General features: G+C 46.7%; 1 pseudogene; it reads right to left on the bottom strand.

Moving 5' to 3' along the window:
- Window positions 1-93,835: 93,835 nt before the first annotated feature.
- LOC138288662 (5S ribosomal RNA) lies at window positions 93,836-93,953 on the bottom strand (annotated as a pseudogene).
- Between the last annotated feature and the right edge of the window lie 194,405 nt (window positions 93,954-288,358).

Here is a 288,358-nt window from a genome sequence, read left to right as displayed (position 1 = left end):
CCACCTCAAAAGTACAAAAAGTTGGGGAGTGCCCAGTGGGAGAGGAAAAAAATCTTCCACCAAAGCCGCTCCCAGGGATACAGTTAGGCGTGTGGAGCCAGCTGCGCCACCATCCAAGGTGGGGAAGGGGCACAGTAAAACAGGCAAGTCTGGGAAAACCTGCACGGCGGACAAGACCCCAACAAGCACCGCTGCCAAGGACACCGCCGCCACCAGCACCGCTGCCAAGGACACCGCCGCCACAAGCACCGCTGCCAAGGACACCGCCACCACCAGCACCGCTGAACAGGACACCGCCGCCACCAGCACTGCTGAACAGGACACCTCCGCAACAAGCACGGCAGGCCAGTGAGCGCCAAAGATTCCGAGGCTGAGGCCGCCACGAGCAGGATGAAGCACTCTGGGCACCAAGCCCCCTCCAGAACCAGTGGAGAGATACATCCACTACCTCTGCCGTTGGCAGGATGAAGCACTCTGGGCACCAAGCCCCCTCCAGAGCCAGTGGAAACTGTTATCTACTTGAGAGACTGTGGCTTTGTACTCCCCAGGATACAGCAGTGGGCAACCCACCCACTAGAGAGACTTGAGAGACTGTGGCTTTGCACTCCCCAGGATAAAGCAGTGGGCAAACCACCGACTGTAGAGACTTGAGAGACTGTGGCTTTGCACTCCCCAGGATGCAGCAGTGGGGAACCCACCCGCTGGAGAGACTTGAGAGACTGTGGCTTTGCACTCCCCAGGATACATCAATGGGCATGGAGCCCCCTCGTGGATCTGGCGTCGTGCACTCATCCGGATGAGGTGCCACCCCTTCCCTTCCCCCTGAGGTGCCTGTTTTATTTCTATCTGATGCCCCAGCAGTGTTCTCCCCGTCTTGTTCGGGTATTGAGTGTGGGCCTCGCCCATGCATTTTGGGCCCAATGGTCCACGGACTATGATGGTGGAATACCTTGGACTTGTATTCTTGGTGTATATATTTGTTTAGAGTGTGAATATCTTTATATATGTATATATTTTTGATTTATGTATTTGAATATATTTCAATCGTTCAACTCATTTCCTTTTGTCCTTGCTTTCTTCCAGGGGGGTTGGGGTTGTTAATGTAATGTATCATCATGTACTTGTGAGTGTGTTGTAGTGGGTGAGGGTGGGAGTGTTGCGTGTTGTGTGTGTGTGTCACTCTTTTTTCCCTCCCCCCTCCCCTGTGTCATAGGTGCAGTACTCACTGTGGTCTTAGCCGCCATCTTTGTTGTTCCTGGTAGAGGAGCAGGAAGATAAAGGCTGGTAGAATCTGGAGCTCGGGTTCCATGGCGTCCTTATTCCTCGTGGGGTGTGCAGAGGTGAGAGTTTTCCCTTCAAAGTCCTGTTTCCACTGTGTTTTTGTTCGCACTGCATCCACCCCGGAAAAGGTGGCGGATTGGTGCCTTGTAATAATGTGGGCGGTACATTGCCTTCCGCCTGTTTGTTGGCGGTTACCGCCGTGGTGTTTGTTTCTACCGTCTTGGCGGTCGGAGTGTTAAAGTGGCTGTCTATGTTTGGAGGTTTCCGCTGCGGTCGTGATTCAATTTTTTTGACCGCTGGCCTGTTGGCGGTTTTACCGCCGCATTAACACCGACCGCCAGGGTTGTAATGACCACCAGAGTCTCTTTCATCATGAAGGGGTTCAAAAAGGTTGATTCAATTTGGAGCCATAATGGAAGAAAAGGGATGACAAGATTCAGAAAGCCAAAGAGAAGCTTGACGTAAACCAAAAGCAGTATGATATTTAGCATAATTTGGAAAATACCCACCATCAGTTCTCGGTTTTTGTGACAAGCAAGAGATATTGTTACTTTTTTATTTTTCCATAAGAATTTAGACAATACAGAGATTTTTTGTTTTAAAATAATATTTGGAATAGATACCGGTAACATAGAAATAGTATATAGTAATAAGGGTGAGGTCATCATTTTTATTGAATTCAAGTGACCCCACCGAGATAAATATAAGGGGTTCAAAGAGGAAAGTAATTGATCAACTTTATGACAAAGCTCTTTAAAGTTAATATCAATTGTGTCTTCAATGGAAGAAGTAAACCAAATTCCTAAATATTTGATCTTAGATGACGGGGCCTATTGAAAACCAGAATCAGCAAAAGAATGTTTGAAGGTAAACTTACTTAGTGGAAAGGCTTCAGTTTTTTCTGCATTAATTTTATAGCCAGAGATCTGAGAAAAGAGATCTATTTAATTTAATAAGGCGGGGAGAGATGCATCAGGGGAAGAAACCAAAAAAATAATATCACCTGCATATGCAGCTAGTTTTAACTGTTTTTCTCCATTACCAGAAATATCTGAATTTAGACGAATACTTGTGAAGAAAGGTTCAAAAGCCAAAATAAATAATAGGAGTGAAAGAGGACAACCCTGATAAAACACCACGTTTAAGAGAGAAAGAGGAAGAAACTGTACCATTGATCAGAAATGAAGCTGATGGGGAATTATATAATAAAGTTATAAGAGAAATACTTTTACGACCAAAACCGTGCCAGGATAACATTTTAATCATGAAACCCCAATTATTTCTAAGAAATGCTTTTTCAGCATCAATAGTTATGGCAGCTAGTGATGTCTGAAGAAAAGGGGCCTTACTGAGAACATTGAGGAATAATTGGGTATTATCAGATGCTAACTTCCACTTTATAAAACCTGATTGTTCTTTACCAACAAGTCATAGAAGGAAAGTTCTTATTCTTAATGCTAATAACTTTACTAACATTTTATAATCAACAATAATCAAGGAAGTAGGTCAGTAGTTCTTACATAGTGTAGAATCTTTTTCATCTTTAGGTACTAGACATATTGTAGCTTCCTGAAAAGTACCTGAAGTATTCCCAGATGTGATAAAGTGATTATATAAAGAGAACAAATGAGGAATAAGGATATGTGAATAATGTAAATAAAATTCTACAGTGAAACCATCAAGGCCAGGTGTTTACCTTTTTTTTAAATCTATTTAAGATTTGTAAAATTTCAGAATCAGAAATATTTGTTTCTCAGAAGGCAAAATCTAGATCAGAAGAATTAGCAGCAGAAGGTTGCAATAAGTATTCATCAATCTGGGTATGATGTAACTGTACTGCTGGGGTATATAGGGGGTGATTCTAACCCTGGCGGTCGGTGTTAAAGCGGCGGCCAACCCGCCAACAGGCTGGCGGTAAAAAATATGGAATTCTGACCCTGGCGGGAACCGCCAACACAGACAGCCACTTTAACACTCCGCCCGCCACGGCGGTACAAACAAACAGCGCGGCGGTCACCGCCAACAGCCAGGCGGCAGACAATGTACCGCCCACACTATCGCAACTCACCAATCCGCCACCATTTCCGGGGCGGGAGCACCGCCGATAAAAACACGGCGGAAGCAGACTACGAACGGGAAAACGCTCACCACTACGCACTCCAGGAGGAAGGAGGACAGCATGGAACCCGAATTAAACATCCTACCTGCTCTCGTCTACCTTCTCATCTACCACGAGTACGAAGTCCGGCGCAGACGACAACGGTGAGTACTGCACCTACGACACACGGGAGGGGGGAGGACGAAAGGTTACGGGCACACACATATGCAACCCCCCCCCCCCAACTATGTACACACCAATGCAGAGCAACAAGTCACAGTGACACCACCCAAACACCCCAGAAAAATGCTAGGACATAATCAAATTTGGAATAAATATTTATGTACCAAAAAGCTCCTGAAAAATATCGTACAACCATGAAAGATATTCACAAGAAAACAAATGACATACACATCAGTGTATAACTGAAGTAACAAGTCCTGCACATCCTACAAATTCATCATGTCCGTGGGCCAAAGTTTTGAGAAACAAGGGCAAAGCCCACACAGGAGACCTGAGTCCTTTGGAGAGAACACTGCAGGGGCATCAGATGTAAAAACTACAGGCACCTCAGGGGGAAGGGAAGGGGGGGGCACCACAGCCACATGAGTCCACGACGCCAGATCCACGATGAGCCACCATGCCCACTGTACCATCCTGGGGAGTGCAAAGCCACAGTCTCTCAATGTCTCTACAGTGGGTGGGCTGCCCACTGGACCATCCTGGGGAGTGCAAAGCCACAGTCTCTCAATGTCTCTACAGTGGGTGGGCTGCCCACTGGACCATCCTGGGGAGTGCAAAGCCACAGTCCATCAGGTGGATGACAGTCTCCACTGGTCAAGGAGGAGGCATGGTGGGCACAGTGAACCATAAACAGTGATTGAGACGGCGGTGCTTGAGAGGAAGGGCCCAGCGGAGCGGTGCTTGAGAGGAAGGGCCCAGCGGAGCGGTGCTTGAGAGGAAGGGCCCAGCTGAGCGGTGCTTGAGACAGCGGTGCCCAGCGGAGCGGTGCTTGAGAAGAAGGGCCCAGCGGAGCGGTGCTTGAGATGAAGGGCCCAGCGGAGCGGTGCTTGAGTTAAAGGGCCCAGCGGAGCGGTGCTTGAGACGGCGGTGCCCAGCGGAGCGGTGCTTGAGATGAAGGGGCCAGCGGAGCGGTGCTTGAGAAGAAGGGCCCTGTTCAGCGGTGCTCTTCTTCACGGCGGGCCCTGTTCAGCGGTGCTCTTCTTCACGGCGGGCCCTGTTCAGCGGTGCTCTTCTCCACGGCGGGCCCTGTTCAGCGGTGCTCTTCTTCACAGCGGGCCCTGTTCAGCGGTGCTCTTCTTCACCGCGGGCCCTGTTCAGCGGTGCTCTTCTCCACGGCGGGCCCTGTTCAGGGGTGCTCTTCTTCACCGCGGGCCCTGTTCAGCGGTGCTCTTCTTCACGGCGGGCCCTGTTCAGCAGTGCTCTTCTTCACCGCGGGCCCTGTTCAGCGGTGCTCTTCTCCACGGCGGGCCCTGTTCAGCGGTGCTCTTCTCCACGGCGGGCCCTGTTCAGCGGTGCTCTTCTTCACCGCGGGCCCTGTTCAGCGGTGCTCTTCTCCACGGCGGGCCCTGTTCAGCGGTGCTCTTCTTCACCGCGGGCCCTGTTCAGCGGTGCTCTTCTCCACGGCGGGCCCTGTTCAGCGGTGCTCTTCTTCACCGCGGGCCCTGTTCAGCGGTGCTCTTCTCCACGGCGGGCCCTGTTCAGCGGTGCTCTTCTTCACCGCGGGCCCTGTTCAGCGGTGCTCTTCTCCACGGCGGGCCCTGTTCAGCGGTGCTCTTCTCCACGGCGGGCCCTGTTCAGCGGTGCTCATCCAGCAGGTCAAGGGAGCCAGACCTGGCCTGGACTCCCTGCTCAGTCGCCCTCGGACCGTGACGTTTCTGGACCCTTCGGGGACGGACTCCTGGCCTCCTTAGTGTCCTCCTTCCCAGCTGGGATGTGGCATGTGGGGTCCACCTTCTCCGCGCTCCTGCTGCCCTTCCGCTCCTTTGATGGGGCTCTCGGGCCCTTGCCTCCCCTAGATGGTGTGGGTGGTGAAGTGGCCGCACATTGCTCCTTGGGGGCAGCCCTGTCGGTCCTCGCACGGTGGCCCTTGTTTTTGCGGGTCCTCTTGCCGGGGGGGGGGGGCTGGACGTGTCCTTGCTGCTGATCGATGTGTCACTGCTGGCAAAGGGTGGGCTCCAGAACCCATGCACAACAGTGACACCCGAAGCTGGGCTGGTGGTGGCTGCGGTGCTCTTGGGACTCTTTGAAGATGGATGGGGGAGCTCATCGGGGGGAAAGAGGTCAAGGTTAGCCATGAAAAGTTTTTTAGGGCCAAGGTAAAGGGTAGGAGAAGTGGAGATGGAAGTGGAGGTAGAGGAGGTGGTTGTAGGAGAGTCAGGTGTGCTGTCATTGGGTGAAGGTGCTGGTGCTGTAGGCTGTCGTGAGGTGGATGGCTGTTGGGTGGGTGGCTGCCTGCGTTTGTGTGTCTTGGAAGAGGGGGTGACAGACACAGTGGGAGAGGACACAGGGGACGTGTAAATGGCAGTGGGGGTGGTGACTGCACGAGTGTGGACTGTACTGGAGGGTGAGGTGGTGATGGAAGCACTGGCTGATGTTGGGGTGCATGCAGGTGTGAGTGTAGACGTCACAGGGAGGGAGGAGGGAGAAGAGGAGGAGGGGGACACAGGGGTGGCAGTGGCTCTTGGCATGTCTGCATCTGGGTGTTGCTTGGGTGAGTGTTTGTGGGATCTGTGGTGCTTGTGTTTGGATGAGCTGCTCTTGGGTGTTGAGGTGTGTGCAGGCTGGTCTGATGGTGTGGATGGGATAGGCTGAGGAACAGGAGACAGAGAAAGGCTGGAGGCAGTAAGAAGAGGGAGGCTGGAAACAGGGACAATGGCTGCCGTCAGTGCTGAGGCCAGAGCAGTGAACGCTCGTTGATGGGCAGCCTGACCCGAATGAATGCCCTCCAGGTACGCATTGCTCTGTTGCACCTCCCTTTGCACACCCTGGATGGCATTCAAAAGGGTCGTCTGCCCAACAATGAGCGTCCTTACCAGGTCAATGAGCTCCGCACTGAGGGCAGCAGGGGCAACAGGGGCAGGGGCTGAGGTGCCTGGGGCGAAGGAGACACGCGCCTTCCTTGGCGAATGGGCACGGAGCGAAGACTGAGGGGCTGCTGGGAGGGCGGGGCTGGTGCGCTGGGTGGCGGCTGTACCTGTAGAGGCGGGGGGCACGGATGTTGCCGCCACCCCTAGGGAGCTCCCATCCGAGGACGTGTCGCTTTCGCTGCTCTCACCAGCGGTCCCCGTCGTGGTGCTCCCCTCGCCCTCCGGATCACTGGTGCCCTCGGTGTCTGTTCCTGGGCCCACCGGGGCCTTGTGTCCTGCAGCTCCCTCGTGCTCCGATGCCAAATCTCCTCCGCCTGATGATGCTAATGCACACATGCACAAGAAGATGAAGAGAAAGGGTGGGGGGAGAAAAAAGAAGACCAGGTTGAGTGCATGCAATGTCAACACCGTTGGCGGAGAGGACAGACACAGGTGCCTAATGCACTAAGCCGCGCATTCGGGGTACACTACTCAGTACTACTGACTAAGACAACAGGCCAAGAGACGTCAAACGCGCACATGGGAGATGCTGGACCTTCAATGGCTGTACTTGTCACCCTACCGAGGTGGGGGCCGGGGGCACAGGGCCATGCCTAAGGGAGAGGACTACACTACAGAAAGCGCCCTGGCCTAATGTCACCCACAGCCCTCCTCCCCCACCCATACGCCTCCACTGCGCAGAAAGATAGGAGAATGTGCTGATACTCACCCCCTTGTGTCTGCTGTGATGTCTTAAAGCGCCCATCCAATTCAGGGTAGGCCACCGCCAGGATCCGGGACATCAGGGGGGTCATGGTGCGACTGGCACCCCTCCTAGGTTGGGAGGCCATCCCCAGCAGTGTTTCTGCGGTCTTCCTTGTTCCGCGGCGGATGTCCTCCCACCTCTTGCGGCAGTGGGTGCCCCGTCTGTTGTGGACCCCCAAGTTCCGGACTTCCTTGGCGATGGCACGCCAAATCTCGATCTTCTGATGGGCGCTGACCTATTTGACATGTACAGGGTGGAAAGGAGGAAATCATCAATAACCTGCATGTTAGATGTAATTGGCCCCCCCCACCAACTTTGCCATATGGCACATGCTCTCATCTGTCGGGCGTTGCACTCCTCATTCGCCCCCCACCCCACCAACTTACATCCACCCCAATCCACACAGGCATAGCCCATTCCATGTGCACCCGGTGTACTCACTTGTTGGTCTGGAGGACCGTAGAGTAGCGCATACTGGGGGAGGACCCCATCCACGAGCTTCTCCAACTCTTCAGACGTGAAGGCAGGGGCCCTTTCCCCAGTCGCAGCAGCCATTGTATCTTCCAGACCGAGGTCACAGCAGCACTTGCAGTATAGGTCCTCTCCTGTGGATGATCAGGTCTCGAGTGATTAAGCAGATAGAAAATGGCGGTCACGCCCGCGGCCGTGCGTACCGCGGCGGTGCGTACCGTGACCGCCGGCGCACTTCGTCATTGGCTCCTGAAACCCATAGGCTTCAATGTTAACCAATGCGGCTTTGCGCCGCGGTCTTCGACCGCCTACCGCCACGGTGTGCCCCGCCAGCGCATTGACCTCACATCCCATTGTCCCACTTCACAGGTCAGGCAGCCGCCATTTCAAGGGCCTACATGGCTTAATTTTGACTGCGACACACAGGCCTAGGCCTTGCATTGCCACACATACACGCCTTTCAACCCATTGCCATTCTTTAACTGTGCAAGCTGTCTGTACGTACCTGTGGTTTGGCTGACTCTGTGCTCCATGTTGTCCTTCCTAGGCACCGTCCGCTGGGACTTGCGATGAGAAGGAGGAATCCTCGCGTGTACCGACCGCTGGTGGACCTGTCGACAATGGAAGAACGCCATATAATACTTCGATACAGACTTGACCGTGCCACTATCCATGAACTGTGTGCCCAGCTGGAGCCAGACCTGATGTCCCCCATCCGCCAACCCACAGGGATTCCCCCTCTGGTGCAGGTTTTGTCAGTCCTCCATTTTTTGGCAAGTGGGTCATTCCAGACCACAGTGGCCATGTCATCTGGAATGTCTCAGCCTATGTTTTCTTAGATTTTGAGCAGAGTGTTGTCTGCCCTGATGAAACTCATGCGGAGCTACATCATTTTCCCAGAGGAGGGTGACTTGCCTACAGTGAAGGGTGATTTCTATGCCCTTGGACATATCCCCAACATCATTGGTGCCATTGATAGGACCCATGTGGCTTTGGTACCCCCAAAAGACGATGAGCAGGTGTACCGAAACAGAAAAAGTTATCATTCGATGAATGTCCAGGTGGTCTGTTTGGCTGACCAGTACATCTCCCATGTAAATGGCAAGTTCACAGGGTCAGTGCATGACGCTTATGTGATGCGAAATAGCAGCATCCCCTATGTGATGGAGCAGCTACAGAGACAACGTGTGTGGCTAATAGGTGACTCTGGTTACCCCAACCTGCCGTGGCTACTGACCCCAGTGAGGAATCCCCGGACAAGGGCAGAGGAACGCTACAATGAGGCCCATGGGCGTACTAGGAGGGTGATTGAGCGAACCTTTGGCCTCCTGAAGGCCAGGTTTAGGTGCCTGCATATGACCGGTGGATCCCTAATGTACTCACCAAAGAAGGTGTGCCATATCATCGTGGCGTGCTGTATGCTTCACAACCTGGCTTTGCGATGCCAGGTGCCTTTCCTGCAGGAGGATGGTCCAGATGGTGGTGTTGTAGAAGCCGTGGAGCCTGTGGAGAGTGAAGAGGAGGAAGACTCAGAGGACGACACAGACAATAGGGACAGAGTGATACAACAGTATTTCCAGTAACACCCAGGTAAGAATCACCCACGCCATTTCACAATTGCTTATAGCCTCCTGCATCTGTACTTTCTGTAGTTCCCACAAGATCTTTTTGGGTAATTTTTGTTTTTCCCTTCCCTTCTCAGTGCTGTATGACTCAGTGCCTGACTTCTGCTTGGTTTGCCCATGAACTACAGCGTATTGACATTGGTATGTTGTCATCACTAATTGACAGAACAGATATTGAACAGTAATATGTAATACATTTGCTAATAATACAGCATGACTCCAAACTGATTTGTGTGCAATATGTGATTTATTTACAGTGCTAGATATTGGTACATGTGATTATAAGGGTGATGGGTGGGGGTGGAGTAATGTCCATGGCAGAGTCCAGTTCTCAGTCTCACAGGTGCATTGTCCTTTTGCCTGTGGAAGGATGGAGCAGAGGCAGTTCATGGTTGGACAGGGTGGCAATGTGGGACAGTGGGAAGAGTTCAGGGGGTATGTCCTGCTGGCGGGGGTCTTGACATCCTACTCTGTCTTTTTTTTTGGATCTCAGGCTCCTCTTACGGGGTGGTTGTTCTTCAGCAGGAGGTGGGGTTCTGGTGGCCTGTCGTGGTGTTGGGGCCTCCTGTCCACTAGCGCCGGCGGAGGTGGTAGGCTGTTCCTGGTCCAGGCTAGTGACAGGGGCCCTGTGTGGTGCCACATGGTCCCGCAACGCGTCTTCTATCCTGTTGAGGGCCAGGACGATGGTCCCCATTGCGGTCCCGATGATTCTCAGCTCCTCCCTGAACCCCATGTTGCGTTCCTCCTGCTGTGCCTGGATCTCCGTGAACCTGGCCAGTACTGTCGCCATCGTCTCTTGGGAGTGGTGGTAGGCCCCCATGATGGTGGTGAGGGCCTCTTGGAGAGTGGGTTCCCTGGGCCTCTCCTCCCCCCCCTGTCGCACAGCAGCCCTCTGAGCTGCCCGGTTTCCCCCGGCCTCTGTCTCCTGGACGGTGTGCCCGCTCCCACTGCCCCCAGGTCCCTGTTGTTGTTGGGGTGTTGGGTTAGCCTGGGTGCCCTGTAGTGGCAGACACACCGCTGATTGACGTGTCCTAGAGACAGAGGCATGGGCCCGCTGGGTGGGAGCTGTGCTGGTGTTGGCAGAGGGGGTCGGGTCTGGTGCGGCTGTGGCTGCCTGAGGGGAACCGACTGCCCAGAGGTCCCCGATGGTCCGGGCTGGTCATCAGGTTCAGTGTCGACAGAGCTGCTGTCCTCACCGTGGGCCTGTTGCGGGGGTGGGATGGACATTTCTGGACCCTCCTGGCTGGTGTGTTGGCGTTCGGGTCCTGCATGGGGTAAGAGAGTTTGGTTATTGTTTCTGTGTGTGCAATGGCGTGCGTGTTATGGGTGCCCTCGTCCCCCAGTGCAGGCATTCCCTTGAGGGAGGTGTTGTGAGGGTAGTTAGTGGGGGGGGTGGGTAAGTGCAGTGGTCATGCTTGGGTGATGGGTGTCCATGGATTGTGTTGGCATGCAGGAGTTGGTGTTGGGATGGGTGGGTTGTGCTGGTGAGACATTGTCAGGGAGGATGTGTGCTGGGGGGTTGGGGGTGAGGGTGGGGGTGTGGGTTGGCATGCTGGTGGGGTGGGGGGGATATAGTAGTTGAGATTGGACTTACCAGAGTCCATTCCTCCGGCTACTCCTGCGAGGCCCTGAGGATGCAGGATGTTGAAGACCTCTTGCTCCCATGATGTTAATTCGGGAGGGGTGATTGGGGGTCCGCAGCCAGTCTTCTGGACCGCGATGTTGTGCCTGGAGACCATCGATCGGACCTTCCCCCGTAGGTCGTTCCATCGTTTGCGGATGTCCTCCCTATTCCTGGGATGCTGTCCCACCGCGTTGACCCTGTCCACGATCCGCTGCCATAGCTCCGCCTTCCTAGCTATACTGGTGTGCTGCACCTGTGAGCCGAAGAGCTGGGGTTCCACTCTTAGGATTTCCTCCACCATGACCCGGAGTTCTTGGTCCGAAAAGCGTGGGTGCCTTTGGGGTGCCATGGGGTGGTGTGGGTGAGGTGTGGGGTGGTGTATGTGATGATGAGTATGTTGGTGTGTGGTGCTTTGTGCTACTATGTGGTGTGTGTGATGGTGTAGTGTGCCTCAGTGTGTATTGCTATGGAGTGTCTGCTGTGTCTCTCTCTCCTTCTCTCAGTAATTGTAGTCGTAGGGGTTTGTGGGTGATGTGGGGGTGTGTTTTATAGTTGATTGATTGTGTGGGAGTGGGTTGTGGATGTGTATCAGGTGTGTGTATTTGTAATTGTCCAATGTGCCTGTGTTTTGGTGCTGTGTGTGTATTTTGACCGCGGCGGTGTGTACCGCCAATGGAATACCGCGTTGGAAAGCCCGCCGCGTTGATTCGTGGGTCGAAATGGCATGGGCGTATTTCTGTTGGCGTGACGGTGGAGGTTTGGTCATCTCCAGTTTATCGCTGCCCGCTGATGTGGCGGACTGCAGTGGAGGTCGGATTTTTGGAGGTTTGGCCGTTGTGGGTCAGAATGACCGTGGCGGCTTTCCGCGGCCGCGGCGGTGTTATGGCGGTCTTCTGACCGGCGGTAAGCGCCTTTTACCGCCGAGGTCAGAATGACCCCCATAATGTCTTAAAAAAGTTAACAAATTCTGTCAAAATATAGTCATGTCTCTTCAATGTAGTACCATCTGACTTAGTTATCAAGTCAATTTGAAATCGTTGTTTTCTAACTATAAGATAGTTAGCCAATAATTTGCCAACCTTATTCCTACCTCCATAATATTGAGCACTGCTTTTTAAAGAAATGGAAGAAGCTTCTTCAGTAGAAAGAGTATTGAATTGTAATTTAGCTTTAAGCAAAATATTTAAATAGGTATGTGAGTTTGATGTGAAATTGACTGCTCACAAACTATAGGAGAAGCAGTTTAAATGTTACTCAACAGAAATATTTCCTTTTCAGAAAATGTATTTCTGTCAGTAAGACATATGAGCACACAAGGAGGCACTATCACCAACAAAGCAGTTTTCACCAATAAATAGTCTTCCAAAAAGAAAAATAAGCCTCTACGCAAATATCTAAAGGATTTCTGAATAAACAATATCCTTTAGGCAGAAGCATATTAAAAACTTCTCATATACATCAAAATACCAGGAAGTCATTGAAGAAAGTAACTCTAGTAGTTTGCAAACGTGTCTTTATATAATGCAGACCTTTTGAAGGGATCTCCCAGGATAAGAGCAGGCATCTCTGAAGCTTCAAAATGGCAGCCGCACTGTGTAAAACACCCACAGCAGTCGAGCAGGCAAGAATAGCATAAAAAAGAAGGCCGCTCCCCCTCTCCCACGTCACAAAAGAATGTCCTGTTGAAAAAGAAATGATGGAGGTAAAATTCACCTCATTTCATATTTTTTTTGCGATGAGGCACTTAAAATCATCCGTATAGCGGCGGGAGCATGTGCACCAGGCGGCCATCTTGTGCGGCATCAAAGCCACGCCCCTATTGAACCTAATATCTTAACTACAACAAAATGCATTCAAACAAACAAACAAGTAATACCCAGTAATAAAAGGAGAGATGGTGCCATAATGCTACTAATATGATGATAACAATGGATTTGTGAATTTCAAAATTGGGTTTATATGTTTTACAAAGGTGGAAAACATATTATCAACAGCTACCTTAAGAGTAAAAACTAGGTTTATGTTTAGTGAGCTATTCATAAGTCTAACTTACTAATTTCCACTTCACCAGGGACTCCTGTCACGTCTTCGGATGTAGGATCTGCCATATCTTCTCCTCCCAGGGAAATAGTTAATGAGGGGCTGGGAGTACCACCACCAGTCCTCTGTGCTTCCAGGTGATGCTTGGAGGCCAGAAATGCACTCTCCCCTGCAGGTCATTCCATCCCTTCCTAATTTCCTCCTCCGTGTGAAGGTTGTTGGCTACAGAGTTCACACTGTCAACTATTCTGTGCCACATTTGCCTTTTCTGAGATATGGTGGTATTTCGTACTTGTGCTCCAAACAATTGATTTAATCCACCATGACTTACAATTCTACCTCTGTAAAATGGAGATTTTTCCTCTCTGCCAATATGAGTAACTAAAATTGAATATAATGCAGGACCCACAAGTTAAGAAAAAAAAGATAATCAACTGAATTAACAGAGGGAGAAAAAAGGAAATAACTACTTCTTTGTGGCAAATTCAGCAGCAATATTGTGTTGTGCAGTGGAATGGCTAAGGATCATGGTTTGAAATGGAGTGTGTTAGAAATAGGGTCTATGGTTGGCAGTCTGGTTATCCCCTGTCCAAGCAAGGACCCTCACTCTAGTCAGGGTAAGTCACACACAATCCAAATTTTCCTGTGCCCACCCTCTGGTAGTTTGGCACTGAGCAGTTAGGCTTAACTTAGAAGGCAATGTGTAAAGTATCTGTGCAATAGATCATGCAATAACACAGTAGAACAGCACACAAATGCACCACACAGTGTTTAGAAAAAATATATAATATTTATCTGAAAAGATGCAGGTCAAAACGATTAAGAAGCAATAAGTATATGTTGAAATATCACTGTAAAAATGATATAAAGTGTCTTTAGTCTCTTAAAGGGACCGCAGAGGACCGCAGAGGAGGAGATGTGTGGAAAATGGGGAGGTGTGCATCAATTTTTCTAGTGCACACAGACAATGGGTCATTGAGTTTTCACGCAGGGCAGGCTTTGTGTCAATTTCGGCACATAGACTGGGATCCTCTTTGGGTTGCGGGGTTTTCAGACACCCCGGGGACAATGCATTTAATTCCAGCGCCTGTGTTGATCCGGTGGGTGCTGCGTCGATTCCTCTCAGGAAGTCGGGCTGCGTCGTTCTGGCTCGGCTTTGCATCAATCCAGTGGGCCATGTGTCAAATTTCCGATCGCTACACTGGCACAGCATCGATCTTCTCCATGCGAAGTCACGCTGCATTGTTCAGGTTCAGCGTGCAGTGATTTTCTCACTGCGATGCAGGCTGTGTGTCGTTTCTTGCAGGCTGTGCGTCGATTTTCGTGCACAGGGAGTTCTCTTGCAGGAATGAAGACTTTTTGATCCTGAGACTTCAGGGAACAGGAAGCAAGCTCTATCTAAGCCCTTGATGAGCACTTCTCAGCACAGCTAGAGAGCAGCAAAGCAGCAGGACAACAGCAAGGCAGCAGTCCTTCTCAGAAAAGCAGTCAGGTGAGCCCTTTGGGAAGCCAGGTAGTTCTTTTTGGCAGGTTGCTAGTTTTGATTCAGGTTCTCTTCTCCAGGAAGTGTCTGAGTTGGTAGGAGCAGAGGCACTGTTTAAATACCCAAATGTGCCTTTGAAGAAGGGGAGACTTCATAGAGTGGCTTAGAAGTACACCAGGCCCCCTTTCAGTTCCATACTGTCGGCCAGGGTCCCAGTAGGGGGTGTGGCAGTCCTTTGTGTGATGACAGGCTACTGTCCTTTGACATGTAAGTGTCAGCCCCCCCACCCTCCCAGCCCAGGAAGACCTATTAAATATGAAGATATATGCAAGTGTGACTGAGAATCCTGTGTTTGGGGTTTGTCTGAGTGAATGCACAAGGGAGCTGTCAATTAAACCTAGCCAGACGTGGATTGTAAGGCACAGAAGGATTAAGTGCAGAGAAATGCTCACTTTCTAAAAGTGGCATTTCTAAAATAGTAATATTAAATCCAACTTCACCAGTCAGCAGGATTTTGTATTACCATTCTGGCCATACTAGATATGGCGTTGTTACTCATTGCAGATCAGAAGCTACCACTCAAACAGTATATCAGGGAAAGCCTAATGTTAGTCTATGAAAGGAGCAGGCCTCACTGCAGAGCAAAACGAATTTCGGAGTTTTACACTACCAGGACATGTAAAGTACACAGGTACATGTCCTGCCTTTTGTCTACACAGCACCCTGCCCTATGGGTAACCTATGACCTACCTTAGGGGTGACTTATATGTAGAAAAAGGGGAGAGTTAGGCTTGGCAAGTACTTTTAAATGCTAAGTTGATTTGGCAGTGAAACTGCATACAGACGTTGCAATGGCAGGCCTAAGACATGGCTAAGGGGCTACATATGTGGATGGCACTATCAGTACTGGACACCCACCAGTAGAAATGAATCTACAGGCCCTGGGCACATATGGTGCACTTTACTAGGGACTTATAAGTAAATTAAATAAGCCAAATGGGTATGATCCAATGTCACCATGTTTTAAGGGAGAGAACATATGCATTTTAGCACTGGTTAGCATTGGTAAAGTGTACAGCGTCTTAAAACCAGCAAAAACAGTGTCCAAAAAGTGGTGGGAGGCAGGCATAAAGTTAGGGGTGATCACCGTAAGGCTGTCAGGTCTAACAGAGTGTGTTTTATATTGTGGAACGTAGATGTAATCAATTAGCCAAAAGTCATCAATTCTGTGCTGCTAACATCCATCCAATAGCCACAGACATTCTACAGTGTTGAGCAGGTCCCATGACTGACTCCCGCCATCAGGAATCTGCCACTAGAACAATGAAGGCACAACAATGAAATCTAAATCTGCTAGGCACAATCCCACTATCCTGACGGCGATAGAGTAATGTTAGCCAGCATTAGAGTCCGCTGCATCAACAGTGGTAAACTACTCACGTGACAGACTACACTCTTTTGACACGGATGGAGGTTCAGCTCCCATACATCTAAATATGGCAGTAACAGATTACTTTAAACCGCCGCCAAGGAGGGATGGCCGAACTCCCATCAAGGTCTAAATCAGGTCCTCTGTCTGAACATCCTTTGGCTCACAAACAATGTTGGTGTTTTTGCCACAGGAACTGCTACTGTGAAGCAGCACATTAACACCCCTGTAAATAAATGTACTACCTTGAAGCTGTGCATTGTATGTCTGTTGCTAGACAGTGGTGGAAATGCAGACACAGAAAATAATTTCCTATCATCTCCTGGAAATTCGGCTACAGTCCCCATATCTTTCTGTTGGACCACCCCAGTCATGGCATAAGGTTGCAAATCTCTTTGAACTATTGAACATCATGGTATGACAATAAGCATTAGTACCTTCAGTGCCACACAGTGAAATAGGCCAATCAATCACAAAATTGAAGAACTTCATAAAATGAGGGATGACCGAACTCCCATCAAGGTCTAAATCAGGTCCTCTGTCTGGACATCCTTTGGCTCACAAACAATGTTGGTGTTTTTACCACAGGAACTGCTACTGTGAAGCAGCACATTAACACCCCTGTAAATAAATGTACTACCTTGAAGCTGTGCGTTGCATGTCTGTTGCTAGACAGTGGTGGAAGTGCAGACACAGAAAATCATTTCCTATCATCTCTTGGAAATTGGGCTACAGTCCCTATATCTTTCTGTTGGACCACCCCAGCCCTGGCATAAGGTTGCAAATCTCGTTGAACTATTGAACATCATGGTATGACAATAAGCATTAGTACCTTCAGTGCCACACAGTGAAATAGGCCAATCAATCACAAAATTGAAGAACTTTATAAAATGAGTCCTGTGATGCAGATGAGCGACTAACACATGCTCACACATTCACAGGAATGGTGCTCACTTATCATGACAATGTCATTCTGCGCATTTGTCAGCCGAAATGCTTCAACTGAAGATATCTCTGTTAGTACTTTCATAACGCATGCGCTGACACTAAGCATATTCATGGCCAGACTTCTTCTGTATACCATCATATCTATGCCCCTCAAGGATTTAGAAGTTCAGTGCTACGTCTTGAATGTCATTAAGCAGAAACTGCAACTACTAAATATTTGGGGGCCTGTGTCAAATGACATATTGTTTAGTAAGATACACTGGGATACGTAGAGATTATTTGGGGGCCTGTGTCAAATGACATATTGTTTAGTAAGATACACTGGGATACGTGGAGACATTGGGCCTGATTACAACTTTGGAGTTATATCCTAAGGAACTCGTAAGACGGTGGGCAGGATATCCGTCACATTTGGGACGGATTAACACCATCCTCCAAAGTTGTAATCAGGCCCATTGTGTCCCTTTGGCCCTTTGAGCCCACACATGACATCAATTGTACTATATCCATACATAACAAAATAGAGGAGCCAGATCACATTCCTAGAATGAAGCTACACAGCCCTCAGCTAAGAGGAAATACCAGACAATTCTAACTTAGCAAGTGCCATACTTAGCAAGTTCTCAATGGCAAGGATGATTGATATTTCTAGTCAGGTGTGGGTTGCTTTCATGGATACAAACCGGCAAACCACAATGACTTACTAGTACAATGCTGCAAAGGTGAGTGTGTAAGTGACAGGCACTAGTTGGTGTCCCAACACAGCCATGAATGTGTAACATGTGGTGACAGATCCATCTCTCAAGTACATGTATCTTAACTTACATACACTGCTATCTACGTTGGGCTGTGCATCCAGTCACACAAAGAGGGCCACTTACAGTGCCCAAAGAATGTTGACAAATCCATAAGTGACTCCATTGAAACATTGATTGACACTTAGGCCCATAGGCATCTCACTAAATTATACATATCTACAAACATTGCTGACAATTCCAACATCATGTATTCAAACCAACATTAGCAATCATGAGAACTCTTACACAATAAATTTATGTGTGCGAAAGTAGAAAACATTTTAACATACAAAATAGTTAACTCTACACTAACACTATCTAACCTAAGCTTAAACTCACCTAACCTACCTATCCTACACTAACTTTTCTTAATACTACCTTAACCTATTTAAAATTAGCCTAATCTATGCTACACATGTACCACAACAGACATGATAAACATCCATCGCCACCCCCTTGCTAGACATTTCTCAACCCAAAACAAAAGACAAATGCATCCCAAACATGCAGTACCTAAACATATACATTTAAAGAAATATATATATTGTTTCATTAGACACACACTATACATGGAGCCCCCAACCACTAAAATCATTACCCATCCATATACACGCCCAAACATTACTCATTATAAAAATACTACACTAACCTACACTATCCTAACCTAAACCAATGCTAAAACCCATTCTAATCTATGCTAAATACGATTACACTATAAAAACAACTGTAAAACCACAGGGGAAAGGGAAAAACGCCAAAGGGAAATTCATATTAGAGCACTGATCCTGTCCTTTGTCTGCTACAAGGTCTGCATCATGGCCCACAGACTAGAAAGTTCCTCCTCAATGGCAGCCATTCTCTGTTTAAGTTCTCGGAGGTCCTTTAGGGCATGCAGAAACAGTGGGCAGGGCATGTAGTGATTGTTCTGTCTGTGCAGACGTCCTTGAATGGCCACTAGGGATCCACTCTGGTGCTTTTCCTTCCTCATATAGTGATCCAATCCTCTTGTAGGCCTTTGCCACTTGTCTGAGGTGGCGGTAGCTCTCTAGCCTGATGATATTTGCTTTTTCTTCATCTGTTGTCATGTTGTCTGGTGGAGATGAAGGAAATATATATTGACAAAAGCTGAACTTGTGTGTGATGTCAGCAATAAGAGGCTCACATTTTCTAAACATCACGTGTGGCATGACCAACCGAAGCCACATTTTGGGAAAGAGAAATGAACAATATTCCTCCTTAATTATACTTTTCCTAATGTAACAAGACAAACATACTCAAGTGCTGACAGTGTAGGTATATGAAATACAGTGCCCTAATAAATAAACCTATAACCATATCAATCCAGAGACTGAGTTGGAAGTACAATGTGGTGTCTACATGGAACTGATCACTTGGTCCACACAGTGACTCACTGATGTTGGTTATGCAGCATGCAACAGGGTATATTTTGTGCACAATAACCTATGTGAAATGAGTTATGTCAAGTAAGTACAGGTAGTGTGCCTCAGCATTTGGTAAATCATATGATAAATACACAAGGCCACATACTTGCTTCATTGACTGACTCTGTGCCAGATAGTTAACACATAAATGGAGGCTGGGTAGCTAACTCCCATAAAACCGATTTGTTGGCCACTTATCCAATATTGACTCAGGGGATTAATAGGAATCCTAACACATAGCTCATGTAATTCAGGGCCATATGTGCGAACACTTTTTCCCATAGACACAGAATGGGTAAAAACCTTTGCTACATCTGGCCCCCAGTTTCTGCAATACCATGGGGATGTTTACATATCCTAATGTCAGTGCACACATGTCAGGAAGGCTGCTTTCCTTGATGCACATTAACAAAAAGCATATCCATGTAATGAGTGTGTGCATGCATGCTGCAGATCTCATTTTTACAAGTACTTTGTGCTTTATCTTGCAGGCAATCTACCACTATGAGTAAAGGGTGACTTGTTTGGTGCTCGCCATTAGCAGTATCACCACCAGTAGGTGAGCAATGTAATGGGGTCTATTCTGTTGAAATAGTGCAGACCTGCGTGTGGTCCCTTCCACATTACATCTCAATTTTAAAAATCACTGCAATGGTATGTTTATTTCTTCAGAATAGAACACTAGGTATATGAGGCCATGAGTTAGTAATTTAACTGCATTTCCATGTGTAGACTGGTTACATGTGACACGTGTACCCATATCTCTTCTGTCTGCACTGAGGTAAGGTTCCTCACATTTTGGTAGGACCTGCCAGGCCCTATGTCCATACCTTGCCATGTGGACAGATACGCTAGCAATGTGCATCAGACAGACAGTCCGAAGATGAACCGTTCAACCCCATGATCAAATAGAGTTTGACTTCTACTACATCTTTACACCCCAATGGCATCTTGGTAAATGTTTCTCTGTCATCACATCTCACATGTTAATGATATGGAGTACTCTCAAGGATGATCTGGTACCCCTGTGGCTAGCTTACAGTTGTCATACCTCAGGATAATTGTGGCCTAGGTGGAGAAATGAAGTAAATGATTCCTACTGACAATGTACATACACCCTCACAGCAACACACGTTGATATGCCATCTTACCACTGTGATTACAATAATCAATGATAATGATTAACTTTGCCCCTCAAAACTACATGTGCCGCATCTATCATAGGGAGGAATGTTGTTGTGTACTCCAAGCCTGCTCACATGGTCGTACAGTTTATCTGATTGTTAAGTTTGGTAAAGTACATAGCTACTGTTACATGTATGGATCACAAAATATTTTAGTATTTTATACAGCATGAATGTCTACTCATGTCTATAGTCTTTTACACAGTATTCATTTTGGTAGCAAGTATAAACATAGTGTCTATATGATGCTAAACAATAATAGAAGAAGTACTATTTTGGAAAAGATGTTCACTGTTTATAGTATTCCATGGCACAATAATGTTGACAATGATTATTGCTGTCTGGGATATATGTTACACCGCACCCCCACCGGTATCATGCTCATCTATGGACATAGGCAAGCATACAGTGTCCAGATAATCTCAGTCTAGCCACTTAGCATATTTTCAAACAGTATTTGTTTGCATTTATTCCATGGTATGGGTGTTAGACAATTAAACTTCTGAACATCTGTAGATATTGGGGCTGGTGATGGTACATGTGCCATAATCCTCCAAATCAAAGCTGGCCAAACATTACCACAGCAGTTAATGAGCCATCATTTAAGCGGGCCTGAATACATTTGTCACGGTTTTCAATGGTCTTACCGTCGCAACTGAGAGGCGTAGGTGAACGGCCCTTGTTCCAGCGTGTTCTGCTCTGGCCGAGGTAGGGGCGACCCCTTCCGGTAGCCACGGTGCTGTTTGGTATGAGCGAACCACTACAGTCCGTGCCCTCCAGAAGGAGTCCCAGAGGAAAAACCCCAGTAGGGTAAAAAACCTCCACAGGAACTCCCTGAAACGAAAGGAGAACACCAGGGCGTTAGGAACGAAGATCAGGAAGGCTGGAAAACAGGACAGGTCAGGAATACACAAGATTCGCAGAAGGAAATCAATCAGAGCATGACTACCACCAAGGAGTGTTGCAACGCAATGGACAAGCAGTTGGAATCCCCTTATATACCCCTGGACAGGAAATAGGAAGCAGGAAGTAGAACACCACCATCTTGGATTGGGGAAAAGAAAACAATAGTGAATTAGGTATGTGCGTTAAACAATGCATGCTGGGCAGAGAGGAAGCAGTCAGCATGCTGGGAAGAGAAAAAGGCAAGTATAAAGGATCCCAAGTGCAAGCGTTCGGTTTGTTTCTAGGAACATCGGTAAGTGGTGGGCAGTTAATGGACATGCAAGAAAACTAAATGTTAAGCGCATAATGCGCTGTATGGGGCCATGCCTGAAACCCCCTTGGGGTCTCAGGCTCTGCCACGTCTGCCTTTATGGCAGTACGTGAAATAAGGGAAGCGGCGAGTGCCGCGACCCCTAGACCGGCTCCTTGGAGCCTCCATGGCTCTCGCTCGAGCCGCGGCAACCCCGCGACCTGAGCGTCGGCCGCGGCGCTTACCGCGATCCTAGTGCCGGCCACGGCGCTCTCCGCGACCCGGGCGCCGGCCGCGGCAGAATTAATGTGCCGCGCCGCGGCAACCTGAGCCCGCGGCCGCGGCATAACAGTATGCCCCCCCCCGAGGCCCCGGGTTTGTGAGGGAAGAGCCGAAAAAAGCGGCGGATAAAAAGAGGAGCATGGACCGAAGAGGCATCCTCCCAGGAACACTCACTCAAAGGGTATCCCTTCCAATGAATAAGGTATTGGAGGTGCCCATGGAAAATCCGAGAGTCACAGACCTCCTGAACTTCGTACTCAGGCACATTGTCTTGTCAACCAACAGAGGAGGGGGACAGGGCAACTGCCTATGAAAAAGATCAGGACGGTATGGTTTAAGTTGCGAGACATGGAATACCGGGTGGATCTTCCATGTCCGAGGTAGGCGAAGACGCACAGACACTGGGTTGATTTTCTTGAGAATTAAAAAGGGACCATAAAAGCGGGGTTTAAATTTGTTTTGGGTGAGTCGGAGAGGTAGGAATCTAGAGGAGAGCCAGACTTTATCATGGACCTGATATGGAGGAGCCGCACAGCGTCTCCTATCTGCTATTTTCTTCATGCGGGACTTGGTGGATACAAGGTTGGAATGAATAATTCGTTGTATACCCCGTAGCTGTCGAACGTAGGAGGAGATGGCAGGAAGATTGGAGTTATCTCTCAGGGGAGTTGGGAAAGCCCTGGGATGGAAACCGTAGGATCCATAGAAAGGAGAGACCTTAGAGGCACTGTGTAGGGAATTGTTATATGAGAATTCAGCAAGCGGTAAGTAGGGAGCCAAATTACTTTGTGTAGCATTACAGAAGCTACGTAAGTACTGTTCGAGACCCTGATTGAGTCGTTCAGTTTGTCCATTGGTTTGAGGGTGGAACCCGGATGATAAGGCCACCTTGTTTCCCAAGGTCTTACAGAATTGATTCCAGAATCGGGAGATATATTGAGGACCCCTGTCCGATATGATGACTTGGGGTAACCCATGTAGCCTGAAGATTTCTTGAGTAAAGATCTGACTTAACTCCTTTGCCGTTGGTAACTTTCTTAAGGCCGTGAAGTAGGCCATCTTGGTGAAGGAGTCCACAGTTACCATTATGACGTGGTTTCCCATTGAGGAAGGTAATGCGCACATAAAATCGGTGGATATGGTATGCCATGGGCCTGGGGGAACAGGTAATGGGCGAAGTAACCCCACAGGTCTGGTTCGGGGTGTCTTGGCTTGAGCACATGTAGGACAGGATAACACATATGCCTCAGTGTCAGCCTTGAGAGTTGGCCACCAGAAAGAGCGAAGCAAAAGATCTTGAGTAGCTTTCATTCCTCGATGACCTGCGATGGGGGAATCATGGCACATGCGTAAAGCTTCGATTTGCACTGCTTTAGTGGGTAAAAACAGGGCCTTATCATGATAATAATAGTCATGATCTGTGTGCAGCTGCGGGCGTAACTTTTTTAGTTCTGTTTCGTGTAGACGGGCATATTCGGATTTGACTTGATCTAAAAAAGTCTGTGCTACCCCTATAATTTTATTGTTGTCAAATAAGTTTTGAACAGCGGAATCACCGCACCCAGGATAACGTCGGGACAGGGCATCCGCCAAGATGTTCTGAGAACCAGGGATGTAGGTGATATAGAAGTCATATTGGCTGAAGAAGAAGGCCCATCGAGCCTGCCGGCTATTTTGGCACTGAAAGTTTCTTAAGCACTGTAGGTTTCTGTGATCGGTCCGGGCTTCAAAGGGTTCCTTTGATCCCATCAAAAAGTGTCTCCATTCGGTGCACGCGACTTTTAAGGCGAGTAATTCGCATTCTAGCACGGAATAGTTTCGCTCAGAATCAGATAGAATGTGTGATAGATAAAATACAGGGTGTTCTAGGTCATCATCGTCTTGTTTTTGTAACAAGGCAGCCCCAATGGCTCTTTCTGAGGCGTCTGTGACAACAATGAATTGTTTGCTGGTGTCTGGGTGTCGAAGAATAGGGGCTTGAATAAAGGCTTTCTTTAAATCCTGAAAGGCTGACTCTGCGCCTGGTGCCCAACAAAAACCTTTCTTTAGATGTTCCTTTTTGAGGGTTTGAGTAATGAAGCTGGTTCTCTGGGCAAAGTCTGCTATGAACTGTCGGTAGAAGTTGGCTAGTCCCAGAAAACATTGGGGGTCATTACGACCCTGGCGGAACAAGTCCGCCAGGGCCGTGGGACGCGGTGGCACCGCCGACAGGCCGGCGGTGCCCCGCGGGGCATTCTGACCGCGGCGGCTCAGCCGCGGTCAGAGAAGGGAAACCGGCGGTCTCCCGCCGGTTTCCCGCTGCCCCAAAGGAATCCTCCAAGCCGGCGCAGCATGCTGCGCCGGCATGGGGATTCCGACTCCCCCTCCCGCCATCCAGTTCCTGGCGGTTCTCTCGCCGGGAACCGGATGGCGGGAGGGGGAGTCGCGGGGCCCCTGGGGGCCCCTGACGTGCCCATGCCTATGGCATGGGCACGGCAGGGGCCCCCGTAAGAGGGCCCCTAAAAGTATTTCAGTGTCTGCAAAGCAGACACTGAAATACGCGACGGGTGCAACTGCACCCGTCGCACCTTCCCACTCCGCCGGCTCTATTACGAGCCGGCGTCATCGTGGGAAGGGAGTTTTCCCCTGGGCTGGCGGGCGGTCTTGTGAAGACCGCCCGCCAGCCCAGGGGAAAACTCGGAATACCCTCCGCGGTCTTACGACCGCGGAGCGGTATTTCGGAGGGGGGAAGCCTGGCGGGCGGCCTCCGCCGCCCGCCAGGCTCGGAATGAGGGCCATTGAGTCTCCTTGATGGAAGAAGGAGATGGCCAATTCAATATAGCCTGTACTTTGTCTGAGTCCATGGCAACTCCGGTTTGGTTTATACAGTATCCCAAGTATTTTACTTCTGTCGGATCAAACTCGCATTTTTCAGGCTTGCAGAATAAATGATGTTGTCGGAGTCTCTCTAAGACTTGGTGAACGTGCTTGGAATGTTCCTCTGGATGAACCGAATAGATTAGGATATCGTCAAGATACACCACCACTGTCTGTTGCAAAAGATCAGAGAAGATAGAGTCCATGAATCTTTGAAAGATGGACGGGGCATTAGTGAGTCCGAATGGCATTACTCTATATTCGTAGTGACCAAAAGGTGTTCTAAAGGCGGTCTTCCACTCATCACCTTCTCTTATTCTTAGTAGATGATAGGCTCCTCGGAGATCCAGCTTGGTGAATCTTTTGGCTCCTTTGACTGCTTCTAAGATGTCCTTTATGAGGGGTAACGGATACCGGTCTTTAATAGTGATCCTGTTTAACCCTCTGAAATCGATACAGGGACGCAAATCTTTGGTTTTCTTTGGTACAAAGAAAAGAGGAGCCCCGGCGGGTGAAGAGGAGGGAGTAATCAACCCACTTTGTAGGTTCTCATCTAGGTACTCCTTCAAAATTTGTTTCTCTGGTTCTGTGAGAGAGTACATCCGCCCAAAAGGAACCACTGTGTCTGGTTCTAAAGGGATGGCACAGTCGTATTCTCTGTGGGGTGGCAGTTCAGGCTTTTCTGGCTTCTGGAATACATCGACATAGTCCTGGTAATGTCTGGGAACTCCCTGTAGGACATTAATGGATCCTCCCACCTGAGAAGGTGCTGTTGAGAGGCTTTTTGGGGACCAATAATCCCCGGCGGGATAGCAGTGGTGTTGACAAAAATGGGAGGACAACGAAATGGTTTTTGTTTCCCAGTTGATGTAAGGATTGTGCTGTGTAAGCCATGGAATTCCCAGGATCATGACGTGGTGTGGTGATGAAATTAAGTCAAATGAAAGAATTTCCTGGTGTTTTCCAAACTGTAAACAGAAGGTAGGGGTGGTATATTGTACAGGTCCAGAGGCCAAGAGCGACCCATCAACGGTATGTACCTGTTCTGGTACTTCCTTGGGTATTTGTGTTATCTGTTGTTCTTTGGCCCAGGTTTCATCTAAATAGAGGCCACTAGCTCCGCAGTCTAATAAGGCCAAAGTTCTTTCTTCCCGACCATCAGTTAAATGGAGGGTAACTGGTAAGAGAAAAAGGGCAGTTCCTTCCTCCCTGGAAGAGCAAATAGAAGGTATATCACGATATCCCGTCCTCACACTTCTTACTGAGGACGGGAGTTGGCGTTTCCCAAGGGCTTGGTTGGACGAATGGGGCAAGCGCGAATTAGGTGACCAGCTGCACCACAATATAGACAAAGCCCCTTCCTTCGTCTATGTTCCCTTTCACTGGCGGATAAAGGTCCTCGAGCCGTGTCAATCTGCATGGGCTCTTCCTCGGTATTCCCTTTGGGTTCAGGACGGATTTCCTCGGTACGATGGGCGAAGGAGCGAGATGGTACTGAGTGAGATGGCAAACGACTCTTCTTTTTCTCCATTCTTCGTTCATTCAACCGATATTCTATCGTTAGTGCCTGGTCCATCAATCCTTTGAGGTTTTCTATTCTAGCAGAGTGCACTAATTCATCTTTAATGTCCTCTCTGAGACCTCTACGGAAGAGTGTCACCAAGGTACGTTCCACCCAGGTTGTTTCTGCTGCTAATTGTCTGAAACGGGTGATGTATTGTAATACATCTTGACTCCCTTGTTGGATTTCGCAAAGAGCCTCTTCTGCTGACGCGTCGAGTCCAGGGCGTTCAAACATCTGTTTAAAAGTAGTGATAAAGGTGGAATAATTAGATAGACAGGGATCGTTTCTGGTTACTAGAGGTGTGGCCCAAGCCAAGGCTGGCCCTGATAAGGCACTAATCAAATACCCCACCTTGGTCTTCTCTTATACGAATTGCGAGGGACGAAAGGCAAAGTACACCGTCAAGGCATCCAGGAATTCTTTTAATTTGGTAGGATCTCTGGAAAAACGAGGTGTAGTGGCGGCTACTGCGGGGACATCGGTGGTCCTGGAGGCAAAGGCTTGTCGATAAACAGTATTCTCAGTACGTAACTGCTGGAGTTCTTGAGCCTGTTGTTGTATCGTCGCCAGCAGGTCCTGGTTAGTAGGTTCCGTGTTTGCCACTGGGTTATCCATAGTACCGGACTGCAACTGGAATTTTGGGCGTTGCAATCTGTCACGGTTTTCAATGGTCTTACCGTCGCAGCTGAGAGGCGTAGGGGAACGGCCCTTGTTCCGGTGGGTTCTGCTCTGGCCGAGGTAGGGGCGACCCCTTCCGGTAGCCACGGTGCTGTTTGGTATGAGCGAACCACTACAGTCCGTGCCCTCCAGAAGGAGTCCCAGAGGAAAAACCCCAGTAGGGTAAAAAACCTCCACAGGAACTCCCTGAAACGAAAGGAGAACACCAGGGCGTTAGGACCGAAGATCAGGAAGGCTGGAAAACAGGACAGGTCAGGAATACACAAGATTCGCAGAAGGAAATCAATCAGAGTGTGACTACCACCAAGGAGTGTTGCAACGCAATGGACAAGCAGTTGGAATCCCCTTATATACCCCTGGACAGGAAATAGGAAACAGGAAGTAGAACACCACCATCTTGGATTGGGGAAAAGAAAACAATAGTGAATTAGGTATGTGCGTTAAACAATGCATGCTGGGCAGAGAGGAAGCAGTCAGCATGCTGGGAAGAGAAAAAGGCAAGTATAAAGGATCCCAAGTGCAAGGGTTCGGTTTGTTTCTAGGAACATCGGTAAGTGGTGGGCAGTTAATGGACATGCAAGAAAACTAAATGTTAAGTGCATAATGCACTGTATGCGGCCATGCCTGAAACCCCCTCGGGGTCTCAGGCTCTGCCGCGTCTGCCTTTATGGCAGTACGTGAAATAAGGGAAGCGGCGAGTGCCGCGACCCCTAGACCCGCTCCTTGGAGCCTCCATGGGTCTTGCTCGAGCCACCGCAACGCCCGCGACCTGAGTGCCGGCCGCGGCGCTCTCCGCGACCCGGGCGCCGGCCGCGGCAGAATTAACGTGCCGCACCACGGCAACCTGAGCCCGCGGCCGCGGCGAGCGCCGCGGCGAGTGCCGCGGCATAACAACATTGCCACTACATGCACATTGACATCCATCCTTATCCATTGCACATGTTACTGTGTGCTACTTAATTGGTGAATGAACATGTACTGTCAATTGTTTACAAGTGAATGATGCTACCCTATACACTTAACAATGTTACACATATCATAAATCAAAAACAATCCTTACAGAGCTAAAAACACATATTAATGCCACTTACTAGTAGCATTATGATCCCTGAAGGACTTGACCTCGGACCAGATGTATGGTGCAGGACCACCTACAAGAAAAATACATAGTACATTGCTGTGTGAATATTGAACATCCACACTGTGTACATATAAAGGATAGTACAATGACATCACAAATATCTGCACATTGGAAATGTAGCATGTGGAAAAGTTGTATGGATTAATAATGGACAGATGTATGCCATATGGAAGTTTGTAAGGACAATATCAGACTAATAATGTCTCTGGTGCACAGAGTGCAAAGTAGGCTCAAAACATCCTTGCAACATGATGCAAGGGTGCATGCCTTTGATGTCTATATCAGCATCCAAGTTTGGAAGGCCACACTATGGAAGTTCTTAAATTGGCAGAGGCATGCCCAAATCTATATGTGTGCTAAACAATGAAAACATATCAGACGGTCAACTTGACTGGTGATTTTTAATTACTTTGCTCCTTACATGTCACATGTGCCGGGTATTTCAATGTGAAACATTCCTGCGCCGCACAGGCTTGTATGTGAATTGAGGCCATGTATATAAATACATGCATGTGAAGTTATTTGTTGTGAACCAAAAACCATGTCCAGCCAGTGACATGACAAAATGAGAGGTGCCCCCTGCAACGTACCTGGTGGGTGGACCCCATGATCTGGACCCAGTCATGAGCTCTCAGGCCAGAGGACCACATTCCCTGCACAGTGCCAGAGGGGGGCCCTGGGACATCTGGCCCTCCACCTCAATGAATCTGCAGGCCCCTTAGTTAGGTCACTGTGAGCAGGCCCCTGGTGAATGGTATTAATATTTGACCAATGTAGCCTGTATCATGGCATACTATCACTCAAAATATCAGCCCCTTTCTGTTGAGAAATAGATTACATATTTTTCAATACTCACACAACTACAAGCGGATGGTAAATATGTACTTACCAACAGGGTCACCAACATCCATGCCGAAGTGATTGAGTAGATTGGCTTTGTGGTTCACCACATCAGCCCATTGGTGTTTTAGCTGGTGTACAGTGTAGTCTACACCAAAGACCCTGCACATATGCCATACACTTTCTCCCACTGTCCCTTGTGCTCCTTGGTGGGGTAGTCTTGGCTGACTCTACCTACTGTAGCTATCATGTTAGGAGTATAATGTGCCAGCAGCCAAATCAGGCCCCTGAACTCTCCCTCCCACACGTTTTTAGCTCTCTGCATCCCTAACGTGGTCCTACCTGCACTGTATTCCTTTAAACCTATGTAAACTAAAACTTAACGTATCCCTACCCCTAAAACTACAAACCCCCTAAAAAGACTAAAAAGACTAACACCCAACAATACAGTGACAATAATAAAACAATTAAAAAATACAACACACAATTAACACAAATGGCACACGACAGGGACACCACAGACACCAACTAGACCATAATACTACAAATTCACAAACTACAAAACACCTCCCACATCCAGCACAGACACAGCACTGTAAGTGAAAGTAACTTCACACTTCCTGGTTTGCAGCCTGCCAGAGCCATTTCATAATTTCCTGGATGTATCTCGCTCATTTTCGACAAATGTTTCATTTTTTATGACACATCTGTGGAGAAACAGACAATGCGTGATTAACGTGAAATGCGTGCCAATTCCCAATGAATTGTTTTTGACACATTGGCATTGATGTGTGGCTTCTGTCCGATGCTCTGGGTGCAATGCATTGTGGAAATGGGCAATACATGGGTTCTGACCCACACAACTGGCTTATTTATGTGATACAGTGTAGTGAATTGTGTAATGCTTGTAAACACACCATGGGCTCACTTTCCTTGCTCCTCTTGTTTTCCCCAACAGGCTTGAAGACTTGGGATGTATTGCATGTCACTGGTATTAGGATCCGGGGGCCTCCAGACGGCCCCCACTCCCCCCACCAGGAATGCACGAGACAACAAGCTTTATTCGTTGGAAGAAGTATCTTTTATTTTTTTTAAAAGACATCATATGAAATAACTCGTAACTTCAACAAGCCAAAGATAAAATAGCAAGTATAGCAAGGTTAGTCAATAAAGAAAACATTTTTATTTACATGTTAGTGAGAAATTACTTGTGACCATAACCAATCTGACAGGATCCCTTCCTGTCCTGAACCACCATTTGGACCACACAGGTGACCCGTGTCTCACCTGTATCCGTAGGAGGGACGGTTACCCTGACTACCCGGTGCCTTGTCCTCCAGTTTAGGGTTCCGCCCCCCCCCCTCAAAACACCAATCAGCCCTGGGGTGTAATGGGGGGAGCCAAGAGCTGGAGCCCCATGTTCTCCCCCAGCGATCTGAGTTCTCTTACCCCCTGATCTGGTGTGTACATCCGCTGGTTGGCTCAGGACTTCAGGATCCTATCCCAGATGTCCTCCTGGGGGCCCCACCTTGGGGACCCCCTCCTATTGTTTCTAGTCACATTTTTATCTCAATTTCCCAACTTCCTTCCAAACTACTAACATAAAGGAGAGGGTGGGTGGGACAAACGCGGGCCGCACGCCAGGCACCGCCGCCGCGCACAGGTAAAGAAGGGGTTTCCCTTCTTGGGGGGGCCTTTAAATAGCCCCCCACCAGTGCGCGGCGGCCGGAACCGGCGGGCGGCCAACGTCGACCCCACGACATGCCCCCTGTGGCACGACTTCCGCCCCAACGCCTCGCGAGGCGTCAGGGCGGAAATCCGGCCGACTCCCGCACCCCCGGCAGAGAGGAAAAGGGGGGTGGAGTGCCCCAGGGCCTCGGAGGCCCCGTCCCCTAACGGGCCGTGTCCCCCCACTGCAGAGCGGGCGCTTTACCCTAGGATCCGGAGGCCTCCAGACGGCCCACACTCCCCCCACCAGGAATGCACAAGACGACAAGCTTTATTTGTTGGAAGAAGTATCTTTTATTTTTTTTAAAAGACATTATATGAAATAACTCATAACTTCAACAAGCCAAACATAAAATAGCAAGTATAGCAAGGTTAGTCAATAAAGAAAACATTTTTATTTACATGTTACTGAGAAATTACTTGTGACCATAACCAATCTGACAGGATCCCTTCCTGTCCTGAACCACCATTTGGACCACACAGGTGACCCGTGTCTCACATGTATCCGTAGGAGGGACGGTTACCCTGACTACCCGGTGCCTTGTCCTCCAGTTTAGGGTTCCGCCCCCCCTCCAAACACCAATCAGCCCTGGGGTGTAATGGGGGGAGCCAAGAGCTGGAGCCCCATGTTCTCCCCCAGCGATCTGAGGTCTCTTACCCCCTGAACTGGTGTGTACATCCGCTGGTTGGCTCAGAACTTCAGGATCCTATCCCAGATGTCCTCCTGGGGGCCCCACCTTGGGGACCCCCTCCTATTGTTTCTAGTCACATTTTTATCTCAATTTCTGCCACAAGGGCGACCAGGGCCCCAAAGGTCCTTCGCCCTCCCCACCCAAAAAAAAGCTGCGGGCAAAACCCCACATGTCACGGATAAATTGATCGGTTCCCTCGTCAGACAAATGCACCTGGTCGTTGTGAAACATGTGCACGCCTTTCAGCAGTTTGTGGGGGATATTCCATAGGTGCCCAGGGCCTGGGCACAGTTTTGCCATCTCAGCATTCAGCCGGCGAACTGACACCTTGATGGTTCGAGATCTTATCCCTGTCCCCCACTTACGACGTGGAACCATGTGTGACCAGGCGAATGCTGCCCCCGGGAATTGCTTTGCCACTTTTGTGATTTCAAGGAATACCGTCTCCCTAAGGGTCTTCCGGCCCAAGCGCACTAAATCATTGCCCCCCAAGTGAATGATGATTAGGTCCGGAGACTGCAGTCCCCCTCGACTACTCGCCAATTTGACCAAATGTTGCAGCTGGGTGATGTCTCCTCCGCCAACGACGCAGCAACGAAAAGCCACGTTGTGCAAGTCTGCCGGTTTCGACCCATGGCGCTGTTGCAACCGGTATGCCGCCCGACGGACAAATGAATGCCCCAATACCCAGACTACTCGCTGAGGCATCTGACTGAAAGAAAAGAAACATGCGCGTGAGACATCACCACTGAGCAACCCAGTCCCTGTTACACCAACTCTGGCCTGATGTAACGTTTGTAACATTCCGAAGACCAACGACCTATATTTTTTACAGCGGACGCTGGAAGGCCTGCTGCCGCCGCTACCGTGGCTGCGCCAATTCTAAAGGAATGGGATGAGTATCCTTGCTGATCCACTCCGATTGATTTTAGGGACCATTTAAAGACTTCCGCGAATAAGTAGCGCGACAGGCAGTCTCCGCAGGGGTGAATAAAGAAGGCCGTCGACTCAGCCATAGGGCGCACTGCCATATAATTGTTGGTGATTAACACAGGACATAAGGGGGAACCAAGCGCCTCACCGAGTGTGATGCGTGTTCCCTTCTTCAGCTGTTCGGTCTTTGATTTACGCAATATAATGTATAGAGCCCCATTGCCAACCGTTACGTCTTTCTGCTGTAGGCCCCCCAAGTGGTCACCCTTGGAAGAGCCTACTAACTCGCTGATGTGGAACGCCCCATAAAAGGCCAAAGTGAAGGCTGCGGCGAAAAGCGCTGCCTCGGCGGGTGAAGAGCAGATGGTGTGGAGCATCCCTAAAATACTTCTAGCAAAAGAGGGGTGACGGGACGTCTGGCATCAGAGCAACCCGGGGATCCCTTGGCCCAACCCCGTAAAGCCTGTCTTACGATGAAAGTAATCAGAGGCCTCTCCAAATTGACTACCTTCGCGAAGAAACGTATCGCTGCCAAGTGGGCCTTCGCGCATGACACAGGTCGACCTAGGCTACGCAGATGTTGAAGGAACGCCCCCATTGCTGGTTCAGAAAATGTGTCCTCAATATGCCGGGCATGCAAGAACCGTCTGTAAAGTAAAAACTGTTCTCGTAAGCTGTTTTTGAGCGTGGGGCCAAGGATGATGCTACTAAGTCTGAGAGGGAGGGGCACCAATCTTCCACAGAGATTCTGGGAACTCCGTCATCGTCTCCTTCGCCTGGGGGTGATACCGCAAAAAATCCTGCATTAATGAACGAGACAATGCGTCAGCTGCGTTGTTATGCACTCCAGGTACGTGCTTTGCCTTGAATGTGATGTTGTGCTGAAGACAAGCCAGAATCAGGTGTTTCAACAGGCGCAAGACCAAGGGGCAGGAAGCCCCTTGGCGGTTGATAACTTCTACCACCGCCATGTTATCTGACCAGAAAATTACCACCCCGTTCCTGAACTCCTTTGCCCAGATGTTCACAGCGACCACAATCGGGAATAATTCTAAGAATGCTATATTCTTGGTCCAGCCCCACCTTACCCAATCTCTAGGCCAGTCCGCCCTACACCATAAAGGGCCCAAAATAGCGCCAAAGCCTATGCTACCCGCGGAGTCAGTGAAAAAGCCCAGAGTAGGGCTGGATATTGCTTTGTGCGGCCAAATGACCGACCCATTGAATGTCCTGAGGAACAGATCCCACAACCTCAGATCATCCTTAACCTCTCTAGACAGCCGAGTGTGGTGGTGTTTTTCTTTCAGCCCTGCCATTGACCTAGAAAAGGGGCGACCCATGGGGATGATTCTTAATGCAAAGTTCAGCTGACCCACCAGTACCTGAAGCTGGTGCAGGGTCACCTTTTCTTGAGACAACATAGCCTTAATGGACTCCTTGAAAGCCAACAGTTTATCTAAAGGCAAGCGGCACTCCCCGGCCATGGAGACGATTTCAATCCCCAGGAAAGTGATGCAAGTAGAAGGGCCAACAGTTTTTTAGGGGGCCAACGGAACCCCAAATTCTTTGAACAATGGGATTAAAGCTTGAAGGGCCCACCTACATCTATCAGAACTAGGGGTCCCAGAATCAGGAAGTCGTCTAGGTAATGAATGACCCCCCGGTGTCCTGTACGTTGTGAGAATACCCACTGAAGAAAGGAGCTGAATTGCTCGAAATAACTGCAAGATATGCTGCAACCCATGGGCATGCATTGATCGAAGTAGTACTCCCCCCTGAATTGAAAACCCAGCAGGTGGTAGTCATCGGGGTGCACGGGGAGCAGACGGAAGGCCGACTCAATGTCGGTCTTTGCTAACATAGACCCCCGACCCAGTGCTCTAACTTTCTCTACAGCATTATCCACTGATGCGTAACAAACTGAACATAGCTGCAGATCGATGGCATCGTTAACTGATGACCCCCTTGGGGCTGAAAGATTGTGGATCAATCTGAACTGACCTGCTTCCTTCTTAGGAACCACCCCCAACGGGGAACAAACAAAACCAGCTAGTGGGGGATACCTAAAAGGACCGGCAAGCCTGCCCAGGGACCTCTCTTTCTCTATTTTCTTAGCAACTACTGAAGTATTCTGTAAGGCAGATATCAGGTTCTTACAGTGGTTTACCGGTGAAACATTAGGGGCAGGAATCCTGAAGCCAAATGAAAAACCGTTAAGAAGTACCGAAGCCGCGTCCAAAGAAGGGTAAGCCTGTAACCAAGGACGCACTGCTTCTACCCTGACCGGGGAGGGGAGAGGAGAATCAATTTGATGGTTTACTGGGTTCCCGACCCTGCTCTTTAGATTTCTTAATACACTTGGATTCAGGATGGGAAGGGTGTCCACAAAAGGGACAGTTATGCTTGAATTTTCATGTTCCAGCGGGACACGAACAAGTCCTTCTGTTAAATGCCCAGCAAGATCCTTTCTTCTCACCGGACAACTGGGGCCGAAAGGGCTGCCTCCCTGGGACCTTGTTGTTAACACATTCGAGCCACACATTCACTTCTGTCTGATCCCACCCGATGGAAGGATCCTCTATTTCGCCCAACGAAAATCCCTATCATACTCCAACCAAGCGGACCCCCGTAGGTGTGTTGAGCTTTCAATATCTTATTGGCATAATAAATCAAAGAGGTGCCCAACTCTGGTTTTTTCTCCATCAGGATTGACATAAAAACATTAAAAACAAATAGCCAATTTGTGATGTTTTCTTCAATTTTTGGCTTTCTTTCACTATAGGAAGATGATTTATGTTCCTTCTCCCTCACTTCAATCTCCCTTCTTTTTGCCCTTATTAATGAGAAAATGTCCACGAAGTCTCCCTTCCAAATTTTTTCCCTCCTTTCTGTGCTAACGTTTGCCGCCAGCTTACCTGGTCTGGATAATAACAAATCTGTCGTCCCTTCCTTGGCAGGGATATCCGTACTCAGGAGCTTGCTTGGGTTGGACTGGACGTCCTGAATCGGTGGGGGAGATGGGAGACAAATGCTCGGTGCCGGGGCGACACACGGGCTATTGTTCGAGGACTGCAGCGGGTTTGAGGAGCGCGCTGCCACTAGGGAATCCACCTGACGCTTTAAATCAGCTACTGTGTTTTTCCACGACCCGTCCGCCCCCCCATGGTGTAGTGGGTGGTGGGGCGGTGGTGGCCGGGGCGTTAATACCTGTCAAAAGCTTAGACACTTCCATTAACGCCAGCCTAGATGGCTCTTGATCTTGCGCCTAGGAATCGACCGAGCCCACAGGCGGCGAAACCGATGGCGTGGGAACAGTTACCCCTTGGTGCGGTGTGGGTGATGGCCCGGGCTGAACTGTAGGTGCTAAGGCCGCCAAGGAATTGCGAATATCCGCCAGGACCCCTTCTATACCAACGCCTGAGGGAGTCGTGGGGCCCGAGTTAGAAACCTGTGGCGTGGGGGGTGGCACAGTGAACGGGGGCTGTCCTGGGAGGCTAGCTGCTGCCGGGGGTGACAGGACGATGGTGGCCGGGGCTGCTGCGGGGGGCGTTAGTACTATAGTGGCCGGTACCTGCGCTTTTCCATTCCTTCTGCGCTTAACTGGGGGGAAAGCCGCACTGGGGGCCACATGGGTCCGCTTCGGACGGGAACCCCTACCCTTGCCCCCTGACAACACGGGACCCCCGCCGCCCTCACCAGTGTCCTCGCTCCCCAATTTTTCCAAGTCTAACCTTAGTAGCTGGGATAATTCTGGGTCACGCCCATTCACATTCTGCGTGCTAGCCCTCTTCGGTGGCATCCTGTACTACCCTGAGGGAAACTGCTAGAGGTATGCAAACGCTAGTATAATCCCTGCCTCCCTTTTTTTTATTTTTTTATTTATTTTATTTTCCTGCAAAGAATGTAAAACACAACAACATCAAATGGAAGGACTTGATAATCTACCAAAACAAATGTGCCACCAACACGAAATTAGACTTTTTTTTTTTTTTTAATTTACCACAACCCTGAGCAAGGCCAAGGACAACCCAGCACTTAAAATTTTAACAGATCCTTTCTTGCAAAGACCGCCGCGGGTCACCAATGCTTTTATATTTTATTTATTTCACACCGCGTGTCAACAAACTGCGTGCGCTTTTTAAAATCTGGACAAAACCCCACCGCACCGCGCATCGTCCAACTGCATGTGCTTTTTTTTTTTTTTATTCTGCACCCTGTAACGCGGTGCAATTGGCAAAATCCTTACTTTGCTGCACGGAGTCCCGTTTTGCGAGAATCGCGTCCTCGGAACCCCCAAAACAAGGCAACACAAACGCTTACCAGCAGCCGCGCCACTACTTTTCTGTAGATTGCCTAGAAATGCGCATATTCACGACAGGTGCGCAGTGCCCAAGCACCCCCACCCACGTAGTCAGAATATAACTTTTAAAGACACTTCGCCATCTGCCTAAGCTTCCGCCCGCACCGGCCGCTTGTCGCTGTTCCGAAATGGCTAACCCGAGTGTGAGTTCGTTATCACCTCCCCTCCCCCCGCCTCCGCCGCCCGAACAAACTCACCACCGCTATGCCGATGGAAATCCCGGCGGGAACAGGAACCGTCTCACCACCTCTGCTGAGCAGGTCACAACGAGGGCAGTCCAGGCGCAAAGGAAATCCAGGCGGGAAGCCGGGGAACAGGAACGTCGAGAAGCCGGGGAACAGGAACGCGGGCCGCACGCCAGGCACCGCCGCCGCGCACAGGTAAAGAAGGGGTTTCCCTTCTTGGGGGGCCTTTAAATAGCCCCCCACCAGTGCGCGGCGGCTGGAACCGGCGGGTGGCCAACGTCGGCCCCACGACATGCCCCCTGTGGCACGACTTCCGCCCCAACGCCTCGGGAGGCGTCAGGGCGGAAATCCGGCCGACTCCCGCACCCCCGGCAGAGGGGAAAAGGGGGGTGGAGTGCCCCAGGGCCTTGGAGGCCCCGTCCCCTAATGGGCCGCGCCCCCCCCACTGCGGAGCGGGCGCTTTACCCAAGTGTGCCTATGTGTGAGTCATTGCGTTAATCGTGCTGACATTATGAATGACAATATATTAATGAGTAATACACATACATATTGTAATGTGTAGAGACATTACATAACTTTTGTTGGTCTTATGGTTTGTAGTAGGCTTAGGTGAATATAAGGAGCTGAGTAGTAGGCTTCTATTTGTTCATATATATTGTAGAGCTATGCTAATGAAATTCACCATTCTATTCATGAATATGTACAAAGTCTAAAGTAATACCATCTGCGTGTATTCCTGCCATGGGATGTGTTACTGATGTAAAACACACTAAGGAAGGAACAGACACTGGCTGCTGCAGCCAGACTACAGTGTATGTGGCATCCAGCTCATCCATTAACTGGTTAGAGTTGATAAGCATGGTGTAAGGCCAATATGACATCTGTGACGGTCGAGCAGACATCATTTAGCAGACTAAAATATCCAATGACCATCAGGGAATGTTGTGGTACATACACATCTGCTGTCTGGACTTTGTGTCTAGAACAAGCACAACACTTGTGTGAAAAAGTGTTAGCTAAATCTGTATGCCGCTAGTTTGATCATCACAAGTCCAGCTTGAGTAGGCCGGACATGCATGATTAATCCCAAGTGCCATTATGTATCGCAGTCACAGCATCACATTGTTCTACACCAGAGAGGGGTTCTTTGTGCTTTGCAAGTGGCTAGTCATCCACACAAGATGGTCATAGGTGTATTTACTGACAGATGACACCGCACAAACCTTCAAAAGCACCAATGAGTACTACCGTGACAGGAGTGACATTGCATTTAGTTAGACCTTGACAGCTCATCTTTACTTTGATCATCTTAGTGTCCTATGTACGGCAGCACACATAGATGGAGCACTAGGACTCACAGCATTTTTGGGTTTAAATTAAGATGAACCATCACAGTCACATCCATTCCTGCATGTAACAGTTGCATCCTTGCCTCATGGGGCAAGTGTGCCTGCATTGGGCCTAGGTGGCCAATGCAGCACTGACACAGGTCAAGAGTCAACACTTTTAGGTATTCCGTTAGATACCATTCTTATCCTGCTTTGTGCTTGCAAACATTGATGTAGCATGGGGAAACGATCTGTGTAGCACTGTGTGACCATGAACATTATATGCCCCTCTGTTTACACTCATAGGACAACATCTATACTGTGATTGACATATTTAAGCCTGCAACATTCATCATGAAGTGGAGGACACACAGTCATTGCACACTATTTGGAACTATGCTCACTTTGGTCTGTGGTGGAGGATTTATAGCTGAACAGAGTGTATCATCACACACAATCTCTGTAAGTGCAAACTGTGGTTGCAAATTCCTTGCCCAGTCTCAAGTGTGCAGCACATGGTGTTATCAATGCCACATCATAAAACATGATGTAGATCTGGGGTGAGTACATCACCAAGGAATAGACCTTTTGAATAGGTGAGGGAGCCATCATTCACCACTGCAGTGAAACATGGTTAAATAGTCCGTAATACTGTGATGTTCACGTAGCAAGGTGCTGCCATTCCCACATGATGTGTATCTTACTCCTGTCAACGTTAGTAGCACTACATAGATTCTGAGTGCATGGCTTTGTGCATGCCTCCTGGTTCAAGGAGACTGCATTCCCTGAAACAGCCTTTTTTAATGGCACACTCAACTTACATTTCACCTTTGAGTGGATAGTATATTTGTGATCCCCTTAACTATGTAACTGTGTACTTGTACACAAGGTGCACAACTCTTGCCATGCTAATTCACATCTAAATCACTCCATGGGACCATGTGCAATTAGTTGTATGTATGCACATGCATTTTTGACTGACTTTTGATCCAAATAAAAACACAGTTTGCATATTACTTGATCTAATCTCATAGTGCTCTGGCCATTTACACACTGTACAGTCTTCTAATCATGTTGTATTTTTACAGTCCTTTGGTCCTCATTGCATTGCTGAGCAATGCATTGCAAAAGGGTATATTATCAACTGTACCATGATGAGGTATACGTGACATTGTAGACAGTACTGTGATGAGTATTTTGAAATGTTCCTGATCACTCTATGTTCTGCACACTCACAACATATGAGAAGTGACAGATTGTTGGTCAGAAATGTGGCTAGTTGTTCCTCCCTAGGTAGATTGTGTCATTGGCAACATATATAACACTGACACATACATATATCCATGTTCAACCACAGATTTAGTTGGTGACCTGCATGCCATTGGCACCACAGTTTCCTTGTTCACTAACTTTTCCATGTGATTTTGATGCATCAGTTAGGTGCAGGTAAAACATGTCACATCGATTGTAATACTATTTATTGTCAGCATTCAACTATTGATTTTTGCCAGGGAAGTTCTCATGATGCAGTTTGATTTCACACATATGTAGTGAAATGTGGGCCATCTTTATGTGTGACACACTGATGTTGTTATAAGGAAATGTGTACTCTGCATTTAGGCACATGTATGTGTATGACTCTGACTTGTAAGGGATTGTGCACTTCTATGCCTTGCTTTTGGAACCAATGCTGTGGCAAATATATGTGAGATTGGTATCCTGAGTATACTGTAGTGCCTTGCCCAGGTTGAAATGTAATCTAAAGTGGTGACTGATGCTTGACATGTTAGCCAGCATTGTTTTTAACTTAATGAGTTTCACATTGCTGTATTTATGTAACAGGTGAGCCATCACATTAGTTATATCAGTCAATTCTGCTGTTAAGCTATGTTCATGTGTATGTATACTGTCAGTCCTGCTGTGACATATGTGTGTGTTTGTACTGTTGGTGTTACAATGTCATCCAAGATTGACAAAATTGACACTTACACATCTCTGGGGCCTATACTGGCATGGCAGGCCACATAATGCCTTTGAACATACTTCTTCCTGTGTTGGACCTGACACTTTGGGCAACATATATGTTTGCAGCCAAGTGTGACATACTTTTCGACAGTGCTTGTTCTCACAACACTGACCTTGTGGAAATTTGACTGTTAGCAGGTGGTTGAATGCCACTGAGGAAACACTCACCTCAGTTTCTGATCTTGTATAGTCTTTGTACTCGCAATTGCCATGTCTGTGCTGCCACATGATTTCATTGAGGATTCTTTACCCTGTACATTTGATGTGGCTCGATCCATCAACACCGGGTGAAATAACACATTGCTATTCACTAACTTTCTGTTGCTAGTGCTATTGACAAATTAGCAAATGCATGTCAATGTGGCACATCATTGTCTCCATGTTTCATTGAATTATTGCCACTATGTACAGATCACACAATGGCCCAGATTTTGGGGAAAGTAGCACTGTGTGATGCTGTAAATCATCTGTCTGCACTGCATCTCAGAAAATGAACAGTAATGCACAGTATTTAGGCCATACAGCATATCCCTGACCCCACCTCCTACACTAGCATCCCAGGGGGGCATATTTATGAGATGTTTGTGCTCCACTAGAGCAGACCTCTCAAACATATCTATAAGGCCACTCAAAGCCTATTTGCATGGCATTGCATGGCCTCAAAGATATGAAGTAAGACAAAGCAGCTCAGGTAGCTGTGGTGCCTTACTTAGCACCAGGGAGGAATTCCATGGATTTTGCGGTGGATTTTCCCATGCAATACCCATGGATTTTGTTGTTGCTCCAGACTTACTTAATTACATAAACCTGGGGCAGCACCAAAACCTTACGTCTCCCCAGAGCCGAAGAAATGCCAGAAGTATTTTCATTACTCCTTGTTTTTTCCTCTTTCCATGTGTGAATCGTTCTGAAGCCCACATAGAAAGAAGAAAACACCTCCCCGGATTATTTTTGTGCAGGAAGATGCCCCTTCATGCACAAAAATAATTCTGCATGCAACTCAGGCACCCTAGCACCATGGTGCAAGGATGCTTCCATTGGTACTAGGCAGCCAGTTATGTACCAGTGCAGGGGGAAAGGACAGTATTGCACTGTATTTCATAAATGTAGTGCATTCCTGTTCATTCACATTGGTGTAGGGCAGTGCAGCATGAAGACTTGCGGCACAGCCCCACATCAATTCCCCATACAAATGGTCCGATGCTGCCTAGCACAGACACACCACACATGCACCACAGTACTTGGATGCTTGCATTTCTAGAGGATTGTCTTTGCACAGGGGGACACCTTCCTGCGTGTGATGTACCCTCAGAGCCATGATGGACTAAGTATGTTTCTCACTGGGTTCAGAACACATAGGAAGTGAGAGTGACTTGGCAGACTTCAGTTCAGTTTGCTCGTTACACAGAACCTGAGGGGCCCAATCGATTTGTCATATTCCAAAGTTTACGTGGTGTGGGATACATGATATGCCTTATGAACCATTAGAGTTGCATGGAGACACCTGCAAAATGCCCATGGAACCCTTCCTTTGCACACAGTGTTGCATTGCTCTGTACCTTAACACTATTCAAAGGCACAGAAAGTGGCTTTGTGTGTCTTGACATGTGTGACTTGGGAGTTTGCATAATATTATGTATGGTGCGTATGGAAGGCACACCAGTCAGACATATGGCCCTATCTTCATCAACATACACAGAGATGGCTATTATGTCATATATTTGTTACTGTTAGTAGATCTGTAATGTAATTCAGCTTTGCCTACCAACAAGTAGGCCATTCTCATAGTGCCCATTCTGGAACTGGTCAGTTATGATGGAGTGCCTGAAGATGTATGTTTCATGCACACTCCCTGGGTATCTTGGAAACACATTTGTGAAGATCCCTCCATGAGCCACGATGGCCTGCATGTTGATAGAGTGTGTGCTTCTGACTTCTGTATAGATGTGATTTTGCTGCAGGGGGAGCCATTTGCACATGTGTGCTGGCCATAGCCCCCAAGATGTGCAAACCCAGCAATGGCATAGAAGCCTTGCTTGTTGTCCAGCTGTTGTTGTGTCTTGGGGAAAAATAGGTACTGGGGTTTGAGACTGATGATTACATTCAGGACAGAGGGGAGGTTTGCAGAGAAAGATGCCTGGGATATTCCTGCCACTCTGGTTGTCGTGGTCCAGAATGAACCAGATGAGAGCATGAGGAGGACTGCCATCAGCTTGACCTGCGGAGAAATGTTGGTGGGCCTGTCAGATGATGACTGCAACCTTAGCACAATCTGGTTCAGTAGGAATTGGGTGGACTACCTTCTGAGTCTATAATATGTGACAATTTTTGGCTTCTCTCCTGGTGAAGAAATTCAACAGATGAACACTGTCCAGAACATTGAGGTACTATTTGGTGACAAGTTATCCCTGGGAAAGCTTGTTATGAAAGTTGCAGGCACTTGCTTCACACTGCTGTGTGGTTTGAGGAAGCTACTGCCTCTAATTCCCACCCAAGCAAAGTCACTTGAAGTATGGAGTGTGATATGAAATAAATGGGTCAATTGGGATGCCATTCTGCTTGGAGTTCCTGACTATTAGGTGAACCGATTACTTAGAGTCTAGGCAGCAGATGCCAAAATGGCACTGAACATACGTTGGAGACCATATGCTTCTGAAGCCTTGAAGGATTTGCATTGGCTTCCAATTAGGCAGAGGTTCATTTTAAAGCAATGTGTATCATGTTTAAAGCACTCCAGGGCAAGGGTCCGGTACAGCTGTGAGAAAGACTGAGAATTGTTATTTCCGGTAGATCTCCTAGCTTAAATTTTGCACAGCTAACCTCTACAAATAAGTTCCAAAAAGCTTGTTGTAGCTGGACAGGATTTCTCAATCAGAGCAGCTCACATTTGGAATAAATCATCTCTGACCCTCAGATCAGATTTACTACAGTTTAGGAAAGCCTTGAAGAGATGGCTCTTTTACAAAGTTGGTTCTGCTATACTCTGTGTGCATACATGCTGCAGTGCTGGTACCTTTTCTCTCCTAGTGGCAAGATACCAGGGGGCAGGTTTAAGAAAAGTGCCACTTTTCTTGCACCCTTTAGTGCCCCCCTGCTGCCACCATGTGTGCGCCGTATTTAAAATACAGCGCACCATGGTGCAGGGGAGGGGGCAATAGCATCAGAATTTATGACGCTATTGATGTACTGTTCAGGGTTAGAGCCAAAATTTTGGCACTAACCCTCAACAGTACATGGGGCCCATTATAAATAATGGTGTGCCCCCTTTTAATGCCGGCTCTGAGCGGGCATTAAAAAGGGCAAAAATGGCACCATTTTTTCTCCGACCTATTTGGGGAATGCCCCCCTTACATACATTATGCCTGGCACAAGCATAACATGGCACAAGGTATTACAAAGTGGTGCAATGCATGCAGTGAGCCACTTTATAAATCTGGCGTGGCAGCTTTAGTCTCGTTGGCCCACATTTGTATAAAAAAATGACACTAATGTGGCACAAGGAGCCACTAGATCTTCTTAAATCTGGGCCTAGGTTTGGTGATAGTAGCACTGTACATATACCATAAATACATAAATAAATAAATAAAATAAATAACTAATAATAATAACTGCATCCTCCCTGAGTTCAATGAGGGAAATCCTCTGGAGGTAGACAGGCTTCCTTCTACTGCATTGCCTATGTGGTGGTGGTCATGGTATTCTTGCTATTTCCAGCTAAAGTAAGAGCACCTCCATGACATAGCTGAGCTTGCCAAACTGTTTTGTGTGTGTTGTCTTTATGTACCAGAGACATTTTGTCATTTCTTATGCCTGGGTTGCCGATGTGCAGGAGTTTTAATGCATTTCAGTCTCTGCACCCCGCTTGCGGATGATACACCCCTTTTTACAGAAACCCATAAATATGACTGCATTCGTTTTATGTTAGAATTCACGAAGGAACACCTACCTTTCATTTTTTAAGATCTGCATGGTGCAGCCAGTTCTGGCGCAGGTATTTTCTGATGCAGGTATAGAAAAACTGAAGCATTGGCCCAATTGGTTCACCTTGTAAATTTGGCTTATCGACTACACCACCAGTGCATCAAACATATGATGCAATAACAACACAAGCCACTCATCTATGCTCAACGAAGCGCAAGGCACTGAAACAAAGCAAGCCCTGCAGTTTAACAGAGAAAAGGTGGAAGTTTGTCCTTTTAAAATACACTTCCACTCACATGCAGCAACATTCTATAGGGCATATTTATAAGCCCCTAGCGCCACCTTATGCCGCCTTAGCATTATTATTTTTTTACTTTGAGAAGGCTTTTCTCTGGTGCCATATTTACAAAGTGGTGCAATGCTTGCATTGCGCCACTTTGTAAACCTTTGTGCCACATAATGCCTGCCCATGCATAATGTATGCAATGGGAGGCGTTCCCAAGAGGGAGGCCCAAAACATTTGCCGCAGTGAAACTTACTAGATTTCACTACACTATGTTTTCCATCATTTTTAATATATACTCAGAGCAGGCATTAAAATGAGGCACCTATATTAGACAGTGGGCCTCCTTGTGCTTTGCTGCACTAGCATCAAAATTATTGACTCTAGTCCTGCAAAGCGCCATAATAGCATAAAAAATGTTGACGCTATTGTCCTAACGACCACCATGGTGCACCGTATTGTGAATACAGCACAACCATGGTGTTGTGACGTGGGGCCGGCGCAGCACAAGAAAAGTGTAACATCTGGATTGATGTGCCACTTTCTTGTAAATATGTCCCTATATTTAGAGAAACAGCTGATGATATTAATGTCTAGACTTTCAGCAAACATTCTTGATATATTGATCTAGTACTTCAAATGTCCCCAATTCTCCAGAGCCTGGTCATGGTATATCACACCGTAAGCTCAAATGGGACAAATTATTTTGTCTTCTTCCAGTCGGGTCTACAGGTAAAACCTGGTTCAAAATTATCTTTTTTTTCTAGGGAAATATAGCTAACTCTGCTGGATTGTCTCATCCTTTCAGCTGAAAATAAAAGTAGTTCAAAAAGTAGTAACTCGTGTATCAGGCTTGCATCTCTTTTATAATTGTACACTCACCAAGAGACCAACTTCAGTGGTCCTCAGAATTTCATTTACACTCAGCAGGATCAATACTTACCATTTACTAAGAAAAAAAGAGTTCTTCATCTTTTTGTCTTCTTGGTGGAAGTTTCACCCAATCTCTTCTTTATAATCGATGTAACTGGCACTACTTGGCCATATTTTGGAGTTGGTCAAGGATTACTGTAATGTCCACTTACCCATATGTGGTGAAATGATCCAGAATAATTACTAAGAAAAGTTCAGCTGTCTCTACAACTGGCAAGATGTCAACAAGAAGTGATATTAACACAGTTTGCATCACATGTAGAGGCTGAAATCTGGACTGTTGATTACCCAGTAAGTTGTGATGTTCCAAAAGCTGTCGGAGCTGTAGAGCTGTTTTTCTGTGTTCAAGAATCATTGAGAGCTACAGCAAGCCTACAATAGAACCATAGATTTAAAAGTCATCTGGCTTGTTTTCAATAATAAAAGGATTTTTAAACGAGATCGATGAGACTTTGTCAGAGAATGAATAACTAATTCAGTGAATGTTATCACATATTATATGACGTATAACAAATTAAATCCACAAGGTCATATTTCTCAATTTTCCAAAATTGTGACACAGACCCTTGGCAGAGGTTCCCTTCCTGTGCTTTCTGCTTCCACAGCTGAATCTGCTGCTAACAGTTTCTTCTTTATTAAAGAAAAGTGTACCATCCACCACATATCGCCATGTCATATCTTCCTTGGGTTGAAGTGACTGGTTGACTAAGTGAACTCCTTAATTCAAAAGGACCCACTGATGTTGTTGAACACCTTATAGCGACACAAAAGTTAGGATCCCTATTTACGTTAGATGGTCTTTCCCAAGAGTGTCCTTTACATTATTGTCCTTTTGTGTGTTTCAAGCCCTTTCATTAGTGACCTTCTATCTTGATTGACAGTTTGCACAGGAGGTTCTGCGGTCCAGGAGGACTTTCTACCACCATCTTCAATGAAGTGATCATCAGAAGTTAAACATGGAAATGTTTATTTAAAAGGATTGCAATGAAAAAAAAGAATATAGTTTTAACTGAAAAAAATATGAATATGTTTTGAGTCTTTCTTATAACATATTTAAGCCCCTAAAATGCAACCAAAAAAAACGCACATTAGGGGGCTCAGCATCTCAGCTGAAGAGCATAGAGCTCCAGCTCAGAGTGCTTTAAGAAATATGGTCAGTTCCCCTGCAGTCCTGGATTTACTAACTAATTTACTAACTGGATAACTTAAAAACCTTTGCATTGCATTACGGGGTGCTCTATTAAACTTTTATTTTTCCTTTTCTGTTATTCAGTGGGTGTCCTGCTGCCCAACCAAGGCACCCACATCTGTCATTTTTGTTGAGTGCCACAGGCCTCTCTCACCCCCGCAGGTCAGCACTTCCCTTCTGTTCACCATGGACCATGCAAGAGACGGCGACATCATTTTTACATTTTACATTGCTCAAGGCAGCCAAATATATGGCGACAAGGGAGGAAAGGAAAACAGTGTGATATCTTAGTGGATATGGCACTGTTCTGCTTTGTCCCTTGGATGCAACACAGCAATATTTTTACTGTGTTGTGTGGATATTGCACTGGTCTTTTTTCTCCCTTGTATGCAACACAGCAACTGTGGTGTGTTCCATCAAACGTTAGTAAAGCTGTATCTTTATTTGTGGAAGATTGGAGCAGTTTCACTGAATTGAACTCCATCGTCTGAGAAAAATTGTGGGTCACTGCTTGGTATTTGGGTTTCATACCTGTGAAAAGTAGGGTGATGACTTGGCAGAGTAAGCAAGTCAAAGACTTCCTCTGAAAGGTTGAATGATTTCCACAAAGAGGGAGCTATCTTTTAAGAGATCATGTGGGTATGAATCATTATCTCTAGAGCACACCAACATTTGGGAGAAAGAAATATGATGGCACCATAGAGGTGGGTTGTAGTGTAAGCAGGAAGTAGAGTTTATTACATGTATTACACTATTTTCCAGATGCTGCGCATATATAAAATGTGGTCTGCTGTAATCTCTAGTGTGGCCGTTAGTTGGGGATTTAGGGTGCTGTGCTCCCCAGTAACTTGAACAAGTTGAAAGCACAGAGATTTCTGAATGTTTCTGCCAGTGAAGCTAATGCAGGGAATACAGATCGATTCAGCATGGCTGGGACACAGGGAATGGGACTGAGTTTAATAGAAAAAAAACTCTAACTAACCCACAAGAGATGTGGAAGCAAACTGGAGGAGAAACAGACTCAAACTTATACCGAGACCTAAAAACAAAAGGAAACGTACACTCTGCACTATGGAAGAGACACGTTTGCAGAGTACACAAGCAAAGCTTTCATGGGTGCTGCTCAGTCAACCAATACGCACTCTTATCCTTGCCCCCTCATTGTTCTATTACTACTAAAAGAACAGCTCAGAATGCACTCGCCATCTGATACAATGTGCTCACAAGCGCAAGCTGTGCTATGATCTCACCGAAGTTAAATAGAACCTATGACCGGGTTACTGCTGCATGTGCCTGGGACCATATCCTGCTAGAGAGTCATGTAAGGTCAACAAGGGTGCCACCTAAGAAGGACTAGCTTTGCCTCATTCGCAAATCTTGAATTGAGTACAGATGGCTGCTGCATGGAGTGGAAAACGCACACTCAAACAAACGCTTTTATGACCATGAATTCCTTCGTGACGTTAAAACACCGCTTGCCAGTATTTAGGTAAAGGAAATTGTACGTCAGACACTGTGACCCACCTTTCTCTGCATTACCCATGCTGCAGTTAATGTTTGCTGGTTTTAATTTCCTTGGGCGATGGGAAGCTGTGACGAGAGTATGAATAGGCCTGGTGCCTAATACTGAGAGCACCACAAAAGCTGCACCAAGTGCTGTAATTGCTTTAGTTTCAGGGCTTCTGCTCCAATGACTGACCTCCATTAAAGGAAGCCACTGTGATGTATGTCCTCTGCGCCCATTGCTCACAAAGAAGCTGGACCCATCTTGCAATATGAGCACTCTACAACCCCATCCACATTTTCACCCATAAATGCCATGGTTCAGTGTCTGAACTACGTAGGTTATTAAATAACACACTAAGGGCCAGATGCAAAAAGCTCAATTACATTCGCTAATGGGCCGATATGCAAAATTGGGCCATTTGCAAACTTAAAAATACTTTTTCGTATGTACCAAGTCAAAACTGTAATTTTGGTTTTGTTGGCCATTGCAACTTGCAATTTAGAAGGGGCGTGTTCAGCGCTCCTCTTTTAAATTGTGAATCGCACTGGCATGTACAGCTCAAAGTTGGTGGTAAGCCATTTGAAACATGCGTCACCCCTTCCCGTTTGAGAATGATAAAAAATAATATTTTTAAGAGTCCATGGAACACTGCCCACTGTTAAAAAATGAAACAGAAAATGTATCATTTTTTTTTTTTTAAATGGGCTTCTTTAAAAAAAAAAAGACTGCTTTATTTAAAAGCAGTCACAAGCATGGTGGTCTGCTGACTCTGGCAGGCAACTATCCCTGTGATTTATGCGATTCTCAATGGGTCACAAACTGAGACCCACCTCATTCATGTTCATGATGTAGATCTATTTGTGACCCATGGGATCACAGAAAGTGTAAACACACCTTTGTGGAATAAGTTTGCGATTACCAAATACTGAACCGTAAAAATTCACAATTTGATAATCACAAATTAGTGCTTCGTACATCTGGACCTAAATGCTGAATAAATGAACTGTGGGATGTCCCAAAATGTGGATATCACTACAAAATAAGTAATGGGTGTAGATGGATGACCTGAAATCCCTCTCTGATTTTTCTTTCTGTATTTCGTTGTTGAGTTTTTTTTGTTTACCACAAAAGTTCCAATTAGACTATAAAACCATATCCACCCAAGACATAATAAAGTGAGCTAAGGTTTTCCTATTGTAAAATTATCTGACTGGTTATAATGTTATTTGATAGAACATGTACATTTAAGTATCAGCCTTCTAATCAACCTTTGCTTATTTCGTGAAGTACAATGCCAACACTTGAGGCGTAGCACATGAAGCATAACATTTGTTAATCTTCATCTGATCACTGCTTCTGAGATATGGAATATTGGTCCTCGCATTCAGTTTAGTTTCGTTACTGAAAATGAGTGTGTGAGGGCACCAGCATGTCCTTATTAATCCATGTTAGAGCTGCAAAATTAAATATGTCGCAGTCAACTATTTAAACTACTGTATGTAGAGGATATGCAACTCTCTGCTGCTTTGCCACAAAATATATATATTTTCCTTTACTTGAATATTAAAGTTTAATTGTAAAATGTAATACAGACGCACCTAATTTTTGAACAATATAGATGTACGACCCGTAATATTTTAAAAGCTCCTGGATAAAGCATGTCTGTGTTGGCGATGTTCTGCATTGCTCTGTGATGAGTTAGTGAGCCATTCAGGCAGTCAGTGTGCTCAACAGCGCACAGCTTGGGTCTAACCAGGTAGACTGGAGGATCGGGGAGGGCGGAGGATGAATCCAAAAACATTAGAGAGATGAGGCTTAAAGACATCCCTCATAATGTGATTAGAAGGATGAATTCAGTTACAGATCAACACAATTATTCGTAATATGCTTGGTTGAAGAAGTGTATGTACTTGGGATGTAGTGCATTTTATTACGCCATCACAAACGTTAGCGAAAGATAATTTGTCCCTAGCTATGTTTGTGGTTTATTGGTTTCACTCCAAAACAAGAGAAGAGCCCGCTGTGAATTCAAGACCTGATTTTGATCAATATCATGCGTTTTTGATCAGAACAATATAAAATTCATCACGTAACAAAGGCCCCCACTACCCTTGCGGTGCGGGCCGGTCGAGCTTCGGGGTGGGTGGTGGTAGGGAGGGGGAGTTAGGACGGCCTCAGCAGAGTACAGTACAGGGGCGGCATGCACCTGACTGGATCCGGGGAAGAGGGGGCCCCCTCCAGATACTTCGCAGAGAACCACCTCAAGTCTCATTACGCCACTGCTCAAAGCACCTTCCATCTGTCAATGACTTCAACCAGAGCTGCAGGTTTATTACTTTATCGTGCACTTGAACTGTGAGGTATTTTGAGTATAACCAGTGACCAACTATCATAAAATGTTTTCAGCTTGCAAAACGGACGCATTATGGGGGTCATTCTGACCCCGGCCGGCGGCGGAAGCCGCCGGCTTGGCTGGAACCGCCAGAATACCGCTGCGCGGTCAAAAGACCGCAGCGGGTATTCTGGGTTTCCCGCTGGGATGGCGGGCGACCGCCAGAAGCCGCCCGCCAGCCCAGTGGGAAACACCCTTCCATGAGGATGCCGGCTCCGAATGGAGCCGGCGGAGTGGAAGGGGTGCGACGGGTACAGTTGCACCTGTCGCGATTTTCAGTGTCTGCATGGCAGACACTGAAAATCTTGGTGGGGCCCTGTTACGGGGGCCCCTGCAGTGCCCATGCCATTGGCATGGGCACTGCAGGGGCCCCCAGGGGCCCCACGACACCCCATACCGCCATCTTGTGCCTGGCGGCCAAAACCGCCAGGAACAGGATGGCGGTATGCGGGTCAGAATCCCCATGGCGGCGCAGCTAGGATTCCCCAGGGCAGCGGAAAACCGGCGGTACACCGCCTGTTTTCCGTTTCTGACCGCGGCGGTACTGCCGCGGTCAGAATGCCCAAGGGAGCACCGCCAGCCTGTTGGCGGTGCTCCCGCGGTCGTTGGCCCTGGCGGATTTTACCGCCAGGGTCAGAATGACCCCCTATGTGTGTACCCCTAGCTCAAAAATATAACATATTCTTTCCATTGGATGGGCAAACTTTGCAACTAAAGTGTTCTCACCTATGCTGTATTCTCCCTATAGAAGTCCTCCATGTAGTGTTTCACACGATTTTAAGATGTAAAGAAAGAGAAGTGATCAAGTATCACTCAGTTAAAGTGATTTGAACTTGGTTAGTCACTCTTTTGGTGAAACACTATACATTGCACCATTGAACGTTTGTACATAACAACAACCGCGACATCTGGTATTTGCTCTTTTACAAGGGTGTGGCGACAGCCTGTGTGCGCAGCGTTTATGGGCAAGAAGATGGAAACAGTTGCTCTCCCGTCTAATGCTGGCACGTAATGCAGACAGAGATGAAAATGCATTTGGAAAATGTTGGCAGGTTTAATTTCAATGTTTAAATGCTTAGACGTATTCAACTCAACAGAGGCTTGCACACCACCGAATGTCTGCTAAAGTACGTGGAAGAGCTTACACATTCTCAAATAAGAGCCATTTTTTTATCAGCGTTCCACCGGACTGGAAATAGTTGTCACACCTAATAACTTCAGGGTGGTGATTAGTACCTGAAAATTAAATCGAAGCACTTTTTAATATATATAAATATAATAAATGGCAGAATGTGATGTCTTTGTTTTATATGTTTTCCTTTATTATGAAAATAGCCTTTCACAAAAAACTTGTACAATGTATACATATAGACCACACTTTTCATTTGTAATCCATATTTATAATTTGTACCCCAATATTTGACTACTGTAACACAATAAATTGTTATTGTATTTGTTAATGTGAAGTTGTAAATTTCTTAATAAATATAAAAAAGTAAAACTCTCTTCTAATAGGAAAATAACTACTAGTCATTTGTAATAATTTATTGCTAGCTATTGCTGCCTTTGCAAGACTGGTAGACGTTCACTGCTGGTTCATCAGAATGGTCACCTGAGCCCCTGAAATTGTCTTTGATTCACTCGCTCATACCAGAGGGTTTCCACATATAAATAGTCTAATCTGCAAAAAGTAAGTAATATAATCGACGGTAATAAAGTGGAGAAAGAGGCACCTTCCCCCTTCTCGAAAAAAATTCTGGATTTTAGTATAACAAATTGCAGGCGATTAATGTCCGAGAATCAGAGTCACTTCGCAAAAGAAAAATCTGCCTAATTCTTACCTGAGACTCTTTGGATGGATGTAGGTGGGAGGAGGGTTGTTTGACCTGTAATACTCAAATGTCTAGTATCGAATGCCATGAAATGACTCATGCAGCACATGTTAGCTTGCGGATAACAGACAGACCACAGGCTTAATTCTAAAAGATAAATAAATGTTTTCTTACAGGCAATCATAAAGTACTTCAAATTCATCTACGCCCTCCCCCTTTTTAAGCACTGAAGGTAACAACCAAGTCAGTAGCCAGAATCTTTGTTTAAAAATGGATCATTATGAAGTGCCTTAAATGACCATAAGCAAGCACGGGAAATTAGCATGCCTCTCCCTACATTGAAGAATTTGGAGCCACTATAATTTATAACAAGGTGGTCAAAACCACACATTTTCAAGCAGTTTTGAATCGTGTTATATATGACAGCCTTGGGGTGGTCTTACCTCAAACTTTTTGCCTTACTCATCATGTCATTGTTGAATTCATTTTTCTTAACTGTAGGAAGCTGCACACCTAACCACTGCTAACACATGAACAAGTGCTTGTGCTCTCTCCCTAAAACATGGTGATTCTGACTTACACCCAGTTGCCACATTTAATTTAGTTGTAAAACTCTATGGGTGTAATGTATTTAAAAAGTGACACGTACTTTTAAGTTTTACATGCCTGGTAGTGAAAAACAATTTTTTTTTTTACTATTGCAAGGCTAACCTCTCCCATAGGATAACATTGGCCTACATTATTACATTTCATTAGTGATAACTTTCACATGGAAGCAAATAGGAATATCAATTTTGGTATCTAAAGAGTTCTAATTAAAAATCCCCTTTGATGGAAAAGTTGGAATTTAAGTCACAAGTCAGAAAACAGCACTTTTAGAAAGTTGGCATTGTCTTGTCCTAATCATTTGGTGCCTGCAGTCTGTCCAACTGGCACTGGCATGTAGGTACTCCCACTGGTTATTCCCGTTGGAGTGATTGTGACTACAAGGGAAACCCCCCCCCCCCCCGGCATGACCCAGACCAGAGGCTAATCGCCTTTATTCCTAGGACCTACCCAAATAATGAACCAACTGTTCAGGTAGGCCCTCAGACCTCCTCTATTTCACTTAGCGAGCACACCCATTAGCAGCTGTGCTCTGGGGATCCTAGACCCCGATGAATGCCCCTGACCTTCCAGCACATAGAGAGGGCAGAAACATGTTGGTCCTGATAATCTTTTAGACTCTAAGAGACATAGATGGTCATTTCAACCCTGGCGGACGGTGTTAAAGCGGCGGTAAGACTGCCAACAGGCCAGCGGTAAAAAAATTGTAATTACGACCGTGGCGGAAACCGCCAACAAAGACAGCCACTTTAACACTCCGACCGCCACGGCAGTATAGACAAACAGCTTGGCGGTCACCGCCAACAGACAGGCGGAAGACAAAGTATCACCCACAGTATCACAACCTACCAATCCGCCACCTTTTCCGGGGCGGATTCACCGCGGACAAAAACACAGCGGAAACAGGACTTCGAAGGGAAAACGCTCACCTCGACACTCCCCACGAGGAATCAGGATGCCATGCAACCCGAGCTGCACACCCTGCCAGCCCTCATCTTCTTGCTCCTCTACCAGGAGCACGAACGCCAGCGGCGAAGACAACGTTGAGTACTGCACCTATGACACAGGGGAGGGGGGAGGGAAAAAACAGGGACACACACACGCAACACCCCACCCCCACCCCCACCTTCACCCACTACAACACACACACACTAATACATATTTATACATTATAGTTACACCCCCCAGCTCCCCTGGAAGAATGCAAAGACAAAAGGAAATGAGTGTAACCATTGTAATATATTAAAATCAAGTACGCAAATATATATATGTATATGTACACCATAAACAAAATATACACCAAGCCTAGTAGTCGAGGTAGTGCTCCAATGAAGTCCGTGGAACACTGGGCGCACATGGTATAGGCGAGGCCCACACAAGATCCCCGACCATGACGGAGAGAACACTGCAGGGGCATCAGAGAGCAAGAAAACAGGCACCTCAGGGGGAGGGAAAGGGGGGGCACCTCAGACAGTTGAGTGCATGACGCCAAATCCACGAGGGGGCCACATGCCCACTGTTCAATCCTGGGGAGTGCAAAGCCACAGTCTCTCAAGACTATACAGTGGGTGGGATGCCCACTGTTCCATCCTGGGGAGTGCAAAGCCACAGTCTCTCAAGTCTATACAGTGGGTGGGTTGCCCACTGTTCCATCCTGGGGAGTGCAAAGCCACAGTCTCTCAAGTCTATACAGTGGGTGGTTTGCCCACTGTTCAATCCTGGGGAGTGCAAAGCCACAGTCTCTCAAGTCTCTACAGTGGGTGGGTTGCCCACTGTTCCATCCTGGGGAGTGCAAAGCCACAGTCTCCCAAGTGGATGACAGTCTCCACTGGTTCTGGAGGGGGCATGGTGCCTAGAGTGCTTCATCCTGCCAAGGACAGAGGTAGGGGATGACAGTCTCCACTGGTTCTGGAGGGGGCATGGTGCCTAGAGTGCTTCATCCTGCTAAGGACAGAGGTAGTGGATGCCTTTCTCCACTGGTTCTTGAGGGGGCATGGTGCCCAGAGTGCTTCAGCCTGCTAAGGACAGAGGTAGTGGATGTATCTCTCCACTGGTTCTGGAGGAGGCATGGTGCCTAGAGTGCTTCATCCTACTAAGGACAGAGGTAGTGGATTTATCTCTCCACTGGTTCTGGAGGGGGCATGGTGCCTAGAGTGCTTCATCCTGCTAAGGACAGAGGTAGTGGATGCCTTTCTCCACTGGTTCTGGAGGGGGCATGGTGCCCAGAGTGCTTCATCCTGCTAAGGACAGAGGTAGTGGATGTATCTCTCCACTGGTTCTGGAGGGGTGATGGTGCCCAGAGTGCTTCATCCTGCTAAGGACAGAAGTAGTGGATGTATCTCTCCACTGGTTCTGGAGGGGGCATGGTGCCTAGAGTGCTTCATCCTGCTAAGGACAGAGGTAGTGGATGCCTTTCTCCACTGGTTCTGGAGGGGGCATGGTGCTTAGAGTGCTTCATCCTGCTAAGGACAGAGGTACTGGATGTATTTCCCCACTGGTTCTGGAGGGGGCATGTTGCCCAGAGTGGTTCTGGAGGGGGCATGGTGCCTAGAGTGCTTCATCCTGCTAAGGACAGAGGTAGTGGAGGTATCTCTCCACTGGTTCTGGAGGGGGCATGGTGCCTAGAGTGCTTCATCCTGCTAAGGACATAGGTAGTGGATGCCTTTCTCCACTGGTTCTGGAGGGGGCATGGTGCCCAGAGTGCTTCATCCTGCTAAGGACAGAGGTAGTGGACATATCTCTCCACTGGTTCTGGAGGGGGCATGGTGTCCAGAGTGCTTGATCCTGCTAAGGACATAGGTAGTGGATGTATCTCTCCACTGGTTCTGGAGGAGGCATGGTGCCTAGAGTGCTTCATCCTGCTAGGGACAGAGGTAGTGGATGCCTATCTCCACTAGTTCTGGAGGGGGCATGGTGCCCAGAGTGCTTCATCCTGCTAAAGACAGAGGTAGTGGATGTATCTCTCCACTGGGTCTGGAGGGGGCATGGTGCCCAGAGTGCCTCATCCTGCTAAGGACAGAGGTAGTGGATGCCTTTCTCCACTGGTTCTGGAGGGGGCATGATGCCCAGAGTGCTTCATCCTGCTAAGGACAGAGGTAGTGGATGTGTATCTCCACTGGTTCTGGAGGGAGCATGGTGCCTACAGTGCCTCAACCTGCTAAGGACAGAGGTAGTGGATGATAGTTTCCACTGGTCCTGGAGGGGGCATGGTGCCTAGAGTGCTTCATCCTGCTGAGGACAGAGGTAGTGGATGCCTTTCTCCACTGGTTCTGGAGGGGGCATGGTGCCCAGAGTACTTCATCCTGCCAAGGACAGAGGTAGTGGATGCCTTTCTCCACTGGTTCTGGAGGGGGCTTTGTACCCAGAATGCTTCATCCTGCCAAGGACTGAGGTAGTGGATGCCTTTCTCCACTGGTTCTGGAGGGGGCTAAGTGCCCAGAGTGCTTCATCCTGCTAAGGACAGAGGTACTGGATGGCAATATCCACTGGTTCTGGAGGGGGCTCTGTGCCTAGTGTGCTTCATCCTGCTCGTGACGGACTCAGTAGCGTCAGTGCCCTGGCACTCATGGGTCAGTGGTGCTTGTGGTGGCGGTGCCCTGTTCAGCGGTGCTTGTAGCAGCAGTGCCCTGTTCAGCGGTGCTTGAGGCAGCAGGGCCCTGTTCAGCAGTGCTTGAGGCGACGATGCCCTGTTCAGCAGTGTTTGGGGCGGTGGTGCCCTGATCAGAGGTGCTTGAGGCGGCGGTTCCCTGTTCAGCGGTGCTTGTAGCAGCGGTGCCCTGTTCAGCAGTGCTTGAGGCGGCGGGCTCCTTTGCAGTGACTCAGCTGCAGGCAGTCCTCTCTGTCCCAGCGGGGCTTGTGCTGGCGGTCCTCTCTAGCCCAGCGGGGCTTGTGCTGGCGGTCCTCTCTGTCCCAGCGGGGCTTGTGCTGGCGGTGGCCTCCTGGGCAGCAGGGCAGATGCTGGCGGTGGCCTCCTGGGCAGCGGAGATGATGGTGGTTGCCTCCTGGGCAGCGGTGGTGGCCTCCTGGCAGTGGGGATCATGGCGGTCTCCTGCGCCGAGCTGTTCTTCCCAGACTCTCCGGGTTTCTTGTGGCCCTTCCCCACCTTGGAAGGTGTCGCAGCTGACTCCACACTCCCACCGGGACCGCGGTCAGCGGCTTTGGTGACTGGAGTCTTCCCCCTCTCCCGCCGGGCACTGGGCAACTTTTGATGCTTGACAGGTAGGGGACTGTCCGTGCTGTGGCTCTGTGCCTCACTGGCTGTCCTGGTGGCCGGTGCTCTCCAGATTCCGTTGACTACAGGCACCACTGGTCCTGGAGATGTTGTGGCTGAGGTGCTAGGTTGGGACCTGGAGAGTCGGGTCCTAGGAGACGGACGGGGTGGGGGAGGTGTGGGAAAGAGGTCAAGGTTGGACAGGAAAAGTTTTTTGGAGACACTGGGATGGGTACCTGGAAGGGGTTTGGGAGTGGAGGAAGAGGTTGTGGTTGTATGAGGTGTTCGTTTGGTGACTTTGGGTGAAGGTGCATGCGCTGGAGGCTGTTGTGAGGTGGATGGCAGTTGGGTGGGTGTGTGCCTGTGTTTGTGTATCTTGGGAGGTGGCGTCACAGACACACTGGGAGAGGACACAGGGGACGTGTGAATGGTAGTGGGGGTGGTGACTGCAAGTGAGCGGGGTGTGGTGGTGGGTGTGCTGGTGATGGTAGTAGTGGCTGTAGATGTAGTGCATGCAGGTTTGAGTGTAGATGAGACTGGGAGGGAGGAGGGAGATGAGGAGGATGGGGACACAGTGGAGGCAGTGGATGTTGGTGTGTCTGTATATGTGTGATGCTTGCGTGAGTGCCTGTGGGATGTGTGGGGCTTATGTTTTCCTGAGCTTTCCTTGTGTGTTGACGTGTGTGCATGCTGGTCTGAAGGTGTGCTTGGGATCGGCTGGGGTACAGGGGATTGGGTCTGGGTGGAGGAAGTTGGAGGGGGGAAGCTAGAGACAGGGACAGTGGCTGCCATCAGTGCTGAGGCCAGAGTCTGAAAAGCTCGCTGAAGGGCCGCCTGACCAGAATGAATGCCCTCCAGGAATGCATTGGTTTGTTGCAACTGCCTTTCGACACCCTGGATGGCATTCAAAATGGTAGACTGCCCCACAGTGAGGGACCTGAGGAGGTCAATGGCCTCCTCACTGAGGGCAGCAGGGGTGACTGGGACAGGGGCTGAGGTGCCTGGGACGAAGGTAATGCCCACCCTCCTGGGTGAGCGGGCACGGGGCAAAGGCAGAGGGGCTGCTGGGAGGGCGGTGCTGGTAGGGGGGGGTGCTGGCTGTACCTGTAGATGCGGGGGGCACAGATGTTGCCGCCACCACAAGGGAGCTCCCATCAGAGGACGAGTCCGTGTCACTGGTGTCAGCTCCTATCCCTGCCGTGGAGCTCCCCACTCCCTCCGTCCCACTGGTGAATTCCGAGTCCATTGTCTCGCCCTCCAGGGCCATGTGGGATGCAGCTCCCTCTTGCTCCGGTGCCACTGCTCCTCCGCCTGATGATGCTAATCCACACAAGAACAGGGAGACCACAAAAAGGGGGGGGACGTCAGAAGAAAGACATGTTCAGTGCATGCATTACCGCTGCCGTTGGCGGACACGACAGACACAGAAGCCCCCTGCACTACGCCGCGCTCTTGGGCTCCACTGTTCCATCCCCGGGAAATGGCCTACTAGGCTATGGATGACATCTGCACACATGGATGACACAGGGGCATGAATAGCTGTACTTGGCACTCTACAGAGGAGGGGTGGGATGCCACATGGCCTGCCTTACGGAGGGACCTTGCCTCCTAAACTCGCCCTGGCCTAGGGAAACCCACAGCCCACCTCCCCCACCTAGACACCTCCACTGGGCGCAAAATCAGCAGGATGAGAGTGTAGTCACCCCCTTGTGGCTGCTGTGAGGCCCTCAAGCACCCATCCAACTCTGGGTACGCCACCGCCAGGATCCAGAACATCAGGGGGGTCATGGTGTGACGGGCACCCCTCCCACGTTGGGAGGCCATCCCCAGCTGAGCCTACACCGTCTTCTTGCTCCAGCAGCGATTGTCCACCCATCTTTTCCGGCAGTGGGTGCTCCGTCTGTGGTAGACCCCCAGGGTCCAGACGTCCTTGGCGATGGCATGCCAAATATATTTTTTCTGGTGGGCTCCGACCTACATGAATTGTACAGGGGGAAGAGAAACTTATTACCAACTGCACTGTCACAGTCATTGGCCCCCATCCCTACCCTTGCCATGTGGCACATGCACTCACCGTCGTTTCATGCATGCCACAATCTCCCCTCCCCTTCTTACATCCACCCCACTCCACACAGCATGCTCCCAGTGTACTTACCTGTTTGTCTGGAGGACCGTAGAGTAGCGTTTATTGGGGGAGGACCCCATCCACGAGTTTCTCCAACTCCTCCGATGTGAAGGCAGGGGCCCTTTCCCCAGACACTCAAGCCATTGTCTCTTCCAGACCGAGGTCACAGCAGCACTTGCAGTGTAGGTCCTCTCCTGTCGAAGATCAGGTATCGAGTGATTGAACAGATAGAAAATGGCGGTCACGTCCACGACGGTGCGTACCGTCACCGCCGGCGTACATCGTCATTGGCTCCTGGGACCCATAGGGTCTAATGTTAACCAATGCAGCATTGCGGCGCGGTCTTCGACCGCCTACCGCGAAGGTGTACAACGCCATCGCAGTTACCTCACATCCCAATGTCCCACTTTAGAGGTCAGGCAGCCGCCATTTCAGGGGCCCACATGGCTTAATTTTTAACTGCGTCACACATACCTAGGCATAGACCCAACACATATACAGGCCACTTTTCGGATTAGGATTCGTGTTCTGTGTAAGCTGTGGGTACGTACCTCTGAATTGTTTGACTCTGTGCTCGCTGTTGTCCTTCATAGGCACCGTCCTCTGGGACATGTGAGGAGATGGCGGCATCCTCCGGTGTACAGACCGCTGGTGGACCTGTCAACAATGGAGGAAAGACATGTGATCATCACATACAGGCTTTACCGTGCCACAATCCAGGAACTGTGTACCCAGTTGGAGCCAGACCTGATGTCAGCTATCCGCCATCCCACAGGAATCCCCCCTCAAGTGCAGGTGCTGTCAGTGCTCCATTTCGTTGCAAGTGGGTCATTTCAAACAACAGTGGCCATAGCATCAGGGATGTCCCAACCTATGTTTTCCAACGTGTTTTCCAGAGTGTTGTCTGCCCTGCTGAAACACATGCGGAGCTACATCGTTTCAATGAGGCCCATGGGCGAACACGGCGGATAATCGAACGTACCTTTGGCCTCCTGAAGGCCAGGTTCAGGTGCCTTCATATGACAGGTGGATCCCTATTCTACTCACCAAAGAAGGTGTGCCAGATCATCGTGGCCTGCTGTATGCTTCACAACTTAGCTTTGCGACAACAGGTGCCTTTTCTGCAGGAGGATGGTCCAGATGGCGGTGTTGTTGCAGCTGTGGAGCCTGTGGACAGTGAAGACGAGGAAGCAGAAGAAGAGGACATGGACAACAGGGACTCAGTGATCCTGCAATATTTCCAGTGAGACACAGATAAGAATACAAACCTGCCCACTACATGTACTTTAACACTACTACCTCTCTACTGTCTGTCGTTTTCACCCAGTGTATGGTCACTGAGTTGTCACTTTCCCATACGCTTTCACAGATGTGGGTCCCACTGTGTGACATCTGCTTTGATTCCTCATGGACTAGAGTTGTGTGACATAGGTATGTTGAAATTACAATTGAAAGAGCTTTTTGCCACAGTAATTGCTAATACACTATTCCGAAATCACAGACTGACTCCAGATTGTTTTGTGCTTCAAGGGTGTTTATTTAAGTGCAAAATATTGGAGGGGGTTGCAAAATGGTGAGGGGTGATGGTGGAGGAATGTCCATGGCAGAGTCCAGTCTATTAGTCTCACAGGTGCATTGCCCAAATGGGCATAGGAAGTGGAGCTGGGGCAGTTTAAGGATGGACAAGGTGACAAAGTGGGACAGAAGGTGATAAAGTGGGGATTCAGGGTGGTCTCATTTCTTCGCGGGGGTCTTGGCATCATTCTCTGTCTTTGTCCTGGATCTCAGTGACCGTTTATGGGGTGGTTCTCCCTCTGCAGGGGTTGGGGTGATGGTGTGGTGGTCCTGTGGAGGTGCCTCCTGTCCACTAGCGCCAGCGGAGGTGGTGGGCAGTTCATCGTCCATGCTAGTGTCAGGGGCCCCTTGTTGCGCCACAGTGTCCCTCCTGGTGTTGAGTACTTCCTTCAGCACCCCTTCGATGGTGCACAGGGTGGAATCGATGGATCTAAGTTCCTCCCTGAAGCCCGAATACTGTTCCTCCTGCAGGCGCTGGGTCTCCTGAAACTTGGGAGTGGTGGTAGGCTCCCATGATGGAGGAGAGGGCATAGTGGAGAGTGACTTCACTTCGCCTGTCCTCCCCCTGTCGCCCAGCAGCCCTCCCAGTTCCCCTGTGTTACTGGGCCTCCGTCCCCTGGACCGTGTGCCCACCGCCACTGCCCCCAGGTCCCTGTTGTTGTTGGAGTGGTGGGTTAGCCTGGGTTCCCTGTAGTGGTGGACCCACTGCTGATTGACGTGTCCTGGGGACAGAGGTATGGGCCCGCTGGGTGGGTGCTGTGCTGGTGTTTCCACAGGGGGGTAAGCTCTGTAGTGGCCTGTGACTGTGTGATGGGAACGAATGTCCTGAGGTCCCCGATGGGCCGGGATGGTCATCTAGATCCAGTTGGACAGAGCTGCTGTCATCACTGTGGGCCTCTTCTGTTGGTGGTGTAGACATGTGTGGACCCTCCTGTCTGGTGACGTTGGGTAGGGTTCCTGCAGGGGTATAAAAGGTTGTTTATTACATCTGTGTGTGCCATGGTGTGCAATGGGTGGGTGACCGTGTACCCCAGTGCTTGCAATCCTGTGTGGGACCTTGTGTGATGATGGTTTAGGGGGGTGTATGAGTTTGTGCAGTGGGCATGCTTTGGTGATGGGTGTCCATGCTTTGGTGTTGCATGCAGGGCTTGGTGTTGGGATGTGTGGTTTGTGATGTTGGGACATTTGTGAGGAGTTGGAGTGATGGGGGTGAGGGTGAGGGTGGGGGTATGTGATGGCATGCAGGTAGGGTGGGGGATGTAATAGTTAAGATTTGACTTACCGGAGTCCATTCCGCCAACTACTCCTGCAAGGCCCTCAGGATGCAGAATCGCCAGGACCTGCTCCTCCCATGTTGTTAGTTGTGGGGGAGGAGATGGGGGGCCGCTGCCAGTCCGCTGAACCGCTAGGTGGTGTCTTGAGACCACAGAACGCACCTTCCCCAATAGGTCGTTCCACCTCTTCCTGATGTCATCCCGATTTCTTGGGTGCTGTCCCACTGCGCTGACCCTGTCCACTATTCTTCGCCATAGCTCCATCTTCCTTGCAATGGAGGTGTTCTGCACCTGTGATACGAATAGCTGTGGCTCTACCCAGACGATTTCCTCCACCATGACCCTGAGCTCCTCCTCCGAGAACCTGGGGAGTCTTTGCCGTGCCATGGGGTGGGGTGGGTGATGTGGGGGGTGGTGTGTGTGGTGATAAGTGTGCTTATATGTGGTGGGGTGTTGTGTGAGGTACGTGGAAGTTATGTGGGTGATGGTCTGGTGTGCCTGTGGATGCTAGTATTGTTGATGGTGGTGTCTCTCTCTGTGCTTCTTTCTCAATTGTTGTCGTAGGGGTTTGTGGGTGTTGTGGGTGTGTGTTTTATATTGTGTTGGGTGTGTGGGAGTGGTGTGTGTTTGTGTATCAGGTGTGTGTAGTTTGAATTGTCCAATGTAGCTGTGTTTTGTATGTGTGTGTGTATTTTGAGCTCAGCGGTGTGTACCGCCAATGGAATACAGCGGTTGAAAGACCGCCGCGTGGATTCTTGTGTCTTGATAGTGTGGGCGTATTTCTGTTGGTGTGACGGTGGAGGTTTTGTTTTAGCCAGTTTATCACTGACCTTTGGTGTGGCAGACTTATGTGTGTGTCTGAATTTTGGCGGATTCCGTGCTGTGGGTCATAATAGCTGTGGCGGATTACCGCGGCCGCCGCAGTGTGTTGGTGGTCTTCAGCACAGCGGTAAGCGGCTTTTACCACCAATGTTGTAATGAGGGCCATAATACTCTATTGAGTCTCTCCCCCATTTTTTAACCTTACCTGCTTGCACCTCTATAAAATGTAATCAACTGAAATAGGTGACACGTATGGTAATTTTATTCTAACCCTATCTGGATCCCTGATATTTATCCAGTAAGATTTATTTCAGCACTCCCTCTTGTTCCTTTAACAAAGAGGTTGAGTCCGCCCAGTTAGTACAATCTTACCTGGGTGGGGCTAGGTGGTCAAATGATGGTGCATGACACTATTATGTAAGTGAGACCACCTAGTCCGTAAAAGGAACTCCCCCTTGTTTAAAAAAGCCACCCTTATAGAGACACTCAATACACTTTTCCCATAGCACGAACCCACACCTAGCCGGTATCAATAACTGAGGGTACACTGATCCAGTCTCACCCTCAACCTTTACTACCCCACACTTTCAGTGGTTTACAGACGGGAATTTCCAAACACCTCTGGGGGTGGACACCTTAAGAACCTTCTCATTGGCACCAGGTATACATTTTGAAGCCTCAGACCCAACTCTTCAGTACACCTCTGGACCCATGGAAGACTCAGAAAGACTGCTGTGCTACTCTACAAGATGGACTGCTACATTGCTGCCATGCTGTTTGCTGCCTGAGTGAAAGGACTGGACCTGCATCTTTAACCTAGAACCAGAAGAGTGACTCCAAGGCCTAGTTGGCTACATTTGTGATCAGAAACTCAGGGGCAGAAAAGGCTTGACCTACCTTGAACCAAGCAACTGGACTCTCTCTGCTGTGAGTTCCACCCCCCTAAGTAGTGCCATACCAGTCCCGGAAACCTTGGAATTGGGTCTGAAAGTGCCCTGCCAGCCCAGCTGTAGTTCTGAGAGCAGTACTGTTGCACTGCAATGCATCTCTTGGCAGCCAATTCAGGACAGATGCAGCATGATTCATTACCAATACGAACCTCATATTGAAGCCAACAGTCTCCTCGGAACTGCTGCTGTGCGATGCATCCCCTTTATACATCAAGCCCCTCATCAACAGCATCTTCAATGGCAAAGCAGGGCTCTGCATTTCTACAGGGCTCTACATTTTGCTGGTGTGCAACACACATACGATGCAAAAACTTGAATTGCAAGCAACTCCTCAGCAGCATTCTCAATGACAATGCAGGACTGTGCTTTGCTTCCTCGCAGCCCTTCGGAGCTGGTGCTGCAGTACACATCCGAGACATGGGATCTCGCAACGTTCCTCAAACCAGGATTCAACCCCTTGGGTACCTTGGATGAGTTTGTCTCGTCCTCGTCCACAGCGCTCTAGTGCCAAAGATGAGACCAGCTTGTCCTGCACCAGGCCCATGGGGGAGCGCTAGCTCTCCCTCTGTGGGCCTCCCACCCACACCCCGTCCGGGATGGAAGGGGAATTGCTTCCCCTTCCACCCCAACCCTGATACCCATCAGTCATGTCTGATGACATCAGCATGCGATCACTGTCAAGGCATTAGTGGCTGAGTAGTGCTGAGTGGTGTTTAGCAGTCTCTGAAGGTCTATTTCTGTGTGGCTGATCAGTACGAGGTTGTCAGAGTACATGAGGCATGGTAGTTCAAGGTCCCCAATTTTTGGAGGGTGCGAGTTTGTGACGGTGAGTGAGCCTGCTAAGTCTGCTAAATATAGATTGAACAGTGTGGGGCCCAAAACGCAACCCTGTTTTAGACTTTTGCTAGTAGGGATCTGCCTTGAAAGATGAGTGCCTGTGCCCAATTTTATCTGGACCCATGTGTCCGTATGAAGGGTTTATTATCAGGCGTAGGAATGGATGTGAGCGCCCCCAGATTTCAAGCTTCTTCCCCACAGATTCCTGTCCACATGGTCAAATACGGCCTTGAAGTCAACAAAGCATCGATGGAGCTGACATTTCAGGGTTATAGCTTTGTCGGTTAAAAGGGCAATGGCCATGATGTTCGTGATGGTGCCAGTGTGTTTGAAGAATCCTGTTTGAGTCATGGGGATTATTCCCTTTTCAGTAGATCATGCAAGAAGATGATCAAATAACATGGCTGCAAAGTACTTTACGTCATTGTCAATTAAGGCAATCAGATGATAGCTATCGGGGAGCAACCTGTCCCCAGTTTTAAAGATGGGGGAGATTATGGACGCCTTGCAGGACTGCGGAATCGTTCCTGTCAAACCTATTTCCAGGTAGAGAGGTTCGAAAATCTTTTCCCAGAAGGGACTATTGTATTTGAAGACTGCAGGTGGGAGTCCATTCGGTCCCGGGGTGCCTTCTCTCAGGCCCTTGGCTATCTGATTTTTTATAGTAACCAAGTCAGTGAGTAATGTGAGCGGAGTCTTTAATAAGGGCCTGTGTGGAAGAAGTGTTCCTGGTGAGGTCGTGCTTTGTGCGGCCGTGCTAAGTAATGTCGGGCCGTTGAAATGGACTCCAAGATGTTTAGCCCAGACAGCTTCTGGTACATGCAATGTAATGACACCATGATATGGACGTGTGAATTTGCATATTGTACGCCAGAAGCGTGCACTGTTGTTACTCATTGCATCTGAGTGTAGCCTGCCCCACAAGTCTTCACTGCGGCTCCTATTGATTGCCCATTTTAGCTTATTCAGTGACTGTTTGTGGTGCCTTAGGATTGTCAGATGGTCTAGATTGCCCGGGCTGCCATGGAGACACCTTGTACTGGAGTTGATTTTTCTCTTTGCATCTCGCAGTGCTGTCCTGTGGGCTTGTGCCAAGTGAGTTGCAACTGCAGGAGGTAGCAGTCGCCTATTAGTAATTGGTTCCGCAAAAATTCCACTAAGCCTCGTTGTGAGTCGTTCCCATGTCAGCACTTCGCTGACGTTATTTGTTTCTAGTTCAACATGATCAATGTTTGATTGCCCACATTTGACACGTTTGCAGTTTGTGGTGAAAGTGGTAATGTGTGCAATATTCCTTTTCTCCATTGTGGTTATCCCCAGGATGATGGATAATTCCTGTGGGCAGTGGTTGCTCTTGCTCCTGTTGCCTAGATGTTCAGAGACTACTTGTTTGAATAGAGGAAGGGAAATAAACGTGTAGTCAATTGTGGCAGAGGCTGTGGTTGAAAAATATGATGCTGCTGGAGGCGAGTCATTCAGGGCTTTTAGCTGTAACAATTCTAAGCCATTGAGCAAGGTCCTGCTGGTCTTTGTGGGCCAGCAGTATTTATTGGCCCTTGTATGGGAAGGTCCCAAGTGCTTGAAAGGGCAATTATGGTTTCATCTATTGAGGATCCTAATAGATGTAAACTGAAATCACCTGAGAAGATGATGTTGGCCATGTGGCATATGACACCGCTGCTTATATAGTTCTCGAGTAGAGCCACTACGTTATCAGCATCACTGATTTTAAGTTTGGGGTGAAGATAGGTGTTTATGGGAACTATTTCTGCTTTGGGTGCACTCGTCATGGCAGCAACTGACACATTATTGATAGAGGAGCAGGTGGAGTGCAAAAGGGTGACTCTAACCGATAGTGTTAAAGAGACGTAAGTGGCCAGGCCACCTTGCGGGTGTCCATACTTTGCCTTCCTGGTTGCTGGGGTGTTGAAGCACATATAGCCCTGCAAGTGGAGTGGTTCATCCAGCCAAGTTTCCTTCATTAGTACAATGTCAAAAGTGCTGATGCATTGCATGAAGTCGGGGTCCAGAGCTTTAGAAAGGAGGCTGTTTACGTTCTAGGAGCATATGTGGAGAATCTCCTTTGATGATATAGAGCCCAGCTTTTTGTCTGAGGTTTGTCACCCTTGCCTATTGCAGTTTTTGATTGATTTTGAAAACCACGTTAGATCATTATTTTTTGAAAAAAAAATGGCTGAGGTGAAGAGTTTTTGGGGCTGAGAGTCACCTCTAGCAGTAGTGGAGGAACTTGAGGATACAGGAGAGCAGCCTGAGCGCTCCTGAGTATGGAGCGTGTTTCCCTGCGCTGGAGGCCTGATTCAAGGGCAGGATCTAGTGATAGTAAAATATTTGGGTAGCCAACCTCACTGTGCGTGGTAATACTGATACCCCAGTGTTCGAAGGTTGTGCTTTCTCCTAGGATTGTTTGGGAGATTAGGCTTGTCTTCCATGTGACCTTAGTGAATTCAAGAGCAGCCAAGAGCAGTAGTGTTAGTTGATTGGAAAAATTCTACTGCTAGGAGATCAGTTGAATTGAGGCCACTTGTGGAGGGAATATGTGAAAGCAGCCAAAGAAAATTCCCCCTGTTCAAAATATCACCAGATCCCTTAGATATGTAGTGAGGATGAAATATTAATAAGTTGGTGATTGAGGGATCTGTTTGAGTTTTGAGTTTCTGCGGCAGATGCAGATGGTTTCCTTTGGGGGAGTCTCCTCCTCGATTCCAGCAATTGTTTGGCCTGTTGTTTATAGAGTTCCCCACTTGTACGTGATGTGTGGGGCTAGAAGGTGTAATAGTTGCTCCCAGGACCTGTGGAGGAGGGGCCACTAGCTGGACCAGGGAGGGAATGGGGGAAGTTGCTTGTGTAAGTTGTCTGTGACTTCCAGAAGATGAGGCCACTGCGGAATGCTGGGGCAGCTGGGGTTGGAGTTACCCAGTGATGTCCACCCCTTCTGCAGGCCAGCATTCTTGGCAGCATTCTTATGCTCGGTGGACAAATTTAAGGATGGGACTACAGAGATTGTTGTTAGAGCAATTGGCCCGGAAGACATAGCTTCGTTGGAGGCCAAGATCTCAGGTATTGTTAGTTTGGGGCAGCTTCCGGGATCAGTCCATTCCGTGTGATTCGCTTCTTGCAGCCGTTCCTCCGCTGAGTTCATCTCTACTTGGCGTTGAGTTTCACCATGGCATTGCCATCCACAGGACTACCAGTTGAGAATATATCGCTGTAAGATTTGGGTATGGTTACTGTTGTGGTCAGATTTCAAACGTTTGCTATTGCAGGAGTCTCCTGTATGGGGCCGTTTGCCCTGTCATGGTCTTTTGTTCCCAGGCCAATGGTTGTGGTCTCAAGTGGATCCAAGTAAATCTTTCTCAGGACTTGTGTGGGAAAGTCAGATGAAGGATGCAAGTGTAGGTGCTGACTGGAGACTCCCATCTTTAGAGATGCACAGAGGTAGGTTAGCAGCACAGGTAATGTGGCTAGTTTGTCTGTTATTGGCCACATGAGCAGCTCGTGGAAAGGCTCATGGAGTTATCTTGTGAATGCAGAAGAGGGATTTGAGGTCACCTAATTTCTCATCAATGCTTGCTACCAATACTGCCAAGGTGTTGAGCAGAGTAAGCTGTATGTCCATTTTGTCTGATTGATAGTGGAGTGCTTCAACTAAAAGCTGCATGGTGTTAAGCAGGGAGGCCCAGGCGCCATCCACATGTGGATTGAGATAGTTTGTAGCAGGGTCTTGTCCAGTTGTTGATGTGGCGCTTGTGTCTGTGCTTACTCTAGTCATTGCACCGTCACTGGGAGACGGTTGACTAAGAGGTGGAATGGCCACGTTGTTCCTTGCTTCATCATCTGGAGACTGCTGGCTGGGTTCTGAAGTAAGTGAAGTGGCAGAAGGGGAGTCTTGGGAGCATGCAACAAGCATATCTTCCTACTCTTGAGTGTTTAGTTAGGATAGAGTTTCTTCGTCCACCCCTCTGATGAGGGCCTCTGTTTTCATATTTGCTGGAAGAGATGAAGGGGAGGGGGGCTGAGATCCATCATTTGTTGTGCTTCCCTTGCAAGCAGTGTCAAGAGGCATCAAGGTTGTACTAGCTGCAGTAGGCTGAGCAGGGGTTGGGCTTGATGAAGCCCCCGTTGTGACAGAGTTGTTACATGATGGAGAGCTTTCTGCTGTGTTTGTAGGGATCAACAGGATTAATGGTCGTTGTAATCCCTGTGTGTCATTGCTATTGGAGAGGAGGACAGGTCTGCCATTTTTTATAAAGGAGAACCTGGTGCAGATTTTCAGTTGGGAGTTGGTAATGCAGCATTTTTGGGATTGTTCCAGGCTGTTTCTGGGTTCCATACTGTGCCCAGCATAAGGTCTGGAGATGGGTTGCTCTTCTACTCCTTCCTTATCTGGCTCTGACTCAGTCTCAGTGAGGAGTGGAGTGGGGCATTCTGTGCCTCATGTTGGGAATCTGGAGGTTAAGGTCTCCTCTTCCTTTTTACCATTGACGTTTTGTTAGCGGGTGTCTTTCTTGTTTTGCCTGACCACATGGTCTTTCCAGCTCTTCCTTCCCTTTTTTGCCTCCTACGTTTCCCGTGGGTTTCTGCTGATGGGCTGATTGTGGTGGTGATTGTGGTGGTGGAAGTGGAAGTGATAGCATGGAGGAGTTGACGGTCAGCTGTTGAACTGTCACTCGTGAGAACACTGGGCTCTGCTGAGGTAGAGTCAGATGCAAGTTGAAGAATATATGGAGGTACCAATGCTGGTGTCGCTGATGCTGCTGGCTTAGCAAGTGGGGCTCACTGGCTTTCCGCAAGTCACACCCACCCTAGGCGAGCCACTGGGGCATACCATTAGCAGTGGCTAAGTACAGTCACCACACTTGCCTGTTGCCTGAACACTGAAGAATAGGTCTAGTTGGCCCAGGTATTGCCTCCAGGCTAGTTGGTTTGGGTGTGCTTCAGGACTGCGGTGTCTTGCCTCGGGTGAGAGTGTCCAAATGCAGGGGACCAGGTGGCCTGTTTATCCTGTTTAGCTGCAAGAGCCCCTGGGGGGCACAACGGACGAGGGGGCAGTCCAACCGTGACTGACCCCCACTTGCTGCTCTCTCCACTCTGCCTCTCCCCTTTGCCTGATACTGCCTGCTTGTCTGCACCACCAGGTGCCTGACAGGGAGGACTCAGGAGGATCAGGGAGGTCAGGTGCTCAGGATCTGAGGGCTCGGATACCTGGGGTGAGCAGACGGCAAGACGCGAGGCAAGACGCAAGGCAGGGGTTGGTGGTATAGCAAAACAAGTGTTATTGCCCTGAAAGAGCGTAGTCTAAATAATATATATACTAAAATTAAATGCTTATATCAATGTGTGATGATGCTGCATAGAAAATAATAATGATAGCAATTTGCTTAAACGTGCACCTGAATTGTGACCACGGTAAATGGCCACCAATGTATACGTAAACTAATAATGATGAATAAAATGTTCATGTTATGATTAATTAAGTTTATATTAAAAATTATGTTACTGCATTTATATCGAAAATCTTTATAGGCCTTAATTTAGCGTGAGCTGTGGGTTTTAGCTGCCTAGCTCTCATATTAAATGCATTTTTCTGTTTTTCCAGTGTGCTGACTCGCAAAGGGCCATGACCCTGCAAATGTTATTTTTCTTCAACTTGGAAGACGAATGTATCTATGTTAATTCCATTCCCAAGCACATATTCGGTGCCTTGGTTTAAAGTTATGTGCAAATTGAAACAAATGTAGATTAATGTAATGTACAAGGTCACTTAGACCGATGGACAATGGATCTGCTGACCCAAAAGACGTGCCAAAGAGTGAAGTAACACCAGATGTGCCACCTCCGAAGACGTCAATTACGAAGACCAATCAAAGAAATGTGAATAAATGTGGGGTGACAATTGGGATTACAAAATGCTAAATTTGATAGGTTAAAGATAGTGGGGTAGAGTAAATGTTCAATAGAATTTTGGGGGAATGTACTACGAAAAAGGGATAAAAATCCATGTAACAGAGGGGTCTCGAATATTAGGTAGGGAATGCTATTGATTTTATCCAGAAACTCTGTCACTCTGTGTGGTGACTTTGAGACTTATTAAAACCATCCTCACCCATAGACTGCCCATTTACACTTCTCCTCCTTATGAGCGAAGTGCCACCCTATGTCCTTTAGTTGAGTCCTGACTGATTGCGCTTTGACTGATGTCCTGAAGACGAAGACTGATCCTGTGTGCTGACCAAATCTCTGGAGGGTAATTATGACAATGCATTTGTGATTTGTCTGTTTGCTTTTCCTTTCTAGGTACCAACTGCTCATTTTGACAGAGCCCATTGCTAGATGTTTTTCCAAATTGGTGTTCTAAATCTTTTGCATGAAGCCCAACATGCGGATGCTAATCAGTGGTTAAGACAGGGGTTCATCAAATCTGACGCAAATAGATAAACGACTGACATTATGCTATGCTGAACAGACGCGTATTTGACACTTTGCTGTATTCTGATCTATGTTTGCGCCGTGTTATATTCTGATGTTTATATTTCTTGCTTTGTTGAAATCTTACCAAAGTTGCCATATCGTAACTATGCTGTTGCGTTTCTTGGCTTTGAGATTGATGCACCTAATCTTAGATTGTAACTAATAGGGAATAAACTTCATAAAATGTTATTAAAAGTTGTGGTTATTCATGGCTGAAAGGTCATGGTTGCGTCGTCAATTTGATTAATGTCTTTGACCAGAGTGAAATGTATTGTTGTGATAAATATTGATGACGTTATTGATATATTGATTGACATATTGATTAGCTATCTCGCCCTGCGGTGTCTCTCAACTGGGTCAAAAGATTCATTGGCCTAAAACGAGTCCTAATGTGTAATAAATTAACATAAAAGGACGTGTTAACAGTTCTGGTAGCAGAGCGACGGTTTTGGCCCTTTGGGGCCCTAGGACGAAGAATCATTGTTTAAATAGTTTTTCTGTGATAATGCAAATTGGAGGTATGATGGGTTTCTAAATTCACCGTGACTTTCCCGGGATCTTGGAGCCTGCCTAAGTGAGTTGGGGATGTTCTCGGCGTCATAAAGTGTGTGGTATAGGGTTTTTGCGCTTGCTCAGCTTATCCCTTTTGCAGGTGATTGTGAAATATGCGTGTATGTAGGTCAGGCAAATGTTGTCTTAGTAGGAGTGGGCGTACTCCGCAGTATGAGAGTAGGGAAGTCGGCGTACTTCACATGAGTGTGGCGCTTTGTGCTAACAATTATCCACGTGGTTGGTTATTTATGTATGGACCCGTCGTGGTCTAAGACTCCGGAGTATATTGACAAGTGTAGGAGACACTTGGGTTTATATTGTAATCTGTGCGGTTTAGTAGGTCAATCGGGCGTGGTTGACAAGTCAAGTTTGAGTCAAAATGTATGTATGAAACCTTCGATGGAGATTTGGCAAGTTCTAAAGTGCACTAGGATGAACCATTGACAAGTCGAGAGTAGATTTTGCGGGTCGAATTCTGCTTGCGTATGCGGGAGCTGAGAAGGAGAGAGTAGCGGGCAAGGCTTTAAGTGAAAGCTCTGTAAAGTTCTGAAGCGAATGTGTTACCCTTCCTGTAGTAAACCAGCAGATTTGTGTTGTCATTAAGGTGCTCGCAATAATTTTGCATTAGTTTGTGTGAATTCAGTGAGGGGCGGACGAGCCGCAAGACTTTGTCTGCTGCAGTGTGTGAGTGTGACGTCAGTGGTGCTGCACTGAGATAGGTCAGTTGTCAAGAGGGGTCACGCGATGTATTGAATGCCGTCCGTGAGAGGCAATAGGTTGAGAAAGGTGGGTGAAGAGTGTCCTAGGAACTAAGTCACTTTCTGATTAAAATACAAATAAGAGAAAAAACGTAAAATGAATTTTGTCAAAGCATTTAAAAGCGCTCTGAAAGGAGACGCATATATTATGGCAACTGATGGGGAGCCTACACCGCTTGAAGGTACTCCAGCCTACATGGTTATGGAGGAGAAAGGTATTGCGCCTTGTTTATGGATGAAACAGTGGCGCAAATTAACAGAGAAAGAGGGATGTTTAGCATTCCCAGAACATGGGACGTTTAATCCGAAGGTATTAGAGAATTTAAGGTGGATGTTAAGTACACAAAACCCACCTCCGAGACCAGCTGAATACGAAGCTTTAGCGATTTGGGACTTGATGGCTCTTAAACATAGACAAGAAAGGTTTCAGAGAAGACTGAAAAAGGCAGAAAAATCTTATGCAGAGGCTAGGTGGGATAACGAGAACAAAATGTGGAGACGGGGAATTGTCGACTGATTACAATTGTTCCCAGCGATAGCACAGGGAGAAAAGACACAGGAAAAGAAAGCCTCCTGTAAAACAGATAAAGACTCTAATAAATCTAAAGAGAATAAAAGACCTTGGGAAGAAGAAGATGATTCAGACGATGAAGAATTCATGGACCGATTATTGCATGATCGCCCGCCCCCTTATGCGGTGAGCGATAGTGTTCCGAGCACTAGGATGGGTCCTGGGAACCAGACGCAGGAGAAGGGAGTTGCTGATACGGTACAGACTAGCGATACGACTTCGATACAGAATGGTGTCAGTATACCCACTGCACCAGACATGCAGATACAGTTGGAACCTCCACCGCAGATACAGAGAATCTACCCAGACGTTCCAGTACTTGAGACTACTACGAATCTAATAGTGCCGCCAGACCCAATATATACAAAATCAAGGTTAGTGCAGATTGAGTCAACTCCGACATTGCTGTCCCAGCCGCAACCACAATTGATACCAGGGTATAACCCAGTGGCTGATCCTCCATTAGTGCCTGTCCCGGGTACTTTGGAACAGACCTATGGAGTTACTGCTCCACGGAGTTTGGGACCAGGTCAGACACCTGCTGCTATATCATTACCAATTACTGTCGATCCACCAGTGCCACTGTATGCACAAGGCAAATCTGGCGTATGTGATCAGGGAGTAATGACCCAAGATGCGATAAGAGGAGGGTCTATAGGAACTCCCCAGATAATGGCCCCAGGAGAACAAGCAGTTGAAAAGCCGAGGTCCTCAATAGACCTTAGCCCAGTAGAAGCACCCTTGGAAGCAATGAGTCAGGCAGGATTAAGGGTTTTAACTCCACAGACGATGAGTACGAACACCTCACAGTCACCAATGATACATGGAGGGAACATTTCACTGCAGGGTTTTACAGTGCAACAGCTGAACGAATGGCTAGAAAAAACTTATGTCTCACAAAAGACTACAGTGACTGCAGTGGAATCGGAAAAGGCAGGGCAAGATGACTACCTAAATTTTGTAAGACTGGGAGTGGAAGCTGCTGAGTTAGTGGAAGGTACGATGGGGGTAAACAGATTGGAGTCATACACTGAAGCAGAATTAAGATTCCTATGCCCCAAGATTACCAAAGAAGTGGGCAAGGTGCATCAGAGATTAGCAAACCTGGCAGACAAATACAATATTGACATTGAAAACACTAAACATTTGAAAAGAAGCTACAGATTAGACTTTGATTCTAAAGATTTTGAGCACATGAGGTCTGCTGGAATAAAGGCGCATTTAAAAGAATTATTGCAAAGTGCGCAAATTTGGGGTGCATTAGAAAAATGGGAAGGCCGATGGGCAAAGAAAAGAGATAAGGAAAAAGGTGACAGTCCAGGGTCAAGTCAAGCCAAAGCCTCACCCGATACAGAATCAGTAAAAATACTACCCATGAGAGAAACAGCTGGTGGTATTTTAGTTCATGTGCCATGGTCCAGAGGAGACAACCTATCCTTTACTAATGATTATCCCAGATTGAGGGAGAAACCGATCGAGTGGTATCAGCAAACAGATAGGTTTGTGAAGCTTGCGAAATGTCTCTGTGAAGACTTGAATACGCTGTTCGAGATCATTGTTCCGCCTGATTTGTGGCTCGAGTGTAAGAGAGGGGTAGATTGGCCGACGAAGGAACCGGCAAGGGATAAGGTGACAAAATATTATCACAAGGTGATTGAGTTTTTTAAACAAAAGGTGTCGCCGAAGGTGACTGATTGGCAGAAGATTGACCGGATCTCACAAGAGGTTGAGGAATCAATACATGCTTACTATGAGAGGTTGTTAAATGCATTCAAACACTACAGTGGTACTGAGACTATTGAGCCGAAAGACATGAACCATCTAGTGTTCAGATTTGTTGAAGGGTTGAGACCAGAGGTTAGTCAGATGATTAAGAATCAATTGATTTGTTGGCAAGCGAAGCCGATTGATGAGGTATTGCAGTATGCAAAATACTGTAGTGATGAGATTGAGCCGAAGCAGAGAAAGAGATGGTGATGCAGATAAGGGCTGCACAGGCAGGAATACAGGGAAATGGAGTTAAACAGATGATAAAGCAGCAACCGCAAATGAATGGTGTGTTTCAGGCGCAGCCGAGAGGTCGTGGCCGAGGGTTTGTAAATCGTGGTCCAGATTTGAATACTGTTGTGGTTCAAAATGACGTACAAGGGGTGAAAAAGATGTCACCATGTCAGGCGTGCGGGGGTGTGGGCACTGGAAACTGGAGTGCCCGAATGTGGTGAAGGATGGTGTTGTTCAGCAAAGCACTAATGTCGGTACATTGCAAAATGTCAGAGGTCCAAAAATGAGACATCAAAACCCGAATTTTCAAAATAACCTGGTACAGATGCAAGGGGTACAGCACATGCAGCAGATGCAAATGCCGCGTACTCAGCCAGTACAAATGCAACAAGTACAACAGCGGGTTCCCATGGTACCTAGACAGCAAATGCAATTACCAATGGCTCCGATGGGACAGCAACAGGTCATGCTTCCTCAACAGGTCACAGGTCAGGTAATGAGTCAAAATAATACAGTGCAGCAATTCCCATTACGAGGTGAAAATGGCATGAATGGAGAGTGGTCAGATGACAACTCAGATAGCGAAGAGTGCAGGCTTGCAGCATCCCTAGAGGTGGATCAGAGGGGTCCCTATGTGGAAGGAAGGTTATGGGTTACAAGGTCTCTTTTTTAGTCGACACTGGAGCTACACACTCGACAGTCAGGAGTGCAGAGGTTCTGAAATTACCACTTTCGGGGCGTACCATAAGGGTAGTCGGAGTAGCAAGTCAGTACCTGACAAACCCGATTACAGATCCAGTACAGGTTGAGATCGGCAACTTCAAGGGGCTACATAGGTTTGTAGTCTGTGATTCAAGTCTGGTATCCCTACTGGGAAGGGACTTACTGTGCAAGACAAAATGTTTGATTACCTGTTCCAATGATGGAATCGAAGTACAGACAAATAGTGACGATGAAGGAGACGAAGGTCAGTTTTCAGAGGAAGAGACAGGGACGGCAAATGAGGATTATCCTTTAATTACCTTGTTTCCGATGCTTACAATGATTGATCTACCTGTCGAGTTACAAGGAACAGTGACAGAGAGAGTGTGGGATCTGACAGGAAAGGAAGTGGGACTAATAAAAGGCGTGGAACCAGTTAAAGTACAAGTGAAGCCAAATGCAGTGTTTCCCCAGGTGCCACAATATCATATGGCACAAGATGTTCTTATTGAAGTGTCACAAATAATTGCAGATTTTCTGAGACAGGGAGTCCTGAAGGAAGTTTTGAGCAGTCCATGTAATTCTCCAATAATGGGTTTGAAAAATCCCTGTGGGAAAGTCCGAATTGTGCAGGATTTGAGAAAAATAAATGAAATTGTGGTAAAATGTTGCCCCATAGTGCCCAATCTAGCAGTGATCATGTTTCAGGTTCCATGTGATGCTGAGTGGTTCACCGTTATAGACCTGTCACAAGCCTTCTTTTCAATACCTCTTCACGAGGACAGCCAATTTTTGTTCAGTTTCAAATTCCTGGATAAGGTGTACAGTTGGTGCAGAATTCCTCAAGGGTTTTCTGAATCACCATCCATCTTCAATCAGATATTGAAAAAGGATTTGGAATCCTTAGTACTGCCTTTTAACTCAACCCTAGTGCAGTACATCAATGATTTGCTGATTGCATCCAAAACAAGGGATAACTGTAAATATGACACAATTGCCTTACTGAATCATTTGGGAAAAAACTGACATAAAGTGTCACCCAAGAAGCTTCAGTACTGTCAGAAAGAAGTGAAATACTTAGGGCATCTGATTCAGAGAGGGTCCAGGAGAATATCGAAAGAAAGAATAACAGCCATTCTGCAAATGAACCCTCCAACGACAAAAAGGGATGTCAGAATGTTTCTGGGCATGGTGGGTTACTGTCGCCAATGGATACCCAACTTCTCGATCATCTCAAAACCCTTGATAAAACTGACAGGCAAAGAGATCAAGGATGAGCCATATACCATAGCTTTGTCCAAAGAAGAGCTTGAGTCATTTATGGAATTGAGAGAGTGCATGTGCAGGGCACCAGCATTAGGTATGCCTAATTATACGAAGCCTTTTCTAATGTTTTGTCATGAACGTGATGCTTGTTCTTTGTCTGTCTTGACACAGGTCCATGGAGGTGCAAATCGCCCTGTAGCGTATTTTTCAGCTACCTTGGACCCCGTCGCAGCATCCTTACCGGGTTGTTTGCGTGCAGTGCAGCAGTTGGTCAGAGCCTTACGCAGTGTGAAGGCATAGTCATGGGATACCCCTTAACAGTAATGGTTCCGCATTCAGTTGAAATTTTGTTGACTCGAACCAAAACTCAGCACATGTCAAATGCCCGTCTTACTAAATATGAGACAATCATACTGGGGTCACCAAATGTTTCACTGAAACGATGTACTGTATTGAACCCGGCAACATTACTTCCTGCTGAGAATACTGAAATTAACAATGAGGAAGAATTTGAACATGATTGTCTTGAGGTAACGGAATTATGTACCAAACCACAACCAGATATTCAAGACACACAGCTGAAAGAAAATGATTGTATCATTTTTGTCGATGGGTCCTGTTTAAGAGATTCCGTCGGAACACTGAGGGCTGGTTACGCTGTATGTACCATAGCTGGTATCATTGAAGCTTCCTGGCTCGAGAAGGTGTTTTCCGCACAAGTGGCAGAATGAATTGCCCTTACTAAGGCATGCCACGCAGCTGTGAATCTGAGAGTCACTATCTATACTGATAGCAGATATGGATTCGGAATTGTACATGATTTCGGCCAACTGTGGTCGCAGAGAGGATTCGTGACCTCTTTTGGTTCTCCTGTGAAAAATGGTGAACAAATAAAGGATTTGTTACATGCAATTCAGTTACCTCTTGAGATTGCTGTGGTGAAATGCAATGCTCACGTTAAGTCACAAGATTTTGTGTCCATGGGAAACGGCAGGTCAAGTCGCAAGGTTTTGCTCATTGAACTGTATATCGTTCAAGGAACAGTGGGAATTGTTACAGCAAACTGAAAATGACACATGCTTGAACCTTGCATTAAGGGTGGTTGATACCCTAGATGAGTTTAAAACATCACAGGGTCGTGCTAGTAAAGAGGAAAAATGTTCCTGGCAAAGAATGCAATGTGTACAGATGCATGATGATTTGTGGGTCTCAGAAGAGGGGAAATTAGTCTTGCCAAACGGCCTTCTGTCCCAGTTTGGCAGTCTATACCATGGACAGGCTCACCTTGGGAGAGATGCAATGATCAGGTCATTTAAAATCGATTGGTTCAACCCGAAATTCAGACATGCCGCAGAGCTTACTTGTCACAGGTGCATCATCTGTAAACAGATGAATGCTGGAAAAGGGACTGTGGTAACTTTGAGCCACTTTGGGAGATCTGGTGGTCCTTTCAGCAAAATGCAAATGGACTTCGTTGAGGTGCCTGTTTGTGGAGGATTGAAATACGTGTTGGTAATTGTGTGTGTTTTCAGTCACTGGATTGAAGCCTACCCCACACGTAGAAATGACAGTCTCACAGTTGCAAAGCTGCTGCTTAGGGAACTAATACCAAGGTTTGGGTTTCCGGTCTCTATAGAATCAGATAGGGGCAGACACTTTGACAATGAGGTAATTAAACTCCTGTGTGCCACACTACACATTGAACAAAAGCTGCATTGTAGCTACCGCCCTGAAGCATCAGGACTAGTAGAGCAAATGAATGGTACTCTGAAATCAAGAATGGCAAAGATGTGTGCAGCCACAAATATGAAATGGCCAGATGCATTGCCCTTAGTGCTGATGTCGATGAGGAACACCCCTGATAAGGAAACAGGACTGTCCCCCAATGAGATCCTCATGGGCAGAGCTATGAGGTTGCCAGCAGTACCTGCGAATGCTCTAGTGAATATCACAGATGATATGGTGTTGGACTACTGCAAAGGTTTGGCTGATGCGATTCGCTCTTTCTCTCACCAGGTAGAGGCTAACACATTGCCACCAATTGGGGATCCAGGTCACACCCTACAAGCCAGTGACTGGGTGGTTGTCCAGAAGCATGTGAGAAAGTCGTGTTTGGAGCCTCGTTGGAAAGGGCCATATCAAGTAATCTTGACAACAACCACTGCCGTGAAATGTGCATGCGTTCCAAATTGGATACATGCCAGTCACACAAAGAAGGTAACGTGTCCAACTGACGAGGAACTTGGAGTTTCCAGCACAACAGTTCCAGGAAGAGAAATCTCAGGGCCAGAAAACAGCCAAGAAGGAACTGAGACTGCAGGAGAGCCCACTGAGAACACCCTCGTCCCTCAAACAGTGAATGAGTTCGAGAGAGGTGACAGAGTGCCTATCTTAGTAGAGGCGGCAGGAGAACTAAGTCAAGAAGAGGTTCTCCCAGAAGTAGACGGATACGGGTTAGAACTTGAACCCGTTACAGATCAAGAAGAAGAAGAAGGAGAAATAATAGAAACAGATCAGAGTGTGCCAGCATCCCCTGAGGGATCCATCAAGTGAAAACATCATATCACAGGAGGAGGGTGCTGTCCAACGTCCTGAAAAGACATATCGAAAGAAGACGCATAAGGGTGATATCTGGCCAGAGAAACCACTCTTAAGGATAAGAAGCATAACAGATGAAACAATAATAGAGGAAACTGATACATCTCGAGTGGAAGATTTGAGTGAAGGAGAAATGCAAGGTGAACGCAGGTTGAAGAGAAAGAGAGTCGCAAATAGAAGGTATACAGGTCCTGAATGGGCATATACTACAACATCTGAATGGCAACAAGAATTCCTAGCATTCTGTTTTGATCGAGAAGTACCAGGCCAATACTACGGTAACTGAACTAATTCAAAGGAAAGACTTTGTTTAAAATCGAAATTAAAAAACTGAGGAAAGAGACTTATAAATTACCGGATGTGACATTAGAACCGGATTCGACTTTGAGAAACCCAATTACGACAAGCTGCTAACCTGATTTGACAAAAGGGGTCCTGAAGCGAGTGAAAAACGCTGTAAATACACGCAGAGAGCAAGAGAAAAGAAGTTCTATATCATCCTCAAGTTGAATTTTATTCTGCTATCTGATTCTATACAGACATGGCTTATAATAGAGGTAGTAACAAGGGAAGTAAGGTGTGTGGTTGGTTAAGCCTTATAATAGGTATTGTGTGTGCAATAATAATTGTGGGAGTGATTGTGGGAATGCCGTGGTTGGAGAAAAAGGCTATTAACGCTACTCCAAAACCTGAAACTACATCACTAACACCGTGGGAAAGGTTTGAGCAGGATGAAAGACACTTGCATGAGGGAACTAATTCAAAGGGGGAACTTTCTACTAATGTCTTATATTGCTTACTGAATGAGTATGTAGAGACCATGGATGCAAAAGACTGTTATGTGAGTACCAAGATTCCTTCGTCTGTGCAAGAAGGGGTCACCTATCATAGCCTTCCCCTAATGTATGGGATTAGCTGTAGTTTGCTACTAACAAGATTCTATAATCAAGAGCATGTGCAATACTTTTATTCAAATCTGGATGTTGTGTTTTCTTTTGTGCCTATGATTGAATTCTTGAACAAGCTAGCTAAGGAACATGATATAAAAATAGTTAGAGGATTCTTTGAGCCGACACTTACATTTGGAACTGCTTATGCACATCGCAACAATCTGACCTGTTTGCTGTCACCTGTAGAGAAAAGCTTTTTAGATCACACTGATGACAGATGCAAAGCACTGAAAGAAAGTTTAGAAAAAGTGTTAGAGAAACGCACATATGCAAATGATTATACTTACACTGCAATCAAAACACAAGGCAAACTAGCTATAGATGCATTACATGTAGGTAGGCTTTGTATATATAGGCCAAAATCTGAGTAGGACAATTTGTTTGTGGGAACGAGTGAATGTAGACATGTGTTTTTGTTTCAGAGTAAGTGGACATTTATGTTGAATGGACAGGATCCAGCGATCCCTGGGATCTATTATATCTGTGGACTTAATGCTTATTACCATCTCCCTAGGGGATGGTATGGGACATGTTATTTGGGAATAGTTTTCCCAAAGATTTACCAGATTGATGACTTAAAGCAAATACCTAAAACGTCTGAATTACAACATCCTAGACAAAAACGAGAATCAGTGGCTGCTGTCATTGGTGATATATTTGGAGCTATAATCCCTTCAGTAAGGGTTATCTTGAATTCTATGAAGATTCACAAGTTGTCTACTATTGTGGATAACATGCTGACAAATTTTACAGGGGCTATACTCCTGATGGATACTGAACTTGCTGCAGAAAGAGCTATGACTCTTCAAAATCGGCTTGCTTTAGACATTCTTTTAGCAAAGAGTGGAGGGGTCTGCAAGATGCTTAACGAGCGCCATTGTTGCTCGTTCATTCCGGACAATAGTAAAAAGATTAGAGGTATGCTTACTAACCTAACTAGAGATTGCAGATTTGAAGGATTTGAAAGAACCTGGAGTTTGGGAGAAATTTGGAAAAGGAATTGCCAGAGTAGGGAGCTGGTTTACCAACATTTGGAATGGGGTACTTGCAAAAATACTAATGGGTCTATTAATTGTTCTGGCTTGTCTATTAGGATTATGGGGAGCATGTAAAATTAATGATAAAATTAAGAGAAATTGGACCAAAAGAACCAGAAGAAATGAAGAAAGTGAAAGAGAGAAAATGTTCAATGAAATTATGAAATTTGGGAGAGTTCACATAAGGGACAAGATGTTGAAATGCGCATTATGCGTAAAGTGAAAAATTAAAATGAAGGGCTAAAAAACAAAAAGGTTTGTGTGATGACGAGCGTCATCAGAGGAGGGACTGAGAGAGCGTACTCTAAATAATATATATACTAAAATGAAAAGCTTATATCAATGTGTGATGATGCTGCATAGAAAATAATAATGATAGCAATTTGCTTAAACGTGCACCTGAATTGTGACCACGGTAAATGGCCACCAATGTATACGCAAACTAATAATGATGAATAAAATGTTCATGTTATGATTAATTAAGTTTATATTAACATTTATGTTACTGCATTTATATCAAAAATCTTTATAGGCCTTAAGTTAGCATGAGCTGTGGGTTTTAGCTGCCCAGCTTTCATATTAAATGCATTTTTCTGTTTTTCCAGTGTGCTGACTCGCAAAGGGCCATGACCCTGCAAATGTTCTTTTTCTTCAACTTGGAAGACGAATGTATCTATGTTAATTCCGTTCCCAAGCGCATATTCGGTGCCTTGGTTTAAAGTTATGTGCAAATTGAAACAAATGTAGATTAATGTAATGAACAAGGTCACTTAGACCGATGGACAATGGATCTTCTGACCCAAAAGATGTGCCAAAGAGTAAAGTAACACCGGATGTGCCACCTCTGAAGACGTCAATTACGAAGACCAATCAAAGAAACGTGAATAAATGTAGGGTGACAATTGGGATTACAAAATGCTAAATTTGATAGGTTAAAGATAGTGGGGTACAGTAAATGTCCAATAGAATTTTGGGGGAATGTACTACGAAAAAGGGATAAAAACCCATGTAACAGAGGGGTCTCGAATAGTTGGTAGGCAATGCTATTGATTTTATCCAGAAACTCTGTCACTCTGTGTGGTGACTTTGAGACTTATTAAAACCATCCTCACCCATAGACTGCCCATTTACACTTCTCCTCCTTATGAGGGAAGTGCGACCCTATGTCCTTTAGTAGAGTCCTGACTGATGGTGTTTTGACTGATGTCCTGAAGACGAAGACTGATCCTGTGTGCTGACCAAATCTCTGGAGGGTAATTATGTCAATGCATTTGTGATTTGTCTGTTTGCTTTTCCTTTCTAGGTACCAACTGCTCATTTTGACAGAGACCATAGCTAGGTGTTTTTCCAAATTGGTGTTCTAAATCTTTTGCATGAAGCCCAACATGCGGATGCTAATCAGTGGTTAGGACAGGGGTTCATCAAATCTGACGCAAATAGATAAACAACTGACACTATGCTATGTTGAACTGACGCGTATTTGACACTTTGCTGTATTCTGATCTATGTTTGCGCCGTGTTATATTCTGATGTTTATAATTCTTGCCGTGTTGAAATCTTACCAAAGTTGCCATATCGTAACTATGCTGTTGTGTTTCTTGGCTTTGAGATTGACTCACCTAATCTTAGATTGTAACTAATAGGGAATAAACTTCATAAAATTCTATTAAAAAGTTGTGGTTATTCATGGCTGAAAGGTCATGGTTGCATCGTCAATTTGATTAATGTCTTTGACCAGAGTGAAATGTATTGTTGTGATAAATATTGATGACATTATTGATATATTGATTGACATATTGATTAGCTATATCGTCCTACGGTGTCTCTTAACTGGGTCAAAAGATTAATTGGCCTAAAACGAGTCCTAATGTGTAATAAATTAACATAAAATAAAGCATTAACAGCCCCTTGTCTTTCTCTACATTTTTTCCCTCCAAATGTATTCAGTGTGTAAAAAAGACGTCTATTTGAGAAATGCCCTGTAATTCTCATGCTAGTATGGACACCTCCGCATTCAGGGATGTGTAAATAACCAATGCTTCTCAACACCTTATCTTGTGCCCATTTTTGAAATACAAAGGTTTTCTTATACCTATTTTTCACTCTTTATATTTCAGCAAATGAATTGCTGTATACCCGTGTAGAATGAAAACCAACTGCAAGGTGCAGCTCATTTATTGGCTCTGGGTACCTATGGTTCTTGATGAACCTACAAGTCCTATATATCCCCGCAACCATAAAGACATAACAGTATATTGCTTTAAAAAATCTGACATCACAGGAAAAAGATAGAGAGTAAAACGTTGAGAAAAAATGGCTGGTTTTTTTCACCTCAATTTCAATATTTTTTTATTTCAGCTGTTATTTTTGGTTGGAAAACCTTGTAGGATCTACACAAATTACCCCTGGCTGAATTGAGAATTTTGTCTACTTTTCAGAAATGTTTAGCTTTCTGGGATCCAGCATTGGTTTCACACCCATTTCTGTCACTAACTGTAAGGAGGCTGAAAGCACAAAAAATAGTAAAAATGGGGTCCCAGTAAAATGCCAAAATTGTTTTGAAAAATGTGGTTTTCTGATTCAAGTCTGCCTGTTCCAGAAAGCTGGGAAGCTGGTGATTTTAGCTCCGCAAACCCTTTGTTCATGCCATTTCCAGGAAAAAAAACTCAAGCCTTCTGCAGCCCTTTTATCCCATTTAAAAAAAAAAACACACAATTTGAGCTGTATATTGGCTAATTTCTTGGTCTCCTTCAGGGGAACCAAGAATCTCTGGGTACCTCTAGCATCCCTAGAATGTTGGAAAAAAAGGACACAAATTTGGCTTGTGTAGCTAATGTGGACAAAACGTTATGAGGGCCTAAGCGTGAACTGCTCCAAATAAGCCAAAAAAAGGCCTAGCACCTGAGGGGGGAAAAGGCCTGGCAGCAAAGGGGTTAAGGTACTTTGTTCAACTGGCCTAATGGATCCCAGTATCCCTCCCACGCTTCATCATGGTCAGCCTAAACTCGTGACTTTTTCCCGTTCCGGTGCAACCATATCTCCACAGTGATCGCTTTGAGCTGTTTGGTGCTATTTTCACTAAAATCTTTAATCTCTAGTTTTACTGATTAGGTTTTGTCATTTTGGTCTTATTTAATTTATTGAATCCTTTCTGTGTGATGTTTTCACTTTAATATTGTTTGAAGTGTTGCACAAGTACTATACACCTTGCCTCGAAGTTAAGCTTGAACACTCTGTGCCAAGCAATGAGGGCATTGAGCACAAGTTAATTTAGTATTGGTTTGTGCCCCATCCTGACAAGGATTGTGGTTGCTCCCTGTTTGCAGATATGTATAAACTATAATGCACTCTATGTTACGGATCTTTCCGGACATCCTAAAGCACAGATCACCTCTTTTGTGTCTGCTCAAATAAGAATCAGGTCCAACGTAATTTTTAATGCTGTTCTCGGAACTGGAGGTAGATGATCACTCTGTGTTACTCTTTTAACTTGGAGGTCTGGCAAAGTTCCGCTAATCACTGTGTGGTGGACATTCTTATCCATTCTAGCAACATGATGATGAGGAGAACAACACAAGACTTTAGCAAGTGAGCCTGCGAGTGTGAGTCGGATTCAGCATCCCCTAGCATGACATCCAGTCTCTAGGAAGCCTTTCAATGCACTTTTCTAATGCAAGCGGTCGCGGCAGCAGTTGGGGTCAAAGGGTTACTTCTCAAGTAGATTTTCCACTTGACCTACAGCAAAATCAACTTGAATGCTGTGTTCTCTTGCGCACTGCATGATGCAATTCATCATGATTTTTTTGTGTGGGACGAGCTTCAGGTATTAAACCGCATCACAAGCAGCGCAATGAGCATTTTTTTCAGGCATTGTCAGAACTCTGTGGAATGTCGAAGAGTTTTAATGTCACTCCGTGGAATTACATGAAGTGAAATTCCACAAATTCTGCCCAGTCCCACAGATCTACATCATCATCAAGGATCCCGTCAACAAGAGCTTGAAGTTCGAACTCCTATATCTAGGATGCGTTCTGCAGTCGGGGCAGTGCATCGGTTCCAAGGAGTGGCAAAGCTGCAATGGAGAGTCCCACATCATTGTTGACACATCCATCAATAAGGGATGTGAGTTGCACAGTGGCAGTTCCGCAGAGGATGCACAGGTGATGCTGGTCTTTGCAACAGTTCCAATACATGCTGCAACAGAGCTGCTTCAGTTCTTCTCAGGGTTGTGCTGCACAAGACAGGAGATGCATCAGTTCCATGGATCCACAGAGGCAGACAGATCACCTTCAGCCATCTTCCATGGGTTGGGGACAAAGTAGCACCAAATGGTAGGGAAGACTCACAGATGGCCAGGTGGTGGGTTCAGGGTTGTTGGAGCCTGCTGTCACTGAGGCTCTTATCAGGATACCAGTCAACTAGCCCTTGGAGTCACTTTGGGGTCCGGGGTTTAACAGGTGGAGGTCCAGTCCTTCTCAACTAGGCAAGAGAGCAGCAGGTCATCACAGCAGGGTAGTAGTCCTTCAGAGCAGCAGTCCAGGAGAGTGGTAGTCATTTCAGCAGCACAGCAGTTCTTCTTCCTGAAAGAGAATTCACAGGTCTAGAAGTGTACAGAACAGTTGGTGTCTGAGGTCCATTATTTATACACAGTTGTGCCTTTAAAGTGCAGAGAAGTTTCTAGAGGCATTCCTTTGAAGTGCAGGACCCAAGACCTAAAATAACTACACTCTAAAACTGTGAGACTAAAAGCATACTAAAATATATATAAAAAGAGATAAAAACATTGAAATTGACAAGCTAGTCAGGCCAATAGACAATCCAAATGAAAAAGACAATTTAGAATATGTCAAAAGAATGCCAAAGGTCTAACTCAGCAATAGTCATGGTCCTGCAGAAAATTAGGTATAAGCAAATTCTACCATGTTCTAAGGAAAGAGCACACACAGTTGAGCACAAGTTAGCAGTGGGAAAGCGCTCAGAGTCCTAAAACAGGCAAACACAATATCAGCAAACAGGAGGTCTAAAGGCAAAAAGTTAGGGCAAAATCCACGCTGAGGATGCCAGGTCTAACAATGTCAAGAGAAAATTATGTGTGTGTGTGTGTTTGTTGTATTGCTCAATGGAAAACAACATCTGTGTTCATCTCAAATACTAGCCCCTGACATACAGTCCCAGACATCAAACGTACCAGTGGTTATGAGTAAGTCTGTCTGTTAGTGCACCTGGAGACAGATTAATTTGTTTCACTAACAAACAAACCACCCTTGACACGGGCTCACGTATCATCTGTTTCTAGGTTTGTCTCTGATGTAATATGTGTAAGAGGAGAGGGTAACCTCTAACTTTAATCTGGCATATTACAAATATATGAGTCCCAAGACAAAGATTTCCATTGTTAAAGAATGAGCACATAGTGGCTGGTGGACTGACCATCACTTTTGGTGGAAGCTTTAAAATAGGAGTCAAATTTGTTATTATTTCACACAACACAGCACAGCAACTTTGGTTGCATGAACAGGAGACAGCAGGACAATACTACACTTTCAAAAACATGGTGCTACTCTTTCCTCAAGCATGGGTGCCTAATCAGATTGACTAGTACCATGCACAAATATGCACCATTCTGCAAAGGTGTGTGCATGAATCCAGCATAGGATTTGCATTTGAAAGGTAGCCTTTCAGCACAAAACACTGTGCTTAAACTAACTTTACTACTTTTCTTACTTTGCATCTGTGCAGCCCCATGCAACATTTGAAATGTTTGGAGAAATAAAAGCATCTCTCTTGCTTTGCCCTTGCCATGAGGATGCGTAATTATTTGGTGCAAAGCCCATATACCATTGTTAGTAGTTAGGGCTTTGTGTCAAAAACCATAGATGGTATAGTGGGAACACTCATGTATCCCAGATGGGACCGCCCCATGAGGCAGAGTAGTACAATGCAGTGCAAAGCTCTACTCTGTGCTCATATAAGCACCTTAGTAGTTAAAAACAAGTTTTGCATTGGAAAGTAAATAACAAATCAAAACTTTGCACCAAGTTGTGCCACTTTTGGTGACTTAGAAAATGTTTGCTAAATCAGTTCCTATATTTTTACCCCAAAATGCATCTCCGAGGGGGTTAAAGCCATGTTACAATAATAAGTTCTTGTAACTAAGCGAGTGATCATATTGTTTTCTGTCTAACATTCAAAGACATTCCAGCCTTCTTTGTCAACATTTGTTTCATCAGATGTATCTTACCTTTACTTCCTCTGGGCTAGAAGAATATGTAGCAATATTTTATAACTCTAGAACTAAGTAAATTTGACTGAGCTTTCGTAACATAATAAAGTGCCAGCTTAAGAAGGCGATACAATGAAGGTCCCAGTGCCCTTAACGTCCAAACCTAGTATCAAAATCTCTTCAGAAAGATGACCCTGGTACTACAATGACAGTGTTAATTGAATCTAATAGTTCATCAGTAGTCATCCCTGAAGAACTATTGTGCAAACATGCATTCACTATAATGAAAAGTTAATAAGGTTGAAACTAATACAAATGGTATCATCTTCTGAATAAATTATCTCCATACAATTCACAAACCCAGTTGAAATGAATAACAGATCAAGATGGTGAGTCCTAGTATTTGGAGCAAGTCAAGCATGGCAAGCAATTAGTGTGCTTAAAGTGTAAAGGGAATATTTATTTTTATTAATAATTGAAAATTAGTCAGAGAACAATGTGCATTGTATTCTCTGCGTGGTCTTCCAGTTAGATTTTAGATGAAAAATAATTTAAATAAAGTAATTATGAAGCAAAGAGATCTTTCTCATGCTATAACTAGTCGAAGTCTTCCATTTCACCCATCGATTATATCTATAAGATGAAATGTCATGAAAGACCCTAAAAAGGTAACGTAAACTTAAAATAATGAATTATTTTACTTGATAAGCATATAAAAAGCTACAATCAGTTGGCTTTACATGGGATATTATCATCATAAGGTTAGAAATTATAAGCTAGACTGAAAGAAACAACAAAAGGAAGACAATGAACATTTTTCTCTCTTTGTTTTAAGGTGTGTTTCAACTAACTATTTTTCACTTGACAATTTAAGGATATTAACTCAACACACAAACTTTTCTCTATTATTGAGACTTATATTGAATTTGAAAAGCTTTGGTATGGCTGCCCTCTTCTCTTGTTGTAACACCCAGGACTAACTTTTAAGTGTGACATAATATTGGGGCTAAGTCTGGGATGACATATCTGTGGCCACCCATGCTTACACCCATGCTTTCTTGCTCTGAAGCTGTTGTAAGACTCTTATCATGGAGATAAAACTGCTGGTTTCAGGCGGCAGCACCTCCGAATGGAGGTGACTGAGTCAGTTTCACACCATCTGGTAGCTGTCAGTCTATTCCTTTCGGCTAGCGTACAGCACCTCACCCAAACCTAAAGCAAAGATGATTTGTGGCAGCCTGATGCTGGATTCTCTCTGATTCCTCAGGGAAGTCCTAGTTGGCAGATCCGGTCTCTTTCCCTCATTAACACTGGTCTCACACACATAGGCAGATAAAAGATGCAGGACAGTTTTCAATGCATTATTTGAAAAGACTGAAATCTACAATAAAAGGTATGGGCAGCGACTATTAGGAAGATGAAAAATAGCACAGTTAGAATTGTTACTCTGAGTGAAAACCAAATAAACAATCTTAGCTTATTGGAATAAACCTATGTCCAATAATTCCTACCTACACTTTCTAGTGTCTACACAAGGGCATAGCAGTGATAGCCCTTCTCTGCCCATAATTTGTTCATGGAAGGAACACCCACCCCCACACCTGAAAAACAGAGGTCAGCCCACCGTCTCCTCGGTTGGTTGCAGAGAGAAGGCTGAGGTCATCAACAAAGTGGCCTACAGCATAGGATTGATCCTCTGGCTGAAATGATCTCTCTAACCTTCTTTGGGCTGTGTGATGCTTTTATAATGAAACATTTTGGGGGTCATTCTGAACCGCCAGAAGACCGTACCGCGGTCAAAAGACCGCGGCGGTCATTCTGAGTTTCCCGCTGGGCTGGCGGGCGACCGCCAGAAGGCCGCCCGCCCGCCCAGCGGGAAACCCCCTTCCACGAGGATGGCGGCTCCGAATGGAGCCGGCGGAGTGGAAGGGGTGCGATGGGTGCAGTTGCACCCGTCGCAATTTTCAGTGTCTGCCACGCAGACACTGAAAATCTATGTGGGGCCCTGTTAGGGGGCCCCTGCAGTGTCCATGCCAGTGACATGGGCACTGCAGGGGCCCCCAGGGGCCCCACGAAACCCGTTCCCGCCAGCCAGGTTCTGGCGATGAAAACCGCCAGAACCAGGCTGGCGGGAAGGGGGTCGGAATCCCCATGGCGGCGCTGCTTGCAGCGCCGCCGTGGAGGATTCCCTGGGGCAGCGGGAAGCCGGCGGGAAACCGCCGGCTTCCCTTTTCTGACCGTGGCTTTACCGCCACGGTCAGAATGCCCCCGGAAGCACCGCCAGCCTGTTGGCGGTGCTTCCGCGGTCGTTGGCCCTGGCGGTCCATGACCGCCAGGGTCAGAATGACCCCCTTTATGTTCTGAGTAACAGGCCTGGCGTGATCATATGTCTAATTGTTGAGGCTGGGAAGCAATACTAAATAGGTTATCATGTACATGCTTGAGCAGCCTTGGGCAGAGGTAAATAGTGAAATGTCATGCAATGAAATTAATAACAACACTTTCACCAATGATTCGAAAAATAAAACATCCCCACTAAAAGCCAGTTATGCTAAAATGAATTAAAATGAACACATGAAATGAAGCATGTAACTAGGTAAAAGGGCACAGGCAGCAGGCCTAAGCTAAAATAAGTGTGCCCAAGCAAGGCTCTTAAAATTAACCCACTCCACCCTCCTCATTGTTGGGACTAGAGTGCAGGGCCCAAGACCTAAAATAACTACACTCTAAAACTATGAGACTAAAAGCATGCTAAAATACATATCAAAAGAGATAACAACATTGAAATAGACAAGCTAGTCAGGTTGATAGGCATGCCAAATCAAAAAAGACAATTTAGAATATGAAATCAAAAAAAGGTCTAGCAATAGTCATGGTCCTTCAGGAAATCTCTGATGCCATCAATGGAGATTGAAGCTTGGAAGGACCCCACTTCAACGGGTGATGGGATGACCAGCTCGTTAGATGAAAGATACAGGGAGCACACATGTGCAGATGCCTCAGCCAATCTTCAGGCTGAGGGGGCAGCAATCCGTGCTGTGCCAGGTGCAGAAGGAGCCATGATATCCACAAGGTGCTGTTCATAGGATGCTTCACATAACAACTGCAATCTCAAAGGGCAAGTCAGTGACTGAATAATAATTTAGAACATTAACAGATCCATGTCTAAAGAAGGTACAGGCTGCACAGCAAGACACACCTTTGGTGCGCATTCAAAAAGGCACCACAAGAAATTGAAAATTGGCTGCATACAAGTGAGAATTGGTCGGAATGACAGTGATCATTGAAATTACAGTTCCTCCAGCAGTGAACCTCCTGAATACTGCATCATGTGATCACAACACAGGTGACTGGTGGGATCTCCATCACTCCACTTTGTTGAGATAGGACATCCATTGCAAATCAAAATTACCAACAGCAGGATGCCACCAATCAGTGACAAAGTTATTGGGAATCCACCAAAGACATCTGAAAAAAGTGAGAGGATGACTGAAGGTATAATTCCAAATACAGTTTGTAAAGTGCTAATGAATCCAGAATCAACAGGCTTAAAAAGTGCACAATCCCCGCAGTATTAGACACAATAAAAATCCTGCTCACCAACTCTCCAAAATGCTTGGGGAAGTACGTATTTAATATGGACGGTATGTCTGCAGATGACCTTGCTACTTGAAGGTCACAGGTCTCTCTGGTCACATGTTTTTGGCTTTTTGTTTTTGTTTTCAGTCTGCTGAGCTTTTCAAAATTTACATTTGAAGTAGCAAAGTTAGTCACAAAGCTACTACTTTTAGCTCTTGCGTGGGGGGAGTAATACATTGCCCAAGCAAGTTAGAATTCAACTTTAAATAACTTTCTTTTGAAATTACTTGAAATAATGGGCAAGTCAAAGAAAGAGAAGTACCTTTCAGACAGCAAGCCAAGTTTGCCACTGCAGCATTGAATGTGCTGTGCAAGGACACTTATTTACAAATCATAGAATTTCTGATAGAAGTCTTGCTTTCCATTCTGCGAAGAAAGACCTCTGTCTCATCTTTCAGACATTTGTAATAAAAAGGCAACTCCTGCACCTAGGGAATGTAATTGTTCCTTAAATGCTCGAATCTGCCTAAAGGAAAAATAATATTTAAACACAAAATGAATTGAATCATTGAAATGGGCAGATTAATCACTCCTTGTATTAACCATACTGATGATGGAATTTCCGCTACAGTAAAACACAGCATTTCTAACTTTTCGATGTTAAGCATGATGTAACTCGTCTCTTTCTTAGCCATTATCTGTTGCTGTTGTGTTATATTAAATGTGGCAATTAGCTCCTTGGGATTAACGTGCTACAAGACCATGCACCACTTTTGAGAACTTGTAACATCCAACCTAACTTCATAATTTACCTGAGCTGACTCTGTCCATAATGTAAAAGTGACATGTCATTTTGATTTGTGTCAATTGCTGTTATGTTATTTAGGGGGTCACTATGACTCCGGTGGTCGGTGCAATAGTGGAGGTAGTATCGCCAACAGGCTGGCGGTACATACCTCCACTATTATGACATTGGCGGTTTGGCCAAAGCCAAACTGTCAAGTTAACACACTGACCACCACCGCTTCCCTGGCACTGATAGGGGTCTCCCCCGCCCCCCTCCCCTGAGTCCTCCCCTTCCGCTCCTTCCCCCTCCCAACGACCACATATACACACATACATGCACATACATACAAACACACACACATACACACATTCACCCATGCTTGCATACATTCATACATACTCACAGCAACGCGCACAAACATACATCCAGGCAAACACGCAATCACACGACACATCATGCACGTACACACACACCCACTCATGCACACACGTTTTACACACACATGCACACATTCAATTAAAATCACACACACCCCATACACACACACACACAACACCCTCCACCCACCTCTCCTGTCAGAGAACACGACTTACCTCCGTGGAGGGGATCCTCTGGCAGGAGACAGGACGCAGGCTGCTGCCAACAGCAGCATCCGCCAGCAAAACATCGGCAGGCTTTATCATGGAATATGATACCATAGGTGGTGTTTTGCTGGTGTGGCGCTGCTGCTGGCACCATGACCATAGCCGGAAGCCGGAATTTCGCCAGCCATAATTCGATGTTCAGTCTGTAGCCACGGCAACGGTATGTTGGAGGCCGTCGCAGCGGCGGTAGGCGGCATTTGCGGTCAATGTCATAATGAGGCCTTTAGTTTGTAAATGTGTTTGGACAATGTGTTCATACCATTATCGACAATAGTTAGAACCTTCTCCATATTTTCCTTATCAATCTGCCTCAAACATGTGGCTGCTTCTATTTGCAAAAGCTTTCATATCTCATTACATGTGGCATATAAAAAACATTTTGAGCATGGCTTTCTAGGATCTACCAAGAAATTCTGTAAGTCTATAGCTTTGGAAAGAAGACTGAGCGGTTTGTTTACAGATATTAATGTGGAAGAGCATAACCACAGTTGGCATAGCTTGCCCACACTATGGCCCTCATTATGACAGTGGCGGTAAAAACCGCCTACCGCTGCGGCGACAGTCTTTTGTCCGTCTGCCATATTATGAATGTAGCCTGAATTACGCCAGAAGGATGGCGGAATTCCAGCTGCGGTCATGGTGGCGGATGGCGGTAATGTGGCGCTGCTGCTAGCAGCTGCACCACACCATTAGTCCACCTATAGACCGTATCATGATACATGATACGGCCTAGCGGTGTCCTGCTAGTGGATGCTGCTACTGGCAGCAGCGCCCCATCCAGTCTCCTGCCGGAGGACCCCCCTGAATACATACTGACAGAGATCTACCCACATAACCCTACCAGACCTGGGTAAACAGAAGACCTCACATGGACATGTGGTAAATTAGTAGGAACGAATAACATAAGAATTCATCCTAAAAGGGGGTAATCAAACTACCCGTTAGAAGTGAAACTTAATTTCAGAATTTATTCAGATTAATCATAGAAAATAATAATGTGCGAAAACATTGAAAACAAACAAACTATTTCCTTCAACAGCTAAAACACATATGTCAATATATTCCCCAACACATAGATTGAAATGACATCCGTCTGCATGACTAACAGTATTGTTGCTCTCCAAAAGATTTACTTGGTGCCTACAGCACCTGGTATTCGCAGGCGGTCTCCCATCCAAGTACTAACCAGGCCTGACCCTGCTTAGCTGCTGAGATCAGATGAGATAGGGTGCATTCAGGGTGGTATGTCCGACAGGGGGGGGGTGTTGTGTGTGTGTGGGTGTGTGTATGTTTGTGTGTGCGTGAATGCGGGTGTGCATTGCATGTAGTATGTGTGTGCATGTGTAGATGTGCGAGTGCGTGTATGTTGTGTTGTGTTGTGTGAATGTGTGTGTGTATGTATGTGTGTTTGGATGTGTGTTTTAATAGATGAATGCATGCATGGGAGAATGTGGGTATAAGTGTGTATGAGTGTGTGAGATGGTGTGTGAAGGTGCATGTATGTTGGGGGTGGGTCTGGAGAGTGATAGGGGTGGGGGAGGAACCCGGGGAGGGTGTCAGGGAAAGACCCCTATCAGTGACAGGGAAGCAATTCCCCTGTCACTGATAGTGCCTACCACCCTGGTTTTTGTGGCGGTAAGCATGCCAGAAAAACCATGGTGGTAGGCGGGGTCATAATCCCGCAGGCGGGCTAGTGACAGCTGCCTGGCTGGAGACTGAAGTCTCCAGCCTGTCAGCTGTTACCGCCGTGGTGGACGGACTGGTACATTGGCGGTTTGGCTTGAGACAAACTGCCAATGTCATATTATGGGGAAAAGTACCACCAGCCTGTTGGCAGTACTTTTCTCCATAATTCCGCCGTCCGCCAGGGTCGTAATGAGGGCCTATATGTTGTGACAATACCTGAGTGTTGTACTGTGATATAACAAGGGTCAGGTCGGCTCTCTCTCCACTGGCTACAGTAACCATCTGTCAGAATGTGAAAGTGATTAATTAAATGTACCATTATGAACCCAACTTTTTAGCTGTTCTTTAGTGACATTTAAAAGCTTTTCATAATTTTCAAATTTTGCAAAGGTGAGAACACTGGGGGCATTCAGTTCTTTTATCTTTGCTTACCAAGGAAAGTTGTTTGCTGAACTGTGTCAATAATTTTCAAAGGAATAGGGAATGCTCTAAATAAAGTTTCCCTATCCTGTATCTGACAATGTTGTGTCCCTCACACACTCTTCAAATCAATTGTTGTCATCCAAAACTCAGAGCCTTTAATGGCTAGCTGGGAGACAAAGGGATCTGAATAAATCAATTTGGTGTCAGTTAGCACTATTTTTCTCACTTTAGAGAGAGGTAATTCATTATAATATGACTTAGCATTCTTAGCATCATGCCCAGTAAAACATGCAAACTTGTCTACATATGTTTTAGAACTTCCTAATGGTGGAGTTGGACAATGTTCCCATTGTGTGCAGTTATAAACTAATCTTGGAGTACCAGCTTTGTGCAGAACAAAAATGTCCATAATCATGATAACAGAACATTTCCCATTATTTTGCAGTTGTCATATAAACATCTTCACTATCAAATACAATATAATATTCAATTTGAATGACATCTGTAAAGCCAAAGATGATATACAGTACTTTATCCCAAATAATCCAATCTGGAATTGGGAAATGTTCACAAGGGGAAAGTCTCTTCGGACCATATGGGATGATAGGTATGGACTAAAAACCTCATCCACCAGTTCAACAGCAGAGCATTCAGGAAGACAGTGACCATGTATCAGCAGAAGAAAACAATGACAAAAACAATCCAAACTCCTTCTTTGCAGCAATTGTTTCACTCACTAGATCCCCAACTTTAGGAATCCAGCTGATAGATGATGTTGGCAAATCCCTCATTCCCAAAATGGCAGCATATGTAGATGAATTTTCATCACAGAATTGTTGTATTTCCTGTACAACAGCAACACATTCTATTATGCCAAAAGGTGTTTCTGCCACCACCGCTCCAGGGCCATCAAAGTCTGAGACATACATATATATCCCAAATAGAGCCTCATAAGGTGTATGTCCTGCCAAGGACATTCTAGGCAGATTATTTAGTGCTCTCCGGACCCCATATAGGTGATAAAGCTAGCTAAGATCTTGATAGTGTTAAGTCTTGTTTTTTTCTGGTCCACAACCGAATTTCCATCAGGATGGTAGGGAGGCAAGAAATTGAGTTAAGCACCCATCACTTCCATGGTGTCCCTGAATGACCTGAAGACAAAAACAGGGCCCTTGCCCAAGTGAAATGCTGCAACAGTCCCAATGAAGACTTGCACGTTTTTTATAACTGTTTGAACATCAACTAGTCATTGTGAGTATACCCATAGAAATCTGGAGCATGAATATATAGAGAAAAGGATGTATTTGTATGCACCATCAGGTTGTAAGGGACCACAATGGTCCAGGTTCACACAGTGTAGTGGCTTGTTGGAAACTAAGAGGGCTGTTCAGAGTAGGCATTTGATGGTAGACTCTTTCATTTGTTGGCAGATGTCACAGCAAAGGACAACTTTTTGGTCTGTTTGTATATACCTGGCCATCAACAGCTTTTTTGCAATAGGGATGGGCCTCTTGCGCTGCTTTAATGAAATCTAATCTCTGGTCTTGGTTAGAGATCACCCGATCACCCACCCCTGAATTGTTGCAAATGAAATGTTTTTGGCACTTAAGTGGTAGGATTATTTTACAGGCTGTGCTTTTGGTAAGGGCTTGCTGTCAGCAGAGGCTTTCCCAGCAGCCAGTGTTACATCATTCAGTGTCATATGACATTGAGTAATCACAGCCACAGAAGCCATAGCACCTGCAGATTAGGCAGATTCATCAGCCAAAGTGCTTCCTACATTATGCATTCCAACACGTTGATGGCCCAATGTATGAACTACTAAGCTTTTGATAGCCTTTCTTTAAGATCTGCTACCCTCCTCCTCAAGAATCTATGGTTGACGGTGTTCTCTTTTAAATCTCTGAACCTGTTTAGGTACCAGTAATATAAGTATTCATTGAAGGACTGGACACAATAGTACAAATCACACACAATCAAAGTAGAAAGTTCAGGATCTATGTGTTTAAGTGCCATAATTAGAGCCGTAAGCTCTGCAAGGTGTGCTTTGCTGCCCCCTAGGGTCTGTGTGTAGGTATGTTGAGGGAACAAATTTACCATCCATCATTACTCTGCTAATGGCTGCTCAAGTGGTTGAGTAATAGTGTTTGATACCTATAGCTGGCTGTGCTGAACCATCATATAGATGATCCTTCTGTACTGGTCAATAGGCACAATATTAGTGAACATGGGGTACTCAAGATCATATTGAAGGAATTATTGGGTCTAAAGTTTTGGGTCAAAAACATAATTGACATCAGTGGCTGGCAGAGACGTCACTCATTGAATCCAACTTTGCTGTAATGCTTTTGCACACATTCAGGAATGTATGTTCTGGCAAAGTTAAAAAAGCACAGTAATGCCTGTAGCTTTCTGATGGTATATGGAAGTTGTAGTTTGTGCACATTTTTCTAGAAAGTATAGGGCTGGGCTCTTGCCCTTACATGATAATAATTTGTATCCTAACAAATTAGATACTTAGAAACGCAATTTTTGTTTTCTTAAAACTGAATTTATAGGTTTGGGTAAGGAATCCCCAATTAATGGAATTCACCTGTGGTAAATGTGCATTGAGGTTGTCATCTGTGAGAGAGATATCATTCACATAGGACAATGCCTCAGAATTAAAATCATTTAACATTAATGTCACACGGGTAGAAAACAATCCTAGACTGTTCTGATACCCTTGAGGTAAATGGGAAAATTTCCTTTGGGATACAAATGCTGTAAAGGTACTCAAGTCCTGACTTTCAGGCTCTAGATTTTGGCGGGAAAACTATTGGAAATATCCAAGGCTGTTTTGAATTTTTTACACACTACTCAATAAGTGCTGTGCTTTGTGCATTTTGTACTGCAAATGTGTGTGTGTGACTGTTTAAGTGTCTAATGTTACACTATTCTATATGAATGGTCAGGTGTTGCTATGGCAAAAAAGTGGTTATTCATTGCAGAGACACAGGGTTCCATTACTCCCTAGTACTCAAGTTGTGTGCTAATTTCTTTCACTGGTACTTTAGCCTTATGTTTAATTGGGTACTTAGGTTGGATCGGTGGAGTGGATCTTATTGAAATAAAACAGTAGGGGGAATCTCTATCACACCCTATGTGGTTGTGATACAGCACTGACGCTTGTGCCGATGCCTAATTTGCGGCATAAGCTTCTTTTACTGTGCCTGGAACTAGGACTGAGAAAAAACGCAAAATGACATCTTCCCCCTTTGGAAGCACGGGGACAAATTCAGGTGGGCCATACTTTTCTGCCAATAAAATGTCATAATTTAGTGATAATCTTCTCGAGAGGATAACTATTATAGTGCACTCTTTATCTTCCTCAATCTGTATGTTTAGTTTGTAAACCCTTTCTCGTGGGGAGATGCGCCTGTCCTCTGTTTTGACTTCAAGGAAGTAATTAGTCGGTGTCAAATCCAGAAGATCTATAAGATTCTGGTGACATACTGTGACCTCTTCTGCACTGTCTAGCTGAGTCACTGCCCACATCCTGTTCTTAAGAAGTGTTCTCAATATTTTTGCATGTTTGACCAAAATAACTGCAACCTTTTTCTTTTTGAATTGGGGCGTTTGCTGTGGAAGTTTCTCTTCCTTTTTTGTAAATGTTTCTGAAGAACATTGTGAATTTTTTTGGCTTCACATAGTGAATGCTGAGTTCCGACCGCCCCCTCTCTCACTCTGTTTATGCAATGTGTCCTGAAAGGGACGAGATGGGTGACTGTCAGTATGTTGGTATCTGTAAAGAGTTTTTGAAGTTTCCCTATTTCTAAGCTTGTATAATTTTTTTTTAGGTATCCAGTTGCAGAGATTCTCTTCTTGGGCTTCATCTTTCTTAATTAAGTTTTTGTTTATCCATGCAATTTAGAGCTCTGTTGTGCCTGCTTAGTACCTTCCTTTCTGGAAGTGCTCTGTAGTTGTGGTTTAGTTGGTCTGGATCCCAGACTATCCTGATCTATATTAATATAGGTTTCAGAAATAATTTTTGGCACCTCACGCTCCTGATCCTGTTGAGGAATCTCCAAGAGCTGCTGGTGAATAGCCAATGCTGCTGCTTCCCCTTTAATATTACCCAAATAATGGAGGACACTGTGTCAAAACTGAGCATCAGTTTCATCTCCAAGTCAAGGGCAGGGACCAGCCCGGGTTCATTTTGAATTTGTTTTAACACTTCTAGAAGGCTTGCAAATGTTGGTGTACCATGTATGGTGGTATACATTGTAGCAAAGACCACACCCCAATTGGGACAGTCCTCTGTAGAGGAAATCATTACAATAGGCAAGCATATTGTGAGAATTGTATGTTTATCTTGGGGTCCCGTATAGGGAAACACTGCATCCAGCTGATTTTCTTTTTGTGCAACTTAGAACAGATCTTTTTCTTGTAGTGTGTGTTTTTCCCATTATTTAATGGACAGTTTGCGTGTTTGTCCCTGTAACAGTCAATTGATTTATAGCTTTTCCCATTATTGAATGGACAGTTTACAGATTTATCCCTGTAACAGCCTACTGATTTATAGTTGGAGCAGCCCTCACTATGGCAGTGTTTAAAGTCCAAATTACTAATTGAATTAAGTATCTATATATAACTACTAGGTGATTGTATAATTAAAGCTCCAACTTTACAATTTTTACTGATAAATTTAGACAGAAAATAGTGTGTTTCCTGTCTGTATTTATTTTTAAAAGTGGAAAAATACAGAAAATTGAGCTTCTTGTGAGTGACTCTCCATGTTGTCCTTCATGTATTCCAAGCTTACCGCTGAGCAGCTAGACAAAATGGGGGTAAAAACAATAGGATGAGATTTTATTAAGTACAGGCATATGTTAACATTTATTTGGTATACTGCTAATATTAATCTAAGGGTGTAGTGTTTTGTTATATTTGACTGCTTAACTTGCTAAAACACGACAGGCAACAAAGTATCAGAGCATATTTATCAAAATTTACTAAATGTGGAAACCTATCATTTTGCTACTCTATTTATTCTCAAAATACAAAATAAACATGGGTAAATACCAAAAAGATGACCCAAAAATTAGTATGGATAAATACAGACAGACACGTCAAAAAATAAATACCTTAAAACAGGGAGCCCTTTGTTTAATGTCCACACTTTGGCTGCTTGCATAGCTTGTATTTTGGGATTTGGTGTGTATGTGGCTAATGGTGGCCATGTAGGTCCATCATTACATAAGGGACCTAATCTTATCAGGTTGTAGTACATGTGGGTGGGCATCATTAAGCCAATCATGGTATTCTTGATCAGTTAGAGGTATCTATAAGTATTGGTATGCTCTGATTTGTTGTGGTACATTCTCTATTCTGTATGTGTGAAATGTATGTGAGTCTGCATTAACTTCAGGAAAGGTGACCCATGAGTAGAATATTTCTGTTCTGTAAGCGTTGTGTGCCTCAACCACAAATGTAACTTCACCACCTTCATTAGTTAGTCCAGTGGTTAAGAGTAAATGTGTGACAGGTTGTCTACAGTTTTCTGGGATATTTACTGGTTGTTCATTAGCCATATCCAAAGATAAGGATCAGAGTTGGGAACACCAACCAAGAATCCTTTTAAGATTTAAGCTTGAACAACCTACAGCCTAAGATTTAAGGTTCATGATTGAATAACCTACAGCTTAAGATAGGTACTCCCTATTCAACTGAGGAAGATTTATCCCTAACAACACAGACATCTACTTATAAGGTAATTAGGGTACTTTTAGCATGTGTGAGAAAGAGATACTCAGGAGATCTGTGAAGTTAGTGACTTACCAACATTGGTGTCGCAATGTTGTAGGAGTCTTATCAGATAAGACTACTAATTTTGGGTGGCAGCACCACCACGTGTGGGTGACTGAGTCAGTCCCTGTAATGTTATTTGAGTATTGACCATGATGTCGTGTCACACTGCTTTGCACCTGGCTTAGCTGCCTATTGGCACTTTAGTGGTCACTGGTTACAGACTCCATTTTGTGTTCAGCTTAGCTTTGCTTCCATGTTAAAGTATTTTTCCGTGCAAACATGTTATGCAATGTGTTTTTCTACTTCTACCTGTTTTTCTTCTCACCGAAGAGCCAGGGCTGGTACACGACATGTAGGAGGTGAGCAGTTAGTATGATAAGGCCGTAACAAGCTAGTGTTTATCATAGGCAAGAGAACAGTTTGACTTTGAAGGGCATGTCTCGGGACGATGGCCAGCTCTCAACACATTCCTTTCTAGGTTTACCTAAACAAGCCAGCATTTTTGAATATTTCCATCTGAGAGGGAGGGCTTTCTTGAAGGTTCTCTCATTGTTGTTTAAGATATAAAAAGAAGGACCTGCTCAGTGGCGATGAATTCCGAGACCTCGTCAGGATTGGACGTCAAATGCCTGACATTTTCCTGTGAGGATCTCTTTCTCGCAGTTGAACAGGGGTCGTCTTCTTGCTGGCATGAGAAAGATGAAGCGTCTTGCAGTCCCTACGGTGATGAATTTTTATTGATTATTTGCTTTGCATTGCATATGAATATATATCTATATATCAATATATAAGTGTTTGTATCTTTGTATGTATATATTTGCTGTTTATAGATTGAAGACTTTTTATACATAGTCTCACATTGTTGTTGCACATTTTGGAAGTACACATTTTACTATTCAAACCTTCCTTCACGAACCTTGCAAAAAGCTATAATAAATGTCTTCTTCAGATTATGAAGTGTATTCCAGAGAATCTTTTCGACTCCTTTCAGTGTGTATATCTTGGCTCTGTCGAGAGTAAAGTAAAACAGTCTCACAAAATCTGGAGGCTGTCAGCCTAACATTTTCAGCTAGCTAGCAGCACCCCACCCAAATCTAAAATAAAGGTGATTTGTGGCAGCCTGATGCATTATACTCTCTGATTCCTCGGGGAAGTCTGGTTGGCAGATCATGCCTCTTTCTCTAGTTAGCACTGATCTCTCACACACACACACACACAGAGGCAGACAAAGATGCAGGACAGTTTTCAATGCATTTGTTGAAAAGACTTCAATCTAACATAAAATGTATGTGCTGCAATTACTAGGAAGATGAAACATAGCACAGTTAGAATTGTTACAATGAGTGAAAAGCAACTAAACAATCTAAGCATATTGGAATACACCTCTGCCTAAGAATTCCTATCTACACTTTCTCGCATCAACATGAGAGTATGGCAGTGATAGCCCTTCTCTGCCCATACTAAGTCCATGGAAGGAACACCCACTCCCAAACCTGAAAAACAGGGGTCTGCCCACCATCTCCTCAGTTGGTTGCAGATACTGGGCTGAGGTCAGCAATGTTACAATGAAGTGGCATACAGTAATGGATGGATCCTCTGGCTGGAATGACCTCTCTAACCTACTTTGGTCTGTGTGATGTTTTGATAACAAAATGTGTTATGTTCTGAGAAACAGGCTTGAGGTGTCTAAATGTCAAAGTTGGCTATCCGCTCTTGTGGCAGCAATACTAGATAAATTACCATGTACAGCCTTAAGCAGCCTTGGGCAGAGGTACACAGTGAAATGTTGTACAATGAAAGTATTAACAACACTTTGCGGAATAGCAACTAATTAGAAAAGTAAAACATCCTGTGCTCAATCTTACAAAGCATTGGCAAGAATTGCCATGAAATGCCATGACGGCGGTTCCTGTCAGTGCTACAAATGTCTGCTAGGCCAGAGTACATTTCTAAGCACCTCCGTCACTATGGCAGGGAAATGGGCCACCTGCAAATATATAAGTCCAGCCCAAAATCTGCAACACAAATTCAACAAAGAATCATCAGAAAAACCACTGTCAGAAGAAAAGATTCAAACCTGCCTAGCAGTTCCATATTGTAAGGTACAGAACTGGTGCTAGAAGTTCCACTTATATCATCACTGACCAGTAGGTATGTCTAGAATTAATCAGTTTTACAGCTTCAAAATATGTCGTCCTTTGTCGTCCTTCAGCCACTGACTAGGCATGCTTAAAAATGGTACACTACTTCAGCATTCATATTAATATTAACATAACGATAATGTTATTGTGGGTGTGCAAAATTAGCATTTGTATATGTTTCAAATATTTTGGCCATAGCATCTTATAAAATGCACATCAGAAGGGGGCACACAATCACAATTGCTCCTTTTACTGAGCCTCTAATGTATATGGTCGCACTTCCAAATAGTAAAGCAGGCACCCACAAGACTTCACTCGTGGAGCCCTTCTGTCACTGGTTGACAGCAAGATGTATTCACTGAAAATGATTCTCGGTGCTAACCCAAAAACCCCTATCACTGATCATAAGCTGTATTCTTATTTGCACAATGAGACAACAACAGTGATCATTGCTGCTCTAGAATGCCTTGAGAGAGACTTGACACAGAGGTTATTATATCCACGGCCAAAGCTATGGGGATTTGTTGTATGGCAGCACAGGAAGTCATATTGCTGTGCGGCCCTATACCAAAGTGAAAGGGCTGGAATGCACTGTATTTATTCAATATGGTGCATTCCTGTCCTTTCTCCCTTCGCTTATGCCGTTTCAGCAGCCTAGTGCCAAAGCAGGCCCCTTTGCACCATGATGCAAAGGTGCCTCCGTTGCATGCAGGATTGTGTTTGTGCAGAAAGGGGCATCTTCCTGCACAAAAGCAATCCCTAAGAGGCGTTTTCATCCTTCCATGTGTGCTACAGAACGTAACACATATGGAAAGAGGAAAAAATGAGGAGAAATTTAAATATTTCTCTTTGTTACCCCTCACCTCGGGAGGCTTACAGTGTTGGTACTTCCCCAGGTATATGTGATTTTATAAATCTGGGGCACCATCAGAATCCATGGGTGTTGCTTGGGAAAACCCACTGAAATACCCATGGATCGCCTCCCTGGCACAGAGTAAGGCAAAACGATGACTTGCAGTGACTTTCCTTACTCCATATATATGAGGCCATTTTAAGTCATGCAAAGTGGCTTTCCGTGGCCTCATAAATATGGTTGAGAAGTTTGCGCACCAGACCTTCACAAAAAGTGATGCTCCAGTAGCTCAAGCTGCTAATCAATAGCCTCCTCTATGTATATGTGTTATTGAAAGGGTTAGGCCAAGGGAGAATCTGTATGTTTCTCCCATGGATACACACACAATGACATATATAAAGGTCCAGAAAAACCTATAGACAAACAACATGAGGGATACATTATAGGTGAGTTTATAGAGTACCCAGCCACCACAAGATACTCCTTGTTGCTATTGACAGAAAGCTGATCTATATTTTTACCACTTTGATAGTGTTCATTTTATTGATGTCAGCATGATTAAATATTCGGTGATTTGAAATTGTGACCATGGTGACAAATTCACTCACAAATCCAATAAGTGGATTAATTAATCCACTGAGCCACCAGATCTGACTAGGATGTATCTGTTTGTGATTTTAAGGGGCTCAACATTTTAAACCTGCCCAGTGGTAATTGAAACACTCACATGCACACACAAACACACTTGACATGTGTGTTTGTACATGTGGCTTATTTGTATGGGTGTCTAAATTAACACATTTACAGATCAACTCTTTCACGTTCACAGATATGCCCATGTCATTGATTCATAATAAATAGATACATACAACACCTATACTGATATTTGTGTGTGTGTTCTTAATGTGAATGTGAGTGAACTGAATGTGTTTCTAGACTAAACACAAATGCTTCCATCACACTCTGGATACACGAGATGTAGACATAAAGGGGGTCATTACGACCCTGGCGGTCGGAGACCTCCAGGGGTAATGTGGCATCCGTACCGCCAACAGGCTGGCGGTACAGAGACCCGTATTACGACCGCGGCGGTAGCGCCGCGGTCGCACCGCCAGGGGCCAGCCTGCTTCTGACGGTTTGCACCGCCAGGAAGAGGCTGGCGGTAAGGGGAGTCCTGGGGCCCCTGGGGGCCCCTGCACTGCCCATGCCACTGGCATGGGCAGTGCAGGGGCCCCCTAACACGGCCCCGTGCAGCTTTTCACTGTCTGCATAGCAGACAGTGAAAAGCGCAACGAGTGCTACTGCACCCGTCGCACGGCCGCAACACCGCCGGCTCCATAAGGAGCCGGCTTCTATGTTGCGGCCGCATCCCCGCTGGGCCGGCGGGCGTAAACTAGGTTTGCGCCCGACGGCCCAGCGGGGATGTTGTCATGGGGTCCACGGGAGTGCGGCCGCATTGGCGGCAGCACGTCGGTTACCGCCGCCGCCCGCCAAGCTTGTAATGACCCCCAAAGGTACTTATGTAGCTTCTGGTGGGCTGTATTCTGGGCAGAACAGGGAAGTAGTTTCCTGCCCTGTCAGACTTCAGCCCATCATATTTTGAGACCTTTACATACTTGGCCAAGATATTGGTGCAATCAGAGGAACAAACACCACAGTTGTTCCTCTAAAGGCACTGACGATTTGTTGCGTAGGTGCGATTTTTAGTCTACTCGAACAAGGAGTTTTTTTTTTTCTAGCAAAAACTCCCTAGCCAATAGTGTGTTTTTGAAAATTAATAAATAAATGTTTCTGACTTGCTGGAAGACTTCACCCAGCATTTGAGGGTCAATTATTAATTGTCCTGTTTAGGACTGCCGGACTTTGCCTGGTGGTTCCAAACAGGAAGGAAATGCATTTGAATGCGTGCCCTAAACAGGGCAGATTGTCTGACCTACTTTGACTGATGACTCAGGGGGTCATTATGACTTTGGCAGTCACAGGACTGCCTTATTGGAGGTGGCAGTCATATCACCAATAGGCAGGTGGAGAAGACCGCCAAATTATGAGCATGGTGGTTTTCCCAACTGAATACAGCCAAACCACTGGCACCGACAGTGCGGTCAACCCACCATGTTTCCGCAGGACAGATTACGAGGCTGCACATCGCCAAGCTTTAAACTGCAGTCACACCACCACAGAAACCCTGACAGAAAGCAACTCTATAAAAGGAGACACTCACCTTGAGGAAGCCATACCTGTATGGACCCACCATGGAAACCTGAACTATACGTCTTCCCGATGCTCCTGCTCGTACAACGACTCCAAAACCAGCGACAACCACAACAACCATAAGTACACGCACTCACCTGTCACTGTTGTAATTTGTGGATATATCTAGGAGCACACAACATATATATCCGGGACTGGTGGCGAGGCCAACACACACATGTACCCCTTACACTGATATGCACATACAAACATGCACACATATACTACACACACAACAGCCCACACACACTACCAAAACACACCCAAACCTGCAGGTACACAGCACCAGCAACATCAAAAACCACAATACACACCTCCAGCTGACATTACATACATGCAACAATACCTAACAACATCTGACAACCAACACACAAGATCACACAAGCTTACAACGAAGCATACGTCATACCACACAAACACACCACGCAACGTTACTGATATACAAATCACCACACACACATGCGTACACAGTAACCACGAATAACACATGTCAACACAAACAATCCACACCACATCAGCATAAATGCATGTCCCAAACACAAACATGTCCTACAAATAATACACAGACATTACTGTGGGACAAATGCCAAGCCCACACCCAGACATGCTGTCCAGACACAACTGATAGCACAACCAACACACACGCAAATGTTACTCACACACACCAAAGCACGCAAGACCAAAATAGCCATGTTGAAAGAGAGAGAGAGGACAAATATGTGACTGTGGGACCAACAACTGTTCAGTCCAGATATATTATATCAATAAAAAAGCAAATCAAGATTTAACTATGTACAAATTAAAAGGCCATAGAAGAATGTGCACAATGCACATGTGGCATTTCAGAGTGCCCCTACATGACTCCTGACTGCTGCATGACCTCCACAGGGTAGGGGTATCAAGGGGGCAGGCAGGCACCTCAGGGGATGGGGGAAGTGGGAGAGTTGGGCTTTGGTTTGGGAGAGGGCTCTTTGGACTTGGGCTTGGGAAGGGGGGCTTAGGCAAGGTTTAGTTGAGGGCTGAGAACACTTGGGAGGGGTCGACTTCTTGGCAGGGAAAGGAGCATGGGTACTAGCAGGAGGTGCAGGGGAGGACTTGGAGGTGGAAGGGCTGGACATAGTGTGTTTGGGGGTATCACGGGGTGCAAGAGGAGTAGGGAAGAAAAAAGACTCCAAGAAGAACACCTTTTGGACATATTGGGACGGTCATGGCAAAAGGGTTTGGGAGTAGAAGGAGAGGGAGTGGTTGTAGGAGGTGACTTGGTGGATGTCTTAGGTGCATGTGTGTGCAAGGAATGCTTGTGGGTGCTGGGTGTCTGTTGGGTGGGTGAGTGTGGGTGTTTATGTGTCTTTATGTGTATTGAGAGGAGGTGGGAGGAGATGCTGGGAGATGCCATGGTGTATGGATGACAGACTGTCTGTTGGGGGTGGTGTCTGCAGGTATGGATGATGTGCTACATGCAGGTATGTCAGTGGCTGTGGATGTGGTGACTGGAGTGGATGTCTGCGGGTCTGCTATTGTGTTGAATTGGAGTGTCTGCAGGTGTGTCCACTGTAGTGTCTGTGAAGGTGGGGGTGGTGAGTGAGTCTGTGCAGGTAGTGGGTGTTGGTGTGTCTACAGGTGGGTGTTGTCTGTGTGCATGCCGGTGGTGGGTTTTGTGGTGCTCGTGCCTGTCAGCAGTAGCCTTGGACTTGAAGTGAGTACATTCTTGTACATATGTGTGCTTTGGCCGGTAAGGGGAAGAGTGGTATGGGATTGGGAAGAGGTAGGTGGAGGAGGGAAGGAAGACACAATGTGACTGGTTGTCATCAGTGTGGCGGCCAGAACCTAAAAGGATTTCTGTAGGCCAGCCAGTGCACCATGAATGTCCTCCAGAATGCATTACTCTGTTGCGCTTGAGTTGCTAGTCCCTAGATGGCTTCAACAATGGTAGACTGACCCACTGAGATCTACCTCAGGAGGTCAATAGCCTATCACGGGGGGCAGCAGGACTGACTGGGGGAAGGGCAGAGGTGCTTGCGGCAAAGGAGATTCCCACCCTCCTGGATGAGTGGACACAGACAACTGGGTGGGGAGCTACAGGGAGAGCAGTGGTAGTTAGGGGGGTGGTGTACAAAGGTGGTGCTGGGGTGGTCCCAGAAGGGTCTGCCACTACCAGGGAGTGTCCACTGGGGGAGGATTCTAAAGATGAAGTGGAAGATCCGGTCTCCCCCATGGCACTCCCCTCACCCACTGGGTGCCTCGCTGTCACTGGTCACAGCACTCCGAGTCTTGTGGCCTGCAGCATCCCCACCTGCCTGTGCCCTGTCTCCTTTGCCTGCCAATGCTGATGCACACAAATAGAGAGAGAGAGAGAGAGAGAGAGGGAAGGAGAGAGAGTGAGAGGGAGGGAGAGAGGGTTAAAAAAATCCTTACATAAACACATTTAAAAATGCACATCTGTAGGTAAACATCTCCTCGGTAGGATATCTGTGTTGGCATTGCACACATCCTACATCATGTCACAACATGTCATGACTAGCAACCCATGTATGTCAAACCTCACACCCACATCAATGTTCTGAGTAGTTGGTATGACTGGAGTAATCCACATGATCACCAGCTAATTCATTTCTACATGCACATAGTGCCCTGGATGAAGTACAAATGACTTCCTGATTCCTGAACAGACCTCTCCATATTCCTACCACCTATTGGAAGAGCAGATGACTGAGCAATATACATCAAAGCTGTACTAGAACTACACCTGATCAGCCCATGTCCACCTGTAAAATTCCTTGCTAGTTATGACTACTCCACTCACAGACCACATAACACATGCCAGTCACATTACATGTCTGACCTAGAACACTGTACATAAATGCCAAAATTGATCCATTAACTGATGTAGCCACAACAAGTTGAACTCCCATACAGGCCAGATCTGATGTGTAGAATACAAGTCTGGGGTAGAGCCAAATGAAGATGTTGACCTACTCACAGAGGAGGATCTGCAGACACCTAACACATATACAACACAACAAATCATACATCATTATGCATCTACAATGGCCTACATGGCACGCATGACACATCCACAGACAATCACTGAGTGCTGTGTCACAACAAAATCAATTCTGGAAGCCACATATTACATCATAGGGCATCTACCATTCCACCAGACATGCAGTTACAGTAGTACTACTTCACAGCATGAGTAGACCTATATCACTCACACCATTCCTGACTTGTGATTACCTGTACCTAAGTCCAGACAACCCACATGTCAGACAGAAATGACATGCATCATACACACATGGCCCTACATGATTGCCATTGCACTCACAACATATCCTACCACCACATGGGATAGCTACAGGAATGATGTTACAATGTAAAGAACATATTACTATATCATAAGTCTGAAAAAACTTCTTCTGTCATAATTACCCACATCAGCTAAGCCAAGGTGCAAGTGGTCACTGTCCCACTTCCTCAGATGTGCTCCCAAGTAACCATTGAGACATGATTTAGGCTGAAAAAGAACTATGTTGCACTGCAATTAGTAGAGCATTGACACACATGCCATTGCCATAGCATATTGTCAAAATCAAAATCTGCCTAGCCACTTACCTCCTCTATAACAAACCCTCTGCTAGGAAGGATATATGCACACCAGTCAAGCACATGGAAATGCATGATGAATCCCAATATACCTAATCAGACACCCTAATGATATTAGCCTACTGTTGCTATCTTCACATACCCCATAGATTGAAGATGAACCTACGATGGGGATACCACTACAAAGCCGTAAGTACAGTACTATACAGGACATAACTGTGATGTAAATGAGATGGCTGTCTCATATGGAGTCTACGCCTGTACCAGTAACATATGTCGATAGTCCCTGTACCAAAAGATGAGAGTCAGCCAGTTGCAAATACATGTGATCAATACATATGGGAGTGGCCTGACACCTTAGAGCCACTAATGCTCATATGCTGGACCAGGTCATACTCAATGGGTAGGGTACTACACAAGCTCACATCCATAGAAAAGGATGGAGTTTTACATGTAGCATTGTCATTTGACCATCTCCATGTGCAGACATGGAGATGACTTGTACAGGTAATATTATTGACTGATAGAAAACCATGAAGTCACATCTATTACTCATGCAACGTGGGAACTCCACATGTCTACCAGTCTACATACATGATTTACTTACTACATTGTCACAGAAGCTACAGTGGGGCAGCAAACATCATACAACCAGAGCCAAGTATCTAGATACAGTCAGTACTCACACCTTTCTACCTGCTGTGCTGCCCTCAAGCACGCATCCACCTAAGGATAGGCCACCTCCAAAATGTGGGCCGTTAGGGGGGTCAGGCTCTGACGGGCTCCCCTCCCTCATTGGGTGGGCATCCCCAGCTGGGCCTTCCAATTCTTCTGGGCCCATCGTCTCAGGTCTTCCCACTGCTTGCAACAATGGGTGCTATGCCGGCTGTGGACCCCCAGGGTCTGCACTTGCTTGGTGATGGCACACCAGATCCCTTTCTTCTGATGGGCGTTCACCTGCATGGATGACACAGACAAAAGGAGAAAGTCATGTACACATGCATCATACCATCAGGAGTGGACATCTGTCACATCAAGTGCCCACACGTACCTGTCCACTCTGCTCACCCCGCTTCACTACATAGCCTCTGCACGTATATACTCCCTCACCAGTACACGCATGGCTGGTCCATTGGACTCACCTACTCCTCTGGTGCCCCATATAGCTGTCCATACAGTGGGAGGACCTCCTCCACCAACTTCTCAAGTTCTTCTGGGGTGAAGGCAGGGGCTCTATCACCTGCAGGACGTGGCACGTGGCATGATGGCTCCCAGAGGCACTACACAGCAAATCACATCATGGAGGTCTTGCTAGGAACAATGTTAGGAGTCAAGTGAGCAAGGCCGCAGAAAATTGTGGTCACGGCCACCACATACATGACCATCACCGCCAGCGGTCATCGCCATTGGCCCAAATCATCCACAGGCAGCGATATTAACCAATGACAATTTACACAGCAGTTCGACAACCTACCGCCATGACAACTTCCGCCGGTGGACTTAAGTCACTTCCAAATGTCCACTACGGCAGGACAAGTGACTGCCATTTTGTGCACATGTAATCCATGGATGACCCTATTTAAGTGTGCCATACACATACTCGCCCATTTGGTAGTGTAACCCTGTAATCAAATTGTGAAATTATTGATGTGTTGAGGCTGTATGAATGTTGATGGCTATGCTTAGATACTTGGAGGCACATAGGCGAGGGCTATATATGGTTCGATTCCAATAATATGTGTGATCAGTGCAGCACAGCTCAGTCAGCCACAGATGTACTATTACACATGTGACATGTGTACTATATGACTTACATGTCAACCAATGTGCTGCAATGAGGGTGTAACATGCACATTACCATGGTCGGTATTGTATGTGGCAGCAGTGCTGCGCATCCTCTATAGTGTTAAGTGTGAGCTAATATACCTTGTGGTGCTAACTTGTGCCAACTGCTTTACTTATTTTACATTGTCTCATCTCAACATAGATATCCAACCATGAAGAGATTGAGACAACCACCAGTGTACCATCCACAAGTTGACCTTGGAATCATGGAAAACAGGCATGTAATCCAGGTATATTGTCTGGATCGTGAGACCATCATGGATCTATGTCCACAGTTAGAGCCAGATCTCTTGCTAGCAATACGCAATCCCTATTGCCCATGTTCAGTCTTGTCTTGAAGGATGTACAGTGTGCTCTGTTAAAGCACCTGGACAGCTACATCAGGTTCGCCCCAAAATGCAGACTGGGCCAATGTAAAGGCAGACTTTTATGATTAGGGACACATTCCTCATGTGGTAGGGGCCACTGATGACACCCATGCAGCGCTGGTTCCTCCCAGTGCCAATGAACAGGTGTATAGGAACAGGACTACCACTCCATAAATGTTAAGGTGGTGTGTCTAGCAGACCAGTACATCTCTTAAGTGACAGCCAAGTTTCCAGGATCAGTGCATGATTCCTACATTTTGCGGAACAGCAATGTTCCACACATGATACAACGACTATGCACAGAAAGGGCATGGCTCCTTTGTATGTATGCATATGTATATGTTTAACTGTTGTGGCACCTGTCATTAAAATCTGCCCAGTCACTGTACCTATTATTTTACAAGTCCTACATTTGTGCACACAGGTGACTCTGGCTATCCAAACCTTCCTTGGCTGTTGACACTAGTGAGGTACCCTGCCACGGAAATGGAACTCAGTTTGAATGAGGCTCACTAGAGGACAAGGCATATAATCGAGCACACTTTCAGTCTCCTGAAAGCAAGACTCAGGTTCTGGACCTATCTGGAGGTGCCCTCCACTACTCGCCCCAAAAGGTATGGTAAATCATAGTTGACTGCTGCATACTTCATAATCTAGCCCTGAGACATCAGATACCATTGCTAGGTAAAGAGCGTGAGGCAACTGGACCAGTGGCTGGAAATGCTGAAATGGCAGACTCTAGGACAGAGCTCATTAATCAGTACTTCCAGTGACATGTAGGTATGTGGATTGGGGTTTAGCAACTCTTGTATGTCCAGAATCAGAGGTGGATTGGTGCACCCGCACATAATTAAGCCTCCACACAATCACCTTACAGGAATTTTGGAATACAAATGAGTTTAAACACTCAAAGACCTAATTAGAAAGACATTTAAAATACAGTTGAAAAATAAAACAGATCCATAATGTTAACCCCACTTATATCAAATTCCTAAAGAAAACAGCCACTTACACACATATCCTGATGAATACTGATCTACAAAATTGTATTTCACATGCTTACTAATTATACATGTCTGCCTTTGTTTAGTGAGAGTATGGGTATCATTTTTTTTTTTTTGTTCCAACGTACACTGTACAGCTAGTGTTCCTTCTATTCCGCAAAATAACATGCTGATGGCTGTACTCAACTCAGTCTCTGCAGAGAGGGACGTTAAACCTGACCGGATGCATGTGTTCAAATCACACTGGATAATTAATACTTGGAGTCTCAAGCACGGAGTAGGGATCGCCAGAGGTCGAGGACGCGACCCCTGGCTTGCTGCTAGCTGCCCCTGGCACCGCTTCTGCGACCCCTGGCCTCAGAGGGGGAAACATCAGTCCGAGGCACACAAGGGCAGACACACTTTTCTGGGTTTTTTGTCAATTCTTTATTAAACTGAGTGAATAATATGTTCAATTCACAATTAGTGTTATAAGAATGAATTACAATTTGCTCGAATATGACCCTCCCTGCCAGGTGCTGTTCGTGAAAATGTTTTTAAATGTGTGTTGTGTGCGCTCTTGTGGGTGAGAGTATGCTATGTGTGAACGAGTGTGTCTAGGTGTAAATGCGTGTGTATCCGTAAACTTGCACGTGTGAGTGAGTGAAAGTAAAGTTTAAATGGCGTGTGATGTCACCTCCGCGCCCCTGGCATTTAGGTGAATTGACGTTCATGGTCTCAAGTGACCCAAATAAGTTTTTGCAGAAAAGAGAGAAAATTACAGACATTTTTTTCCCGAAATTACACGGAAAATAAAGACATGACATTGAAAATGAGGATACTAATAAAAACACCTGTAACGAAAGTTACACCATTGTGAAAATTGAAGCAACTATATGCATTTCCAATTACAACGAGCAATTCTTAAACCTGCATCTAGATTCTATGGTTTTGTTGAATAGGTACTCAGATCCATGGCAGTGCCCTGCTTGCTACAATTTACAGTATGAATGAACCATTTTTGTGAACACACGTTTGAAAAGCATTCACACTCTAAACGGGCAGGCATAAAGTCGGTTAACATTCACAATATAGTTTGCATTCCTATCCAACATGAATACATAGGAGGTTGTGAATTTTCGGTTTCAACATGATTCATAGGTTCAAAACCATGCCTTCCTTTTAATGTTTGTTCCCTTCAATCGAGAGATTAACTTCAACATTAATTAAATAATCAGAGGCATATCAATAGTGTTCCACGGTTTGACAGACTAAAATAACACAGTGCATGCCATCACATTAGATCACTGCTTTTATCTTTCTAGGTCCCCTGTGCCAAACCCAAGATGTGAGATTATGATCATTGTACTATTGTCAAGTGACCACTGTATGCATTATACAACACATTTTTTTCTATTCTAAGGAATGGCCCAACGTTCTTGCAAGTTTTGTAACTGTACGTATAATCACTGATTAAGGCCATCGTTTAGTTTGTATTTATTGTGGTACTTATTCAGAGTGGACCTTGCCCCAGATATCAGAGGAGCACTTTAGTCAGAATTTCGGGCTCCATGCCATCTCATTCTGGTTGCAGATACATTTAACAGGGGCTCTCCAGGTAGGTCAATATTTGTCAGTTGCCTAGTTGTCTTTTCCCACAGTCGTTTTTGGGTGACATATTAACCCTATGCTGCTAACAATGTGAAGGAGACATGGCAGATGTTCATTGAAATAGTATAAAAATTATCAGTGTTTGATCAGGAGAACCAAGGTTACACACTTGTAGTATCTTTAAAAAAAAATAGCAAATGTGTAATGTCGGGTGAAAACTATTTTGCATATTTATGGTTTTTAATTATTCATAGAGTCATAATTGATGAATAAGTTATGTTGCACTTCAAACAAGCTTATGGAGTCACTTTGAAATGTAATTAATACCGTAAAGAAGATATGCCACATTTTCACGAGACACCATTTATTTTAATATGGATGTAGTCCTAGGGGGTCTGTTCATATTCTTCCTGCTCATTCCCCCTCCCAATCAGTGTCCAGTTGCAAATCATCTTTCCTCTCTTTTCCGTGGAGTATCAAGTGAATGACATCAATGATTAAAAAATGAACTATTGTATTGGGCTGTGTGTATTGTGAATGAAGCTTCCATTGTGATCCCAAGGCATCATGTTCAAGGATTCCACTGGAAGTTCTGCTCAAGGGATGTTGATTCTATGAGCAACTTTTTGAGAAATGTTTCAATTTGTGCTGAGTTCTTTTACTTTAATAAATAGGTTAGTGTTAAAGATTTAGAAGATTATGTTGCTGTCTCTGATTTGCCAATGCGACCTTAACTGTTGTCATACCATGCTCAATTTGCAGAATCTATTAATAGAAGATGTGATTTGTGTATACAAACTTTTGAACTTTATCTTGTTTGCTTTTCTTATGAGCATGTTGGTGGTGCAATTCCATGGTCCATTTTGCTGGTGGAGGATTTTTTTCTTTTTGCCTTAGATTTTGGCCATTTATCTTGGATTTTTCTTGTACGCATTTTGTCAGTACTTTTTATGAGTTGGACTCTCTGGATTTGTTCCTCCATATATTTATTACGGTGAGTTTTATGATTCTCTATTTCTGTAATTGAGACTTCATGGAATTTTCATGTATTTGTCTCCATACTGCAATTATTAAAAAATTCAGAAATACATTTCTGCCTCATGTTTGATCTAGAACTCAACTAATATTGTTTAGTTATTTATTCTTTTTAATCTGCTGAACTGAATGTTTTTCCATGAGAAGAGTAGTTTACAACCACTAGATCCATTAAAGATTCTGGAGCAGAATTAATTGGGTGAGAACTGGGGTTCAGATGATTATTGGGTATCAGCTCCCACACACTCATAGGACTCATAAAGAAATGCATCAGAGCGTGAAGGTTTTGGTGCCTGAGATTTATGTGACCAGCTCATACATGTATTTGTTAATTAGCAGATGTGTCTGGATTGGAACATCTCAGAGCCTGGAATTAGCTGGAGAAAAAAGCAACTTAAATTTCTTCCATGAAGACCAAGTGTGTTGTAATCTTCACCATTAGTAGTTTTGGGCTGCAAATGATAGAGGCAACCAAAAAGTTTGTTTTAGCCATGTACGCCCTGGGGATGGGGAGTTGGGGTTTGCAGTTACGAGTTCAACCGGCAGTGTGGGTGGAGATGACCGACCACTGTAAAGGTATGGGCATGTGGGGGGTTCAGTCAGTGCCCCGGGTGCGCCAGGCCCACTTTTACCAGGCTGTAAGATCAAGATGGCAGACAACAATTTCATAACCTGGAATGTCAGCGGGATGGGCACTCCGGCCAAAAGACATAGAATTCTTTCCTACCTAAAGAGAAGTGGGGTGCAGATGGCAATGCTACAGGTGACCCATCTGGCACCGGGAGAGGGAGAGAAATTAAGACGCAGGTGGAGGGGGCAGGTGTTTGCCACAGAATATTCAACTTATGCAAGAAGCGTACTGATTTGGATTAGAGCGGGTGTCCCCCTAACGATTGATTCTTCCAACATAGACAAAGAGGGCAGGTTTGTGATATTGGAGGGGAAGCTACATGGGACTCCATTGGTGTTAAGTTGCATCTATGCCCCTAATCAAGACCAGGTCTCATTCATGACAGGCCTATCAAGACACCTCACCCGCCAACGCACGGGCAAAGTACGAATCGGAGGGGACTTCAACACAGTATTAGATATAAACATGGACAGGTCCACCCCACCACTACAAGGGGCGACGTCAATTAAGATAGCTCAAAGACTGGTTGAATGGATGGGCACTTGGGGTTTAGTAGATGTCTGGCGGGTGCGGCACCCGGTGGTTAGGGACTACTCGTTTTATTCAGGCCTCCACTGGGTGCATACCAGAATTGATAGGGTGGTCTGCACTGTGGGGCTGGCTCGAGGTGTGACCCACTCTGAATACCTGGCCCGCACAATATCGGATCATAATCCACTACTGTTAACGCTGAGGGTATCGCATTGAGACTAACAACGGATCCACCTCTTCCAGGGCTGTGGAATGGGAGACGCTCAAGGTGGTGATGAGGGGTTTCTGTCTTGGGCAGTCGGCGGGGGTGAGGCATACGCTAGAGAGGGAACTAACTGCCCTGGAGAAGGTCATGCACGAGGGGGAACTGAGACAGGGTCCAGTAACACAAGGTGATGAAAAATGTGACCACGCCGGCAGATAACACTCCCAAGGTGAGGAACGGCTCAGATTCCATGATGTGCAAAGATACCTAGCATCCCTACAGTCAGAGGAGGGCAGATCGGGTAAGCTACTGGCATGGCTGGTGCGCCCGAGTGGAGATAGCGAGCCCATCACAAATGTATTAGGCAGAGGGGGAAATCGTAGACTTAGCCCAGGCCCCATTAATGACGCATTTGGGGATTATTATATGCACCTGTATAGGAGACCTAGCAATCTGGAGACAGGGACTCTTGACAATTTCGTAATGCAGATCCCCCTGCCGATGCTGAGTGCGGAAGATAGGGACAGCCTTGGGGGCCGGTGACCACAGAAGAGATAAATGACGACATAGCACAGCTGTCCCCTGGGAAGACCCCTTGTACGGACGGTCTTCCTATGGATTTTTACAAAAAACATAAATCCTTACTGGTTCCCAGGTTGGCGGATATGTATGCGGAGGCGATGCATCGTGGAGAACTGCCTGGCACGCTGCGTGAGGCGCTGGTAGTGCCACTCCCCAAGACCAACAATAGGGAAGCATTGGTGGCCGACATCCGTCCGTTATCGATGCTAAACAGTGACTTTAAGATCCTTGGCAAGATCATGGCCGGCCTACTGCTCTCCCTCATGACCACATTGATACACGCTGACCAGAATGGTTTTATCCCTGGACGAAGCACCTCCCTTAATCTTAATCTTAGGCATCTTTTCTCTATCTTGCACATGCTCGACGAATTGAAACCACCAGCGGGGATCTTGCTGGCGGTGGATTTCGAGAAGGCTTTCGACTCGATTAGGTGGGATTATTTGAGGGCAGTTATGTTCAGAATGGGCCTTAGGGAGAACTGAGTTAGATGGGTGGACCTGTTGTATTCGTCTCCATTGGCCAGAGTGAGGACGGGCAGAGCAATCTCTGGTGCGTACCCGGTGTTTCGTGGAACCAGACAGGGGTGCCCTCTGTCCCCACTGCTATTTGCCCTGGCAATTGAGCCTTTGGCGGCCCAGCTACGGGGGAGGGTGTGGGTAGGGGGATCGAATGGGGGCCAACCGAGCACATTGTCTCCCTGTATGCGGACGATATACTAATCTACCTTAGAGACGGAGCTAGTGGTCTCCTCTGGGCCCTAGGGGTTTTGGAGGACTTCGGGGAGGTGTCGGAACTATACATTAACCGCGGCAAGACATATGTGTTTCCCATGACGCAGGGTTGCGCGCGCCCAGGAGAATTTCCGATAGACGTGAACTGGGCCCCTCGGACCTTCAAGTACCTGGGCATTCAAATATTTCACGAGTTGGGCGATCTCAGAGACGGTAATCTTGGCAAAGTGCTTAGATCCTTGCGGTCCTCGGTTGGGTTTTGGCGCTCACTAAAACTATCAGTGATGGCCAGAGTGGCGCTATCCAAAATGATTATACTTCCCCTACTCCTCTATTACTTTGCCCACTTGCCATTACTGATCCCCCCGGCATGGTTTCGCGTCTTGAACGCGTTGGTCAGAGAGCTAATATGGGACGACGGACGCAGGCGCACTGCATTCACAACCATCTGTAGACCGCCCCGTATGGGTGGTCTGGGCGCCCCTGACTTCGAGGCATGTTATCTGGCAGCCCAACTACAGTGGGTATCCGGCTGGCTGGTGGGCAGAGGACACATAGACCTGTGTACTGCCCAGGGAGTATTAGATACGGCATTGATTGCGGCACGTATGGCAGGCAGGAAAATAGCCCTACCTGAGAACAACATAATGATAAATGTTGCGTTGACATGCTGGAAAAGGTGTACGAAAAGGGTAGGAGTGGGCCGCCACATTCCCCGGCTTTACCGCTGGCGCCACTGGCATTGGGGCCCGGGGGCAAGGGCTTGGGAGATCTGGGGCTGGGTCCTTGGACTAGTGCGGGGATTGAGACAGTGGGAGGGCGCTTTGAGGAGGGTGTGCTGAAGGGATTCGCTGACTTATCAATGGGGGGGGTTCCCCGGGGTCAGTTTTTGCTTTTTGGTAGGCTAATGCACACCCTGAAAGACCACTGGGACATGATAAACGCGGAACCCGCTACCCACGGGATGCTGCACCTACTGCTGACATTAAGGGCGGAGCCTCATCTGGTCGCCAAGATATATCGGGCCCAGGGAGAGACCATGCTAGATCCATTACATTCCTTGAGAGAAAGATGGGGGAACACGATCGGGCAGGACTTGTCTGACTCAGAATGGAACAAAACATTGGCCTACCCCCGGGTGATTTCGCGTAACACGCGGTTAAGGTACATTCAATACAATTACCTACATAGGACGTACCTGACACCTCACCGACTATTCCGTATATACAGGGGGACCCCTGTGACATGCCCGAGATGTCGGGGGGGGAGATGCGGACTTTGACCATATGGTGTGTGGGTGCCCGGAGCTTCAATTTGGTTGGAGGGAGATGACGTCTATCCTATCTCAGTTATTAGGGATAGAACTGCTGTCCACCCCTGATCTGTGCTTACTGGGTCTCAGGGTGGCTGCGTTACGAGGGAGGGTGAGAGGGAGATTCCTGGACCTGGCCCTGGCCCTTTATAAAAGACTAGTCTTAAAGGGCTGGAAGGCCTCAGGCCGCCCCTCACTGACTGACTGGAGAGGTGATGTTTTGAGATGGTCTAGCGCTGAGCTGCAGGTCCTGAAGGCTGAGGAGGCCAGGGGAATTCGGCAGGTTCCTATAACCCCAGAATGGGAAGACCTAGTGTCGAGCTGGGATGGTCTATTCAAGAGTTCAGCAGGCCCCAAAGTTGTAATAGGAGATGAGTAGCACACTCTATGAGGTTGACCCAGAGGGGAAGGTTCCCAAATAGGGGCCCGAATGTGACCAAACCTATAAATAGATCACACCGATTGACGTAGTATGGAGATGTACGACTAGCGATTTGCTACACCACCAATAGAGGTGGGGGGTGGAGAGAGTGGTTGACCCTCTCTCCACTGAGAGAGCTGGTGCGCTCTGGGCATGACCCTCCTTCCCATGTTCCTATGCTTCCGTGCCTTTTTATATCATCAGATACAAGTCCCACCCACACAAAGCCGTTATGTTGACCACTTGTTTCCTGGTCCATTAACTTTCTTTTTCTTACTCCTTTTCTTTCCATTTTTTTAGTTTCTTCCTCAAGCTATAGATTAGAACGGAATTAAGTTGGTTGCTTACTCACGTGATTCAAAATGATAGTGTAGAACAGCGAGAAACATAGCACAGAATGTAAATGTGATCAGCTTACTAGAGTCAGGGACCAATGAAAGCATAAAGGAAGCTTACAATACCAAGGAGTTGAGCAACGAACCACGAGTAATATATATCATAAATGCAGAGTGTTTGATAGACATGTATAATGAGTACGAACTGTTACAAGGAGAGAATATACAAATGTAAGACAACAAAATGTTAATAAAATATATTTTAAAAAAATTGTTTTAGCCATGTAATTGGTAATGTAGGTGGATGACAATATTACAAACGTTTGTACAGCAGAGAAGAAGGTGTAAAGTAGGATAAAGAGGTTGTTCCTGTGCAGGATGATAATTTAAAGCCACAATTTGTGGAACTTATTTGAGATCCAGGAATGGGGAAGCACAGGTTGATTTGTCCAGAAAATGGTACTAACAGGAGTGGAGTGTGTCAAGATATCAAGCTAAAAGTTGCTTAGCCATTAGATGATCTGTTGATTGTTGATTGTGTTATTATTTGGTAGGACTTAGCTTGAGACAGGCTGTTTGCATAAAGGGCAAACTTTAGCTTGTAGAGCCATAGTAGCACATGCACTAAAGGCTAGGTTAGTTCTCTTGTGGTTGCTGTACAAAGAGTCAAAGGGCAACCTTACCCATTGCTGATGGATACAGTATCATTAGGATTATTAGAGTGTTTCGTGACAGCAACCTAATATGTGTGAGTTCCTGAGGATTTGTTTTCTACAAGTCCTTATTAGCAGATTTTACAATTTTCTTGGACACAGCATTGTGCAGAAAAATTGCAAAACCTAGAAGTTATTCATTTAGCAAATGAAAGCTAGAATCTCAAAGCATGTTGTCCGCCAGCATGCAGCAACCAAGAATAACAGTCACTTACCATTAGAGACAGAAGTGTAGTAATTTCATTGGGGCAAACCGAATATATTATGCAAGGAAATTTGGGTTGGGAACAGGCCAGCAAATTAATAGTTTCAAACATAATAAACCAAGAATGCATACAGTATGAGCATCTGGCAGGGTAGACTCAGCTGTAATCATGTTCTTTATTATTCTGCAGAGTAGCGATATAGTGTGCCTGTTGGGACGGAAAAGTCATCTATATGGTGAAAGACATATACTCCTGCCCTGAGTGCCCCACTGTGTTGTTGTCTGGATACCTAATGTTGATTTTTTTGTCATAGTCCTGTGTGTGTGCCATGACATAGGCCTGTCTCACGGACTGAATTCTTTTTAGACTGGGACGGGTGACCAATGCACTTCCCTCATAGTGGTGGAATGCTACTTTCTTCAGCCGGAGCTAAACAGCACTAGTGAGGTGGTGGCAACATACCTTGTAGTGATCAGGAGTAGGGAACATGTCCCTTTTACCCCATGTCACTGAAGTGAGCCCTACAGGCCCTCTCACCTTTTTAAAAGTCCAGCTTATGTGTGTTTAACTGCCCCCTGGTGTGCATCAGGTTGCTGTGGAAGTGAGCATATAATGAAAGCATGTGATGAATGCAAGTGTGCTTGTAGGAGACACACTACATAGAAGATGAAGACTGATACAATGCGTTCTGATAAATGTGTGTGTGCTGGCAGGGTGTGCTTTTAAAATAATACACCCTTATACAGTACAGAGCGATTGCAGTACTGAACAGTTTGAGCAGACTGAGTGTGTGTGCTGCATGTGAGTAAGCTGTCAGTAACTTTGTACATGAGGTTAACAGTACTGGAAAGTGAAGTGTGCTGTGAATGTACACTGTGTGCAGATGTGCCTGCACTGGTACATAACATGGAGGACTTTGGGTTCCAATTTGGGAAGCCCGGGCCTGCCTGGTGAAAACATGAGGAGCACAGGAGTACCCCCTGACAGATTTGTATATTGCACCATTTCTGTAAGCTGGGTCGAACAAGCACTGAATAAGGGGAGAGCCTTGCTCTCCTTGTGCATTTCACAGGCCTCTTTGAGTCAGTGACAGAACACAAGGAAGGGTCTGGAACGCATTTCAAGAAGAGGGAGATGGGGCTGATGTGGGAATCAAGAGTAGGTCTGAGGGCCCAGGATTATCCTTTTGATGCACATATCACTGTTGCTGAAGTCCATGTGTAGACTCTGGTCACTCCTGAGAACCTTGTTATGGGTTAATTAATCAGCTTTTGGGTCCTGCCTGCTGTGACAGATGAATTTCAAAGAAGCAGAACCCCAACATACAACTTCAAAGACTCAGGGACTAAATTACATTTTGTGTTTGGAAAAGCACAATAAGCAGGGGTGTTTGAGGCCTCAAACTTTGTCACCTGCCCAGCAGCAAGCTGTGCTGCATGATAAGGGGAAGCTGTGCAAAACTTCTGCCTGTGATCAGGACTAGGGGCCCAGCCTGCTAGTCTCCCTGCTGGGTGAGGGGACATCTCCCAGGGAAACCAAAATCACCTGTCCTGAAAACTGGTGCACCAGTGCCAGCCTGCTCACCAAAACTGGTTTGCCAGTGAGGGAGAGGACCATGTTGAAGGAAGGGGGATCCAGGGAGGAGACCAGATGTGAGTGCCTCCTGAGCCAGGTGTGAGAAATGGTGCTCCACCGATCTGGTAAGTGCCCGTGTGCAACATAGCAATACCAGCGACCCCATATGCCAGGATGGGCCACTTTGAACTGTGACAAGGAGCAGAGAGAGAGAAACTCGCTTTCCCACCGATCTGGCCTTTACCCGTGTGCAGAGGATTAAATTGCTGACCCCACATGCCAGGAGGGGCTACCTTGAAATAAGGTACAGAGCGGTGGCAAAATCCTGTTGCCACACTGAATGGGTTTTGCCCACTGCACTGTATGGTTCCCATGACTTTTGTTGCCAGTGAGGAAGCCAACTTGAGGCCAGCATGACCGGGCTTGCTGGAGTCTATTGGAGCAGCCAAGAGGGGCCCTCATTACGCTGAGACCGAAAGCCTGAGTTGTTGCCTGTGACCTGGCAAAATTCTGCTTCAACTGAGACAGGATTTGCCAGTATGCAAGAGATTGCACATGAGGAGATAAAGAGGGCACCACTGGAATCCCGCCAGAGCAAAGAGGCTACCCCCAGTCCAGAGGAAGGAGATAAAGATTTACAGTGTGTTCGCTGGAGCCGGAGCAACTCCAATCATCAGGGCAGCTTGTAAGCACAGCTCAGGAGAGCCAGAGAGACGGCACCAGCCAGAAGTTGCACTTGTGACTGTGTGCAGCCCGGCTTTGCCAATCCAGACTAGGACCACGCTGTACCACTTTTGTACTTCTGGAATGGGTAAGCTGAGAACCGGGACTTTGGGGCCACAGACATATCACCTTTGTTTCTGCAACCCCCATTGACTCTAAGTGACTTTATTTTATGAACAGAGCCCAAAAGAGGAGAGCTCTTGAGTATGGCATAATAGTTTAAATTCCCTGAGTGCAGTCATAAGTGAAAGGGGAATAACAGTGCACCTGTTAAACGAGAGTTGGGAATACAGGGACAACTACTAGAGTCCTTACCTCAAGGGGGTGGTATTGTTTATTGAATGTTGTTTTTGGTTACCTGTACATTGGAATTCAAATCCTTTAAAAAAAATCTAAAATAAGCATTTGACTTAACATTGATTTATTGCATGTGCTCTTGCACATTGTGTTATGAGTCATCTTCACTGATCTGTATCTGAGCTTCCCTGAAGAAGCCTTGAATGCTCGAGCTACACTACCAAACTGAAAGCGAGGTGCAGAAGGGGGTGCTTGACCCAATTGAACAGAATCAATAGTAGAGTGCGCCCCAGGACATCAGGATTAAAAGGCCTCAGCCACCTCGTTTGGGCACAGTAGCTTCTGCATGTCCAGTGGCCCTATGAAGCGTGTTCTAACAGTGCCATTTTCATCTCCAGAGGGCCATTAATTAGCTTAATTAGAAATGTATTCTAAACTACCCCTGAGTGTATGATCTGTGTGTCCCCAAAGACAGCATAAACAAAACAGGATATACTTCTCTGGATCACCACCAATTTACTTTCTTTCCAAAGTCCTGTGTTTAGGAAGCTAGAAGAGGCATGAAATGTTAAACATCAAATGGGAAATATATAGCATTTACAGCATACATAGGTTCCCAGAGTGAGGCAATTTATGGAAACTAAGTTTCAAGATGGCCGGATACCTGTAGGGGAATCAAGATGAATTAAATGAAAACTTTCTTATTCAAGTACTTTCCTTTACATGAGAATCAGAAAAACATTCTGACTAAATTTTAAACCAGTCATATAAATCCTGTTTTGAGAACGTACAATAGGACCATACAATATTGTATCTACAGTAGAAACTCTGGCCTTCTGTGTACTCTTAAAATGTTTCACCACAAATTGCGCATATTGCAGATATATATATATATATATATATATATATTAAACACCATAAAAGGATTGTTCACCATGAATAACACAATATGGATTCAGGAAACAAATCACATAACTTGTCAACTCGAATAATATATAATAAATATCTTAGAATAGTGGCATACAGTAAGCAACATGAATTAAACTCGAGGAGAGAATTCTGCGTCTTGCCGATTTGAGTGTTACCATGTAAAATGCCAAGAAATGGTAGCACGCAATGAATATCTAAGTCGAATCATCATTAATCGAATCGCGCGTCTTGTCGATTCGTAAAACACGATGTAAATGTCAAGAAATAACAGCTCACAATAAATAACAAGATCAAAGTACAATGAAACGAATCGCGCTTCTTTTGCCGATTCTTAAGCCACCATGTAAATGTCAATAAATGGTAGCGCGCAATAAACAACAAAGTTAAATCCTCATGAAACGAGTTGCGCATTCTGCCAATTCATAAAACATCATGTAAATGTCAAGAAATAGTAGCGCGCAATGGACAACAATGTTTAAACACCATAAAACGAATCGCGCGTCTTGACGATTCTTAAGCCACCATGTCAATGTCAAGAAATGGTAGCAGGCAATGAATAACAAAGTCAGACCTTTATGAAACAAATTGCCCGTCTTGCCTATTTGTAAGCTACCATATAAATGTCAAGAAATGGTAGCGTGCAAGTAATCTGTTACTCATTTAAGAATTAAACCAAGAATATGAAAATTCTAAATAACGGTGTCAGGATAGTCCAACCACCATCTTACCACCTGGAAAAATGATCACCAATGAAGGATGAAGGGCAGAAGACTGGAAGATCCAAATAGGCCGGCGGGACAGGAGCTCAGGAAGAAGCTGCTGCTCTGCACCGGGACCTCTGAATAGTGAGCACTGGGAGTTGGGCTGGCTCTCTTTTATAGAGTCTTGGCCCAGCCCAGAACCACGCCCAGGCAAGTTGCAGGGAAAATCTCTGGAAGGCCCTGGAAATGGACCACACCCTACCACACTCTGAAAACCTGCAGCAATACATTGCAAAGGAACAGTATTAGTAAGCACATTAAAAATAAGTTTTCAGGATTGAACTCTGCAAAAGGTTAAACCACAACATATCAGCACAATGCATAAATTATGATGTTTTGAGAGTGCTGGGTTTTTGCATTTTTGTCGCCAATAGAGAGCGTACTGCTCTGGTGTTGACACAGCGAGTGTATGTCATTCCCTGAGTGTGCATTGCATCCATAACACTTCCTATATCTGGAATGCAGACAGATGGTAAGATCTTTAAGTCTGGGCACAAAGATGAATAACAAGATGTATAACATTTGCATAGGACTGCAATCTCTGTGAAATAAAAAAGTCTACTTTGCCTACATTCAGCCAAGCATAATCCAAACTGTAATAAACATAGGCCCTCATTACAACATTGGCGTTAAATGCCACCTACCGCCGTGCTGATGGCCGCCAATATACCATGACCGCGGCAGTATACCCTTACGGGTATTATGACCCACACAGAGAAATCCACCGCTATACAGACACCCACACAAGTCCGCCAGCCCAAAGGTCAGTGATAAACTTGCGGTACCAAAACGCACACCGTTACGCCAACAGAAATACGCCCACAGCATCATGACTCATGAATCACTGCGGCGGACATTCAACCACGGTAAACCACTGGCGGTACACACCGCCGCACTCAAAAAACACACACACTAACAAAACAGCACCACATTGGACAATTCACACTACACACCTGACACACATACACACACCACACCCACACATCCAATCCAATATAAAACACACACCCACAATACCCACAACTCCATACAATAAAACAAAATATTGCCAACTGAGAGAGAGACAAGCCAGGAGCACCCACTGAATCTGAGCCACATAACACCATCACCCATACACCATCCATACACCTCACATCACACACCCCAACACATCACGCCACACACCCTCACACATACCACTCACACTACACCCATGGCACCACAAAGAAACCCCAGGTTCTCAGAGGAGGAGCTAAGGGTCATGGTGGAGGAAATCATCTGGGTAGAGCCACAGATCTTCGGATCACAGGTGCAGCAGACGTCCATTGCTAGGAAGATGGAGCTATGGTGGAGAGTTGTGGACAGGGTCAACGCTGTGGGACAGCACCCCAGAACAAGGGATCACATCAGGAAGAGGTGGAACGACCTATGGGGCAGGTACGTTTTGTGGTTGCAAGACCAGGTAGGTGTACAGAGGACTGGCGGTGGACCCCCATCTCCTCCCCTACAACTAACAACATGGGAGGAGCAAGTCTTGGCAATACTGCATCCTGAGGGCATCGTAGAAGTAGCAGGAGGACTGGACTCTGGTAAGTCAAATCTTTACTACTTCCCCCCCACCTGCATGCCATCACAAACTTCTACCCCTACTCTCACCCCATCACTCCACCACCTCACATATACCCCACCATCTCAACCCACCCATCCCAATACCAAGCCCTACATGCAACATCAATGCATGGACACCCATCACAGACCTGCATGGACACCCATCACCACAGCATGGACAATGGTGACAATCACTTAGCCAAACCAAGCACAACTCACACAAGCCAAAGCTGCTTTGCTAAGAGCAACCATAGAGGGAACATATCCATGTACAAGATGGCACACGCAGATACAATAACAATCCATTTACACCCCCACAGGACCCACACTCAACGTCACCGGAGACGAGGTGCCAACCACACCCAGTCTCCACACAGAAGAGGCCCACAGTAATGACAGCAGCTCTGCATGCCTGGATCACGATGACCAACCTGGCACATCAGGGACCTCTGGACAGTTGGTTACCCTGCCACAGTCCCAAACCACCACAGAGCCTCCCCCCTTAGGAAACACCAGCACAGCACCCAGCGGGCCCATACCTCTGTCCCCAGAACATGTCAATCAGCAGTGTGTCCACCACTACAAGAACCCCAGGCAACCCTGCAAACACAGAACGATCAGGGACCTGGAGTCAGTGGCAGTGGGTATAAAGTTTAGGGGACAGAGGCACAGGACAACAAGGAAGCTGAGAGGACTGCTGTGCGACAGGGATAGGACAGGCCCAGGGAACCCACTCTCCACGAGGCACTTGCAGGGATCCTGGGAGCATACCACCATGCCCAGGAGACCATGGGCCAGATACTGTATGAATTCCTGGACACCCAGTGGCTGCAGGACGGACAGTACCTGGGGATCAGGGAGGACCTGAAAGACATCCACACCACCCTGGTCACAATTGCAGGGGTGCTGGCAGACATGGCCAACACCATGAGGGAGGCAGTGGCACACCAACGGGCCCCTGACACTAGCCACACCGAACAAGAGCCCTCCACCGGCGCTAATGGAGCCCGCCACAGGACTAACAGGCCACAGGCACCCCACCCTCTGCAGAAGGAGAACCACCCCACAAACGGTCCCTGCAATCCAGGCAGAAGCCAGAGAACATTGCCAAGACCCCGCCAGGAAATAAGACTCTCCTGATTGTCACCCTTCTGTCCCACTCTGTCACCCTGTCCACCTTGAACTGCCATTGCTCCCCTTCCTATGCCCCCTTGGACAATGCATCTATGACACAAATAGACTGGACTCTACCCTGGACTTTCCTCCATCAGCAAACTAGTCCATTGCAATACCCCCTCCACTTATTAGCACATACATAAACACCCTTTGAATAAATTTAAGTATGGAGTCTGTGGATTATATGACACATGTATTAGTTTCACAAACTGTAAACATTGCATTTCTAATCTACTGCAATATTCACATAGGTATAACCTGTAATGGGTAGCAGTAAACACACCAGGAGCCAGAGTGGGGCACAGAGATCTGAAAATAGAGATGCCAAAGGGTACAGTAAGTGGCCATAGAATTTGGAAAATCAGGCTGCCATGTTCAATGTCAAACACAAAACTGGAATGGAAGGTGATATTACAGTGTCTTACCTGTGTGTCACTGGAAGTACTGTTGAATGAGTGTACTTCTGTTGTCCACATCTTCTTCCTCTGCCTCCTTTTCGTCACTGTCCACAGGCTCTACCGCTGCCACATGACCATCTCCAGGCTCATCCTCCTGCAGAAAAGGCACCTGGCATCTCAAGGCCAGGTTGTGCATCATGCAACGATGATCTGGCAGACCTTCATGGGTGAGTAGTACAGGGATCCACCTGTCAGATGGAGGCACCGGAATCTGGCCTTCAGGAGGACAAAGGTTCTCTCAATTATCCTCCTTGTTTGCCCAAGTGCCTCATTGTAACATTCCTCTGCCCTTGTCCTAGCCATGAGAGGTTGGGGTAACCAGAGTCACCTGTAAATATCAAGGGATACCTGTTAGCCACACACTCACCCTTAGGTCCAAACCCACACCCATATACCTATATCAACTGGGTGGGGACCATGGGCTCACCTATTAGCCACACCCGGTGCCTCTGGAGTTGAGACATCACATATGGAATGCTGCTATTCCTCAAGATAAAAGCATCATGCACATAGCCAGGATACTTTGCATTGACATGGGAGATGTACTGGTCCACCAAACACACCATCTGCACATTCAGAGAGTGAAAGCTGTTTCTATTCCTGAACACTTGTTCATTTCTCTGGGGGGGGGGACAAATGCTATATGTGTACCATCAATGACACCAATGATGTTGGGGATATGTCCCAGGGCATAAAAGTCAGCCTTCACTGTGGCCAAATCCTCCACCTGGGGGAATACGGTGTAGCTGCGCATGTGTTTCAGCAGGGAGACAACACTCTGGTCAGCATGTTGGCGAACATTGACTGAGACATCCCTGATGCCATGGCCACTGTTGCTTGGAAGGAACCACTTGCCAGGAAATGAAGCACTGACAGGATCTGCACTAGAGGGGGGATACCTGTGGGGTGGTAGATAGCTGAAATGAGGTCTGGCTCTAACTGGGCACACTGTTCTTGGATTGGGGCCCTATCAATCCTGTAGGTCAGGATAATGTGCCTGTTCTCCATTGTCGCCAGGTCCACCAGGGGTATGTACACAGGGATGTCTCCATCTCCTATTCATCCTCAGCGGTTGAACTCTAGGGTGAAAAACGGTGAACAGAAGGTCAAATTCAAACATAGACTCAGATTAATATGCTATGTTTGTTTTTCAGAAAAAGTATGTCAGTTGATGTGCCAATATCTGGTGTGACGCAGTTAGATGCCATGGCCTGTGCCTCCCTGAAATGGCGGCTGCCTGACCTGTTAGGAGAGACAAGTGGAAATGAGGTAATTCCACTGGCGTTGTGCACAGTTGCAGTCGGCGGTTGATGACTGCCGTGCAACTTCGCATTAGTTATTATTGGGCCCTATGGGTTCCAGGAGCCAATGGCGATGTACGCCGACAGTGACAGTATGCACTGCCGCGGACATGACCGCCATTTTCCATCTGTTCACTCACTTGCTACCTGACCTTCAACAGGAGAGGACCTACACTGCAAGTGCCTCTGTGACCTGTGTCTGGAAGCGACAATGGCTCAAGTGTCTGGGGAAAGGGCCCCTGCCTTCACTTTGGAGGAGTTGGAGATACGGGTGGATGGGGTCCTACCCCAGGACACTTTAATCTATGGTCCTCCAGACAAACAGGTGAGTACCCTGTGATCATGATGCGTGGGCCATGAATGTATGGATTGCTGTGTGTGTGAGCCTCCTGCAGGGGGAGGATGAGGGGTCCTGGGCAGAGTGCTGCATGTATTGTGGTCAATGTCTGTGCGTAAGGGGATGGGAGGGATATTGTGGGCCAACAGTCATCCACCTCACAACAGCATCCAGCCCATGCACCTGCACCCAAACACAGCAGACTGACACCTCCTACAACTACTCCCTCTTCCTCGACTCCCAAACCTTCACCCTCTTTCCGCCCCAGTGGCCCTAAGAAACTTTTCCTTGCCAACATTGACCTCTTCCCTACCCATCCCCCCGTCCTTCACCTCGGGCCAGGGTGGCCAGAACCCAGCCCAGCACCTCAGCCACCCAGTCCACGGCCTCTGTGGTTTCTGCACCTGTGAGAGGCTCCAAGGAGGCACCCGTCAGCCCAGCCAGTGTGCCACCAACACCTGTCAAGGCCAAGAAGGGTCCTCCACCTGGCAAGGGCAAGAAGGGGACAGCATCCAGCAAGGGGAAGGAGGCACAAACAGTCAGCAAGGCCAAGTCAAAGACTCCAGCTGGCAGAAGTAAGGAGACACCACCATCTGTTAAGGGTAGGAAGGGGCACAGAACACCAGCCATGGAACTTCAGCCGTCTGATGCTGCAGGTGAAGGCCTGGACGATACCACCACAATTTCCAGAACTGCCATCCGCACTGCGGCCAGCACCGCCACCTGCACCGCGGCCAGCACCGCCTCCTGCCCTACCGTAAGCAGCACCACTGCCAGCAGCAGGAGCCCCCCAGTGGGCAGCCATCTGAGGCTGCAGGTGAAGGCCTGGAGGCTACCACCCCCATTGCCAGCACCACAACCTGCACTGCGGCCAGCACCACCACCTGCCCTGCTGCAAGCAGCACCACTGCCAGCAGCAGTAGCCCCAGCGGGCAGCCGTCCGAGGCTGCAGGTGAAGGCCTGGAGGCTACCACCACCACTGCCAGCAGCAGCACCTGCCCTGCCGCAAGCAACACCACTGCCAGCAGCAGCCCCAGTGGGCAGCCGTCCGAGGCTGCAGGTGAAGGCCTGGAGGCTACCACCATCCCTGCTAGCACCGCCACCTACAGCGCAGCTGTGATTCAATGAGCAGCCATCACCGCTGTAGAGCAGTGTGTAGTGGTGACTAAATGGGCTGCAGTGCATCCTGGTCCCTGTAAAAGCTGTTGTTGTGACAACCAGGTGAGAGACTGTGACCTTGTACTCCAAAACATCTGTATTACAGGGCGCATTGCCCCCTCCAGAACCAGTGGAAGAAGGCATCCACTCAGCCACTCCTTGCCAGAATAAAGCACACTGGGCAAAAGGCCCCCTCCAGAACCAGTGGAAGAAGGCATCCACTCAACCCCTCCTTGCCAGGATGAAGCATACTGGACACAAGGCCCCCTCCAGAACCAGTGGAAGAAGGCATCCACTTGAGAGACTGTGGCTTTGCACTCCCCAGGACCAAGCAGTAGGCAAACCACCCACTAGAGAGACTGCGGTTTGCACTTTCCAGGACTAAGCAGCAGGCAAACCACCCACTTGAGAGACTGTGGGCTTGCACTCCCCAGGGCCAAGCAGTGGGCAAACCACCCACTAGAGAGACTGCGGCTTTGCACTCTCCAGGACTAACCAGTGGGCAAACCACACACTTGAGAGACTGTGGCCTTGCACTCCCCAGGACCAAGCAGTTGGCAACACACCCACTTGAGAGACTGTGGACTTCCACTCCCCAGGACCAAGCAGTGGGCAAAACACCCACTTGAGGGACTGTAGCCTTGCACTCCCCAGGACCAAGCACTGGGCAAACCACCCACTTGAGAGACTGTGGCCTTGCGCTCCCCAGGACCAAGCAGTGGGTAAACCACCCACTTGAGAGACTGTGGCCTTGCACTGCCCAGGATCAAGCAGTGGGCATGGAGCCCCCTCCAGGAGCAGTGGCTTTGTACCATATTCTGGCTAAGGTGGCCCCCCATTCCCCATCCCCTGAGGTGCCTGTGTGTTTTCGACCTGATGCCCCTGCAGTGTTGTCTCCATATTGAGGCAGGAGTCAAGTGTGGGCTTGGCCTATGTGTTTTGGCCCAGTGGGCCATGGACAATTTTTGCATGTGCATTGTCCCACCTTTTGTATCTATTGTATATCTTGTACATACTGTTTATTGCTTTAGGAACGTATTTTTCTAAATCTATAATGTTACACAAAATTTAATCCATTCCTTTTGTCCTTGCCTTATTCCTGAGGGTTACGGGGTGTATATGTAATGATGTTGCATCTGTTTGTGTGTATGGTGTTGGGGGTGGGGGTGTTGCGTTTTGCATGTGTGTATCACTCTCTTTTTCCTTCCCCCCTCCCTTGTGTGCTAGGTGCAGTACTCACCGTGGTTGGCGGGGGTGGCGTTGGTGTTTCTCGTGTATGAGAAGAAACACCAGCATGGGGAACACCTGCAGCTCGGGCAACATGGCGTCCTGGTTCTTCCTTGAGTGTCGAGAGGTGAGTCGTTTCACTTCAGAGTACATTTTCTGCCGTGCTTTTGATGGCGTTGGTACCGCCCGAAAAAGCTGGCAGGTGGGTGGGTTGTAATGGAGTGGGCGGTACATTGTCTTCCGCCTGGCTGTTGGCAGTTACCACCGCAGTGTTTGTTGCTACCGCCGTGGCAGTCGGAGTGTTAAAGTGGCTGTATGTGTTGCCGGTTTCCACCGTAGTCATGATTCCATTTTTTTTTACCGCCAGCCTGTTGGCGGCGTTACTGGCACTTTAACACCGTCCGCCAGGGTTGTGATGAGGGCCATAATAATGTCAAGGTCTCAACAATTCACAATATGTCTGTGCATTTCACAGAAATATATTGCCTGGCCCAGTGTCCGCACCATGAATGCAATGAGTCACTCGTGTGCGTACTGTTAACATACACATGCAACATATCCCAAGTCTTCAAGCATGTCAACAATGAACATTTGAGCAAGAAAAGTAAGAGCTGGGAGTATTTACCTGCATTGCACAATTCACTTCACTGTACCACACACAAAACAATGCATCAATCAAAACACACATATTGGCCTTTTGCATGACGCATTGCACCCGAAGCGTCAGTAGGAAGCCATGCATCAACTCCAATGCATCAAAATCAATGCATTGTGCATTGGAAGGCATTTGCGTAAATCACACATAAACTATTTCTCTACCGATGTGTCAGAAAAAACGATGCATGTCACATCCACCCAGGAAATTATGCAATAGCTCTGCAGTGCTGCAGACCAAGAAGCTACTTACACTTTCACTTATAGTCTTCTTTTCTGTACCGGCGATTGGATTTGTTTGGTTTTTCCTCTTGTGATTGATCTATATTTCTATATATATATATATATATTACACAGTAATGACAGCAGCTCTGCATGCCTGGATCACGATGACCAACCTGGCACATCAGGGACCTCTGGACAGTTGGTTACCCTGCCACAGTCCCAAACCACCACAGAGCCTCCCCCCTTAGGAAACACCAGCACAGCACCCAGCGGGCCCATACCTCTGTCCCCAGAACATGTCAATCAGCAGTGTGTCCACCACTACAAGAACCCCAGGCAACCCTGCAAACACAGAACGATCAGGGACCTGGAGTCAGTGGCAGTGGGTATAAAGTTTAGGGGACAGAGGCACAGGACAACAAGGAAGCTGAGAGGACTGCTGTGCGACAGGGATAGGACAGGCCCAGGGAACCCACTCTCCACGAGGCACTTGCAGGGATCCTGGGAGCATACCACCATGCCCAGGAGACCATGGGCCAGATACTGTATGAATTCCTGGACACCCAGTGGCTGCAGGACGGACAGTACCTGGGGATCAGGGAGGACCTGAAAGACATCCACACCACCCTGGTCACAATTGCAGGGGTGCTGGCAGACATGGCCAACACCATGAGGGAGGCAGTGGCACACCAACGGACCCCTGACACTAGCCACACCGAACAAGAGCCCTCCACCGGCGCTAATGGAGCCCGCCACAGGACTAACAGGCCACAGGCACCCCACCCTCTGCAGAAGGAGAACCACCCCACAAACGGTCCCTGCAATCCAGGCAGAAGCCAGAGAACATTGCCAAGACCCCGCCAGGAAATAAGACTCTCCTGATTGTCACCCTTCTGTCCCACTCTGTCACCCTGTCCACCTTGAACTGCCATTGCTCCCCTTCCTATGCCCCCTTGGACAATGCATCTATGACACAAATAGACTGGACTCTACCCTGGACTTTCCTCCATCAGCAAACTAGTCCATTGCAATACCCCCTCCACTTATTAGCACATACATAAACACCCTTTGAATAAATTTAAGTATGGAGTCTGTGGATTATATGACACATGTATTAGTTTCACAAACTGTAAACATTGCATTTCTAATCTACTGCAATATTCACATAGGTATAACCTGTAATGGGTAGCAGTAAACACACCAGGAGCCAGAGTGGGGCACAGAGATCTGAAAATAGAGATGCCAAAGGGTACAGTAAGTGGCCATAGAATTTGGAAAATCAGGCTGCCATGTTCAATGTCAAACACAAAACTGGAATGGAAGGTGATATTACAGTGTCTTACCTGTGTGTCACTGGAAGTACTGTTGAATGAGTGTACTTCTGTTGTCCACATCTTCTTCCTCTGCCTCCTTTTCGTCACTGTCCACAGGCTCTACCGCTGCCACATGACCATCTCCAGGCTCATCCTCCTGCAGAAAAGGCACCTGGCATCTCAAGGCCAGGTTGTGCATCATGCAACGATGATCTGGCAGACCTTCATGGGTGAGTAGTACAGGGATCCACCTGTCAGATGGAGGCACCGGAATCTGGCCTTCAGGAGGACAAAGGTTCTCTCAATTATCCTCCTTGTTTGCCCAAGTGCCTCATTGTAACATTCCTCTGCCCTTGTCCTAGCCATGAGAGGTTGGGGTAACCAGAGTCACCTGTAAATATCAAGGGATACCTGTTAGCCACACACTCACCCTTAGGTCCAAACCCACACCCATATACCTATATCAACTGGGTGGGGACCATGGGCTCACCTATTAGCCACACCCGGTGCCTCTGGAGTTGAGACATCACATATGGAATGCTGCTATTCCTCAAGATAAAAGCATCATGCACATAGCCAGGATACTTTGCATTGACATGGGAGATGTACTGGTCCACCAAACACACCATCTGCACATTCAGAGAGTGAAAGCTGTTTCTATTCCTGAACACTTGTTCATTTCTCTGGGGGGGGGGACAAATGCTATATGTGTACCATCAATGACACCAATGATGTTGGGGATATGTCCCAGGGCATAAAAGTCAGCCTTCACTGTGGCCAAATCCTCCACCTGGGGGAATACGGTGTAGCTGCGCATGTGTTTCAGCAGGGAGACAACACTCTGGTCAGCATGTTGGCGAACATTGACTGAGACATCCCTGATGCCATGGCCACTGTTGCTTGGAAGGAACCACTTGCCAGGAAATGAAGCACTGACAGGATCTGCACTAGAGGGGGGATACCTGTGGGGTGGTAGATAGCTGAAATGAGGTCTGGCTCTAACTGGGCACACTGTTCTTGGATTGGGGCCCTATCAATCCTGTAGGTCAGGATAATGTGCCTGTTCTCCATTGTCGCCAGGTCCACCAGGGGTATGTACACAGGGATGTCTCCATCTCCTATTCATCCTCAGCGGTTGAACTCTAGGGTGAAAAACGGTGAACAGAAGGTCAAATTCAAACATAGACTCAGATTAATATGCTATGTTTGTTTTTCAGAAAAAGTATGTCAGTTGATGTGCCAATATCTGGTGTGACGCAGTTAGATGCCATGGCCTGTGCCTCCCTGAAATGGCGGCTGCCTGACCTGTTAGGAGAGACAAGTGGAAATGAGGTAATTCCACTGGCGTTGTGCACAGTTGCAGTCGGCGGTTGATGACTGCCGTGCAACTTCGCATTAGTTATTATTGGGCCCTATGGGTTCCAGGAGCCAATGGCGATGTACGCCGACAGTGACAGTATGCACTGCCGCGGACATGACCGCCATTTTCCATCTGTTCACTCACTTGCTACCTGACCTTCAACAGGAGAGGACCTACACTGCAAGTGCCTCTGTGACCTGTGTCTGGAAGCGACAATGGCTCAAGTGTCTGGGGAAAGGGCCCCTGCCTTCACTTTGGAGGAGTTGGAGATACGGGTGGATGGGGTCCTACCCCAGGACACTTTAATCTATGGTCCTCCAGACAAACAGGTGAGTACCCTGTGATCATGATGCGTGGGCCATGAATGTATGGATTGCTGTGTGTGTGAGCCTCCTGCAGGGGGAGGATGAGGGGTCCTGGGCAGAGTGCTGCATGTATTGTGGTCAATGTCTGTGCGTAAGGGGATGGGAGGGATATTGTGGGCCAACAGTCATCCACCTCACAACAGCATCCAGCCCATGCACCTGCACCCAAACACAGCAGACTGACACCTCCTACAACTACTCCCTCTTCCTCGACTCCCAAACCTTCACCCTCTTTCCGCCCCAGTGGCCCTAAGAAACTTTTCCTTGCCAACATTGACCTCTTCCCTACCCATCCCCCCGTCCTTCACCTCGGGCCAGGGTGGCCAGAACCCAGCCCAGCACCTCAGCCACCCAGTCCACGGCCTCTGTGGTTTCTGCACCTGTGAGAGGCTCCAAGGAGGCACCCGTCAGCCCAGCCAGTGTGCCACCAACACCTGTCAAGGCCAAGAAGGGTCCTCCACCTGGCAAGGGCAAGAAGGGGACAGCATCCAGCAAGGGGAAGGAGGCACAAACAGTCAGCAAGGCCAAGTCAAAGACTCCAGCTGGCAGAAGTAAGGAGACACCACCATCTGTTAAGGGTAGGAAGGGGCACAGAACACCAGCCATGGAACTTCAGCCGTCTGATGCTGCAGGTGAAGGCCTGGACGATACCACCACAATTTCCAGAACTGCCATCCGCACTGCGGCCAGCACCGCCACCTGCACCGCGGCCAGCACCGCCTCCTGCCCTACCGTAAGCAGCACCACTGCCAGCAGCAGGAGCCCCCCAGTGGGCAGCCATCTGAGGCTGCAGGTGAAGGCCTGGAGGCTACCACCCCCATTGCCAGCACCACAACCTGCACTGCGGCCAGCACCACCACCTGCCCTGCTGCAAGCAGCACCACTGCCAGCAGCAGTAGCCCCAGCGGGCAGCCGTCCGAGGCTGCAGGTGAAGGCCTGGAGGCTACCACCACCACTGCCAGCAGCAGCACCTGCCCTGCCGCAAGCAACACCACTGCCAGCAGCAGCCCCAGTGGGCAGCCGTCCGAGGCTGCAGGTGAAGGCCTGGAGGCTACCACCATCCCTGCCAGCACCGCCACCTACAGCGCAGCTGTGATTCAATGAGCAGCCATCACCGCTGTAGAGCAGTGTGTAGTGGTGACTAAATGGGCTGCAGTGCATCCTGGTCCCTGTAAAAGCTGTTGTTGTGACAACCAGGTGAGAGACTGTGACCTTGTACTCCAAAACATCTGTATTACAGGGCGCATTGCCCCCTCCAGAACCAGTGGAAGAAGGCATCCACTCAGCCACTCCTTGCCAGAATAAAGCACACTGGGCAAAAGGCCCCCTCCAGAACCAGTGGAAGAAGGCATCCACTCAACCCCTCCTTGCCAGGATGAAGCATACTGGACACAAGGCCCCCTCCAGAACCAGTGGAAGAAGGCATCCACTTGAGAGACTGTGGCTTTGCACTCCCCAGGACCAAGCAGTAGGCAAACCACCCACTAGAGAGACTGCGGTTTGCACTTTCCAGGACTAAGCAGCAGGCAAACCACCCACTTGAGAGACTGTGGGCTTGCACTCCCCAGGGCCAAGCAGTGGGCAAACCACCCACTAGAGAGACTGCGGCTTTGCACTCTCCAGGACTAACCAGTGGGCAAACCACACACTTGAGAGACTGTGGCCTTGCACTCCCCAGGACCAAGCAGTTGGCAACACACCCACTTGAGAGACTGTGGACTTCCACTCCCCAGGACCAAGCAGTGGGCAAAACACCCACTTGAGGGACTGTAGCCTTGCACTCCCCAGGACCAAGCACTGGGCAAACCACCCACTTGAGAGACTGTGGCCTTGCGCTCCCCAGGACCAAGCAGTGGGTAAACCACCCACTTGAGAGACTGTGGCCTTGCACTGCCCAGGATCAAGCAGTGGGCATGGAGCCCCCTCCAGGAGCAGTGGCTTTGTACCATATTCTGGCTAAGGTGGCCCCCCATTCCCCATCCCCTGAGGTGCCTGTGTGTTTTCGACCTGATGCCCCTGCAGTGTTGTCTCCATATTGAGGCAGGAGTCAAGTGTGGGCTTGGCCTATGTGTTTTGGCCCAGTGGGCCATGGACAATTTTTGCATGTGCATTGTCCCACCTTTTGTATCTATTGTATATCTTGTACTTACTGTTTATTGCTTTAGGAACGTATTTTTCTAAATCTATAATGTTACACAAAATTTAATCCATTCCTTTTGTCCTTGCCTTATTCCTGAGGGTTACGGGGTGTATATGTAATGATGTTGCATCTGTTTGTGTGTATGGTGTTGGGGGTGGGGGTGTTGCGTTTTGCATGTGTGTATCACTCTCTTTTTCCTTCCCCCCTCCCTTGTGTGCTAGGTGCAGTACTCACCGTGGTTGGCGGGGGTGGCGTTGGTGTTTCTCGTGTATGAGAAGAAACACCAGCATGGGGAACACCTGCAGCTCGGGCAACATGGCGTCCTGGTTCTTCCTTGAGTGTCGAGAGGTGAGTCGTTTCACTTCAGAGTACATTTTCTGCTGTGCTTTTGATGGCGTTGGTACCGCCCGAAAAAGCTGGCAGGTGGGTGGGTTGTAATGGAGTGGGCGGTACATTGTCTTCCGCCTGGCTGTTGGCAGTTACCACCGCAGTGTTTGTTGCTACCGCCGTGGCAGTCGGAGTGTTAAAGTGGCTGTATGTGTTGCCGGTTTCCACCGTAGTCATGATTCCATTTTTTTTTACCGCCAGCCTGTTGGCGGCGTTACTGGCACTTTAACACCGTCCGCCAGGGTTGTGATGAGGGCCATAATAATGTCAAGGTCTCAACAATTCACAATATGTCTGTGCATTTCACAGAAATATATTGCCTGGCCCAGTGTCCGCACCATGAATGCAATGAGTCACTCGTGTGCGTACTGTTAACATACACATGCAACATATCCCAAGTCTTCAAGCATGTCAACAATGAACATTTGAGCAAGAAAAGTAAGAGCTGGGAGTATTTACCTGCATTGCACAATTCACTTCACTGTACCACACACAAAACAATGCATCAATCAAAACACACATATTGGCCTTTTGCATGACGCATTGCACCCGAAGCGTCAGTAGGAAGCCATGCATCAACTCCAATGCATCAAAATCAATGCATTGTGCATTGGAAGGCATTTGCGTAAATCACACATAAACTATTTCTCTACCGATGTGTCAGAAAAAACGATGCATGTCACATCCACCCAGGAAATTATGCAATAGCTCTGCAGTGCTGCAGACCAAGAAGCTACTTACACTTTCACTTATAGTCTTCTTTTCTGTACCGGCGATTGGATTTGTTTGGTTTTTCCTCTTGTGATTGATCACGTTTTAGGTCTTGTTGATGTCTTTTGCTATCCTTGTTGTGTTCTGCTCACTGAATTGTAAAGGTGTATGTCTATTTAGGTTTATTTGTTTTAGGGAAGGGGGTTAGTTTTAGTTTAGTTGCAGTTAAGTGTGGGTAGTTTAGCTAGGGATGTGTTGGGAAAGGGTAGAATGAAGAATCGGTGTGAGGAGGAGTTTGGGGACCTTCTGTGGCTGTTGTTCCACTGTCTCCCCAGCATGATCTCAACGGGGGATGAGCCAAGGTTACCCTACAAGGGAGAAGAAGGAGTGGTAGGGGAAGGTTCGGTTCTACAAGAGCTGTGTACTAGGAGTCCAACACACTGACCACCAACTCAAGCACAGAAGGGTGATGGCATGTTTCAGGAGGCAGATCTGATAGGTCATACTGGAATCGAATGTGGTGATCCTATTGGTAGGTACCTATATTCTATACGCTTGTAGTTGTGTGTCTTTAGCAAAAATCTGCTATTGCTTTTTTGACTGGTAGAGTCAGTTAAAAACAAAAACCATGCCAACAGGGCATGTTCAGATTGGCCTAACAATAGCCCAAACATACCATGCAATGCAGGTGAGACCCAGAGGGGGTGGGGGACCCATCTGACACTGTGCAGGGAGTGTTGTCATCTGTTATGCAAGGTCATTACTGACTCCAAACTGTGGGGGCCACTCGCCATATATGTTGTAGGGTAGCACACTCACATTTCATCACACTACAGGTTGGATATGGTTTTTGGTTCACCTCAAACAATTTAACATACATGTATTTTGAAACTTGGTCACAATTCCTTAAAGAGACTGTACAAGGCATGAATGGTCAATGTTTATGAACTGTGCACTAGTAACATCCTAAGAAATTAAGTGAAGAAGAGAAACAAGCGTGGTTGCTGTCTAATGTGCGCTTCATTGTCCAGAACATTAATTGAGTTGAGAAGGCACCAGCAAAATTATTACCTTTCAGAGTGTGGTCTGTCAAATTATTCTGTTCACATAGCCATCAAAGTCAGCAAATCTTGCACCATATAGCAAAGAAGGATGGTTTGGTACATTTTCTGCACTTTATGCACCTGAGACGTGATTTGTCTAATATTATCTGTACACAGTGCAACATGGCATACATATGGTCATCGTTAAGCCATGTCAGCCTTGCCGTATGCCACATGTCCAACATGCAGAAAATATTTGTGAGAGAAATATACTGTGCTTTATATGTATACAGTGTACATGTTCAAAATTCACAGAGAAATATTCCATGATTTTGTCTTGTAGGTGGACCTGCACATACACCAATGCAGAGGTGGACACGTTGAGGGATCCCATTGCTGTCAGTGAGTGTCACCTGTATGTTTTCTATGCTCTGCAAGGACTGTGTGTGATCTCTGTTATGTGTTACATTGAGACATGTAAGGGGTATCATCTTTGACCTGAAAACTATTTTCCTTACATGTTAAATCACAGATGAAGGAGGACAAAGTTGCATGTGTGATAGATATAGACAAGTGTCAATCTGCATGCATTGCCAGTGTTTGCAGGCCTACCGAATGGATGGATTCCCCCAAGTCTTCTGATAAAAATGGTACCTCACCCGCCTGGGTAGGCCTAATGCCTGCAACAAGAAACGCAACATGGACACATCACATTTTTACATTGAAATCTGACATGTTTTTTGGAAAGTGCCTAGCTGTGGTTTTTGGCCTCTAGCACAGCTGGCACCTAGGGAAACCTATCAAACCTGTGCATGTTTGAAAACTAGACACTTGGGTGAATCCAAGGTGGGGTGACTTGTGGGGCTCTCACCAGGTTCTGTTACCCAGAATCCTTTTCAAACCTCAAAATATGTCAAAAAACACTTTTCCCTCAGATTTCTGTGCTGCAAAGATCTGGAATCAGAGAGGAGCCACAAAGTTCATTCTACCCAGCATTGCCCAAAGTCTCCCAATAAAAATGGTACCTCACTTGTGTGGGTAAGCCTACTGCCCGCGACAGGAAATGCCCCAAAACACAATGTGGACACATCACATGTTTCCAAAGAAAATTGACGTTTTTTTTTCAAAGTGCCTAGTTGTGGATTTTGGCCTCTAGCTCATCCTGTACCTGGGGAAACCTAGCAAACCTATACACTTTTGGAAACTAGACACCTAGGGAAATCCAGAATGGGGTGACTTGTGAAACTCTCACCAGGTTCTGTTACCCAGAATCCTTTGCAAAGCCCATAATTTGCCAACTAAACCACTTTTCCCTCAGATTTCGGTGCTGCAAAGTTCTGTAATCTGAGAACAGCTACAAACGTCCTTCTACCCAGCATTCCCCCAAGACTCCGGATAAAAATAGTACCTCACTTATGTGGGTAGTTCTAGTGCCCGTGACAGGAAACGCCCCTAAATGCAATATGGACACATCAAATTTTTACATTGAAAACTGATGTGTTTTTTAGAAAGTGCCAAGCTGTGGATTTTGGTGTCTAAGTCAGCCGGTACCTAGGAAAACCTACAAAACCTGTGAAGTTTTTATAACTAGACACCTAGGGGAACCCAGGATGGGGTAACTTGTGGTGCTCTCACCAGGTTATGTTACCCATACTCCTTTGCAAAGCTCAATATTTGGCAAAAAAACACCTTTTCCTCACATTTCGGTGATAGAAAGTTCTGGAATATGAGAGGAGACACAAATTTCCTTCCACCCAGCATTTCCCCAAGTCTCCCGATAAAAATGGTACCTCACTTGTGTGGACAGGCCTAGTGCCCGCGACATTATTAGATCACACAACAGTAAATGTTGATCATTACATGAAGGTAACTGTTGACCTTGGGGTGATCCATTCCTGACGCAGGCACTAGGTACAGGTACTCAAGAGGGGTAGCTTTTTGTTTTAGGACAGGTGGGAAAACACTGGGTGTGGATCCCAGCATATTCCTGTAGTTTGTGTGACAAAAATGCAAGAAAAAATTGAGTTTTTATTCAACATTTCACCTTTGCAGGGTATTCTGGATAAGAAATCTTTGGGGAAACCACACAACTCACACCTCTGTGGACTCCCCAGGATATCTAGGTTCCAAAAATGTCTGGTTTTGGTTGGTTTCCCTATATGGCTGCCGAGCCCAGGACCAAAAAAGCAGGTGCCTGCCTTACAAAACCAGGTTGTTTTGTAATAGATAATTTTGATGTCTCCAAAATATGATTTGGGCAGTGGAATTTGGGGCTGAACTAAACTGGGGAGCTCCCAAGAGAGCACTCTCTCTGTGCTTGCCGCCGCATGCACCTGCTCTCTTGGTTGGGCTAAACCGCTATTGTCCTGCTGCACAGACTGTGCTTGCAAATGGACAGTAGGACTGTCCTCATCACCTTCCTCATAATCAATAGAAGAGGAGTTATCGAATGGTACTCCGACGACTAAAAAATCATTCCCGGTGTCTGCGCCATTGTCCTATCTCTCAGATGCTGTCTCAGTATCTGCTGTCTTAGTCTCTGATCCTACGTCAGAACTGTCCTCTATAACCTGAGTGAGGGCATGAGCAGCAGTCATCCAATGAGATGCCATCTCTGCTACCGGTTAAACTGTTGCTCTAAAATACTAGCCTACGTAGACTCTCACATAATTGCTGGTGGGTGTGTGTGTATGTGATACGTGCAACAGTAGAGGCCACCTGACCTTCAATTCTTCCCACAATCAGCACGTTCTTTCAAGACACTAAAAAAAGACACACTATTACTTCACCTTGTCACATACCAATCATCACAGTCTTTACCGAATCAAGCGCCCAGTCCAAAAATCATTATTCCCTCACTACCATAGAGCAAAAGTGCCCTTCATACCTCCATAGCCCCTCCACAAATACATTTCATTTGTATTACAGCACAGTAAATGGCTGACTTTACTAATCTACTCAGCTATTTACATAAAATACAGATTTGATCTTTGCAGTAGGCATATATAAATTCTGCACTACTTTATGGCATCAAAACTGCCATGTGAGAAACTGGAGCTGATTGCAGAGGCCCCATAACTTTTTGCCCCCATTTTCCACTTTATGCTGGTGTTTTCATGACTCTGATGGTGCCCTGGGTACTGCTAACCAGTCCCAGGGCCTGTGCTCTGTGTAAAATGGATATGCAAATTAGGCTAATTATAATTGGCTAAGTTAACCTACCTATAAGTCCCTAGTATATGGTAGGGCATGTAGGTTTAGGGACCACAGCATAGGTGGTGCACACCTAGGTGCATTGCTGAGGTGCCCAGTGTCATTTTAAAAGCAAGCCTGCCTTGCTGGCTGCTTTTAAATTAAAGTTATATGCAAATTCGACTTTGGAATTAAAGGTACTTCCAAAGTCTTAAACTACCTTATTTTTACATATAAGTCACCCCTAAGGTGTGCCCTATGTGCCCCTAGGGCTGGGTGCCATGTAACTATAAGCAGGGACTTTATAAAAATAGATTTATAAGCCCTGGTGAGGTAAAAACAGCCAAATTCGTTTTTCCCTCATTGAAGTAAATGGCCTTCATAGGCTAGAATGGGCAGACTTTATTTTAAATTTTAAAGTCTCTTTAAATGTTACATACCAAGAATTTGGTATCAAATTGATTGTTGTAATAAATCCCACAACTTCCAGTTGTTGGATTTAATATAACTTGTCCAGGTAAAAAGTTTAGACTTTACCTAAAAAGTTGCCAATTTCAGCTCTGCATTGTTTTTGCTGCTGTGCTCTGATTGGCCAGCCTGCAGCAGCTTCTGCCAGGCTACTTTAATGAGGTGTGAAGTGGCCTGGCTTCACACAAAGGAATGTGCTTGGGGGAGAGAATCTCCCCTCAGCAGATGGTGAGGCAGGAAGGGGGAGGGCTGCCAAACTGGTCTTCAAAGGCAGAGAAGGACATTTGCAGCACCCAGCAACACCCCCACATCCTGCAACCCCAGACAGCTAGGTGCCCCCTTGATTAGATTAGGAGAGGGCAGGAGAGGGGTGTGTTTATGATTTTTAGCCACACCAGTGGGTGGGCTCAGCCAGATGTAACCTCCAAAAATCAGATTCAGCCATGTTGGATTTTTGGAGACTGTTGCCTTTTGGAATGGATTTTTGCCACACTTCCCAGGAAGTGGTCATCACAGGGGGACGACCCTGTACCTGATTGGAGGACCATGACCCCCCTGCTTTTCACCCAGGAGCAAGGATAAAACTGGCAGACCTGCACCCACGCCTCAGATCCCCTCCAGAATTCAACAAGAAAGGAACTAAAGAAGAAGAAGGACTGCCCTGCTGGACCCCTGGCCTGCACCTGGACCCTGCACTCAGAAGGACTGCACCAGCTGCACACTTGGGCTTCACCACAAGAAGGACTTTGCCTGGCTTCAACTGATTCAAGGAGGGACTCCCTGTTTGCTACAGGTGAAAAATTGCTATCCAGAGTCCCCTGCACCAATTCCTGAAAAAGTGACCAGCTGACCACTGTCCAGTGGCCAAAAAGGAGTTTGCGCCAGGTGCATTCTGGGAGTTGAAGTCCGCACTTCCCAAGGACCAACACAGAACTTCTGGACCCTTGGGGTGAGCTGTGGACCCCAAAAGAACCTTAAAAGAACATCTGGGTGAAGCCCCAGAAGTTTGGAAAAGATTGGAGAATTTTTTTAAAAAAGCTCCATAAAGTGACCGACCCGACGCGGAAATTCTAGCCGGCTTGCCTCAACCGCGACCCGGCCTGACTTCGTGGTTCGTCCCGGTAAAGAAAAACATCCAAAAAAGAGACTAAGTCCGAACGTAAAAAGTTGACCGGGACCTTCCAGCCATCGTATCCGAGAAGGGCTTCACGGACGTCGGATCAAGATCCAGGTTTACCCCGGTCGAAGGATTTTCATCTCGAAAAAACGACTAAGTCCGAAGGTAAAAATCACCACCGAGGAAACCGACTTCGCGTATCCGGACAAGGGCTCCAGGAGGTCGGATCCAACTGGCAGGTTCGTCCCGGGGAAGAAAAACATCAAAAAAGAGACTAAGGGGGACATTCTGACCTTGGCGGTCTTTTCGCAAGACCGCCGAGTTACCGCCGCGGTGAAGACCGCCGACCGCGGCGGTATGCCGCTGTGCGCATTCTGACCTCTGGGAGCGTTCCGCCGGAAAACCGCCAGCAGCCACACTGGTGGTCGGCGGGAAAGTGGAGACTGGTCAACCTCCACCGCCACGCCAGCAGAACACCGCCCACAGAATTACGACCCACATTTCTGTGTGGCGGTCTTCTGTTGGCGGTCTTCTGTTGGCGGTCACCTCCCCATGGCCCCTGTCACCTCCCGGAGGACCAACGCACAAGGTAAGTTGATCGTCCGTGAGGGGAGGGGGTGGGGGCATGTTGTGTGATGTGTGCGTGCATGGGGGTGTGCGTGTGAGTGTGTAGAGGGGGTGTGTGAGTGCGTGCATGCGGGCGGGGAGTGCTGCTGTGCCTATGGGCAATGTGTGTAGTTCGGCGGGTGCGCATGTCGGCATGTATGTGTGCGGGTATGTGTCCCCGTTGTGTATGTGTGTGTGTAGGGGGTGTGTATATGTGCATGTTGGGGGTGTGTGCATGTCGGGGTGTGTGTATGTGCATGTCGGGGTGGGGGTGGGGAGGGGGTTCGTACCACCTCTGGGGGGTGGCAGGGGGGTGGAGGGTGTGGGGGGAGGACTCGGGGGGGCAGTGGGGGGTGGGGGAGACCCCTATCAGTGCCAGGGAAGGAATTCCCTGGCCCGATAGTGCCTACCGCCATGGTTCGCATGGCGGTTCCCGAACGCCAGAAACCGCGGCGGTAAGCAGGGTCATGATACCGTTGGCGGTCTTGGGTCGACCGCTGGACCGGAGTGCGCAGACTCCAGCCCGTCGGTCATGACCGCCGTGGCTGTCGGAGTGGGGAAGTGGCGGTCGGTCGCGGCGGTGACCGCCGCGGTCAGAATGCCATTTTTAATACCGCCGGTCTGTTCGCGGTCCGACCGCCGCCTCTCCGCCGACCGCCAAGGTCAGAATGAGGGCCTAAGTCAGAAGGTAACTTTTTAACCGAGGCCTCCCGCGACTTGTAGCCGAGCAGGGCTCCATCGCGGTCGGCCTGAAAGTTTGACTTTGCCCCGGTCCTGGTGCAACCAGATGACCCGATTGGCGCTTTTTGTTTCTAAGCGCTAGAAAATAATAATACTTTAAAAATTCATATCTCCGGTTCCCCTGAACCGATTTTAATCGTTTTTGTGTCATTTTAAAGATAAAAATATAAGCTATTTTTATAAATTGGTTTTGGATTTTTAAACTGTTTCCTGTGTTTTATTTAATTACTGTTTTGTGGTATTTGAATGCTTTACACTTTGTCTCCTAAGTTAAGCCTTGACGCTCGATGCCAAGCTACCAAGGGTAGAGCTGGGATTAATTTACTGAGACCTAACTGTACTTATGTGGAGGTTTGTGGCTTGTTGCTAGGTGTAGGTACCTACCTGCCCTACCAATAACCCATTTTCCAACATGCCACTAGACAAAAGTCAGAACATTTTGTAGCAGAAACATAATCACAGGGCTTACTTGACTTTTTTATTGCTGCCTGAAAGCTACAGTTGAAACGTGTCAGTTGAAGTATGTGCATTGCTTCGAAGACGCACGCTGCAACTGTAAGAGAACTGGTGGCACCTATATATATATATATATATATATATATATATATATATATATATATATATATAGTTATATAGAGACCAATTTAATACGTGCGTGTGGTTTTCCTGGGGGCCGATCGCAGCCCCCAGGGAAACCACACTTGCGTAGACAAAAGTGATCAGTACATATATATATATATATATATATATATATATATATATATATATATATGTAGCTAAATATATCTACATAGATGTTAGATATGTCTATATATAGATCTATATATTTTTTAATAGCTGTATGGTTTCCTTTGGGGCCATAGTGGCCCCCAGGGAAACCATCCAACTATTTCAAAAAAAAGATTGCCCCTGTCAATTTCTTTTTTTTTTGTAAAAAAATGATACCACTGTGTAAACCTACCTTTTTTTTTAAAAAAATGGCCCCGGAGGGGTAGCCTGTTTTCTGAGGGGGCCAACCCCCCAAGTAAAATCCCTGGTGTCTAGTGGGGTTTCCTGGCCCTGTGATCGAGGGCCAGGAAACCGATTCAGGAGGCCACTTATGAAAGGGGAGAATCTCCCATTTCAAACAAGGCCTTCCCCAACGTCGGGAAGGCCGTTGCGGCCGCTTCCTGCTCCAGTGGAGAAAACAGAGAGTGACGTCAGCTCACCTCACGGCGCACTGACTTCACAATGGGGCGAGTGGGGTGTTGGGGGGCACATGGAAGATCTTCTGTGTCTCCCAGGGTATTTTTTAACCCCCTTCCTGGTGTCGGGTACTGATCGTGACCCAGACCAGGGAGGCAGTGGGGGCGTCGGCCAGTGGTTGTCTTCTGCACTGAAGCAGTTAAAAATGTAATAGCCCTATTGTGTGTTCACATCATATTACGGCCATACATCGCCACCACAATTGGTACAGCTTGAAGGATTAAAGACAGGAACACTTTTTTGGATCCATATATGTACCAGTAGCTAGGCGTCTAGCGAAATTTTGGAATCCAGTAAACTTGTGTGACAATGTGAGCAGGCTTGGAATCATGGAACAAAATTCCTTCCTAGGATAGATGTTGCATATGTATATGTTAGGTAGCAAAGTCATAATGGATTATTTAGTCAAACAATACCAGTGGGCAAATAACATATCCCCATGTGTTGCTGTGAGTGTGTGAGTAAATTTCCCATATTATCATTGATGTATGGCAACTGTCATCCATCATCATGGGTATCTGAGCATCCCTCAGAGTTCTGCATATCAGCAACATGGGAGATGAGGTGACAGGGGAGCATTTTGCAAACTGCCATGGTGGTTTTAAAGATGTAAGAAAGAAACTATATGTGAACATGGCTGAGGATGATTCAGCTTCAAACTGTCTGTCTGATGCACATTGCTAGTGTAGATAGTGTAGGATTCCTACCTCGGGGCAGACTGAATAGGTATGATTAGATGTGGTACATGTCACTAGTCCACACATGGTAATACAGTTAAATGCCTGACTCATGTCCTCATACACCCATTGTCCTATATTTGACATGTGATTATATCTTTGTAGTGTTTTGTGAAGAAAAAAGCCAATGTGTGAAGGACAACATGCATGTCGGTATTAAGTTGTCAGCATACAGACCATTACACAGTGCAACTCTTGGTGGAGTTATCCATACTGTCTCCCAAAAAAGCTGTCACCCTTGATTAATTTTTGGCAAATACCTGCAAGACACAGCACAATATACTTATATATATGAGATCTACAGCATGCATGCACACTCTCATCATATGGATATGGTTTGAGGTGATGTGCATCAAGGTAACATTCCGTACTGACATGTATGGGCAGACAATAGAGTATGTAAAGGGCCACATGGTATTGCTCGAAGTTCATCCCATGAGCTATCTAATGGGGTTTCAGGTATTTCCATGAGTTATTATTGCAGAAGTGACCAGCAGGTCTGTTTAATTGGAGGTAGCTAGCCACCCTTCAGCTATGTTTCAGCTACCTAGCACAGAGTCAGTCTATGCTGCAATGTGTGTGACCTTGTGTATTTGCCATATCATTTACGCAATGCTAAGGCACAATACCTGTACTTGCTAGACATTACTCATTTCACAAAGGTTATTGGCCATAGAATTTACCCTCTTGCATGCTTCATTACAAACTCCATAGAGTACCTAAGTGGACCTCATATTACATTCCATGTGTACACATTATAGTTCCTCATCAGTCTTAGTACATTATAGTTCCTTATCAGTCTTAGTACTACTATGGGTATACATTTATTTGGGAAGACACCGCCATTTCATATACCTACAATGCCAACACCTGGGTACTTTTGTATTGTTACATTAGGAAAATTATATGTTTCTTATGATGGCTAGACATTTTTCGACAATACATTTTTTTGGGCAGGACATGCCACATGTGATGTTTTTTGTAAGTAAAGCCTATTATTGATGAGAACATGCACATGTTCAGCTTTGTCTGGTACATATTTCCTTCCTCTCCAACAGAAAACAGGATGACTGACAAAGAAAAAGCCTATGCAGTCAGGTTGGAGAGATGCCGCTACACGTTGTCAGGGTCTACCGGCACAAAGGACAGTTTTACTTTGAAGGGAAGATAGCCAGGATCTGGAAGTCTAAACCACAGGGCCAACAAAAATCAGTCAAGGCAAGCACCAGCTAGGATGTTGATGTGCCCAATGGTGGTGAAGCAGTCGCAGTTCCAAGCACCTCATCAGCTCAACCGCCTGTGACCACAGCCCCATGACAGAATTCAGATTTTGAGAAACAGGCCCTTAAAGAGCTTTCAGACCTTACATTCTTAAGCTAAGAGTGGCTGGGATTGAGCTACAAGTAGCCACATTAATTCAGATAGTGAAGACATTGCAGCGGTCGAGGGATAGGATTGTTACGCATGTCCATTGGACATTTCCACTTCCCCCTGTTTTTATATATTGATTTCATAAATTAATATTTTAGCATAGGTTAGGATAGGTTGTAGCATAGGGATAGGTTAGTTTAGTATTAGTAATTTTAATATTGTATTAGTGAGTTGTTAGGTGAGGATATGCGTGAGTAGGCTATTAAGTGGGTGGAGAGTTGATGTTTAGGATATGTTTAAAAAAAATGCAAAATACAAAAAATATACATATTTGTTTAGTTGTAGCGTTTAGCTAGTTTGTGTATAGGTGTGGTTTATGTTTGTTTTGTGTGAATATGTTTTTTAGGGGAGTGAGAAGTTTATGTTTAGCATGTCTGTTGTGGTATATGTATAGAGCAGTATAAGTTAGGGTTAGGTAGGTTAGGATAGACTTACGTTAAGGTAGTGTAGGTTTGTTAGCATAGGTTAGTTTAGTCATAGTTTAGCTAGGATGTTAGTGTATTGTAGTTAGTTTTACATCTGATAAGTTTTATAATCATAATAATAAACAATGTTTTCTTTTTTCATGACTGCGTAATTATTTGCTGTGTAGGAGTTGTCATATATGCTTAGGTTGTGCTAAACACATGCTGTAGTATATCCAGACAGTGTTTGTATACACGTGTAACTAGACGAAACAACTATGGAGAAGGTCCTGCAATTAAGTCACTTAAATGGTCTTCAAGCATGATTATGCACTGTAATTGGCGCCCTTGCTATGAGTGGACACACAGCCCAAAACCTTCTGTTGTACTGTGTGTGCAAGTTATGCTACATGTATTGTATAGATGATTATGTCAAACCATTGTCACTAATCAAGGATGTGTTGGGTCACACACTGATGCCACTTATTTATACACTCACCTTAGAACCATTTTTATGTCACATCAGTGTTATTTGCTGGTTATTATGAATGGAAATAGACACCACCAGGGCAGAAACGTCATTCACCCTTTTCCTTTTTTGATTGCTAATTGTTCCATTTCATGCTTGTGACCTTGGGTAACTACTTGCTTGTTTAGATGTACATAGGGTTCACATTAACTATTCTCCTTGGCCTGTATAAATATTGCCATGGGGCTATAAACCACGATTCCCTTTAGATAGTAGGTAGTGCCTTTAGGGTCAGCATGTCTTCCATGGTCTACTTAGTCCAATCATCAACAGACATACAAAACGCAGGTTGAAGATAGTGAATGTTTTCAATCTGTGTAAATATGAAGGATCACAGCAGCAATTATTTAAGCAACAACCCCAACATTGACTGAGAGCTAAAGGATATCCAGACAGAGTCCATGGGGGATTCATGTCATGAGACATGTGGAGGAGAGAGGTATTCCAGTGAGGACAAGATCCAAAGTACCATTAGAAAAGGGAGGCAACAGTGAAAGTCAACAAATGGATAAGAGCAACAGGTGGGCAAACACAAAGTAAACAGTGCCAGGTAACAAGGACGATGGAATGTTACTCAACACAGGTCCAATGGGAAACTATCCAAGGACCACTGACAACTATTACATGGAAGTTCTCCACCTTAAAGTGGTAAAGTCCACATGTTCCTCCTCTAATGTGTAGTGTCCCTCCCCTGAGGGTGGTGGTATTTGTGCAGGAAGCATCTGAGGCACGTACGTATCAGGGACTGAATGTGTGGATCTTCTCTCTCCAGCAGCATTTGCCTATGCCAACAAGGATGGCAGCATAGCGCTGGGAAGGGTCTGCTGGCTTGGCAGCGTAACAATAAAGTCACAATGAAAGGCACCCATTTCTGTAATATAGGAGTCCTGCTTTCACTCCAGTGATTAAAGAGTGGTCTGTATAGCCCTCGGCTGGGTGGCAGCCTCACTGGTGTCACATTGGCAGGGCTGTTGTTGTTTCCTCTGGCTCATGACAACAGCAAAGTCAGCCAGGGACTGTTCCAATCTCTAGAGCAGAGTTCAGGTGCCTCTAATTGCATCAGAGGTGTCCGTACTGGGACTGAGGCACCTACAGATTCCTATAAGGTACCTGCAATGGTCTCCATCCCTGCAAGCACCACATCTACTAGCTGACGCTGGACTTCTACTGCTTGGCATTGAAATATAACCTGTGGATCCTCGGAGTCCAGAGCCAGCCTGGGACTTCCAGATGGAGTATGTTCCATTGTAGGTGGTTCCTCTGGAGACCACTCCCACACTCGGAGAATGTGAGACAATGCAGTCTAGAATTGCTTGACCTGGCAGCCTTAGGGTGGTCTTCCCCCAACCTTTTTACATCCTTCCTCCATTTTTCTGATTCTGTTTTTGCTAAAGGTCATGTGCTCTCTCCCCTAAACATGGTAACATTTGCTTTTACCCAATTGGCATATTTTACTTCTCTGTAAGTCCCTAGTAAAGTGCACTAGCGATGCCCAGGACCTGTAAATTAAAAGTGCTGGATCGCCTTCCGGATTGATGCAGCACCTGCTCCTTCTTCCCAGTGCATCAAGAATTTTCAACGCATCTTCCCTGGGTGTCAAACTATCCCTGCTTTCCAATGAGGAACTAAGGCTGTGCTCTTGGAAATCCATGCATCACCTTACAGCATGGAAAGAAACAACACAACCTCTGTGCTGGGCTGGAAAATCTGATGCAGCACCTTATTTTTCATCACAACCCCTCCTCTGCCGCCCCAGTACATCAGTATTTTTGACACATCCCAGGTGATTTGTGTTAAAAGGATAGAACTATATTTTGAATCATGCACATTGGATTTTTGTCATTGTGGTCTTACTTTATTCCAGTAAATATTATCTGTCTTCCTTAACTGGTGTGGAGTACTTTTGGTGGTGTTTCCACTGTGTTACTGTATGAGTTATTGCACAATTACTTTAAGGTCTAAGTTAAGCCTGCTCTGTGCCAAGCTACCGGAGTGCGAGCACAGGATAATTTGGATTGTGTTGGGACTTACCCGGACTAGAATTGTGGTCCCTACATGGATAGGGTGTATAACTCTGTCAACTAGAGATCCAATTTCTAACAGGGATTTTCTGCAATGTATCATTGTCTGTAGGGAGCAGGATGTCATTGGCAGCAGGTTAGTCATCCTGGACAGGCAGCTAATCAGAAGGAGTTGTTTCTCTTTCTGCAATAAAATTAATGTTGATCAATGCTAGATGTTGACAGGAGTAATCTGTCTGACGTACAGTATTTTTCCCTCATTCACTTTCATCAAAACATTGATGTGTAGTATCTACGTGACTTGTATATATTGAGAGGAATTGGCACTATAGTTGCTTTTCAGATGGATGTATCTGTGCATTGTTCACATGCCACTGTGTGGCAAGGGTGTTTGTTTGTGTCATACCACGTATTGCAACACTGTTACATAGCTTGCTGGCCTACCCTGCCAAAGCAGATGTGTTGAGGGAAGGTACAGATAGAGCTTGGAGATTAACACTTCTTTTCCTTATAGCTATGTTGAATTTTTTTTTCATGCCTTTACAGCACTACTGTTCACATTGCACAAACATAGCCCCAAGTCATCAGGCTGCTAAGCATTCCCCTTGGCCTTTACTTAAGCCACATTTCCTGTTAAAGTGAACTGGGTTTGTTGATGTATTCAATTGAATCCTGCTGTCAGCCTTACAAATGCTATGTTATAGCAGTATGCCTTGTTGTGCCATATTGCATGCACATGGTGCATTCATGTGGGCAAGGTTCATATTGGCCATGCATCCACACTACTATTCACAGCTAGCAACCTGCTAGACTGAGGAATGTCTATGTGCATGTACTTACCATTTGTGTGCTATGTGTGAAAACAGTGGTAAGTGTGTGCTAACTCCAAGGGGATATGCACAGTCAGTTTAGTTAGATGACTGGCACTGATGTTCACCTCATTTTATCACTGCCAGAGTTGACTATCTACAGAGTGTCACACATTGTTGGACTCAGCCCCGCTCACTTGAACATGTACATGACTCCTCTGGCAATCCTCATTTAGGGTCAGTAAATTTATTTACTGTCACACACAGATTGAAGTCTGATCATATATTGACCCACATGTGACACCAACGCCTACAATTACATTCACCGCTTCCAAATGCCTAACATGGCTACGTGTATGTGTGAGCATCAGGCCATACCCACACACGCTGGTAGACTTAATGCATCACATGTACCTCCCTGGTTTGCCACACAAATTTACCCATTTTTCTAAGTCTCAACCCATCACAGATTCCTGGCCATAGTAATGGTAACCTAGCTCACCCTGTCACTTCTGAATTCCCTGTTTGTCATCCTCCTGCTTTGCCACATGTAGTCTGGTACAAGATTTCTTCTTCCATCTCCCTTGTGATATCTTTCCCCTGGTGCATATCACATGTAGGATGTAGTACACCTATACCCCCTTCTATGTCATCCTTTCCCAGCAGCAACAGATGTGTGACAGTATCAAACACAGCGGTCATTGGCGTCTGCAGAATTGTTTTGAGGGGGCGTAATTTTAACAGGGTCTGCACGTCTATTCTATGTGTCCCCATGAAAACACATTATCAGGTCAATGTACTCATCCATGCCTACATTGAGCAGCATAGCCAGGGTCCCACTAGTCTCACACACCATCTATTGTTTGACAAAACACAAAACTCCATATTTTATGAATCACTTGCATCACCCCCCAGGAGTGAGGGTGTTGGCCACCATGGCCGGCTACACCTATGTGCTCACACCCACACATCAGTGCAGCTATATGAAATGCTGTTTCATTCTAGGGACTAAGGGGCATATTAACAGGCCACATGCACCTCCAGTGCAACACTTGTTTTGAAGCTCAAGCAGCGTAAATGGAAGACCCATATCTATGAGGCCACACAAAGGCTATTTGAGTGACTTTGATTGGTATCAAATATATGGAAGAAAGCAATGCAGGGGAAATGGCTACATTACCTTATTCTGCATCAGGGTGACAATCCATGGGCATTGTGTTGGGTTTTCCAGCGCACCCCCCATGGGATTTGACACATTCTCAGATTCCCTGGTAAAATTGGAAATCTTTCAAAAGGATACACCTTCCATGGCAGGCATAAAAAGTAGAAATATATTAATTTCTCCTTGTTTTTGTCTCTTTCCATGTGTGCTGCATTCTGAAGCACATATACGAAGTGGAAAATGTCTCCATGGATTCTTTTGTGCAGGAAGGTGTACTTTCCAGCATTAAGACAAACCTGCATGCAACACAGGCACCCTTACAACATGGTGCAAGTGTGCCTGTGTTGGTGGTAGGCAGTCATGGTGACAGAACTGGGGGAAAGAACAGAAATGCACCTTTTTAGTGAATATGCGCTTTTCCTGTGATACAGGGCAGCACAGTATGACCTCCTACTGTGCTATCCAGGGTCACTATTGTACTTATGCCCTCTGGAGGTGACGCTTCACATTGTCCTAAGAGATGGTACTTCAGTTGTGCAACACCTGACTCTCATCTCAGGTGCGGACATGTTCCTTTAATAACCCCATTCCATTCCATTGCCTTATAGTCCAGATTAGGCCGCAGGGCCCCAAGAGAAACCCATTATCCTCACAGTGAATGGGGGCATGTATTATCCATGTCAAGTGGGTCAAATGTCCTGCAATGTTGTGGTGTTCCAGTACAGGTCTTTTGCTTGGTACTGTGGGACATGTAGTCGTGGACACTGATGTTATACATTACCCAACAAATCCCGAGATCCAATAAAGAAGCTGGATTGGTGCAGCACATCACACATGGAGTGAACACACATGACAGATGTGTACTGGGCTTTTTAGCTTGTGAGTGTTTTTTTTTTAAAGTAACATTTCTATGATGTGTGACTGGACATGTGGTAATTTTCATCCCTTTCCGTTACACTCAGCCCAGTGCAATGCAGAAACGTAGCATGCTGCCCTACTGAGCCTGATACTTTTGGTGATATTGTCCCTTGCTGCCACTTACCCTGTAGGTATTGTTAGTCCTCATAGGCTGCACTGTTAGGTTCTTCGACTCCCGCCACCAACTCGACTGGAATGACTGATGCCACATGTTCCTCCAAGGATGTCAGCTACTCCTGGACCTCAGGTCCTCCTACTCTGGTCCACATGGCTGCCTTCAAGTTGCAGTCCAGTTTCTCCTGGGTCCTGTGCTTGTAATCATGCCAGCACTTCTATTTTTTCTTGCAGTCTGTCCCTGTTCTTGACTTTCCCTACACTTTTGATTTTATCCACTATGCTCTTCCATGTGGCCTGCTTCTTCTCTAACAGTAATTTTGAGGTGACAAAGAGTTCATGTTCATGCTTTGTCACCCCAGTTATTAGTATTTGATTCTCTTCCTCACTAAAATTACTTTTCATCTTTTCCTGGAGCTCTGCATGGATATCCTGCCTGGTGCTGGGGTTGTTGGGGTTGTTGCCGTGGCTACTGCTGCATGTTCCATTTTTTCTTTTATAAGTTTGGGAAAATACATTTTTTTTTATATGTCACTTTTTGAAGGATTTCGGATTCATTATGCACTCAAAAGTGATGCAATTTGCCTTACTTTACGTGCCGCAAATCAGCCATGTGCCACCTTTGCAGCACATGCACCAGTTTTCCCTGTGACATTCCCCCACATATGCATAATTTTGTTGACACACAATGGGATATTACACCATGGAGCGCCGTCTCTTAAATATGATTAATCCATGGCGTAGGAAGATGTCGAAATGAAGCACAGGCTTTTCTGATGCATGATCGTAGTGATGCATTAGTTCTTGTAAACATGCCCCTTGCTCTCTTTAATTCAGAGGGGGTACAACACCATGACATTTTGGCCTGAACCAGGACTACAGCCTGAAACACATGTAAGAACAATGAGTCCAATCTGAGGCATTATGACTGGCCGAGGAAGTGAGATATCTGCCAGAGAAAAAAGTGGTCTTAAAAGTCTGCTACATCTAAGATGAAATAAATGACTTAGGTTAAGTAACTATTTTCAATAATGGCTTTGTTAAGTAAAAGTAATAACAGCTGAACATTTAATGAATTTAGCACTGTATACAGCTGTTTTGAACACTGGATTGTTTCTATACTATTCTGATTAAAAAAACAGGAATTAGACCTATGGTTTCACTAAGCCAGCCTGACTAATTGTGAAGTGAAAATGTCTGTTTATTCTGATGGCCTTTTGGGGTGTGATACCAGACTAATGTAACACAATTTTCATCTGAGAGCAATATTGTTACCTTTTTCAAACCACCTTGTCCTAGTACAGATGTAATTGAGATATGTGACTTCACTACAGGTAGCAATAAAGAAAAAAACTCTACCCTATCTACTAGTTTCCCTATTGATGCTTCCATCTCATAGCCCAACAGGAGAAATTCACCCATCAAGAACTCGTAGCTCAGCTTTTTGTTAATATTTTCAGCTTAGGTTATTTTTAAATTGGAGAGCTCTTCTCTCTTTGTTCTTGTCAGAAGATGAAATAACACACTGTTTGAGAATTGACAATGAAGCGGGTGAGGACAGTAGCACAAGACCAAAACCACTAAGCAAAAGCAGCTTTTGAGTATAGTATAGGTGCCCCTTCCTGCACAAAAACAATCCTGTGTTAGCGCTAGACACCAAATTGTGCCCTGGAGCTGGCTGGAAGGACAGGAATGCATGCTATCTCGTAAATCCAGTACATTCCTCCCCTTCAGATTTGGCATGGGACATTTGGCATAGGACAGTACAGCAAAAAGACTTCTGGCACTGCCCTAGGCTAAATCTTTGTAAATGAAGCCCTCAATACATAATAAAAAAACTGTTTTCCTTTTTTATTAGATTTTATATTTAGAATTAAATGAAGGTAATTGATTCCCCCAGGAGACCTCTCCGCTCCGCTCAACAAGCACTAGCCGCCCTACCCCACATACAGAAAACCTTGGCTGATGGGAGATCTTTCGCGTGCCTCACTTGAAAGAGCTGGAATACCCTGTCCCTGCACCTGAGGCAGTCACTATCCCTATCCCAATTCAGGAAGGACCTTAAAACCTGGCTCTTCGACTGAAGTTCAGAGAACAAACCCCCCATAGCGCCTTGAGACACTTACGGATGAGTAGTTGCACATTACAAACTCTGATTGATTGATTGATTGATTGATTAAAAAGTATCTTGGATTGTGTCATTCTATGGTGAAATGCTTTTTCACCCTACTCTTAAGGGCCTTTGGTCAGTTGTGTATTGGGATATACATATCTTTGTTTATAAATGGTCCCTCTTAGAGAACAAACTGGTAATCTATTCGACATGACTGTAATGTATTCAAGGGGTCTAGGCAATAGGCTTTATTGTGTTTGGTGGTTATTGGGAAGATGGAGTCCAATAAATACTCTGTTAAATTGCATCATGCCCAAAGAGGGAGATGGAATTTAGGAAAGATTAGAGAAGTGGACACTGCCTTCACCCTGCCTACCTATGCAACTGGTAGTCAGAGACAGATTCTTATACTTTCTTTTACTGAGTTTCAACAAAAGGCAAACCTTTTCCAAAGTATGAGTATGATACTTATGATAATAAAGTTACATCCCCTGAGCCAGTTTTAACAGGATAGTTTGTACAATGATCTTTTTGATTGAAATTGATTGGTTCATTCAGTTTCATTCAATGTCTTTTGAAGATAGTGTCCATCAAGTGCTACCTATCAAAAGTCTTTATTTGTCATAAAAAGCGGTTATTTCTTGTTCACAATTAAATTAAGAGCTTGCCAATTAATATCAGAAATAAATTAGCAAGTTTACACGAGTTACAGAAAAATAGGTCAGATGCATTATCCCAAAACATATCGTGTGAAGTAAAGTGTGTGCAGCACCTACAATTGTTTCATTTTACAATCTCTGAATTTCTTCCCATGCAAGCCCACTCCCATCGGTGCTAGCAATACCCATGGTGGCAATAATTCCAGAGGGTGGCATTACTGAGTATTACAGGTGGAAGCTTAAATCTTCTAGAGAAATGTAACAAATACACAGTAAATGTATGTCTGTGGACCTTGAAGTTTCCATAGGGTTGGTCATAGCAGAGACTAGCTACATCAGGCTCATAATGAAAATGACCGGACTGTCCATTTGGACATACTGGCATTTCCTTTTTGGAATGCAAGGTAGGTGACCGCTTTTAGAATTGGATAGGCTGCTATAACTCAGCCTTAAAAACAGTTAACCAATTGCATTTGAAAAATGGTGTTATGATTTGCACTGCTGGGCTCATTTTCCTAAAAATTTCTTTAGGGAGAGAAGCTCTGTCAAACCTATTGAGGAGGGATGGACCCGTCTGCTACACTGGTATGATGCAATATGGAACATGCATTTTGGGACAAATGACAACATTTTCTTTTGAGCTGCTTTTGGTAACCAATCCATCCTTGGTGATGTGCCCTAAGAGATGAAATTCTAAAATTGCCTTAGGATGTGAAAATCAAATAAATGCATGCAAACAGTGCATGCAAACATTATCTCAGGATCAATAATTAGGATTTGGCTTTTTCACATGTGCCTATAATGGGTGAATTAGTGATAGATAGTGTATTTGACAAACAAGGCATTTGTTGCCATACTGCTGCCTGACTTAATTCTATGTTCTGGGATGTATAATGTTTAATTAGACCAACACGAAGCATTTGAAAATGGTATTACAAGTTAGATATTGTGTTATCTATAGGTTTTTATTCAGAAACAAAATAACAGCAGAAGAAGAAACCACCATAGTTTAAAAAGCTAGTTTTAAGTTGTTATAAATTGAGGCTTTGTTTGGGAGTCAGGTTACCCCCTGACCAAGCAAGGACCCTCACTCTAGTAAGGGTTAAAAAGAATCACACTCAGTTAACCCCCACTAACCCCTTGGTAGCTTGGCACAAGCAGGCAGGCTTAACTTCAGAAGCAATGTGTAAAGTATTTGTACCAACACATACAGTAACTTAGTAAAAACCTTACAAAATGACACAACAAAGGTTTAGAACAATAGGTAATATTTATCTAAACAAAATGAGACCAAAATGACACAAATACAACATACACAAGTCAAGTTATGAATTTCTAAAGATTAAACTAAAAAATAGCACTTAGAAACACAAAACGCTTCGGTGAGGTGATAACACGGCGTCATGATGGAGTTGTTCCCAACAATCCAATGCCAATGGCTCCGGGTGCTGAGTCACACAGACCCCCAGGTATGGTACCTTAGTGAAATGTGAGAACAAGCCAGTCCATGAAGTTGAAGATCATGGCTTCGCGGATCAGAGTTGGCATCAGTTCCGGTTCTGCGGGGTAAAGGAGAGGAGGTGTCACAAGGAGGCATCAGGTCCTTGCTGTGGAGCAGTGGAGGTGAGGCAGCGTCAGTGCGAAGCGTGGAATCCATGCACTTCAGGTGGAGTTGATATCCAGCGGTCACAACATGGTGGGGCGACTTCCACAGAGTTGCAGACTTTGGCAGGACTGCAGCGGTGTTGCGCCTGCAAGGGTCATCACACCTCAGTGAGGACCACTGCTTCGGTTGCAGGCTGCGTCACAAGATTTCGCAGCGGCGTCGGTCTGGAGTCATCCAACGTCAATTTTCTTGGATTTTTACAGTATCCCCATTCAAGGGCCCAGGGACTGGATGGGGCACCACTTGGCAGGGCAGGAGTCTCAGCAGAGACTCCAGGTGCTGGTGGAGGAAGTTTTTGATGGCCCTGGGACTTCAAAACAGGGGGCAAGCTCAGTCCAAGCCCTTGGAGTTTCTTCTCAAGCAGGAATATACCACAAAGTCCAGTCTTTGTCCCATTCACAGGGAGAAGCAGCAACTGCAGAATAGCCCATCAGAGCACAGTCACAGGCAGGGGCAGCACATTTCCTCAGCTCTTAAACTCTTCTCCTTGGCAGAGGTTCCTCTTGATTTCCAGAAGTGATCCAATGTTCAGGGGTTTTGGGTCCACTACTTATACTCCTTTCTGCCTTTGAAGTAGGCAAACTTCAAAGAAAAGGCTCTTTTCTTTGTAGCATCCTGCCTTGCCCAAGCCAGAGCCCAGACACACACCAGGGGGTTGGAGACTGCATTGTGTGAGGGCAGGCACAGGCCTTTCAGGTATGAGTAACCACTCCTCCCCTCCCTCCCAGCACAGGTGCTCATCAGGATTTGCAGGTTACACCCCTGCTCCCTTTGTGTCACTGTCTAGAGAGAGGTGCAAACAGCCCAACTGTCAAACTGACCCAGACAGGGAATCCACAAACAGGCAGAGTCACAGAATGGTTTAAACAAGAAAATGTCTATTTTCTAAAAGTGGCATTTTCAAACACACAACCTAAAAACAAGCTTTACTAAAAGATGTATTTTAAAATTGTGAGCTCAGAGACCCTAAACTCATATTTCCATCTGCTCCCAAAGGGAATCTGCACTTTAATAATATTTAAAGGCATCCCCAATGTTTACCTATCAGAGAGATACGCCTTACACAGTGAAAACTGAATTTGGCAGTATTTCAGGATATACAAAACACCTCAGTATATGTCCTACCTTAAACATACAATTCACCATGCCCATGGGACTACGTAGGGCATACGTTAGGGGTTCCTTACATGTAAGAAAAGGGAAGGTTTCAGCCTGGCAAGTGGGCATACTTGCCAAGTTGAATTGGCAATTTAACAATGCACACACAGACGCTGCAGTGGCAGGTCTGAGCATGTTTACAGGGCTACTCATGTGGGTGGCACAACCGGTGCTGCAGACCCACTAGTAGCATTTGAGTTACAGGCCCTGGGTACCCCTAGTGCATTGTATTAGGGACTTACTAGTAAATCGAAAATGCCAATCATAGAAAGCCAATTACACATACATTTTACATAGGAGCACTTGTGCTTTAGCACTGGATAACAGTGGTAAAGTGCCCAGAGTATCAAAAACAGCAACAACAGAGTCCAGCATACATCAACAACCTGGGAAACAGAGGCAAAAAGTTAGGGGAGACCACGCCAAGGATGCCAAGTCTAAAATAAGTCAGATGAAATGTTAGATAAAGTGAAATTATTCTGAACCATTTCTGCTGCTTTCATAATGTGCTAGACTGCGAATTGGCACCAGCGCAGGGAAAGGACGGGAATGCATTATATTGCATAAATACTGTGCATTCCTGTCCTTTCACTTTGGTGCAGGGCAGCCTAGCAAGATGACTTGCTGCACTGCCCTATGGCAAATCCCCATAAACATTTCCATAAAGATCTGGAAAAACATCACCTCTCAGGAATGCCCCACTGATGCTCCAATTTAGAAAAGAGGTGAAGACCCATCTCTTTAAAACCACTACGTCACATGACAACAATAATCCAATAACCAGCTTCTTCCCCTAAACTGGTTGAACCCTGCACATGCCTCTGCTGCCTTTTGGCTAAGTATGCAGAAAATGCAACATACTTATGTCATTCTTGAGAGCACAGCACAAACATTTCCGGAGACTGCTGTAATTTCAAATAACTCTCAATTGCTCCCATGTATTTGTTACTACAGAGGTTTGCTTGTCATGTGTTAAATGCATTGTTAAGTGAAATAAGAGATGATAATGTATTTTTGTTTTAAGTGTGAACACCACGTGCCAGTTTTGCCTGCTTGACATTTGGTGAACTACTTCACTTTACGGATTATCATAATCCCTGCTCCCCTCACCACAAAGGCTGCATAATGTTAGTTTACTTGTCTATTTGTAAGAAAGAACTGACAGCGTTTGTCCGAGACAATGGAACAAAGCTGGACTATTTTGCCACGCCCTCTTATCTAGTTGTTGCCGAGGAATGCAGAAGAGCACCGAATTCCACAGAATGTTACCTTTTCTCGTTTTTCGCTATTTAAATCAAAATTCACTTGGTAAACATTAGAGTTTGATTAAAGTTGTGATTAAACGCCATAAATATCACATTTGCATTATTCATTAACTTAGGCAGTCTATTGTCCTCCCCAGCCTGGGTACTCGTAAATGAATATGCCACACTTTAAGCTTGTTTTACATTTCTTTATTCCTCTGCATCAAGAATGAAGACAACATACGAAACATGAAACCTATTTGCCATACCCTAACACTAACGTCGTAGGTCTATAGGCTCCATCAGGAACCAAAAGGGTCCTGTCATCGCTAACTGACAAGACACTACATCATCTCCCTCTTTTGTAAATACAAAAAAAAACTACACACACACTGTTGGACTTTTTTCCTTATGCAGGGTCATCCCCAGTCTTTTTGCCTCCTGTCTCCTATTTTTCTGACCTGTCGCTGTTGGCTCTAGGACTCTGAGCACTTTATCACTGCTGACCAGTGCTAAAGTGCAGGTGCTCGCCCATCTAAAGTTGGTATGATTGGCTTATACATAATTGGCATATTTAATTTACTTGTAAGTCCCGTGTACAGTGGTATTTCTATACCCAGGGCCTCTAAATTAAATACTACAAGTGGGCCTGCAGTTCTGCTTGCGCAACCCACTGAAGTAGGCTTTCAAACCTGTCTCAGGCTTGCTAGCGCAGGGCCGGTGTGCGCAGTTTTCTGCCACAGGGACCTGTCACCTAAATTTACTTGCCAGGCCCAGAACTCCCAGGTTACTACATGTAAGTCACGCCTATGGTACACCCTAGCTAGCCCTATGGGCAGGATGCCGTGTATGTAGAAGGCAGGACATGTGCCAGGTTGCGTGGCCTGTCCTGGTAGTAACTTGGTGTCTCACTGATGAGAGTGCTGTCTTCTCATAGGATTGTATTAGAAATGCCCTGCCTTATGTGTAAGGGGTATTGTCTGATTTATGAGGGGTAGATAGGCGTGTTTGGTATGGTTGTGATGGTGATAATAAATGCTGCTTACTGGTGGAGGTGTATTGTTTATTACTATCACAGAAATGCCACTTCTAGAAAGTGCACATTTATCTGTGCTTATGACTCTGGTGTTTTGCAGCTTGACTCCAATCCACATCTGGGCAGAGTGACAGTTGGGGCTTTGTGCATACTTTTCAGACAGCCTGTACACAGGGAGGGTGGAGGTGTCACAGAGGTGCATCTACATACTGAATAGTCTTCCTGGGCTGAGAGAAGGGAGAGGCGGGGCACACCTACATTTGTAAAGGCTGTGCCCTGGCCTCACACAATAGGGTCGTGTACCCCCCACTGATGTTTGGAGCCTGTGCTGGAGGAGAGAGAGGGCACTCCCAGAACCAGTTGTAACTGGTTGGAACCTCTTCTCCCTACTATTGTAAAACACTGTAGGGACTGAGTATAAGTACAGGGGAATTTCCCCCACAATTTGGAGACTCTTTGAATCATCTTGGAACTGGACAGAGAAGGCTGTAAGGACTCACCAGGGACCGCCATGGATTGCTGCTGTGCGGACCTGTGATCTGCTTGGTCACTGTGAAGGACATTGTAGAGAAAAACTACTGCGAAAGCTACTAGAATATCTGTGAAGATACAATCATCTTCACATACCAATACTATGGTCTAGAATGATGTTAACTATATATAACTGACCAGTTCAGTGTTTATATTATCAGGCTGCTCCAATTAGGTACTCAGTTACAAATAAAATAATCTTATTGCATAATTGATACACACTTATTTTACAAATGTAAATATTTTATTATTCCATAATGATACAATCATAAAAAATATAAACATTAAATCAGAGAAATAAGAAAAACATATACAAAGCACCTAAAACAAACATACCACGTATACACTGGATTATATAAATAAAAAAACGTGTCTTATTTACAAGTGAAACTCCACATTAAGAAACTAATCCAAATAATAAGGTTGAGACAATTTAGAATGATAAAAATATACAAATATAAATTATTCAAGTATGTTAGTATTGATAATCTAATACATAACTAGGAAAACAATATGAACATAATTCTATCCAAGTGGTACCGTAGGGACCGAAGGCCTACGCGCGTTTCAGTATTATAAGGTATAGTAAACAACCTTCCTCAGGGCCATTCCCAGTGGCACTAATATATGATACTCGAATCTTCGCAGCCAAATCTTCTGGTCAGATTAATTATAGGTTTAGAACACCACAAACCTATAATTAATCTGACCAGAAGATTTGGCTGCGAAGATTCGAGTATCATATATTAGTGCCACTGGGAATGGCCCTGAGGAAGGTTGTTTACTATACCTTATAATACCGAAACGCGCGTAGGCCTTCGGTCCCTACGGTACCACTTGGATAGAATTATGTTCATATTGTTTTCCTAGTTATGTATTAGATTATCAATACTAACATACTTGAATAATTTATATTTGTATATTTTTATCATTCTAAATTGTCTCAACCTTATTATTTGGATTAGTTTCTTAATGTGGAGTTTCACTTGTAAATAAGACACGTTTTTTTATTTATATAATCCAGTGTATACGTGGTATGTTTGTTTTAGGTGCTTTGTATGTATGTTTTTCTTATTTCTCTGATTTAATGTTTATATTTTTTATGATTGTATCATTATGGAATAATAAAATATTTACATTTGTAAAATAAGTGTGTATCAATTATGCAATAAGATTATTTTATTTGTAACTGAGTACCTAATTGGAGCAGCCTGATAATATAAACACTGAACTGGTCAGTTATATATAGTTAACATCATTCTAGACCATAGTATTGGTATGTGAAGATGATTGTATCTTCACGGATATTCTAGTAGCTTTCGCAGTAGTTTTTCTCTACATTGGTCATTTCCCTGTTTGAGCTACGCTTATCTAATTCAGGGAATCCCCTTATAATTATCACTGTGAAGGACATGTCACCTGCTGCATCTTCCTTGTGCAGGCCTGTTGCTGGGCCCCTCCACCTGTGGGCCTTTCTCCAGAATATTATTCCCCAGGGACAGGGTGCTGTGGCCCCTGACCCTTGCATCCATTTTTAGGCATGAGGGGTGCTTCACTTCGTTACTGAGTTAAGCGCTTTGGAAAGTGCCTCTTTGGGGATTTCTTTAGCGCTTGTAAGTGCTGCCCCTTTCCTGAGTTTTGCTCCTTAAAAAATGCTCATCTGCTGTGAGGGGGCATCACCGCCGTGACCCAGGCTTCATTTGCTGTCCATGCGCTTTTGAAAAAGCGCAATGTGGTGCTGAAAATCACCGCCGCAGCCCGAGGAGGCTGCTTCATCCAAGCGCAAGTTGAGCGCGCTTCCTGGTGCCCCCGGGGCATGAAGAAAACCTTTCCTGCCAAAACTGGAGCAACCGTGCTCCTATTGGTGCCCCCAGGGCAAGGACCGACCGCTCCATAGAGAACCTCCGGGGCACAGGAAGGCCCTGCTTTGGGCCGGAACGTCGACAAAGGCAGGAAGGAGAGGAGAACGCCTCTACTTCGCCTGCCGAGCCCTGGAGGGCTCCTGTTTGAGCTGCAGACGGGCCAGCAGCCTCACCGGAGGCTTGCCAGAGCCGCAGACCCTTTGTTGGCCCTTCGTGGGCCAGTGCAAGAATTGTGGCCCTGCGCCGACTAGGAGGCCCTGTCACCGAACGGAGGGGGTGTGAGGCGCCCGCTCCCCCTATGCTACTTTTGAGGACTTTGTCCCCTGAAGGAGGGCTGTTTGAGGCCCAGTGGGCCCCCAGTAATCGTGGGCCTCTAGTGGGGACTGTCAACAGCACAAAGGAGGTGCATACTGTCCTTCTTGGCCTCAAAGTAGTAGAGGCCCCCAGTTTGGCGCAGAGCAGTGCCGGGGGCCCCCATTTTAAATCTTCAAGGCACTGGAGGTGACTTCATCACTAAAACAGGTATTCCCTAAAGGGATAATATATATTCTAAGTTCTTGTTACAGACTTTGTGAATACATATATTGCCTACCTGCTTATGATGTGTTATATATGTACGCAAATGTTCCTTTTAACACTGATATGTTTTTATATCTTGCCATATGGTTTATAAAGTTCCTACTATGGGCGTTTATGATATTCTTATGACAAGTTCTTTGGTGTAATAACATGTTTCCTGACTACTGCTTATGTTGCAGAATACTGAGTAACCTATGTGTTATATGTGATTACTGCTAGTTTTCAGAGTAACTAATGTGTAACGTTCTGACAACTGCTAAGGTAGCAGGATAGTACTGATATGTGATGTTTGGTCTAATAATTGTGTTGTGTACTATACAGTATATTTTCATATAACTTGGTGTTGTATTTCCTTTGTGGTGGGGATATTGTCTCACGTGTGGTGTGTGTGTTGTGCAAACACTTTACACATTGCCTCTGGGATAGGCCTGACTGCTCATGCCAAGCTTCCAAGGGGGTGACAGGGGTTATCTTGAACATGTAACTCCCTTGCCCTGACTAGAGTGGGTGGGTTCTGCCTGGCTGAGGTGCATACCCTAGCCAACCAGAAATCCCATTTCTAACACAATAAATTGTTCTTGGCACATTGATGCTTGTCTGCACATACTTTCATCTTGTTTATGACACAGGTCTTTTTGACAAAATTCGCTATATGTTCTAGATTTCCTATTGGTCCATTGTGGTAACTTGGTCATCATGGCTCTCCCAAACATTAGTGTGGCCGGACTTTCACCTGTTGTTGAATGAGAAGTCGACTGGTAAGTTTGAAGAGTAGCATAGAAAGCTGACCTAAAATTAAGCTTCTCCAATTTAACCCGCTGGACAGTCTCATAAGTGTGCTTTTAAAGCATTCCAAATGGCCATTGGCTTGCGGGCAAAGAGGTGTGATGCTTCACATTCAGATCAGTAAGAAAGTCTCAGAATTCTCAACTGTTAAATGGCGGACCATTGGCAGACTTTAAAATAGAAGGAACATCCCCTATTGCAAAAAAGCCATTTAATCTCTCAATGACTCTTTCTTGAGTGGTTGATGAGAGATCCTCTACTAGTGAAAAACAGGAGTACTTATCAATAATCACTATAAGGTGATGTCCACTGTCCACATGACCAAAGAAATCAACAGCAATTGTCTCCCATACATGTTTTGGTAAATCCGACATGTTCAAAGTATGTTGAGTGATTTTGGGAGATAGGCAATTGCATAAATCACAGACCTTCAACTTGTTTTCAACTCTCTCATCAAGATGAGGAAACCAAGCTCAGGCTCAGAGAGCTCATTTAGTGACAATTCCATGCTGTCCTTCATGGGATACTTCAATTACTTGTTGTTGTAGACTCTCTGGTATGAGAATTCTTGAACCTCATAAGACAATACTTTCTTGAGTGACGGACAGTTAATCTTTAACATTTTTGAACTTCTGATGTTCCCTGACATGTGTGATGGGTGAGTGTGCTGTTTCCAGGATTGACGTGCAGTAATGCCCTTCAGAATCAACATGTCATTTTCTGCTTGTTGCAATAATAATTTGTTCCAAAGAAATAGTGACAGGGGTGTTTGACTTTACAATGAAATTAATGTAGGCATCAATCGCTTTGGAAGGCATACCAGGACACTGTACTGGCACTCATGAAAAGTAGTCATCGGGGTTTTGATCTTTCCCTGGTCGATGCACAATAGTGTAGTCATAGATGGTTACAAAAGTGAAAGGTTTTCCATGTAGAAATACATGCGAATTTTCACAAGCCTGCGCACTGCTAAACATTCTTTCTCAGGTTGTGAATAGGCATGGCCAGTTTGTGACAGACTTCTGCTTGCATATGCCACAACATGCCTTTGAGCATTTGGGTGTCCATTGTGTTGGGCAAAGATAGCACCCAAACCGATCGGGCTTGGGTCAACAACAACCTCTGTATGAAGCTTTGAAACAAAGTCGGCCATTTCAGTGGCGTTCTCGATTGCATGCTTGGTTTGTCTAAAACTGTTTTCACATTCATATGACCAGTAAAAAGGAACATCTTTTTTTGTTAAGTCTCTTAAGGGAGCATTTACTGTGGCAAAGTCACATATGTTCTGTATCAGTAAGTGTCCATCTCAAGGAATGAATGTAACATGGTAACATCTTGAGGGGGTTAAAGGCTGACAAGGCTTGTACTTTAGGTAAATATGGCATCATACACCCATCAGAAAAGATATGGCCAAAGAATTTAAGCTTTGCTTTGTGGAACTCATACTTCTCTGCATTCAAGGTTAGACCTGCATCAGCAAGCAATCATCAAACTTGTGTAAGAGCTTTATCATGTTTTTGTGTGGCCCCAAAAACTAATTTGTCATCACTGTAATTGAACACATTAGTTACAGGCTGTATTATTCATTAAATTACATCTTTAAAAATCTACAGCTGATGACACACCATAACTTGATTTTATATGTCTGAACAAATCAATGTGATTAGAAAAGGTAGTAAGATCCAATTGATGATACCCTTTGTTCAGATCAAGGAGAGAGAAGATTTTGGCACCATCTAACTGTGTGATCATGTTAGCAATGTGTAGATTGTTATGTTGTTGTTCTCTTTCAAATGCCTTGTTAGCTTGATGCGTATCACCTCAGATGTATACAGCGATTTTACTGTACTTTTTAGGTACTAGCACTATAGGCTAAACCCACAGAGTTGGACCAGTAAGTTGCTCAATGATATTATGCTTTAGTATTGTCTCAAGCTCTTTCTCAACCACTTCTTGTAAATAAAATGCAATTTGTCAATGTCTTTGAGCAACAGAACAAATGTCCTCATTACTATGTAGCTCCACTTTCATGGTCTTACGTTTTCCTAATCCATGAAACAACGAAGAGAACTGAATTATTATTTTGTGATGAACATTCATGTTGTAGGTCACAGATAGTCCCATTTCAGTAGAAATATTAAAATTGAATAAACAGACACTTGCCACGGTACCTTAAAGTAAGTGAATGGATGTTTGTACCTTTGTCTCTTTGTGTTTCATGGTTGCCACAAATGAACCTTCAATAGCGTCCATGCAGCCCCTGAATACATTTTAGTCTTCATCAGTGTGAGACTAGACAATGTAGATAGCTCATTGTATTTCTCCTCAGGCATAATGTTTATCGATGCACCACTGTCAATAATAAAATGTATGGAGCAACCATTTATCTTTAGAGCAATGTTTGGGCAATGTTGAAATGGCTTTTGTAATTGTTCTTGTCAACTTTTCTGTGACTAGTATTTTCCTTCACATGCGTCAAGTCCAACATGCCCACTTTTGTCTGAAGTAAACATCACATATCCATTTTCCTCACTGTCACTTGACAACAAAACCGAATAACTCTTGGATGAAGACTAAGAGGACGGTTTACTTAATTTAGTGTTGATTTTCCCCCGTTGATGTTGTTGCTTGACCTTGTGGATGCGCATAGCATGTCGCTTCTGTAACTTTAAGGTTTCCATTTTGCTTTCTCAGTGTGTCACAATTAGTTTCCCCATTGCCTTGTGAACTGTTACAAAATGGTTCTCTTTCCCGCATCCCTTATATACTTGTCCAATGGTAGTACATTTACCTTCATGCAGAAATGAAAATCCTCATCTGAAGCACAGTTTCTTTTTCTTTGGAGACATCACTTTGTGTCCTTCAGCGTTGTGCTTCTGCTTACTTTTCATGTTCATTATTGACTTACTGTGGGCACCTCCAGCCTCTATGTCAGCAGCTTGTCAATCTGCACATTCCTCAGCTATGGCAGCCATGAGTACTTGCTCCAGACTAAGGGCCTCATTATGAGTCTGGCGGTTAATGGAACTCCATACCGACGGTGGCGGGTGGACAGCCGGGTTAGTGGTGGCCCGCCAGCCATATTATGACCATGACAGAGATGCCATGGTGGAAACTCCACCACCGCCAGGCTGCCACCACAAGGCAACCTGGCGGATTTGGCATTTCAAATCCGACAGGGCAATGCTGCAAGCAGTGCTGCCCTGCGGATTATGAGTCCCATCCTGCCAGCCTTTTCTGGGCGGTTTACACCGTCAGGGAAAGGCAGGTAGAATTGGTGACTCGGGCCCCCGTGGGGCCCCTGCACTGCCCATGCACTTGGGATGAGCCCCCATGCATAGTCCCGTCATGCATTTCACTGCCTGAATTACGGGCAGTGAAATGTGCGACGGATGCTGCTGCACCCACTGCACTACCACATTGGCCCCGGCTCCACTAGGAGCCGGCGTCAATATAAAGGCCTTGTTTCCAGCTGGGCCAGTAGACAGAAACACTGTTTCCACCCGCCAGCCTACCGGGAAAAACATAATAGGGACGGCGGGGGATTCACCGCACTGGCGGTGAAGTGGCAGCTATGAGTTTGATGAGCGGCACTCATAATGACTCCCTAAGTGTTCCACTCAGCATTTGTCATCTGAATGAATCTGACAAACAACCATCTATAACTGTTAAACGTATGGGTTCTTCATCAGCGAATTAATTGACCTTACAATGTTGGTTGAGCAAAATCATTGTCTTTCTGACTGAAAATATATATTTTGTAATCAACATTCGACAAGGGATTAAATTATTAAATTATTAAAGCTTCTTTGATTTGATGGTATGATACTTCATTAGCATGTGTTTTTTTATCACTTCTGCTTCTTCCAGTGAATCGATAAATTCATCAAAAGTTTCTATTCAGGTAGTCCATCTGTCACCAATGTTTTGCTTTTTGGCAGTATCTAATAGGAGTGGTGGTTTTAAGAAGGAAGCAGCATTATAAACATGTGTGGAACTTGCTTACTTTGAAAAAGGGGTTCACTCCAGCACTGTCTGCTGTCTGTTAGGACCTGCTTTATACACATCTTCTCAAAGGCCCCTGAAACGTGCTAGCATCGCAGACAATTGAAGTTTTGTGGCTTCTTTCTTCGCTGCCATTGGAATTCAATTTCTTGAGAACGTTTTTGAATTGTGCTGAGCTCTGCCCAACAAATTCAGTGGTGTGCCTCTTGAAGGATTGACCACTCTGTAAGCACAACCCCATGCTTTCAATTGGGCTGCAACACCTACAGTTGAGGGTAGGTGGTTCTTTTTATTCAGGTTCTGGTAAACATGATCGTATTCCCTATATACCTGATTATTACTACCTCTAATGTTACTCTGTATTTACCTGCTTCTGCTCACAGCGTTCTCTTGCACCTGTCTGTCACTGTTTTCCTGTCTGGTTATTGCTGCCTTTAGCATTTCTTGTAATTCAACTATTGCTGTCTCTAGCACTTCTGTGTACATGGTGATCACTGCCTTTATCATTATTCATCTGTACATCCTATAGCTTTATATTGCTTTGTAGCGCAGTAACTCTTTTACAGCCTCACCACCAGGTTCCTGGCCAACGATACTCAATTTTCTCTGCAAGGCTTTTGTCTTCTTCAAAAGCTTTGCGCTGACTCAAGTGGCACTTTGACTCCACATATGCCAAACGCCGATCTTCACTTCGACAGAGGCATGTGTGTCACGTATAAATGTAAATGAATACTGAGCTTGATTTTACATATCTTTATTTCTCATTTCACAAACTCATCATTCTAAACATGAAACCTAGTCACCACACCCTAACACTTACATCACAGTTCTATGGAGTCCATCAGGAACTAAAAGGTTCCTGTCATCGCTAACTCACAAGACACTACAGACGGCATCCTACATTGGGAGGGCAACCTTTAGAAATAGCTAATTTTACATTCTGATAAACATTTATAAGTAAATGCAAAAAACTATAGACTTTACATATACAACTAACACAAGCCCATATTAAAGATGGTCCTAGATTCATATAAAAAATTCAATATGATTCTATAAACATCTCGGGTAGAAAAGGTGCATGTATTCTAGCTAGAGGACCAGTCATTTTGCTAATTAATTTTTATGAGTCATCATACTTTGAAACAAGGTAAAATAAGGTAGATTGTGTCAACAGAAAACAAGAATAGGAGAATATGTATGAAAGCAATGGTTTACTTACTGACTTCAGGCACTAATAGGGAACCTCTCACTGCTAGTTCTGCTTCACTGATTACACTGGCAAATCTCACCTTCTACTGTGTCTTTTTCCTTGGGCGAGGTACTTTACATTTATTTGTGAAATATTGAATGTGTCAATGACCTTACATAGTAAAGCTTTGTGACATCAATTCCCTCGGTCACATGATTTCTCCAATAAGCTCCTTCATTGGAAGAGCATGTGCCTGCTGGTTTTAAAAAAGTGGCTTTTAAGTTAGTTCTGAAAGTTGCAGTGTTGCGTCAGCATTTCAGCAACACCATGTGTGATGCCTGAGGGAGGGGGAAGTGAGAGGTTCCCCTGAGAGCATATTTTTAATGGATTATGTCAGGGAGTTAATAAAGTGCAGCCCAGAACAGGTGTGGTTCATTTGGTGACCATGAGTTACCAAGCACTCTCTTTCTTTGTCATATATCTAAAAAATGCTTCACTACAATGCTACGTTGGCGATGGGAGGACGCACAGACCCTCCAATCATGCCAGTGTCTCCTACCTCCTTAACTGCCATCCACTGTGCAGGAGCTGCTCATGCATGGCAACTCTCTGGGCCAGACATTGGCCTGCTGTCCTCTTCCCCCCACGGCAGCTGCAGTGTCAGATCAGTAGCCTGCCCATCTTCAGGAACTATCCAGTGCAGTTGGCCAGATGAGGCTGTGAAGCTTGCCAACTCTCTCCCACCCTATGCAGCTGTGCCTTGCGATAGACCTGCATGAAGAAGGCCCTGTCTACCCACTCCCTGGGAAGCACTGATGATCCACCCTTTTTACTGGGCCTAGAGATTGCGGATCACTGTTCGCATTAGTGTGTGTGCTGAACACTGCAACCTTATGCAAGTGCCTGGCCAGGAATCAGATGCCTGGGTACCACATAGCCAGTGACTATAACCCACACCCTGCATGCTACATCTTTCTGCTATCAGACTTGTACATCCCTGGTTCTTCCATCTACCTGGCCATCAGCATTTCCTGGCATCCAAGTAAATACCTGTGGACCCCTGGCCACCTATTCTGCCCCACCGGGCCTAGCTGTGGTGCTTGCAACTGCCAAAGAAGTGTGACTGTGCAACGTGCCTCTCCTTGATTGCTGCTACTGCCCACCATGCCTGCCGTCCCAACCCTTGAACCTTTTACTATCAACAGGCTCCCACCTACACAGGCCACTCATTGAAAGGTGTGGTTTGAACACCCAGAGACCTACCTTGAGGCTGTGGACAGTGCTGATCTCAGTAAATGGCCCCTACTCCTTCACCTAAGGGGAGGAGTTGTACATAAAATCTGATGTGTGTAGGAGGCTGGCCTGGCTTGTAGTGGGTACCAAGGGGTACTTACACTCTGTACCAGGACCAGTTATCCCTTATTAGTGTAGAAGAGGTGTTTCTAGCAGCTTAGGCTGATAGAAGGTAGCTATGAAGAGCAGCTTAGGCTGAACTAGGAGACATGCAAAGCTCCTACTATACCACTGGTGTCATATGCACAATTTCATAAGAAATACACAGATATACTAAAAATAAAGGTACTTTATTTTTATGACAATATGCCAAAAGTATCTCAGTGAGTACCCTCAGTATGAGGATAGCAAATATACACAAGATATATGTACACAATACCAAAAATATGCAGTAATAGCAAAGGAAGTAATGCAAGCAATGTACAGTTACAATAGATTGCAATGAGAGCACATAGGAATAGGGGCAACACAAACCATATACTCCAAAAGTGGAATGCGAATCCCGAATGGACCCCAAACCTATGTGAGCTTGTAGAGGGTCGCTGGGACTGTAAGAAACTAGTGAAGGTTAGAAAAATAGCCCACCCCAAGACCCTGAAAAGTAGGCGTAAAGTGCACCTATGTTCCCCAGAGAGCACAGACGTCGTGATAGGGGAATTCTGCAAGGAAGACCAACACCAGCAATGCAACAACGATGGATTTTCTGACGAGAGTACCTGTGGAACAAGGGGACCAAGTCCAAGAGTTGCCACAAAGTCGAGATTGGGCAGATGCCCAGGAAATGCCAGCTGAGGGTTCAAAGAAGCTGCCACTGGATGGTAGAAGATGTGGATTCTGCAAGAACGAAGAGGGCTAGGAACTTCCCCTTTGGAGGATGGATGTCTCACGTCGTGAAGAAGCTTGCAGAGGTGTTCCCACGCAGAAAGACAGCAAACAAGCATTGCTAGTTGCAAGGGTCACGGTTAGGGTTTTTGGATGCTGCTGTGGCCCAGGAGGGACCAGGATGTCGCCAATTGCATGAGAAGACAGAGGGGGCACCCAGCAAGATAGGGAGCCCTCACAGAAGCAGGCAGCACCCACAGAAGAAGAGTGAACCGGAGCTCACCCGAAGTCACAAAAGGAGATCTCACGACGCCAGTGGACAACTCAGGAGGTTGTGCACTGCAGGTTAGAGTGTCGGGACCCAGGCTTGGCTGCGCACAAAGGAAATCCTGGAAGAGTGCACAGGACCCGGAGCAGCTGCAAATCACGCGGTACCCACAATGCAGTCTAGCGTGGGAAGGCAAGGACTTACCTCCACCAAACTTGGACTGAAGAGTCACTGGACTGTGGGTGTCACTTGGGCAGAGTTGCTGAGTTCCAGGGACCATGCTCGTCGGGCTGAGAGGGGACCCAGAGGACGGGTGATGCAGTTCTTTTGGTGCCTGCGGTTGCAGGGGGAGGATTCCGTCATCCCACTGGAGATTTCTTCGGAGCTTCTAGTGCAGAGAGGAGGCAGACTATCCCCACAGCATGCACCACCAGGAAAACAGTCGAGAAGGCGGCAGGATCAGCGATACAAGGTTGCAGTAGTCGTCTTTGCTACTTTGTTGCGGTTTTGCAGGCTTCCTGAGCAGTCAGCGGTCGATTCCTTGGCAGAAGGTGAAGAGAGAGATGCAGAGGAACTCTGATGAGCTCTTGCATTCGTTATCTAAAGAATTCCCCATGGCAGAGACCCTAAATAGCCAGAAAAGGAGGTTTGACTTCTTAGGAAGGAGGATAAGCTAGCAACACAGGTAAGAGCCTATCAGAAGGGGTCTCACACGTCACCTGCTGGCACTGGCCACTCAGAGCAGTCCAGTGTGCTAGCAGCACCTCTGTTTCAAAGATGGCAGAGGTCTGCAACACCCTGGAGGACCTCTGGGCACCTCCCCTGGGAGGTGCAGGTCAGGGGAGTGGTCACTCCCCTTTCCTTTGTCCATTTTCGTGCCAGAGCAGGGCTGGGGGATCCCTGAACCGGTGTAGACTGGCTTCTGCAGAGATGGGCACCATCTGTGCCCATCAAAGTATTTCCAGAGGCTGGGGGAGGCTACTCCTCCCCAGCCCTGACACCTTTTTCCAAAGGGAGAGGGTGTAACACCCTCTCTCTGAGGAAGCTCTTTGTTCTGCCTTCCTGGGCCAAGCCTGGCTGGACCCCAGGAGGGCAGAAACCTGTCTGAGGGGTTGGCAGCAGCTGCAGTGAAACCCCGGGAAAGATAGTTTGGCAGTACCCGGGTCTGTGCTAGAGACTCAGGGGATCATGGAATTGTCTCCCCAATGCCAGAATGGCATTGGGGTGACAATTCCATGATCTTAGACATGTTACATGGCCATGTTCGGAGTTACCATTGTGACGCTATACATAGGTAGTGACCTATGTATAGTGCACGCGTGTAATGGTGTCCCCGCACTCACAAAGTCCGGGGAATTTGCCCTGAACAATGTGGGGGCACCGTGGCTAGTGCCAGGGTGCCCACACACTAAGTGCCTTAGCACCCAACCTTTACCAGGTAAAGGTTAGACATATAGGTGACTTATAAGTTACTTAAGTGCAGTGGTAAATGGCTGTGAAATAACGTGGACGTTATTTCACTCAGGCTGCAGTGGCAGGCCTGTGTAAGAATTGTCAGAGCTCCCTATGGGTGGCAAAAGAAATGCTGCAGCCCATAGGGATCTCCTGGAACCCCAATACCCTGGGTACCTCAGTACCATATACTAGGGAATAATAAGGGTGTTCCAGTATGCCAATGTGAATTGGTGAAATTGGTCACTAGCCTATTAGTGACAATTTGGAAAGCAAAGTTAGCAGAGCCTCAGTGAGACAGTTAGTCATCACACAGGGAACACATACAGGGCACACTTATGAGCACTGGGGCCCTGGCTGGCAGGGTCCCAGTGACACATACAACTAAAACAACATATATACAGTGAAATATGGCGTTAACATGCCAGGCAAGATGGTACTTTCCTACAATGTGTTTTAGAGCCACCTGAAAGATCCAGAGAGCACATGCACTTTGCCAGAGTAGGACAATGAAGTAAAAGCACAGTTAATACAGGTATGGGCATCATTAAAATTCTGTGAATGTGTCCTGCAAGAACTGAATTTGTCCATGAGTGTTATCCTGACCATAGGGTGGTCCGAAAGGACTTTCTAAAGCATGGGCCGCCCTCATGGACCTCGCACAACTGTCACCCAGCAAAGAAGAACCTGTCAATAAAATACACAAAGAGGTCCGTAAGACGAAGCAAGAGTCACCTAAACCAAAAGCACCAAGCCGGCCCTGCAGATGGTGTGAAGGCAAATCCCCTCCACATAGGTGGCTGCCCAATGCGAGAGAAGACCTGTGGTGCTTGTGGAAAGCTCAATCATTGCTCCAAAGTGTGGTACTCTAACCCAAGACAGTCTATAACTGTCAGGAGTGTCAAGTACTGGACAGCTGGATTCCTCAGGAGCAGAACCTAGTCCGAACTCCTCTCCACTAATATGCACACTGACCTTCTGACTATTACCAGTGTCAAATATCAACGGGGAGAAAGGGGAAGAGGATAGAGCAGTAAGAGAGACTGCCTTCTTCGCTGCTATACTTTGTTTTTGCCTGATGTCATAAATAACAGCTTGCTGCAAGGGAAGACAAACACAAACATGCATTTTGCATTTCAATTCATATTCTAATGTTACTAAACTCTATTCTATAGCATATACATCATTGTTCCATACCCCATATAGAGCAAGACTTTTGCTCCTCTCTTTCAAATAAACGGTGTCACAATACAATAAGATTTTGAATTTTCCTAAATTAGTATATGATTTAAACACTGCAATAGTATGCTAGTATAGCGGTTGTGTTATTTGATTGAGTGAGTGGATACCATTCAATAGTGAAGAAATCTATTGCTGTTTATAGTTGTGCTCCAAATGAAATGTGAATAGATGTTTGCATTGGAGAATGAGAAAGTTAATGTATTTTTGAATGTTCACAATTTAATAATTGTCGTGAGAATTCTCAGAGAAAACTTTCTCGTAATTTAGAAAGTCTTGAATTTTTCCTAAAACCTTATGCCTCTTGAAAATGTATCTCTTATCTGAACTTTGCAAAGAAGTTAAATGCAGAGCTTGCACTTGAACACCCTTTTAACTATGAGTGCTGCAGAGAACTGAAATACTTGCTGTACGACGAAGAAGAGACACTACTCCAAGATGTGTGAGCTGCTTTCCAGGACCAGGCCTAGTAGTGCCCTTTCTGATGATTAATTTTCTGTGAGGTAAATATGCGAACTGAAGAGATGCTGCCAGTGCCTCAGGAGTCCAGTTGAAGTGCACCACCTAACGAGAGCTTGCATGTCGAGCTGAGATTTCAGCTCACGTTCTAACACTAGACTGCTAACCTTCAAGAAACATTCATGATTGTGAAGATCTCAAAGTCGGTGCGTGTAGCAAACAAGCAGTGGATGGCCTTCAACAACAGTTTTGCGGATGGCTTACCATGCCGCCAATGTGGATATCGCAGGGCTCTTGTCAGTCTCTGGCATTTTGGTCTTTTGCACATGTAAGTCTTTGTTCTTGCTGCTGAATTCCTCACAACTGCGAATCAAAAAAAATCATCAGTACTGTCGACTCCCATCTTGTCTTGCTAGCCAAGAGCAATATGGATAATGACTAACAGGAGGTAGTTCACGTTGTATGGACAATTGATCTGCATCACACCACACACGAGTCTGACTCCACATGCCTCTTTGACATTCAAGGCCAACCAGGAACTGTTTTCATAGACAGTGGGGTCTCTATAACGATCATGGCTTCTGGCATATACCGCAGTCTGATAAACCCACTTGCTCTGTGCACCGCCAAGCATTTGCCTTTATCAACCATTTGCCCCTAAGACTGGAAAGGGTGTACCATGCGGAGATCGCTCACAACACTACATCCGCGAGGGCAAACGTCTATGTGTCCCAAGAAGGAATTGGGTTCTTCCTAAGCTACCAAACCTCCTAGGAGCTCAACCTAGTGCAGTTTGCATTCAGCATGCACCCCAGGGACCTTGACAGACTGATACAGGAATTTGCACCCCTCTTCAACAGGACTGGATGTCTCAAGGGCAAAGCCGTCCACCTAAATTTTGATGTATTAATTGCTCCGGTGGCGCTCCGACCTAAATGAATAGCTTTCATCTACACCCCAAGGTAGAGAAAGAGCAGAAACGTCTTCAAAAAGTAGGCATCATTGAAAAAATGTCAGGCCCAACCCTGTTGGTCTCTCTCATTGTGGTTAAGAAAAAAGCCTAAGCAACCTGACTCAGTGCATCTCTGCAGTGATATGAGGGTGCCCAATTTGGGCATCAAACGTGATCGTCACCTGACACTGACCATCAGTGACATCAATAGAAAAATCTCAGGTGATCGAAATGCTTCTGCACAATTCACCTTCCGATCTAGCTATCACGAGGAACCACTGCATCCTGTCTCTCGGCCCATAACTACCATCTCAACATATGTTGGCTTCTTGAGACATACTTAATTAAATTTTGCATCTCAAGTGCAATCAAAGTTTTCAGCACATGATCAAAGAGGTAGTAAATGGTCTCCCCAATGTGCTGAACGTCAGTGATGACATTTTGGTGCAGGCCTGACACATGAGGGCCAATTCATTCACCTCAGAGCAGTGTTTTCCAGGCGGAAAGAACATGGTTTAACTCTTCACCAAGAGAAGTGTGAATTCTTCAGCCAGAGACTCTGGCGCCAGTCATCACTGAAAATGCACCCGCAGCTCCATGGCAAAGAGTCAGTGAGGACTTCAGTAGGCTGCATGATGGCTCCCACTTGCTTTGCCTAGTGGATGACTTCTTTCGGTATCCCAAGCTGGAAACCGTAGCGACCACCACTGTGTCAGAAGTCATGCCAAAGATTGAAAAATGATGGCCACCCATGGTTTGTTTGGAGACATTTGCACTGATAATTGCCCACCTTTTAGTGGCGATAAGCTGGCCAAGTATCTAGGTTCTTGAAATATGAAATGCTGTCACTTAACACCAGATGGCCCTAAGCAAATGGGGAAGTTGAAATCTTTGTAAGAACACTAACAATTGTCATCTGTAATCATGTGACAGAGATCAAGAATGTAGATAGAGCCATCTTCAACTTCCTATGAGAATATCACCTCATGCCTCACTCCACCACTGTTATTGGCCCAAGCAAGATGTGTTTTGAGTGAACACTGAAAGACACTATTCCTCTTCATCCAATGTGGGCTAACCAACCAAACTCCCTGACCTGCTCTGACTCCCGAAAGGCCCACAGTAATGAAAGTGCTACCAACAGGGACATATCAAACAGCGCACTTCCTATGTTGGAGATAGGTTCCTAGTCTAAAATCGTCATCCACGTAGAAAGTTCTATCTGTCTTTTGAAGTTGCACCTTGACCTTGTTCCATTAATGACATTAAAGGTACCCCGGTAACCACCAGAGGAGGAGCAGAGACCACCACCCGGAACAAATCTCAGTAAAAAAGAGCACCCTGGATACAGGACTGTAGATGAAGACATGATGGATAATGAGCTGGTGAATAGCCCAAACAGCCTTGATGAAGTTGTGAACAGAGTGACTAATGGCACCCCAGTGTCTGAGAGGTCACCTCTAGCCTGACCAGTCCATCTCTGCCAACTATGGTGCCACCTCTGCAGAGCCAAAAGGTGTTGGACCCCCCTGGCACCTCTAGGGCCACTAAGAATCTATCTCGAGGAGTGGATGAGGGCAGTATCACCTGAAGTCCAACCCTGGGCCCTCCTGACGTTACTCAGACTTCTTAGTTGACTGAGAATGCACATCCAGAACAGCTGTTCCAGAAGTCATGCATGTGCCCATGCAAGATTGCAGACCCTGTTTTCTAACGTATTCATCATATGATATCTGTGTATTTTGTTTCATATAGCTGCCTTTCAGTTCTACGGTAAAGGAGGAATGTAGTGTTGAAACAGTGTGTCAACAATGCCCAAGGAAGGGGGAGGTAATAGCTTTCTCCTGATGAGGTAGTTCTATTGATTTGTCCTGATATCCGTGTCAGGGCGTTAATTAAGTGCAGCCCAGAACAAGTGTGTTTCGGTTGTCGACACCGAGATATCTAGCACTCTGTGTTCCTGACATTTATTTAAAAAAATGAGTCACCAGAATTCTACAAATGTGAGATAGTCACAGCATTAAAGCTTGTATGGAGCACAATCCAAAGTAGGGGTGCTTTTCCAGAGAATGATAAGTGCTTTGTGTCATTAGGCAAGGGGTATCTAGCTGAATGTGAGAGAGTTTCAGACAGAGATTGGCAGATTTGTGACATTGGTTAGTGTGAAAAAATATTGTCAGTTCTTTTCACAGATTATGGGTCTGGAATGTAGGGGTATTTCCTTGGTAGTGTGCAGCACAGAACTTTAAGCATGTGTTGCATAATGTGCTTTGAAAATCTAGGTTGAGAGTTTCAAAAAATGCATTTAGTATACAACTGTCTGGGCAACTTCTCTTTCGTCTAGCACATACTCTATCTGACTTGAGTTGATCACTGACACAAAGCCAGGCAAGACAATGTTTCAGCTACAGAAGAGCAGGTGATGGTAGTGATTAGTCATAACATATAATGTTGGGTTTTCCTAGAAACCCTCGAGAGTATGGGAAATATTCAGAAACATATGAGTAAGTCTTTTCTGGAATAAATTAAGAAACTCTTTGATTTTTTGGAGTAACAGTGGATTTATGTTTATTTAATTGTCAATCCACATTAATAGATCATTTAGGTGTTGCCTGCACATCCCTAGTGCTATGCCTACAAAATCTTTTGTAAACAAAAAAAAAAAACTATCTTAAGAAAGTGCTTAGACCTTGCCCATTACTTACCATCACTTTCGATTGATTAGCTTCCATGGGACTCTTGTTCTCTTGATTTTGACTGGTCAATGCCAACTGCTCCATCCTGCTCCCTTCTAGAGCTCAGTGTTGTGTCTGCCATGAAGCATGTACCTAGTGCAGCTACTTGTCTGGGGCCAGTGTCCTTCCACTGGCCGCAGGCTCTTGCAGGTACTTTATGTTTTAACTTTTAGACATGCTAACGCATTTTCCTCACACTTTGGTAGGATTAGATAAATACACTTTCCATTTTCCCTCAGGATTTTTCACTCAGTGAAGAGTGTGGTATCCATTCACAATCAATTCAAGCCAAAACAACAAATTTAAACGCCATGACTCATGTGACCATGGAAAACAACTCCAATTAATGAAAGTTTCGAAGCTTTATTTTATAACCACAAAGCCAAAGTCCCATAAATTGCACACAGAATCAAGTTGTGAAGATAACTGAACATGATAGGCTGACTAAATCTATGAAAAAAGTTTAATCTATTCAACATCAATGCTGTTAGACATTCAAGTAGAATAATGCATATTAATAAAGCAATTACTTGTGAGACAGAAACATGTTTCAATTAAGGCAGTGAATACATTGGTGAAATCAATTTCAACGATTCAGAATTCTGGGATTGGGACATAGTTTATCCCTACTACTAACCAAATAAGGACAAGCAAGTGTGGGAGAAGGCTAACACATGTGGGCAAAAGTCCAAATTAAAAGACAAAGACATTTTGGAAAAGCACCTACCATGGGCTACGTTAAACTTGCTAAAACAAGGGGCAGGTATCAGCATGCTAACTCCACTCAGAAAAGCAGGTCAGGGGAAAATAACATTTCCCTTAGAATATATCTCTCCTAGGATCAGCATTCAGTTCAGTTTTATCAACAAAGTATGTAGATCATCAGCAAAATACATTAGAAGCATCATCAGGGGGAAAGTGCAGAACAGAGGCTACACATGGAAATTAGGAACATCCAAGGGCATAAGTTAACAGAACCAGATTCTAAAGGGGACTTCCACTAAAATTTACAATCCCTTCACTTACTTGAAATTGCTAAATTCAATTTGATTGGAGCATTTGATAAGTCCACTTTATGCAAAAGGGCCAATATCCAATACAAATGAAAGCACAAGTCCAATTTGCAGTGTCAACAAATCTTTGCAGGTTTGATGTGAAGTTATCTCTTCTTTCCGCTTGATTCTGATAATTTAACAATTTTTACACCACTTGTTACAATCAACACTCCTTCCCGTGGCATAAAGATATTTTCTCCTTTCTCATAAGAACAGATATGTTAAACAATACTACTACTCTTCTTTAAAGTCATCAAATTCTAAATCTCCATCATCCAATGACACTGCAATGTAAAACTTCCACATAATCTAATAGGACATTTTACAAATCATGTGAAACAACCTAGAGGAATAATTCATGTTAGAGAGAAAGAAATGATTCAACATTCTATGCTGCAGCAAATATGAAGACTTCAGGCCTAGTTACGCTAACACAACAAATACAATGCATTAATATGTTGATAAATAAAACACACATAATATGCAAACTTACAAATTTACCATTGGTATCATCAAAATATGCAGGCGTTTCATTAATAATTGCAATATCTGTTAAAGTACCACATTAAGGGGGTGATTCTCACCCTGGCAGGCGGTGGAGGCCGCCCGCCAGAGTTCCCCCCTCCAAAATACCGCTCCACGGTCGTGAGACCGCGGAGGGTATTCTGGCTTTTGCACTGGGCTGGCGGGCGGCCGCCAAAAGGCCGCCCGCCAGCCCAGTGCAAAAGAGCCTTCCCACGAGGACGCCGGCTCAGAATTGAGCCGGCGGAGTGGGAAGGTGCGACGGGTGCAGTGGCACCCGTCGCAAATTTCAGTGTCTGCAAAGCAGACACTGAAATACAAAGTGGGGCCCTCTTACGGGGGCCCCTGCAGTGCCCATGCCATTGGCATGGGCACTGCAGGGGCCCCCAGGGGCCCCACGAAAATCCATACCGCCATCCTGTTCCTGGCGGGAGAACCGGCAGGAACAGGATGGCGGTATGGGCTGTCAGAATCCCCATGGCGGCGCAACGAGCTGCGCCGCCATGGAGGATTCTAAAGGGCAGCGGAAAACCGGCGGGAGACCGCCGGTTTTCCGCATCTGACCGCGGCAAAACCGCTGCGGTCAGAATGCCCTGCGGGGCACCGCCAGCCTGTTGGCGGTGCTCCCGCCAACCCTGGCCGCCGGGGTCAGAATGACCCCCTAAGTATGACAGAGATGTGAAGTAATTTTTTTGGCCACATGTAACTTTATACTAATTATTCATAAATAATTATACATCATATCCATTTCTACTAATAATAGTTCATTCTAATGATTAAAATATATTTCAACATTGTTAAATCATGCTAGCATATTGTCAGTTCTGGTAGGCACAACGTTTGTCATAAAAATAAACGTGAACTCTTTTAACATACATATCAGTGCAGCCTTTTCTCTGTTCGATTTTTAAATATGAATCTAAATGTCACCTAATGCTGATGTCGGGTGCACTAAAAGCATTACTAAAATTTACGCTCAAATAGTCCCTCCTCTGACGGCAAACTATGGAGTCACGGAAAGGACACTCTCATTTAAATGTGACAATCGAAAGACTTGTTGTCTACTAACATAATGGCCTTGGTCTACGTAAACTCTAACTTCTTTTCAAGTTCTTGCAATAACTGCTCCTCATTTTCTCAATTTCAATCTCTTTCCTCCTCTGTTGCTCCTTAGCTCTTTGTACTTTCAAAAATTGGTATAACTTGCAAAATCTAAGTGCAAATATAGTACACAATATCACAATCAACATAGGTCTCAGGATCATTCTCAGAATTCTCTTTCCCAAATCTCCAAACCATGATCCAACAGTTGGAAATCCCTTACCTATTGTCACCCACATACTTGTCTCCTTTAGGTCTTTCAGGTAATTGCTCATATTTGTCATGTTTGAGATAAATCTCCTTATCGCCTTACTATTGTCCTGTATAAATGTGCAAAAATGTTGCACATGTAAAACTTTGCAGACTCTTCCTTTCTTCGGCAACAAGATGTCTAACGCGAGACCATTTCCCAAAACCATTCATCTCATAGCAACCATTATTGTATCCATGAGCAACATTGCTCCAGGCTTAATCAGTAGAAATCATGTTCACTATTGTGGACAACTTTCTAATCTTGATATCATTCAAGATCATACCAACTGAAAGAATAAAGGCTCTGAATGCAGTACTTGTAATCTCTGTTGCACTAGGTCCTCTTCTTGTTCTGGATTTAGGTCTCTCCTTCCAGACTGTTAAAATGTGTCCCCAAGGTAGATTGGCATCTATCATACCAGTCTTTCAGCAGTTGCAAGAGGCATTTTTTACCACAAATGAAATAAACACCTGGTATGGCAGGGACCTGTCCACTTACCATAAAATTCCAAACAATTCTAAACACAAATACATGTCTACATTTACTAGTCCCTACAAATTTTGTGTCAGTCTTTGACTATGGCCTATATATACATAGCATTCTTAAACATTGCCAATCTAAAGCTAAGCGTCATTTTATATCACCTCCTGGAAGATGGGCAACATCTTTCCGCCAAATCAGTAAAACTATTCATTTTATATTTTGATTTTCAGTGCCTTTCTCATGTCATCCACTTGAATAATGAAATCTTTCTCAACGTATGTGAAAATACAGGTTAAATTATTCTTATGTTTATAGGCAGTTCCAAAAGTTAGGGTCAGTACAAAGAAACCTCCCATTATTTCTATATATTTAACTAAAGCAATACTATTCAGAAGCTGGTTAATAGGCACAAAGGAAAGCACAAGATCTACATTGGAGTAGAAATATTATAAATACTCTTAGTTATACAATCGGGTTAGTAAAAGACTGCAACAAATGCTGTATGTTAAAGGTAAGTGTGATATGTGATTCCTTCCTACACTGAAGAAGGGATCTGTATACGCACATAACAATCATACACCTCCATGGTTGCAATGTATTCATACAGTAACCTGTAGTATATAGTTGAAGGTAAATCTCCCTTTCAGTCATCAAGATGAAGCAACCTCTTATCATCATACAAGAGTTCTGGTTTTGTACGAGACTCCACATACACTGGTATAACTGTGCTCTCAACTTTGTGTTTCACAGACACACTCAAACCATAAAACAATAAAAATGCTCACAATCACACACTATTACTAAACTTATACACTCACACTTACTCCGTTTACCTTGATCCAGATTCAGGACTTGTCTAGAGTCAGACCAAAATACCAAATTCAAAAATTAAAAAGCAAAATAAGAATCAAAATTGTAAAGCAGCTTTTTAAAAGATTTTTTTCTTAACATGAGCAAAGCAAAACCAAAATCAAAAATACTTTCAATTATTTACAACATTCTTGATCTTCAGAAAAGTTCATCAAGTTTTTCTGTACTTGCAAAAGTTCAAATGTCTTCTAGTAATACACCATCTAGTAATCACTGATTAGCACTTCTAGCATGTAATGTCTCTGCTCATCAAAAGGAAATGAAATTTCAAAGATTAATTCAAGAGCAATTTCAAGTTCCAGAATATTCAGCTGAATCTGAAGTGTTAAGACAAACAGCAATGAATTCCTTCTCCCATTCATTAGCTGCAAAGTATGTCCTTTCAGGTGGTGAGTACCTGCAGCTTGGCACTCTTTTTCTTTATGAACTCCTTGCTGCCCAATTTTCACTGTCACTTTGATCAGACTCTTCAACTACTTTAGCTATAGTTGGAAGAACATCTGCTATTGGGTTTGGAATTTTTGAGGGTCACTGGTCTCCTCTCAAGGTTCTCGGTTCAGACACAACTGGATTTTCAATGCTCACTGAGCTAGCAGGAGTTGACAGACTGACTTGACCCTTCTGAACCTTTAATTGCTTTTGACATGCTCAGACTTTCACCAGCTTGCGCAGGCTCTGCAACAGCCATTTGTGCAGTCCTCACAGTTTGGCTAACCTTAACCCCTTCACTCTCTGATTCTGAAACTAGAGGAACAGGCACAGTATCTTCACGAGGACTTGGAACTTTGCATGTATGGCTCGCATTAACGCAAATCAGAAGACCAGCATACTTCACAGCTACTGTAGTCACTATGATAACCTGCTTAGCCCTAAAGATGACTATATAGTCCAATTACCTGGACTCAAATCGTGACACTTTTCTTGTGCGGGCTGAACAGTTGTTTCTTCCGCTTGGCGAGACAAAGACCAAACCACATCAGATAGTCTTTTGCAATAATCTAACACCAAGTCATCTGAAATATTTATAAGTGCACTTGCTGGAACAGCTGGCAACCTCATAGAACTAACCATGAGTATCTCGCAGGGGGACAGTCCTGTCTTCCTGTCGGGTGTGCTGCGCATGCTCAACCGAACAAGTGCTAATGCATCCGGCCCTTTCAATGTTGTAGATGCACATACTTTAGCCAGTCAAGGCTTTGGAGTTCCATTAATCTGCTCGACCAATCCAGAACCTTCTGGTCTGTAACTGTGGTGCAATCTTTGCTCAATTGGTGATGCTGCACACAAAAATTTTAAAACCTCATTATTAAAATGAGATCCTTGGTCCAATTCCAAAGAACTCTTGTCACTCAATCACAAAACTGCAATGGCACACGCTACAGATTTGTATTTGAATTTGTAGCATGTGCCGTTGCAGTTTTGTGATTGAGTGACAAGAGTAGTTGTCATTTGGGACTGTATTTGGGGTGAAGTCCCAGCTAGTGGCACCGCCGGATATTTGCAATAGAGAATGTTTGAGGTAGAGCACCAGATACTCACTTAGAGCCACCCCTAGGGAGTTAGTTTCCAATTCCAAAGAAGTCAGAAATCCAAACTGCAGTAACAACCCACTTAAAAGCAGTTTTGCAATGGTGAGGCTATCATTCCTACGGGCTGGGTAAGCTTCTACCCAATATGAAATAACACACACTACCACCAACATATATCTCCATGCATTACACACAGGCATCTCAATTAAATTAAGTTGCGTTCAGTCAAAAGTACCTCCTGATCTACCTATGTGGGTCAGGTTAACCACAGTGTGTTTCACTATGTTCATCTGCTGACATGCTATAAATCTATGACACACAGCCTCTGCAACCAATCTAAATCTTAGATTGTACCATGTTTCTCTGAAAGTCCTAATCATGGCATCTCTGCCAATGTGTTCCTGACCATGTTAATACCTTGCCATTGACGGTAACAAGCTATTTTGCAACACTGCATTTTCTTCACTAGAAACCCAAACATCATCTTTGTCTCTTTTAACACAGCCTGCTCTATTCCAACTTCGGCATTCCTCTTCAGTCACCTCTTCCTGCAATCTCTTAACCTCTTCTCAGATATCAATTCCTGTCATCAAGAACCTTTGGTTTGTCTCACTGGTGCTACATCCATTGCTCCATTCCTCATTAAAGGATGTGATATGGAGTCAACAGTATCAGTATCTGCCCACTTGATCAGCATAACACTTGACTTTTGGTGTGCTGCACATTTCAGAACTGCAATTTTCATAAGCAATGAGGTCATAAAACTTCACTGGGACCATAACTGTTCAAAATCATGAACAACACCAAAACAATATTGATTATCCATGAAAATGGGTACCCTAATCTTCTCAAAAACACAGCATGCTCCAGTAAGAGCCACCAATTCAGCCACTTGGGCTGAAAAAACTCCTTGAAGCCATGAAGCTTCTTTCAATCCTGAGATTGTGCAAACTACATAACCTGCTCTCAGAGTTCCATCATTGTTTCCCAAACAGGAGTCATCAACAAACATGACATAGTTGTTTTGTCTAAGGGAGTATCTAGAATGTCAGGTCTTGGTTTAGTGCAGAGTTCAGTCACATTGAGACAGTCATGTTCCAGTTTATCTGATCATTAACATTTTCAACATTACTAGGCACAAGCATTGCAGGATTCAACACTGTGGATTACTTAATGTTTTCATTAGCCAATCCAAGGATCAGTTGTTTTACATTGTGTCAGACGCGCATTAATTGGGTACTGGGTCTTGGTTCGTGTCAAAAGGACTTCGACTGAGTGAGATACATACAGTATATGTTCAGGGGGTGGCCCTTAACAATGCCTTAGCACTGGGCTATACTGACACCTGAGACCGCAACTGCTTTTAAACAGCCAAGCAAAGCAGTAGCTGCGGGATCCAGTGTCACAGAAAAGTAAGCCACTGGTCTGTTGACCCCTTCGTGTAACTGTGTCAAAACAGAAAGTGCTCAAACATCATGCTCATGATAAAACAAACAAAAACATTTGTTGTAATCAGACATTCTCAGAGCTGGGGCTAAGCATATGCTTTCTTTCAGCTTGGAGAAGGCTTTCATGCACGTGCCATCAAATGGTACTGGATCAGACACTTCTTTGTATGTTAATTTCAACAATGGCTTGGACAACAGTGAAAAATTTGGGATCTACTGGCAGCAGTAGCCAACTATTCCCAGGAACATTCTGACCTCTCTGTGTCACAGGTGGATTCATTTGCATGATTGCTCAAATTCTTTCTTGGGACACCTTTCTTCCACCTTTCTCTATGTGAGGACCTAAGTATTTCACTCCTCTCTGACAGTACTGTAATTGTGCTTAGAAACCTTCATGGCATTGCCACCCAAATGGTTCCACAGGGCAATGGTAGCTCTCCTACAGGCTTCATGTATGTTTGATGTGACCATGAAATCATCAATGAACTGTACTAGGACTGACTGAAATGGCATATTCAGGCACTCTAAATGCTCTTAAATTATCTGGAAACACTGCATTTGGCTTTAGTATGAATTTAACTGGTTCATCTGCTCTTATGAGTCCAGTATCGTTCCCTGAAAAATCCCAAACTCTCACCACGTGGAGAACGTGTTGCTTCGGTGTCAAACAGGAATGAAACATCATATACCATAGCGTTGACATTTACATAGGGACCACACATATCCACTTCTAATGATGCAGCCAGTACATATTCATCCTCATCTGAACTGTTACTGTTGTACGTTTCAGGGACTTCATCATCATTGAAATCAATTAACTGGTATTGTTTGATTAACTGATTTACATTTACGTTTGCTATCTGATTCATATTTTATTGAGACACCATCACTTGCTGCTGTTGCACTGGGGCTTGAGTAACCTGCATTTGCTGAGGGACTTGAATCTGTTGGGGGACCTGCATCAGTTGTAATACTTTAGGAACAGCCACATTTTGAATTAGGGGTCTTTGAACCATTTGAATTTGAACATGACTATTGTCCACAGCCTGAGCAACATCACCATTCTATACCAAATTATTCACTTTATTGTACAGGCACTCCTGCTTCCAGTGCCTGAAACTACTGCAGGAAGTTTCTTCTTAGACTGAACAGCAACCACATTACCACTCTGATCTATCTGAAACCCACATCATCTACTTCTAAATTTAGGCACGTTGGTAACCTGTTGTGCACCTTGCATCACACTAGTGTTGTCATTTGTGGATTCTGCGGTCCTGTCTGAGCTGACTTAATTTTAATCATCATTAATTTGTTCTTCAACGTTTGCTGCTTCAATTCACTTTCATCACAACAGTACCCAGCATTACTGCAGCACATCAGCAATTGATTTATTGTGCCAGCAAATCCAATGATTCTGAATCATGCTGCTTATTTCAGGTTTCAATCTTTGAACAAATCTAAACACACAATGATTCATGTCTTTTGCCTCAATAATTTCTGACCCACAATGCTGTTTGAACAGTCTCATAATACACATAAATTAACTCTTTCTTTTCCTGTGCTGTCCTGTCAATCTTTTGCCAAAGAACATATTTTGAGAAAAACTTTGGCCCTGATTTATACTTTTTGGGGCAAAACTGCACTAACGCAGTTTCGTACCAAAAGGTTTAGCACCGGCTTGCACCATTTCTGTGCACCAGCCGGGCACCATATTTATGAAATGGGAAAGCCAGTGCAAAGGGTTGGCTAGTGTAAAAAAAAATGGTGCCAGTCGGGTGGGGCTGGCGGTATGGAAGAAGGGGTTTTGCACCAAAAAATGAAGTTAGGCAAGTTAGAGTAAAAAAAAAAAATTACTCTAATCTGTTTAGAGCCATTTTCTGATCAAAACCATCTATACCACATGACTCCTGTCTTGGAAAAGACAGGAGTCATGCTCACCACCCCAGTGGCCAGAACAGTAGACAAGGGTCTCCTGGGCATTGCCATTGCACCCAGTGCCATGTATGGGGGCCCATTTCAGGGCCCCCTATGGCACTTTAAAAAAATACAATAAAATACTTACCTGTACCTACCTGGGATGGGGTCCCCCATCCTCCGCTGTCCCTCTGGTGTGGGTGGGGGTGTCCCTGGGGCCTGGGGAGGGCACCTGTGGGCTTATTCCATGGTGTTCCACAGTGGAAATAGGTCCACAGGTCCCCTAACGCCTGCCCTGACCCAGGCATTAACAAATGGGGCAAAGCAAGGTTTGCACCATTTTTTGACCCCTCCTCCCTCCTGTGCACCATTTTGGAGTATAACTATGACGTTGAGGCCATAGAGTCATTTAGAGTCAAGGTAGGTTTCCACGTCCAAAAAATGACTTTAACTCCATAAATTTGGCCCTAGACTGGTCTTGCGCCAAAGTGTAAATATGGAGTTAGTTTTTGCACTGAATTAGAGTTTAAAACAAGCATTTTCAATGCAACGGGTCTCGCATTTGTTTGAGTTAGAGCTATTAGCCTTGTAAAGCAAAAAAAAAAAACACAGCACAATCGCCCTATGTAAAATGCAGCAAGATCACGTTTATGTGGAAAATAAACAGATAAAGTAGTCCGGACTCCAGGCTGAAAACATCGAGCCTCATATATTTTTGGTACTTTACCAGTGCTGTGTAGGTGGGCTAAACACAGGAAAAGGCATGACGTATGCATGCCTTTCACAAGTGAAAGCAAGCAGATTTTAAAAGACAAGCCCACAAACCAATGTAAGTGACTGACGTGGCATGGGCGTGGTTTCAAGCCCAAAGAGAGATTACAGAATGAACGGAGCACTTTGTGCTCGCCCATAAAAATGACGCTAATTCAGTACAAACAGAGTATAAATCTGCCCCTCTGTTCTTCAGAAACTCAATCACTTTATAATACCCTTTTATCACCTCTTCATATGGTGCACCTGTTACTGGATCTCCTGGCGGTTCACGAGTTGGCCAATCCACACTCCTTTTGCACCCAACCCACAATTCGACTGGGATCACAATGTTAAATAAGATATTAAAATGTTCTCACAGGCATTTTGAAAGTTTCACAAACCTCTCCATTTGCTTGCATCATTCTATTGCTTTCCCCCTCAATCTTGAGTAATCATTTGTGAATGACAATATGTCACTTCTGCTCCATGGGACATGTACACACCCTCAACACTGGTACCTCTCTCACTGGTAGCATTTTTACACTCTCATCAGCTTGATTTCCTCCAGCCAGAGGTACATTCTGCTTTGTTTTCTTCTGATCTCGTTTCTTTGCTCATCTGCCTTCCCATTTATCTATTGCTCCCCATGTTTAAATCTTCAAAATACATTTTTTTATGTGTATTCTAATGCTAGGTTATCTCATGTTTGCAATGTCTTTGGAACTAAATTCTTATCTGTAACTCTGTATTGGTTTCTCTAAATCCACAACATATTTTTCATTGTATGTATACAATCTTCCCAGCTCAAGTGTTCCCTCGATTAAATCATTTAGTTCTAATTTTAACCTAGGCACATTCACTGCACTATCTCTTTCTGATTATTTACGGTGACTGCTTCTCCACTCGAACTGTCTAACCACTAAGTCAATTACTGTGCTGAAAATTCTTGCAAACTGATGTTGTTTCCCTGTGTAATATTCTGTGGGGTAGTACAAGGGACCCTCATAATCTGCTCTGGTGTGGACATGTGTGTAACATGAGTTCCCAGAAGACATCTCACATCTATTGTTGGACCTTCTCAATTTAACATGTGATTGGTATGTACAATCCTAATACGGGTCAAAGCTGGAAAAGATGTAGCTAATCTTTCCATTTCCAAAGTAGTTGAATATACTGATCTCTGCGTATGGAATGGTGAAACCTCTGCACGTATGGGATTTTGGGACTAGAGGCCACTCCCAGAATTACCTGGACCACACAGGGGGACAACTGGATTTATGATTAAGGGGACTGACAATGCTTTAAATCCTATCAAATTCGTCCCAATCTATAGAACTATCATCCCTGCACATTGACTTGTAAATAATGTACTGAAAGTCTGTCCTGATTGATTGGGGCAATATTTAGGGTTATCGGTACTGAAGAATACACTGACATTGTCTATCTCTGATTAAAACTTTGCACGGGTGCTGTCACATTAGATGTTGATTCCATCTGAATCATTTTTGGACTTGGCATTACCTGATTCACAACTGGGCAAATAATTTGATGAGCTGTAATAACAACAGGAACTGCAGAATAAATTGCGGACACCTGTATCACTGAACTGACAAGTGCAGTTGGGGCTACTTGAATCAGACTCTGTGAAACTAGAGCTGTGGGCACACTTAGGGCTATATTCTGAACTACTCTCAACTGAATGATATGGCAGGGAACGATTCATTCAAAGCTGATTCACAAACTCATCTTCTGAGTCACTGTCATGTGTAGCTCTCCTTTCATTCTCATCTGCTGTCTGCTCTGTCTTTTCTGTCTGCTTCCTTTTTGCTTTAGGTTTTGTACTATCATCACTCTCTTCTGTAATAGCTAGAAACAGTCTCACTCTATAACATCTCTTTTCTCCTCATTTTCTGTTCCTTATCCTATCTGACTTCTGCTAATGTCTTCTCTGCTCTCCATACTCTATTCTGAAATGTTTCTGTTTATTTTTGTCTCGTAACAAGTTCCTAAATAGCACAAGCTTCAAATTGTTCAGGTCTTGGAGCACAATACTGTCCTCAAATTCTCTAAAGTTCTCAAATAAACATTCTGTAACATGGAAAAGTCAATGAACTCTCTTTCTTGGTGATCTTACATCACTGTTTAACCCAAATGCATGCTGAAACTCCTCTTGCCTTGGCCACTTCATATGCTGGTGTTCCTTCGGGTGGTGTCTGTTCATCCTCCCTAACTGGAAACCTCCAAGCACACTTCTTAAAGCTTTAAAATCTTTTATTTTTACACAAATTTCAATCAATTATACGAATTTCCACCCCAGTCACAGATTTGGGTTTAATGCATCATTTATTTTGCTCACCATGCCACCCCAGTTTGAAACCAGCCATATGCAAATCAGTCTTGAGCCCACTCCCCATGGGATCAGTCCAGCGCAAACTGATAGACCAGGTCCTCCCTGGACCGGAAAGAAGCATCCTGGGTCCAGCTTTGGTGTATCACCTCTCATCAGCCAGGTATGAGAAATCTACCACTCACCTAAAAAAGGGGTCATCTGCAGGGTTGATTACTGTTCTCCCATCCTCCCAGTACTCCTCTCTGCACTGTTCATCTTAACATGGGAGTCCTGGCAGGTGTCCCCAAAGGGAGGCCGATTTGGATGAGAAAGAGATAACACCACTGCTGCCTGGTCCAGCCAGGACCCCTATTCTTCAGGGTGCAGGTGGTCACTGTCACTGCCTTGTCGAGGTATCAGGTTCTATAAGAGAAAAGGAACAGGTATGAGTGATGTGCTGTCCAGTAAACAACTAACGCTCACACACTCACTCAAACCCCTAGATAATCATCTGTCACTCAACTTTCTTCCTTGTACTTTCTCTTCACTCTCCACTCCATTCCATATCATGTCAAGTATTTGCTCTTGATGTTGTTGCACACATAAAACATAAAACTTAACAAAACAGGAAAATATCTTCCCACAAGCAAATATGCGTAAGCACTGGCTGAACAATAAAGCCCAGAAGACTTTCAAAACATGATTGCCCCCAGGTTCTCTTTTGTGACAATCACCGACATTGAGTATGGGTCAACGCAGAAAACAATTCACAGAAATCTGTGATTTTTTTAGTAAAAGGCGACACACACTCAAACATTAATGAGGGTTATATTCTTACAACAGGTTTTACGTGTGCTTCTTTCTTTCACAGGTCATAAGTTTAAAGACAATAAAAGGTTGAATGAGAGTAATAATAAAAACAATCAAGGCTGAACACAGTCCTTCAGACATTCTTTCTACCACCTTGATTGTCTCGCTTTCTGAAACTAATCGACACAAAGGATTAGTTTGAAACCATTCCAAAGCATTCACACACGTGCTGAGGCTGGGTGAAGTCAACTCGATCCTGGTTGCTGGGCAACAGCGAGAAAGCCTTAGGGAATTTTCTTTTGGGCTGGCTCTTGACGTGGATTTAGTATTTTCCCTGGCTACCGGGCAACAGTGAAGAAGCTTGGAGGAGTCCTGGGCTGGCCGGCTCTCAACGTCAGCTCCGTAGAAACAGGAAACAAGGTCAAACACCTCTTGACGTGTGTAAGGCTATTTATAGCCACTCTGGGAAGAAGTCACGAAAAGCACATGGCAAACAGAAGAGCACGAGGGTGTTGCCTTGCAACTAGGACAGCAGTTGTCTATAAATGTGCAGAGGCTCAGGAGATTTCAAATCGGCCTCATGGAAGCAGAATAAACAAGCCTTAGCAATGCAATGGCAACTGTGATCATTTACAGCAACAAGTAACAACTCTTATTTAAACCCAGCAATGGCAATTCAAAGCTTATGACTGCATTTATTATTTAACATTAAAAGATTGAGCCAGCACCCCTGGTGTAGTTGGCTGCACACAACACAGGAACTAGACATGATTAAGAGAATCACAACACCAGGGTAGCTTAGATACAGTGGAACAGGAAGTATGGGAGCCACATCTGAGCATTTGCTTTCCACGTAGGGTGAAAAAGCTAAAAAAAAATAGATGATAGACGAAAGCGGAACAATTCAAACATTCAGCCCCAGTCACACATCTGGGTTTAATCCATCAGTTTTTTTTTGTGCTCACCACAACACCCCATTTTGGTCCCAGCCATTTGCAAATCAGTCTTGACTCTGCTCCACATGGGAACTGTCCAACCTGAACCATCACGCCAAGTCCACCCTAGATTAGAAACAAGCACCCTAGGACCGGTTTTGTGGTATCACTCCTAGCTTGAATCCAGTGGCACAGTGAGCATGGGACCCACCCCTGGGAACAGCCTTTCCACTTAGGGTAACAACAGCAAAACAAGCAGATGATGAACGGAATGCATGACAAATCATTCAATTACCCCAGTTACAGATCTGGGTTTAATTCATCAGTTTTCTTTCTCCCTGCTCCACCCCAGTCTGGACACAGCCAAGAAGGGTCAGATGTTAATGCCACTGTATTTAATATGCCACTGAAATCAATACAGTCTTAATTCAGCAAAGAGAGCATCCACAGGTTTTTACGCAGCTTACCAAAATCCTCCAAACTGTAATATGGCCCACAGTTACAAAGGCATGAGTTTCGAATTCAAAAATGGCACTTTAGGAAATACATTCCTAAAATATTTTAATGACCACCTCAGCACTGTATCCCCCTTAACAGGAGCAGAGATCTTCCCAGAGACATGCTTCCCTTGAAACTCTATGTCAGCCACAAAATATCCAACCACTTTTATGGGGTTCCTTTCATACAGTGACATCCGGGGTTCACAATTTCACATGCCCTTCAAAATGACAAGCATAGTCAACATAGAAACCAGCAAAAGTCTCAAATCTGAGTCCATCTTCGTGGACACTGCTGTAATATTGGAGTACACTGGAGGGTACTCACATTGCATACCAAAGACACAACTCATTAATCATTAATAATTTGTAAGACCACCTCTGCTTCCTCAGATCTAATCTCATAAATCTTCTCCAGAAGCACAGATGACTTTCAACACTTGGCGTAGTGCCCCTCTTACTGCACAGCTTGCATATAACCAATAAAGTGAGATGGTCCTTGGAGTTAGCCAAGTGATTAAGACTTCTGTAGCTCCTTTATGCAAAGCATTGAATAATCAATATGTTTAGCTGTATTTAATTCAAACTTGGTTAATTTTTGGAACAAAGCTCTTCCCACATTTTGTCATACTTACATCCTAGCATAAACTGGCCCCTAATTCTTTTATCCATGTTTTCCCCAAAGTTACATCATGAAACCGATTTCGGAAAAGCTGTGATATAATCCTGAGCAGACTCTTCATCACATTTCTTTTGCGAAAACAATATTGTTGAAAAATGATAGAAACTTTGGTAAGAAACTGTAAATCTAATTTCTTAAAGGTCATTTCTAACTAATTCGTAGACCTCCAGAAGAAAATTATGTTGCTGCTTGGAGATAAATGATGAAGAATAGTCTCCTTTCTATGCAGATGACTGAAGAATGATGAGTAGCCCACTACAGAAGAGAAACCCAGAAGTCCTCTTTCTATGCTGATGTATGCGATTCGCTGGGGTGTGGATGAGCAGGAGGTAAATGGGAAAGATCCAGCAGAAGGTGAAGCTGCTTCCAGGAAGTTTCTTATTCAATTTTAAAATCTCTGAATATACTAACATGTTTTATGTAGAAAGAGCAAGACTGGTCAAACGTTTCCCGTGTCCCATGCATACAGAATGAGACAGAATAACCGTGCACTGTCCTGGAGTGGGCCAGTGATAGTCAGTGCTTGAGTGTACAGAGCATATACGAGACTTTGAAAAGTCGTAATAAGATTTAAAAGTGAATAAGATATAGAGGAACAGGGAAAAAAGGAGCCAGCCAAAAAGTTTCAGAAACTAAGCACAGCAAATCCACTCCGTAACCAATAAAACGTTACTTGAAAGCAAACAGAGCAATCCAGGTATGACAATACCTGTGTACAATACCAGTCATGCATAGATAGTAAAGGTATGCCTGGAAAGGGAAAAGTATGCTCCTACATGAATAATATAACAGTACCTTAGGAGCAAGATAAAACATGGAATGAAGGTCTAATAAAGTGTGTTTAAGGTTCTGCAAGCTGCAGTGAGCTTAGTAGCCAGTATTCACCACAGTAAAATCCCCAAAAAGATGTGAGTCCAACTAATGTGAGAATTCAAAGTAGGTTTTATTGTAGAAGAGAAACTCCAGCCACAGATGAGCAGTAAGAATGTTTCACATCAACTGCCTTCGCTGCTTTCCATTTAGCTCCATACATTCCAAAAGGAATAGTTCATTAAACAATAATATAGATATGCCATGTAACAAACTGACAGGACGCAGCAAAGGAAAAGACAACAATACCACAGCAGATCTTCGCATCATAAGCCCCTAAATAACGGCATCCTCAATGACAATGCAGGACTCCTTATCTCAAGTATTGCAACTTCTTTGGAAACAACTAATGTGAGATGCATTTTTGATGCAAGACCTCACACTACCAGGCCCTTGTTGGTGGAATCCTCGAAGATGATGCAAGACCTTGCATCACAGCCTTGCATCTCCACACCTGGAACTCACATCGCATTGGTTCTATGACACATCCTCAACACGGGATCCTGCAATGTTTCCCGAAAAGGATTTTAGGTACTTATGTTCAGCAGGCCTAATTTGGTCTCTGTAGCTGGCCACCGCTCCATTACAGTTGGACTGAACTTGTGACTTTGTCCCAGTCTGGCGCGACAAGATAACCACAGTTCATGCTTCGTGCTTTTCGCCACTATTTTCACTTAAATATTTTACAATACATAAATCCAGTTTTACTGATCAGCCTTTTTTGTCATTTTAATCTTTAATTACATATTCCAATTTTACTCTATTTTTATCAACTGGTGTGGAATATTTTTGTGTTAAGTGTCACTTTATTACTGTGTGAATTTCTGCATAAGTTCTACACACATTGCCTCTAAGATAAGCCTGACTGCTCTGTGCTAATCTGCCAGAGGACTGAATACACGTTCATTTGGAGTTGCTAATGACTTCACCCTGACAAGGATTGTGGTAGCTACTTGGGTAGGGTTTTATCCCCCTCAACCATTTACCCAATTTCCTACAGGCATACCTTCTGGACAATGTGGCACACTTTCATTTTCCCTACAACACCAAATGGATGATAGGCCAGGCTACTAGCAGTTCTGGGGTTGTAGGATCCACAAAAGCCCTCCACCTGCACCCCACAGTTGCCATGAAGGTTAGAATTAAATGGTGTGTACTACTGCACAATTAAACTAGGCAGGAAGTTGTTAGCAGACTCTATCATGTGTCAGTAGCAGACTATACACAAACATTCCAATACTTAAATGGAATGGGAGAGGAGTGATGGGCAGATATCCAGTACAAAAATGCTTTAACCTTCCCCAGCCAAATGAAATTTGTGGGATAGTTTAGTGAGACATTCTCTCAGTGACTGAGTTGACACGTTTTTGAGCAGCTGCAGTGAATGGTGTTGTGCATGTCTATGGTGAGTGGCATCCTGAGTTGCTATGTTAAATTATGTTGCTAGTAAATATATAATTTGGTGTTGTAGGTAGTGTAGTGAATCCTATCTTATTTTAATGGGAAGAAGGTGTTAGCTTAGCCTCCTGGCTTGCAGACTTGTGCCCCTTTCACCTAGTGACTTTTAACCTGCTTGGCTTGCTCTGTTTTAGCACATTTATTTAATTATATCTTCCCAAGATGGCTGCTGTGCTTCTAGTTAGGAAAATGTTTTGTTTTACGTTATCAGTGCCACTTTGCAAATGCATCAACAGCAGCGTCAAAAGATGAATAATATTCACATTAGGTACTTTCCCACTCTTGTACTTTCCAGGGAATTGTTCATGTGATTGCCGCCCCAAGCATGTCTTCTTATCTATTGTTTGGGAACAGGCCTACATCAGGGGTCCGATCAGATCTGTATAAATACATCTCACACAGACAGATATTTTGAGGGATTCCTACCAGATGCCATTGCTATCTATGTTACATGTTGCCTTGATGTTGACCCAGTATCCATGTCCCTACGGAGTCTCATCTCGAGACCTCATTCCAAGGTAATGAGGGTTGGGGGCTCTTCTCACGGACATGGTACTGGAAGATTAGGTTTAACACACCTATCTCTCTTTAGGATGGAAATTAGGTTCATCATGCTAGGGTATTAGGGCCTACTTCACATCTATTCCATACTATGGCCCTCATTACAACCCTGGCGGTCATTGTTAAAGCAGCAGTAATACTGCCAACAGGCGGGCGGTAAAAAAAATGGGATCAGGACCACGGCGGAAACCGCCAACACAGACAGCCACTTTAACACTCTTACCACCATGGTGGTAGCAACCAACACCGTGGCGGTCACTGCCAACAGACAGACAGAAGACATTGTACCGCCCACCACATTACAACCCGCCTATCCACCAGCTTTTCCGAGGCGGTACCAACGCCATCAAAAGCACGGTGGAAACAGTGTTTGGAAGGGAAACCACTCACCGCTCGACACTCAACCAAGAACCAGGACGCCATGGAGGCTGAGCTGCAGGTCCTGCCGATGCTGGTCTACCTCCTTTTTAGCAGGAACACCAAAGACGGTGGTGACGAGGATGGCGAGTACTGCACATGTTACACAGGGGAGGGGGGAGGAGAAAAGAGAGTGACACACACACGCAACACGTAACACCCCCACCCCCACCCTTACCCACAACACCATACACACAAACAGATCCACCAACATTACAGATACACCCAGTAACCCTCTAGAAGAACGCAAGGACAAAAGGAATCGAGTCAAACCAGTGATATTTTAGAAATAGACAGATATACTAGTGAAAAACAGTATTTACACAAATATACAACATGTACAGAAGTCCGTACATTGTCCTTCACAAATGTTTGTGGGCCACTGGCCCAAAAATCATGGGCCAAGACCACACTTGACTCCTGACTCAATATGGAGAGAACACTGCAGGGGCATCAGCTTGAAAACACACAGGCACCTCAGGGGGATGGGGAAGAGGGATGCACCGCAGGCGGAATATGGAAGAACGCAGCTGCTCCTCGAGGGGGCTCCATACCCACAGCGATGACCTGGGGAGTGCAAGGCTACAGTCTCTCAAGTGGCCGGTTTGCCCACTGCTTGGTCCTGGGGAGTGCAAGCCACAGTCTCTCAAGTGGGTGGTTTGCCCACTGCTTGGTCATGGGGAGTGCAAAGCAACAGTCTTTCAAGTCCCTCAAGTGGGTGGTTTGCCCACTGCTTGGTCCTGGGGAGTGCAAAGCCACAGTCTCTCAAGTGGATGGCTTCTCCACTGGTTCTGGAGGGGGCTTTGTGCCCAGTGTGCTTCATCCTGTCATAGAGGGGGTGAGTGGATGCCTATCTCCACTGGGTCTGGAGGGGCCTTTGTGCCCAGTGTGCTTCATCCTGCCAAGGAGGGGGGTGAGTGGATGCATATCTCCTGCTTTGTGCCCAGTGTGCTTCATCCTGCAAAGGAGGGGGTGAGTGGATGCATATCTCCACTGGTTCTGGAGGGGGCTTGCTGCCCAGTGTGCTTCATCCTGCCAAGGAGGGGGTGAGTGGATGCATATCTCCACTTGTTATGGAGGGGGCTTGGTGCTCAGTGATGCAGAACTTGGAGTGTGCAAGTACACATTCCATCACCTGGGTGTTTGAGGCAGAAGATTTGCAGGGAACAGGTAGCATGATAGTTCATGGAGGCAGGGCTAGACTCCATCCTGCGGTGGCTAAGGCTGCTAAGTAGTGGTAGTGCCGGTACTAGTGGGGGTGCTGCCAGTGGTGGTGGTAGGCTCCAGCTCATCTCCTGCAGCCATGGATGGCCACCCACTGGGGCTGCTGGTGCTGGTAGTGGTCCTACTGTCAGCGGTACAGGTGGCGGTTCTTGCAGTGGTGCTTGCCGTGGGGATGATGGCGGTGCTGGCCGTGGTGCAGGTGCCGGTGCTGCCAGTGGTCGAGGAAGGCTCCAGCCCTTCTCCTGCAGCCTCGGACGGCTGTCCACTGGGGACGCTGCTGTTGACAGTAGGGGTGGCAGTGGCGGTGCAGGGTGCGGGGCTGTCGGTTCTGCTGGTCGGCACCAGGCCTTCACCTGCATCCTCCGTTGGCTGAAGTGCTTTGCATTTGATTTTCTTCCCCTTCCTCACCTTGGCAGATGCTGTTGTGCCCTTGACTCTGTCAGCTGGAGGTTTTGAGGAGGCCTTGCTGGGTGGGTCGTTCTCCTTGCCCTTGCTGCATACTGGCCCCTTCTTCACCTTGGCAGGTGGCGGAATGGTTTGATCTTTTGCAGGGCTTGGTGGTACACTGGCTTTCCTGACGGGTGCCCCCTAGAGCCTCTGGGAGTTGCAGGTTCCACATTGGATAGAGACTTGGTGGCTGAGGTGCTGGGCTGGGTTCTGCACACCTTGGCCTGAGGGGAAGGACGGGGGGGGTTAGGGGCAGTCACCAGCCCATGGTGGTCAATGTTAACGCCATTAGCTGCACACCTGAAACCCACAGGACCCTGCCCAGGAGTAGATGGCTGCCAACACTATTCGGGTAGGAGTGATTCTGAGCCTGCCCAACAAGAGACCTACTCTGTCATGTTCGTCTGGCCTAGGGGCACCCACAGCCCTTCTCCCCCACCCAGGAACCTCCTAATGCGTGCAAAGTCAGGTTTCAGATTCTGTACTCACCCCCTCGTGGCTGCTGTGATGCCTTAAAGCGCCAATCCAACTCCGGATAGGCCACCGCCAGGATGCAGAACATCAGGGGGGTCATGGTGCGACGGGCACCCTTTCCTCATTGGGAGGCCAGCCCCAGCTGGGCCTCCGCTGTCCTCCTTGCCCAGCGGCACAGGTCCTTCCACCTCTTGCGGCACTGGGTGCTCTGCCTGTGAAAGACCCCCAGGGTCCGCACCTCCTTGGCGATGGAACACCAAATACCCTTTTTCTGGTGGGCGCTGACCTGCAGGGCAAAGACAGCAGAAAAAGGAATTATTTACCCATCCGGACCGTAATACTCATTGCCCACCACATCCCACACATCCCCTGATGCACATACATTGACCACCTTACATGCTGCACTCTGGCCAGGACCCCTCTGCCCCACCTACATGTGGCTTAAACACACAGCAGTCCATACATTCATGGCCACGCATCATGCTCAGAGTGTACTCACCTGATGGTCTGGGGGACCGTAGAGTAACGTGTACTGGGGTAGGACCCCATCCACCAGTTTCTCCAACTCCTCCTCAGTGAAGGCAGGGGCCCTTTCCCCAGACACATGAGCCATTGTCGCTTCCAGACACAGGTCACAGCAGCACTTGCAGTGTAGGTCCTCTCCTGTTGAAGATCAGGTAGCAAGTGAGTGAAGAGATAGAAAATGGCAGTGACGTCAGCAGCGGTGCGTACCGTCACCGCCGGCGTACATCGCCACTGTTTCCTGGAACCCATAGGGCCCAATGATAACCAATGTGATTTTGCGCACAACACCAGCACAATTACCCCATTTCAACTTGTCCCCCCTCACAGGTCAGGCAGCCGCCATTTCAGGGGGGCACAGTGCATGGCATCTAACTGCATCACAACAGACATTGGCACATCAACGGACTCTCGACTTCACATACTGTTCCTGTAAAGTCAACAATTCATCATTAGTGCAATATAAGTGTGAATATGACCCTCTGCTCACCGTTCTCTTCCATAGGCTTCAACCGCTGAGGCAGAATATGAGATGGCGGCATCCTCCCGTGTACAGACCCCTGGTGGACCTAGCAACAGTGGAGGCCAGACATATTATCATTACCTACAGACTTGATCATGACACAATCCAAGAATTGTGTGCCCAATTGGAGCCAGACCTGATGTCTGCTATCCGCCAACCCACAGGTATCCCCCTCTAGTGTAGGTCCTGTCAGTGCTCCATTTCCTGGTAAGTGATTCCTTTCAAATAACAGTGGCCATGGCATCAGGGATGTCTCAGCCAATGTTCTCCAACGTGTTGACCAGAGTGTTGTCTGCCCTGCTTAAACACATGCACAGCTACATCATGTTCCCCAAGGTGGAAGATTTTGCCACAGTGAAAGCTGACTTTTATGCCCTGGGACATATCCCCAAAATCATTGGTGCCGTTGATGGTACACATTTGGCATTTGTCCCCCCCCAAGAGAAATAAACAAGTGTACATGAATAGAAAAAGCTATCACTCAATGAATGTTCAGATGGTGTATTTGGCGGACCAGTACATCTCCCATGTGAATGGCAAATTTCCTGGCTCTGTGCATGATACCTATATCTTGAGGAATAGCAGCATCCCATATGTGATGGGCCATCTCCAGAGGCACAGGCTGTGGCTAATAGGTGAGCCAAAGGTCCCCACACAGTATGAGTAGGTGTCTGGGTCTGGGGTTGTCCCTAAGGGTTAGTGAGTGTCTAACGGTTGTCCCTCGATATTTACAGGTGATTCTGGTTACCCCAACCTCTCATGGCTACTGTCCCCAGTGAGGAATGCCAGGACAAGGGAAGAGGAACGTTACAATGAGGCAGATGGGCGTACAAGGAGGATTATAGAAACAACCTTCGGCCTCCTGAAGGCCAGGTTCCGGTGCCTCCATTTGACAGGTAGATCCTTGTACTACTCACCAAGAAGGTGTGCCAGATCATCGTTGCATGTTGCACAACCTGGCCTTGAGACGCCAGGTGCCTTTTCTGCAGGAAGATGCGCCTGGAGATGGTCTTGTGGCGGTGGAGCCTGAGGACAGTGAAGAAGAGGAGGCAGAGGAAGAAGATGTTGACAACAGAACCAATATTATTCGGCAGTACTTCCAGTGACACACAGGTAAGACATTGTAACTTCACGTAACATTTCAGTTATCTGTTGGACATTGTAAAAGGCAGCCTGTTTCCCTATGTCTGTGGCCACTAACTGTAACCTTTGCCATCTCCATTTTCAGATCTCTGTGCCCCACTCTGGCTCCTGCTATGTGTACCGCTCTCCACCAGAGTTCATCCTAAAGTATATTTCACTGTACTATTGAGTTGCAAAGCTTTGATAATGTTGTACTAATACATATTTGAATCATTTGACAGACTCCAGATTGGTATTTGTTCCAAGGGTATTTATTTAGGTGCTCATAAGTAGAGGAGGTGGTGCAAGGGGCTGGGCTGATGGTGGATGGAAGTTCAGGGTAGAGTGCAGTCTCTTGGTATCACAGGTGCATTGTCCAATGCGGCATAGGAAGGGGATTAACGGCAGTTCATGGTGGACAGGGTGACAGTGTGGGCCACAAGGGTGACAATCAGGAGAGTCTTATTTTCTGGCGGGGTCTTGGCAACGTTCTCTGTCTTCTGCCTGGATCGCAGAGACTGTTCGCGGGTTGGTTCTCCTTTTGCAGGGGATGAGGTGCTGGTGGCCTGTTGGTCCTGTGGCGGGGCCTCCTGTCCACTAGCGCCGGAGGAGGTGGAAGGCTATTCCTCAGTTTGGCTAGTGTTTGGCTTGTTGTACCACTGCCTCCCTCATGGTCTTGCCCATGTCTGCCAGCACCCCTGCAATGGTGACCAGGATGGTGTATATTTTTGTTAGGTCCTCCCTCATCCCCAGGTACTGTCCTCCTGCAGCCGCTGTGTCTCCTGAAGCTTGGCCAGTATCTGGCCCATGGTCTCCTGGGAATGGTGGTATGCTCTCAGGATGTTGGTGAGTGCCTTGTGGAGAGTGGGTTTCCTGGGCCTGTCCTACTCCTGTCACACAGCAGTCCACCCAGCTTCCCTGTTGTCCTGTTCCTCTGTCCCCTGAACCGTGTGCCCACTGCCATTGACCCCAGTTCCCAGATCGTCCTGTGTTTGTGGGGTGGCCTGGGGTCCCTGTAGTGGTGGACACACTGCTGATTGACGTGTCCTGAGGACAGTGGCATGGGCCTGCTGGGTGGGCGCTGTGCTGGTGTTTCCTGAGGGGGGGGGCTTTGTGGTGGGTTGGGACTGTGGCAGGGGAACCGACTGTCCAGAGGTCCCGGATGGGCCAGGTTGGTCATCGAAATCCGCTGTCGTCACTGTGGGCCTCTTCTGTGGGGGGACTGGATGTAGCTGGCACCTCCTCTGCAGTGACATTGAGTATGGGTCCTGTTGGGATGCAAATGCAGTGTTATTGTATCTGTGTCGGCCATATTGTGCATGGGTGTGTTTCCCTGTATGAATGTGATTTCCCTGTCAGCTTGACCTTGTGTGAGTGGTGATTTAGTGGGCATGCTGTGTTGATGGGTGTCCATGCAGGTGTGTGATGGGGGTCCATGCATTGGTGTTGCATGCAGGGCTTGGTATTGGGATGGGTGGGTTGTGATGGTGGGGTATATGTGAGGCGATGGAGTGATGGGAGTGAGGGTAAGGTTGGGGGTATGTGATGGCATTCAGGTAGAGTGGGGGATAGAATAGTAAAGATATGACTTACCAGAGTCCAGTCCTCCTGCTACTCCTGCAAGGCCCTCAGGATGCATTATTGCCAAGGCTTGCTCCTCCAATGTTGTTAGTTGTGGGGGAGGAGGTGGGGGTCCTCTGTGCGGCTACCTGGTGTCTGGCTACCACGGAACACACCTTCCCCCTTAGGTCGTTCCACCTCTTCCTGATGTCATCCCTTGTTCTGGGGTGCAGTCCCACGGCATTGACCCTGCGCACTATTCTCCGCCATAGCTCCATCTTCCTAGCTATGGACGTTTGCTGCACCTGTAATTCGATAAGCTGTGGCTCTACCCGAATGATTTCCTCCACGATTACCCTTAGCTCCTCCTCAGAAAACCTGGGGTGTCTTTGGGGTGCGATGGATGTGGTACGAGTGATATGTTTGAGGATGTGTGGGGTGATGTGTTGTGGTGTATGATGTGATGTGCGTGGATGGTGTATGGGTGATGGTGTTCTCTGCCTCTGATTGAGTGGGTGCTCCTGCCTTGTCTCTCTCTCTCTGTGCTGTCGTTTTTTTCACTGTAAGGGGTTGTGGGTAATGTGGGTGTGTGTTTTATAGTGGTGTGAGTGTGTGGGTGTGGTGTGTGTATATGTGTCAGTTGTGTGTAGTTTGAATTGTCCAATGTGGTGGTGTTTTTTCAATGTGTGAGTATTTTGAGTGCTGCGGTGTTTACCGCCAATGGTTTACCACGGTTGAGAGACCGCAGCTGTGATTCGTGGGTCGTGATGCTATGGGCATATTCCTGTTGGCGTGACGGTGTGGGTTTTGCTATCGCCAGTTTATCACTGACCTTTGGTCTGGCGGACTTGAGTGGGTGTCTGTATAGTGGCGGATTTCTCAGTGTGGTTCATAATACCCATAGCGGAATACCATCGGCCGTCAGCACGGTGGTAGGTGGCATTTACCACCATGGTTGTAATGAGGGCCTATATGTTATTGCAAGATGGTGGGCGTCTTTGTCTTCATTATTTTTTCCATTCAGTTTCTTGCATTATTCGTTATCATAATTGTTGCAGCCCATGCAACTTACCATAGATTGCAATCTTTTTCATAAAACCTATTGAAAACTTTACTGCATCTCCTTCATTGCCTGTATGTTTGACTGAGACATGTTGTTCACGTGAGAAAGGGGTAATCTTCATTTAACCATGACACTCCCTAAGATGTCACACTCTTGAGTCCATGCATAAAGGCTGGCACAAATCACCTTTTACTGATTGGGTTTTTGGTGAGGTGCTACTTGTGAGCCAGGAGGGTTGGGACAACAGTTGTAATTTGTTGTCGGACTGGCATAGTCACCTACAAAGATAAGTACTCTACTCCTTAAACCAGCAGCCTTGCATAGAGCAAGAGTCAAACTATGACAGTAGTGTTGTGATATTGTATATAGAGTGCTATTAGTGACTCTTGGTGAGGTGCGCTGTAAGGATGTATTATTGTAGTATTGTGAGCACGTTATTGTGAGTAGAGGTGTCAATATGTAGGAGTTGAAGGTGTGAGCCCTTGCAGGTGGAAAAGCTCTAGATGATGATGCTTGTAGCTGCTGGGGCTAGTGCTGCGGTTCGTTGGTGATTATCATGATTGCAGACCATAATGTATTTAAGCAAATGTTGATGAATGGCTGTTCGTTAGCGGTGGGAGCCAGTTGTTAATTGCTATGGAATAATGGTGTTATAGGTAGATCTTCATCAATGTGTTTGGAGTTAAGATCTCTGGAAATGTTACAGTACAAGTAGCCACTGAAGAATGAAAGTGCTGTTAATTGTGGTAGTGTCATTGTATGTAAGTATATTGTGAATGGCTAAGTGCACTGAGAAGAAAGTAGTGGTCTAATATTAATGTTGTGTTTTGTGCCTTTGTGGTGTGTTATTGAATGGCTGTATGAGCTAATTTAAGATTATAGTGGTGAATAACTGCTGTTGTGTGGTGTTCTGTGAGAATTCCTGTATTTACTCCACTAGTGGTGCAAGACGATAAGATGAGAGCTGCTAATTATATTTTAGCCTGTGTTCTGATTGTTCTGAAATTATTGGCAGCTTTCCACATGGTTGATCATAAGCTGCTTTTGTTGAGGCTTAAAGATATTGGACTAGGCAATCAATAACTGGATTGGTTCACATCTTTTGTGACAAAACAAACAACAAAAATGATCTCAAATAAAAACAGGTTTCTGACAAGGGTCTGTTTTATCTACTTCACTGTTTAATATCTGTGTCAGTTCATTGTTAGATAATGTAAAAAAGGCCAGTTATACCTTTTACTCTTATGCAGATGATACAAAGATTAGCTCGGAAACTTTGGTAATTGATAGCTTTTTCGATCTCCTTCCTGTAGGTCTTATTTATCAGCATAGCATTCTGTCCCCAGATGCAGTTAAAAATCTTAGGTATAAAAATTGATGCCGGATTCAAACTTTAGTCACAACTCTTGGTGAATGTTTCTTCATGCTCTTTTTGGCTGTGAAAGCATACGTCTATCCTGAAGTAGCTGCCAGAATGTGCTAGGAAATTGGTGGTACCTGACACTATTGGTGCTAGATTGGAATAATGAAAAGCCTTCACTTGAGCTTTCCCAAATATCATGTGAAGAACCTACAACTGGGTTAACATTATTGTGTGTGTTGTATTCTGCAAGCTCCTTGATTGCCAGAAGCCACCACCTCCCTCCTCAAACTACTCTGACATTTGATTCATAGCAGAGTGCTTTTAAATCCCCTTGTACTCTTCATAAGTGCTTATGCATCCAGTCTCTAGACTTTCTTCTCCCAATCTACTTCAGATCCCAAGGTCCTTTGGATCGTGGCTAGTAAATTTTGAAATCAGTTACATTTCATGCTAAGGTAGACTCATTCTCTTTTGTCTTTTAGGAAGCAGTTTTAAATTGTTCTATTTGCTAGCTAAATTCCCTTCTTCAAAGACTTTTATAACACCAAGAGACCCTTTGGTGAACAAAGCACTACAAGGTCTTTTAACTTAACTACAATGAGTGTTAATGTGAGTAAATAAGAGTCTGATACTCTATACCCCTGCTACGAGAGTGATTATCAGAAAAGCAAGGCACCAGATGCAGAGTGGAGAATGAGACACAATGAGGAAGTAGCCCCTGAAATTATAGTTAAACAGGCACACTCTGCAAATTTAAATATAGTGGGACACAAAGGAAAGGTAGAAAAACACTGTATTTAGTAGGACAATACGAAGGAGAAACCCTAGTGATCCTTCAGCAGGGGTAAATCTCATGGAGGGGGCTTCCTCTCCTATCCATAAGGTGGTTATCAATGAGATGGGCTTTAGGAAACAGTGGGCGTAGCAGGGTTAATCCATAGAGTGTTCCTGGATGCCAAAACACATGTATGCCAAAAGATTAACACCTTTTAATTTTGCCATTTTCCAGTTCAAAACCTTTAAATTGCAGTCATTACCACATGTTACACATTTTCCTTTACATCAGGATAAAATATACAAAAACGATGGATGAAATTCTTGAATTAAACACAACCATTGGAATTACTATTTTTTTTGCCCTTCATGCCACCTCATATTTGACTCAACCATATCAAATTAGGTTTGGGCGGAATTTTAATGACGCCAGAGTAATTGGAATACGTTTGGTAATTCCATGTTACTCTTTGACTGATAATTACTTAATTGCTCCTCCTGATGTAATTAAGAGTAATTTAGGGTGAAATAAATTCCAATGTGGGAGCACATTTTGCGAGCTTGAGTGGCTGCTCAAGCTGGACATTTGTGTTATGCTGAATATTGCCTGTTTCTTAGTGCAACTTACATCCTTGCATCCATGTTAATGCAAGGGCGCATTTTGTGCTTAAAAAACATTGCTAAATATCATTAGTACATTGGGGGGAAATCCTATCCTAAGAGCACATTTAGCGAGCGTGAAAGGGTGCTAGTGCTCGCTATTCGTATTCTGTTGAATTTAGAGCTATTTCTTAATGCAAAATACGTCCATGTGTTCATTTTGGATGCAAAGTGCACTTTTACACTAATAAATAGTGGTAAATGCAGAATTACAATTCTTGTATAATTCAAACATAATTTTGCAGAATTTTTAAGTGATTACAGGTAATTCCGCTACACTGAATTATGCAAGTTACACCCACCCCTAGTGTAAACCTACCTTGTTTCTCCTCCATCGGGGACAGTCCAGGCCAATTTTTTTTTTTTTAACTGCAATTTTTATGAAGTAATACAACACAGTAAAAAATTATAAACATGAAGTTTTAATTTTGATGTTGTTTAATTATCAATAAAAATTGTCAAATAGTTAAGTATAATGAAATAGAGGAATGCGTTTCCACATTGGTAATTGCATTTTTTAAAATACAAACACATTGGTTAATTGTCAGCAAAACATAAAATCAGCATTTGCAATTTCAATTTCAATTTTTAAAAAGACAGAAACACATATCATTGTTGAAAAAAGTTAGAAACAGTTTGGGATTGTTATTAAGTTAAAAAACACAATAACCATATAAACTTTAGTTTTATATTCATTCTTATTAAAGCTGTAAGATAGTCTTAAGACATTTTTAAAAATACATTCTTTATTTAAAAAAAATACTGTTATGAATTGAAATATTTAAAACCAAAGGGCCTGATTATGAGATTGGAGGTCCAGGGACGGCCATGGCTGCGGCCGTAATCCGACCACTGCTGTGTTGGCAGTCCGACTACCATATTACGATACAAGCGCTTGCATAGATGAAAGACCGCTATGGTCCCATGACACCGTCATCAACACTAGACTGCTGCAGCAGAGAAATATGCCAATACACCTGTCGGAGGACAGATCACCAGTGTTCCCGCCAGCCCAATTATGATCATGCTTTCTGCTTACGTGACTGCGTATCCAACCATCACATCTGAGCTGGCGGAAACTGAGGCATAGAAAGCAAAACTCACCATTAGACAATGTCACACATCCTGTGCTGCCATGGAGCTGATCCTTCATGTCCTGCAGCTGCTTGTTTTGCTCAATGGTGCACAAAATCGATGTCTTTGTGGATGCAACTGATGGTGAACCAACCACTGTAGTGAATCCAATTTAGCTTTTATTGGGACTCAGGAAGTTAGCTTAGCCTTTTGGTTTGCAGGCCTGTGCCCCCATTACCTAGTGACTTTTACCGTACTTAGATTGTTCTGTTTCAGCCCATTTATTGTATTATTTCTTTTACGATGGCTGCTATTGCTTAGAGTTAGAGAAATGATTTGGTTTGCAATATCAGTGCCACTCTGTGAAGGTGTCACTATCAGCATCATAATCAATAGATGTACATAGGTATTCAAATTATGGCCCTCATTATGAACATGGCGGTCCGTTCCGCACCGCCAGTGGTGGTGGTAGAAACGGCCAACAGAGGAACGGTCCGGACCGCCAAATAATGAACCAAACGAAACTCACGCATCCCGTGCACCACCCACTGCCAGGAAAGGAGTCCCGCTGACAGGAAAGGAGTCCCGCTGATGACGAGAGACTGCCCACAGGCCGTCGGAAAGGCCCACCCCACCCATCAAATTATGAACCACCATTCCGCCGCCAGTTCCGGGACGCGAACCACTGCCACACAAAGCCAGGCGGAAAAGAAACAAATAGAAGGAAACACTCACCGGAGGTCAACAAAACGTGCAGCGGCAGCCATGGACAGAGAGCTTCAAATCATGCCAGCCTGGCTCCTTACCATATATCTACACAACCGAAACCGCCGACGAAGACGACAATGGTAAGTACCCCAACCTACGAAACAAGGGAGGAAAGGGCAAAGTTACATACCCACCCACTCCACCCACCCCGCAAAGCCCCCCAACCCTTCCCAGCAGCAATAGTCAGACACCCCACACCAAGAGGGACGTACTCGACTGAAGGCCAGAGCGACCTCTGACCTGCCTTTGGTCAGGAGATCGCTCCCCCACGTCCGCAGCACCAACAAGCTGTGCCCGTGTCCTTGACCCCCGCCCATGCTGCTGTTCGCGTGTTCGGGGCCCTCCTCCACCCGCAGGCATCCGCCTGCGCCTCATCCCTGTGTCTAGTGGGCTTTGGTAAGCGTCACTAGACTTGTGCTTTGTGCCGTGTATCTAATTGTGAATTGTTTTCTGTGCCTTGAATTATTGTGCCGTTCATTCCTCAGTTTTCCTTTTGTGCCTTTTTCTGTTTTTTTGTGCTGCTTTTTCCCCCTGTGTGCTCCCCTTGCCGGCTCTCTCTAAGCCGTTTTCCCCGCCGCTGCCTCCCTGCGGCCCGCCCCCCTTGTGCCCCCATTCGCCGCTCTCTCCCGCCTCCCAGCTGCTCCTCCCTCTCCCCTCACTTCTTAATGGCGGTCACTGCGCGTCAAGGGTGAGCGACCTCTGACCTGCCTTTGGTCAGGAGATCACTCCCCCACGTCCGCAGCACCACCAAGCTGTGCCCCTGTCCTTGACTGCCGTCCACGCAGCTGTTCACGTGTTCGAGGCCCTCCTCCACCTGCAGGCATCCGCCTGCGCCTCATCCCTGGTGTCTAGTGGGCTTTGGTAAGCGTCACTAGACTTGTGCTTTGTGGCGTGTATGTAATTGTGAATTGTTTTCTGTGCCTTGAATTATTGTGCCGTTCATTCCTCAGTTTTCCTTTTGTGCCTTTTTCAGTTTTTTTCTGCCGCTTTTGCCCCTTGTGCGCTCCCCTTGCCGGATCTCTCTGAGCCGTTTTCCCCGCCGCCGCCTCACCGCGGCCCGCCCCCTCGCACCCCCAATTTGCCGCTCCCTCCCACCTCCCAGCTGCTCCTCCCTCCCCCCTCCCTTCTTAATGGCAGTCGCAGCGCATCCACGCCACTGGTGCTCCAGAGGCAAGCCCGTCCGTGCCTGGACCGCACCCAGCGCCACCCACCCGGTCAGCGTGACCCCTGCACCTCCAGATGTCGCTACATGGCCGACCAGCTCAACGCCCTCAATCCCGGCTGCATCATAGCATGCTTCCAGTCCTCACCGAGAAACACCAACGGACCCTTCTCCTGCCGCGCCTGCAGTTTCACCTGCGACAGAACAACTAAACCAACAAAGACCGGAACAAACCATCTTCACTGCATACTCCTCAACACCCACTCCGCACGCAAGCATGCCATCGAGCTCTGGGACCTGCTCGACTCCACCGCCCCAGACGTAGCCTTCCTGACTGAAACCTGGTGGAACGACTCCTCGGCGCCCAACATCGTAATAGCCATCCCGGATGGCTACAAGATCATCCGAAGGGATTGCACCAACGGAATCGGAGGAGGAATAGCCATCGCCCACAAATCCACCCTCAAGGTCTACACCCACACGGACGACACCCTCAAGACCGCCAAACACCTACACTTCTGCATCCACACCGACCCCAACACCACTCTCAGAGGAACGCTCATCTACAGACATCCCGTACCACGAGCACCATTCAGCAAATCCATCGCCGACCTCACCAGCACCCACGCATTCACCTCAACGGATTACATCCTCCTCGGGGCCATAAATTTCCACCTGGAGAACCACAACGACACCAACTCCACTACTCTGATCGACAACCTCACCAACCACGGTCTCAGACAACTTGTCAACACACCAACCCACATCGCCGGCCATACGCTTGATCCCATCTTCTCCTCAAGCGCCCACGTCACCTTCAACCATACCACCGTACTCCACTGGTCCGACCACCACTGCATCCACTTCACATACAAGAAACATACCAAGCACCATCGCACCCAACAACCACCCCGCCGATGCTGGACCAAAGTTACGGAATACCAGCTTACCGACCCCACCGACCCAGACACCGCCGCACACAACCTCACTCTGTGGATCAACAATTGCGCCAACACCCTCGCACCACTCAAGAAACCCACCAACAACCAAGCCAGAAGAAAAGCCACCTGGTACACCGACGAGCTCCTAAACTCCAAGCGCAACTGCCGGAAACTAAAAAAGGAATGGCTCCTCAAACGCACACCTGACAGCCTCACAGCCCACAAAGACGCCACCCGCAGGCATCACCAACTCATCAGACAAGCCAAACGATCCCACTTCAAAGACCGCCTGGACAACAATGCACACGACAGCAAACAGCTCTTCAGCATCGTGAAAGAACTCTCCAACCCTAGCGCCAATGTTAACAACATTCCACCATCCCAAGAACTCTGCAACGCGCTGTCCACCTTTTTCCACTGGAAGATCACCGACATCCACGACAGCTTCAACGCCACTCCCACGCCAGACCCCACCCCCGAAAGCTCCACCTGTGCAGACCACCTGACCTCCTGGACCAACGTCAACAACACAGAGACACGCAAGATCATGAACTCCATCCACTCAGGATCTCCGTCAGACCCCTGCCCCCACCACGTATACAACAAAGCCGACTCCACCATCGCCCCCTAACTACGGAAGGTCATCAACATCTCCTTCGAAACAGCGACATTCCCGGAAAGCTGGAAGCATGCCGAAATCTGCGCCCTCCTCAAGAAGCCCAAAGCAGACCCCAACGACCTCAAGAATTTCCGACCGATCTCCCTACTCCCTACTCCCTTTCCCAGTGAAGGTGATTGAAAAAATTGTCAACACTCAACTAACCAGCCACCTCGAAGACAACAACATCCTGGACCCCTCCCAGTCCGGCTTCAGATGAAACCACAGCACTGAGACCGCCCTTCTCGCTGCCACAGACGACATCAGATGCCAAATGGACAAAGGCGAGACATCAGCCCTCATCCTCCTGGACCTATCTGCCGCCTTCGACACAGCACCCTTAAAACACGCCTCCACGAAACCGGAATTGAAAGAAAAGCCCTCGACTGGATCATCTCATTCCTCTCCGGCAGAACCCAGAGAGTCTGCCTACCCTCCTTCCGCTCCGACATCATCTGCGGCATTCCCCAAGGCTCATCCCTCAGCCTGACGCTGTTCAACATCTACATGGCCCCCCTTGCACAAGTGGCCCGACAACACAACCTCAACGTTCTCACCTACGCCAACACCCAGCTCATCCTCTCACTCACCAAAGACCCGCGCACCGCCAAAACCAACCTCCACGAGGGAATGAAATCCATCTCCGAATGAATGAGAAGCAGCCGTCTGAAACTCAATTCGGACAAGACGGACAAGATGGAGGTCCTCATCCTCGGACCCACCCCCTCCGCCTAGGATGACTCCTGGTGGCCTACCGCACTAGGAACCCCACCAACACCGACCGACCACGCTCACAACCTGGGCTTTGTCCTCGACTCCTCCCTCACCATGTCTAAACAGGTCAACGCAGTCTCCTCCTCCTGCTACAACACAATCCGCATGCTCCGTAGGATCTACAAGTAGATCCCGACAGAAACAAGAAGAACGGTGACATAGGCCCTCGTCATCAGCAGGCTAGACTACGGCAACGCACTCTACACAGGCATCCCAGCAAAAGACCTACTACACATCCAACGCATCCAAAACGCCTTCGCCTGGCTGATCCTCGACGTACCACGCCACAGCCACATCTCCCACCACCTGTGAAACCTTCACTGTCTCCCCGTGGACAAGAGGCTCAATTTCAAGCTTCTTACCCACGCTCACAAAGCACTCCACGACACCGGACCAGCCTACCTGAACAACAGACTCAGCTTCTACACCCCCACCCGTCAGCTCCGCTCCTCAAACCTCGCCCTCGCCGTTGCTCCCCGCATCCACCGAAAGACCTCCGGCGGCAGATCCTTCTCATACCTCGCTGCCAAATCCTGGAAAACCCTCCCTACCAACCTGCGTAAGACCCAAGACCTACTCACATTCAGAAGACTCCTCAAGACCTGGCTCTTCGATCAGTAGCAACAGCACCCCCCCACCTACCCTCCCCCCAGCGCCTTGAAACCCTCACGGGTACGTAGTGTGCTTTATAAATCCAATGATTGATTGATTGATTGATAGGACATACAATAGCACCACAGCCATAAATTATTTAAACAAACACCAGGGTGGAACTGCGTGCAGCCCAAACACAGGCCACACAGAAATTTTATTCAGTAGCTCAGTGAGCTAAATGATGCTAACAGGGCCAATGGCGAGTCCATAAACAGTCAATTGTCCTTGGCCACAACTGGCCACACCTGGCTCCCACAAGTGCTGGGTAGTCCACTCAACAGGGCACCGTGGGGGATCCAGGCACCTCACAGAATGGGGGTGGAGATGGGGATTTACAACGGGGTGGGACTTTGACTTGCGTGAGGAAGTTGGAGGGGGGTTGGGCTTCTTCTTTGAAGGGGGTGGGGGCTGTTTGGCTCGGGCAGAGCAGAATGCCTTAGGCTCTGAGTGGGCCTTCTTCTTAACTGGAGAAGGGGCACAGGAATGGGATGGCTGGACCGTGGTGGGCTACGATGTGGAAGGAGCGGAAAGGGCAAGGAGGTGGGCACGTTTCGGGACAAGACGGGGTGGGCCAGTGGGTTCGAACAGGTCTACACTGGAGAATTGGGGTGGGCGTGGATGAGGGCGTGGGAGTGGAGGCAGAGGGAGTTGATGTATGGGGTGTAGGTGTGCATGTAGTGGGTGCCGGTGACTGCTCAGTATGATGTGGTGTGGTGGATGTCTGATGGGTGGGTGTCTTGGTGCGTTTGAGTGTTTTGGAACGTGGAGGGGTGGACACAGTGGGAGAAGACAGACAGCTAGTGTGGATGTATGTTGGGTGGGTGTCTGCAAGTCGGGTGAGTGTGCTGCATGTGTCAACTACAGTGGAGGTGGTGAGTGCAGGTGTGGTGTATGGGTGCATGTATGGCTGTATGCTTTTGTGGTGAGTGCAGGAAGAGGAGCAGTAACAGTGAGTGAAGGTGCAGTGCATGAGGGTGTGCATGTAGAGGGGACAGACAGGGATGCGGAAGAGACGGTCACACTGGGGGAAGTGGACGTTGTTGTGTGTGCAGGTGTCTGTTGGCACTGTGAATTCTTGTGGTGGGATGTGTGCTGTTTGTGTTTGGAAGTGTGTTTCTTGTGTGTTGATGTGCATGACTGCATGTCTGAATGTGTGCCTTGGACAGGTGAAGGGAGTGGGGTGCTGGAAGGGATAGAGGAGGTTGGAGGGGGGACGGAATGGCCAGGGAAACTGGCTGCCGTCCAAGAGGAGGCAAGAGCATGAAAAGATCTCTGTAGGGCTGACACAGCACCGTGAATGCCATCCAGATAGGCATTAGTCTGCTGCACCTCTGATGCTAGCCCCTGGATGGCATTGACGATGGTTGTCTGCCCTACGGAGATCGTTTTCAGGAGGTCAGTAGACTCCTCTGTGAGGGCAGCAGGGCTGACTGGGGCAGGGGAGGAGGTGCCTGGGGCGAAGGAGACGCCCACCTTTCTGGGTGGGCAGGCACGGGCACCTCGATGGGGAGCAGAAGGGAGGGCGCTGATGGTATGGCTGGTGGCAGAAGATCTCACGGTCGTGATTTGTCCTCTAGTGTCCGCCACCGCCGGAGGACCCCCATCAGATGAGGTTTCAGAGTCACTACCCCCTGTGGTAGTAGCCTCTCCCCATGGAAGTCACCTCGCCCTCCCACGCACTGGTCCCCTGGGCGTCCGTTGTCTCTGCCTTGGAGGATCCGTGGGCCACTGTCTCCCCACTAGCCGGTGCCTCAGCTCCCTCGGCTGATGTTGATGCTGTACCAGACACACAAAAGAGAACAGGGATGGGGAGACAAAACAGGAGAGACACTTGTAAGTAGCTGCATGCTGATACACAATGGCCAGACATACACCTACCCAGCAGACACACCCAACAGGCAGCATCGTGCACTAGGCCCATGACCATGGCCCTGACTACAAAGCTACTGTACAAGGGCCCTTTCCCCTGCACCATGTGGAACGTCCATAGCCAGAGGCAGGCCACAGCAGTACATAGAGTGAAGTTCTTGTCCGCATAGGATCAGGGAGTCAAGTGATCACACAATGACGAACGCACGTTCCGTGGAGCAATGCACTGTCACTGCCGGCGGCGATCATAATACGCCAGGATTTCCCAATTGGCATCTATGTTAGTGTAGGAAAGTACCATCTTGCCTGGCATGTTACCCCCATTTTTCACTATATATATGTTGTTTTAGTTGTATGTGTCACTGGGACCCTGGTAACCCAGGGCCCCAGTGCTCATAAGTGTGCCTGAATGTGTTACCTGTGTAGTGACTAACTGTCTCACTGAGGCTCTGCTAATCAGAACCTCAGTGGTTATGCTCTCTCATTTCTTTCCAAATTGTCACTAACAGGCTAGTGACCATTTTTACCAATTTACATTGGCTTACTGGAACACCCTTATAATTCCCTAGTATATGGTACTGAGGTACCCAGGGTATTGGGGTTCCAGGAGATCCCTAAGGGCTGCAGCATTTCTTTTGCCACCCATAGGGAGCTCTGACAATTCTTACACAGGCCTGCCACTGCAGCCTGAGTGAAATAACGTCCACGTTATTTCACAGCCATTTTACACTGCACTTAAGTAACTTATAAGTCACCTATATGTCTAACCTTTACCTGGTAAAGGTTAGGTGCAAAGTTACTTAGTGTGAGGGCACCCTGGCACTAGCCAAGGTGCCCCCACATTGTTCGGAGCCAATTCCCTGAACTTTGTGAGTGCGGGGACACCATTACACGCGTGCACTACATATAGGTCACTACCTATATGTAGCTTCACAATGGTAACTCCGAATATGGCATGTAACATGTCTATGATCATGGAATTGCCCCCTCTATGCCATCCTGGCATAGTTGGCACAATCCCATGATCCCAGTGGTCTGTAGCACAGACCCTGGTACTGCCAAACTGCCCTTCCTGGGGTTTCACTGCAGCTGCTGCTGCTGCCAACCCCTCAGACTGGCATCTGCCCTCCTGGGGTCCAGCCAGGCCTGGCCCAGGATGGCAGAACAAAGAACTTCCTCTGAGAGAGGGTGTGACACCCTCTCCCTTTGGAAAATGGTGTGAAGGCAGGGGAGGAGTAGCCTCCCCCAGCCTCTGGAAATGCTTTGTTGGGCACAGATGTGCCCAATTCTGCATAAGCTAGTCTACACCGGTTCAGGGGACCCCTTAGCCCTGCTCTGGCGCGAAACTGGACAAAGGAAAGGGGAGTGACCACTCCCCTGACCTGCACCTCCCCTGGGAGGTGTCCAGAGCTCCTCCAGTGTGCTCCAGACCTCTGCCATCTTGGAAACAGAGGTGCTGCTGGCACACTGGACTGCTCTGAGTGGCCAGTGCCACCAGGTGACGTCAGAGACTCCTTCTGATAGTCTCCTTCAGTTGTTAGTAGACTATCCTCTCTCCTAAGTAGCCAAACCCTCTTTTCTGGCTATTTAGGGTCTCTGTCTCTGGGGAAACTTTAGATAACGAATGCAAGAGCTCATCCGAGTTCCTCTGCATCTCTCTCTTCACCTTCTGCCAAAGAATCGACTGCTGACCGCGCTGGAAGCCTGCAAACCTGCAACATAGTAGCAAAGATGTCTACTGCAACTCTGTAACGCTGATCCTGCCGCCTTCTCGACTGTTTTCCTGCTTGTGCATGCTGTGGGGGTAGTCTGCCTCCTCTCTGCACCAGAAGCTCAGAAGAAATCTCCCGTGGGTCGACGGAATCTTCCCCCTGCACCCGCAGGCACCAAAAAGCTGCATTACTGGTCCCTTGGGTCTCCTCTCAGCACGACGAGCGAGGTCCCTCGAATCCAGCGACTCTGTCCCAGTGACCCCCACAGTCCAGTGACTCTTCAGTCCAAGTTTGGTGGAGGTAAGTCCTTGCCTCACCTCGCTGGGCTGCATTGCTGGGAACCGCGACTTTTGCAGCTACTCCGGCCCCTGTGCACTTCCGGCGGAAATCCTTTGTGCACAGCCAAGCCTGGGTCCTCGGCACTCTAACCTGCATTGCACGACTTTCTAAGTTGGTCTCTGGCGACGTGGGACTCCTTTGTGCAACTTCAGCAAGCACCATTTCACGCATCCTCGTAGTGCCTGTTTCTGGCACTTCTCCGGGTGCTACCTGCTTCAGAGAGGACTCCTTGTCTTGCTCGACGTCCTTTCTCTCTGCTGGTCCAATTTGCGACCTCCTGGTCCCTCCTGGGCCTCAGCAGCGTCCAAAAACGCTAACCACACGATTTGCAGCTAGCAAGGCTTGTTGGCGTTCTTTTGGCAGGAAAACACTTCTGCACGACTTTCCACGGCAAGAGGGATCCGTCCACCAAAGGGGAAGTCTCTAGTTTTTTTCGTTCCTGCAGAAACCTCAGCTTCTTCTGTCCAGTAGAAGCTTCTTTGCACCCGCAGCTGGCATTTCCTGGGCATTTGCCCATCTCCGACTTGCTTGTGACTTTTGGACTTGGTCCCCTTGTTCCACAGGTACCCTAGATTGGAAATCCACAGTTGTTGCATTGTTGGTTTGTGTCTTTCCTGCATTATTCCTCTAACACGACTTCTTTGTCCTTAGGGGAACTTCAGTGCACTTTGCACTCACTTTTCAGGGTCTTGGGGAGGGTTATTTTTCTAACTCTCACTATTTTCTAATAGTCCCAGCGACCCTCTACAAGGTCACATAGGTTTGGGGTCCATTCGTGGTTCACATTCCACTTTTGGAGTATATGGTTTGTGTTGCCCCTATCCCTATGTGTCCCCATTGCATCCTATTGTAACTATACATTGTTTGCACTGTTTTCTAAGACTATACTGCATATTTTTGCTATTGTGTATATATATCTTGTGTATATTTCCTATCCTCTCACTGAGGGTACACTCTAAGATACTTTGGCATATTGTCATAAAAATAAAGTACCTTTATTTTTAGTATAACTGTTTATTGTGTTTTCTTATGATATTGTGCATATGACACTAAGTGGTACTGTAGTAGCTTCACACGTCTCCTAGTTCAGCCTAAGCTGCTCTGCTAAGCTACCATTATCTATCAGCCTAAGCTGCTAGACACCCTATACACTAATAAGGGATAACTGGGCCTGGTGCAAGGTGCAAGTACCCCTTGGTACTCACTACAAGCCAGTCCAGCCTCCTACAGTTAGCCAATGAGGGGGCGAACAGCAGTCAACACCGCCGTAGCGGTCTTAGGTCACTTCCACAACAAAGGGGCAGAACTACATTGGGCAGACATTTTGCCATCACCTACGCTTCTTGAAATTCTAATTACTCACAATGCTGGGCCTACTAGCCATATGAAGCACCTGTGTCTCTATCCATAGAGTATATAATCACACATGATTTACTCCGTTCCCTCTTAGTGATGTCAATGTACATCTGTCAGGTTGCATTTTTGTACAGCCACTACTATGAAGAATGGAGTGAATGTGTTTAGCAAATATGCCAGTGTATGTGTGCACATGACTTCTTGTTCGTACCACTCACAGGTACCGACCCCGGCGGCGAGGAAGGGCACCATCTGTGTACAGACCACTTGTGGATATGGGGACCATGGTGGAGTGTCAGATCATTATGACTTACAGAATCACATGTGCAACTATTAAGGACCTATGTGCATTACTGGATCCTGCACTGACGCCCGGTATTCGTAATCAGCATGCCATTCCAACTGAGGTGCAGGTGCTCTCCGCACTACATTTCCTGGCCACAGGCTCTTTTCAAGTGACAGTGGCCATGGGTGCTGGTCTCTCGCAGCCAATGTTCAGCCAGGTACTGACAAGATTTTTGAATGCTTTTTTACATCATCTGCAATCCTATGTGCTATTCCCCCAAAGTGCTGAGCTCCCTGCCATCAAGTCAGACTTCTATGCCTTTGCAAACATTCCCCATGTTATTGGTGCCATCGATGGAACCCACATACCGATCATTCCCCCAAGAGTGAGTCAACAAATGTACAGAAACAGGAAGAACTTTCACTCCATGAACATTCAATTGGTATGTACTGCAGACCAGTACCTATCCCATGTAAATGCCATGTTTCCGGGTTCAGTCCATGATTCATTTGTTTTGAGGAACAGTAGTGTGCCACAAATGTTGGAACAACTCCAAGAGGACAGAGGGTGGATCATAGGTAAGTGTGCCTGTCACTAACTGACACATTGCAGAAAAACAGCCTGTCAGACTAAGGACATTCCAATGATGACTCTGTATTGACCCTTTCTCTAGGTGGTTCTGGCTATCCAAACTTGCGTTGGCTCCTGACACCAGTACGGAATCCAAGGACGGATGCAGAGAGGAAATACAATGAGGCCCATGGACGTTCTAGGAGGGTGATAGAGCATACTATGGGATCCCGAAGGCTAGATTCCGGTGCCTACATATCTCTGGGGGTTCACTGGCCTATGGGCCTGATAAGGTGTGTAGGATAGTCGTGACGTGCTGCATGCTGCACAACGTGGCAGTGAGACATTCAATCCCCCTTTTGGAGGTGGAGGGTGCTATAGGTCCTGATCTGTTACCTCAGAGAGGTGAGGAGGGTGATGGTGAGGATGAGGAAGGGGAAGATGTCAATTCCAGAAACCAACTGATGCAACTCTACTTCCAATAACTGTCTGGGACTTCAGCCTGTATATGTGGTTAGTGACTGATACTGTAAGTGTACCATGTCATCTAGGGGGAATTGGTCATGATATGCAAGTCATAGACATCTTCAGCATGGTACAGACAGACAATATATGCATTCCCTTTTTGACTATTTAGAAACACACTGTACCACCACCATGCACAATTTGACAATAAAGTTTATCTCTGCCTGTCACATCATTACTCCACTTTGTTCAACATTGAAGACAGGGGACAGTGTTACAGGTGAGACATGTTGTTTATTGGTGGAATACAGTGAAATGTGCTATGTACAGTGATGGAAGTCGAAATGGTTGGGTGTCCTAAAAACTGACTTGGTGGCAGACCTGTTTGATATCATAGGTGGGTCCAATTTGTAGTTTAGTACTTTATTTAGCCCTCAGCTAAGTGCAGTTGGTGAATGGGTGGGATGGTTGCTTGGCAGTTGTAGCAGTGTCATTTGTCGGAAGGGGGCTTGTTTTTAACTGTGTTTCCAGTGCCATATCTTGGCCTGAGACTACGTTTGGGCGCCTGCTGTAGAGCTACTTGGGGTGACATGGTTGGGTCTTGTGATTCCTGGGAGGGTATTTACTGAGCTGTTTCAGCTGCTTGGGACAACTGTTGCTGGTTGTCCAGGGCTGATGTCCGGTGTGGGTGTCTGAGGGTTTGTTGACCAACTGCAGCAGTGCTCCAGCAATGGTGGCCATTGTGGCATTGTGTTCTTTCCACTGCTCCATGGCCTGTTGGTGGTGTTCCAGCTGCATCCTCTGACTTTGCTCCAGGGTGGTTACAATCTGCGCCAACCTGTCTTGGGTATGTTGGTATGCCCCCAATACCTCTGCCATGACATCCTGGACTGCTGCATCTATCTGGTGCCTAACCCCCTGACCCACTGGGGCACTTGACCTTGCCCTGCCCCCCTGTGCCTGTGTCCCCTGCGCAGGTCTTGATGTGCCACTAGTACTGGGGCCCTCGTCTTCCTGCATGCTGGGGGTGGGAGACTGTGGGCTCGGTTGCTGTGTTCCACCTGTTTGTGCCCTGGGTCCACTGGTGTGGGCACGCCTCCCCTTGCCTGCTGGTCTTGACTAGTTGTTAGGGGGGACAGTGTTTTCCTGGGTGGGGCTGCTGCATGGTGAGCATCCAGGGCTGTGTGAGGGGCCTGCCTGCTCATCAGTGTCCAGGGATCCTTCACCAGTGTCCTGTGATGTGCCTCTGTCTCCCTGGAATGCTGTGGCACCCCTTGTCCCCTCCATTAGGGTTGCATGGGTGGTGGTGCCTGTTGGGGGACATAGAAATGTTTGTTACATATGCATGAGGGTTAGAGGTCGACTGTACTGTGCAATGTAGTGCTGGTGTGCCTTTCAGTGGCCTTCAGGGGTGCCTTTGTGAGGTGGACATTGCATTTAGTGGCAGTGGTGGGGTTACATTGTGGTGAGGGTTATTATTCCATTGTGGGTACGTGCAGGGGTGGGTGGCAGTGCACAGCGGGATTGATGTGGGCCTGGTAGTGAGTTGTGGGTGATGCAGGGTGGTGGATGTGGTGGGTAGTGGCTGGGAGTGGTGTGGGTCTAGGTGGGTGTGGGTGGGGTGGGGTGGGGTGGTGCATGCATTACAGGTATGGTGTATATGGGGTAAATCTAGACAACTTACCCGAGCCCATTCCTCCAGTGAGTCCCTCTGGGTGCAGGATGGCGAGTACCTTCTCCTCCCAGTCGGTGTAGTCAGGTGGTGTGGGTAGCGGTCCTCCCCCAGTCTTCTGCACTGCGATGTGGTGCCTGGATGCCATGGCCCAGACCTTCCCACGCATGTCATTCCATCTCTTGCGGATTTCGTCCCTGGTGCGTGGATGGTGTCCCACTGCATTCACCCTGTTGACAATGGTCTGCCACAGCTCCATTTTCCGGACGATGGGTGTGTGTTGCACCTCAGAGCTGAATATTTGAGGCTCCACTTTTAGGATCTCGTCCACCATGGTCCTTAGCTCCCTTTCGGTGAAACGTGGATTTTTGGGATGGACATGGTGAGGGTGGTGGATGGCGTCGGGACTGGGGGCAGTGTTTGGGTGCTCCTGTGTGGGTCACTATGCGTGTCCTGTCTGCTGGCGTTCTCTGTCTGGCTCTGGTGCTCTTCATCTTCTGATCCTGGTTTCCTTGCAAGGGCTGGGGGGTGTGTCTGGGGGTGTTTTATGGTGTTCGGGATGTGTGTCAGGCGTGTGGGTGCTAAGCACAGCCAATGTGTGCACTGGTTGCTGTTGGGCCCACTTGCTGCCAGCAGCGGTCGCAGCTGCCAATGGTTGTCCAGGCTCCACTGTCCGCTGAGGTGATTTGTGCAACATTATTTGGAGGGCGGGATGTGGGTGTACTTGGTGGTGGCGGGGTGGGGTGGGCCGGGATTCCCACCGACAGGGTCCTGGCGGGGACTGGTGGTGTGGGAATGTTTGGCGGGTTGGGTTTTTTGTTCATTATATGGCGGGTTTCCATTCGCCGCCGGTGGCGGAATTCTGTTCACCGCCGGCACAGAGTTTGCCGATCTTTCACCCCATGTTCGTAATGCCCGCCTATATCTCTTTCTCACTTATGTATGACAGGAACATAGTGTACACTTGTTGGGAATTGTTTATATAATTGCCACCACAAGTCTGCCTCGTTATCAATTGTTGGGAACACACCTCCATCAGAGGTGCTACATGATCCATATAAAAACATCTCACACAGACAAGGTTAGCAGAGGGATTCCTTCCAGATGCCATCCATGCCATCTATGATGCACGTCACCTTGCTGCAGAACTCTGCCTTTGTGTCGCCACTGAATCTGACCTAGAGACCTCATTTCAAGGTAACAGAGCTTCTCATGGACACAGTACTGGCAGATTAGGTTAATCATGTCTAGCTCTCATTCGGTGAAGGATTAGGTCTTCTATGCTATGGATTTTACATTTCATGTTCATTGCAGGAAGGTGGGGGTCTTTGTATTCACGACTCTCATCTTTACCATTACGCTTCTTTTAATGTTTGTTATTCTAATCATGACAGCTCATGCATTTTACTCTAGATTGCAGTCTTTTAATCTAATATATTCAAAACTTTCCTGCATCTCCTTCATTGCCTGTGTGTGACTGAGAATTGTTGATGACGAGAGGAAAGGATAGCTTCAGTTCCACCCGACTCCCCTGAGATGTCACAATCTAGAATCCATGCGTAAGGCTTTCAGAAGTCACCTTTTACTGTCTGGGTTTTTGGTGAGGCACTGTATGTGAGCCTGGAGGGTTGGGCTGAAAGTTACGACTTGTTGTAGGAGTGACTCAGTTGCCTGCAAACTAAAGTGCTGTGATCCTTAAACCAGCAGTCCCACTTAGGAGTGAGAGTCCCACTATGACAGCACTTACCCATTTCCTCCATCTCCACAGCAAATCGACAGGCCACAATTGACCTTGTATGTGGGCTGTGCTCACTGGCTCAAATATTTTCTGTGTGCCCTGGTTCAAAGTTATACACAATGTATGACCCAATCACAGCCCCATGGTGCCCCCTTTAGCTAGGTCACTAACACTGCACTGCGACACTCTACAAAACTTGATATGTATGCACATTCCTGTTTCAGGAATAGTGATGTGCTCATAACTGTGTCACACAACAGCAAATCCTCATCAACATCAATATTACACCTAAAAATTGAATTGACACCCTCACATTGTTCTCATGCCATGGCCTGTTGTGACATAACATATACATCTGTATGGATGTGTTATTGAGCTCAAACCATCTTCCCTGCAAAATCACTCTTGTCATGGACTCATACATACCCAAAGGTACATGGGATGCAGAATAATTTGTGTGACAAACATCCTAAGCTCGCGATTGAAACAATCCCTGCAGAATAGGTATGGTAGCATCAGGACTGCTGCCCTGGGCACATTTCCCTTTGTACATGCCGCAAAACCACTATTTACTCAAGGAATTGTGGTTTGATGAATATCAGGGACAACCAATAGTATAACCAAGGTTCCCTCCTATGTTACAAATATGTAAGTGCAAGTTTAGTAAGCAAATACATCAGTAACAGCATGGGTCACGCATTTATATAAAGTAAGTGAAAGGTGCATATATTAATTAAATTGGAGACATGTTAATTGAAATGGATAGGAAAGTAGCACAATTAAATACCTTCCATGTTTGGACAAACAAATCTCAAGCTTGCACACATGATACATATATCCAATCTACACTGGGGAGAGAAATACAACCCAATAGATGTTGGCATTGGCCAAGATGAAATACCATATGAAACATCACACAGTGCAATGCCACCCCAATTAGATTACATCCCACACATCCATCCATCAAACATTTCCCCTTTTCTTGGGTGTCTCCAGCACTGATTACAAATTCACATCTTACCAACCACATCAAATGACCTGCCCACCAAGGTAAAAGAAACACAACTGAAGTCATACTTAACAAATTATTCATGAACATCAAACAGTTAGAAAATTATTGGCAGGAGCAATGTTTAGCAAAACAACCAACTGATGTTTATTTTCAAGACTCCACAAATGGAGAAAAAGGTCAATTACCAGCCCTTATACTGTAGTGTGGTTAGTTTTACGTATTCATTGCACTTTAGCTTCAGGATTTAGGCCTTTGTGCACTTTGCCCTGAATATATTTTATTCATTTGCTGACAGCTTAGAGCCTCTGTGCACTTTGCTCTACATGCTTTTTATTAGGCTTCGTACTGTTATTTTTCAAATAGCCAGTTCTACGGTGTTGTTTTTTATTTCATATCACACTGTTTTGCCTACTTCAGCACTGGAGTTCTCCATAACATATTTACTCTGTGGTTCAGTCAAGGATACAGTCTGGTACATTGCCGATAGACGTGGTAGGAGTTTAGACTTGGCATTCCTGCATAGGGACATTTTGTGATCACGATGACATGTTAGTTATAAAATCACTTCCTTGTCCCAATACATGCAAGAGGGAGATTCCGACCAGGGAACCACAACTAGACGCTGACTGCCTCGTTGCAGATGCTGAACCAAGATCACAGGTCTTTCCTCAGGTATGAGGGCTGATGTCTCCACAGTGATTCTAATAGGCAAGCTAGAAGCTTAACATGCTGTGCTCTAAATAGAACAAGCAGAGGGAGATTAGAAACTGTTAGACAATATGCTAACTTTGTTCTTATGTTTTACTCTCCTGGTGACTATTACAATCCTACTGTGTTGTATCATTCTGGTTATTGCGGCTCACGCCTTAATATCTAAAATACAGTCGCTTTATTAAAAAACATTATATAAAACTTATACTGTCTTTGTCATTTGTATATGAGATCATATTGGAAATAAGAGAGTTGGTTTGGATCTGAGTAACCACGACTTCCCTGAGAAGTTCCAAAGATGTCATGCGCTCGGCTGCCGAATCATTCCTTCCACATGGGAGAAATGAGGCACTGCTAGTTAGCCGGAGCAAAAACCGGATTTAGGGTGACAGAGTTCTTTACACGTGGGTCAGACTCAGTCCCCCACACCGTTATAGATCCAGCTACCTAGAAATCCAGTAGTCTCATTTAGAATAATGAGAGCCCACGCGACAATACCAAATGTGCTGAGCACACTGCTGTGCCTCAGAATGTGCCTAAGAGATCACTGCATAGAAAGGTGCATTTAGTGGGCATTCCAGGCACCTCAGTGATCTCCCCTGGGTGGGGTGGGGTTGGGTTTTTTTATGGGTAGGTTTGGTCTTGGGAGGGGTGTGCTTCAATTTAGGAGGGGTGTGCTTCTTTTGGGGTTTGGCAGGGGTATGGCTGGTTTCGGAGGACAGGTGTCACAAGGGAGGACTTGGATGTAAAAGGGTTTTGTTGGGATATGGGTGGGATCTTCTTTGTTTAGGGAGGGGGGTTTCACTGGGGTAAGGGCAAGGGCAAACATGAAACTTGTTATGGAAATGGGTAGGGTGTTTAGGAGGGAATATGGTTTGGGAGGTTGAGGGAATGCTTCAGGGGTGGGTGTTTGAAGAATGTTTTTTTGGTGTCTGTTGCATGTGTGAGTGTGGATGTTTGTGTCTCTTGATGGGCTGTGATGTGGATGTGATGGGCAAGGTGGGGATTGGTGGATGTGTCTCTGTGGGTGGGGATGTCATCTGGGGGTAGGGTGTGAGTGGTGTCTGTGGGCATTTGGGTAGTGTATGGGGTTATGTTGTGAGTGGTGGCTGTGTCTTTGGGTTTTTGGGTGTATCTAGGGTAAGGGGTGAGTGATGGCTGTGTCTGTGGGTGTTGGGATGGTGTCTGGGAGTATGGGGTGAATGATGGCTTAAGTCTGTGGGTATTAGGGTGGTGTCTATTGGTATGGTGTGGGTGAACTGTGGGTGTGCTGTGAGTGGGGTGAGTGTCTGTTGAGTGCTTGTATGCTTGTGTGTTTGTGGTGTTTGTGTTTATGTGCTACTTGGGGCTGTTGAGGTGTGTGCATTCGTATGTGTGAGTGTGCTTGGGACAGGTATATGAATAGGGAAATTGGATGGAGAAGAGGAAGGTGGTGGGGGATTATGGGAGGTGGAAGGCTGCCATGAGGGAGGAGGTCAGAGCCTGAATAAATCTCTGTAGGCTAGCCAGACATAGCAATGTGAATGCCTTCCCAGTATTCAACCATGTATTGGAGCTGGCTGCCCTGCACCTGTATTGTATTCAAAATGGAAGTCTGACCCACAGAGATGGTTCTCAGGAATTCAATAGCCTCCTCACTCAGGGCAGTAGGGATAAAAGGGGTAAAGGGTAAAGTGCCTGGCATGAAGGAGACTTCCACTTTCTTGGAGGAGCGGGCCGAGCCAACGGGGTGGAGAGCAACAGGGAGTGGTGACATGGAACGGGCAGTGGCAGACAAGGATGGAAGTGGTATAGGTCGTGAGTGTTCCACGACCACTAGGAAGTGTCCACTGGAGGTCACCTTAGAAGAAGATGATGTTCCACAAAGAACCGAGAACCTACTTGAATAATATCAAGATTATAATGAAATTTCAGATTGCGTTCAGACAATGATGCATAGAATCCGCGTATTCAGTTTAGGTGCCCTTATTAGTTCCAATCACAGTTTTTTTTCTGAGGAATACAAGGAGAGACAGCTGACACGTCTTTCGCCCCTTGTGGTGTGTTTACCTGGGGCTTTTTCAAGGCTGCAAATAATGAAAGGTGATCAGATCAGAAGAGAAATGCTGTCAAGATTAATAGATTTAGTTATTAGAGAGAGCCATGTGAAGGTACCTTGTTTTTAAAATTAAATGTTACTTAAAGTTATTTAATATATATTATAGTATTGTTATATATTAAAATAATTAAGATTTACTATTTGAGACAGTCTATTTATAGAAAAACAATATTTTTATCTTCTTTTTTTCTGATATTAGTGTGACCGATATTTTTTTTGGGATATTTTTGTACTTACCATTATCACTAAAGGGAGATGATATTTTTGCCACAATATTTCTGTTTCACAATATTGTTAGACTCAATATTATCCCACTGATCCACGTAGCTACCAAAGGAGTAGGGTGTTAGTATTATTAGTTGCTTTTGCTTTTACATATTAGAATAATTAGGGTAATTTATTTAGTACAGGAAGACGTAGGCAATTAGTTTGCCTTAGTTTTCGCTCAGAAACATAGGGAATTGCTGTACTTTGGACAGTAATTGTGCATTCATTTCTTTTCATTTTTCTTTTCTTAAATGTTGGTTGCAGACTTACAGAGAAACACTGCTCATTTGATTAAGTTTCCACAAAATGAGAGAAGATAGGGTGGGGTTTTTCATTTATGTAAGGAAGGCAATAATGCCTGCTCTCCATGGCAATATCAGTTTTGTCATCCTCCTCAAAACAGTTCCCACTCAATAGTAAAATGTAGTACTCTTCGGTGACCCAACTTGATTAAATGGCCGTTCCAATTATTTTCCAATTGTTCTTTTTGAAATATTTGTTTTGAATAATGCTGTGAATTGTTTCTCAATGTGTTCAGAGGGTACTATTAATATGCAGATAGTTTTTTTAAAATTCAATAGAATTTTACTATCAGGCATGTAATCTTCTGATAGGGAGCTTTTTGTAATTGTGTGCTAGATTGCATGGGATTAATGAAACTGTAATTCCTGAATTGGTGAATGTCGTATATTTGTTTGAGGACTGAAATCTCAGAAATAGAGATAACATAAAAACGCCTTATAGATATCAATATACTGATACACGCCAATCTCGTTCCTTTTAGGACTCATCGGAAAAATGAAATGAGAGAGATGGGCGATCAGAGTGAAGGACAGAGTATGTGAAACTGAGACAGGAATCACAACGCTCTTCGGAGGTTTCTGATAAAGAGGAAGAGAAACCCATGCAACAAAAACCACAATTCAAAAAGAAAAAGTGGCAGCAGTCACAGTCCGACATGCCACTCAGGAAGAGGGCCCTCTTGAAGAACAAGAATCGGGCTCTAGAATTGCTAGACAGAGGTCACAATAGTTCGCCGGAATCTTCTAGAGCATCTGGAGGTGAAAGCAACTGATGACTTTATACAAGTAGAGACTGTGGACATGCATGTCCCCACGCCTGATAGGGTGTATAAAGTAATGCTAATAGACGCAATCTTTTGGGTTCGCGTAGTAAACATATATGATGTCTTGTTGGCCGAACAAGATTGGCCACCTGAATTTGTCCGTACCTGCCCATATGGAGAAGAAGTCATTAAACCTTCCTTCTTGCCCCTTGTTCTAGAGGAACTCGCTAAATCCTATTCCATTGAATGGGCTTTAGCACAAACACACGCATTATACAGAAATCACGTACGATGAGATAAAGACTCCCCCTACCATGTAATTCCAATTAAAAGTGAACCTCAACCACAACCGCAGTATCCTATAAAACATGAAGCAAAAGCACCAGTGAGAGAAATACTTACGCAATTAGAGTACCAAGGCATAATTGAACCCTGTGTCTTGCCAAAGAATAATCCATTATTTTCAGTAGCTAAGCCAGACCATTCATATAGAATAGTCTTAGACTACAGACATTTAAACAGTCATACTCGCACTTATGCTATCCAAAACTCGCATAGCACAGCACTAATGAACAACATAGTGCATAAAAAATACAAAACAACACTGGACATTTCCAATGGTTTTTTCTGCCAGAATATAGCATCTGAGAGTAGAGACTTAACAAGTTTCAGTGCAGTAGGCTCCCAGAAACAATTCTGTTGTTTACCTCAGGGGTATAAGAACAGCCCAGGACTGTTTGCAGCTCGTGTTACTGCAATTTTGCGTGAGATTGACCCTGAAGCATTATCCTATGTAGATGATATCTAATTTACGGATGATGAATTACTACAACATTTAAGACGGGTAGCCCGCATTGTTGTTGGATTTGCTGAACTTGGCTACAAATTCAACTTCAAAAAAACAAAAATAGCCTTCCTCAGCGTCCTGTTCCTAGGATATGAGCTGTCATGTGAAGGAAAGAGCCTAGCGCCACAATCCTTGGAGAAATGCACACAGTTCCAACCACCAAATATAATTAAAAAACTACAATCTCTATTGGGTTTCCAAAATTTTGGAAGAACTTACATTTCAGATTATGCTCCACGCATAAAACCTTTATATGAACTAATACGTCCCAATTGTTCCAGTAAATTCTGGACAATTGAACACACACGCATTCTTCGAGAGTTGCAAACAGACATGCTTGTGGCACAACAATTACAAACAAGGGACAACAAAACACATTTGGTCATCAGAGTAATAGCTGGGGTCATCGGTTTCACCTATGTGCCATTTAATGAAGGGGAGACAGTTCCGATTGCATACAAATCACACTTATATTCAGCGGCAGAACAACGCCTTGCTCCGTCTGAATTTTTTTTCACTGCTGTGCAGATGGCTGTCACTAAAGAAAGACCTCTTGCCCAAGGAAAACACATTATTGTCGTTTCTCCGATCCCAGCCCTAAAGGCTGTTACAAAAGCTAGCATTCCAAACACAAAAGCATTACATCCTCAGTGGATACAATGGGCTACGTCTCTGACAGCCACTGACGTAGACTACATTTTTGACCCAAAGTTACAAACTCAAGAATTTTTACAATACGAAATAGAATACCCAGTTCCAGCAAATACATTGCCTATTGAACAATATCATAGTCATGTACACCGATGGCTCAGCACAACCAACCTGCAATTGGAACTAAACACCAATATTCTGCTGCTTGCGTAGTCGTAACTGGATACATGGAGGGCAATAAATTCTGTCCTCTACATACCTTTACGCAAACCCTAGGGGATTGCACAGCTGGCAGAACTAAAAGCTCTGCAGATGGCAGTGGAACACACGGATCCTGCACAGCTTACGCTGATTGTTTGTGATTCATACTGTATTATTGTGTCCAGTCCTTTAATGAATACCTGCATTACTGGCGCCAGAATGGGTTCAGAGGTTCCAAAGGCAACACCATTAAACACAGACTTCTGTGGGGGAAAGTAGCAGATCTGAAAGAGACGCTACCAAATGTCCATGTTGTACATACACTTGGACACAAGTGTGTTGGAATACATGTTGCTGGAAATACATTGGCTGATGAAGCCACAAAGTCAGCAGTGGTAGTGGCCGCTGTAGCTGCAGTGACTCGTTCGAGTTCCAAACCGGACTCAGACATTTGGGCTGCCGTGACAGCTATGGCTGATGGTAAGCCCTATCCTAAAGGATTTCCTAATAAATATTCCTACCGAATTGGAGATCTACTGAATGCTGAAGTCAGAATACCAGGTGTAGGCATAAGGGACATTCCCAACAAAGACATAAGACAAGGGTTGATTAAAGCAGCGCATGACGGGGTAGCATCTGCCCATGCTGGCGTGGCAGCTACAATTTCGATCTTGCAGGCCCGTTATTGGTGGCCAGGTCTTTACAAAGAGACCAAGCAGTATGTCCTTTGTTGTGACATCTGTCAACAAATTAAAGTTTCCACTGCCAAGCGCCCACCACAGACACCCCTCTTAATTTCTAACAAACCATTACAATATGTGTACTTGGACCACTGTGGTCCCCTAACAACTGATAGTGCATACAAGTATATTCTAGTCACTGTTGATTCATGCTCCAGATTTTTATGGGTGTGGCCACAGCGCTCTGCTGACGCTCGGACTGTTATTAAAGATTTGCGAGTCTTTATCGGTACATATGCAGTTGCGGCTTTCCAATCGGACCAGGGCCCTGCTTTCAACTGAAGGGCATTCAGGGACGCTATGGCTTCGATGGGGGTCCAACTCCATTACTCGTCTCCATTTAATCCAGAGGGAAATAGTGTCATGGAGCAATTAAACTGTGATTTAAAGCAATCCTTAACAACCAGAGTATTAGGTATGGGTCGTAGTTGGCTTGACCAACGATATGGAGTCCAGAGAGCACTAAATAATCTGCCTAGAAGGTCCCTGGGGGGTTGTACTTCATATGAGTGCCTGTTCGGAACTTGAATGTAATTCTACCACCGTTGGCAGGTGCCAAAGAAAATCGTTTAGTCTCCATCGACAATTTCAAACTACACCATGTTGCTGATCCTGCACAGCCGATCAAGAGGAACATCCAGTAGTTCCCGAATCCATCTCACTACTGGCGAAGAAGTTCCTCTACAAGTTGTATATACCAACACCTCTTCGAGCTTGGGGAGGGTGGAAGATGATCTTACATTAGTTCCACTAACGTCAACTAATTTAGAAACATTTGACCAAGTTAACTCAACTCCAACACAAACAGATGGTGCTATCTATAGTGTGCCACCACAGGAAATACCAACTCCACCACTGACAACGGCCCCGCCATTTGCACGAACTGCCTCTGGATATTTTGCCGACTTCAACGATGACTTCTTGGATTCATTCGCCTCTTCGGCAGCTGATTTGTCAAGTACACGTAAGCTAAAAAATTGGCTTAAAGAAACGTATTTTATTTTTCCATGGAACTATCTATGGCTCTCTTTGACTGTCTTAGTCTTTCTACTTTGGATCGGTTTTGTCATCACCTTTTTCTTATTAATACATGGTCACTTTCTTCCTGAAATATCAACAGTTGAACTGGTGGAGGAGGTTTTAAAGCCACATTTTTCATCACACAGTCCGAAGAGACTTATCCTTTGTAAACATTTCCGCAGTGCCAATTCCTGATGGGATTGTTTGGGACAAAGTAATGTTTGATATATATGGTCCCACAAAAGTTATTCAAATACTGTATGTGTGCAAATTATCAATGAATGATATAGTAATACCAGGCATTGTTTCTGATGATTGCAATATTATACTGTCTTTGAAAATGAAGATGTTTACCAATTTAAATAAAATTATGGTGATATGTTTTGCTATAAATATTATGGGCACCATTTCATACATAGAGTGAGCAGCCACCAGAACTGTTTGTAATTACACGCAATGGGAACATTGCCCTACTCCACCACAGGGGAGTTACAAAACATATTCTGAAAAGTTTGATTTTTCTGTGCACGATGTGAAAAATGCTGAGTCATATTATTTTGAAGTACCACCTACTAAGGATATACATATATTAATGAGCAATACGAAATTTATATATTCGGAATCCTTTGTTTCCCGGTTATCCCGGCTATGAATATTGGCTGAAAACGATTGATCTGAAAAGTGTGTGGGGAACGAGAAATTGGCAAATTAAGGGAAAGGAAGCCTTGTTTAGAGCATGCCTTATTCCTGTACAAATGATCTTTTTAAATGAAACAGTACAACAAACAAGTTGTTTAGGCTTAGCTAAAATTAGGGAATTAAACATGCCCAGTATACCTGCCTTCGCAAAGTTTTATAATTGGCACAAATATACAAATGCAACTGAAAATCAGCTCATCAGATGAACGGGTCCAGAATGGTACATTTAATGCATCACTGACACGTCCTGGCGGGTGGTTATTGTGGTCAATAGATACCAATGGGTGTCATCAACGTTTTATTAACTCCTCTGGGTTTTAGGACGAGTAGGCCAGACCCTCGCTATATATCATCAGAGCATGCAGGTATAATTACAACATATAGGGGGTTATTCCAACTTTGGAGGAAGTGGTAATCCGTCTCAAAAGTGACGGTAAAGTGACGGATATACCACCAGCCGTATTACGAGTCCATTATATCCTATGGAACTCGTAATACGGCTGGTGGTAAATCCGTCACATTTGGGACGGATTACCACCTCATCCAAAGTTGGAGTAACCCCCATAGTGTGGGAAAATTGTGTCAGCAATGGTTAAAATCATCCTCACTAGATGAGGTTAGAGAACATCTCAGTCTCCTGTCTAACACCACTGATTTAGAAGATTTCCTGTTAGGCCCCAGAACACCACATAGGAAGTGTTTCTTATATGCAGTATATAATGAAATTTTGAAACTTTCCCAACAAGATGCTGCTGCCTGGCTAAGGCAAATAGATTGGGAAAATCTAAAGAAAGCATTAGCTGTTGTGGATAATGGGATTAATACCGTGTCCGACCGGATATATACCATAAATAATATTGTCTCTTCTGCTACAAACATTATACAATAAGATATGTCTTCTTTACACCATGGACAGAGTCAGATCAGGTCTATTATGAAGTTGGGTTGGACACTTCAAACATTGAAGGCGGGTCGCGTTCCCTGGCAGCATGTCAGTGCAAGGGAGATATTTTTTCCCTTTAACTTAACGCGACAACAACAACTAATGGCTAAGAAGGAAGCGACTTATGTCATCCTTAACATCCAGAAATTAGAAAAGTTGCCTTTTACTGTGGCCGAAATACCATATGCTGAGTGGTTAATATATGGGGTTATTAATCTGCCTATTTCAGCACTTTAATGAACCTCCTGTTTAAAACACATTCCGGTAGGCAGATATGAGAAGCTAGGAGATAGTTGCATTCATGAGGTGTGGGAGCTTCCCTTCTCGTACAAATGCTTCAGTGGCATGAAAGAAGTCTTTCTTAGCAGTAGTGAATGCGAGACTTCAGTCAGCCATTCAATGGTTTGTAAACAGCTGTCCTTGCATGGGGCATGTAACGCCTCTGCTGCAGACTTGGCTTGTTATCTGAAGGGAGTTCCAGTCTCCTTGATTAGACCTACGTTCCAGGTGCTTTCAAATGACAGCTTCATCCTCCTCAATGGTGAAGACTATTGTGGCATGCGGGCCGGAATAGTTTACGTTGTTTCGGTCTCTAAGGTCGTTACATGCTGCGGGAACGTACTCTTCCCTCCACTAAAATTAGGGAGGTACCTGATATTTGGCCTCACATTGCTAGTTCAAATGTGAATTTTGACAAGTTAAGCAGACTCAAGGCCTTACTGTTGAAAAAACATGTGGCCCTTACATCTGCGCGCGAGACCTATGCACTTCAAGTGGCAAGGTAATCGGCAGGAATACATTCCCTGTTAAATACAAACTTTCTGAGACACTTTGGTGAACCCGTGGGACGAATATTCAATGCGTCCAGTACAACTGCAATTGCAAATTTTTTCAAAACTGTTGGTTCTGGTTTCATTCACGCCTTCTTCTCCGTATTCGGTTTGATACCTTCAGCTATCCACTCAATTTTCGGTAGTATTTTTGGAGGATTTCCGATAACTTTGGCTTTATTAGCTGGCATCCTGCTGTTGCTGTTGTTTATGCGCAATGGCTGTCCCGCCACAACGAGGAGAAATGACGGCGCTCCCATCAACGCAGCTGTGTCGTGAGCGTATGATGCAGTATTTTGGAGCAACACTCCTGGAGCAATTGGAGTGCGGCTGGTCTTTGTCATTCAGACCGGTTTTGCATTGTGTGCAGCCCGTGTTTCAGTGCCTCTGGTGCTCTTTCGAACATGCACTGGAGATCTACCTTTCACAGCAGTGCTTGCCTGCAGTAGATGCTGATCTGTTGATTTTCTCGCTGAGGGTTCATTACCAGACATGCACATTGAGGTTGCGTTTTCTGCGTGAAGCTGCTTATGAGTTACCCTTCCTGGAGGAAGTTGTTGACAACTCATCAATGGGCACACCACGGGATGCTGCCTTGGTTGACACTGGGGCTACGGAACACACTTGCTCCTTGATCCTTCTTGGCGAGGACTTTCCGATTTTAACATCGGTCAAAGTGGAAGTTCTGCTGTTCTCCATGACTTGTACTTAGATTTGAAGTTTTTTAAATTGACATGCCCTTCAAATTCGGTTATATGCCATATGCTCATGTTTTCAAATTGTCACGTTGGATGCTTGTGTGTCCCTTTAAATTTTTCCGAATTGACTTTGCTTTTATATATATCTTAGGTTGAGCTTTTTAGCAATAAGATTTTAGCTTTGGCTTTGAACCACTTTCAACCGACAAGGGGAGGGTGTTGTGTAGCCATTTTAGCAATAGCTCCATGCACGTTATTTTAACACACTAGGCTGCTGTGCATTTTAACCTAGATATATTTTATTCGGCTTTGCATTGTTATTATTACAATAACCATTTTTACGGTCAGCACTCTGTTCTCAAACAAGACATTCTTGATCACTCTGTGCTTCATTCAAGGCTACAGTTCGGTACATTGACGGTGAACGTGGTAGAAGTTTAGTGTCCAACATTCGTAGAAAATACACATCGTTAAGTAGGGACATTTTCTCAGAACATCAGCTGGGTTGTTATATAAACACTTCCTTGTCCCTTACACGTTAGAGGGAGATTCCAGCCAGGGAACGACTGTATGCTGATTGCTGAATGCTTTGCTACAGATGCTAACGCAGACCACACGCCTTTGCTCAGGTATGGGGGTTGATGTCTTCCCAGGGGAACCTAAAAGGCAGAATTAGAGCTTAACATGCTGTGCTCAAATTACAACCTAGATAGGAAATAGTCCATCGATCACAGTGACAATATGATAGCGTTGTTTTTATGCTTCACTCTTCTCGTCACAATTTTATTATTGTCATGTTGTGTCGTACTGGTTATTGCAGCTCACGCTTTGCTATCTAAGATGCAGTTGTTTTATTAAACTCATTATTGAAACATATACTGCCTCTGTTTGTCGTTCATATATGAGACTGATTTGTAAATGAGAGAACCGGATGCGACCTTAGTGACCACGACTTCCCTGATGAGCCTAGTATGTCATGCGCTCAGCTGTCCAATCAGCACTATCCTCTGGTATAGATGAGGCACTGCTAGTTAGCCGGAGCAAAACCCAGATTTAGAGCGACAGGTGTCACCCGCAGTGGGTTAGACTCTGTCTCCCACACCTTGGAAAATCCTGCTGCTCAAAATCCAGTAGTCTCATTAGAATAATGAGAGCCTACGTGACAGAATCTGTAGGAATGAATTTGGCATTGCCATACTCTTTGGTAACATCAGGTTGCTGAGGTATGCTACAAGGGTCAAACTATTCTAGGTGATGAGGTCTCCTACTAGATGTGTGAGTATTGTGATAAGAACTCTTTACTCATGCAGTTGGAACGATCACTGAATATGAATTTACTGCGACCAACTATTTTTAGGTAATGTAGCATACATGCATGTGGTCTTGCTCATGTTGAAATCACTTTGGTGGACCTTGTATCTGGGGTCTACTGTACATTTTAGTAATGTTCTGTGATAAATGCTGTTGGTCAAGCACATGCAATAAACCTATTTGTATTTGTCATTTCAGCATCATCTGAGGCAAGTCAAGGAGACAGGGCCGACATCTGTGGATAAACAAGATGGCCATGATATCTCCCATCATGGCAATACAGATATGGAGGGACCCAGTGGCCCAGATGGTGAGATGGAGTGCCAAGGAGGACACAGGCTCAACATCTTCGACATCAGAGTCAAGCTCCAGTGGCCACTTCCTATAGGTGGCAGAGCATACAGGACCAGTTCGTACACCATCCTTGTTTGCGACCCACACTACTATCTCCACCCTTTCTGTTGCTCCCCACTCAGTTGAGCAGACTGCTCATCTAAGAGGGAACTTTCTTCTTTGCTCCAGGCACCTCACACCCTGCCCCTGGTCCCCCTTTGCGATGAGTGAAGAGACTATTGACCTCCTGAGAAACATTTCTGTGGGTCAGATGGCACTACTGAATTCTATCGAGGTGCAGGATAACCATCAGCAACAGGTGGTGGTCTACCTGGAAGGCATTGTTTGCACTCCAGAGATCTGTTCAGGGTCTAGCCTCCTCCCTCATGACAGCCTTAGATCCATCCCAAACTTCTTCTCCACTACCTGCCTCTTCCCCATCCAATTTCTCTATTCTATAGCACGCCAACTCACATATAAGCATGGAAATACTTCAACACCCCCAAGCAGCACTACAAACATAAACACCACAAAACATACAAGCACACAACCACTCATCAGACACTCACCCCCTCCCCACCCCAACATACCACGGACACCACACCCACAGACCCATTCACCACCCCAACATATCCCCAGACCCAGCACCCACAGATCCATCCACCATTCCCAACGTGCCCCAAGAAACCACACCCACACCCACAGACCCTTCCACCATCCCCAAAATACCCCCAGACCCATACCCACAGACCCATCCACCATGCCCAAAATACCCACAGACACCACACCCACAGTCCTATCGACCATGCCCAACATACCACCAGACACAACACACACAGACCCATCCACCACTCCCATTCCCCTAGATACCACACCCACACCCACATACCTATCCACCACCCAAGCATACCCAGCACGTCAACATCACACACCTCCAAAAAACACAAACACCCACACTCACCCACACAACAGACACCTACAAAACACAAACATGATACTTCAGACACACAGACAGCAGCATCAATTCCCTCAACCTCCCAACCCTAATCCCTCTTGGACATCCTACCCTTTTTCCCAAGGAGAGTTTATTATTGCCCTTGCCCTTACCCCTGTCAAACCCACCCACTCCAAAAGCCAAAGGGACCTCTTTAGTACCCCAACCCATCCCTTACATATCCAAATCCTCCCCAGTGAAACCTGAGCCCCCACCATTAAACCCAGCCATACCCCAAATAAAGCCAAAACCCCTCCCTAACCCAAGGATACCTCTCACAAACTCTGGCTCACCCCTCAAAAAAACAAACTGACCTACACCAAAACCCACACTACCCCTCCCAAATGAAATAATTGAGGTACCTCAGCTGCCTTCTAGAGGCCCCTTCCCGGGGAGAATCCCATGGCAGTGGTATGAGATGAAAGCTTAGTGGCACAGCAGTGTGCTGGCCACATATTGAACTATTGGTTTGGCCACTGACCTTTACTACATGTGTTTATTGTTTTCAATTAAGAAAATGCTAATGTTATTACAAATTAAACCTGGCATTACTTTTCTACTATTTTGATGTTCATGTATGCATTGGGATGTATGGCTGCACTTGTGTTTGTTTCACCCTGATTGATGATCCATTTTTATGTGGTTGGTATGATCTGACCTTGGAACCAGTGCTAGAATCACCGAGGACAAGGGGAAATATTCAATGGATGGATAAGTAAGATGTAAACCAAATGGGGCTAACATTACATTGGGTGGGATTTTATATGGCAAGTTTTTCATCTTGGCTTGACCAATGTCAATATCTATTGGGTTACATTCCTTCCTATGATGTAGATTGGATATTTGTTTAATGTGTTCAAGCTAGAAATGTGTTTCTCCACACATGGAGGGTGTTCCTTTGTCATACCTTTGAATACATTTTAATGGTCAAGTGCCCATTTTAATATGTGTACCTTACACCCACTTCATCTAAATGTTTGACCAATGCTCTTACTGTCGTGTTAGCTTTTATGACTTGCACTTACACATTTCCAACATATGCCCGGCACTTGGTTATACTATTGGTTGCCCCTGATAAACTTCAAGCCACGAGCCCTGTGCAGATAGAGGTTTTGAGGCATATGCAAAGTGGATTTTGGACCAGGGCACCAGCCTTCCAGGTGTCAACCTGGTAGAGGCATACCTATTCTGCAGGGAGTTGATACATTATCACCTTTAAAGGGTTCTCACATCGATTATTTTGCATCCTGTTAGAAATGGGGTCTTTGGTTGGCAGTCAAGTTACCCCCTGTCCAAGCAAGGACCCTCACTCTAGTCAGGGTTAAGAAGAATCTCCTTTAGTTGATCCCTGCTCATACCCTTGGTAGGTTGACACGAGCAGGCAGGCTTAGCTTCAGAAGCAATGTGTAAAGTATTTGTACCAGCACACATAGTCATACAGTGAAAACACCACAAAATGGACACCACACCAGTTTAGAAACATAGGTAATATTTATCTAAATCAAACAATACCAAACAACAAAAATCCAACCTACACAAGTCAAGATATAAATTTAAAAAAGAATAAGAGTCTTAGGGCCAGACGTAGGAAGCCTTTTTGCGGCATGCAAAAGGCCGATCGCGATGCACAACCTCAAATTGCGAGTCGGTACCGACTAGCAATTTGAGGATGTGACTTGCAAATAGGAAGGGGTGTTCCCTTCCTATTTGCGACCACATCGCCATGCTGAGTTGCTTTGTGACCGCGAATGAGGTTGCAAACCAACTCGCAGTTATCACCCACTTGAAGTGGGTGATAACTCATTCGCAAAAGGGAAGGGGTCCCCATGGGACCCCTTTCCCTTTGTGAATGCCGAAAAAAATATTTTTCTGAGCCTACTCTGAAAAAACCGAAACCAAATGGTTTCGGAAGTTTTTCTTTTTGCTGCTCGTTTTCCTTGAAGGAAAACGGGCTGCAAAAAGAAAAAAAAAACTGCTTTATTAAAAAAGCAGTCACAGGCACGGAGGTCTGCTGTCTTCAGCAGGCCACCATCCCTGTGAATGCATGGACTCGCTATGGGGTCGCAAAATGCGACCCACCTCATTAATATTCATGAGGTGGGTCTTTGCGACCCCATAGCGAGTCGCAGAAGGTGTCTGAGACACCTTTCTGCATCAGATTTTGCGAGTTGCAATTTGCGAGTCGGTCAGACTCGCAAATTGCAAGTCGCAAAATTTTACTTACCTACATCTGGCCCTTAATCCTTAGAAAACAGTGAGAATGCTGTTGTTACACAAAGTACCTGGTTAGCATCAAAATGAAGCCGCATGGGCGAGCATGTGTCAGAAAAGGGCAGCAATACGTCGATTCCTTACTCACAAGTGAGGCCGTGCATCAATTCCTTCTCCGGTCGGGTCAGTGATGCGTCATTTTTCTCCCTTGCAAGAGAGCGATGCATTGATTTCCAGAGAGGGACCTCGGATCCGCATAGAGTTGGGTTGACTTTGATGCCAAGGGATGATGCTTGGAAAATCCAGTTGCACAGTATCAGGAAACCACGTTGCAGAAAATTTCCCCGTACACCGTTCTGTGCGTGGACTTTCAGTTCTTGTCTGCCAACTTCACCTTTCAAGGGCCCAGGGACTGGATAGGGCTCCACTTGACAGGGTAGAGGTCTCAGCAGAGAGTCCAGGTGCTGGCAGGGGAAGTCCTTGATGGCCCTGAGACTTAAACAACAGGAAGCAAGCTCAATTCAAGCCCTTGGAGATTCTTCTCAAGCAGGAATGCACAACAAAGTCCAGTCTTTGTCCCCTTTCACAGGCAGAAACAGCAACTGCAGGATAGCCTAAAAAAGCACAATCACAGGCAGCACTTCTCCTCAGCTCTTCAGCTCTTGTCCTCTGCGGAGGTTCCTCTTGAATTCAAAAGTGATCTAATTTTGGGGGGGTTTGGGTCCACTATTTATACCCCTTTCTGCGTTTGAAGTAGGCAAAGTCTTTCTTTTTTGTAAGATCCTACCTAGCCCAGGCCAGACCCCAGACTCACAACAGGGGGCTGGAGACTGCATTGTGTGAAGGCAGGCACAGCCCTTTCAGGTGTGAGTGACCACTCCTCCCTTCCCTCCCAGCACAGATGGCTCATTGGGATATGCAGGCTACACCCTAGCTGTCTTTGTGTCCCTGTCTAGAGGAGAGGTGCAAACAGCCCAACTGTTAAACTGACCATGACAGGGAATTCACAAACAGGCAGAGTCACAGAATGGTTTAAGCAAGAAAATGCCTACTTTCTAAAAGTGACATTTTCAAACAGACAATCTAACATCAAACTTCACTAAAAGACCTATTTCTAAATTGTGACTTCAGATACCCTAAACTCCAAATTACTATCTGCTCCCAAAGGAAATTTGCTCCTTAATAATATTTAAAGGCAGCCCCCATGTTAATCTTTGATAGAGATAGGCCTTGCATGCTGAACACCAAATTTGGCAGTATTTCACTGCTAGGACATATAAAACACATTAGTATATGTCCTACCTTAACCCCTTCTGTGCCCATGGTTTAATGGTTACATCCTCCGCTGCAGCACTGCTGTGCCAAGGACATAACCCGTATGTCCTAGGACTGACCCACGGGGAAAGCGCTGGTGCTCCCCCCATGGGCCACCCACCCACAGGCCCCCACTAGGATGGCAACTGACACCCCCTTGGCGATCTGGTGATTTTGACGTGCGCACATCGCACCCGCATCACAAGAGCAGGGAATGATATGTGGTGTGTTTTACGTGGCTCCCACAAGGTTTACTTACCTAAAAGCACTTGTAAATAGTTGATTTATCAAGGATATATAGGGATTTTATTTCATAAAGTCATAGGTGAATATATATATATTTTTTTAACCATTTACTTACATTTATGCCAAATCCAACCAGTATGCCTGAGATAGACTAGTGGGTGAATGTGAAATAATGTTTCGGTGTTTCTTTTTGTTTTTTACTGTCCATGCATACTCTCTCCGCAGTGAACACCTTGTCGTCACATCTTTTTGGAAACTAGTCACTTAGGGAATAATATGTGGTGTGTTTTGTGTGGATCCCATAAATTTTAATTACCTAGAAGCACTTGCAAATGATGTATTTATATTTGCGGATTTGCAGACTAGAGTGGAGCTTCTACCCACGGCCACCAGAGCTCTCAACCGATGCCCAGTCATAGCTTCCCCACCCAGCCAGGCCCAGTCATAGCTTCCACACATAGCCAGAGACACTGAGGACTCAGAACTGACAATGGGAAGGAGTTTGGGTACCTTTTGGACTATTTGAAGTATGTGTTTTTTTTTTTTTTTTTTGTTCACCTCCATCCAAGGGAAAAACTGGAAATCTTACCATGCTCTGAGCTCCATAACCGTGTGTAGAAAGAGAAAATGTTGAAAGTATCACTACAACTGGTGCTGGGAGGCTAGAAAGGGGCCAGAGGCACTGAAGGCTCGGAACTGACACTGGGAAGGAGATTGTATACCTTTTTGACCATGTGGAGTGTTTCTTTTTTGTTCACTTCCATCTAAGGGAAAAACCTGAAATCTTACCCGACTTGGAGCTCTGTAGACCTGGGCAGAAGGAGGGACTTTGCCCCTTAGAACCAGAAAAGCTCAAAATGTTGAAAATATCACTAAAACTGGTGCTGGGAGGATAGCAAGGGGCCAGGGGCACTGAACTGACATTGGGAAGAGGTTTGTATACCTTTTGGACAAAGTGGCATGTTTTTTTTGTTCACTTCCATCTAAGGGAAAAACCTGAAATCTTACCTGACTTGGAGCTCCGTAGCCCTGGGTAGAAGGAAGGACTTTGCCCCCTTGAACCAGAAAAACTAAAATGATGAAAATATAAATATCACTAAAACTGGTGCTGGGTGGCTGGAGTTGCACTGAAGGCTCAGAACTGACATAGGGGAGGAGCTTGTATACCTTTTTCACTATGTGGTTTGGTGTTTTTTGTTCACTTCCATCTAAGGGAAAAACCTGAAATCTTACTCGACTTGGAGGTCCATAGCTCTGGGTAGAAGGAGTGACTTTGCCCCTAGAACCAGGAAAACTCAAAATGATGAAAATATAATGAAAACAGGTGCTGGAAATGGGTCAGAGGGCTTCCTGAAGGGCTAGACACTGATCTAGGCCTGAAACTGGTGGAAGACCACAAGAGTCCTCTCTAGCCTGCAGCCACCCTGACCTGTGTAGTGACTGCCTTTACCATAACTTGGGCTCAGGGTGCTGCCTTTGGGCGGGTGCCTTCCACCTTCGTAGAGACCGGGTACGGGGAGACCAGGAGGCTGAAGCCCGGACTGCCCCACACCCTCTCCCCACTGGCGTGCCCATTTTCCTCGACTATTAAGTCCCCACCAAGTGTGGGCTTACAAAACCCTGGGTAGAGACAAAAGTCTGAGTTAGCCCGGCGGCAAGGACAACTTGGTGACCAGATGGCTTGGGATGACCCAGTGGCCAGAGTGACCCAGACACCATGGTAATCAACACGGCAAAGACAAGCGCAGCCGTGCACTCTGAAAGGCTCCTTCACAGGGCAGCTTGCCTCCCGTGAGTTATGCGGACCAGGGATTCCCACCCTGACCATCTGGTCGCCCTGCTGACTTGTAAGGAATTGTGGCCCCTATCCCTGCACCCGGTGGTGCAGGGCGGGAGGGGGAGGCTCCCGTGCCGCATAGCATGTGGTGGAGGCATCCTCCCATGGGCCCGCAGCCCCCTCCTTCCCCACTGGCCTGGCGGCAGAGGGACCACCACCCCCCTAATTGTGGTGGTGGGGAGACACGAGCACCCACAGACGGAGACAAAAGCTTCGCTCAGGATGACTTACAATAGATCGCAGGTAGGTAGCTGCTCTGCTACTTACAAAAAACTGAACTGGAATCAGGTCACTTACAAATGATTTAGCACGGGGTGCCCAACGAACATGTTGTGCAGCAGGGGCGATGGAGGCGGCCCCCTTCTGTCCGCATCTGCTTACATTCAGCAGGTTGCCACACCTGATCTGAGGTCATAGTCAGATGTCAAAGCAGTGGGAGAAGCCAGAACCACCATCCCCTGGGCTGCAGGGGACAGGGAGACATGGCAGCACAGCCTTTTCCCTGGATTGAAGCCCAAGGACATCAGTTGACCCAACCCCCTAAGGGGAACCAGCCACAGAGGTGTGCACCCACGGCTGTGTGCATAGGCAGCCATGGAACACCACAGACAACCACACGCAGCATGCAGTCAGGCGTCCCAGGATGTTACCAGGGCAGACCAGTCCCCTGCCCACACCCACACCTGCCAAGGCAAGGTTGCAAGGCTAGGTGCACCAGCAGCATATCTCCATGACAGGACCAAGGATGGGATCCTGCTGAAGGCAATCAGGGGGGTCTGACCTTGGAGGGGGCACAAAGGGAGCAGAGCTATCCTGCGACAGCCCTAGCTGTACCCTGGGAAAGCCCCAGCACGATTGACAATCAAGCAACCCTCAGAGAGGTGTAGCCCCGGGTATAACCCAGGGCAGCAAGGTGCATTCCTGCATGTGCAGCAGAGGCGGGAGGAAGGCAGCATCACCCATTCGCCAACCACACAGCAAGAGGGCCGGGCACGCCATCAGGCTTCCCCTCTGGGAGTCAATCTCCATGATTTAAAGAACATCACCAGCCGCTAGGCCCAGGAGCCTCACCACAGGAACTGAAGACTTCCAGAGCAGCACAGGTGCTAGGCAGCCCCACCACCACAGGTCCCTCCTAGAGGACCAGGCGGGACCACACAAGTCTTCAAACCCTTACCCCAGCCCCATGGGACCAGGCCAAGCCAGGTACCTGGCAACAAGGGAGGGTCGCCCCACCTGCACACCAGCTATCTGCCACCAGATCTCGACCCCTGCATGTTGAGAGTCACTGGCATTATTGCGGCAGCCCGAGCCATGCCAGCGGGCTGGGGGATAACCCACCCCGACTGCCCTGGTTGGAGGTGCCAGAAGGGAAGAGGCCCCTCTCCTCCTGCACACCCCCACTGAGGGGAGACAGGGGCCCCTCACAGCCCCAGCTCCTCCTCATTCAGGCTGCCCAGCCACCCAAGAAGGGCCACTCTTCAGTCATCCAAAGTCCAGGCAGGCCGAGAATCAGGCGCAGGAGAGCCCCAGCCGCAGGGCTTTCAGGGGGATGGTTGCACCCTGGGGAGGCATATCAATTTGGTTTCCCTCCCAGGGTCATGCTGGGTGAGTGTGAGTTCGATCTTAGAGGGGCTTTCAATCTTGCCACACCTGGCATAAGAGGGTAAAGTCCTCCCGGGCGGAGGAGCTGTCTCCACACCCAGTTCTCTCCCAAGAACCCTAGTGGTCGCAGACCACTCCATTAGCCAGGAAGCATGAGGGGAAGGCCAGGCCCTGTGCCTACAGGTGTTCCATTCTTGGAGGCAGCCAAGGGCTTCAGGCTGGCACCATTGGTCTTTCGGGCTGCTCCGCCGTTAATGATCCTTCCGCAGGTTCCCCTACGGAAACCTTGTTACGACTTTTACTTCCTCTGGCTAGTCAAGTTTGATCATCTTCTCGGTGCTCCACCAGGGCTGTTGCCGACACTGGCAGGGCCGATCTAAGGACCTCACTAAACCACCCAATCGTTAGTAGGGACAGGCAGTGTGTACAAAGGGCAGGGACTTGATCAACGCAAGCTTATGACCCACATTTTCTGGGAATTCGTCGTTCATGACAAATAATTGCAATCCCCAATCCCTATCATGAACGGAGTTCAGTGGGTTACCCGCACCTGTTGGCAAAGTGTAGACACATGCTGATCCACTCAGTGTAACAGACGTGCAGCCCCAGACATCTAAGGGCATCACAGATCTGTTATTGCTCAATCTTGTGTGGCTGAACGCCACTCGTTCCTCTAAGAAGTTGAACACTGACCACTGGGGGTCACGTAACTAGTTAGAATTGAGGGTTCTCGCTCGTTATCAGAATTATCCAGACAAATCGCTCCATCAACTAAGAACGGCAATGCACCACCACCCTCAGATTCAAGAAAGAGCTATCAATCTGTCAATCCTTTCTGTGCCCGGGCCAGGTGAGTTTCCTGTGTTGAGTCAAATTAAGCCACAGACTCCATTCCTGGTGGTGCCCTTTCATCAATTCCTTTAAGTTTCAGCTTTAGAACCGTACTCCCCCCGGAACCCAAAGACTTTGCTTTCCCAGAAGCTACTTGGTGGGTCATGAGAATAACACCACTGGATAACTAGTCAGCATCCTTTATGGTTGGAACTACGAAGTATCTGATCATCTTCAAACCTCCGACTTTCGTTCTTGATTAATTAAAACATTCTTGGCAAATGCTTTCACTTTGGTTTGTCTTGCACCGGTCCAAGAATTTCACCTCTAGTGGCACAATACGAATTCCCCCAGCTGTCCCTTTTAATCATGGCCCCAGTTCCAAAAACCAACAAAATATAACCAGAGTCCTATTACATTATTCCTATTTAAAGAATTCAGGCCACCGTCCTGCTTTGAACACTAATTTTTTCAAAGTAAACGCTTCAAAACCCCAGGACACTCAGTCAAGAGCATCAAGGGGCACCGAGAGGCAGGGGCTGGGACAGGCGGTAGCTCACCTCACAGCAGGCTGCCTGTTCGATCCCAAGATCAAACTACAAGCTTTTTAACTACAGCAACTCTAATATACCCTATTGGAGCTAGAATTACCTCGGCTACTGCCACCAGACTTGCCCTCGAATGGATCCTCGTTAAAGGATTTAGAGTGTACTCATTTCAATTACAGGGCCTCAAAAGAGTCCTGTATTGTTAATTTTCCTCACTACCTCCAAAAGTTGGGAGTGGTTAATTTGCGCGCCTGCTACCTTCCTTGGATGTGATAGCCGTTTCTCAGGCTCCCTTTCTGAAATTGAACCCTGATTTCCCGCTACCCGTGGTCACCATGGTAGGCACAGAAAGTACCATCAAAAGTTGATAGGGCAGACATCCAAATGTATCATCGCTGTCACAGGGACATGCGATCGGCCCAAGGTTATCTAGAGTCACCAAAGTGGCCAGGCAAGCCCGAATTGGTAGTGTTATGATAAATGCATGCATCATGGGAGGTCAGCGTTCATCGGCATGTATTAGCTCTAGGATTACCACAGCTATCCAAGTAACAGGTGGAGCGATCAAAGGAACCATAACTGATTTAATAAGCCATTCACAGTTTCACTGTACCATGTCTGTGGCTTGCTAGGGAGGACAGGGTGGTCACACAGGCACCGGCCTGCACCAGCCATCTCCACAGGAGAGAGACAGCCAGGCCAAGGTGCAGCCTGAGCAAGAAGTTCCTGCTGGCTTGGGCCAGCAGAGTCACCCCACGGAATGGTCATTCCGAGCTTCTCCAGAAATGTGCTGGGTGGAGGAGGATGATAGCACACAGGTGCCTGGACTGCCAGGTAGCTTGCAGGACCTGGCACCATCCAACCCCTTCCACTCTGGTCAGACCTCTGGAGGGGCAGAAGCTGCCAGGCTGCTTGGCCTTCACTCTGTCGGGTAAGGGAAGGGCCTCTCTGAACAGCAGACCCTCGAGTCAGATGGTCCCTGGTGGGGAGGAAGCTCTTTGCTTGAAACTACAGACCGAATGTGCCCAATCAATCAGAGTACAATGCTCGCTGAAACCTCTTCTCCAGTGGGTAGGGAGGGGGGCCATATTGCATGGGGATGTCAGTTTGCACTCTGGGAAGCCAGGTTCGGAGGACAGACTCATCATACAGGGCTGCGAGGTGGCTGCACACCCGGGCCCAAGGGCAGGGCAGCCTGGACCCAGACCCTAGCTACGCCCAGTTGAGAACCACTGGACCACAAGGGGGTCTGGCATAACTTGTCCCTAAAAATCCGGAGGAAGGCTACCCCCTTTCTTGTACTCTGTGCACACCGAGGGACAGAGGGGACCACCAGTGAGAATGTACCCGACCTCCTGGAGCCCTGGCTGGGCTTGAGGAAGCGAATGAGCCCTCATCGGTACTTCCGGGGCACCCAGACCATTTGGATGTGCCAACGAAACACATGGATTGCGACCAGATGACCCCAGTTGTCGGTGCCACCTGATGGCCAGGCCATGGGGCTGTATGGCTCCCCATGAACCCTGGCCTTGGGGGGCGGGAAGACAAAGACTGGGATGAGGGCTCCCACCCCGGGGCAGCCCAGCCATCTGGATGTGCCTTAAGAATTCATGAAGAGTGAACAGATGGTCGGGCTCAGAGAATGGCCTTTTGGTCACACTATGCCTTAACATAAGGAGTCTGTGCTCTTCCCTACAGGGGACAGAGACTCTATGGTCTGGGTTCTCAGAGCCTCCGCTGGCCCTCAGGCATGGGGCTCCGAGGTGGGTCTCAACAGACTTCTGACTTGGGGCCAGATGCCTCTTTACATGCTGGCGAAGCCCTCTTGAGGCTTACGTGGCTCCGTCCCGGGCACTTTCCCACCTAGCGGGCCAGAGGACAAAGCCCAGGATGGGGGCTCCCATCTTAGGGCCTCTGAACCTGAACTGGCAGGGGAAGCCTGCCCCCAGCCCAGAAGACTCCCAGCCCCTTCATGGTGCGGCACACTGGAGGAAGAGAGTGCCCACTCCAGGACCTGGCTAGACCTGGTCAGGGCTCATGAACTCGGCCATGCATGTGAGGCCTCCCTGGGCCCTCTGGGACCCCATCCTGGGCACCTTGCCACACAGTGGTCTGGAGGACAAAGCCCAGGACAGGAGTTCCCACCCCGACCCCTGGCTCAGGGTGTGGATGGGGTCCCCGATCATGACCTAGCAGGGTGAAGCCTCCCCAGGTCAGCCCAGTGATCTGGATGCACCATAGGAATGCACAGAGCAAACCCAGATGCACTGGGGTCTTAGAGCGACCAGATGGCTGGGCTTAGAGGACAGTCATCTGGTTCCATTGTGCCTTAACATAAGGAGACTGTACTCGCCCCTGTAGGGGACTCTTCACCCTGGATTCTCTAAGCCCCAGCTGGGCCTCAGGCATGGGGGCCCAAATCAACCTCTGACCTGAGGCCTCTTTGCACACCAGGAAGCCTCACCCAGGGCCTGTGGGACCCCGTCCCAGGCTATTTGCCAACCAGCAGGGCAGAGGACAAATCTCAGGCAATGGGTTCTCACACTGGGTCCTGCCACAGCCCTGGCCTGGGGCCCAGGGCCCAGCCAGGGCCCCTGAACCCAAAGTGTCCCAGGTGCCTTGCCACATGAAAGGCCAGAGGACAAAGCCCAGGCAAGGGGGTCCCGCCCTGCGGCCTGCCAGAACCCTGGTCGGGACCCCTGAACCCAAGCCAGCAGGGGAAGCCTCCCTTGCCCCAGTGTACACCAAGGCCCTCCAGGGTACGGCAGGCTGGAGGAAGGGAGCACCCATCCAAGGCTCTGGGACATCAGTTTGATCTGTGGGAAGCCAGGTTTGAGGAGAGACCCATTGGTTAGGGCTGCAAGGCGGTCCCACATCTGGGCCTCCAGGGTGGTTCGGCCCAGGCCCTTGCGGTGCCCAGTTCTGAAACCACTGGACCCCAAGGGGGTCCGGAGTAGCCTGTCCCTAATAATTCGGAGGAAGGCTACCCCCCTTTCTGGTACTCCGTACAAACCGAGAAAGAGAGGGGACCGTCGGCAAGAACTCAATCGACCTCGTGGAGCTCTGGCTGGTTTTGAGGAAGCAAATGAGCCCCCATCGGGACATCCGGGACAGTCTGGCCATCTAGACACGCCATAGGAACACATGGGGCACAACCAGAAGACCAGAGTTGTCGGAGTGACCAGATGGCCGGACACGAGGACATAAAGGCTCCCAGGAGCCCTCGTTTTGGGGGGCCAAACAACAAAGACAAGGACGGGGGCTCCCGCCCCGGGGCCTGCCAGAGTCCTGGCCTGGGGGCCCTGAACTGAAACCAGAAGGGGAAGCCTCCCCAGGCCCGGCAGACTCCCATGCCTGGGCCCCTCAGGGTACGGCAGGCTGGAGGAAGGAAGCGCCTGTCCCATTGCCCGGTGCGGACCGGGTGGGGCCCCTGAACCTAAACTGGCAGAGGAAGCCTCCCCAGGCCCAGTGGACTCCCAGGTCTGGGCCCCTCAGGGTACGGCACGCTTGAGGAAGGGAGCGCCTGTCCCAGGGCCCAGTGGGGGCCTGGCCGGGATCCTAAATCTAATCTGCCAGAGTAAGCCTCTCCGGGCCTGGTGGACTCCCAGGTCTGGGCCCCTTAGAGTACGGCAGGCTGGAGAAAGGGAGCAACTGCCTCAGGGCCCAGATGGGACCCGGCTAGTGCCCCTGAACCCAAACTGGCAGGGGAAGCCTCCCCAGGCCCAGAGGACTCCCAGGTCTGGGCCTCTCAGGGTACAGCAGGCTGGAGGAAGGGCGTGCCTGTTCCAGGGTCCAGCAGGGGCCAGGTGCCCGGTCGGAGCTCTCTGAACACAGCCATGCATGGGAGTCCTCCTCAGACCCTGTCCCGGGTACCTTGACACCAATTGGGCCGGAGGGCAGACCCCAGGGCAGGGGCTCCCAACACGAGGCCCGCCGGGGCCCTTGAACCCAAACTGACAGGGGAATCCTTGCTTGGCCTGGTGGACTCCCAGGCCTGGGCCCCTCAGGGAATGGCAGGCTGGAGGAAGGGAGTGCCTGCACCAGTGCCCGGTGGGGTCCCGGCCAGGTCCACTGAACCCGAACTGAGAGGGGAAGCCTCCCCAGGCCTGTTGGACTCCCAGGCCTGGGCCCCACAGAGTACAGCAGGCTGGAGGAAGGGAGCACACATCCCAGGGCCCGGCGGGGGCCCGTGGCCCATCCGGGTCTCTCAGAACACAGCCACACAGGGGAGGCCTCCCTGGACCCCTTCCCAGGTGCCTTGCCACACAGCGGGCAGGAGGACCAAGCCTAGGATGGGGGTTCCGGCCCGGCCAAGGCCTCTGAACTCGAACCAGAAGGGGAAGCCTCCCCGGGCCTGGCGGACTCGCAGGCCTTAGCCGCTACAGCAGGCTGGCGGAAGGGAGTGCCTGCTCCAGGGCCCGCCAGAGGCCCGGGATCCAGTCAAGGCTCTCTGAACAAATCAAACATCAAATTTTGCTAAAAACAAATCACACTTTACTCCCATATCTGGCTGGGATCACCTCACCAGCACTAATTTCCTAACACCCAGCACTCCCCTCGGTCTCCCGAGTAAAATGATATCTCACTTGTGTGTGTGGGCCAATTGCCTGCAACAGGAAAAGGCCAAAAAATATGCAGAGATTGAGGGGATATCACAGCGAGTTGATAAGAGCAATTTTTCAAATGTTTTTAGGCTGACACTGCATTGGGCAACCACACAAGAGAGATAGTTTTCTGCGATCTACCATTGTTTTCAGACCCATATCTATCGCTAACTAGGAGAAAGTTGAAAGCACAAAAAATAGGAAAAATTTGGTATGTCCCAGTAAAATGCCAAAACTGTGTTGAAAAATGTGTTTTTCTGATGCTAGTCTGCCTGTCCCTGAAAGGTGGAAAGATGGTGGTTTTAGCACGGCAAGCCCTTCTTTGATGCCATTTGCAGGGAAATAACCAGATGCTTTCTTCTGCAGCACTTTTTTCTAATTTTTCCCCAAAACTCCAAATTTTAGCTGTATTTTGGATAATTTCTCGGTCCCCATCAATGAAATCCACATACTCCGGGTACCTTTAGAATCTCCAGGATGTTGGGAAAAACGGATGCAAATTTGGAGTGGATAGCTTATGTGGACAATATGTTCTGGGGGCCTAAGTATGAACAATCCCAAATAGCCAAAAAAAGGCTTGGCACAGGAGGGGGTAAGTTCTGGCAGCAAAGGGGTTAAGCGTACAGTGCACCCTGCCCATTAGGCCTGGCAATGGGTACACATGCCAAGTTGAATTGGCAGTTTAAAACTACGCATACAGACACTGCAGTGGCAGGTCTGAGCCATGGTTACAGGGCTACTAATGTGGGTGGCACAACCAGTGCTGCAGGCCCACTAGTAGCATTTATTCTAGAGGCCCTGGGTACCTCTAGTGCACTGTACTGGGGACTTACTAGTAAATCAAATATACCACTCATGGAAAGCCAATTACACATACATGTTACATAGGAACACTTGCACTTTAGCACTGGATAGCAGTGGTAAAGTGCCTAGAGTATCAAAAACAGCAAAAACAGAGTCCAGTACACATCAACAACCTGGGAAACAGAGGCAAGAAGGTAGTGGAGACCACACCAAGGATGGCAAGTCTAACACATGTCCTCCCCAGCTGAAAGTGGGGAGCAACTACCCAACCTCATGAGAGTTCTCATCACTAAGGCGGAAAAATCTGGACAGACCATCAGCATTGGCGTGTTCTGTGCCAGGGCGGTGTGTTCCACCATAAAGTCCATCCCCTGTAGGAAAATGGACCACCTCAACAGTTTGGATTTTCACCCCTCATCTGCATTAACCATCTGAGGGCCCTGTGGTCTGTATGACCTCAGAAGTGAGTCCCAAACAAGTAGGGTCTTAGCTTCTTCAGTGCCCAAACCACAGCAAAAGCTTCACCCTCTATTGCACTCCACCTACGTTTCCTGGGAAGTAACCTCCTGCTAATGAAGGCAACAGGTTGAGCTAAGCCCTCATCATTAAGCTGTGAGACTACTGGTCCTATACCATGCTCTGAGGTGTCTGCTTGCACAACAAACTCCTAGGAGTAGTCAGGTGCCTTCAATACAGGTGCTGTGCAAATGGCAGCCTTCAGGGTGTCAAAAGCGGTTTGGCAAGCCTCCGTCCAGATCACCTTCCTTGCTTGCTTCTTAGATGTCAACTCATTCAAGGGGGGAACAAGGGTGCCATATTACTTGACAAACCTCCTGTAATAGCCAGTGAGGCCTAAAAAGGCCCTCACCCCAGTCTGGGTCTTTGGAAGCTCCCAAGCCAGAATAGTGTCAATGTTTGGCTGTAGGGGTGCAACCTGGCCACTCCCTACCTGGTGTCCCAAATACACCACCGAACAATGCCCTATTTACCACTTACTGGCCTTAATAGTGAGGCCTGCCTTTTGGAGGTCCTACAACACTCTGCAGAGGTGCTGCAAGTGGAACAAAACACTGCAATGTCATTCAGGTATACTGCACTGAAGTCATCCAGCCCAGTCAACACCTTCAGGGGCATTCTTCATCCGAAGTGGTATCACTGTAAACTGGAAATGCTCTTCTGGGGTGAAAAATGCTGACCTCTCCTTGGCCCCCTCAGTTAGGGCAATCTTCCAATACCCAAACGTGAAATCAAATGTGCTGAGGTATTTAGTAGCTCCCAACCAATCGATGAGCTCATCAGCTCGGTGGATGGGGTGTGCATCATTTTTAATTACCGCATTAAGACCCCAGTAGTCGACACAGAACCGGAGTTCTGGGGTGGCACCAGAAGCAGCAGCTTTTGGGACCAAGACCACAGGGCAGGCACAAGGACTACTAGAAAACTCAGTTACCCCTAGGTTTAACATCTTAGACACCTCATCTTTGATGTTAGTCCTGACCTTATCAGTCACCCTGTAAACCTTCTGTTTAATGGGTGGACTGTCCTAAGGGTCCATGTCATGTGTACACAAGTGTGTGACCCCTGGGATCAGGGAGAACAGGAAGCAAACTGACCCAATACCTGGTGACAGTTCCTCTGTTATTCTGAGGTCAGGGAGGGGGAGAGATTCACTCCCGCCACAGACTTATCTTTCTCTCCAGCATACAGGAAGTCAGGAAGAGGCTCACTCTCTTCCTCCACTCCATCATCTGTTCCTAAGAGGATGGACAATTCAGTCCGCTCATAGTGTGGCTTGAGATGGTTCACATGCAGGACTCTTAAGGATTTCCTGGGAGTCTCCAAGTCCACTAGGTAGGTGACTTCGCTCCTGCACTCCACCACCTCAAATGGCCCAGTCCCCTTGTCCTAGAGCACCCAAGGCTCAACTGGTGCCATTACCCACACTTTGGCCCTCATTCTGACCTTGGCGGTCGGCGGAGAGGCGGCGGTCGGACCGCGAACAGACCGGCGGTATTAAAAATGGCATTCTGACCCTGGCGGGAACCGCCAACACAGCACGCCAACTTAACACTCCGACCGCCACAGCGGTACAAACAAACAGCGCGGCGGTTCCCGCCAACAGCCCGGCGGCAGACAAAGTACCGCCCACCCTATTACGACCCACCAATCTGCCACCTTTTCCGGGGCGGGAGCACCGCCGATAAGAACACGGCGGAAACAGACTACGAACGGGAAAACGCTCACCTCTACGCACTCCACGCGAGATTCCGGCAGTATGGAGCCAGAGTTACAGGTCATCCCCGCACTCCTATTCCTCCTCATATACCAGGAGCACGCCCGGCGGCGCGGAAGACATCGGTGAGTACTGCACCTACGACACAGGGGAGGGAAAAGATTACCGGCACACACCCACCCACCCACACCCACTACAACACACACATCAATGCATTCCCACAGATCACTGTCACAACCCACAAACCACCCCCCTCCGAAATAATGCAAAGACCAAAAGAAGAGATCATAAACGGGCAGATATATTGAAATATGTACACCAGTAATCCCAATAAATAAATAAACTATGTACAAAATATATACAGCTACTAAATGTAGTCCAACCACTGTCCGTGGATCACAGGGGTCCTGTGCAAAGGGGCAAGGCCCAGTCCCACGACAAGAACTCCACGGAGAGAACACTGCAGGGGCATCAGAAAGAAAATAGGACAGGCACCTCAGGGGGAAGGGAAGGGGGGGCACCTCAGCCACTTGAGTACACGACACCAGATCCACGAGGGGACTCCATGACCACTGGGCCATCCTGGGGAGAGCAAAGCCACAGTCCATACAGTCCATACAGTGGGTGGCCTGCCCACTGGGCCATCCTGGGGAGAGCAAAGCCACAGTCCAAACAGTCCATACAGTGGGTGGCCTGCCCACTGGGCCATCCTGGGGAGAGCAAAGCCACAGTCCATACAGTCCATACAGTGGGTGGCCTGCCCACTGGGCCATCCTGGGGAGAGCAAAGCCACAGTCCATACAGTCCATACAGTGGGTGGCCTGCCCACTGGGCCATCCTGGGGAGAGCAAAGCCACAGTCCATACAGTCCATACAGTGGGTGGCCTGCCCACTGGGCCATCCTGGGGAGAGCAAAGCCACAGTCCATACAGTCCATACAGTGGGTGGCCTGCCCACTGGGCCATCCTGGGGAGAGCAAAGCCACAGTCCATACAGTCCATACAGTGGGTGGCCTGCCCACTGGGCCATCCTGGGGAGAGCAAAGCCACAGTCCATACAGTCCATACAGTGGGTGGCCTGCCCACTGGGCCATCCTGGGGAGAGCAAAGCCACAGTCCATACAGTCCATACAGTGGGTGGCCTGCCCACTGGACCATCCTGGGGAGAGCAAAGCCACAGTCCATACAGTCCATAACAGACCCCACTGCCACTGGAGGAGGCAAGTTGGCCGGAGGACATCCTGCAGCCCTGCCCGAGATAGATCCTGCCCTGGCACGTCTGCCAAAGGGCCAGCGGTTCTTGCCCTGAAGGGCCCAGTTCTGCGGTTCTTGAGACGGCGGGGCCCAGTTCAGCGGTTCTTGAGACGGCGGGGCCCAGTTCAGCGATTCTTGCCTTGAAGGGCCCAGTTCAGCGGTTCTTGCCTTGAAGGGCCCAGTTCAGCGGTTCTTGCCTTGAAGGGCCCAGTTCAGCGGTTCTTGAGACGGCGGGGCCCAGTTCAGCGGTTCTTGCCTTGAAGGGCCCAGTTCAGCGGTTCTTGCCTTGAAGGGCCCAGTTCAGCGGTTCTTGAGACGGCGGGGCCCAGTTCAGCGGTTCTTGCCTTGAAGGGCCCAGTTCAGCGGTTCTTGAGACGGCGGGGCCCAGTTCAGCGGTTCTTGCCTTGAAGGGCCCAGTTCAGCGGTTCTTGAGACGGCGGGGCCCAGTTCAGCGGTTCTTGCCTTGAAGGGCCCAGTTCAGCGGTTCTTGAGACGGCGGGGCCCAGTTCAGCGGTTCTTGCCTTGAAGGGCCCAGTTCAGCGGTTCTTGCCTTGAAGGGCCCAGTTCAGCGGTTCTTGAGACGGCGGGGCCCAGTTCAGCGGTTCTTGCCTTGAAGGGCCCAGTTCAGCGGTTCTTGAGACGGCGGGGCCCAGTTCAGCGGTTCTTGCCTTGAAGGGCCCAGTTCAGCGGTTCTTGAGACGGCGGACGGTCTATGGCCAACTGCTAAATGCCTGGTGGTGCCCTCCTGGGCAGCGGGGATGGTGCTCCTTCACTGCCCACCTGGGCTGTGGGTGGTGGGGCCCTCCTGGCCTGCTGGGCTGGGTCCTCCCTGGGCAGCGGCTATGGGGCTGGTGGGCTCTCCCGGGGCAGCTGTGCCGGTTCCTCCCGGGGCAGCGGCTATGGGGGTTGTGGGCTCCTCCTGGGCAGCAGGCCTGCTGCCTGACCTCTCCAACTTGCTGCCCTTGCCCTCCTTAGTCGTCGGCCTGTGGCCCTTTCCTCCCTTTGGAGCTGTGGCTGGTGACTGTCTCTGGGTGGTGTCCGGGGGGGATGTAGAAGGCGGGCTCCTGCGGCGCCCCTTCCGCCTTCTGCTCCTCTTCCCAGGGGGTGGGCTGGCTGTCCCCTTGCTGCTGGGCGAAGATCCAGACATGCGGGCTGGCGGGCTCCAATACCCCTGCACCCTTGTCAAGGGGGCTGCAGGGCTGGTGGTGGCTGAGGTGCTCTTCTTACCCCGACGAGAAGGAGGGGGGGGCTCAGGGTCAGGAAAGAAGTTAGTAGTGGCGAGGAAGAGCTTCTTGGGACAATGGAGAGTGGTAGGTACAGTGGGAATGGGAGTGGAGGGAGAGGATGTGGTTGTAGGTGAGTCACGTTTGCTGTCTTTGGGTGCAGGTGCAGGAGGGATAGGCTGTCGTGAGGTGGATGGCTGTTGGGTGGGTGGGTGGCTGCGTTTGTGTGGTGTGGAAGAGGGGGTGACAGACACAGTGGGAGAGGACACAGGGGACGTGTAAATGGCAGTGGGGGTGGTGACTGCACGTGTGCGGACTGGAGTGGAGGGTGTGCTGGTGATGGAAACACTGGCTGATGGTGAGGTGAATGGAGGTGTGAGTGTAGACGTCACAGGGAGGGAGGAGGGAGACGAGGAGGTGGGGGTCACAGAGGTGGTAGTGACTGTTGGCATGTCTGCATCGGAATGTTGCGTGTGTGAATGTCTGCGTGATCTGTGGTGCTTATGTTTGGATGAGCTTCTCTTGGGTGTTGAGGTGTGTGCAGGCTGGTCTGATGGTGTGGGTGGGACAGGCAGAGGAACAGGAGACTGGGAGGAGGGAGTTAGTAGAGGCAGGCAGGAGACAGGGACAATGGCTGCCGTCAGTGCTGAGGCCAGAGCCTGGAACGATCGCTGATGGGCAGCCTGACCCGAATGAATGCCCTCCAGGTACGCATTGCTGCGATGAACCTCCCTCTCCACCCCCTGGATGGCATTCAAAAGGGTAGTCTGCCCAACAATGAGCGTTCGGAGGAGGTCAATGACCTCCTCACTGAGGGCAGCGGGGGTAACAGGTGCAGGGCCTGAGGTGCCTGGGGCGAAGGAGATGCCCGGCTTCCTGGCAGAGCGGGCACGGGGCGAACGCTGAGGGGCTGCTGGGAGGGCGGAGATGGTGCACTGGGTGGCGGCTGTACCTGTAATGGCGGGGGGCACGGATGGTGCCACCCCCTCAAGGGAGCCCCCTTCCGAGGACGTGTCCGTGTCGCTGCAGGCTCCAGTCGTCCCCGTCGTGGAGCTCCCCTCGCCCTCCGTCTCACTGGTCCAGTCTGACTCTGTGGCATAGCCCTCCTGGGCCATGTGAGATGCAGCTCCCTCCTGCCCCGATGCCACTTCTCCTCCGCCTGATGATGCTGATGCACACAAGCACAGAAAGACAAACAAAAAGGGGGGGGGAGAGAGAAATAAAGGGATATTGATTACATGGATCTCCGGTACAGTTAGCGGACATGACAGACACAGATGCCCCCTGCACTAAGTTGCGCACTTGGGGTCCGCTACGCATTCCGTGGAACATGCCCTACACGCCTAGAGTTGACAACTGCACCCATGGATGACACGGCCCAGGGATGGCTGTACTGACACACTACTGAGGGTGGTGGCTGGGGACACAGGGGCTTACGGGGGTGCCCAGCCTACAGATATCGCCCTGGCCTAGGGGGACCCCCAGCCCTCCTCCCCCACCCAGACACCTCCACTGCGCAACAACAGAGTAGATAATGCTTGGACTCACCCCCTTGTGTCTGCTGTGCTGCCCTCACGCGCCCATCCAAATCAGGGTAGGCCACCGCCAGGATCCGGAACATCAGGGGGCTCAGTTGACGGCAGGCACCCCGCCTACGTTGGGAGGCCATCCCCAGCAGAGACTCGGCGGTCTTCTTGGTCCCGCGGCGGATGTCCTCCCACCTCTTGCGGCAGTGGGTGCCCCGTCGATGGTGGACCCCCATGGCCCGGACTTCCTTGGCGATGGCATGCCAAATCCCGATCTTCTCATGGGCGCGGACCTATGTGACACGTACAGGGAGGGAGAAATACCACGTTCAAGTTACTCAGCATTTTCCTTTCCAGTGGCCCAACGCCCCCCATCCCCGCCAGGCCCCCCGCCAGGCCCAACATGCCCCCCATCCCCGCCAGGCCCCCCGCCAGGCCCCCCGCCATGCCCAACATGCCCCCCATCCCCGCCAGGCCCCCCGCCAGGCCCAACATGCCCCCCATCCCCGCCAGGCCCCCCGCCAGGCCCAACATGCCCCCCATCCCCGCCAGGCCCCCCGCCAGGCCCCCAGCCATGCCCAACATGCCCCCCATCCCCGCCAGGCCCCCCGCCAGGCCCAACATGCCCCCCATCCCCGCCAGGCCCCCCGCCAGGCCCCCCGCCATGCCCAACATGCCCCCCATCCCCGCCAGGCCCCCCGCCAGGCCCAACATGCCCCCCATCCCCGCCAGGCCCCCAAGCCAGCCAGTGGCCCCAAATCCAGATAGAATTAAACTCACTTGTTGGTCTGGAGGACCGTAGAGTAGCGCATACTGGGGGAGGACCCCATCCACAAGTTTCTCCAACTCCTCTCCAGTGAAGGCAGGGGCCCTTTCCCCAGTCGCAGCAGCCATTGTCCCTTCCAGACCGAGGTCACAGCAACACTTGCAGTATAGGTCCTCTCCTGTGAAAGTTCAAGTCGCAAGTGGATAAGTAGATAGAAAATGGCGGTCACGTCCGCGGCGGTGCGTACCGCGGCGGTGCGTCCCGCCACCGCCGGCGCCCTTCGCCATTTGCTCCTGAAACCCATAGGCTTCAATGTTAACCAATGCGGCTTCGCGCCGCGGTCTTCGGCCGCCGCCCGCCGCGTGTGCCACGCCAGCGCATTGACCTCACATCCCATTGTCACACTTCACAGGTCAGGCAGCCGCCATTTCCAGGGCCCACATGGCTCAATTTCAACTGCGTCACACAGGCCTAGGCCTTGCATAGCCACTCAGACACGCCATTCACTGCATAGAGAATCGCATACTGTGCTAGCTGTGAGTACGTACCTGTGGGTTGCCTGACTGTGTGCTCCATGTTGTCCTTCCTAGGCACCGTCCGCTGGGTTGGGCGAGGAGACGGATGAATCCTCCCGTGTACCGACCCCTGGTGGACCTGTCGACAATGGAAGAACGCCACATTATCCTGACCTACCGTCTTAACCGTGCCACTATCCATGAACTGTGTGCCCGGCTGGAGCCCGACCTGATGTCCCCCATCCGCCAACCCACAGGGATTCCCCCTCTGGTGCAGGTCATGTCAGTACTCCATTTCTTGGCAAGTGGGTCATTTCAGACAACCGTGGGAATTGCTTCTGGGATGTCTCAGCCCATGTTTTCAAAGGTGTTATCCAGAGTGTTGTCTGCCCTGATGAAATCCGTGAGGAACTACATCATTTTCCCTGAGGTGGGCGAACTGGCTACAGTGAAGGGTGATTTCTACGCCCTTGGACATATTCCCAACGTAATTGGTGCCATTGATGGGACCCATGTGGCTTTGGTTCCCCCAAGAGACAGGGAGCAGGTGTACAGGAACAGAAAAAGTTACCATTCAATGAACATCCAGGTGGTGTGTTTGGCTGACCAGTACATCTCGCATGTAAATGCCAAATTCCCAGGGTCAGTGCATGACGCCTACATCCTCAGGAATAGCAGCATCCCTTACGTGATGGAACAGCTACAGAGACACCGTGTATGGCTAGTGGGGGACTCTGGGTACCCCAACCTGTCGTGGCTACTGACCCCAGTAAGGAATCCCCGGACCAGGGCAGAGGAACGGTACAATGAGGCCCATGGGCGTACTAGGAGGGTGATCGAACGCACCTTTGGCCTCCTAAAGGCCAGGTTTCGCTGCCTGCATATGACCGGTGGATCCCTAATGTACTCACCTAAGAAGGTGTGTCACATCATCATGGCCTGCTGCATGCTTCACAACCTGGCTTTGCGCCGCCAGGTGCCTTTCCTGCAGGAGGATGGTCGAGACGGTGGTGTTGTGGCAGCGGTGGAACCTGAGGAGAGTGACGAGGAGGAAGACGACGGGGCTGAAACAGACAACAGGGACAGAATCATTGAACAGTACTTCCAATAGGACACAGGTAACATTTCAAAGATAATTTAGTAAATGTTAACTACTCTGCAGCATCTCTGCTGCCTGTCTATTTGCCCCAGTGTATGATGACTGAGTTTTGGCTTTTCCCTCCCTATTTCAGATCTGGGGTCCCCACTACGAGTCCTGTGCTTCGTTTCCCCATGCACTACAGCTTTGTGGCAGCTGTTTGTTGACTTCACTATGTACAAGGACATATTTGCACTGTCATGTCAATTACAATCTATTGAAATCACAGCCAGACTCCTGATATTTTGGTGCAAAATAGGTGTTTATTGAAGTGCTCAAAATGGGATGGGTGGTTTCAAGTGGGTGGGGGCTATGGTGAAGGAATGTCCATGGCAGAGTCCAGAGTAACAGTCACACAGGTGCATTGTCCAGAGGCCTGTGGAGAGATGGAGCATGGGCAGTTCGAGGATGGACAGGGTGACAATGTGGGACAGTGGGATGACATCAGGTGGTATCCATTGCTGGCGGGGGTCTTGACATCCTACTCTGTCTTGCGAGATCTCAGGGCCCTCTTGCGGGGTGGTTCTTCTCCTGCAGGAGGTGGGGGTCTGGTGGGCTGCTGCTGTGCGGGGGCCTCCTGTCCACTAGCGCCGGCGGAGGTGGATGGCTGTTCTTGGTCCCGGCTAGTGGCAGGGGCCCTTGGGTGTTGTTCAGTGTCCACCCTGCTGTTTACGAGGTCCTGCAGCAGCCCTACCATGGTAACCAGGGTGGTGTTGATGGCTCGGATGTCCTCCCTGTACCCCCGATAGTGTTCCTCCTGCAGCACCTGGATCTCCTGGAACCGGGCCAGTACCGTCGCCATCGTCTCCTGGGAGCGGTTGTATGCTCCCATGATGGTGGTGAGGACCTCGTGGAGAGAGGGTTCCCTGGGCCTCTCCTCCCCCCCCTGTCGCACAGCTGCCCGCCGAGTTGCCCTGTTTCCCTGGGCCTCTGCCCCCTGGCCGGTGTGCCCACTACCACTGCCCCCAGGTCCCTGTTGTTGTTGGGGTGGTGGGTTATCCTGGGTGCCCTGTAGTGGTAGACACACGGCAGATTGACGCGCCCTGGAGACAGAGGCATGGGCCCGCTGGGTGGGAGCTGTGCTGGTGTTCCCAGAGGGGTTAGGGTCTATAGTGGCCTGTGCCTGTGTGAGGGGAACCGACTGTCCAGAGGTCCCCGATGGTCCGGGCTGGTCATCGGTGTCCAGATCGACAGAGCTGCTGTCATCGCTGACGGCCTCTTGGGTGGGGGGTGTGGATAATTCTGGCCCCTCCGCCGCGGTGTGTTGACGGTCGGGTCCTGCAGGGGTATAGAGGTATGGTTATAGTTTAAATGTGTCGCATATGGGTGTATCTGTGGGTTCTCGTGTCCCCAAGTGCTGGCATTCGTGTGTGGGGGCTTTGGTGAGGGTGGCTTGTGGGGGGGATGTGTATATGCATTGGGCATGCTTTGGTGATGGGTGTCCATGCTTAGTGGACGCATGCAGGCCTAGGTTTTGGGATGTGTGGGTTGTGATGGTGAGACATTGGAGGGGAATAGGTGTGCTGGGGGTGGGGGTGAGGATGGTGTTGGGGGTGAGGATGGTGGTGGGGGTGAGGATGGTGGTGGGGGTGAGGATGGTGGTGGGGGTGAGGGTGGGGGTGAGGATGGGGTTCGAGGATGGGGGTGAGGGTTGGGGTCTGATTTGGCATGCAGGTGGGGGGGAAGCAGTATTGAAGCTTCAACTTACCAGTATCCATTCCTCCGCCGACTCCTGCGAGGCCGTCAGGATGCAGGATGTTCAAGACTTCCTCCTCCCATGATGTGAATTGTGGGGGTTGAGGTGGGGGTCCTCCGCCAGTCTTCTGCACGGCGATGTTGTGCCTGGATACCATGGAACGCACCTTCCCCCGTAGGTCGTTCCATCGCTTCCTGATGTCTTCCCGATTTCTGGGGTGCTGTCCCACTGCGTTCACCCTGTCGACAATCCTCTGCCATAGCTCCGTCCTCCGGGCAATGCTGGTGTATTGTATCTGTGTGCCGAACAGCTGGGGCTCTACACAAACGATTTCCTCCACCATAACCCTGAGTTCTTCGTCTGTGAAGCGGGGTTGTCTTTGGGGTGCCATGGGGTGGTGTGTATGATGTGTGGGGTGGAGTATGTGTATTTAAGTGAGTTGAGTGTGGTGGTGTGTGTTGTTTTGTGTGTGGATAGTGTGTGGGTGATGGTGTTGAGTGGCTGTGGCTGTTATGTTTTGGATGCTGGTGTCTCGCTCTTGCCTTCTTTACGAATTTGTAAGCGTAGGGGTTTGTGGGTGATGTGGGTGGGTGTTTTATATTGTATTGTGTGTGTGGGAGTGGTGTGTGTATGTGTATCAGGTGTGTGGGATTCAAATCGTCCAATGTGGGTGAGTTTTGTTCGTTTGTGTGTATTCTGACCGCGCCGGTGTGTCCCGCCAATGGAATACCGCGTTTGAATGACCGCCGCGTGGATTCGTGGGTCGTAATGGGATGGGCGTATTTCTGTTGGCGTGGCGGTGGAGGTTTGGTCACCTCCACCTTTCCGCCGACCGCTGGTCTGGCGGTCTGTTGTGGCGGTCGGATTTTCGGAGGTTTGCCTTCTGCGGGTCAGAATGACCGTGGCGGGTTTCCGCGACCGCGGCGGGATTATGGAGGATTTCTGACCGGCGGTAGGCGCCTTTTACCGCCGAGGTCAGAATGACCAACTTTGTGTCCCGGTTGAAACTCGACCAGAGTGGCACTCAGGTCATACCACTGTTTCATGTTTTCCTGGTTTGATGCTAGGTTCTTTTGTGCGAGAGCTCTTAAGCGGGCAGTCGGATTTCTGAAGGCCAGCATGTAACTAAATACATCCTGGAGAGGTTTACTGGAGGCTTTCTCTAAGCCTTTCCTCACCAGACTCAATGGTCCCCTGACAGGGTGGCCATACAGTAACTCAAAAGGACTGAATCCGAGCTCTTTTTGAGGCACCTCCCTGTAGGCAAACAGAAGGCATGGCAAGAGGATGTCCCACTTCCACCTCAAGGGCTCTCACAGGCCCATGATCATGCCTTTTAAGGTGCAGTTGAATCTTTCAACTAGACCATTCCTTTGGGGGTGGTAAGGAGCGGTGAACTTATACATTACTCCACATTCCTGCCACAGAGACTCCATATAAGCAGATATGAAGTTGGTACCCCTATCAGATACCTTGGGGAACCCCATGTGGGTAAAAAAAAAACCTTCAATGCATGACCTACAACAGAGGAAGTGATTAACCTCAGCAAAATGGCTTCTGGGTACCGGGTGGCATGGTCCACCAAGACCAGGATGAACCTGTTGCTTTTTGCTGTCTTGAGATCCAGAGGCCCCACAATGTCAATACCCACCATTTCAAAGGGGATACTAACCACTGGAAAAGGTTAGAGGGGAGCCTTGCACTTCCCCCCACTCTTGCCACTTGCCTGACAAGTCTGGCAAGACCTACAATATGTATCTGAGTGCCTGCACATTAGGGGCCAGGAAAAGTGGGTGACAAGCCTGTCAAAGGTCTTGTCTTGCCCCAAATGTCCAGCTAAAGGCACAACATGAGCCAGACCCAGTAGGAAGGCTCCAAAGCACTGGGGTACAACCAGCACACAGGCTGACCCAGGCTCAGCAACTTTAAGCTCACTATACAGGAGGCTGTCTTCCCAATATATCAGGTGAGATCCTGGCTCCTTGCCAGCCACCTGGTCTGCAGCGTGCTGCCACAAACCCTCAAGAGAAGGGCATACCTTCTGTGCCTCACAGAATGTCTCCCTGGTGGGCCCCCACTCCTACTGCCACTATGACAGCTTAGGGACCTCCCCCAGCTCAGCCACCTGTTACCCTGTAGGCTCTGGGGGTTCACCCTCAAACTCCACCTCCTCCTCGACCGTGGGAACTTCTGGGGCCGGTTTCCCTCTGCCCCTTGCCCTTCATCTTTTTGGCTGTCCCCTGGGCCACTGTTTCAGGCTCCAGAATCTTCTGACCACACTAACAGGCTGCAATTGACCTGGTAGACAGGCATACCCACCCAGGCAGATCCACCATCTCCAAGTATGACCTTTGTTCTACCTCCTTTCAAGTGAGTGGACTCCTCCAGGTAATTACCAAGCAAACAATCCACAGGCATGGTTGGACTCACAGCCACCTTCAAGGACCCTGACACTCCCCACCATTCTAAGGGAACCTTCACCACTCTGCACAGGTGCTCTAAGGTGTCCACTGCAACTACTTGGTGAAGTACACGGCTATCTATCTGCTCTTCAGACACCAGGTGACTCCTCACTGTAGTCACACTCAATCCTGTGTCTCTCAGAGCCTTCACCTTCTGTCCATTGATGGTCACCAACTGCCCGTACTTTTCAGTGTTCTCAGGGACTAGGGCTCTCTGGACCATCTCACTGTCCCCTAGTGAGACATGGGTCATCTCAGCTGGCTCCCACCCACCTGGGACCAACTCCTCCCCAAGCCCTACACTGGCAAAACCCTGTGATGGAGCACCAGTGGGGGTTGATGTACCCATGGAACATTTGGGTTCCCCTCTCACATGACCCACTTAGTCACATGCATAACACATGCGGGGGACCTCCCTCCATAGGTTTCCCTTTGGAGAACCATGATTTCTTTTCACTGGGGAGCTGGGAATCCTTACTCTGGGAAATAGGTTGGGGCACTTTTGATAACTCTCCGTGTTTACCCTTAACCCCCCCTTTCTTCTGACCCTGCCCATCCAGGGTGTGGTCTCCCCAATACCGCCTTAGGACCCTGGTGCTCTCCCAACATTCTGCTTCCTGTGCAAGCTTCCAGGGATCAGTCAGCTTACTGTCCATCAGGTGCTGGCACAGCTTTGGAAAACATAAACTGTACAAGTGCTCCCAAACACTTAAATTGTAAAGCCCCTCATACATTGTCACCTCACTGCCCTTCACCCAACCATCCAGTGACCTGCAAAAAGAATCAACACATTCTATCCATGTTTGGGAGTCATTCTTCTTATAGGACCTAAACTTATCCTGATACTGTTCAGTAGTGTGGCCATACCTTGTGAGTAGGGCGTCCTTCATGATAGAGTAAGTGAGCCCCTGAGTATCACCTAAGGATGGCAGAGTATCCCTCCCCTCTACCAAAAAGTGCTTCCACAGACCCGCCCCCCATTGAGCTTCAGGGACCTGATTCATATTGAGAGCAGACTCATACCCCTTGAACCACAAGAATATGTCATTCTTCCTTTTGTAATCCTTCACAAGGTCTTTAGGAATGTGCACCCTCCTCTCAGGCTGTACTTTGATATTACTGCCACCATCCCTATTGGACTGGCTCTTATGATCCAGCTCCCTCAAGCTGAGCTCATGAGCCAGCAGTAACGTCTTCCTCTCTATGGTCATCCTCTATTCTTCCATCCTAAACTTTCCCAGCTCCAACTGGTGAGCCCACTCTACCTGTCTGTACTGTAACTCTTCAGGAGTCCGACCCTTGGATGACACACTGCTACCTGCCCTGGAGACCCTCTCCCTGGATGTAACAGGCCCACCCACTATACCATTGTCAATGGATTGCACCTCCTTATCCTCAACCTCCTCCTTCTCTATGTGCCCCTCAGCTTCCTTGGCTCACTCAGGCCCTCAGTGCCTTCTGCATCTCTTCTGTCCTGGTGGAGCCTTTAATGGGACAGGCAAGAGTCTTGCAGAACTGCCTCAAGTGAACAACTGTGTAGCTCTCCAGTTTCCCTAAGTCAAGAGCAGCTCCAGCTGATCCATCTCCGGATTGAGACATGAAGAAGAATCAACAAAAGTGCAAAGTTCCAAGGCAGAAAAAGAGTTCCCAATGAAGTTCAAAAGTCAATCAAGAATCACCAAAATATGGAAGTAGGGAAAAAAAAACAAAAAGAGAAAAATCCAAAATAAGCTGTATGTGGTCACATAATGGTCTGCACTGAAAACAGTAGTGTACACTCAATCACTGTATGTAGTACAAATACAAGTCCAGTCCTCACTGCTGATCACCAGTGTTAGAAATGGGGTCTTTAGTTGGCAGTCAGGTTACCTCCTGTCCAAGCAAGGACCCTCACTCTAGTCAGGGTAAAGGAGAATCACCTTCAGTTAACCCCCAATGACCCCCTCGGTAGCTTGGCAAGAGCAGGCAGGCTTAACTTCAGAAGCAATGTGTAAAGTATTTGTACCAACACATAGTAATACAGTAAAAACACTACATAATGAACACCACACCAGGTAAGAAAAATAGGTAATATTTATCTAAATTAAACAAGACCAAAACAACAAAAATCCAACATACACAAGTCAAGATCTGAATTTTAAAAAGAATAAGAGTCTTAGGGCCAGATGTAGCAAACAATTTGCGACTTGCAAACGGCGAAAATCGCCGTTTGCGAGTCGCAAATTTGTGTTTGCTATGTAGAAATGCATTTTGTGAGTCGGAAATAGGAAGGGGTGTTCCCTTCCTATTTGAGAGTCGCAGTGGTATGCAATTCCATTTGCGACCGCAAATGGAGTCGCAGTTACCATCCACTTGAAGTGGATAGTAACCCACTCGCAAACGGGAATGGGTCCCCTTCCCCTTTGTGACTGGACCCAAAATTATTTTTTCAGAGCAGGCAGTGGTCCAAGGGACCACTACCTGCCCTGAAAAAATCCGAAACTAAAGGTTTTTTTTTTTTTTTTCTAAGTGCAGCTCGTTTTCCTTACACTTGGAAAAAAAAACTACTTTATTTAAAAGCAGTCACGGACATTGAGGTCTGCTGTTCCCAGCAGGCCTCCATCCCCGTGAGTGCCCAGAGTCGCTATGAGGGCGCAAATTGCGACCCACCTAATTAATATTAATGAGGTGGGTCTTTGCGACCCCAAAGCGACTCGCAGAAGGTGTCTGAGACACCTTTCAGCATAGCAAATTGCGACTTGCAATTTGCGAGTCGCACGGGCTCGCAAATTTCAAGTCGCAATTTGCTTCTTACCTACATCTGGCCCTTAATCCTTAGAAAACAATGCCAATACTTTTGTTACACAAAGTATCTGGTTAGCGTAAAAATATGACTAGCGTAAAAAATAAAGCCGCACAGGAGAGCGTTTGTCAGAAAAGGGTAGCAATGTGTTTATTCCTTACTCACAAATGAAGCTGTGAGTTGTTTCCTTCTCTGGTCCAGTCGGTGATACGTCGTTTTTCCCCCTTACAAAAGAGAGGGCACCACTTGGAAGGGCTGGAGTCTCAGAAGAAAGACCAGGTGCTGGCAGGGGAAGTCTTTGTTGGACCTGAGACTTCAACAACAGGAAGCAAGCTCAATTCTTCTCAAGCAGGAATGCACAACAAAGTCCAGTCTTTGTCCCCTTTCACAGGCAGAAGCAGCAATGGCAGGATAGAGCAAGAAAGCACAGTCACAGGCAGGGGCAGCACTTCTCCTCAGCTCTTCAGCTCTTCTCCTTGGCAAATGTTCCTCTTGAATTCAGAAGTGATCTAATTTTCAGGAGTTTTGGGCTCCTCCACTTATATCCCTTTCTGCCTTTGAAGTAGGCAAACTTCAAAGGAAAGACTCTCGTGTTTATAAGATTCTGCATTACCCAGGCCACGCCCCAGACACACAACAGGGGGTTGGACACTGCATTCTGTGAGGGCAGGCACAGCCCTTTCAGGTGTGGGTGACCACTCCTCCCCTCCCTCCCAGCACAGATGGCTTGTCAGGATATGCAGGCTACAAACAGAGAGGTGTAAACTGTCCAACTCTCAAACTGATCCAGACAGGGAATCCACAAACAGGCAGGGTCACAGAATAGATTAAGTAAGAAAATGTCTACTTTCTAAAAGTGGTATTTTCAAACACAAAATCTAAAAACAAACTTTACTAAAGGAAGTATTTTTAAATTGTGAGGTCAGATAACCTAAACTCCAAATTTCACTCTCTTCCCAAAGGGAATCTGCACTTTAATAATATTTAAAGGCAGCCCCCATGTTAATGCTAAATTTAGGGACGTTTTCGCTGAGTATAATGGCGCTTCCTCTTCTTGATTCACTAGTAATTAGCAAGAAGGTGCACTGAACAGGATGAATACTCCAAAAAATCCTGTATGCCAGCAACCGTAATCCCTGGTAAATATGTGAAATATAAATCAAGCACTCATCTAGCTACTAGTTCACCCTAGTATCTCAACAGTATGTCAACAAGAAATAACACTTAATTTTACATTTTTTAAAACAAACTCTCCATAGATTGTGTGTAAAAATTCATCTAGCAGTATAGTATCGCGAAAAATTCCAAATATTTTAAAGAGTTCTTTTATTGTTGCCTTGTTGTCCACAAGTGTGTCCACGTTGTCTTCACATGGATCCTCCTTAGTTAATCATATCACAATCCAACAAAGTTAATTCATGCTAAGCCTTCACATCAAATCACCATTGAATCCGTCAAACTAGCCAACATGTGTTTCGTCTGGGAATGAAGCCATTCGACTTCATCAGGGCTTCACTTCTTCCTGAATCTAATCCTTTTAGATTGCTTCACATGTTCATCTTCATGATTCCATTGGTTCCTTCTTCATAATTATGATACTGCCTTTCTCTGATCTCGTGTCATATTAATGATAATAAAATTATTTATTGCCCGATTTGCAAGTACGCTTAAGAGGTCTCTTAGGAAAGACAACGCCAAGGATGCCAAGTATAACACATGTCCCCCCCAGCTGAAAGTGTGGAGCAACTACCCAACCTCATGGGAGTTCTCATTACTAAGGCGGAAGAATCTAGACAGACCATCTGCATTGGCGCATTCTGTGCGATGGCGGTGTTCCACTGTAAAGTCCATCCCCTGTAGAGAAATGGACCACCTCAACAGCTTTGTATTCTCACCCAGCAAACTTCAACAACCTGGGAAACAGAGACAAAAAGTTAGGGAGACCATGCCAAGGATGCCAACTCTAACACATCCCATTTACCTAACATTGCCTTTAAATGTGGGTGACAAGTGAGAGTCCATTACAGAGATTTAGCAGAGAAGGTGTATTTCAGTTTATTGACACATCCATACAAATTTATCTTTCATATCACAACAGGACATAGCATGTGAGAAATGTAAGGGTGTCACTTAGATAAATAGATGTGACATTGATGAGGAGGTGCTGCTATGTGACACAATTTAATACACGCATCACATCCCTGATTATGGAATGCGCACACATATCAATTTTTGTAGAGTGTGGCTCTGCAGTGTCAGTAACCTGGCCTAAGAGGGCATCATAGAGTTGTGATTTGGTCATGCACTGAGAACAACTCCAAACAGGAGTCCACAAACCCCTTGCCAGGTCCATTAGGGGGGCTTCTATTTGCTGTGGAGTTGATGGAAACGAGCATGTGTTTAGTTTACTGATGGTTGTGTCCATGATGGTGTCCGTTTTTGGTGTCATCGAGCAGCACAAACAGTGGAAGCACGTGTACGATCAGCTCCATGAAGGCAAGAGGACCGTGAAGCTGAGTACAAGTGAGTTTCAGCCGTATATGCCTATCTTTCTGCCAGCTCAGATGTGGTGGTTGAACTACCATAGTCACGTTAGCAGGAATACACTTTACAATTGGTCCAGTGGTAACAGCAGCTATCCGCCCTCCGCCTGACACATTGGCCTATCACACCACCACTATGGTCTTGATTTGCTTGCGGTGTAGGTGGGACCATGATGGTCTTTTGATTATGCAACCTCATGCATCGTCATACCGCAGTCAGATTATCAACAGTGCAACTGTGTATCCGACGATGCCGCCACAGTGCTACTGAGACAGCCAAACTCGTAACTAGGCTCTAAACCTTTTAGGAAAACACATGAAAAGGCATATGTGTTTAGAAAACTGCTAAACGCTAAAGATAAAATGCAATAGAATACCACAAAAAATATATTTTGGCTAAATGTTAGGTGAAAGTAAAAAATGTCAAGTAATGGAAATAAATATATTTTCATAGACAATACAAAAATGCCAAGTAAATGCATCCATGGTAAAATACATAAAATGGTTAAAAACATTTTTCTAATCAAATCTACTTTGAATTACCCTCTTTGTCTTGATAGTTTGGCATATTTCTCTGTATCTACCAACAATTCCATCACAAGGCATAACAGGCCTAATAACCTAGATGATTTCTGTGTCTTTTAAAATTTTCATCATTCATTCAAAAGTATTTTCTGTTGATACTAAGTTCTTGTCGTTGTTGCCCGATCAACAGCGCAGGTTTCAGTGACATGTGGTACCTGAATACTTGTTAACCCAGAGGAGACCTACAACTTTTTTCACAAATCGACAGTTACCTACAAAACTTCATTTTTGCTGGTATTAGGACTCTGCACACTTCGCCATTGCTAACCAGTGTTAAGGTGCTGTGCGCCCTCTCCTCCAAGCAGGGTAATAATGGCTTATCTCCAATTGACATATTTAATTTAGTTATAGGTCCCTAGTAAAGTGGCACCACAGTGCCAAGGACATGGAAATTAAATGCTGTTAGTGGGCCTGCAGCACTTGTTGCGGCACCCATTTAAGTAGCCCTTTAAAATATGCCTCAGCCCTGCTATTGCAACTGTGTCCAGTTTCAACCCACCAACTCAACCTGGCAAAATAAACCTTTTTGCCAGGTCCCAACCTTCCTTTTAAATACATATTTCTAATACATATGTCACCCCTAGGGAAAGCCCTTTTCACTGCTCCAAGGCTTATCTCTCCCAAAAGGGAAGAGATTACTGGTACATGTCTTGTGTCTATAGAATCGAAATTGAAAATGCTAACTTTGGTGAAGTTGGATTTTAAATTACAATTCTGAAAAGACCTCTTTCAGAAAGTTGGCATTTTTCTGTCTTAGCTATTTAGAGTCTGCAAACTGTCTCTCATCACATGACTGGGCGTAGGTGTAATTGTCAGTAGAGCTTTTTGTATTTCTCCTATACACCCACACACAGTGGGAGCTTAGGTGTGACTAGATGAGCCATCACTGGCAGGAAGGGAGGGAGGAGCTGGACATCGCCTCACTTATACCTGAATAGACTGTGTCCTGCCAAACCACAAAGGGCCTAACTACCCTGCATTGTCCCTTCAGCCAGCTTGACGTCAAGGCAGGGAAGGCAGGGAATTCCTTGCACTTCAAAGCCATTGTCTAGAAGCTTCTCCCACCTTCCTTCCACTTCAAAACCATTGTCTAGAAGCTTCTCTCACCTTCTACAACCAGGCCACAAGAGTATAAAAGATCAACATCAGACACAACCACTTAGTACACTTTAGGACCGGTGGATACTCTGCCAGGAAGAAGGACTGCTGTGCTGCTGAATAACTGCCACTCTGCTGGACTGTACTCTGCTGAACTCCTGCTTTTCTGTACTGGCCTGCTTCCCTTTTGCCTGGGTGAGAAGGATTAAACCTGCATCTCTTGAACTGAGAACCTATAGCAACTCCAAGGGCAAGTTGGCTGGCCTCCTGATCTGAAGCCTCAGGTACATAACAACCTTCCAACAAACTTACATAAGCACCTGGACGCTGCCTTCTATGAGTCTGCATTGCCAAGTGGTGCCAACCCAATCCTGGACTCTTGGTAGAGGGCTAATTCGCTCTGCCAGCCTGTGGAGCCAGCAGAACAGACACATCTTCTCTGTTGCGTGGCACAAATCCGAGCAGAACCAATGCATGGCTGCAGCTATGTGGATAGGACCCATCACAAAGGCTTGCATTGCCTCTGAAACTTGCATCACCTTCTGAATCACTTATACGCGATGCATCCCCCGCATAGGCCCTTGCATCCCTCGCCAACGGCAGCCTTGAAGACAATGCCAGACTCTGCATCACAACCATCCAGCTCTTCAGAACCAGCGGATATTCCCAACTACACACTGCATCCCTGACACTGGACTTCACATCCCAAGCCCCATCAATGGGACCCTCAATATTGACACAACAGGACCTCCCCCCACAGCCTCGCTCCATCTCAGAACCAATGTATCGCCTCTGCTGTGTGACGCCTCTTTGATGCAGATCTACACAATGCTCCAGAACTGAAGCTTCTTTTGTTCAGTGGGCCTAACTGAGTCCCTGTAGCTGTGATTTTGTCCCTGTCACGTGTGAACAGATATACAGAGTTGAGGCTTTATGCCTTTTGGTGCCCTTTTCTTTAAAACACATTAAAATTCAGTATTTCTAAATTTCCTAAATGGATTTTTGTAATGTTGGTCATGTTTTTTAAATTAAAACTCACTCTGTGTTTCAAATCCTGTTGCGGGCTCCTTTTGTGGTGTATTTTCACTGTTTTACTATTTGAAGTATTGACAAATACTTTACACATTGCCCCTAAGTTAAGCCTGTCTGCTCTGTGCAAATCTACCAAGGGGATGAGCACAGGTTAAATTGGGTTGGCTTATGCCTTACCCTGACAAGGATTGTGGTTGCTGCTTGACCAGGCCTCACAACACAATCAATCAACAACCCAAATTCTTACAGCTGGCATCTATTTTGTTGATTCAATTCAGTAAGGACAAGGATAAAGAAGAAAACCTTATTTAGGAATTCTAGAAATACAGAAGTATCACTGAAGTTTCAGGCCTGACTCTGTTTTTCCAGTCCATTATCAACAAGACTTAGGGCCTGATTTAGATCTTGAGATCTTGAGATCTTGGTGGTGTTACTGCCAACCTGCATCAGTGGCGGACCAGAAGAGACCATCAAGCCAACTGCATTCCACTCACAGTGTTTAGATGTTAGAGCTCTGCAAGCGGTGGACTGGCGACAGATTGCTGATGGAGTGAGATGGCGATGGGACCCAAAGGACTTCATACACTGGCAGGAGCAATGGAACATACACTGTCCCTTAGCCATATGTGTACCCCTGCAATAACCACTACATATCACATTCACACCATCATCCATTACAATTCCAACACAACACAACCCGTACATGCTGGAAACACAAAATTGACACACTGGCACAACATGCATATCACACACATACACAACTGTCATTATGGTAACATCATTCGTTGCAAAATGAATGCTGGCACCACAGTAACGGTACACTCACACAGAACAACGGTGCCCATGTGTGCGCATTGCAAGGGACATGTATGGGTGGGTTTTTGCTATCTGTTGTGTATTTGAGTCAGTGTGTGTACATGCATGTGTGTGGATTGTCTGTTTGAGATGGAGGGAGCTGGAGTGGGTGGTGTGGTAGTGTCTGTATGTGTGTCCCTCTCATGTGAGACCAATGGCGTTTATGATGTGGGTTTGCCGTGTCACACATTCAGGTGAGTGTTGTGTGGCAGACATTGTTGTGGTGTGTATAGCTGTGCTTGTTTGTGAGTGTGTGTGTAGCTGAGTGTGTAATTGTGTTGGTTGTTGTGGTTGTGTCATGTGTGGGTGCAGTGTCAATGGTGTGTGCATGTGGTGTCATGGATGTATGTCAATTTTGTGTTTCCAGCATGTACGGGTTGTGTTGTGTTGGAATTGTAATGGATGATGGTGTGAATGTGATATGTAGTGGTTATTGCAGGGGTACACATATGGCTAAGGGACAGTGTATGTTCCATAGCTCCTGCCATTGTATGAAGTCCTTTGGGTCCCATCGCCATCTCACTCCATCAGCAATCTGTTGCCAGTCCACCGCTTGCAGAGCTCTAACATCTAAGCACTGTGAGTGGAATGCAGTTGGCTTGATGGTCTCTTCTGGTCCGCCACTGATGCAGGTTGGCAGTAACACCACCAAGATCTCAAGATCTAAATCAGGCCCTAAGTCTTGTTGATAATGGACTGGAAAAACAGAGTCAGGCCTGAAACTTCAGTGATACTTCTGTATTTCTAGAATTCCTAAATAAGGTTTTCTTCTTTATCCTTGTCCTTACTGAATTGAATCAACAAAATAGATGCCAGCTGTAAGAATTTGGGTTGTTGATTGATTGTGTTGTGAGGCCTGGTCAAGCAGCAACCACAATCCTTGTCAGGGTAAGGCATAAGCCAACCCAATTTAACCTGTGCTCATCCCCTTAGTAGATTTGCACAGAGCAGACAGGCTTAACTTAGGGGCAATGCGTAAAGTATTTGTCAATGCTTCAAATAGTAAAACAGTGAAAATACACCACAAAAGGAGCCCGCAACAGGATTTGAAACAGAGTGAGTTTTAATTAAAAAAACATGACCAACATTACAAAAATCCATTTAGGAAATTTAGAAATACTGAATTTTAATGTGTTTTAAAGAAAAGGGCACCAAAAGGCATAAAGCCTCAACTCTGTATATCTGTGCACACGTGACAGGGACAAAATCACAGCTACATGGACTCAGTTAGGCCCACTGAACAAAAGAAGCTTCAGTTCTGGTGTATTGTGTAGATCTGCATCAAAGAGGCGTCACACAGCAGAGGCGATACATTGGTTCTGAGATGGAGCGAGGCTGTGAGGGGAGGTCCTGTTGTGTCAATATTGAGGGTCCCATTGATGGTGCTTGGGATGTGAAGTCCAGTGTCAGGGATGCAGTGTGTAGTTGGGAATATCCGCTGGTTCTGAAGAGCTGCACGGTTGTGATGCAGATTCTGGCATTGTCTTCAAGGCTGCCGTTGGCGAGGGATGCAAGGGCCTATGCGGGGGATGCATCGCGTATAAGTGATTCAGAAGGTGATGCAAGTTTCAGAGGCAATGCAAGCCTTTGTGATGGGTCCTATCCACATAGCTGTGGCCATGCATTGGTTCTGCTCGGATTTGTGCCACGCAACAGAGGAGATGTGTCTGTTCTGCTAGCTCCACAGGCTGGCAGAGCGAATTAGCCCTCTACCAAGAGTCCAGGATTGGGTTGGCACCACTTGGCAATGCAGACTCATAGAAGGCAGCGTCCAGGTGCTTATGTAAGTTTGTTGGAAGGTTGTTATATACCTGAGGCTTCAGATCAGGAGGCCAGCCAACTTGCCCTTGGAGTTGCTATAGGTTCTCAGTTCAAGAGATGCAGGTTTAATCCTTCTCACCCAGGCAAAAGGGAAGCAGGCCAGTACAGAAAAGCAGGAGTTCAGCAGAGTACAGTCCAGCAGAGTGGCAGTTATTCAGCAGCACAGCAGTCCTTCTTCCTGGCAGAGTATCCACCGGTCCTAAAGTGTACTAAGTGGTTGTGTCTGATGTTGATCTTTTATACTCTGGTGGCCTGGTTGTAGAAGGTGAGAGAAGCTTCTAGACAATGGTTTTGAAGTGGAAGGAAGGTGGGAGAAGCTTCTAGACAATGGCTTTGAAGTGCAACTAATTCCTTACCTTCCCTGCCTTGACGTCAAGCTGGCTGGAGTGACAATGCAGGGTAGTTATGCCCTTTGTGGTTTGGAAGGACACAGTCTATTCAGGTATAAGTGAGGCTATGTCCAGCTCCTCCCTCCCATCCTGCCAGTGATGGCTCATGTAGTCACACCTAAGCTCCCACTGTGTGTGGGTGTATAGGAGAAATACAAAAAGCTCTACTGACAATTACACCTACGCCCAGTCATGTGATGAGAGACAGTTTGCAGACTCTAAATAGCTAAGACAGAAAAATGCCAACTTTCTGAAAGAGGTGTTTTCAGAATTGTAATTTAAAATCCAACTTCACCAAAGTTAGCATTTTCAATTTCGATTCTATAGACACAAGACATGAACCAGTAATCTCTTCCCTTTTGGGAGAGATAAGCCTTGGAGCAGTGAAAAGGGCTTTCCCTAGGGGTGACATATGTATTAGAAATATGTATTTAAAAGGAAGGTTTGGACCTGGCAAAAAGGTTTATTTTGCCAGGTTGAGTTGGTGGGTTGAAACTGGACATAGTTGCAATAGCAGGGCTGAGGCATATTTTAAAGGGCTACTTAAATGGGTGCCACAACAAGTGCTGCAGGCCCACTAACAGCATTTAATTTCCATGTCCTTGGCACTGTGGTACCACTTTACTAGGGACCTATAACTAAATTAAATATGTCAATTGGAGATAAGCCATTATTACCCTGCTTGGAGGAGAGGGCGCACAGCACCTTAACACTGGTTTGCAATGGCGAAGTGTGCACAGTCCTAATACCAGCAAAAATGAAGTTTTGTAGGTAACTGTCGATTTGTGAAAAAAGTTCTAGGTCTCCTCTGTGTTAACAAATATTCAGGTACCACATGTCACTGAAACCTGCGCTGTTGATCGGGCAACAACGACAAGAACTTAGTATCAACAGAAAATACTTTTGAATGAATGATGAAAATTTTAAAAGACACAGAAATCATCTAGGTTATTAGGCCTGTTATGCCTTGTGATGGAATTGTTGGTAGATACAGATAAATATGCCAAACTATCAAGACAAAGAGGGTAATTCAAAGTAGTTTTGATTAGAAAAATGTTTTCAACCATTTTATGTATTTTACCATGGATTCATTTACTTGGCATTTTTGTATTGTCTATGAAAATATATTTATTTGCCATTACTTGACATTTTTTACTTTCACCTAACATTTAGACAAAATATATTTTTTGTGGTATTCTATTGCATTTTATCTTTAGCGTTTAGCATTTTTCTAAACACATATGCCTTTTCATGTGTTTTCCTAAAAGGTTTAGAGTCTCGTTACGAGTTTGGCTGTCTCAGTAGCACTGTGGCGGCATCGTCGGATACACAGTTGCACTGTTGATAATCTGACTGCAGTATGACAATGCATGAGGTTGCATAATCAAAAGACCATCATGGTCCCACCTACACCGCAAGCAAATCAAGACCATAGTGGTGGTGTGATAGGCCAATGTGTCTGGCGGAGGGCAGATAGCTGCTGTTACCACTGGACCAATTGTGAAGTGCCTTCCTGCTAACGTGACTATGGTAGTTCAACCACCACATCTGAGCTGGCAGAAAGATAGGCATATACGGCTGAAACTCACTTTTACTCAGCTTCACGGTCCTCTTGCCTCCATGGAGCTGATCGTACACGTGCTTCCACTGTTTGTGCTGCTCAATGACACCAAAAACGGACACCATCATGGACACAACCAACGGTAAACTAAACACATGCACGTTTCCATCAACTCCACAGCAAATAGAAGCCCCCCCAATGGACCTGGCAAGGGGTTTGTGGACTCCTGTTTGGAGTTGTTCTCAGTGCATGACCAAATCACAACTCTATGATGCCCTCTTAGGCCAGGTTACTGACACTGCAGAGCCACACTCTACAAAAATTGATATGTGTGCGCATTCCATAATCAGGGATGTGATGCGTGTATTAAATTGTGTCACATAGCAGCACCTCCTCATCAATGTCACATCTATTTATCTAAGTGACACCCTTACATTTCTCACATGCTATGTCCTGTTGTGATATGAAAGATAAATCTGTATGGATGTGTCAATAAACTGAAATACACCTTCTCTGCTAAATCTCTGTAATGGACTCTCACTTGTCACCCACATTTAAAGGCAATGTTAGGTAAATGGGATATGTTAAAGTTGGTATCCTTGGCATGGTCTCCCTAACTTTATTTCTCTGTTTCCCAGGTTGTTGAAGTTTGCTGGGTGAGAATACAAAACTGTTGAGGTGGTCCATTTCTCTACAGGGGATGGACTTTACAGTGGAACACCGCCCTCACACAGAATGCGCCAATGCAGATGGTCTGTCTAGATTCTTCCGCCTTAGTGATGAGAACTCCCATGAGGTTGGGTAGTTGCTCCACACTTTCAGCTTGGGGGGACATGTGTTATACTTGGCATCCTTGGCGTGGTCTTCCCTAAGAGACCTCTTAAGCGTACTTGCAAGTCGGGCAAGAAATAATTTTATTATCATTAATATGACACGAGATCAGAGAAAGGCAGTATCATAATTATGAAGAAGGAACCAATGGAATCATGAAGATGAACATGTGAAACAATCTAAAAGGATTAGATTCAGGAAGAAGTGAACCCTGATGAAGTCGAATGGCTTCATTCCCAGACGAAACACATGTTGGCTAGTTTGACGGATTCAATGGTGATTTGATGTGAAGGCTTAGCGTGAATTACTTTTGTTGGATTGTGATATGATTAACTAAGGAGGATCCGTGTGAAGACAACGTGGACACACTTGTGGACAACAAGGCAACAATAAAAGAACTCTTTAAAATATTTGGAATTTTTCGTGATACTATACTGCTAGATGAATTTTTACACACAATCTATGGAGAGTTTGTTTTAAAAAAATATAAAATTAAGTGTTATTTCTTGTTGACATACTGTTGAGATACTAGGGTGAACTAGTAGCTAGATGAGTGCTTGATTTATATTTCACATATTTACCAGAAATTACGGTTGCTGGTATACAGGATTTTTTGGAGTATTCATCCTGTTCAGTGCACCTCCTTGCTAATTACTAGTGAATCAAGAACAGGAAGCGCCATTATACTCAGCGAAAACGTCCCTAAATTTAGCATTAACATGGGGGCTGCCTTTAAATATTATTAAAGTGCAGATTTCATTTGGGAGCAGATAGAAATTTGGGGTTTAGGTTATCTGACCTCACAATTTAAAAATACTTCTTTTAGTAAAGTTTGTTTTTAGATTTTGTGTTTGAAAATACCACTTTTAGAAAGTAGACATTTTCTTACTTAATCTATTCTGTGACTCTGCCTGTTTGTGGATTCCCTGTCTGGATCAGTTTGAGAGTTGGGCAGTTTACACCTCTCTGTTTGTAGCCTGCATATCCTGACAAGCCATCTGTGCTGGGAGGGAGGGGAGGAGTGGTCACCCACACCTGAAAGGGCTGTGCCTGCCCTCACAGAATGCAGTGTCCAACCCCCTGTTTTGTGTCTGGGGCGTGGCCTGGGTAATGCAGAATCTTATAAATACGAGAGTCTTTCCTTTGAAGTTTGCCTACTTCAAAGGCAGAAAGGGATATAAGTGGAGGAGCCCAAAACTCCTGAAAATTAGATCACTTATGAATTCAAGAGGAACATTTGCCAAGGAGAAGAGCTGAAGAGCTGAGGAGAAGTGCTGCCCCTGCCTGTGACTGTGCTTTCTTGCTCTATCCTGCCATTGCTGCTTCTGCCTGTGTAAGGGGACAAAGACTGGACTTTGTTGTGCATTCCTGCTTGAGAAGAATTGAGCTTGCTTCCTGTTGTTGAAGTCTCAGGTCCAACAAAGACTTCCCCTGCCAGCACCTGGTCTTTCTTCTGAGACTCCAGCCCTTCCAAGTGGTGCCCTGTTCAGTCCCTGGACCCTTGAAAGATGAAGTTGGCAGACAGGAACTCAAAGTCCATGTGTGGCAATGTTTGATGCACCTTCGGCAACGCGACTGTTAAATGGTGCACCGCCGGCTTCGCGGTTAAAATCGACTCTCCACTTGCATTGCGGCTGGAAGTTTGATGCATCACAGCTGGAGAAATGACGCGCAACACAAGCTTACGGAGGCTAATAATGATACAAACCCCACGAAGTGAGGTTTCCTGATACATTGCAACCGGATTTTCCATGCATCATCCCAGGGCACCAAAATCAACCCGACAACCGTGGATCCAAGGTGCTCCGCCCAGAAACCAACGCATCACTCTCTTGTGAGAGGGAAAAAACGACGTATCACCAACTGGACCAGAGAAGGAAACAACTCACAGCTTCATTTGTGAGTAAGGAATAAACACATTGCTACCCTTTTCTGACACACGCTCTCCTGTGCGGCTTTATTTTTTACACTAATCATATTTTTACGCTAACCAGATACTTTGTGTAATAAAAGTATTGGCATTGTTTTCTAAGGATTAAGGGCCAGATGTAGGTAAGAAGCAAATTGCGACTTGCAATTTGCGAGTCCGTGCGACTCACAAATTGCAAGTCGCAATTTGCTATGCAGAAAGGTGTCTCAGACACCTTCTGCGAGTCGCTATGGGGTCGCAAAGACCCACCTCATTAATATTAATGGGGTGGGTCGCAATTTGCGCCCCCATAGCGACTCTGGGCACTCACGGGGATGGATGCCTGCTGGGAACAGCAGACCTCCATGTCCGTGACTGCTTTTAAATAAAGCAGGTTTTTTTTTCCAAGTGTAGCCCGTTTTCCTTAAAGGAAAACGAGCTGCACTTAGAAAAAAAAAACGAAACCTTTTGTTTCTGATTTTTTCAGGGCAGGTAGTGGTCCCTTGGACCACTGCCTGCTCTGAAAAAATAATTTTGGTTCCAGTCACAAAGGGGACCCCTTCCCGTTTGCGAGTAGGTTACCATCCACTTGAAGTACGCGGTCGCAAATGGAATTGCATACCACTGCGACTCGCAAATAGGAAGGGAACACCCCTTCCTATTTGCGACTCGGAAATGCATTTTGCGAGTCGGTTCCGACTCGCAAAATGCATTTCTACATAGCAAACACGAATTTGCGACTCGCAAACGGCGATTTTCGCAGTTTGCGAGTCGCAAATTGTTTGCTACATCTGACCCTAAGACTCTTATTCTTTTTAAAATTCAGATCTTGACTTGTGTATGTTGGATTTTTGTTGTTTAGGTCTTGTTTAATTTAGATAAATATTACCTATTTTTCTAAACTGGTATGGTGTCCATTATGTAGTGTTTTCACTGTATTACTGTGTGTTGGTACAAATACTTTACACATTGCTTCTGAAGTTAAGCCTGCCTGCTCTTGCCAAGCTACCGAGGGGGTCATTGGGGGTTAACTGAAGGTGATTCTCCTTTACCTTGACTAGAGTGAGGGTCCTTGCTTGGACAGGGGGTAACCTGACTGCCAACTAAAGACCCCATTTCTAACATTGGTGATCAGCAGTGAGGACTGGACTTGTATTTGTACTACATACAGTGATTGAGTGTACACTACAGTTTTCAGTGCAGACCATTATGTGACCACATACAGCTTATTTTTGATTTTTCTCTTTTTGGATTTGTTTCCCTACTTACATATTTTGGTGATTCTTGATTGACTTTTGAACTTCATTGGGAACTCTTTTTCTGCCTTGGAACTTTGCACTTTTGTTGATTCTTCTTCATGTCTCAATCCGGAGATGGATCAGCTGGAGCTGCTCTTGACTTAGGGAAACTGGAGAGCTACACAGTTGTTCACTTGAGGCAGTTCTGCAAGACTCTTGCCTGTCCCATTAAAGGCTCCACCAGGAAGGAAGAGATGCAGAAGGCACTGAGGTCCTGAGTGACAGTCAAGGAAGCTGAGGGGCACATAGAGAAGGAGGAGGTTGAGGATAAGGAGGTGCAATCCATTGACAATGGTATGTTGGGTGGGCCTGTTACATCCAGGGCATGTAGCAGTGTGTCATCCAAGGGTCTGACTCCAGAAGAGTTACAGTACAGACAGGTAGAGTGGGCTCACCAGTTGGAGCTGGGAAAGTTTAGGATGGAAGAATAGAGGATGACCATAGAGAGGAAGACGTTACTGCTGGCTCATGAGCTCAGCTTGAGGGAGCTGGATCATAAGAGCCAGTCCAATAGGGATGGTGGCAGCAATATCAAAGTACAGCTTGAGAGGAGGGTGCACATTCCTAAAGACCTTGTGAAGGATTACAAAAGGTAGAATGGCATATTCTTGTGGTTCAAGGGGTATGAGTCTGCTCTCAATATGAATCAGGTCCCTGAAGCTCAATGGGGGGCGGGTCTGTGGAAGCACTTTTTGGTAGAGGGGAGGGATACTCTGCCATCCTTTGGTGATACTGAGGGGCTCACTTACTCTATCATGAAGGACGCCCTACTCACAAGGTATGGCCACACTACTGAACAGTATCAGGATAAGTTTAGGTCCTATAAGAAGAAAGACTCCCAAACATGGATAGAAGTTTATGTTTTCCAAAGCTGTGCCAGCACCTAATTGACAGTAAGCTGACTGATCCCAGGAAGCTTGCACAGGAAGCAGAATGTTGGGAGAGCACCAGGGTCCTAAGGCGGTATGGGGTAGACCACACCCTGGATGGGCAGGGTCAGAAGAAAGGGGGGGTTAAGGGTAAACAGGGAGAGTTATCAAAAGTGCCCCAACCTATTTCCCAGAGTAAGGATTCCCAGCTCCCCAGTGAAAAGAAATCATGGTTCTCCAAAGGGAAACCTATGGAGGGAGGTCCCCCGCATGTGTTATGCATGTGACTAAGTGAGTCATGTGAGAGGGGAACCCAAATGTTTCATGGGTAAATCAACCCCCACTGGTGCACCATCACAGGGTTTTGCCAATGTAGGGCTTGGGGAGGAGTTGGTCCCAGGTGGGTGGGAGCCAGCTGAGATGACCCATGTCTCACTAGGGGACAGTGAGATGGTCCAGAGAGCCCTAGTCCCTGAGAACACTAAAAAGTACGGGCAGTTGGTGACCATCAGTGGACAGAAGGTGAAGGCTCTGAGAGACACAGGTTCCAGTGTGACTACAGTGAGGAGTCGCCTGGTGTCTGAAGAGCAGATAGATAGCTGTGTACTTCACCAAGTAGTTGCAGTGGACACCTTAGAGCACCTATGCAGAGTGGTGAAGGTTCCCTTAGAATGGTGGGGAGTGTCAGGTTCCTTGAAGGTGGCTGTGAGTCCAACCATGCCTGTGGATTGTTTGCTTGGTAATTACCTGGAGGAGTCCACTTTGAAGGAGGTAGAACAAAGGTCACACTTGGAGATGGTGGGTCTGCCTGGGTGGGTATGCCTGTCTACCAGGTCAATTGCAGCCTGTTAGTGTGGTCAGAAGATTCTGGAGCCTGAAACAGTGGCCCAGGGGACAGCCAAAAAGATGAAGGGCAAGGGGCAGAGGGAAACCGGCCCCAGAAGTTCCCACACTCCAGGAGGAGGTGGAGTTTGAGGGTGAACCCCCAGAGCCTACAGGGTAACAGGTGGCTGAGCTGGGGGATGTCCCTAAGCTGTCATAGTGGCAGTAGGAGTGGTGGCCCACCAGGGAAACATTCTGTGAGGCACAGAAGGTATGCCCTTCTCTTGAGGGTTTGTGGCAGCACGCTGCAGACCAGGTGGCTGGCAAGGAGCCAGGATCTCACCTTATATATATGGAAGATAGCCTCCTGTATAGTGAGCTTAAGGTTGCTGAGCCTGGGTCAGCCTGTGTGCTGGTGGTACCCCAGTGCTTTGGAGCCTTCCTACTGGGTCTGGCTCATGTTGTGCCTTTAGCTGGACATTTGGGGCAAGACAAGACCTTTGACAGGCTTGTCACCCACTTTTACTGGCCCCTAATGTGCAGGCACTCAGATACATATTGTAGGTCTTGCCAGACTTGTCAGGCAAGTGGCAAGAGTGGGGGGAAGTGCAAGGCTCCCCTCTAACCTTTTCCAGTGGTTAGTATCCCCTTTGAAAGGGTGGGTATTGACATTGTGGGGCCTCTGGATCTCAAGACACTAAAAAGCAACAGGTTCATCCTGGTCTTGGTGGACCATGCCACCCGGTACCCAGAAGCCATTTCGCTGAGGTTAATCACCTCCTCTGTTGTAGGTCATGCATTGATGGGGTGTTTTTACCCACATGGGGTTCCCCAAGGTATCTGATAGGGGTACCAACTTCATATCTACTTATATGAAGTCTCTGTGGCAGGAATGTGGAGTAATGTATAAGTTCACCGCTCCTTACCACCCCCAAAGGAATGGTCTAGTTGAAAGATTCAACTACACCTTAAAAGGCATGATCATGGGCCTGGTCGAGCCCTTGAGGTGGAAGTGGGACATCCTCTTGCCATGCCTTCTGTTTGCCTACAGGGAGGTGCCTCAAAAAGAGCTTGGATTCAGTCCTTTTGAGTTACTGTATGGCCACTCGGTCAGGGGACCATTGAGTCTGGTGAGGAAAGGCTTAGAGAAAGCCTCCAGTAAACCTCTCCAGGATGTATTTAGTTACATGCTGGCCTTCAGAAATCAGACTGCCCGCTTAAGAGCTCTTGCACAAAAGAACCTAGCATCAAACCAGGAAAACATGAAACAGTGGTATGACCTGAGTGCCACTCTGGTCGAGTTTCAACTGGGACAAAAAGTGTGGGTAATGGCACCAGTTGAGCCTTGGGTGCTCTAGGACAAGGGGACTGGGCCATTTGAGGTGGTGGAGTGCAGGAGCGAAGTCACCTACCTATTGGACTTGGAGACTCCCAGGAAATTCTTAAGAGTCCTGCATGTGAACCATCTCAAGCCACACTATGAGCGGACTGAATTGTCCATCGTCTTAGCAACAGATAATGGAGTGGAGGAAGAGAGTGAGCCTCTTCCTGACTTCCTGGATGCTGGAGAGAAAGATAAGTCTGTGGCGGGAGTGAATCTCTCCCCCTCCCTGACCTCAGAACAACAGAGGAACTGTCACCAGGTATTGGGTCAGTTTGCTTCCTGTTCTACCTGATCCCCGGGGTCCCACACTTGTGTTCACATGACGTAGACCCTTAGGACAGTCCACCCATTAAACAGAAGGTTTACAGGGTGACTGATAAGGTCAGGACTAAAATCAAAGATGAGGTGTCTAAGATGTTAAACTTAGGGGTAACTGAGTTTTCTAGTAGTCCTTGTGCCTGCCCTGTGGTCTTGGTCCCAAAGGCTGCTGCTTCTGGTGCCACCCCAGAACTCCGGTTCTGTGTCGACTACCGGGGTCTTAATTCGGTCTTTAAAAATGATGCACACCCCATCCCCCGAGCTGATGAGCTCATCGATTGGTTGGGAGCTACTAAATACCTCAGCACATTTGGGGCCATATTTATACTTTTTGACGCAAAACTGCGCTAACGCAGTTTTGCGCCCAAAAAATTAGCGCCGGCTAACGCCATTCTGAAGCGCCATGCGGGCGCCGTATTTATTCAATGACGTTAGCCGGCGTTAGCCGCCGGCGCTGTCTGGTGTGCGTTAAAAAAAACGACGTACACCAGGCAGCGCCGGCGTAGGGGGAAAATGGCGTATGGGCGTCCACAAATGGTGCAAGTC

Source organism: Pleurodeles waltl, chromosome 4_1 (genome assembly GCF_031143425.1).
Source record: "Pleurodeles waltl isolate 20211129_DDA chromosome 4_1, aPleWal1.hap1.20221129, whole genome shotgun sequence".
In the NCBI taxonomy this organism is placed as follows: domain Eukaryota; kingdom Metazoa; phylum Chordata; class Amphibia; order Caudata; family Salamandridae; genus Pleurodeles; species Pleurodeles waltl.
Note: the sequence above shows the minus strand (reverse complement) of the source record. Positions and strands in the feature narration are given on the sequence as shown.